Source organism: Centruroides vittatus, unplaced genomic scaffold (genome assembly GCF_030686945.1).
Source record: "Centruroides vittatus isolate TY-2023 unplaced genomic scaffold, ASM3068694v2 scaffold_3046, whole genome shotgun sequence".
Classification (NCBI taxonomy): domain Eukaryota; kingdom Metazoa; phylum Arthropoda; class Arachnida; order Scorpiones; family Buthidae; genus Centruroides; species Centruroides vittatus.
Window position 1 is genome coordinate 710,654 of NW_027122699.1, and position 261,655 is coordinate 972,308.

At 39.2% G+C, this 261,655-nt stretch overlaps 19 protein-coding genes and 1 long non-coding RNA gene across 20 annotated transcripts; 11 read left to right on the forward strand and 9 right to left on the reverse strand.

Moving 5' to 3' along the window:
• Positions 1-2,508: 2,508 nt before the first annotated feature.
• On the forward strand, positions 2,509-3,423 carry LOC136988082 (uncharacterized). Its single transcript, XM_067285884.1, has 3 exons — positions 2,509-2,562; positions 2,616-2,670; positions 2,726-3,423. Exons 1-3 carry the CDS (start codon positions 2,509-2,511, stop codon positions 3,421-3,423), a joined length of 807 nt encoding a protein of 268 aa, XP_067141985.1.
• Positions 3,424-10,240: 6,817 nt separating this feature from the next.
• On the forward strand, positions 10,241-12,044 carry LOC136988044 (putative serine protease K12H4.7). Its single transcript, XM_067285830.1, has one exon. It carries the CDS (start codon positions 10,259-10,261, stop codon positions 11,807-11,809), a length of 1,551 nt encoding a protein of 516 aa, XP_067141931.1. The 5' UTR covers positions 10,241-10,258; the 3' UTR covers positions 11,810-12,044.
• Positions 12,045-15,669: 3,625 nt separating this feature from the next.
• LOC136988045 (transcription factor IIIB 50 kDa subunit-like) lies at positions 15,670-28,827 on the reverse strand. Its single transcript, XM_067285832.1, has 2 exons — positions 28,759-28,827; positions 15,670-16,734 (listed from the first exon to the last, which is right to left on the reverse strand). The coding sequence occupies exons 1-2, from the start codon at positions 28,816-28,818 to the stop codon at positions 15,694-15,696; spliced, it is 1,101 nt and encodes a 366-aa protein (XP_067141933.1). The 5' UTR covers positions 28,819-28,827; the 3' UTR covers positions 15,670-15,693.
• Positions 28,828-32,642: 3,815 nt separating this feature from the next.
• On the forward strand, positions 32,643-47,150 carry LOC136988071 (U6 snRNA-associated Sm-like protein LSm6). The gene is made up of 4 exons (XM_067285874.1): positions 32,643-32,748; positions 38,301-38,405; positions 43,378-43,491; positions 47,043-47,150. The coding sequence occupies exons 2-4, from the start codon at positions 38,315-38,317 to the stop codon at positions 47,075-47,077; spliced, it is 240 nt and encodes a 79-aa protein (XP_067141975.1). The 5' UTR covers positions 32,643-32,748; positions 38,301-38,314; the 3' UTR covers positions 47,078-47,150.
• LOC136988068 (DNA-binding protein RFXANK-like) lies at positions 47,119-71,814 on the reverse strand. Its single transcript, XM_067285872.1, has 6 exons — positions 71,472-71,814; positions 69,286-69,352; positions 69,156-69,209; positions 64,071-64,303; positions 59,669-59,816; positions 47,119-47,226 (listed from the first exon to the last, which is right to left on the reverse strand). Exons 1-6 carry the CDS (start codon positions 71,640-71,642, stop codon positions 47,171-47,173), a joined length of 729 nt encoding a protein of 242 aa, XP_067141973.1. The 5' UTR covers positions 71,643-71,814; the 3' UTR covers positions 47,119-47,170.
• A 1,195-nt stretch (positions 71,815-73,009) lies between these two features.
• bwa (alkaline ceramidase) lies at positions 73,010-124,454 on the forward strand. Its single transcript, XM_067285870.1, has 5 exons — positions 73,010-73,315; positions 93,783-94,039; positions 104,349-104,486; positions 109,961-110,212; positions 123,525-124,454. The coding sequence occupies exons 1-5, from the start codon at positions 73,217-73,219 to the stop codon at positions 123,595-123,597; spliced, it is 819 nt and encodes a 272-aa protein (XP_067141971.1). The 5' UTR covers positions 73,010-73,216; the 3' UTR covers positions 123,598-124,454.
• A 2,668-nt stretch (positions 124,455-127,122) lies between these two features.
• Positions 127,123-127,692, reverse strand: LOC136988083 (zinc finger BED domain-containing protein 5-like). Its single transcript, XM_067285885.1, has one exon. The coding sequence runs from the start codon at positions 127,690-127,692 to the stop codon at positions 127,123-127,125; it is 570 nt and encodes a 189-aa protein (XP_067141986.1).
• A 396-nt stretch (positions 127,693-128,088) lies between these two features.
• LOC136988084 (zinc finger BED domain-containing protein 5-like) lies at positions 128,089-140,301 on the reverse strand. Its single transcript, XM_067285886.1, has 2 exons — positions 140,233-140,301; positions 128,089-128,979 (listed from the first exon to the last, which is right to left on the reverse strand). The coding sequence occupies exons 1-2, from the start codon at positions 140,299-140,301 to the stop codon at positions 128,089-128,091; spliced, it is 960 nt and encodes a 319-aa protein (XP_067141987.1).
• Positions 138,765-143,203, forward strand: LOC136988052 (transcription factor Adf-1-like). Its single transcript, XM_067285841.1, has 5 exons — positions 138,765-138,786; positions 141,480-141,844; positions 142,158-142,341; positions 142,486-142,596; positions 142,836-143,203. Exons 2-5 carry the CDS (start codon positions 141,682-141,684, stop codon positions 143,104-143,106), a joined length of 729 nt encoding a protein of 242 aa, XP_067141942.1. The 5' UTR covers positions 138,765-138,786; positions 141,480-141,681; the 3' UTR covers positions 143,107-143,203.
• Positions 143,204-143,239: 36 nt separating this feature from the next.
• LOC136988085 (uncharacterized) lies at positions 143,240-144,244 on the reverse strand. Its single transcript, XM_067285887.1, has one exon. It carries the CDS (start codon positions 144,242-144,244, stop codon positions 143,240-143,242), a length of 1,005 nt encoding a protein of 334 aa, XP_067141988.1.
• A 7,485-nt stretch (positions 144,245-151,729) lies between these two features.
• LOC136988133 (protein SpAN-like) lies at positions 151,730-152,599 on the forward strand. Its single transcript, XM_067285962.1, has 4 exons — positions 151,730-151,915; positions 151,988-152,095; positions 152,158-152,281; positions 152,352-152,599. Exons 1-4 carry the CDS (start codon positions 151,828-151,830, stop codon positions 152,533-152,535), a joined length of 504 nt encoding a protein of 167 aa, XP_067142063.1. The 5' UTR covers positions 151,730-151,827; the 3' UTR covers positions 152,536-152,599.
• Positions 152,563-154,794, forward strand: LOC136988132 (tolloid-like protein 1). Its single transcript, XM_067285961.1, has 8 exons — positions 152,563-152,818; positions 152,879-153,109; positions 153,383-153,499; positions 153,564-153,709; positions 153,796-153,991; positions 154,065-154,190; positions 154,261-154,436; positions 154,504-154,794. Exons 1-8 carry the CDS (start codon positions 152,674-152,676, stop codon positions 154,678-154,680), a joined length of 1,314 nt encoding a protein of 437 aa, XP_067142062.1. The 5' UTR covers positions 152,563-152,673; the 3' UTR covers positions 154,681-154,794.
• A 22,262-nt stretch (positions 154,795-177,056) lies between these two features.
• Positions 177,057-178,053, forward strand: LOC136988072 (uncharacterized). The gene is made up of 3 exons (XR_010882717.1): positions 177,057-177,192; positions 177,436-177,540; positions 177,673-178,053. It is a non-coding gene; the product is annotated as an uncharacterized lncRNA (long non-coding RNA).
• A 13,661-nt stretch (positions 178,054-191,714) lies between these two features.
• Positions 191,715-195,515, reverse strand: LOC136988086 (uncharacterized). Its single transcript, XM_067285889.1, has 6 exons — positions 195,438-195,515; positions 195,259-195,349; positions 193,502-193,596; positions 192,346-192,450; positions 192,232-192,279; positions 191,715-192,149 (listed from the first exon to the last, which is right to left on the reverse strand). The coding sequence occupies exons 1-6, from the start codon at positions 195,513-195,515 to the stop codon at positions 192,096-192,098; spliced, it is 471 nt and encodes a 156-aa protein (XP_067141990.1). The 3' UTR covers positions 191,715-192,095.
• An 11,522-nt stretch (positions 195,516-207,037) lies between these two features.
• Positions 207,038-210,460, forward strand: LOC136988087 (uncharacterized). The gene is made up of 6 exons (XM_067285890.1): positions 207,038-207,115; positions 207,529-207,619; positions 208,885-208,985; positions 209,053-209,157; positions 210,181-210,228; positions 210,307-210,460. Exons 1-6 carry the CDS (start codon positions 207,038-207,040, stop codon positions 210,385-210,387), a joined length of 504 nt encoding a protein of 167 aa, XP_067141991.1. The 3' UTR covers positions 210,388-210,460.
• A 3,924-nt stretch (positions 210,461-214,384) lies between these two features.
• On the reverse strand, positions 214,385-218,146 carry LOC136988134 (uncharacterized). Its single transcript, XM_067285963.1, has 6 exons — positions 217,947-218,146; positions 217,483-217,573; positions 215,975-216,075; positions 215,779-215,883; positions 214,621-214,668; positions 214,385-214,553 (listed from the first exon to the last, which is right to left on the reverse strand). The coding sequence occupies exons 1-6, from the start codon at positions 218,022-218,024 to the stop codon at positions 214,455-214,457; spliced, it is 522 nt and encodes a 173-aa protein (XP_067142064.1). The 5' UTR covers positions 218,025-218,146; the 3' UTR covers positions 214,385-214,454.
• An 8,939-nt stretch (positions 218,147-227,085) lies between these two features.
• On the forward strand, positions 227,086-234,822 carry LOC136988069 (uncharacterized). The gene is made up of 6 exons (XM_067285873.1): positions 227,086-227,258; positions 227,347-227,437; positions 232,746-232,843; positions 233,148-233,252; positions 233,903-233,950; positions 234,017-234,822. The coding sequence occupies exons 1-6, from the start codon at positions 227,181-227,183 to the stop codon at positions 234,119-234,121; spliced, it is 525 nt and encodes a 174-aa protein (XP_067141974.1). The 5' UTR covers positions 227,086-227,180; the 3' UTR covers positions 234,122-234,822.
• An 865-nt stretch (positions 234,823-235,687) lies between these two features.
• Positions 235,688-238,526, reverse strand: LOC136988088 (uncharacterized). The gene is made up of 6 exons (XM_067285891.1): positions 238,380-238,526; positions 236,764-236,848; positions 236,482-236,582; positions 235,983-236,072; positions 235,809-235,856; positions 235,688-235,747 (listed from the first exon to the last, which is right to left on the reverse strand). The coding sequence occupies exons 1-6, from the start codon at positions 238,452-238,454 to the stop codon at positions 235,688-235,690; spliced, it is 459 nt and encodes a 152-aa protein (XP_067141992.1). The 5' UTR covers positions 238,455-238,526.
• An 895-nt stretch (positions 238,527-239,421) lies between these two features.
• LOC136988074 (uncharacterized) lies at positions 239,422-243,499 on the forward strand. The gene is made up of 6 exons (XM_067285875.1): positions 239,422-239,501; positions 239,600-239,687; positions 241,899-241,999; positions 242,170-242,274; positions 243,045-243,092; positions 243,173-243,499. Exons 1-6 carry the CDS (start codon positions 239,427-239,429, stop codon positions 243,257-243,259), a joined length of 504 nt encoding a protein of 167 aa, XP_067141976.1. The 5' UTR covers positions 239,422-239,426; the 3' UTR covers positions 243,260-243,499.
• Positions 243,500-247,335: 3,836 nt separating this feature from the next.
• Positions 247,336-250,436, reverse strand: LOC136988119 (protein tolkin-like). The gene is made up of 12 exons (XM_067285939.1): positions 250,315-250,436; positions 250,162-250,250; positions 249,978-250,101; positions 249,727-249,902; positions 249,437-249,655; positions 249,130-249,345; positions 248,938-249,060; positions 248,501-248,646; positions 248,228-248,426; positions 248,037-248,162; positions 247,800-247,963; positions 247,336-247,728 (listed from the first exon to the last, which is right to left on the reverse strand). The coding sequence occupies exons 1-12, from the start codon at positions 250,416-250,418 to the stop codon at positions 247,558-247,560; spliced, it is 1,857 nt and encodes a 618-aa protein (XP_067142040.1). The 5' UTR covers positions 250,419-250,436; the 3' UTR covers positions 247,336-247,557.
• Between the last annotated feature and the right edge of the window lie 11,219 nt (positions 250,437-261,655).

The following is a 261,655-nucleotide window of genomic DNA, read 5'->3' on the forward strand; positions in this document are numbered from 1 at the left end:
CTGGAAACTTAGCCGGAGCCACGGGAGCGGAGCGAGAGGGATTCCTCCGTCTGTCCGCGTAAATCGGAAAAATACGAACGAGTTGCCCGGAGAGGCCAAAGACGTCTTTCTTTCGTTCGGTTCGAAACTCCTTCCGGAGTAAGCGAGAACTTAAAGGGTGGACGACTATCGTTTCCGGGTTAAAAGCGAATAAACGGTTAACGGCATCGGACGTTAAAATAGACGGCGCGTGTGTTTTAAGATCCAACGCCATTGGCGTGTATTCGTTACTTCGGTCTTCCGGCCGACAATCTCCGGAGCGCCCTTTAAATCCGAATCCACCGTCCGCTCTTTCGGACAAACGGCGGCGATTTGGCCGAGACGAAAATAAAATCGTTTTAACGTAGGCGTAAGAGGCCGATGTTTTTGTAAGGAGCCAAACGATTGCGCGATTTTCTGCTTCGGCCTATTACGGTGTTATTAAAGGCGAGACGGTGGCAGTAAAGAGGCAGGCCGCGGTAACGTGGGCCAGAAAGGTCCTTTGTATTACGTAACGGAGCGTTAAAAATAGTCGCGTCTCGGGCCGACGATTCTGTCGTAAGCGCCCCGACCGAATTCTTTTGCCCGCGCGACGCTTTCGGCACCGATTCGCCGTCGAGACGTAACGGGAATTACAAATCGGGTCGGGACCGATTTTCCGAGGGATTAGGCGCGTTTCAGATAAACATCGACAGAAATCGCTTTTCGTCATCGATCTCGATTTAAAGAGCTTATCTCTTTAAATTGAGATCGGGTGAAAACCCTCGGTCCACCACCGCGGGGATCGAGTCGTCCGCCCGCGATTTTCGGGCCCGTCTTCCGAAATCGCGCCGCCGACGTAATTATTCGAGTAAAGGCGGCGGAACCGAACGTTTACCCGATCGTTCGTTCCATTTTACCGACATTTACATAATTAGATTTAGAAAAGCCCCGTTAAACGGTCGAACGGTTTAACGAGAGAACCTTTCGAAATTCCGTCGGGTGGCGGAAATACGTCCCGTTCTCTGCGTCGGTGGGAAAGTAGTTCCGGCCGACGGAGGAAGAAGAAACGAAGGGTGGACCGAAAACCGGCGACGGCGCTTCCGAGCTTCTGTCCGAGAATTGACGTTTTCGTAAGAGAAAAGCCACGTTCTTCCCGGTCACCGTCGGGGAAGATGCGAGGAGGGATGGCGCAAATAAGTTAAAAACTTAATTTAATTAAGGCCGAACTTTTAGAATTTTCGTCGGCAACGTTTCCGCCCCAGATGCCGTCCGGATCGCCTTCCGCCGCCCAGCCAAACAAAAAGCCTTTCTATACGAACCGTCTCGTTCCGCGTCCGCGTAACCCATCGCGCGATCGTCTCCCTGGCAATTATTAAATAGTTTTTCCGTCCTCCCCGGGGGAATGCGCCACCGTCTCGATACGTAACGGGTGACGTTTAATAAACCCGGAGGAAAGAATCGATCGTCCGTCTACCGAATTTAAAGTACCCGATTTTTATTTCCGAAAGATCTTTCCCCTCCTTGTTTCTAGTTCTACTTTTCTCCGTTCCGGTAAAGGCGAAACGAAGAACTGCGGGAAGTATTGGAGTAAAATAAAAGAAAAACGAGAAATTCCCAACTTTTCCCGGTGGGAAGAGGGACGTTCTTTTAAATGCTAATTTATAATTTAAATCGATAATAAAATAATTTCTACCTACCGCGGATTACCGGAGTTTTTATCGGATTTCGGAAAGGGAAATTGGAAAATGTCGGAAATGCCCGAGACCGCCTTTTGTAACCGTACTCGGTAAACGGCCGTCTTCGCCCCTCTCCCGCCGGTGGCTGTCCCCACTCCCTCCCGATACGACATATACGTTCCGACGTCGGACTAAATAACGTACGTACCGGAGAAAGACGGAAAAGGTAAAAGAGGGTGGGTGGCCGATAAAGTGTCCTTAAGTTATAGCCAACTCTTCGGTCGGAAAGTCGAAAAACCGCCGGATATCGGAAGGAGCCGAAACTCGAGTCGTCTTTCCACCCTGCCTTCTCGCGACGAAACAAATTAAACCGCCACTAACTACACTTTCTTCGTCCCGCTTCTTAACCACGGTGTCCTTCGCCTTTGTTCCCCTCCCCTTCGGCCGAGAAAAAATAAATCGAATATTAAAGGAGTTTACTCGGCCGTCGTTCGATTAGCGCGAGTTCGAATAATTAAATCCTGGGTTTTCCTTCGGACGGAGACGATCGGAGCCGTCGGTTAGAATGTGGCGGAATCCGACGACTGGAATAATCCTCTGGAAGGTACGAGGATAAAGGAAAGAAATTGCACGAATGGCCGTCGATAAGCATCGGAACGGATTCGGATAGAAAGTGTCTGTCACGGTTCCCAACCGCGGATGATTTCACCCGATAGGGTGGTTTCGGTTCCTGGTTCGACCTATCCCCGCGCGCCTCACCCACTTCCACGTTGCCCCGGGACTATATAAAGCGGGCGCGATCGAGACAAATCGTGACAAACCGTCGGGGAAAATGGTAAGTGCGGACGAGAAGCGCATTTCGTCGCTCCGCGCCGCCATTAAAACGGTAGAAGACTCCGGAGAAATGGAAATGACTTTTGTTTTTTACATTTATTTCAGAAAACGTTTTTGTTGTTTGCGGTTGCGCTGTGCCTGGCGGCGGCCAAAGAAGAAAGTAAGCCGGCCGAGAAGAAGGACCTGAAGGGAGAAGAGAGTTATCACTACGGCAGTTACGGAGGAGGTGGCAAGGGCGGTTACGGAAAAGCGACCGGCGGAGGCTATTCTAAGGGGAGTAGCTACAGCCAAAGCTACCACAAAGGGGGAAGCGGAGGATACGGCGGACACGGTGGTTACGGCGGAGGTCACGGAGGAGGCTACGGAGGGCACGGTGGTTACGGAGGAGGTCACGGAGGCTTCGGAGGACACGGTGGTTACGGAGGCCACGGAGGATACGGCGGCCACGGCAAAGGCGGTTTCTGGAGGAGGACACGGTGGTTACGGAGGTCACGGAGGAGGACACGGTGGTTACGGAGGAGGTCACGGTAAAGGTGGTTACGGAGGAGGTCACGGAGGCTACGGAGGACACGGTGGTTACGGAGGTCACGGAGGTCACGGAGGATACGGCGGCCACGGCAAAGGCGGTTTCGGAGGAGGACACGGTGGTTACGGAGGCCACGGAGGATACGGCGGCCACGGCAAAGGCGGTTTCGGAGGAGGACACGGTGGTTACGGAGGCCACGAGGATACGGAGGCCACGGAGGATACGGCAGCCACGGCAAAGGCGGTTTCGGAGGAGGACACGGTGGTTACGGAGGTCACGGAGGAGGACACGGTGGTTACGGAGGAGGTCATTTCGGAGGTATCGGTCACGGAATTCACGGAGGTTTCGGAGGACATCACTGGTAAAAGGAACCGGAAGATCAAATAGTATCGAGAGCCGAAACGTTTTTACCATTCGATCGGCCTGGCGAGAATCGGAGTATAAAAATCGGGACTGGTGAAATAAAATACTGTATTATTTCTCGTTACGTTTTGCTTCCTGCTCCAGTCACAAAAAACGCGCTGGGATTATCTTATTTCTGCAAGAAACGAATAAAAATTCGACACACGTCACCCTAGTTCTTTTGTACTTTCCTTCACGCCACTACTAAGAGGACTTTGTTCGGGCCCATCTTTATCTTTATTAATCGAAGAAAAACTTAATATTATTAGGTTATATAAGGTTATGTAAGAACGGGAGCATAGCGGCGGGCGGTAAAACATGAAGTGGAGCTGGGTTAACTCGAATCTGTCTACGGGTTGCGAACACGGTATATAGGGTCAGCACCGGATCCAATAGTTGCAAGGCCCGATTGAATTCTTTTTTGCGGGGCCCCTCAAACTTTAAATAACAAAATTAATTAACAGTTAATTTACATATTGAAATATTTTGTTTTATTTTTCATAACAATATACCTAGATATTTATTTTTGTAACATGTACTATTTTTAAATATATATAAATTTTGATGTGATGCGGGGCCCCTTCGGCACCAATCGCTCCAATCGCCTAAAATCCGGCTCTGTGTAGGGTTTTTCGCGTAATACGATCTTGTCAAATCGAAATTGTCGGTAGTCCTACTTTCGACTCCAACTGATTTTCCCGCCACAATCCACTTTGACTAGTCCGTCATCTTTATTTTCGGTAATATTCCGCGCGAATACAGACGATTAAGAGAAACAAAGTTCTGCTCCGAGCCCAACAGCCAAAGCTACCACAAAAAGGAAAGCGGAGAATACGGAAGAGGTTACGCAGGCTACGAAGTTTGACATCCGGGCCCAACGCCACCACCTTTTTTTTAAACTCTTTCCTCCCTATGAGCCCTAAGAGGGTCTCTTTTAGCCAGCCCATTACCGGTTCGACCTGGTCCACGAAGAGGCGGCCGGATGGCCAGGGACGGGGCCCGACGTATCCGAACAGACCGGCCCCGAAAAATTCCTGGAGATTTTTCTACCCGTCGGGATTGGATCCCGGGTTCCCGAAAACGGAAGGCTGCCACCTCGACCACTCAGTCATCATCTTTTACCAGCTACGATACGTTACCGGTATTTCGATTGGAACACGAGGGGGCGCCTTGACGACGCACTGGAAAGCGCCTTAAACTGTACACCAGTTTGTATCATTGTGTGATGTTGAGAAACGCTCGACCCCGAGTCTCTCAGAACGCAGCCTAACGTTCTCAGGGACTCGGGGTCCAATCCCGACGGGTCGAAAAATCCCCAGGAATTTTTCGGGGGTGGTCTGTCCGGATACGTCGGGCCCCGTCCATCGCCACCCGACCGCGCCATTGTGGGCCTGGCCATTTTATTTCACCGAGTAAGTTATTATTATTTTATTTATAATTTTAGCCCTTATACCGTGGCTAGCAATTTGGAATGTAATTGCCATATTAAAAATACATTAAGAGAAGTCTACGGTTTTTACTGGCTTATCGAACAAACAATACGAATGGAACCAAGATCATCACTGACGCGCAATAAACTGATTGCCCCCTGGAAGTCGGGCTTCTCTCAGAAACACAGCTTCCCTATCATCAAATGTCTTGGCACGCCACTGCTGTAGTGGTAGTTGTTGTATGTGTGCTATTATCAATGCTTGTTGCTGGATTATCCTGACAGGTTACGAGATCTTCATTAATGTTAGATGTTTCTGTCTGTTGATGTATTTGATCAGCAACCTGTTGTTTGAAAAGTTCAAGTGTTGTTTGTGGGATAAGGTTGTTGTGTATAATTGTTCTGTTTTGATCAACAACCCTTTGTTCGGTGACAGTGAGATGAGGATACTGTTGTGTGAATCTATGGTGTAGTTGTTGTCTGTATGCTGTCCTGTTTGTTTCGAGTTTTGTGATGGTGTAGTAAGTACGGATGATAAACTCGTTCATTTCTACTGTCCATTTCATCCGTTGGCGTGGTTTTCCAGCCTTTGTGGTCTGTGGATGCATTGCCACAGAAACACAAAGGCTGGGTTGATTCCTCACATCAGTTGAGGGCATTGCAGTACCCATGCTTGGGCCGGTGCTGCTTTCGCCACCGGTAACCAAGAGAGACTGTGGCCTATTTTCCGAACGTGAGCCTCTGCCTAACCCACGAACGCGGACCTGGTTAACCCGGGCGACGTCCGAGCCGGTATCACACTTTGATCTAGTTATTACCATAATAAATATCACCACAGAATGTGGGTGTGGTCACTCTTAGCTTCATTTCTCCCCATAGACCTTACTGGCATGGGTGTCCCTACCAGGAGCTTATGCTCCAGCCTGCATTGCCCTATGAATCAGTAAAATTACTGGGCTCTCCCACCACGACCAGGTGGTGACCACGGGAGAGTTATTATTATTATTGTGTTGGGTTAAGTGAGATATACTCGGTTAACACCGGTGGCTGTGTACTATGCCGGACCAAAGTCAGGCATAGTAACCAAAACAGAAATTAAAGAAGTGTATCAGTGTGTGTGTCTGTATTCAGGAATTTTCTCACAATATGACATGTATTCAATATAGTGGCCTTCTGTAGTGTGATGTATGTGTTTCTATTCAATTGTAATGTGCCCAGGCTTTTGTGTAGTGTGTGTGGTATGACACCTGTAGAGGAGAGAACAACAGGTACAATAAGCACCCTATCCATCCTCCACAGATGCCTTATTTCCTGGGCAAGTTCTGTGTACTTGCTAATTTTTTCAGTGCATGCGTTTTGTATATTGTGAGTGTTTGGAATGGATATGTCTATAATGTATGTGATTTTATTGTGTTTGTCAATGAGTGTGATGTCTGGTCTGTTGTGGTAAATTGTTTTATCTGTGATTATGGCTCTGTCGTAGTACATTTTGTGCGTGTTGTTTTCCAATACTGTCTGTGGAATGTATTTGTAGTATGGTTCGTGGATGTCTACTAATTTGTGTTTCTTTGCAAGCTCTTGCTGTATTATATTTGCTACTTGATTATGTCTGTGTAAATAATCTGTCTGTGCCAAGAGCTTGCAACCAGAGGTGATGTGTTGTATAGTTTCTGGCATGATGTGACATTTTCTGCATGTGTCATTTGTGAGTGTTGCATCTTTGAGTATGTGTTTTCTGTAGTTTTTAGTATTTATGACCTGATCCTGTATGGCGATCATGAATCCTTCCGTCTCCCCAAAGAGGCATCCCCGAGCTAACCAGCTGTTTGATGCAGTTTTGTCAACAAAATTCTGGGCCAGATCATAAGGATGCTTGCCATGGAGTGCCTTTCGAGCCCATTCTTGCTTAATGGTGTCTATGCTTTTTATATGTTGTGTTGTGTCCATATGATGTGAGTGTAAGTTTAATGGTGTGTTATTTGAGTCTGCTAGAGTTACTGCTTTATGTAATTGTGATGTTTCTTGTTTTTTGTAGAAAAACTCTCACAGTGACTGTATTTGTTTGTAGTGAAGGTTAACTATGTCAATCAGGCCACGTCCGCCATCTTTACGTGGAAGGGTTAATCTTTCTGTGGCGGATTTAGGATGATGTTGTTTATGCTTAGTAAGTGTTGTTCTTGTTTTCCTTTGGAGTTGCTCGAGATCTGTGTGAGTCCAATGTATAACTCCAAAAGAATATGTAAGTACTGGAATGACATATGTGTTTATTGCTTTAATTGTATGTTTTGCATTTAACTCAGTTCTGAGAATAGCATTTAACCTACTTTGGTATTCTTTAATTAATCTTTGCTTTATTTGTGTATGTTCTGTTAGTTTGGCCTGTTGGAATCCTAAATACTTGTAGAACTCGCCCTCTTCCATGGATCAATATCGTCTCCATTTCCAAGTGCAAAATCTTCGTTTTTCAGGATTCCTTTTTCTATGTGTAGTGTTTTGCATTTATCTAGGCCAAATTCCATTTGTATGTCCTTGGTGTATGAATGTGTGATTTGTAGGAGTTGATGAAGTTGCTTTTGTGTGGATGCATAAAGTTTTATGTCATCCATGTACATGAGATGTGACAGTGTAAACTGTGTTGTTTTTTCGTGTCTGATATTGTAACCATATTGCGTGTTGTTTGACATGTTGGATAATGGGTTCAGGGCTAAGCAGAACCAAAGAGGACTCAAGGAATCTCCTTGAAAAATTCCTCGCCTAATAAAAATTTGGTTTGTTTGTATGGAAGTGTTACTAACCCTGAGATGTAGTGTTGTTCTCCAGTGCTGCATAGTGTTTTGAAAGAATGCAATGAGTGATGGATGTATTTTGTACATGTGTAGAATATGTAGCAGCCAACTGTGTGGAACACTGTCGAATGCTTTTCTGTAGTCTATATATGCCACGTGTACGTTTCTGTGTTGTTTGTGTGCTTGCCGTAGAATCATTGAATCTATGAGTAACTGTTCTTTGCATCCCCCGTGATTTCTGCGGCAACCTTTTTGTTGTTCCGTTAGAATGTCGTGTTCTTCAACATGTTTGTATATTTTGCTTGCGATACAGGATGTCAATAATTTGTAAAGTGTTGGAAGACATGTAATTGGTCTGTATTGTGTGGGGTCTGTGGTATTGTTGTTTTTAGGTTTCATGTAGGTGATGCCCTGAGTAAAAAAATTTGGCATGTCTTGTGGATTGATGATAATGTGTGTTAGGTGTTTAGCTAGTTCCTGGTGCAGTGATGTAAACGTTTTGTACCAGAAATTGTGAATGCTGTCTACACCTGGTGTCTTCCAGTTGTGTGTTCTGTTAACAGTGTATTGGAAATCATGTATGTTTATTTCAGCACAGGGCATAGTTGGTATGTTGTGCAAGTTTCTGTTCTCCTCCTCGATCCAGCCTGCATCAGCATTGTGCGTGACAGCACTGGACCAAAGAGAAGACCAATATGTTGTGAGTTCTTCTTCTGTTGGTGTGCCACTGTGCTGTGTATCAGTGTTTGCTTTGTTATTAATTTGTCTGTAAAAGAGTTTTTCATTGTTTATAAATAATTTATTTTGTTGTTTTCGTAGTGTACATGTTTTGTAACGTTTGAGTGCTTTGGCAGCAAGTTTTTGTTTTAGTGTATCAATGTATTCTGTAATGTGTGTGTTGTGATGTTCATGTTTTGTATGTGTTTTTATTTTCTTGAAAATGTTTTTGAGCTGTTTCCTTAATTTGGGTGTTATGTTGCTTTTAGTGTATTGTGTCAGCCTGCCTAATTGCTGTCTAATGTCATTTATTTGTTTTTCTATTCTTCTCTGCCAGGTAGGCTTGTGATAGTATTGTGTTTTCTGTGTATTTGTCTGTGACTGTACTTTCAGTCCATGGTGTGTCACTACTGTGACTGCCTCAGCATAAACTAATGTATGAATGTCTGCGAGTGTAGAAATTGAATGAATGTAGTGTGGTAGTAAGTGAGTGTTTACACAATTTAGTGTTTTTCCTACTTCCTTTGACGTGTTGATTTTTGGTATTCGTGGTCGTTGTGTGGGATCTGTGCCTGTATGTTTAGTGAGTGTTTCCTGAAATGTAAGTGAGAGCGTATTAACTAAATCCATGTCTATATTATCAGTGATGGATGAGCTAGTGTCTGTAGTATTATTAGTGGTAATTGTTGATTGTGTGTTATTATCAATGCTTGTTGCTGGACTATCCTGACAGGTTACATGATCTTCATTAATGTTAGATGTTTCTGTCTGTTGATGTATTTGATCAGCAACTTGTTGTTTGATAAGTTCAAGTGGGATAAGGTTGTTGTGTATAATTGTTCTTTTTTGATCAACAACCCTTTGTTCGGTGACAGTGAGGTGAGGATACTGTTGTGTGAATCTATGGTGTAGTTGTTGTCTGTATGCTGTCATGTTTGTTTCGAGTTTTGTGATGGTGTAATAAGTACGGATGATAAACTCGTTCATTTCTACTGTCCATTTCATCCGTTGGCGTGGTTTTCCAGCCTTTGTGGTCTGTGGATGCATTGCCACAGAAACACCAAGGCTGGGTTGGTTCCTCACATCTGTTGAGGGCATTGCAGTAGCCATGCTTGGGCCGGTGCTGCTTTCGCCACCGGTAACCAGGGGAGACTGTGGCCTATTTTTCGAACGTGAGCCTCTGCCTAACCCACGAACGCGGACCTGGTTAACCCGGGCGACGTCCGAGCCGGTATCACACTTTGATCTAGTTATCACCATAATAAATATCACCACAGAATGTGGGTGTGGTCACTCTTAGCTTCATTTCTCCCCATAGACCTTACTGGCATGTGTGTCCTGCATTGCCCTATGGATCAGTAAAATTACTGGGCTCTCCCACCACGACCAGGTGGTGACCACGGGAGAGTTATTATTATTATTATTATTATATCATAAAACAGATAAAATCGATTTCATTTTACAAATTAGTAAAACGCATTTTAATTTCAATTTTACACGTAGAAATTACGAATATTTGCTCGATATTCCACATTTTTCTTATTTATAATCCATTTTTATTTATATTTAATTAATTATAAATAGTAATTAATAAAATATTAGCGTGTAATTAAAGCTATGAGCCTGTGATCGGCAATGTTTTTACCATAAGGACGTAGTAAGATGTTTCCTTTTCGAATACGAGTGACGTCAAATAAGCAACCAATGAGAAGCGTTTCTTCTCCATGAACCAACCTTATACTAGGAAGTTGAGTTGAAATGGCCAGAGTGATAACGAAAGTGATATTGTTTATGTAACTGTCAACATTTAACTGATATCGTACTTCGCGCATGTACAAACATCGTATATCTATATTCTAAAGGTCACCGTAGTCACGAGTTTTATCGAATGATTCACTTGTCAAATTATAAAAGCAAGATGGCGAGAGTGAACTGGGTAGGAATTGTGTGCTTATGTTCTACCATTATAACAGAGGTACTGGGTGGAGGGCCTTTATTCTTCAGAGGAAGACCGAGAGGGAAATTTGGAATGTTGGGGTCTCCCGCCAGAAACGAGAGAGAGTCGGTGCCCGAAGATCGATGGTTCCTACAGAAGCTAGATCACTTCAATCCCACGAATACTAGGGTTTGGAAGCAACGTTATTTCGTCAACGCCAGTTTTTACAAACCCGGAGGACCAGTGTTTTTACAGATAGGAGGAGAGGGAGAAGCCAACCCCGTTTGGATGATCAAAGGTCAACCTATGAACTACGCCAAGACTTACAACGCTTTCGCGGTCATGTTAGAACACAGATACTACGGAAAGAGCCATCCGACCGAAGACACGTCTGTCAAAAACCTCCGGTATCTTACTAGCGAACAGGCTTTGGCAGATTTGGCTAATTTTCAGCATTACGTAACTCGGAAGTATAACTTGAAGGGAAGCAAATGGATCGCTTTCGGGGGTTCGTATCCCGGTTCTCTGGCCGCTTGGTATCGCTTGAAATATCCTCATTTGGTGCACGGATCCGTGGCGTCGAGCGCGCCGGTTTTCGCTCTAGTCGATTTTAAAGAATATTTGGGGGTGGTCACCGATTCCCTGGCCACCGCCGGCGAAAAGTGCAACGATGTCATTCGACTAGCCGTGCAACAACTGTCTCAATTGTTAAATCACAAAGACGATTGGCCAGTGGTGAAGAAAATGTTTCGTCTGTGCGACGATTTGGACGCCACCGATAAAAACGACGTGGCCAATTTACTCAGTAGTTTGGCCGGAAATTTCGAAGGAGTCGTTCAATATAACAAAGATAACAGAGCGTTCGAAGGCGCTAAAGACGCCAGCATCACAATCGATACCATTTGCAGAGTAATGGAAAACGATTCGGTCGGATCGCCCCTGGAACGGTACGCCGAAATAAACAGCCTCCTTTTAGACGTCAATTCGGAAAAATGTCTGGACTTCAAGTACGACGACTTCATCAGGGACATGTCTTCTACTTCGTGGAACGATAGCGCGGCCGAAGGAGGAAGACAATGGACTTACCAAACGTGCGTGGAGTTCGGATTTTTCCAGTCTTCGGATCTTTCCACGCAACCGTTCGGTAACGGATTCCCCGTCGACTTCTTCGTTCGACAATGTTCCGACATTTTTGGACCCGCGTTTACGTTACGACTCCTGCGGAGAGGAATCGATCGCACCAATCTCAATTACGGGGGCTTCGGTCTACGGGTGACGAACGTGGTGTTTCCGAACGGGTCCATCGACCCTTGGCACGCGCTGGGCATAACTCGTGATATATCTCCCGAGGCAATAATACATAGTTGCGTAGCACTACCCATCTACATTAACGGAACCGCTCACTGCGCCAATATGTATCCCGATTCTCCCGACGACTCACCGCAACTGCGAGCTGCCAGACGGGAAATTAAAGAACGAATTGGATTGTGGCTGCAACAATAAGCCACATAACTTCTCGACATTAATTCGAAGCGATGTTTTCGAATTAATATCAAAGGTTTGATTCGTTAACGATGATTGATTAATGCAACGTTGTTTAAATAATTCGTAAATTCGTCACGGCGACGTCATTGTTCTTATTATGTGCAAACGAACGAAATATTGCGATCGTAAATTTCGAAATTACATAAAAACCGATTAAAATCTAGTAACTAATATTGAAATAAACATTACTTTTTTACGACATTAATTTGAGCTTTAGTTAATTATGTAAACAATTACAGTGTAAAGTACGAATGCCGACGATAGAATATTTTAATTATTCAATGCACGAAATAATATTTATAGTGGGTTTCGATACGCGCTTCATTTGCCGTGGGACATATATCGAAACCCACTATCAAGTAAGAAAACTTCCTAATGTTTTAAGACTTAAATCATTCGATACGTTTACTACTATTCGAGCAATAAAGTTATTAAAATCGGATTTTTTCGACCACCCCGCATTCCATCCTGGCTATCAAGTAAAAGAGGGAAAGCAATGATACATCAATTACTGACTCTATGGTTTTTTACATTTCTCGACGTTTTCAGGATCCATTCCAAAAATATCAAAAAAAAAAAACCTACGAAATTCTATATGCATGCGTATTGATCCGTACTTTGCTTTGAGAATGGGTAGTCCATAAACCAAAATTTTTTGTAACTTAGCAGGATTGCTTTTATACCTGGGCGTTGTGTTGTTACATATCAGAGATTTTCAGTCTAGAAAAAATAAAGGGGATAAGGACATATGGTTCGAACTTAATGAAAATTTTACGTTATTGGCATTTAAAACTAAAACAACTCGCCTCTATCATAGGAATAAGGCTTTTGCCTTTAATTTGTTTACGGTAATACGACACGGGCGATCTGCCTAGGGGAACGTCTCCCGAAAATCTTTTATAGGAGACTGGCCCCTATTTAGGTGTTAATAAAGCATTATAGAAAATAATAATTTTAAAATAAAAAATCGTAATAGGTGGCGCCACACATAACGTTAACTTTTGGCCAATCTTATGGAGGGTTTACTCGTACAGGAATTTGCCAGCTCTAGCGACTTTTGACCTGCCAATAAGAACATTACGTGAAAACACCTACTGGTGCACTACTGGAATTGCGTGCAAAGATAAAAAAATTGGAAACTTTTTTTGACGCGCCAGCGACGAATTACACCGATGCCAGTAAACGTTACAGGTGCGAACACGAACTGTCACGCCAATTCATTTATTAATGAAATTTTGCTGTTGGAAATTGTCATCGGTATTTACGATCCACGTACGTATTCTTATTGCGACTGATAATTAATCAAATACAAATTCTTCCCGAGTTCGGGAAAGTTCACCAAATTTTCAGAAGCACGAAAGAAATCCATGTATACAGACTGTTAGGTCTAATGTTAAAATTATAAAGGAGGGAAATTCACGAGGACACATTTGTGAAAATATAAAAATTATGAAGGCAAGATTTTGGCGAAGCTGCGAACTGAGAATTTGGATCGGAGCGGAGATCAGAGCCGAGTTGCGCTCCAACAAAATCCATTTGTGAAATTAAATAGCATCTATAACAGTAATAGATAGGGAATAGTACGAAAACACATACTATTAAAATGAGAGCGTACCAATTAAAACTACTTTAACATTAAACAATGTAATTATAAACAATGTTTAGATTGTTAGTAATAAAAGCCGATATTTTAAAATGATACAAACAACGAAAATAGTTTGTAATAAAACACGTATAGTGTAGTCCCGGTAAATTGAAGTAAACGGGATCGAAATGACTTCGAATTAGAAAATCTGGAAATGCGGATGGGAGCCGAGCCAAACAATTTTTCTCTAGATGTCGCAAAAATTCAAGACGCACTAGATCGTGTTCACAAAGCATTTTGTAATTACACCAAATACTCGAAAAACGACAAAGAAATTTAATGACTGCTTAAACAGTAACTAGCGGGAAAATTTTACTGGCGAAAGAACTCGAATCGGCCAATCCGGCATTGCAATTCCCCTATAATAATCCATTTCTAAACTTAAATACTTTTTCTCAAAAAAGAAATTTATCAAAATTCTGCAACATCAGTGATTTTAATCTTTATTTAAAATTTTATCGTAGTATAACGGAAATTTATCGGAGTTTCTTCCCTGTTCGAATGCCCGAAGTTATTATATAATCAATTCTCTTCGAGCTTTTCCACTCGTAAATAAATAAACTACGCGCACTCAACATAAATACTTAGTCATAATCACATTTGTATTTGTCCGAATCCAATGCCCGGAATCACACGAGAGTTGTATTTGGACTTACGACGAATGTTCGTAGTAAGTTGCGATACGACAAAATTTGGTATTCACAAAACTGGTCGTAACCGAAAATGTCGTAAATAGGCATCGATATATACGACATAAGGTGGGTCGTCGTAAGTGGAGACAATTCTAGATGGGCGACGAATATTTAGCTTTCTCGGTGGACGAATTAAAGTTTATCGAAAATTTATCGTTTACTGCGTCTGTCGATGGAAGACATTTTGTTAACGAAATTAATCCGGTAGTATCCAACGTCGAGGGAAACGATTTTTAGTTTGAGGATCAGAATCGTTTGGAAAGGCGTACACGTTACGAATAGCACACTATTCTCGTAAATCGCGTTACAATTATCAATAGCCCTATTATAATCAATTACTGTACAAAGAAATTTCACTAGCCGGATTTTCTTTAAAACGCTTTCTCTCCATTTACGTCGAATTTCGTCTACGCTTCTAAGTACAACACTATTCGCTTTTACGCAATCTCTAACAATTATCTTTACCGCGATAAGTAATAACTGGAACTATCCCCCCTTTCATTATTTCTTTTTTCGATTATCAACGCCCGTAATTCAAAAGTAAAATTACCTCGTCTTTTTCTCTCTATCACCGAAACTCACGTTGGAGACAACTGGCGTCATTTGAAAGTTCTCGGGACAATATTCCCATCGGACAAACCGGTATACCCTGGAAATCGAATCGATATTTTGTGCTAACTTGGATTACGAGCTTCGGGAATTACAAACACCATTTTTAAATTTGTCGTATTTGACACTTTCGCGAATGCCGCCCCAACTTTTAAGCTGCTAAAATAATTTTCATTTTCCGCTGTTTTTAGTAATCCCGGTAAGTTTCGGGTATTTGCCACCAGAGGAAACTCCGCGTTATTACTATTTCAAAAATCGTTTCCAAAGATTAGCGACAACTTATTTAAAAAATCTTTTATTTTCATAACGAATAAGCGTTTTCTATCGTCCATTTGATTATTATTCCGATACACGTTCTTGTCCGAATGCGTTAGAAATACTTTTCGTACGTTAATGGTTCGAAGACAAGCAATAAGTTATCTTTTTAACAATATATACAGTAAAATTAGTATTTATACAAACCAAAAAACATTACTAAAGCAAGGGCCGAAGACAATAAGAAATTTTTTTAATCGAAACGTGACAAGGACAATAACCGTTTATCTATAAATGACGGCTAAGATAATATAAGGTAGAAAAATGATATGTTATCATAATTACCGTTTAAAGGCATATAGCAACAATTATTACTCTTCTCTCGTTTCAAAGATACTAATTATTTAATATAAATTAACTTGTTTTCTCGTCGAAATCCCTTACATTGGCAATTTATCTTAATCTGGACTCCGTTATTCAACCAGTTCCGTTACCCGGTGGAAACAAAAATCGTTTAAATGTTTATTCGCATTTGTCACAACAAATGCGAATAAACTGTATGATTATAATTACAAATTGATGATATCGCGCGTAGATAATAAAACATAAAACAAAGGTAGTTGTTATTTTTTTTTATTTTACTAGGAATTACTCTTGAGTTTCTTTTCCAAGTTTTTCACTATGGCCACTTCTTCTTCGGTTCTGATGTAACTGTCGATCTCGCTGTCCTCGAAATTCTCCGAAAACGTCTGTCCTTCGTTCTCTTCCTCTCTCTCCGCCCTCCTCTTCGACGCCTTTCGAAACTCTTCGAATTGCGTTTCCGAGGAAGAAAATTTGCGGGCCACGTCGTCCAGCAGATACGGAACGTGTTTGACGCGCAACTCGTTCTTTTCTACCCACGGTAATTTCTCCGCCAGTTTCAAGAGGGCGTCGTTCAGTTCGTTGAGCCTCTTGCGTGAAGTGACGAAATACTCTTTCACCTTCTTCTCGTCGCAGAACTTCTTGAAACTGCAGTTCAGACGTTTCTGGGACAGAGACTTCCAGGCCACGAAGGCGGCCGCCACTATGCAGGGTTGCGGAATCCTCCCGGCCGTCAGCCAGCATCGGGAGGCCAGTCGGAGAAGGGAGGTCACTTTTCCGTAGATCCGCTCCCTCTCCTCTCCCAGATCCACGTTCTTCAATACCACGGGAATCAGTTCTTCCGTACGGGGAGTGGTCACCCCCACGCCCGTCAACTCCCGCATCGTGGTGAAAGCTCGGTTGAATTCGGAGGCCGTGCACTGCAACAGGTTGCAGACGGAGGAGACCAGAACGGGCCATCCGCGCCGACGCAATACGACGTAGGCGCAACATCCGGACAGAGCTATTTTGTTGCGCAGACTGCAACGGGCGAAGTTCTCGTTTCGGAACATTTTCAGGTACAGTTCGTTTATTTCGTCGGCCGTGTCCTGGCCGAAATTCAAGACAGATTTCAGGTACTTGATCCTCTCCAGACCCGCGTGTTTCCCTTCGCAAATCTTCTCGTATCCGCCGACGTTAATGGATTTCGGTAGTTTGTCTACGTTGAATCTCACCGACTGTCTGGAACCCGACGAGACCAACGTCGTTCCTTCTAAGTTCGTTTCGGACTGCAAGTTCTCCTCGCTCACTACGTAGCCGCATGACGTACAGACCAACTGTTCCTGCAAAACAAACAAACACATTTTCACTTTTTCCGGACGTTGCATATAACAGAGGGAAAGCGTATCCATCGGTCAACAAACGACCCCCAGATTTTTACATTTTTGAAATCAGAAAATTCGTCTTTAAACGTCGAGAAATGCAAAAAATTCGGGTGTAATTTCTGCATGGATGATAGTGTGCGCGCGCACGTGGGGACACGATTTTGTTCATTCTATTTGAAGCTTAATAACTCTTGCGCTATTTGTCGAAAATTTCTGAAATTTTGCAGACTGGTTTGTTTATTACGGGAAATTTTGGTGGTTAAAGGTCGACGGGTTGGAGAGAGAAAGGGGAGTCCTGTGTATCTCCAGTAGTCTTGGACTCAGTGACCATTTTACTGGATATTAGCATTTACAATTTTTTACAAAACCCATTCCGGCCCTCAAAATTAAGCTTTTGCAATTTCATAATAATTAAAAATATAAAGTTTTTAATAAAAATATTGTAACAGATGGCGCCACACACGCAGTTTTAAATGTTGCCGAAAAGTTAAGCGACTCGTCGCTGGATTTTTATTTGAAAAAATCGTTATCGGGTCTCGCGTATTCGTTAACGGCGCGTGAAATTGCTAAATATTTAACCTGAAAATGGTCTATTTAATACAACGTTTGAAAACGTTTGCCAAAAATTAAACGAATCTCAACAGCCAAAAAGATGTTTAGTGATATATTTTTAATTGTTCTGCAGAGTGTGATTTATATTATTGATTAAATATTTAATACCACACTCATAACACCTTATAAATTAGCAGCCGTGTTTATTCGGTACAAACGAACGTTTTCGGTCGTATTTAACGACCTTCTTCAGGAAATATCCAATAAAATCGAACACAACGAAAATCTACAGTAACGAATAATCGTTTGGAACGTTTTTTAAAAATATTCTAAAGAGAATTGCATGCGCCATCTCTACATTGATGCGTATTAAATAACACAATACATGAGAATAAAATAAAAATAAATAAATAACAGACAACGAAAAATAGTATGCTCCTTGCAGACATTAAAAATAAAATATAAACGTAAAATACGGTGCAAGCCGAACGGCGCAGAGAATATAGGGAAGGAGAGGAGCTGTGCAGAGACAATAACTACGGGTTCTGTCCTTGAGTAAGCTTCCGCTTATCCGCTTTTCTAACGTTTACATATAGCCTGAGCGCCAGGCTGCAGATACTTTACTAGCCTCTCTGAAGTTGATAGATTGTCCTCTCTGGCTTGCTTTGCAGATATGCCAAGCTTCTGTATAACGGAGGTGCTTTATGTTGCGAACTGTTTGTATTAATCTTGCTTGGGCCCATTCAGCTTGGACTTCTTGGGGATCTGCCAGGACGTAAGTCGCCAACGCTGTGCAAGGTTGTTCGCTTCTTATATTTCTCTGATGTTCCGCCAGCCTTTCCTTGAGTGATCTGATAATAAGATAAAGCATTAAGGCCGGTGGTAGATAAAGGATGCGCACCCACAATCTTACTGGAAAGGTTGGTTAACGGCTTCGTTAATAAATATTTACCCCAGAGTCCTTACAGCATAAAACAACCCCTAGACCTTCTACAGAAAATGGCTAACATGAACCCGCAAGAAGTTAAATATATGACCGTATTAGACTTCAAGACTCTGTATCCCTCTATCAAGCTGGAACCATGCTTCTGTCATCTAAGGGACTTCCTGCTAACCGTGATCAAGTCCCCCGAAAAGAAGAGAAAACAAATACTAGAGATGGCGCACCTAACCACTTTTTCATCCATCTTTAGCTTTAATGGCATCACTTACATGCAACAGAAAGGTGTAGCCATGGGTAGCCCCCTGGCAGGTACTTTATGCGAGATGGTCCTACGAATGCTGGAGAATACACTCCTGCCAAAATATGCAACGCAAATCCTAACTTATGCAAGGTACGTTGATGATGTGATTGTTTTCTGGAATGTCAAACCCAACTTACACCAATTCATAACGGACATCAACGATAACAAATTCGGCCTCAAGATTGAACTCGAGCAAGAAAATGATAAGCTTATACATTTTTTAGATTTATCTATACAGCTCGACAGCCAAGGAGCTTTCCGTACTAAGGTATACAGAAAGCCTACTTACAACCCGATCTTTATCCCATGGAACTCGCACGACCCGCCGGCGTACAAGCTCGCAGCATTCAGAGCGTCATTGCACGAGCGCACACACACTGCAGTAGTACCCAAGACAAAAACGAAGAGATGAACTACATCATTAAGCTAGCTAAGATGAACGGGATCAGTCCTAAAGCTTTCAAGAGCAAGATTACGACATGCAATAAGGGGCGAAACCTCCGAAATACAGAGGAGTTTACTTTGATGGACTACAGGGCGGAACTGGGCAGCATCTATGGACGTATAGGAACCGCCACAAACAAAAGAATAATATATAAACGGAATCCCACTATATACCAGCTGTTAAGAGCGGATAAAGACGCCATGGACGCTAACTCCCTTCCGGGGGTTTACAGAATCCCTATTACGGACACACGGAGGCAGAATAAACTGTTTTACATCGGAGCCACCAGAAGATCACTCAAGGAAAGGCTGGCGGAACATCAGAGAAATATAAGAAGCGAACAACCTTGCACAGCGTTGGCGACTTACGTCCTGGCAGATCCCCAAGAAGTCCAAGCTGAATGGGCCCAAGCAAGATTAATACAAACAGTTCGCAACATAAGGCACCTCTGTTATACAGAAGCTTGGCATATCTGCAAAGCAAGCCAGAGAGGACAATCTATCAACTTCAGAGAGGCTAGTAAAGTATCTGCAGCCTGGCGCTCAGGCTATATGTAAACGTTAGAAAAGCGGATAAGCGGAAGCTTACTCAAGGACAGAACCCGTAGTTATTGTCTCTGCACAGCTCCTCTCCTTCCCTATATTCTCTGCGCCGTTCGGCTTGCACCGTATTTTACGTTTATATTTTATTTTTAATGTCTGCAAGGAGCATACTATTTTTCGTTGTCTGTTATTTATTTATTTTTATTTTATTCTCATGTATTGTGTTATTTAATACGCATCAATGTAGAGATGGCGCATGCAATTCTCTTTAGAATATTTTTAAAAAACGTTCCAAACGATTATTCGTTACTGCAGATTTTCGTTGTGTTCGATTTTGTTGGATATTTCCTGAAGCAGGTCGTTAAATACGACCGAAAACATTCGTTTGTACCGAATAAACACAGCTGCTAATTTATAAGGTGTTATGAGTGTGGTGTTGTAATAACGTATGCAGTCTACGATGAGTTAAATATTTAATGTTTATAAAATCGATTTCGTAGTCGTCGATCGTCAGACGAAATTAAAAAAAAAAAAAAAAAAAAAAGCGAGCTTTTGGTATAAGCTAGACGTGTGGAAACGTAAAGAGGGTAAGAAAACACGTTGCGAAAAATTCTGCCAAATGCATGAAAGTAACGTAATCGTTTCCCAATGAAATATTTGAGTACCTATTTCACCATTCTTGTACTTTACTTTTTGCCATTTTTAATTAACAAATTTTAGTGACATTAAAATGCGATCTCGAACTATTATTCTTTAACGCACGTGTAGATATTCGAATTCGTGCTCCTTTTCACTACCCTGTTCTTAATTATATTGCAGTATTAAAATAAAAGAATGGCACGCGTTTAACTGGAGGTTAGTAGTTTGGTTAGTAAACTTCTGAATATGTCATCGATGAAAAAAAGATATTAGAAGTTTACTGTATATTTAAATTTGGAAAATAAAGAACCCTAAAAGTACAGAAAACTTAAAGTATCTTTTGAAATAAACTTACGGATTGGTCTGAATTTTTAAGTCCAATATATGTACCGGTAAATATATTCGATTTAAGAATTCAGATCAATTTTGTCCTTTCTGCCGTGGACACTACGAGGGTCTTTTTTTCCGTATCAATCGTCGGTTTGGCCGAGTAGCATGGGAAGATTCAGCTATCCTATCTACGATATAAAGCTGAAAAACTGGGATCTGTCACAGTATGCCAAAACAGCCACTAGGGGCGTCTCTAGCTCTTATTTAAATTAACAACAGATTCGGTATATTATTAAATGATGCGTTTTTTTTCCGTTTTTGGCTGCGTTTTCGTAGGGTATGGCACGAGAAATTCATTACTGTACATTATTATTTTTATTTGTAGTAGGAATTTATTATTTATACCACGGAATGACACCACTGCTGTTAGAACGCCCACTAGGGGCGTCCCGGGCTACTAGAAGGATTAGAAGTGCGAAATAATCTAATAACTTAATCTTTGTTGTTTTTTGCCCAGGCAACGCCAGGCTCATCTGTTGGTTTATAAATACGATAGATAGACTAGCTGAACTCTTCAAGCATAGAAAAAAACTTTTGCAGAGCTAGCCATTACTAAGAAGGAAGGGTAATGTAATATGCAAAAACGAACAGAAAACGTAAGTTTGGTAAATGCAGTGGTCAGCTTACGTCACACTCATTTAACACCAAGGATGGAAGGTCACAAAAAGACATGGAAAAATTCATTGTCAATTGCTGTCAGCAATCCCAAAGCATGACCCACCACTGCCAATCTTCCCAGGGAACAAAGCCCCGAATGGGGTACATAGCCACCATTGAACTATGGCACCAAGGAAGGCACCAGGTGTGACACTGCCAGTAAAGACCAAATAATGCACCAAATGGAAAAAAGAACTCCAAAGGCCTGGTGACAATGTCCAGAAAAATCCAGCTAATCCAGATATGATAGTGAAAAGGATAGTAGATAAGAGAGAAAACATCTAACAATATAAAAATATAGCAAGTAGGAGTAAGAGCCTGCACACATTACAGACTTTTTGATTGGTCCTTAACTTAAATTACATGAAAACATGCTATGCGAGGGTGCACGCTCAAAGAATTTGAAATCGGCTTATAATAAAGTTTAATGGGCAGTACGATTTCCTTCAAACTCGACAGTTTGCAAATGGAATATAGCTAACAGTCATAACAGTGTGCGGGGAAGCACTCCAATTTGACTAAACTATCGTACGATAGTTTAATCTGTAATGTGCGCGGCTCTAAGGTAGGCTAGGGGCCATATTCTGGTCGCCGTCTCTCACCTCTGAGCGACAGTGTCTACGTCACAAGCCGGTCGCCGATTAGCTAATAATTTGTCGACGTCTTGAGAGATCATCTCGTATCTCCAAATGTGATTCTGGACAACTTTTTCTCTCGTCTCTCAGAGACCGGCAGATAGTTGTCTTTCGTCTTTTGCCTCGATTTCATTATATCCGATATGGATGACTGGATGCGACTTGCGCTGTACAATTCTATTAGAGAATGTTTTCTCTCGAGAAAGAGTATTTCGAGATAAGAGATAATGCTTTTGATTTAGACGATGAAGAATTTCGCTCAAGGTTTCGGTTTATTTCTAGCCATCCGTCTTGCAAAGTATTTTTTGAAATATTTCCGTCCAATTTTCCATTAACTAAATATGGACGCTTTTCAAGTTCAATTGCCAAAACTTCCATTTGTTCCGAAGATAACATTACTCGAGACATTTTGGTTACCTCCTGCCGTGCCACGTGCTCTGTGATTTTTTATTCTGCACTTTCAAAAATTTTACAATTTCATTGGTTAAAATTCTGTGATATGTTGCGCGCACAGATAACCCGAACATGTATACTCAACCTAGTAGAATCATGATGTCATCAACAAAGATGAGATCGTTAAAAGTGACCAGAATTGCTGTTGTATCTGAGAGACGAATTTCGTCTCTGAAAGAAGAGATGTGAGATAAGTGACCAGAATATGGCCCCAGGAGTTGGCAACAAGCGCCTGTAACGCATTTCAGATGCACCCTCTAGAACCACATGTCACACAAGCACAAATATATATTCTTATAATTTTACTTTATTTGATTTTGTGTTACTTTATGTATGTACATTTTTCATGTTTTAGTTATTACATGCATGTATATTTATTTCGTATAAATATGCGTATTTCAATAAATAAACAAAATAAACAGTTATTTTTATTTATTACATAGTTTACTTTTTGAAAAAAATTGCAATGTGCCCTCAATGATTTTTAAAATTTTTATTGCACCCTCAGTAACAAAAAGGTTGCCAAACCCTAGGTAGACTGAAGTATAAAAATCAATTCAAATGAACAGGAAGTTAATAAAATATTAAAATACTGTAAGACAGCATCAAAAAGGAGGGAAAAGGAAGTGAAAAGAGCTAGCCACCAAGTGACACTGGTCCTGAGGCTCAAACAAGAAGTGCCTAGAGTGGATGAGAGAAACAAAACAGAAAAATAATCGGGGAAGCAAGAATAGTGATGCAAATCACCAGTTGAAAGTGGCTGTGGAAGTACCAATCACTCCAATATAAGAGGAACAACACTATATCCTGCATAGGGAGAGTGGTAGTGACCTGTTCGATAAATACTAGTTACCAAAGTGGTGGCTTTTCCCAACAATAGCAGCTGAAAAAACCTCCTCATACAGGGAGAAAAACAGTATAGAAAACAACAGTAAAGGATAGAAAAGTACAATAAAGATAGCCTGAAAATAAGAAAATAATGTCCAAAATTGACACAATTACAATTTGCAGGAGTTGCCAAGCACAATTCTAAGCCCAAAATGAAAACAATGCATGCTTATTTAATGGTATCAATGGATTATAGCAATAGTGTGTTGTCCATGAAAGCTGTGGAAGTGTCGTTTCCCTTGTATTTTCTAAACTATAAATACATATTGTGTGATTATTTTCATATTTTAATGTACTTTGAATTACTTAAAATTATGATTTTATTATAACCGCATTACGTATTTTATTACAAATTTCTATACATGTGAAAAAGCAGTAAGATTGCTATTGCATATTCCCAACGGAAACGCTGTATTGTCAAATACAGGACAGCTTTCACAGCAAAAATATCTGAACCATGTAAAGCAGCCAGATTATATGCATTTGCGCATGCACTTTACAGAGCACCAACCTCACGCAGTTTAGCTAGTGGATGCTACACACCAAAATATTGTGTAACGCTTCCAATGATTCTATCCAGGGCTGGCACAGCTTTCCTATCATCAAATGTCACCACATACCACTGGATTATAAGTAATTGTAATGTGTATCAAAAACAGATGTTATTTAGTAAATTAAGTAGTGTGACATGGCCCCAGCATTGGAAAACCTTCAAATGTACAGTACTGTACATGAACATTGTGTAACAGCAATAACAGCCAAAAAATTAGAATTAAGAATTCTAAACTGCCTTACCAATTTGAAAAAACATCCTAAATTGTGTATTTCACTAGCAACTTAAAGGAATAATGACAATAATTGTTATAACCTATTGGACTTAGGGCTAGACCCCCAAGATTATAAGGCATGATGTATATTCATAAAGGCATTTTTGAATGACAGTTAAAGCAAAGTGAGATTGCCAAAAAGAAAAGAAAACAAATAGGGTAGATGTACCAGTTTTGGCCAGTGTACCAGTTCTGGTCAGAAAACAAATTTAACTTAAAAATATAATCACCACATATTCAAATCTGTCCAATGAAACAAACTTTTATTGTTAACTGTTCACACAGTTAACAATAAAAGTTTCTTTCATTTGTGATTATATTTTTAAGTTAAATTTGTTTTCTGGCCAGAACTGGTACTACACTGGCCAAAACTGGTACATCTACCCTAATTGATGTAAGGCAAAAGAAGAGGCAGCCACTACAACTCATAGGTTTTCGGCTAACCTAAGAGTGTATTGTGAGCGTTTGATTTGTGTTTAGGGAAAGATTCTTGAAAGCAAGCTTTACATAATTGAAACTTTCTGAAAAATCACAGAAAAAATAAATAAAACATGATTAATTAAATCATGTACAATAAAAGAAATAGGCAGCCACTACAACCCACAGGGTAGGTGACTAGACCTCTCCAGAAAGTGTATATGTTATGGACAAAGTAATTAATTGGGCATTATGAATAATGACCAAAAAGGGCGCGCAGTGTGATAAATATTGATTCATTTATCAAATTGACCGGTCATTACAAATATTGCTACCACCTAGTCGGGCAAAGTGATGATAATACGTCGAAGAGTGATCATCCGACATACGCTAGCCAATCGGCACTCTGTCACGTGTGTGTATCGTGTTTAGTACCAAATTTTAAATCTGCTTAAAAAAAACTCCACTTATTTCATTTAGAAATATTTATTTTTTGTGAATTATTTCAAAGTACTGTTAACTGATATTCTTCTAGTAAGTTAGAAGTAACTTCTATTTTTGACTCTCACTTTTTCTATCATTAACAAATACGCTGATTTTGTAAAATTTAATTGTTTTCACCTTTTACTGCTATTAACTAGTTTTGTTTGTGTCACTTAATTATTCCTCCATGATCATTACTTTTGTCGAAGAAGAAAGATTAACTACTGGTCACATAAATTTAAAATTCGGTACTAAATGCAATACGCATGTGCAACTAAGATGTAAGTTCTAATTGGTTAGCATATGTCGGATGATCACTCCTCAATGTATTATCATCACTTTGCCCGACTAGGTGCTAGCAGTATTCATAATGACCGGTCAATTTGATAAATTTTTGAAATTTATTACAATGCCCGATTTTGTTGGTCATTATTCATAATGTCTGTATTAATCACTTTGTCCATAACATATATATATTGTGTTTAATCCACAAAAATCTTATATATTGTAGTGTTAAGTGAACTGAAAATAGCCCAAAAACTTCTAAATAATATAATGCTATTAATTGATGAAAATAGAAATAGCTACTAAAAACAACAGGGTTTTGGACACTATCCAATGAGTGATAATGTGTAAGTATAAAAATTGTTAAATAATTTAATACTGTGATAATAGTATCAAATGTAAATGAGAGTAGCCTTAACAACCCACAAGGTTTTGGACTAGACCAATTCAAGGAATGTTAGTACAATGGACCTTCGTCATAGCACTGCTCACTATACTGCAAACTCAGTTATAGCACGGGCGATGTTCGCAACGCGATAAGCTCAAACACGTTTATACAGGTCCGTGTGGCATTAGTGAGTAGCGCATTTTATTGTTACTGCGTATTGAATAATTGTGTTTGTATTGAGTTCCTGCATGTACTTTGAATAGTGTTTAATTATTGTATGCATGATGAGTAAAAGAAAAGCTTGACTTTATTGCTAAAGTAAAGAGGTGAACCGCATTACACTACGCCACTCGATATAACGTGGTTCACCTTATAATGCGGGTGTTGTTTCCCGCCCGACACGCGTGTTATATCGGGGGGTCCACTGTATGTGTACTGCATATATTTAATAAAAATGTATTACTGAGATTTAATATATATATAATGTCCACCAATCTGTTAAATAATCCAAAATCTAATAATGGGTGTAAAATAATAATAAAGGAAGCCACTACCAAAGGGTTTTAGACTACCTGTGATGACAACAGTGAGTAAAATTAGAAACTTGTTTAAAATATTATTTCTTAATCTTTGCTAATAAAGAATTTGGTTATGCTAAATTTTATAAAAACCCTTGTAACATTAGTGTGTATTTGTAAAACCATAGGGGGTTCTACAATCAAGAGGGTTCTGGGCTACTTGAGATTAAGCAATGCCAGGTTATGAAAAATTTTGTAATTTGTTAGGAATAAACCATTACAAGAGTTCAAAAATACAACAGTTAGTACTCTTAAAAAAAGAATATTGATTACTGTGAGCAGGAGCATAGAAGTGCTCCAAAGCAGAGGATTTTGGGCTGGCAGCAACTCCTACCAGAAGGCAGATTATATATAAACTTGCATGTATAATTTGTATTTAGGCTTCAAATGCTTGAGAAAGCAGAGAAATATTAGTTTTGCACAAAAAACAGCCATAGTATGTTGGCTGTAATGTATGTAGCATGTTCTAAAAGGCAGATGTTTTTGGCTAGACCCCCAGAATCTTCCACCCCATAGAGGGATGAGAGAAATCCAGACAGTCTGCCAGGAAAGAGGGTAAATGCTAGTGAATTATTGCCTGAAGATGGAGGTGCTTTAATTAGTTGTAATATTTGTGCCATCTGAAAACTCCCCCAAAATTGAAATTACTTATGTTTTAAAACCCTTATTTTTCTCTATTTCCTAGTTACCAACTTTTCCCATTAATGGATGGTGCTCTCATCACTAACCTTTGATTTAAATAAAAACTTATTTTAAAGAATCTCACAAGCAACCCCCACCTTGCTTCCATTAATAACTTTTTATTAATTTAATCATTGCTTGTCAATGTTCTAAGTATTGTAAAAACACATTCTTCAAATCAGTTTTTTCATTTTTGACCATGTTTTTGTCTTAAAATTAGCATCTGAAGATTTTTCAGGTAATAAAGTAACTGTTTCTTTCATATTTCCTATTTGATGTTATCATAAAACACAATAGTGGTAGCTATAGTTGAATGATTATTTATTCAAAACTTCATAATATAAAGGGGGCATATGTAATATTGTCCTGTACCCATATTTTTCTTCTTCTCTCCGTTAAGAAATTACATACAAATTTTTAAAAATATAACATGTTCTGTTTTACAGTCGCACTTGACAGTTAAAACAGAAGTGTCTTTTTAAAGTGGTAAATATGAGGAAAAATCAATTTGAATCTTGTAATAATTTATACGATAATTTAATTTAATCTATACAAATATAAATGTAAATGTTCATTTGTTCAAAATCTTAAATCTCTGAAATTTCTTCACCGATTGCTTTGAAATTTCGACACAACGTTGCATTTGAATACGTGCACGTTTTTATATTGTATAGACGTCAAAATTCTCCCCACAGAGGAGAGGGACAAAATTAAGGCTTACTACGAAAAACTGGTCTTCTATTATTCTATTTTAGATACGTTTTTTTTGCGTTTTAATAGGGTTCATCAAGAGAACGTATACTAAAAAGGGATTTTTTGAAATTCCCCCCCCACAGGAAAGAGGGACAGAATTAAGACCGACCACGAAGGACTCGGCTTCTAGTATACTATTCTAGATGCGGTTTTTTGCGTTTTTACAGGCGGGGAGTGTTATACATTTACAATAGATACATTTTGAGCCACAGCAACGCGTGGCCGGATCTGCCAGTTCGAAATAAAAAGTTATTTTTAATGCTGTAAGACGGCACGTTACGTCATAATTATTTCGACACAAAGTATAGTCAATTTTGTTAAGGTTTTGGTGTTCTCCCAAAAAGAGAAAGAAAATTTCTTGCAATACGAAACCCATTAAATTTCACCCCCGGAATTACAAAGAATTTCCCCGGTTACGTCGGCTCCCACCGAAAGAAACAAATTTTCAGAATGCACGTTCGGACGATCTTCGGGTCGTTTGTTTACATTTCGAAATCCAGTTAAACGTTACCTACGGTAGCGAACACGGCAGCTCGTCTCCGAAACAGTGGGGACGCACGTTCTAACCTAACCTAACCTATTCTAATAAATTACCATAATTATTGCCAACCAAATTATTAGAATAAGTTAGGTTAGGTTAGAACAAGCGTCCCACTGTTTCCTTGCTGGAATTAGAGACGAGTCGCCATCTTGGCTACCTAAGGTAACATTAACCGGTAACGTTAACCGGAAATTCAAACGCGCCGAAAAAATGTTCTTCGACGCATTATATCGGATTGGAAGTAAAATAAAATTTCGTATCGGCTTCGGAAAGATTATATAGAGTGCGATTTATGGTATTATTATCCGGTTAACAGAATCTGTCAGGTGGGAGTCAAAGATTTCTCCAACTCTCACTCGCACCAGGCCGTCTCCCGTAACATAAAGCCCCAATCGGTAGGTAATTTTCTAAATTGCACATTGTAAAAAGAATTTTAATTGTATCGGTCACGATGCTAAAAGACACGACTGCGCTGCAACCCTTTTGGTATTTTATTCGTAATGCCACTATAAATGCACGAATCGAGTCGAGAGGTCTTATCTTTAAACAAAAGAAACGAAAATTAAAAAGTGCAAATACATTACCTGAGCAAAATGAAAATCTTTCTCCACCGAGCACTCGTTACACTCCGGACATTTCTCCATCTTCTTTTCACGGAAACTAGGGTTGCCAGATGTTTCAGACCATTGTGCCAAAAATTCTCAAAAAAAAAAAAAAAAAATATTAGACGTTAATGGTGCGGTTTTTTGTATATATTGCTTAAGTATCAATTTCCCTTGAAAATTTTCTTTTTTTCAATAGATTAATTGATTTAACTTCACAGTTAGTTTAACCGTAGTTATTTCGTCTGTACCGCATTTCATCAGAGACAAAGACTATTGGGGATGAAATGCGGTACAGACGAAATAACTACGGTTAAACTAACTGTGAAGTTAAATCAATTAATCTATTGAAAAAAGAAAATTTTCAAGGGAAATTGATACTTAAGCAATATATAAAAAAAAAAATAGCCAACTGCAACAGTCGACATTTATAGGGCACACTTCATACTCTAACCCAGGTGTGGCGACGGCCGGATGGCCGAGCGGTAAAGGTGGCAGCCTGCCGCTCTGGGGGACCCGGGATCGAATCCGAACGGGTCGAATAATCCCCAGGAATTTTTCGGGGGTGGTCCGTTCGGATATGTCGGGCCCCGTCCCTCACCACCCGGTCGCCCCATTGTGGGCCTGGCCGAACCCATAATGGGCCTACTAAAAGAGGCCCTCTTAGTGCCCACAGGGCGGAAAGAGTTGAAAAAAAAAAAAAACCAGGTGTGGCCAAACTTTTATCCCTTAGGGGCTACTTTTTCGGTAAAATATAGTCTGCGGGCGACTATGAATATGGGCAAACAATTTTAGGATTTTTCAAATTTTTCATAGATATTTTAATAAATAATTAACAAGAATTTCAATTAAAAAATATTATGGCAAATAAAGAAAACAAATAATTATATATTTTTTATTTTATGAAGCACAATAATACAGTATTTATTAAATTAAAAAAATTACAATGTAAAGAAATAAATACACACAAAAAAATTTAGCAAATAAAGAAAAAAATGTTAATTATAATTTTTTTTATTTTTTGAGATGAAATACTTATTAACTTAAAAAATACACTGTGAATAAGCAAATGAATAAAAACGTTTAATTGAACGAAATCTGACATTGCATAGGTGCAGCAAGTTTTTCAAAATTTGGCGATTGCCATTTATATGCGCATACGTTGCGACTACAATTAATTTAAAAGTTAACATTCATATGCATTGTTCATCGGGATAAATACAAACATTATGGATACGTTGCACAGACAATTCGAACATTTATTGTTCCAAAATAGACTAAGATTTTTAAACATTAATTTAAGTGAAAGAAAATTGTTCAACTTTAGCTTCGCGGGCTACTTACAAAACCTTTGAGGTCGACCGGTCGACCGCGGTCTACGTGTTGGACACCCCTGCTCTAACCTGCAACTAGTATAATGGTAATTTTGAATTGTGCAGTAATTAATTTCCAATTCCGGGTTTTATCGGTGCGTCTTTCTTCCGGTACGTTAAAAGTTAAAATATTTATCTAAATTACACAGTGTATGCAGTGGTGATGTTCGAAATAGTTAACAAAGGGTTCGCTAGCAGAAAAGTTTTCCCTGACAATCACCGACAAACGAATTGGAAGTTTTGGCTAGAAATAAATACAATACCCTTTCTTGCGATATATCTAATAATCAGTGGCGTATTTGGAACGTAAGGGGTCCTGGGCGAAGACCAGGTAACAATGGTATGTTAGTGCTGTCGACCTTTTTTTTTTTCTTTTTCTTAGGCAGAGAAATTTTTCACCCCGAATAGCACTGCTGACACAGATGAGGACACAGATGTCATCATCTCTCGAAAAACAATAGCCTTTTTATTTCGCTGTCAGCCCGACACGTGTTCCACAGCCATCTTGTATTATCTCGCGCGCGTGAGATTGTGTGATCTCTCTTATGACTGGATCTAGTTTCGAGAACTCTCTCGAATCGATCGCGATTAAATCTCGTTTCGGTCGAGATTAAAACGGTCGAGAGAGATCGCGCCAAGACATAGTCTCCGACCTCGCTCAAAATCTAGATTGAAATGCTCGGTGCGAACGGGGTATAAGGCTCTAGTTTAGTAGTATTACAGAGTATAATACGTATATTTTAATATATATATATATTTTTTAAACAAAACCACTGAGAAATGTTAGGTGTGTTTAACAAGGTTCGGAAAACTGAAAATTTTAACAACGGGTTCGGCCGAACCTGTGCGAATCCACTGAATATCACCACTGAGTGTATGGTAAAACCGGTCCAAAACGGAACCTAAATACGGTAATACCCCAGTTACGTAACACGCCACTTACGTAAATTCGCAGTTACGTAAAATGTAAACCTCAAAACTTGAAAAAAAATCTGAGTAGAGTAACATGTAATTTTACAAAGAATTTGAGTGCGCGAACGCCTACGGACGCCAATAGAGGGTCTCGCGTAGTAGTGACCGAAGAAATCGCACTTTTTTCTCTGGTGACTCACGAGGGCGGACGTATACCGATCGAGATCCAACCGCTTCGACCAGACAAAGACTATAGTGCCCGACGACCATAGCCTACAAATTATTCTATTTCAAACATTCATGACGTGAAGGAGTGGTGTGGAGAGAATGTACAGGAATTGAGAACATCGGTAATGGATAAAGAGAAATGGAAGAAATTAGTGGAAAAGGCATCGGACACCAACGGGCAATGAGCCCAGGGTTGATGATGATGATGAAACATCATTCTCTCTCTCTCTCTCTCTCTCTTTCTTTCTTTCGCACTGTACCGATTAATTACTTTATTGCTCTACTAATCTTTTACTTTTCTGTCTAATCGTGAGCACGTACGGTACGCTAGCGTACCGGGCACTCTTTCTCGTAAATAATTTTTTTTATACAAAACAAAAATAATATATGTACGGTACACATATAATAATAAATACAGTATTGAGTTATTAATTACATAGTTACACTTAAGCAATTTACAAATTCCACTTACGTTAAGGTATACGATCCGCATTACTTACGTTACTCGGGATATTACTGAAAAAATTCTTTGGAACATAGTGATTATCTATGTTAAAAAACAACCCGTTTGAAACGGAAGCCTGTCAAACCGGAAAAATACTCGGTCCGTGTCATTCCGGTTTACGCAGATTTTGCTGTATATTCTATCCGGCCCACGAAAGAAGAGTTACGGAAGGAATGTTGGGGGGGGATTCATTATTTGTGCGGAATATATACAATAGATATTTTTTTATAAAGCCGCAACGTCGATATCATCGTTTAAACTACAGTTCACTACCACAGCGCACTTACTGAATAGTAAATTATTAATTATTCACGCTCGAGAACTAATGGTGTAAATGCAGCAAATTTTAGCAGTCATCAATACAATTTTCTATTGTTCTAAAACTTACATCACTTCATATACAAACTTATAATGTATATTTTCCATATACATATATATATACACACACAGACACGGAGCCACTGAACGCTTTCCTACACCTCCGGCGCCAAGTGGACTCACCAAAGTGTCCAAACTGTGACAAAGAAGAAACATCATAGCACTTCTGGCTTGACTGCCCCCACTACGACGGACCCCGTCGGACTCTCGGTAGGGTGCTGTCCCTGAATATCAATCTGATTCGCTTCTTAACTCCGATTTACTGGCCATCATCAATAAATTAAATTCGTCAGCGTATAGGAGCGCTGGAACAACACATCCGGCACACGAGTCGCTTAAAACTAACCACCAGACGGCGGCCATTCGGAGAACATAGCGAAAGAGGCTGAAATCTCCATATCACCCATCAGACAAGACAAAAAAAAAAAAAAAAAAAATAGAATTTGGACCAGCGAGATTCGGGACACAAAGCAGACGATATTCCTAGCCTGGCAACGCTAGAGTTTGGCGCCTCCCGACGACGGATTTTAGCAACAAAGTTTGATGGTTTGGATCGGTGGGTCATTTTCGAGTGGAGTGAGTCTTATTTTCTTAATTCTTACTTTCGTTACTTTCGTGCTTTAACCGGTCAAATCGTTGTAAACGTTTCAAATTGGGATTAAAAAGAAATGTGAATAAATTTGAACTGAATTTTACCTTCATGAATTGAGGAATTTTCGGTTTGGTAAAGTAGCTGCGTGGTTTATTCGACAAAAAATGTCTTGTCCAATTAAAGTACTCGACGTTACCGGCGAACCCCGACGACAATAATTCCGGCAAACGTCTTTAGTAACTAAATAATTCCCAGGCAAAGTTTCAGTTTAGCCCCGGACTGTGTGCGTTGCGAGTTACGACATTACCGTACACGTGCATCCACAAAACCTCAGTGTAAATTGTTTATTATATGGAACGTAACGTATTTTGAACAACAATAATAACATCCACTTGTAGGACCATTTTCAGGTCTTCGTCACTCGGAAACGTGTGATTACACTTTGATGTGGTCCTCGTTTTGGTTACGTTTGCCGTCACTAGATCGCTACCGTCAACTAACCTCACTAATTGCTAGTTAAATTTTCTAGGATGGATACGAGTTCGTTATCCGAAAGGCCGCGAAACAATTAAAAATGGGCGTTAAAAGAAGCAAAAGTTTTTGGCGGGCGGTAAAATGCGAGTGGGGTTCTGGAGCCCTCTCTTTCGTTCGTTCGTTTCTTTATTGCCTTCCACGAGGTACGGGCACCGGTACCGCAGTTAGCACAACCGGTTAATAACAAGGTATAACAATATAGAATTACAGGAACTTGGTACGAGATACAGATAAAATACAAATACAATTAAAGTAAAAAGATTAAGTAAATAAGTATACACGTAATGGTATATAGCACAAAAGGAAATATGTTACACTAAAGCAAGTGCATTTACAATAGAATAAAATACAATACAAAGATTACAAATAGCTTACCGTACAGTCAGGATATTACAAGATATTAGCTGATGTGAAGTGATACGCTTTACAAAGTATACGATGCAAAGGTTACAAAGTGGCTATCAAACAATTGGGGTATTACAATATAATAGCAAGTATGTTATGAAACAAGTGGATACGAAACAGTACAGTGAACAAAGTGGTTACGGCAGTAACAGAGTCACAGCCAGAGCTGTACAGAAGACAGTAATGGCAGGATGATGACGCAAACTTGTCGACGAGCACGGCAGAAAATAGATGTTAGGGAGTATAGTCTATCCGCTCGATGGCTTGAGCCTTTACCCGTAGGTAGACCTGGCAACATTTATCCATTGTGTTGTGGTTTTTATAGTTTTCTCTGATACAATTGGTGTATTTTGGTGTCTGCTCTTTGTTGCAACAGTTCTTGAATAGGTGGTTTCCTTCACAGTGGCTACACACTGTTGTTTCCAAGGCACAGTCCCGGGCGTGATGACCAAATCTGAGGCACTTGAGACATTGGTTCGTGGGTACGAAGTCGTACATAGGGCATCTGATCCACTCTAAACAAATCTTCCCTTCTTTGAGCATGATGTCACATAATTTGGGAGAAACCTCTAAGACCCATGTCACATAATTTGGATTCTTCTCTTTGATAGAGTACCTTATCCAGACATTGTTGTCAATGTTCCCATCTTTAAATGAGCAGTTAATTTCCATGTTTTGCTCAGAAATGTATTTTGTGAGAGAGTCTGTTTCTATAGAAACAGGTACGGAGACAATCTTGACAAGGGGATGATGCTTCTTTGCAGGTTTAGCACACAGCCTGGAATCTTGTTCACACTCTCTTGGAGTTCCTCCAAGAGAGCGTGAACAAGATTGTGAAATCAAGATTCTGTGGTCATTGAAATCAACTAAATCCACAGCTACTCCGCCATTGTTGATTTTCCTGAGTCTCTTGACCCATAGTCCCATCTCTGTGGACTTAATGTTATTGATAAGCAGTGCACGTGTTTTCTCTGAGATATTATCCTTGTTTTCACTATAAATGAGGACAGTATGTATTGGCTTCTGGGGTTCCTTAGTGAGTTCTGGTGGCTGTATATCCTGTTTTAAAATTTCATTATAGCTAGTGATTGGAGCTCTCTCCTTATCGGGGGAAAAGGATGTTCTAGCTTTGCTTATCTTGTTAACATTGGCTTTCAATGTAGAGATAGCTGCCAGAGACTTCTCCTGTTGTGTTACCACTGGAGACCTCCCGGTGGAAATTACCGTCCTCGGACGGCGGATGTCTGCCTGGGTCAACTGCTCGCCTGTTGCCGAATTTATGGGGTGCCGCAGATGCACCGCTGCCGGAGTCGCACCCATGCCAAACAAGTCCGGCATTTGCTCGGCAGCCTGATTCCACTCGTGCCATTTGGGATTGAATGGATGCCGACGCACGGACCACGGCGGGGAGAGACTTCTCGATCTTTGCCAGGCGGATACGACATGTGACAAATAGTTGGAGCCGCGATTTTATCCACATGGAGATCCCTCCTTCACTCAGAACTGCCGGCCGGTAGGCGTGTTCGATCCTTTGAGTTTGAGTATTTGGAGACATTGACATTGTTCCTGACTCAACACTTGCCTGCGGACACGTGGCACGGCAGACAGGAATCCGGGGACTCTGCACTTTCAGCGTTGGCCGACCATTGCCTTTGGTCGGTACATCTGTGATGGACGTTTGTCTGAAATCTAGAAGACGGATAATTCTCAAGTGATAATTTGTGCTGCTGCTTTTGTGGTTACGGGTGATTTGTATTTTTTAGTGTTGTTTGAGTTTTTTTTTTTTTTTTTTTGCTTTTTATTTCTTCAATTAGTGACAGAGTATTTTCTGGTCGAGTTTGGTTCTGGTTGTTTTCGGAATAGAATAATCTATTCCAGTTTGAAAATAATAACAAAAAAATGAGAAAATACACAAACGTATGCATGGATGGCAAAAACAGGCGAAAATAAATATTTGTTGTCTTCGTTTGGCACAATTTGCTGGCGGGAAGTCAGAAATGGAAAATACCAAATATTTTTTGAGGGAAGTCCCGGGCAAATCGTCTGCGCCTCTTGATGTCGGTCTGATGCGGGAAGTCCTCGTTAATTCAAACTTGGTCAGTTCGAAATCCCGTCTGTTCGTAACTGTGCCGTTTGTCCCGGCTGTGGATATTCGTATTTACACATTAAGGAATTCAGTTGACTATATGGCTATCCAAATAGCCATATTTCTACTAATACTAATATAGTACCTTCTGTATTGACGATTGCAGGATATAATAATAATTCGTAACATATCAGTTATATCTCAAAAATGGAAACATGAAAAGTTGTATGTTTATTGAAGCAAGCAAAAGATGGTTTGAAAAATATTTTGCAGAGAATAGAAGAAATATTACAAAAGACTTAATGGATACTATGATATGCTTTTTGTCTAGTCTTCTTAATAGCTTGTGAGCACTAAGATTGTTTTTACTTAATGGAGAGAGACTTAATTAAGACTTAATGGAGATGGTGCTAGCAGAGAAAGCCTGGGAATGTACCAGTAATTGAACTCTGGGAAGATGCTAGATCGGACTGAGAAATAACGTGAGACCATAGAAATGTTTATGACGTGCAGAGGTTCTGGCGTACGTCTGTCGGTAAAGAGGATCGCTACTTTTTCTCAATTTCCTCGGGGCGGCATGCTAAAATTTTCTTTCAAATTATTATATTATGATGGACTCTTGGCTTATGGTGATTTCGTACGTAACACTTTAATAGAGTTGCCTGGGATGACTGTAAATTTTTCTCCCCTATCCTTGTACAGTACAATTTGAAAATCCAGTGCAGACTCTTTAAAAGCACAGTGATGCTTTATTTATGAAGATCTTCATTAAGATCTTTAGTCATTTTTTCTATATCAGGATTAGCTGGTGTCATCTACAAATGTAAGTGCTGCCTTCATTAGTGAGATTTTGTGCCATATTTTTGCGCTAATCAGTAAAAGAATACACCAGTGTTCCGCAACCTTTTTCTACTTGCGGCACACCCATAACCCAACACGGCACCCCAAAATGTTATTCCCCTCAAAAATGTATGATTTGATACTGTTAATAGAATTACGTAATGCCACTAACTTATTATTATTATTATTATTAAACAGACATCAACACCTGTGAGCAAATTTATTTTACATATAATTTCTTAGAATACATAAAAATGCGTGGGTTGTAATAAACATCATCTTATTTCATCAGTGCTGCGGCAGAGAATGAAATACAAGCATAAGAAACACAACTGTGATAAAAATATATAAATAAAACTTAAAATTAACAGAATATTGTAAAAGTTCACGTCACACCTTTCACCGCGTGATGGAACACCAGTGTGCCGTGGCCCACCGGTTGCGAAACACTGGATTACACTATGGTAGGGTTTGTTCCAGGCTGGGAATACAACTGACCTTTCCATTGGCTTTCCTTGCCAGAATAGAAATAGATGTGTTGGTCGTGGAAGATCTTTGGAGCAACGACAGATTTTCACCTCGGCGGAACGGCGAACACCGTTGCGTGTGGGTAAAGCAAACTGTGCTTTCCGGTCTGCAATTTCCTAAAGTTATGGTCTGGACCTCGTTGCAAAAACTGTTGCAGTTGTTGCTAGTTTTGTAAGTTACAAATTAGTTTTAAGAAAAATATGTTGAATAAAATGTTTTGTAAAAAGTGAATGTAACAAGTTGTTTTCTAGCATAAGCAATTTTGATTGCATAAAGTTACTGATAAGCTTTTAACTTGTAATTTTTATACAACAGTGTCCTAGTGTAGATTCACAATAACATTTACTCTTGGACCATTCCTCTTTAAACAAGCTAGTTCCAATAGGCCTGTGACATGCTCTATGGTCCAGAGATAGAGATTTTTAACGCTGCCATATCTCGACTGCAACGGTGACAATGCCTCGATCCAACCACTTCTGTACAAGACCGAGCGTCTTCGTGTTTGATGCTACATATGGCAGTTTGTGAGACATTTCACCGAACAGAGTGATTAGTTGCATGTTTCCTTCTGCCTGGCCACCTTTTCTCTCTGGATCTTAATCTTTGTTGTTTTTGGTTCTGGAATTGTTTAAAAATTGTGATTTATTGATGAAATGTAAATTTGTCTACCTTGGAAGACAGATATTACACATTATATAAGAAGTATCATAGAGTATCACTATATATTCTGCTGTTCATTGCATTCAGCTTTTGTACCTTCAAAATAAGGACCACATTGAGGCCTTTGTATAGTAAGTGGGTCTTTAAAAATAAAGTGTTTGTTGTTTGTAGTATGAAAAGTGCCATAATCGTGCTTTTTGGTACTAATTTTTTTATGGAATTGTTTCCTGAAATGTCACCAGCTGATGCATTTGGGCTGCTAAATTTCTCTAACTGTATTGAATATAGGATACATTTCAAATTTAATTGCAATTACTATGTATTTGCATTTTTCTTTTAATTTTTTTCTAACTAATTTATTCTCATTTAATAAATGAAACCTTGTTAAGAAATTCCTGTTCTAGTAATATCTGTCCTATAATAGTACAGTTTTTAACTTTCTGAATTTTTATTTGAGTTTTTATTGCAATTTTTGTTTTTCAGAAAAATAATTTGACATGAGTAGAAGACAGACACCTAGTGAATTTCTCAAACAGATAATAGGAAGACCTGTTGTTGTAAAACTGAATTCTGGAGTAGATTATAGAGGTACTATTATAATAGAAATGTTTAAGACATTTATATTAAAATATTCTCAGGTTCATCATACAATTGCAATTTATTTAATATTTTTTATTAAAAGACAATAATTAATTTTTTTCTCTGGGTAGCTAAATAAATAATTTAATTGTAATGTTACCAATAGGTATTTGCTAGGGTTCCTCTTTCCAAAGCTACTTTCTAATAAGTCCAGTTGTGGCTCTAGTGACAAAGTAAGAATTACAATCTACTGTTTCGCCAATACATTTATTTATTAATCTATTTATTGTTACAAAATGCATTCTGGCTCTAAATGGCCACCTTCGGTCGTAACAAATAAAACACGACTTACGTAAAGCTTTCGTAAAAAAATATTTCGATAATTTTTGTAGCATTATAATTTTGATCTTGTAGCATTTTCTCTTCGTTACACCGAGTTTAGCTGCCAACAAATAACACTATCCATTAGCAATCAGTTCATGCATTTATATTTACAAAACTATCCCAGCATTCCACTAGCTGCATACCTGTACTAATAAACTCCTAGGTTTGTGTTGAAGATTTGCATACCTGTATTTAAATTATTATTATTTACATGTTTTATAATTGTATAATGTTCTTTAATTCTTTTCACAATACTTTTTTTTTCTTTACAACTTATTGAAATGTCATTTCTATTAATTATACAACTATTTCTTTGACAGTATTCATACCAAAGAGAATGGCTGCTTTGTATTTTTTAACTGTTTTTATTAACATTCTTTTTGTTTCTCCAATATAACATTTTTTTTTATCTTTAAAGGTACAATGTATTGTATAAATGACGCCTCACATATTTAATATATTTTCTTTATTACTATTAAGCATATCAGTTATATTTTGTAATTTATTTTTGTAGCTAGGTACTAAATTTATACCAATATTTTTAAATTTTAATTTTTCATAATAATGTTTTATATAAGGAAAGGGAAAAATGTTTTTCTTGGTATTATTACTATTTACTTCAAATCTATTGTTAATATGTAATACCATTCATCAAGTAATTTTTTGGGGTAACCATTTAGCATAAATTTCTTAAATATGTTGTTTTCTTCTTTATGTATGATAGATAAAGAAGAAAATTCTTTACAAGACTTTTTTCCATTATGAATACATTTTTCTTTATATACAATGGACATAAATATTTAAAGGAGAATCAGTCAATTAAAAACAGATGAAAAATGTGTAAATGTAGAGACATTACTTTGTTTTTCATCTTTTAATCTAATTATTAACTGATTATCTTCTCTCAAATTGATATATCTAGATAATTGAGATTCTTATTAATTCCATTTTCTGCTTCATATTTAATATAATTATTTAATGCATTAACTAATTCTAATATTTTTTTACTTATTTGTTATTTTATTAACAAACATCACTAATAAATCATCTACGTAACGTGTTAAGAAAACTATTCCTTGCATATTTGATATTTGCCGATCTATTTCTTTCGTACCAATCTCTGCAAATTTCGTGCTTACGATAAAATCCATGGGCATACAATTTTTTTTTTTTTTTGATAAATTTTATTATATACTTTAAAATAATTATTTTTAAAGATTAGTTTTATTAATTCTATAAATTCTTGATTTATGTTACATTTAATTAAATTTTCTTTAACTAATTTCACTTTATTGGCAGATACATTGACAATGTATTGAGGCTTAACATTGTATATGTTAACTTAATTTTAAGTCCCATTAGTTATAAGAACATCTGTATTCTTTAGACTGTATCTAGAATTAGATATACAGTTAAGCTTTTTCTTAAGAAATTTTTATAATTTATTCAAATACAGCCGAAATGCATTTTGTAACAACAAACAGAATAACAACTATACTGTATGTATTGGTGAAATAGTTTATTGTGATTTCGGCAACAAATTAAGACTTATTAGAAAATGGCTTTGGAAAGGGCTTTAGCTTTGGTAATATTATGATTAAAATAATAATTATTAATTATAATAATATATAAACACTTGTAGACATAAGTTAACATTCTAGGAATGAAGTTAGCAATTGCATATTAACGCCATGATATCTGTAATTGATGCCTAATATCCGTCATGGTCGTATTTACAGAAGTTTCATAACCATGAAACTTCTGTAAAAGGAGTTGTAGTGGACACTGAGGTCAGTTTGTATGGAACAAATTGCCATAATATTATAGAAATGACATTCAAAAGAAAGCAGAAGAAAGATTGAAAGCTAAATTTTTCAAATTGTGGACCCTATAGCAAGATTCATATTGACAATTTGCATAGAAAATTTAGAGATGCTTAGAAAATTAAAATTTTCAAGGAAAATCTTAAAACTTAGGAAATTGTGAATTTTTTTTATACCAAAATCAAAAATATCTGATATATTTCCTACTGAAATTTTGTTTTTAAATCATTTTGAGTATAATATAGTCTATTTAATTAATATATTGCCCAAATAATATTATGATTAAATTTACTTTTTACAAGATTTTTTTAATCATTACTATATTATTAGGTTGGCCAAAAAGTTCATTTGGTTTCTTCCATAAGATGGCTCTAATAGCACTTAGTTGTCTTTAACCAGAATTGAGAGATATATTGGTCTCTCGGCTATGTTCTAGAGTTAATCTGTCGGGTTGCCGATAGCTGGCACTCGAGTCACTTTGTGGCAAGAAGTTGTTTTATGTATTTGGTTAGTGGGTGGTTTTGATGTTTTCGAATATTTTTGTAATTTTTTTTCTACAAGAGAAAGAAACAACAGCACGTCGAATAAGTGTTTTGTGACTAGGCGTAAGTCTGGCTACTGCAAATCTGTTGAGAAATGCCATTTTTTTACACCGCTTCCAAATCAATTAGATAAATGGAAATGTATAATTTTTTGAAAAGAATTACAACTTGGAAGAAAATTGTGAATATGTGACTTGCATTTTGATGAAAGATTTCTGATTAAGAATTATGTGCATATAATTGAGGGTAAAAGAGCTGAGGTTCCCTGTGGAAAATGGCAACTAGTATAGGATGCTTATTCTTTGAATTTTTTCTATTACCCATTATATTTATTAGTTAAAGTTCTATAAAATTTAACTTGTTTGCAGTATACTAGTGTATCAACTATTATTATTGACCACTTTACACATTGGATAAATTAAATTTAAAATAAAAGTTTTTAATATAATATCTCAATAATTTTTGATATTTTTAAAACTTATATTGCTATGTATTGTGTGTGCAATTTTTGTATACGGTACAGTAAGACCCCGCTTAACGTGGGGGATGTGTTTCTAGACGACAAAGTGCTAAGTGGAACAACGTTAAACGAGACCATTTTAACATAGAGTAAATAGGGATAGGGGAACCCGACCAAAAAATAAGCAATTTTACTATAATTTTAAGTTACTTTTATATAAATTTTTGCATAATAATATATGTTAAATAACACACAAACGTATGCACATAGAAATGTAAAGTTAATTTTTTATGACGAAGGTCTTGGTTCTTCTGAAATTCTTGTTTTTTGCGATGAAGTCGTGTAGTTTCATTGGTCACTTTCTTTTTCTTTCCTTAAGCAGGGATGCACAACCTTTTCTGAAGAAGGGCCAGGTTAGGATTAAGTTTACCGACCAGGGGGTCGGACCATTTTAAAGTAATTAGACTCTTTGTCGACTCAAGGAGTCTAATTACTTTAGCCGCGGGCAGTGTTGATAATCACGGGAAGTTTATGACTTGACGGAGTTTGAAATAATTATTAAATCCAGAACTTTTTAGTGCAATCGGCTTCCTTTTAGTCGTATGATTCTATTCCAGCTATTAATTTTCTAGTCCGACATAATAATTAAACATTTTTTCTATTGTTAGTCTATGGAGGGACTTTGTTGTAAATAATTGGTTGTTACAGCTTTTGTACATTCCTTTTTGAACTCTGATTGGTATTTTCTAGTTTGAATGACACTAGGTTGACGAATAAGCATTTTTTCAGAAAAGATTGATTCAAATTCTACTATACCAATCAGAATCTAGAATGTAAACAAATGCTAAAAAGTCGTTATTTTTGTGGTTTTTCAGTGCTATTTTCACTTATTTTTATGTTTTTTGGCGCTATTTAGACAAATAAGCAAGTTTTCTGAAGCATAAAATTGAAAATTTCCCACCAAAATAGAAACTTCCCGATAACATCGGAAATGACATTCTGACATCATTTTATTCTATTTGATTCTTCTAAAATTGTTATAGTACTGTGTATTAGACGTAAAATATTTGATATCTAAATCAGAAAGTGTGTTAGCTAGAAATAGAAGAACTTCAACCTCCCATTTCTCACCTCAGGGAAAGTCATAAAACAGTTGGGTGCTAATGACTTTGTGAAAGGGAAAAAGTTCTATACTTAGAAACTTCGTAAGAAGGGAATTGGCCTGTACCGTCCGCGGGCCGCATAAACATTGAAAGGGGGCCGTACGTGGCCCCCGGGCCGCAGGTTGCGCATCCCTGCCTTAAGCAAATGTCAGTAGCAGAAGATCGCATCCAAAATGCCTTGTTTTGCTTTGAGAATGTTAGAATGAGAGTTCCGGCTCTGTTCATCCAGTTTAAGTCTATCTACAGGCAGTGTTTGAATTGCAACCAGAAAACATTGTGTAAAGCCTGACAAAAACCACGGGCAACCCTTTTGCAATTTGACAAATGCTGGCAGTTTTGTTAGTTGTACAAATAGTTTCGTTTGCAAAAATGAATCGACTAGTGGCTAGTGGGAATCCCGTTTCTGCAGCACAAGTTTGTCATTTCTATACTTAGTTTGATGTCTTTGACATACCAAGCATAAGCAGAATTGAAAATTTAAATGCCGTGTAATATAATAACTATATATGAAACTGACATAGTATATGGTGTTTTGAGTCTGAATATTAAATCAAAAAATGAAAGACGATAAATTCTAAAAGTTTTTTTTTTTTTCATATTTACGTTTAGGAGTACTTGCCTGTCTGGACGGCTACATGAACATCGCCCTGGAACAGACGGAAGAATACATGAACGGCCAGTTAAAAAACAAGTACGGCGATGCATTTATCCGAGGAAACAACGGTACGTGCCGACGTTCGATAGATTTATTAAATACCGTAAGTCCGTCTAATGCCGATAACGACCAAACAATAAGTCGAGCGGGGTGTCGAGTAAATAAGACTACAATTAGTAGAAATTCTGATATTATAAAATGTCTGTCTGTCCATTTAATTAATAATTTATCTCTGTGATGTTTGCCTTCTATCACCTTTAACAAGAGTTGGCTTATTTTATTTGTATAACACTTGTAACTGAAATATTTAACCAATGCTTTGTGTGAAAAGATCTCATTAATTTCAAAAATAAAAATACAGTATATATACTTTATGAAAAATACAGGCATCCCCGTATTAGCACGATCAATTAATCCCTCGATCCTACCACACATATCAAAATCACATTAATCAAAATACGGTATCTACGTTAAGTAAAGACTACCGGTAAAGCTGCATATATAAAGAGATTGCCACAATTAATTTTGCATGTTAATCAAGGAATACCTGTAATTTTATACAAAATAAACAATACTGTCTTTTGATGTTAAAATTCTTTAATGATATTAAAAATAGTACTTTGACAATAATGGAATTAACACTTTAGCAATAACAAAAAATTTGCAAGTCCTTTCAAAGTTGCATTTATGTCTTCTTCGGGCAATATAGACTAATTTATAAAAATACCATTAGAATACTTTTTTGACCTTTAAATATTTAAATTTGTGTGTGTTCCATGTTTAAATTTAAATGTGTGTTCTCTTTTTGGTCAAATGAGTATTCTAATGGTATTTTTTAAGAATATTCTGTTGGCCAAAGACTATATCAAAATGACACAGAAAGTACTTGAAAATATTTTCATTTCTAAAGTGCTACTTTTAATATTGTTTAAGAATTTTAATGCAGAAAAACTAGACATTAATGACATCCGAAAGAAATAATACAATCGTGTTGTTATTGACTTAAGAATTTTTCATTTACTCATAAGAATTTGTTAAAATATCTTAAGGCCTACTAATTCTGATGATATTTGAAATTACAATAAGCAGATTCTATTGTACAATTTATTAAATGTGTTCAAAATTTTGAAAATTTTTTAGATATCAGATCATTTATCATCAAATTGTAGTTTAGTCATGATATCCTATTACAAAATTATTTAAATCTAGTTTGAAATGGAGGGATAACAAAAATCTCTTAAGTTATTGGCAATTTTACTATGAGTACTATTGAAGCTAAATATTAGAATTCAAGAATTAAAAAGTAATGAACCAGTCTAGACCAGAAGTTTGTATATACTTAATTGGGGTCTCCGGCCCTAAGTTTTTCACATCTGGTCTGCATTTTAGTGACGTTTTTGCCCACGTGCATCGTACTCCTCCCTGGCGATGTCCCAATACCACAAAAGTATCAATACCGGCATCGCGAATAGTTTTAAAGCATCGAAATCAAAAATCTTGCCGGCTGTTGCCGTTCGGTCCGTCGCGTCGCCTTCCGGTCGTTTTTACTGCCCGAAAAGGTGCCGTAGTCGTCACGACAAAGGCTGCTTGGGCCCCGGAGCAGAATTAATATTTTGTCGGTTACTCTGGGAATCGAATCCTGACTATTCGGTCAGTACTTTGGTTTACACTCGTACGATGTCTCTTACGCATAAATGAAGCCCTAGACGTAGTCCTGCTAATGCTCTCTATGGGTACTACTATACGTGGGATAGGGATGGATAAGAAATTGCCGACGACGAGGTAAAATAGTGTAAAATGCTTTTACGTTGGAAAATGTGTTCAAATTTTAGAAATGTCAGTGCAAACAATTATATACCAACTAGCAGATGAGCCTGGCATTGCTTGGGCAAAAAGTAACGATAGCAAAAATTAAGATTATTAGATTATAGCCGATCTTACCCGTTTTCACCGGGTGCAAGAATTAGGTTCACCCTCTTCAGAGACTAATTAGAGAATTTTTACGAGTCTAAAAATATGTTTGATTTCCCACAAAAAACTGCACTTAAAATAGTGCAGTAAAATCCAAGTCGAGGGTAATCCTTAATCCTCTCTCTCCCCCCTGCGAGGGGATTTTGGAAAATCTCTTCTTAGTGTACATTCTAATGATGTATTCTGTGTACCAAATTTCAACTTTCCTTTCCTAACAGTTTGGGCTCTGCGCTTAATAATAAGATTGGGATACCAGACTTGATACTCAAAGCAAAAAAAAGTAGCGATGCCAAAAAATCGGTACAGGACCAAAAGCATCGAGTAGAAAACATACTCGATATCGGCAATATCGGGACGTCGTACTTCTCCCAATAAAAACGAAACCGTGCCGGTCGTCTATGCGACTCCATCGTAGAGAAAATTTTGAATTTAAGTGACGTAACTTCCGGTCTACGTGATTTCGATTCAAAAGCCAAAAATCTCGATCTAGACCAGAAATTCTGTTGTTAATTGGGCCTCGAGCCCATATCCGATCTTTGATCTATCTAATTCCATTCTGGCGATTAACGAAGGACAGGCTGTGGGGATATATAGGTCTGAAATTGAAAATTGTAGCCCAAAAAATTATAATGCATTGTTGTAAGATCATTATAAAAATTACACACGGTGGCAGATAAAAATATCGACACGAGTCAACTTTTGCTTACGACTTCTTTTGCTATAAGTAAATTTTAAAAAATATTAAATTCCTATGTAACCGATTTTACTAAATTCTTACTGTTTATGACAACAGTAAGTTTCATTATTTGTAAATAGCATATTATTACAGCAAAGTCCTTTTTTTGCCATTGCTATTTTTTATTTTCTAAAACTGCCTCGAGACCACACGACGACGTCGAGGTTGGCAATTTCGAGCCATTCTGCTCTGCAAGAGTAATTTTGCTTACTCGTGTAACGGTGGCTAAGGATATTAATTAACGAACGGCTCAAAGACAAAAACGTTTAAGTATGCCACGGGTCGTGCCTCGAGAATATTTTATTAAGCATAGGAAGCATCGGCTTAAGACCGGTTATTCCGGCAAGATAACTAACTAAAGCAATCCGTTTTTCCTTTATCCGGACGGACGGACCTATGCTATGCGTAGATAAGCCGGACGTATTTTCCGCCGTCGCTTCCGGAAATGCAGAATCTGCTCCCGTCGACCTCTCGAATACTTTTACTAGACGGAAAAGTCCGGACAAACTACCGCCGTCTTTTTCGTTCTGTTACGAACGGACGGACGAAGTCCGACCGTATGGAAACTTATTTTGTCATTCGTTTTACGTGTTAGATTTACCTGCACCGTCACAGATTTATAAACGACAATTGGCAGACCAAAGAAAACCGTGGGTGTCGATCAAATTAAGAGCTCGGAACAGACCGACGTTTTGTCGAACGTGCGGCCTTCTCTTAAAGAACGAAAAACCCGGCATCTCCGGACCCTTTCCGCACAAAGTAATTTTGCATAAAGTCGTAGTTTATTACACCCGTCGATACTAGAATTGGGAAAAAATAAGCAAAAGTTAACTCGACTCGATAATTTTCTCTCGTCGAGTATTACGTGTATTGCAAGAATCTAACAGATTGTTTGTTTTTTGTTTCTTTCAGTACTTTATATCAGTACTCAGAAGAGAAGAATATGATTTGTGCAGGAAATCACAACTTCATTGAAAAATTCTCATCATTTTTGTAATAAAATAGTCATTTATTAATTAATTATGTACATTCTTTTTTCTTTACGGTTGAGCTTTCAGAAGTAGATTAAGCATATACTTTTCCATTACTGCTTGCACTGTAAAAAAACAAAAGAATATTAATTTCACGACTATCCATATTTCTCGATGGTACACCATTAGTAAAGAAAACCCTTTATGTTATAAATAATAGTAAACCACTAAAAGTTGTTTCAAATTGAGTGATACCTTACCAAAAAATTATAATGGAGCAGGAAACAGTCCAAGTGCTTTTGAGTATTAAAGAACAGTGGAATAGGCAGTTCTTGTAAAAGTATTAAGTACCCAAAACCACAATTGCCTTTGTATTTTTCCTAGTAAAGCACGTTTAATAGATTGCCTTTATTCTCAAATGTTGATGTTAGGAATGGCATATTTAATGTGCTTTTGATGCGAAGGAAGAAATTTAGCAACTACGATAATTTTAAATGATAATCCAATGTTTGAAAAGAAAAATAAGATATATTGATCTGTAGGTCTGTCGTCGTCGTAAGAAGAAAGGCCCAAAAATTTCTTACCCGACCGAGCTAATAGTTACGCGACGAGGAGTCGATGCCACGAGTGCCATCTATCGATAGATTTTGTAACCCGAGTGTACGATTTTAGAGCCGGCTCCCCGAGCATTTTGCAAGTTACCACAGATTTCCCCACAAGCCGCCAGATACGTGCTTTGCAAATAGCTAATAACTCTAGTTTGGCAGTCCGAGTTCACGACGCGACGAACGTAATTAAAGTTATCCCGTTTGGAGGGCGCCATAGTTCCGACAGACGCCAAAATTTGTGTTGGCGTTTTACAAAGGATGTGGAAAAATATTTTGCAAAGAAAAACTTAAGTTGAGAAATTGTCTGCTATGGGATAAATGGTGCCACGTGCCTTGTATCGCAACTCTAAGTATTTGACCCTGTTCTGCCAAATGGCACTACAGAGTACAAAGAGACTGTATATTAATTGTAGGCAGTAGGGTACCCAGTAATTACTGAGGTGTCTGAACATACAAAGTCAGACAGAGTTATATGCTCGGGCTTTGGCAGTACAATCCAATGGGGACTAGCCTTCCTTGCCCTCGAGTCCAACCCACAAACATTTACATGCAGTTTTGTGTGCAGCCTGTTTGGCACTTACAAGGGTCTTTTAATAAATATTAATAGAATTTAGTTAATTATTATGTTAAAAGTATACTAACTCTTTTAGTGAATATTACAAATTTAATAGAGTTAATCGGGGTTAATGGCAATCAAACGTACTATTTTATATTAATTTAACACAAATATGGAAATTTTTAGTAGTGAAAGGGTCACGGAGGAAGACGACGACGACGATATTACATTTACAGAGTAGAATAAGGAATAAACTCAAATGTTACGCGAAAGATTACATTGCGTCGGTTTCGACACGGCGTTTGACCACCGCCCCCAACTTACGTGCCGTCGGACCGCGGCTAACGACTTTTTGGGTCGACTATGCGATTCCGTCCGGTTGCTCGCCTCGTCGTACGCTCCGACCACCGTAATTGTAACTCTTGTATATAGTTCTGTAAAATAAATTCGTGAAAACAACCACGGACTCTGTCGTCTGTCCCGGAATCATTCGTTCGACGCGACGACGACACTATTCGTAGACGTAATCGGATCGATCGACGTAACCGATTTCCTTCTAGAGAGGTACGCCTTAGCATAGACTAATTACCTAGCAAAGCCGGGAAGACCGGCAAGCTAACCGAACGGAAAGGTCGACCGAATTGACTACCACCCCGAACGCGGCGTCTTAGAAGTACGATAACGGTTCGTAAGCAAAACAATGCCGGATTTATTCATATTGTATTTTTCTTAAATACTATGAAGTTTTAGCAAAAACGTAAGAATATGCCCGAGATTTCGACAATGGAACGGTGCAGTCCCGTGCCCATAACGAGTAAAATTATGCTCGTTAAGCAAGGTTCCACCGTAATTACTAGACTTTGAGATGTTTATATATTAAAGCCAAATGATTACCAGATTAAATCTGGCCACGTCGGGTGATAAAAGTTACTTATTAATAAAAATTCTAAAAAGTAAGCCCAAACTTACTTTATGCCAAAGTCATTTAAAAAGTATAAATAATACAGTCTGTGGCCAAGGTTGATTTCCGTATCGGAAAAGCTCCAGAAACATAAAACAGAAAAGTGATATTACTTCCTCTTCTTAAGTTTGTTCACCAAAATCGAGATGGAAACCCACGGAAGAATAGAAAATACTTTAAATTTTCTGTTAACATCTTCATTTGTATTTTGGCCAATTAAAAAGCATAGTAACATTTTATGTTGATATTTTTAGAAAAGGTTAGGAAGTATTCCTTCCTCTATACCAGGAAGTTTGTCTATATCATGGGTGGGCTCCTTTTTAAATTACTGGCCAAATATAATGTAAAGGTTTGTGTTTGTGTACAATTTATAGATGACCTGTTCAAACAAGTGGATCATAAAAGAAATAAAAAAGAAGGGTATATGCAAAAAATAAATAGGCTAACACAAAGAATTGGTGTATAATAAAAAAAGTTCTAATATACAATAAACCTAATTATACCATTATTTTGAGGGTCGTTTATATATTTTGAAGATAGCCACAGTTTGGATTACGAACGTTTGGGACCGGAATTTGCCCTTGGACCGTAGGTTACCCGATTCCAGTCTATATTATTGTAAAGACGGTGGTGTAGTCGGCTATTGGACGCTATATGTTATGGTTGATTCAATTCTGGTATTGTGGAGATAGAATTAAAACAGAAAATGAAGAAATGGAATCTACTAATTTTTTCATTTCTGTTTTCTGGTAAGGTGGACATTGGTCTTTGAGGTGCTTCCACTACTGTCGTCTGACAGGTTGACACTGGCATAAAATAGTAGCACCACATTTTATCGTCGATCGACAAATCTCGAGAATTCCCCTCTGTCCTTGTACTTATCGAGGTTCTGTAGCGATACTGCCGTTTGACTTCGAAAAAAGCATTTGAGCATCAGTATAGCACAAATTATTTCCCTGTAATGTTTAACGATCTTGTCATTTCTCAAATTCTGATCCTTTGGTTTCCTCAAATTTCGGTACCGACGGTGGCAATGGTATCGTCTCTAACTACTCTTGCTGCTCGTCTGGGTCAGAAAGGTCCCTTACGACGACCACACTGCTGGTAGTTTGGTTGCATTTTAAGAGGTGGGGCGGGGGATTCTTGAAAAGGGCGTGCGTCCGGTGCTGCATCTTCCATTAATTTTATGAATCCCAATCTTTATGAATTTTCCTCTTTGTCCATGCTGGGGATAATGCCTTAATAATTAGTGATGTGCGGGATGTTTCTGACCTGTTGGGTGTGGCCTTCTCCGTGGTGTCTGGCAGTATAGTGTATCCCATTGGTTTTAAACTTTGTGGGGTCTGTATGGGGAAACAAAGCTTTAACTTTTGGTTCTTTATCCAATGAGGGATGCAGTGTGCCATTCACTGGGTTGGTTGCAGCTCTGTTGCTTGGAGTGCTACTTTGGGCCTGGATGGGGTGCACTTCAACATGATTGAGGGCCTGTCAAGCAATTCCCTTTCTGGCCTTTTGATTCTGCTTACAACGTTCAATAGAAAAGAAAGAACTAAAATACGGGGTGTTCGGAAATTCCCGTTACAAACTTCTAGGACTTTTAGAGGGGAGTGAGTACATAATATTTTGATTAGAAACCCATGTCCGGAAACGTACATTTCTGTTCTACGACGGTTTCAATTCAGATGTTTAACTCTTCCATTTCTGCTCGAAAAATTTGAATTAGCCGTGATGCAGTGCAATTATCAAGTAACTATTTGAAAAAAAACATAACAAAACATTCATTTATCACTTAAACACATTTGTTTTTATTAACACACAAACTTTGTGTGTTTACATTATTCCAAACAAAAAGAACCCAGCATACTGTACATACAGAACAGTACTGATGCATTAGAACAGCGGCTCTATGTGACATATCTTACGTTCCACCAACGTTCTTAGAGACATTGTACCTACGAAGCACGTTCTGGTACACTCTGAGACTTTTCTCTTTCCCTCAGCAGAAGTGGAAGAGTTAAACATCTGAATTGAAACTGTCATAGAACAGAAATGTACCGTTTCTGTTCTAACAACATAAAAACTGTTCCTAATGGTACATTTCCATTCTACGATGGAAACGTACCATTAGGAACAGTTTTTACAGTTCCTAATCAAAATATTACGTACTCACTCCCCTCTACAAATCCTAGAAGTTTGTAAAGAGAATTTCCGAACACCCTGTATTCAAATCAAACTCACTCATTTTCCTAGACACTTCCTTAGTTATGTTTGATCCTCTGCGGCAGCGTTTCTCAACCTGGGGGTTGCGATGATATTAAAGGGGGGTCGCAAAACAATAACGAAATCATTTATTATAAACTGAGATAAATATGAGAAAAAAATCATTTATTATAAACATTTTACTTACAATAAGTAAAATTTCTTTTCTGTACACATTGTACAGAAAAGAAATTAATGTGATGATTGCATTTGTTTTTCATTTAAAATTTTCTCCATACGTGGATCTATGTTAGAAACACACAAAAGCAAATTGTTTTCAAATGATAAAAGACAATTCCTGTATTTAGTTTTTAGCACTGTACAGTCAAACCTGTTTTTATGCAGGGGATAGGGACCGCATTAAAAAAAAAAAATCACACGAAACTTCACGAATGGCTGTAAATAATAGTTTTCGCAACACACATTAAAAAATATTTTTTTTTATGCGGTCAACAGGGACCGCATAAAACAAGTCTCACATAGAAAATAACTCAAAACCGTACGAAATAGAATTTATTGACAACAGATGTCAGCACTCGACTGCATCGTCTGGTCTGTCGTCTGTTTTACATATTTTTGTCCAGGTGGTGTTTTGTTGACTTAAAAAGTAAATTATTTCATTTTTCGCATATTCATGCAATAATATTACTATAATAAGTGCATTTATGCTATAATAAGTTTATTTAGCTATAATAAGTCAACGTGAGACATGACGAATCGCACGAAACTAGTCGCCAACTATACCGCACAAAAAAACCGCAAAAATTAAAAATTTGCATTAAAAAAATTGCACAAATAAAAATCACACATAAAAAGAGCGCATAAAAACAGGTTTGACTGTATTTAAAAAAATTTACATTTATAATTACAGTGAAAATTCAATTAGTAATTATAGGCTTACTGTTATTATTCCTTGGGGGGGGGGGGGGTCGCGAAATATTAATTTTATTTATATTTACTATTTGAGGGGTCGTGGAGCTAAGAAGGTTGAGAATCGCTGCTCTATAGCTTTCTTATCCGTAAAAAAGTAGCAGTTTGAAGCAAGGCATTATTTTCTAAATCAAAAGTAAAATTTTCCCACCAATTGTTAAACAATCAGCTCTAAGATAAGCCACTTTATACTGCTGTTATGCTTCTTTATAGTAGTGGATAAGCTTTTTCCTTCACATTCTAGACCACCATGTCACCTAAAATATTTATTTTAGATTTCTCATTTGAACAAATTCTTCTCGAATTCTTAAAGATTAAACTCTTGTTGGTTTCGGTCTCTAGTTCTGCAATGACTAGATTATTTTTGGGGTATTTTATAACAGTTTTTAGGGGAGATTAAAAAAAAATCTTCATTTGGTCTCTTAACCAATCCCAGCAATTCAAAATGTCAGGTTCGTTATACCGAAAGCCAGCAAGTGTCAAAAAGAAAAATAATAGTTCTATTACTGGAAGTGTTCAAAAAATACAAAAGAAGAGAAAACTGGCTCAAAGAAGTTGATGTAAGTTTGGATAATTCTTCCAGTTTCTTTTTGGTAGTAGTTAAACGTTCCTCGTTCCTTATGCAAATTAACCAACCAATCAAATTTTGTCGATAATTTATCTAATTTCGATAAGATAATAACAAAATGCTCCTCGAGAAATGTAGCAAATTTTTGAGGAATTGACGAGGCCGATTTGGTCAAAGGAGAAAAAAAGAATCCACGCATTGAGTTTTTAACACCGATTCGCTAGGATACCGACGACGGACACGAGAGACTTTGGGAGAGGGGAGGAAGTGGAGTTTGAGACATTGGGTTCAATACTTCCAATTAGCAGTAAAACACAAAGTAATAAATGTAAAATAATATAATTAGGTTTGAATGTTTGGCTTTTGAACAGACTTTTCAAATTATCAAAGGTACGTGGATGGAATACAGAATAAACTGAAATATTTTCAAAAATTATAGAAATGCACTTCAAATGATGTAATGTCCCTAAAAATATTTAAAAAACAATTAAGTGAGCTATATTTGGTTGTGGTACAAATGAGAATGTAAAATCGTAATTTAAATTGTTTGAATAATGTTATCCATGGTTGCGGGATTTCTAAGGTCGGTGTATTGCACGGTGTTACGGCAGATATATAGAGGTTCTCCCGTATAAATAACTCTCTTTGAACATTGCACTGCTTAAGTAATTTGGTGTGTCCAAAGCGGTAGATATCTAGACTTACCGGGTGTCCCGGTTTGACGACGTGGTCCCTGCGTCCCAGCCAGTTTTTCATTTTGTCCCGGTTATTTGGTAAAATTTTGAAAGCACCGAATATCTAATAAATTAAAATAGTGCAGCCTCCGGCACAATGGCGATTTGGCAACTAAAATGTCTCCTCTGTCACAAAATATTTAGATTGGCAACAGTGAGTGTATCTAGATCTAAGTACTGTACTTTTAATGTTGTCTAGATGCTTCCCCCAAAATCTATAGCATATAACTTAATGAATTTAGATGTTTTATTTTTTCATCTAGATATTTTTTTACAGAATTTATAATAGCATGTAGCCTGAGATCCAGATGTTTATATTTCATTTTTTAGATATTTTGCTTCAATTAGAGTTGGAAACACTCAAACTTACACTGGCACGTCGTTGCTCCGCACGTTCTATCTTAGTCGAGTTCGAGTCGCTAGTTGGCATTTGCGATTATTTTGTACCGTGCATTAAATTAATTTAATCTCCAAAATGCCAAAAAGAAACCGTGTGTTTACCGATGGATTAAAAAAGGATTATCCGTTTTTGAAAAAGTTTATGATTGTATTGACAAAGTGAAAGGCGAAGTGTGCTTTTCAGAATTTTCAATAATTTGTGGTGGGCATTCGGACGTTAAAATCACTTAAAACGTGTGAAACATACATAAGGCAAGCCTAGTAGCAGTGGAAGGAACTTCCTCAAATATATTGTCATATTTTGAAGGTACTGATTTATTAAAAATTGTTTTTAACTTGTTTTTTTATTAACAACTTTATTTAGCCTTTTCAATTGTAGGTACTTATTTTCTGTTGACAGTATTTTCTCATAATTGTCCTGGTTTGAGAAAAAAATATTATGGTAAGCCTATAGATATCCCTGGTCTAGTATCTTTTTAGATAACTCTGTTGCCGGTGTATTGTTTTTAATATCCTCTTGATCGGGTACGTCAAAGATATGGCCCGCGACACGAATTCAATAATGAAACAAATAATACTTAATAAACTAATAATTATTGAATTTAACAATATTTTGTTGTTTTTATGGTGTACAGAAAATAGCAGTTCGGATCTTTTTAGATCTGGATATGTATAGGAGATTCTGGTATTTTTTTGTTCTTCCACTGTAAAGTTGATGGATGGATATATAGAAGCTAACATATGAATAAAGTTGTCTAATTCATCTGCAGAGCCATCCCATGCAAGCAATACGTCATCTACATATCTAAATACGTGATTGGATAGTGGACAGTCAAAGGGGCATTGAAAATACAATACTCTATATTCCTCATGATGAGCTGTACTAAAATGAGTGAGAGGGGGGAACCCATTGGCACTCCCTGGGTCTGTATATTTTGCCATTAACTTTTCAACAGTGGGATAGTCAGGTATGGTGCTATCACAAAGTAGTGGAGAATAAATGTGGGAAATTTTAAAGTATTTTTTCACATGTTTTTTCTCATTACCATTTCAGAAAAAGATTTTGTAAACAGTTATGTCTAGTAAAGAAAAGTCTTTTTTTGTTGTTACATAATTCATTTTTTATGCGAATTTCTTTTTTGCGGTAGTTTTTGGCGATACTCCCAAAAGAATTTAACGGATATATCCGTCCCTCGCCACTGCCACGCGATCTGCGACTCGACGGATATATCCGTCGGTCACTGCAGAGTAGTTAAATTGAAAATTAATTGTTTTCTGCGACGAGAAAGAAAGCCTCTCGCAAATATAACGCGTGATACTGGGTATCCGGAGCTAAATAGCAGCGCATTTACGAGAACGGCAGCTTCAAAATGTGGCACCGACGGATATAAGGAAATTACATCAATTTTATACGAGCAGTACGAGCAATACGCCGACCTTAGAAATCCCACAACTATGGATAACATTATTCAAATAATTTTTAAATGAAGGTTTTACATTTTCATTTGTACCACAACCAAATACAACTCAGTTAATTGCTTTTTTAAGTATTTTTTGAAATATTACAACATTTGCAGTGCATTTCTATGATTTTTGAAAATAGTTTTAATTTTAGTTTAGTCTGTATTCCATCCACGTGCCTTTGATACTTTGAAAAGTATTCAAAAGCCGAACGTTCGAAAATTAATTGTATTCAATTTTTTGCCCGAGGACGGTAGCCATAAGCTATCAAAAGTGATAGCGAGTACGTCTAAAATCTAAAAAGTCACAATTTGTAATGCCGCAACACCGAAGTGTATTTTACGAATATAATTAGGGCAGTTGATAACAATGACCTGATATATAATACATTTTACAGTTTTGAGATTTTAACTGTTTATTACATATCTCTTTATGGGTGTACTGGTGATTTTTTGTAATCAGAAAAATATTTAAAATAAAGTAATTTTGTGAGAACACTTTATTTGGGTAAAGAATTTTCTAGTTTCATATTCAGTAATGCAAATGTAAGCATTTATTGATTAATCCAAAGAGTTAAAACGAAAATAGATTCAATCCAAAAAATTAATCTTGCACAACTTGGCACAAATTACAGACATTGGATGCAAGTGCTACATTAATTTACTTTAGAAAGATGCAAATGATACGGATTAGAGCAATCCAAGTAATGGAGTTCCTGGAATTTTGTCAAAAGCTTGGCAATTTCTATCCAAGGATTAACCTTCCACTTGCATTATTTCTGATCTGTTTTCTCCTTACTTTTTAATTTTGCTTTTGATAAAGTTTTAACAGAAAGAACATTAAATTTATAACAAAATTCCTTTATGCAATAGTTATATTCTGGGTACAATAAATAATGGGTAAGACTGACTATAGCATTTGTTAATGTTCTATGAAGATTTATTACCTATCTTGTAATATATAACTAAGGAGGGGACAGCATTACACTGGTTACCAATTTTGATCAAACTTAGTGAGGTTACAGTCAGTGGCGTAGCGTAGTGGGGGTGGCAGGGGCAGCCCGCCCCGGGAGGCACTTTAAGGAAGCGGCAAAATTTAACAATAAATAATAATACCTAAATAAGAGGGCGGCAAAATTTTCCTCTGCCCCGGGCGGCTGACACCCACGCTACGCCACTGGTTACGGTGCATACCCAATAACTGATGTAATGTGCTATAATTTCCACTTTAAAAATACAAGAATAAAGTTGTTATATTTATATAAAAATTATTTTTGAATATTCGTGGACATATGAGATTCATACATAATATTTATTTACAATTTATTTGGGCAGATGATAAGGATTTAAATAAAAATAATTTTGTTTGTAAGACATTTTTATCAACATTATTCAATCTGTTTTTTCCTAATGCCTTTGCAACCTCCAAATTGATGAAGAACCCTTGACTGCAATTAATCTATTAATCTTTCGCAATACATAAAAGCATCCTTTAAACATAAAGATAAAAAGAATTGCAAAATTATGTCCTTATTGTTTTACATTTCTGTGTATCAATGGCGTGCCGTCATTGGAAGCGGTGGAAGCACCGCTTCCCTTGTATTTTCTAAAAACTAAATACATATTGTGCGATTATTTTCATATAATTAAAATTAATATTTTATTATAACCGCATTATGTATCTTATTACAAATTTCTATACTACGTGTGAAAAAAATGATAAGATTGCTATTGTATATTCGAATATTAGTGGCAGAATGGAAGCGCTGTATTGTCAGCTTCCCAACAGCCAGATTATACTCATTCGCACATGCGCTTTACAGAGCACCGACCTCACCCGGTTTAGCTGGTGAAAGCTACACACGTATAACGCTTCCAATTCTATCCAGGACCGGTCCTAGGCTATTAGCCACCTGCCTGTTAGATATTTGGCCACCCTCCCCGATTATGTGAATCATGAGTAGATTTATAACTTAACCCAACCGATAAGAATTTACTGGTATGATGTTTTCGTGATAGTTCTGTATAGTTGACAGGAGTTTTAAAAAATCCATTAAAATATTTGATATTTTTATTCCGCTCTCCCATCTTATATTACTTACGGATTTCAATGTTAAACCAGTGATATTACGATTTCGTACGTCCCATTTATAAGGAAATGTAGAGAATAACATTGTACAAGATTTTTACATGTTTAAAAATTAACTATTACTTTGGCAGCATCATTTACAACTAAATTTAATGAAAGATGCATAAGGTACATGGAAGCTCTAGAATTTATTCCTTAAATTTATGATTTATGTATCCATTGTCATAAAAATTTGTCCTTCCACTTTTTCCCAAGACTACAAATATTCAAGTACAAAGTAACCGGTTCCAACTTATTTCTACTTAAGTAGTAGTCAAATAATTAAGAGATTAGGGAATTGGGGACATAAATAAAACCTTGCTGAAAGAGCCGGAATTTTACTTAAACAAAAGCTCAACCGAACCAATCTCTAGCCGAGTACAGTGTGGACTGATTTCTTCGTAATATTAGATGTAATAAAGACAGAAATTTTTCCAGTTCAATGAGAGTGACCGAAAAGTGACCGTTTTAAGACCCTGGTCCTAAAACGAATTAGTTAGAAAACAAATGACGGACAATCTATTAAGTTTAACATATTTAGATTTTTATAGCTATGGCGAGAAACGTTTAAAATGTATAACCTTGTCGCGTCCTTTGAGGTATACGAGTGAGCGACAAAAGAGGCATTTGACATCGACCGGTATCGGCCCCCTCGGGATTTGGCAGCCCACGTGCATGCACCTACCGGGACAGTCTCCGATTCCATCCATTAGTCACTCGTACGGAGCTATTTGACTAAGTGGATTGTTTTAAGATTTAAAAAGTAAAGAGGATTTTATGTTATTTTTATGTACATTTCTTTACAAAGCTATATTTAATTATAATTTTTTTTAAAAGTATATTCGTACAATTGAAGAATATTTTGTACCAGGTATGAGTATGTACAGTACTGTACAGTACATCCACCACATATTTTATTTCACCAAGTAAGTTTTTATTATTTTATTTATAATTTTAACCCTTATATCGTGGCTAGCGATTCAGAATGTAATTGTGATATTAAAAATACATTTAGAGAAGTCTATGGTTTTTACTGGCTTATCGAACAAACAATACGAATGGAACTAAGTCAGTTAATCGCGCGTCAGTTATCATCACCGACGCGCAATTAACTGATTGCCCCTAGAAGTCGGCTTCTCACAGAAACACAGCTTCCCTACCATCAAATGTCACGGCAGGCCACTGCTGTGTATATTAATAAATAAGGTCCAAGTAGACAGTATATACACAGAAATGCAAAATAATTTTGCAATATTGCAGGCAGTGATTCTTCTGCAAAATAAATTTCCATATTATCCATGCTATCAATGTTAGCACAAGATTATGAAGTCATCTTTTTGTTCTTTTTCAAACAAACACACAATTATTCACACAGTTAGGTTAAAGAATGATTTTCTTGCCAGAGTAAATAGATATTGTACCTAAATATACAGAAAATGTTTTGTTTTTAATTATTGTTAGGTAGCATTTCTTAATTGCTTTTGATGTGGAAACGATACTGAAATAGGTAGTTTTTTAATGTTTTACTACCCTGTTTATTGTACATTTGTAGTTTTCCTCTCTGACAATATAATTTTCACTTTACTAAATACAAAATACCATTGAGATTCAAAACACCAACCTAATGATAATGAAACTCACACTGACATTTCATCAGCCACTCTCTGAATGGCAGACATTCTAAAGGTTTTAAGTGATTATGCAATTTTCAACTTTGAGTAGTGTGCCTTACTGCTTGGCACATATCAGATATTGAGGATGCACTATATCCTCACCACATTTGAATAAAATTGGTGACCCAACATCATTCTGTTCCCTTGTAAGTCACCTAACTATTTAATTAATAATAATACATGCACTATTATTATTAAATAGTTAAAATATCAATTGTAAATAATAAACTTTCAAAATAATTCTCTGTAATTTAGATGTATATTTATTTTTAAAAAATATATAGTGCTTACCCTGTTTACTGCCTCTTCTTATGGCAATGTTAAATGCAGTGTCTTTGTTGTTATTTTCTTTCGTGATGTCGGCTCCGGCAGTCAGTAATTCGTGTACACACAAAGCATGATTACAAAATGCTGCATACATTAATGATGTATTTCCATCCTGTAAATAAAAATGTGCTGGATTTTTATATACTAAACAGCTAAAAAAGTTAAACAATTCAGATTGTAAGATTTTATTTAAGAAAAATTAATTTGAAAGTTAATATTTTTAAATATAATAAATGAAATTGTGTGGGGGCACCATCTGTTCTGAGATTTTGTTATAAAAACCTTTTGTATTATTAATTATCATAAAATGGCAAAAAGCCTAATTTTGAAGATAGAGATGAGTTTCATAAGTTTTAAATGCTAATAAGTAGCATCCTCATTAAGTCCAACTCCTTTCCAGATATGACAGATGATCCCTCCTGCTCTCTCCACCCAACAATCTTTAGCCACCAAATTTAATACCATTGAGCATTTACACAAAAGCTACCTTGCCAAATTTCATTTCTTCAACCTGAGATATTAAATGAAATAGATGCTAACACACAAACATCTTTTTTCCTGTTTTTTGATTTTTTGGGTTCGGGGTGTCTGAAAATGTAGAGATTTGTAAAACATTTGGAGGGTCAAATTTGACACAATTCCAATAATTTCCCTTGTTATGTATATATAATAGCTGGAAAAGTGAAACTCCTCCAAATTATTCTAGCCTTCTTCACCTTTGCCAATTTTATACCGTTGGATTAAAAGAGTATAAAAATTAGAAAACTTTTACTTGGAAAAACAACAGATTATTTGCTTTCTGCAACAGACACAATCAAATGCTGGCTTACATTGGCCAAATAATAGCCCACAAATGTTTCTTTGCTGGGGACTTAGTGGAAGTATATAAAGAAGAGGTCTTAGCCAAAATTAACCATAAGTAATTAACCTACCATGCAGTTTTACAATACAGTATGGCAGGGGTTCCCAAAGTGTGTGCCGTGGCATCCTAAGGCACTGCAGCTTCCTCACAGGGGCATCACAAAATGTTATAAAATTTTGTGTATTTGTTAGAATTTGTATAATGTACTTGTTAGAATTTGATATACGGTGCCTTAGGAAAATCTGCATTTAGCAAGGTAGAATCAAAAAAGTTTGGGAACCACTGCAGTATATAATTTGTGAGAAAATAAAAGGCAAGTTTCTTTCGGTCGAGTAAAAATATCATTGACATCTTCCACTTTGATACTGACACAATTTTGCAGTGATTTAATTGCTTTTGTCATTGCTCATGCACAGTAAAATTGCCTTCAAATACTTTGGCAACAGAGTATATTTTTGCATGGCGATTCTGTTGCAGCCAATCACCACGAAGCGGCCATAATTCCAAGTATACGCGACATCATACTGTGTATAGTGCTAAGGACGACGGGTAAAAGCGTATTGTGGAAATTTTGAAAAGATGCAAAATAATACCAAATATTGGATAAAAAAGTTAAATACAAAATTAAATTGAAAAATACAAATATAAACATCCGTGTTAATGGATGTTTATATTTGTAGTTTCAAATCACTGAAAAATTGTAAAATAAATAAGACCAACCCATCCAAAACCATGACATCTATGCATCAGGTTACACACAAATAGCCCTTTAAAAAATTATGAAGTGGCTTACCAACATTTTGTTCCACCATTTTATAACGTCAGATAAAAAATACAAATTTGACTGGTTCATCAGTTCCTAGCCAGCGAGAAGAGCAATGCTTTTTGTAACAGCTTAGGTCTACACAAATCTTGTGTAAACCTACTTAAAATAGTTTCTTTGAAATGGACTTTTATGTTGGTTTAGCTGAGCCTGTGTAACTTGAACTTTACAAAATTTAAGAAAATTCTTAAAGTGAATACAAAAAAGTCTCTCTTCTCACTTGTCTTTTCACATGCACGAGGAAAATAACAGTTCTTCGGCCGAGTCGACGTTTCGTTTGAGGTTACTCGTCCACCTCAATACGTAAAAACATTAAGACATCCTTCTGGCAACAGCACAATATCAAACAAAAAAAAAAAATACATTTGATAAAAATTGGCAGGACAGAAAATTTTTTAAATTTAAAAAAATTGTGAAAGGACAAGTGAGAAGACACATTTTTGTATTGTCTTTAAAAAATTTTCATAAATTTTGTAAATTTTAAAATTTTTCTGTCCTGTCAATTTTTATCAGTGTAACTTAAGATTATAGTTCTGAAACTCTGAACCAAGAATGAGGTTTAAACCTTATTTTAGAAATCTACCCTGGTGGTTTTTCTATAAAAAACAAAAACATTACAATTACACAAAGCTGTAACTCTTAAAACATTAGACAAAGAAACAAAGGACTCTTAGACAAAAAAAACATACACCAATAAACCTATACAACACTGATCTGGACCTAATATAGTACACAAAATGCAGTAAAATTTTAGAAGAGCAACATTCTACAAAAGTTATAAACCATAAACACACATTCCAACAGAACATGTTTGAATCATGTTTAATTCATCTTTGTCAGACTATTTTATTGATTAGTATCATCATTTTTGAAGAATTCTTTTCACTGACTTTTAAATCACAAAATAACTGGTCATTGTCAGCAGACTACAACAATTGGTGAACGTCATTCTAAGGAAGCTTTCTATTAAGCTTTGGCTTTTGCCATATAACCTGTACTAACAATAACAAGAATTGGAAAAGCAACAACTCTAACTTTTCAGAAAGCCACAAAAGCCAGTATAGAAAGAAAAGCTACGTATGAATTATGAATACTAATACTGATTGGAAGACAGAATATCATCAGTAAAGTCTAAAATTATTATGAACTGATAAGCTTGACTAAAAAGTATGTTAATGGTTTTTACCATTAACAGTGAACTTAAGATATATGAAAGCAATATATTTATTTAATCATGTAAAAATGAGGAAATATTGTCGTTTGAAGAAACGCAAGAATACCGTATTTACTCGCATATAGGACGAGGTGTGACTTTAAAGATCAAAATAAAGAAAATTAGATTTATTAATACAATTCTAATTTTATTTTGTTTAATCACAAATAAAATATCAAATGCCTGTAAATGTACACATTGTCCTGCAAAAATTACTGGCATTTTAAACTTTAAAGAAAAATCTTGTAAAATCGACAACATAATTTGTTCACGTAAAGCCGGACAATCGGGAACCTTTTTTGCCAGTTCTTAACGGTCGAATCCACTCTCCGTCGATTACACTTACGAGTTTCTCCAAATTCTGATTTCTGAATAATCGTGTTTTCACGTGGAAATGGATTAAAACTTATGTCGTGCTCCCGTGTGATTTTGGAATTGAATTCAAAAACTTTGCTTTTCCTATGGCTATTCATCTTTACTCCTGACAATACATAAAAACGATTCAAATGATACAGATAAAATACTTTTGTTTTTAAACACTAGAGTGTGAGCATCTGGTTTAAAGTGCAAATACATAGTTCACAAAAATTTTTGCAAAGACGCAAAGAATCTTTCGTTCGCACGTATAGAATGACCTAGGTTTCCGAAGCAGTAAAATATGAATAAAAACCTCGTCTTATATGCGAGAAATTACAGTATATAAAAGATGAAATTAAAAATGGCTCTAAAAAGGCAGGATAGCATAAGCATTTGTTGATTATTTATTACATATGGAATATTAACATAAATTTTGAATGCAAATCATATTTTGAAAACTGAATTATTAAAACTTAATTATTTGTTCAATTTAAGAATATGAAAAATTTAAACATTGAACTGTAAATTGTATTAAAAAGTTTAAATTTGTTTAATTTGTGAAGTTATTTTACTAGAATAGAATTTTTCTGGAATTTCTCAAAGTTTGTGGTTTTCATTATGGTATATTTTAATACAGAATATGTCTGTGAAAAAATGGTTTTTGTCTGTATATTCGGGTATATTCAATGGTCAAATGAAAAACTCAAAATTTTCAAATGTAATAAAACCACCAACTCTTCAGTCATAATCAGTAATTAATAAACCAACAAATATGGAATTATTACATTTAGTAGTAATTGTTTCAAGAAGGAAATAACATTTTTCTGATGTTTAAGTCATTTGGTTTTAGATATACAAGCTTCTATAATAGCATTGCACTCTTGTTTCTCCCCTTTGTAAACAACTAAAATACATTCACTGTCAAAAATAATTTTGATCTTAAATTTCAGTATGTGACTTTTGTAAGAATCAAAACTTTACGGAATTGACTTTCAAGAATTCCTTCGTTTGCATTAGTCATTTTTGATTATAGCGACTCAAAAGATTATGGTTACGCCAAAATATAGTTGTTAGTAATATAATTGCTTGATAAGATTATAAACGACAGTACCTGATCGGTTTCGTTCACATCTGCTTTGTGCTGAAGTAATTTTCGAACAATGTGCGCATGCCCGTTGGCACTCGCAAACAGCAACGCAGTTTCTCCTCTCTTTCCGCCAATATTTACATTTGCATTTTTTTCTAGTAATAATCGAACGGTCGCCAGCTGACCGCAGGCACTAGCCCATAATAACGGTGTAAATCCATTACTATCTTGCACATTCAATAAACTGTTATCTTCATCTAAATGAAACAAAAGAAAGCTTTTAAAATTTAAGTTTAACTCAAAGTTTATTTATACATTCAAACACTTGAAATAAAAAAAAACTGTTACAACTAAAATATTTTCATAATGATTTGCTTACAGATTAGTTGATTAATAAAATAAAATAAAATATACCCAAAGTGTATTGAATGTATACTGCTGATGTTATCTGAATTATAAGCTATAACTGTTGACAGATATTTTATAATCAAATGAAATTTCAAATATTGGATTTCAAATGTTGTGAATGCAACTTTTCAGCATGATACTGCAAAAGTTACATTATTTTCCAATATTCAATAAAATTGTAAATTACTTTTGTTATGCCATAACTATTTTCTTGGAAAAATAAAACAGTACAATGTTGAACTCTTGTACAGACTCTTGTAGATGGGGCAAAAATGGCACTATATTCTGCAAAACATCTAAAAAACTTACTAATTTAAAAAAGTTTTATAGTTTGGAAGCATTTTTATTTTTAACAATAGTTACTATAGAAATGCCACTGAATAGTTACTGCATCCTTTATATTTAATTTACATTGACATATCAGTGCAGTTCTCTTATAAGCCAAAACGAGCAGGCACACGCACGAGAATGCTTTTGAGAGATATGCTCTTATAAGCAAAGCAGGCCATGTGTTTAAAAATTCAAAAACAAGTACTTTTCACATACAAGAGTATGCTCTTATTTGTAAAGAAATATGCTATGAAAAGGTAATAATCAGACGACAGTGTATTTTGTAGATCTTCAAATATAAAATGTGTAGTAGCGTGTTTAATTTAGGATACAAAATGAATTTAATGTAGTATAAGTGAATGTTTTTGAATCGAAAAACATTTGTCCCTGGCAGATTTTTGCAGTAACAGCCAGATGGCCAATCAATTAAGGTTTGGGTGACTCAAATCTCTGAATTCAATTGGGTCGAGACATCGCAAAAATTTTTTGAGTATGTCCATCCTGGATATCTTCGACCTTCATTCCTTGCTGTCTGTCTGTGTCATTGTAGATGCTTGGCAAAACCCAAGATGGGCCTGATTAAAAGATTTTCTTAGTACCCAAAGGGCAGAGAGAGTTAGCACTTTCATCAGGTTGGACCTTTTAGGTGTCATGATTCTGTGGACTGACTTTTGTTAACCTTTTTTAGAATCTTGCATGTTTGAAAACAAATAACTTTATGGTTTTATGAGAGACTGGACTTGACAAAATAGTTTTGGATGAAAAAAGAGAATTTTTTTCAAAATTAAATCTGTTAAAATTCTTCCCAGCAAAAACTTTATTGTTGGAGGATGTGATTATATCTTTTCCCACAGACTTGCTTCCTTGTCCAGAGGTGACACATACAGATAATGTGTCACCTCTGAACAAGATTGTCAGATATGGGTGTAGTGCATGATTTCAGCAGGTCCCAGAGTGAAAGTTTAGGTGTGTTTTTGGTGTGCTATGTCTTGCCCATATGACTTTCTTCAGATGACTGAAGCTAGCAGGGTATTGTGCAAGGAAATCCACTTCTTTCTTGACCACCTCTTTAAGGAATGCTGCGACAGTACAATACCTAAGTACAGTGAAAACTGCTTAGGCAACCACCTGTCAAAATGGGCAAAAATTTCTGGCATGAAATAGTTTATACATATCGAGTCTTTGTATAAGTTAGCCGTATTAAACGACCACCTGTGTAACGTGACCGTGGGCATCAATTTTTGGTCCAAAAATCAAACAACAACTGTAATAAGTGACCAATTCTGTGAATATATCTTGTCTAAACTATTGTTGAACCATCTGAATGTTCCCCCTCCTAATATAATGAATTAGTCTAAACTCTTGTTCGAACCCACCTCGAAGACTTCTCCCACCCTTGAAATTAGGTGCAGGTGTTAATGAATTAGTCTAGCAACAAAGGAAATTCATTTCAGTTTGTTTGAAATTGTCCTAAAAATGAAAGAAATGGGAAGTGCTGTCCTTAGAAGATTGTGTTAAAGTTATCAGAGAAAGTGAAAATGGTTTATCACAACGGCAATTAGCAGCAAAGTTTAACTGTCAGGCAACCTTCCTTTTTTGATAAAATACGTAATTAAACCATATTACGAGAAAAAATAATAAAATCATTTTATTATTAATAAATAATTTTTCTTATTGTACTTAAGAAAATATTAAGTATTAAAAAAACACAGTATTTTTAAAGTTAAAATAAGATTAAACTAACGAAAACCAAAACCAAAGTGATGGGAGAGATACGACACGCTTGTATATCAATAACATAATACATGTAACCGAGGAGTGAACGAAAAGAACTAAGTTGAATTAATTAAGTCGGAAAAAAGAAAGTGGCATTATAATCGAGAAAATGCGAGTATTGTATTAATCTTTATAATATTGGTATTAACCCGGGAGGGGTCGCATGACCCATTCTGACCCGCACCCCCTATTTCATGATCGACTGAATCGTTAATAATTAAGTTTTACCGATGTGACTCACAGTAGCTTCCTAAATTTATTGTTATTATCGGAACATATCGCCGTTACTCAGTTTTTCAGAACGCTTTAAGAGATAATTGCTCTTTGGGGTCATAGTGACCCGCAGCGACCCTTGACGTCTGCGTAAATTTGTATTATTAATGTAATGTAAATAAAATAAATATAATTTTTTAAAATCATAAAGTGGCATACCTTTTCTATAATTAAAATAACTTCTATCATCACTAATTATTTCATGTTTTTTTAAATAGTTAAAATTTTTCAGATACTTATAAAAATTTTCCCCAAAATTTAATATGTAAATTCGAATGTTAATAAATAATTAACTAAGGCTTACAAAGTAAACATATATATTTATTAAATTACTAAACAGAATGAAAAATAATATTTAAAAGAAAAAAGTGAAAAAAGTTGAACTGTTAAGAAAAAAATTAATATCTAAAATGCGGGTCGAGGTGACCCGCAGCGACCTCTATCAGTTGTTGACCTTTGCGACCTCACCCGGGTTAAATCTGTCTTATAAAATTACAACAACTCTTGTAAATCAAGTTGTCCAATAAAAATACAATAAATCCATCGTTGAAAAAATTCACTTATTTTTGTTCACCTCAAGGTTTGCTTAGTAGAAATAGCTAAAAAGTGCACACAAAATGCGTACAGAAATACGGTATTACGGCACCACCTGTATTGGACAACCACCCGTCTAAAAGACCACTTTTTGAAGGAACCGTGGGTGATTGCCATAGACAGGTTTTACTGTATTCCCAATTTAGTTTATCTGCAAATTCAAAAATGAAGTTTTTCACTTAAATCCTATAATACGAAACATATCCTCAGTGTTCTACAGAACTCTACTGTATTAGCATCTGCTGGTGAAAAGGAAAAATTTTTTTAAAATCGACAGGCATATGTTTATTAACTGTTTTTAATTCTTTAAAGAAAAAATTATGAATATACAAAAATTATTTTAAATTATTTTATTTTTTTGCAATGAATATACATAAAATTGTACAGAGTTACCAAATATTTTTAGTTACAATGAATATTAATTAAATATGTAATTATATATAAAATAAGAGGTTACAATATTGATTAATAATAATAAAACTTGAGTTACACATAATTTATTTGTTAATAACTTATATATACATTAATTATTTTATTAATTATTTAATTATTAATTAATAATACATCATTTTTTATTTTCTAATGTTTTAGTACAGTACATTAACTACACCCTTTATCATTTCATTTGGACACATTTAGAAAAGGTTTTTCTATGAAAGTTGGATGTAAGATTTTTTCAATTATAATTGGTACAATTTCACTTTCAGCTTTTATATCATCATTACCAAAATTATATATTAAATCAATATTTCCTCTGTAATCACTGTCAATTAATAACTTAATAAATGCTAGAGTATTTTTAAAAAGATAAGGAAGCTTCTGAAGCTATTCTACCAATGCAATTACATGGCATTTTATTTGACAAATTTAAATATTAATTTTTGTTCATTTGATTTAACCACACAGTGATTGTTACTAAAAAATATCAAATATAAACATCAAATAACACAATTCTCGATTAATACCAAACAGGTGTAACTGGCAATGTGTCTGCAGGGTATGTGAAAATTACCGGGTTCCAGTCCCACTCCAGGCAGATTCATTTCTTTCAGAACTTTCTAAATTAATTATTAAATTATTTATAATTATTAAATTTATTATGAAATGGTGACTTAATTGCCTACCTCGAGATAAAACTACTCTATGTTCTAATTAGTAAACATAGCTGTAATATAGCCCAATATGATCCGGAAGATTGTATGTTATTATTGGATATAATTAAAAAAATTTTTGCAATTAACTTTTTCCAAATGGGTGTGAAAGCAACAAAGTGTAAAGAAAGGTTGTAGTATCAACAATAAAAATTTAAAAAAAACCTATTGCAAAACACGAAAGCAGTACGCACGTGGCAGATTTGGTGACCACGTTTAAGATGCCAAAGTCAATGGTGCATGACCAGTTATTTTATATATAATTTATTATTATTTTCTTCAGATAATCAAAATCACGGGGCGAACTATGTTGACATTTTGTTTTATTTATTATTTATGGTCGCTCTTGTAAAATTTGTATTATTTATGTATATACAGATATATATATTCTGTAATAATTCATTAATTATAGTATTACTGTGATTTTCTTTTTACTGTTGTGTATTGATTTTTGTAATTTGTATAAGTTTGTATTCCCTGCATCATGGGTGAAACCAATATGCATAAATAAATAAATAAATAAAATAAAAAGTAAAACATCACGTACTATTGATTTCAAAAACAAAGATATACGAACCAAAGTGCTGACTGAACAATTCACCTTGAGCAGCTAACTGATGAACACTTCTTTCTGGAATGTATCATCATTATTGAAAAATATTTTAAATAAAAAATATTAAAGTATAAAAATTTGAGTCCCTCCTTACCTGGAAGTTGGCAGGCAGTCTGTGTCTGGACATTCCCTCTTTGCAAATTGGTCAGAACAGTGGATGGCTGTAATTGAAAATAATTCATTTAAAAAAATATCACACATTAAAATTAATACGAAATATAGAAGTATACCAATTTCACATTAATTTCACACATTAACATTAAAAACAAATAATAGTATAGAGCGGAATCAATAATATCTCGAGTCGTAACAATATTTCATAAAATTACCGAGCAAATACATCGTAGTATCTACAAACTACAAACGTCAAGCAGTCCGGTTGGACGACGACTCTCGCTCGTCGCCGCAACGTAACAATCTCCTCGCTTTTATAATTGGGAAGACGATCACAAAGCCCAAATATGTTATCGAGATAATGGAAAGAAATAAAAGAGTCGAAGGCAAAGTACAGAGACGTCCCATTCTTTTCTATGCTCGACCGTCACGGTACATCTCGGACATCCTAGTTCCTCTCGGTTTTAAAGTCAAAGAACGCCAGACGTTTGGCACCACCCCGACACCGGCGAGGATCAAAGAACAAGCGAAGCACACAAACTGCAGATAGTTTTGGAATAAATATCTTCCCATTGGAGACATTTCTACACTATCACAATAACATCCTAGAACAGTTTATACACTAACGAGCATTCAATTACACACGAAACAGTCTCAAACCACGCAGCCCAATATTTGCAAACTTTGATCCTATCCTTTCCGACGACAAGTATATAGACAAGTAATCTCCATTTCCAAAATCACAAAGTCTAAATAAGCCACATCCCGAAACACTTTTTAAAGACACATCATAGATCGGTTACAAATAACAATCGAGGAACGAGGCAAAATATTACAATGCATTCGATTAAAAGTTTTCGCAGCAAATTAACGACGGCACACGAGCACACGTGCAGTCACGTAGACTCGCGCGTCGACGTCGCGTCGTCACTTCTCGATCGACACTGCAGATTTATCGTCCCTTCTGCCGGCGGTTTTCCCAACGCGACAATCTTCCACGTGCACAATATCTCTCCCATAACAATAATAATAATATAATATATTAAGGAGAAGACCAGGTGCCACTCAGAGGTATAACCTGGCATAGAAGGGAGAGAGAAGAAGGAAGAAAGGATGGGAAAATTAAGTAAAGTGGGAAAAGTAGGATGGGGATAAGCAGGGATGGTAGAGGAAAGGGGGAAGTGGAGAGAGAGAGTAATTGTGCCCCACAACACAATAGTTTAGCAGAAACAATTGCAATTACAGCAGACATATACATATTACAGTAGTCATTCAATAATGCACTTTCGACAAATACGGAGCTATACCGCAGTTCCGATACAATTTTTTAAGCAGCTAAGGCATACGACCGGTCCAAGACTCGCCATCCTTCTTTAACCGAGCCAGTGGGTTTGCAGACATTTCCACATCCAGAAACATTTTGCACGGTCCTAGTCATAAAAATAAGTATACACCCCCTCGTAATACGTTACCGACACGAAAAAAAACAAGAAAAATTAATGCCGGGAAAAAGTAAATTCATTTATTTTATAAGAAACAAAGTAAATATAAGTTATAGTTAAATAAATTTAAATATACATAAGAAAAACACTTTTTGCATAACATAAATATATCTCCCCATTCGTCGCCGCGAACGGTCCCTTACCGTCGAGGTAACATTTTCGATCGACGAACACGGTAACACGACCGTTCCTCGACGATTACAGAAGTCGGAAAAGTAAAACAAAGCCCAAAAACTCATACAAAATACCGGTAAAACGCAATCCTCGGACCGCCGGTCGCGTATTACCCGGTGCAGATCATCGCGACCAAATACAAAAAGGAAACAGTTATTTACAAAGTTAACGGTCAAAAGCCAACTCTCTTTGGAAAAGACCACGTAAAATACGGTGGCGATATTTTCCGACAAAAGTAAATTTAACGTCGACGACTCGGACAGACAAGAAAAAGCACGGCGTAAATCAAATAAAGAACTCGGCCGAATCTGCGACGGCATCCGGAAAGGAAATAATTAAACGGTAACGTCGGAATCTCGGACTGCCGAACGGAGTCAAATCGGAGGTGGGAGAAGTAAACGACGCGGCACGCAAGTTTAAATGTTTTCACTCGATCGGAAGGTTTGATAAAGTGGAAAGAGGAGGTTTGGCCACGAGCCTCGATACTCACTTTGTAGGGAGAGAAAGCGCTTCTTCCGTCCCGATTCAGGCCGGACAACCCGATGCGGGCGCTGCGACTTCTCTCGCTCTTGCCCGAATTCTCTTCGTCTTCGCCCTCCGCCCGTCGCCGACAGTCCTGAGAAGCGGCGCTGTCTTCGCTGGTGTCCGCACTCTCCGACATTCTTCCGTTCCTTAAATACGACGACGGTCGGAGACACTCCGGAGATTACCTCTCGGGCGTCGATCCCGCCCGCAAACGCTTTCCTTTTATTCTTACTCGATAATAGTGACGATAACTTCGACATCTACGCCGACGGCATCCCTCCGACCCCTGGCTACCGGTCGCCCTCTGGCGACGATTACTTCGTTAATCTATTATCGACGAAAATAACCACGGCGATTTTCCGAAATAGGCCAAAAGAGTAAAAGAAAAAAAGAAGAAATATTAAGTCTATCGTTAAAAGATTAACTTTTACGTTTGCGCCCTTCTGGCCCGTTCGGCTTGCGGGCCGAGTTTCGCCTAACGACGTTTAGGCCAGGCTTCGTAAATTATTCCGAAAAAATTTCTTTCCGATTTATGTTTGTGACGCAAGACGCCGAAAGAAAAATTTGGTTTAATTGCTTAAACTTTAAACCAAAACCTTCGTCAAAAATATTTAACCCATAGACGGCCGGATGGCTGAGCTGTCGAGGTGACAGCTTACCGCTCTGGTGGACCGGGGATCCAATCCCAGGGAAGTTATCGGAGATGGCCTGTTCGGATACGTCGGCCCCGTCCTACGCCACCCGGCCGCCCCATCGTGGGTCTGGCCGAACTCGTAATGGGCAAACAAAATGAGGCCTTCTTGGTGCCAACAGGGCGGAAAGAGTTTAAAGAAAAATACCTATGGCCAGAACAATAGCATCGCCTCAATGTATGCATTTCATTGTACTCCTCTTACTGTGTACTAAATTTCAACTTTCAACTCCTAACCTCTGCGCTTATTATAACCCTTCTTAGAGCGCATTCTCATTGCGCATCCTAACTGTGTACCAAATTTCGTCTCTTTAGGTTCGGCGATTTGCTCTGGGCGATGATGAATCAATCAGTCAGTCAGTCAGTCTGGACATGTAATAATATATAAATTATCATTATCAACCCATCTCGATTATAAGAATGCTATACTAAAATAATTTAGTGCAGTGGCGCCTGGTACTACAATTCCAAGCGGGTGGGGTGAGAGGAGTAGGACGGTTCCCGCGATTTCTCGAGCTCCCGGATTCCATGCCCAATCCCATACAGTGGACCACGAAGTGGAGAAAAGTTGGAAAATCGCCGCGGCGCCCGCCAGTCGACTTAAGAGCCGTTAAAATGAAAAATCTGCCAATTTTACCAGAAGGAATAATAACAAACTTCAGATACATTTAGAAAATGAGAAAAAATAAAATCAAACTGGGGAGAAAAATAGGGGAATAAAGAACTTTAGCAAGAAAATTAGTTAGGTTTTCCGGTGAAATAATTTGGGCGGGAGTATTTTTAGAGTTTAATTAACGGCATTAACGCCAAATATTGGGAAAGAAGGAGATTTGCGAGATGTCCGGTCGCCAGGGTGAGCCCGATAATCAATCAGCTGATTTGGAAATGACGCAACTAGTTATTTACTGGTAGGCAAAAACTACGTCGTTTGACATCGGAAACGAGTTTCGCTGTCGACCTTCGTCGGATTCTTTTCTGTGACCGACGTCGTCTTCTAATCTCGGCTAAACAATAAAATCATGGCGGCCAGTTGGGCTCTGAGGAGAGGAACTTCCGCCGTCGATTGGTGCGAAGGTAATTACCTCATATCGCCCATTATTGCGGAGTTCGTCAATACGGTAAGTCCCTCCGTTTGATTCTCTCTCTTCCTCCTCCTCCTCCGTCGCTTAATCACTGCCTAAACCACCGCTTTGTTTTTTGCTATTCCCTTCCGGACCGTTTTGTCTTTTAAATGGCGATCTGTCAAAATCGGTCTTGGTCTAAAGCGCGACCGCGACGTTTGACCTTCCCGTCTAGATTTCGCGATAATGACCTTTCCCAGAATTTTCGCGGTTTGGGTAAATTTAGTCGATTTCGTAGAACCCATCGTTAAAAAATGCTTTATTCTGAGTCGCACTAATTAGCTTTTAATAGGCGATAACCGAGGTCCGTTTGTGTTCGTGTCGATATTCAGCTTAACTAATACGGAGTCGATAGTTTATCGTTGAATGTCGGTTTCGCCTCCGTAAATAAATCCATCAATGTTTGTTTACCCGATAAAATTCTGTGGCGATGATAAAGTGACTTGTGACGTAATATCGGAAATATTCGGTAAAGTTAAAAACGGTCCCGTTTTGGAATCAAAACCCGTCCGTGATTTTTATTAATCGGTGGTAACCTTGTGCCCGTTCGATCAAAAAAACGTGGCGTTAATAAGACGTCGATGGGATTTTTCTTCGGTTCTTTTAATCGTGTGGCACCTCTTCCTCCGATCTAAATTTGCCGTCTCTTCGGACGGGACGTCTTTCGGAGGTGGCGGATTCGAAGCGGGGCACCTTCGTTTATTTCGGGTGGACTCGGACCGTCCTGCGGCGGGTGCCGACGTCCCGCTCGACGCTCTGTCTCGGACGTCCGACCGGCGTCGGATCTTGCCCGCGATTTTGGATCGCGCCGTCGTCCGGGGAGACGGCGCGGTCGAAAACTACGGGTCGTTTGTGCCCGCAGAGTCCGAGGGACGGTTTGGGTGCGAATTTCGCTCGGTTTCGGATGCGGCGTCTTAGACGAAAAGTTTTCCGTTCCGTCGTCGACGTTTACCTGGTGTCGAAAAAGTGGGAAGGACTGTGACGTTACGCGCGCGCGCGCGTGTGTGTGTTTGTGGCTTAATACATTTTTAGCTACATATTCGATTAAAACACAGAACCTGGTTTTTGTACTCGAGCGTAACGTTTGTTAAAGTAAATTATCCGTTCTTATTTGGCGAGTCGAGACGTCTCTACTTTTTGCCGTCGTAGAATTCTGATCTATTCTGATGGCATTGTATATAACTGATGGTCAAATTTTAAAATACCCATATACTTTTATATATATATATTTTTTAAACAAATGATTCTAAATGCTAATTAATATGCTTTGTTAAATTATGTACAATAAAGTTCGTAGATGGTTATGCAAAACTATCCGGAGTAATAAACTAAAAAGAACAAAACTGTTAAAAATATGATACAATCAGAATTTTCCATTGTTGTATAGAAAGAGATTAAAAGAGTGTAGTGGTGTGGCTATGAAATGGGAAAGGAGAGAATACCAGAAAATTGTAAAACAATTGCTACGGAAGTTACGGAAAATGGAAGACTCGGATACGAGCGAACGGACGGAACAAAAGAAAGAAATTTGGCAGGAGAGGATCGGAGAAATCGAAATAACCGGAGACGAAAGTCTAAAATACCCGACCCCCTCTCGATTCGGGCGGACGACCGCGTCGGCACAAAAAAAATCCTAAAAATACGACACGTTTTCTCGTATAGATTCTTTTAACGTCGTTTGGTCGTACGGTGATTTTTGGTCCGACGTCAATTTCAAAGTACAAATTTTAAAGTTATTAAATGAAATTGGGTTTATAATTGGTCGAATCGATAAATATTTTTGAGATTAGTAATAATTAAAAATTTTTCGTAAATTGTTTTTCTCTTTTTGTTTTACTCCAATACATTTTTTGTATGTAAAACCCATCAAATCTCTGCAGAAAGTTATCACAAAATTCAAGATAGTTACTTCAATCTTTCAAATGGTAATTTAGATGATCTTTGTGGCAACTAAAATGGCTAACTTACTATGTAAGACTCTTATAAATTGTTAGCAAAACTATTCATAGAAAATAATACAAACCATTAAATACTTTTAATTTTAGTAATTAAACTTTCATTAAGATCTTACTGGATAGAGATTTACATATTCTTATTTTGTGAAAACATTAGTTTATTTGTAATTTTGTGTGTCAATTTTATAAAACTATTTGGAATTTTTTTAATGCTTATAAATGTGAAAAAATTTTTAATTATTAAAATTGAAATGTTCTTAATAAACTGATATTTTGATTATAGATGGAATTCAAATATATTAGGCTCGTTATCACGGGACATACTTTTTTCTTTTAGTCGACCCAAAGAAGAGCAACGTGCTCGTTCGAAAACGTTTGTCACTCGCAATATACAATATATATGTGTTACGTGCAGTTACGGGTATATTCCTCTTATCACGTCGAAGCCGGTTCTAATACCGTTTGCTGTTACGGTTACGGAATTTAATTAATCGTCGTCCTATTTTAGAAGTTCAAAATTAATAAAAATTTCCGAAATTTGAATTATTATTTAATGATTAAGATACTTAGAAACTTAACAAAATTCTCACAAACCACAAAATTTATTCAAGTATAGAGGTACTATATATTCAGAAGTTTAATTTTAATTTAATGATTAGATAAAATTATTAATTCAGAACTATCTCCGCCTTCTTTGGCAGTTTACTCACAAATATAATTAACCACCAATGACGACGGCCTATAAAAAATAGGCCGAAAATGTTTGAATATTAAATTACGGTAGGCTCGGCAAGTGTTCCGGTGTTTAATTATATTTATTAATTCAGAATTGATTGAAAAATGAACATTACAGAATAAGCTAATAAAATTATTTAAATTAATTAATAAATATCAAATCTACAAGTAAATATATATGCTTTGCTTATACTTTGGTATATTGTCTTTCTGCAATCTGAAAAAGTGATATAAACTGGGATATTTGCATTTGAATTTTCCAACAAATATAGTTTCAAATTTAGCTTCACTGCAGCTGGTTTCTGAAATGAAAATAAAAGAAAAAAGGATAACATCTGGAATGAAAATTATTTTAAAATGTATCTGTTTAATAATTGCAAATTTTTATAAATACATTTTTAGTATTTCTAGATTCAGAACAAGTTTTGCTTAGAATCTTATTTTACATCACTTATATGATAAATAAAATAAGTAAAACTGTAATTATTATAAATCTAGATTTTATGTAAAAGCTTTTTGAATTATCTGGAAAGAAGGTAGTTTGAGAAAATATATGTTAATAAAATAGAATTTTAAACAATTAAAATACATCTATAAACGTCTCAAAGCCCAATGCTTTCGATAATAAGCCAAATCGGGCTATTTATCGCTGCCGTTAATAAAGTAGTAGTAAAGTAGCTCGATTCGATACTGCAACCGTTCGGCTTACAATTAAAATACACGTGTTTTTGTTGTCTCGGGAATTAGTTTTAGTAAAGCTAGACATGATATAGATATTCTTATTTAACGTTTTTGATATTCTTTAGCAGTATTTTTGTTTTTATTTTGCAACTGTTTGTTACAAATATATGAATTGCACAATGTACATTAATACAACTCTTGCATAAGCATTTTTTTGTTGTTTGAAAAAATATTACTGAATTATTAAAAAGTGTTACTGTTGTAAGTTTATATATATAATGTACTAGCATGTGCCAGTTTGTTAAGTTAACATGTTTTGATATTTTTTCGTGCTTCTTCTATCTTAAGATATAATAAAATAACAAAAAAAATATATATATTGTTTCATGATAATCAAATCAAATCTTTATATTAGTGACAGTCGAATTGCATTATATATATAATATATATAAAATTCTATATATGCATTTTGGGCCTTATTTAATCCCACTTTAAAAGTTGACTTACATTTAAGCAAATTATTCTTTATGAAAAATTATTTGACCAACCACTCAACAATAATAAACTTATCTACCAGTCAAACAAATGTCGGACTAAATTGGGCTATATTTCTGCTTCTATTAATAATTAAATAATTTAATCCGTCATATATTTAGCTTTAATATAACTATTGAGCTTAGAAATGTTTATATATTTAACAGTGTTTGGCTTATTGAAATAATTTATTAAAATCTTATTGAATGATAAAAAAGGATAAAATTTTTTTCAAGATGCAGGTATACCTCACGTTACGTCTGTAATTGGTTCCGGGAGAGGCAACTTAAGTCGAATTTACTTGTCACTAGGCTAAACCACAAATAACCATTCCCAGTTCTGTATTTTATTTATTAATGCATTTTTAATAATATATGGTTAATAAGAATCTATTTTAAGCTTACAAACAAATTACTTTTTTTCTGTGCTATATTAAAAACTAAAATTTATCTAAATTTACGAATACGTGTACAGTACGTACATACTTGTAAATGTACGTGTTTACAATTTGGCGATGTTTACGGTACGTGGCAGACTCTTTATTTGTTAATATGGTTTGCTCTAAGACAGTATAAAATAAAATGATTTTGTAAGTTAAATAACAAATACAGTTATTAAAATTATTTTGCGATAGTAGAAAATAAACTAATTTATGTTAAATTTACCAATAAAGACTGCTAAATAAGGCAAAAACACAGAGTCACAGATGTTTTCATATTTCATTCTCTAGGAATTATGATGTACTGCAGTGGTCCCCAACCCTATGCCCGCGGGCACCATGGCGCCCGCCAATCGTTTTACGTGTGCCCGCCATTGTGCGACCACGGTAAAAATAAAAATATTTCGGTTTTCGATAAAATGCTATGTAAAAGTTTTTTCACTTTGAATGATTAACCATTCAAAAGTAGAAATGGCGTCCAACACAGATGAAAGCACAAAGCGAAATGCGACCGATCTCTTTTTCCCCTCCGCCAAATCTGCACTAATTCAATTTCCCATACCTGAAATGAAGTAAATCGGTCCATTCTGAATACCATAAAATCAAAGTAGGGAAACGTGTAGGGCCCGTAACTTGGAGTGACCTAGAAATTTCAGCAGTCGTTAACTAAAAAAAAAAAAAAAAAAGGTCAACAGCCATCCGTGTGTGAGAAGTAATCTCCGCCACGATATCTCTCGCACCATCTAGAAATATTCCTGGGTGACACCACGATATCCGCACCGGGTGTCACCCATGCTAATGTCACATTATATAAGATTTGTTTAGAAGCAACTTATTTAAATGGGGCCCCAATTTAAATTTTGTCTAGGGCCCGCTAGAGGCTTAATCCGGCGCTGTTAACTATGTCCAAATATAAATTCACCTTGAAAAAATAAATGGTGCCCGTCGTCCAGCCGGTATTCTAGAATGTGCTCTTAGGTACAAAAAGGTTGGGGACCCCTGATGTACTGTGTAGTATTAACATTTACTGTAAATGTGCATATTTTAATATGATTTTATATACTTTTATTCTTATTTATTGTATAGTAACATGATTTTATGTGCTTCTAATGCTTTTCTAGTGATATTACGACTTTAATATTTGTGGCGGAAAGACTTAAAGTCGAATAAAGTGATTTAAATTTGATTTTTATTTTTTCATATATATATATATATATATTTTTTGACAAACGACATACAATTGAGAACGACTTAACTCGAAACAACGTAACCCGGGGTATACTTGCATTGATATTGCCATAAATCTTGAAATTAATATGTCTAAAACCAAATCTGCAATTGGTATCAGATAAGATAATTTCTATGATAACTTAATTTTAGAGGAAAAATTCTTTTCTTGATATTTTAGCTATATTAATAATAGTTGGGAAATTTAGATTGGTCCATGAAAGCTGTGGAAGCACCACTTCCCTTGTATTTTCTAAAATATAAATACATGTTGTGCAATTATTTTCATATTTTAATACACTTTGAATTAATTAAAATTAATATTTTATTATAACCGCATTATGTATCTTATTACAAATTTCTATACTACATGTGAAAAAATAATAAGATTGCTATTGTATATTCAAATATAAATTCATATATGCATATTACCAATGGAATTACGGTATTGTCAAATACGGGACGGCTTCCATAGCAAAAATATTTGAATCGCGTAAAGCAGCCAGATTACAAGCATTTGTGCATGCACTTTACAGACCACCAACCTCTCATGGTTTAGCTAGTGGATGCTACAGTCCAAAACATCATACAACACTTCCAATGATTCTATCCATTAGTCACTAGTAGTGAGCCATTTGACTAAGTGGATTGTTTTAAGATTTAAAAAGTAAAGGATATTCAATGTTATTTTTATGTATGTTTCTTTACAAAGCTATATTTAATTATAATTATATTGTGAGTATTTACATAATTTAGTGTTTTTCCTACTACCTTTGACATGTTGATTTTTAGTATTCGTGGTCTTTGTGTGGGATCTGTACCTGTGTATTTAGTGAGTATTTCATGAAATATAAGTGAAAGCATATTAACTAAACCTATGGCTATGTTATCAGTGATGGATGAGGAAGTAGCTGTAGTATCATTAGTGGTAGTTGTTGTATGTGTGTTGTTATCAATGCTTGTTGCTGGATTATCCTGACAGGTTACGTTATCTTCGTTAATGTTAAATGTTTCTGTCTATTGATATATTTGATCAGCAACCTGTTGTTTGATAAGTTCAAGTGTTGTTTGTGGATAAGGTTGTTGTGTATAATTATTCTTTTTTGATCAACAACCCTTTGTTCGGTCACAGTGAGGTGAGGATATTGTTGTGTGAATCTATGGTATAGTTGTTGTCTGTATGCTGTCGTGTTTGTTTCGAGTTTTGTGATGGTGTAGTAAGTACGGATGATAAACTTGTTCATTTCTATTGTCCATTTCATCCGTTGGTGTGGTTTTCCAGCCTTTGTGGTCTGTGGATGCATTGCCACAGAAACACCAAGGCTATGTTGGTTCCTCACATCTGTTGAGGGTATTGCAGTAGCCATGCTTGGAGCTGCCGCAAACTACAGGAAGTGAGAGCTAGCGTACTCTCGGTTGCCCTCCTAAGCCCCGCCTTTTTTCCCATGATGCTATGGGCCATTTTTGCTAGGTAAGCTACTCGAGCACGAAGCAGCCGCAAACTACACAACATTTGCTCGCGTAACTAGTCCACATGACGTGGAATCCAGATGTGGATTGGCTATAGAACAAAGATTTTATTGTAACCTATACTTGTCAGTTTTCGTTCCGTCAGTTATTATAACTGACGGAACCTATCTGTCAGTTTTCGTTCCGAACTTTGAAACAGCATGGGAAAAATATGCCTATTAGTTAAGCCTAACTAGGCTTAAGCCTATTTATAAATAACTATTTTAATATACAACGTTTATACCATTTTCTTTTCAATACTGAATGTATTAATCATGTAATTTACGTACATCGATAAAATTCTATTATTTCTTTTTCGACTTGTGGCATGTTTATGTAGTCATCCATTTTCCACTGCTCTCTCTTGCTAGCGTAATGCTCTCGTTGTTGAATTCTGTGAACAGCAAGAGTACTCTCGTATCGCTGCTCTAGCAAAGGAAAAACCACGTGAGCAAGAAGAGAGGGGCGGAGCCTTTGACGTCATCGGTTGTGCTAGGGCACGTTTGCTAGCATTTTGCTCTCGCAAAGTGCTAGTTTGTGGTGGCTCTTGGGCTGGTGCTGCTTTTGCTACCAGTAACCAAGGGAGACTGCGGCCTATTTCTCGAATGTGAGCCTCTGCCTAACCCACGAATGCGGATCTTGTTGACCCGGGCAACGTACGAGCCGGTATTATACTTAGATCTGGTTACTACCATGATAAATATCTCCACAGAATGTGGGTGTGGTCACTCTTAGCTTCATTTTACCCCATAGACCCTACTGATATGGGTGGCCTTTCCAGGAGCTTGTGCTCCAGCCTGCATTGCTCTAAGGATTAGTAAAATTACTGGGCTCTCCCACCACGATCAGGTGGTGACCACAGGAGAGTTGTTATTATTAACTCTCTCGCCTGTCACCACCTTGCTGTGGTCAGAGAGCTCAGTATTCTGATGAACTACAGAGCTATGCCAACTGGAGCATCTGCTCCTGTAGAGTCACCCATGCCAGTGAGGACTGTGGGGAGGAATGAAGCCAAGAGTGACTGAACCCACATCTGTGGAGTTGGATCATTAGTACACTTGGATCATGTACACTTGGATTAGTACACTTGGATCATGTTTTCACCATGGTTAGAACCATGGTGAAAACATGATCCAAGTGTAATACCAGCTCAGATATCACTCAGGTTAACTATGTCTGCATTTGTGAGTTGGGCAGAGGCTAATGTTCGAAAAATGTGCTAGTCTCCCTTGGCCAACAGTGGTGAAAGCAGCACTGGTCTGAGTATGGCTATTGCAATGGACACACCAGTTTTGGGAAATCAGTGTAATTTTGATAATACTGAGGAAATCCAGCCTCTAAGACAGGTAAACCACGCCTTACAGTACAGTTACCCCATTTGTTTTCACAACATTATCCTCATCTCAGTCATTGTACAAAGGGATGTTTATAGAAAAGAATAATTATGCATGACAACCTTATACTACAAACAACAGTAGAACATATCAAACAACAAATTGCAGAACAATTACACAACCAACAAATACTCCCAACATCAACAACAATCATATTATCCATCAGGATCATCAATACACAATGCATTGACAATACTGTTCCTACCACCACTATTTATTTTCACTGATGCTGACAATATCAATACTTCTTCACTGCCTGAAATAGATTCAGGTTTAATCCATACTCCTTCTCTTGTTTTTTTTTAAAGAAACACTCACTAAATTTAAAGGTACTGATCCAGCACAACAGCCACACATTCCCAGAATCAACACTTCTACATTAGTAGGGAAAACACTACATTATCAGTTTTAGAAGGTATTTAAGTGCCTGATAACCAGCGTGAAATATTTTCCAAAATGGCGAACGTTTTCGCTGCCCCTCCTGGGCTCTTCTTCAGGCCAATTCTTTTTGCTGGAACTGGATTCGATAATCGAACAGCATAAATAAATGGAACTTGTTCCGTTTTTTTAAAATTTCGAGAACGTGCGGCAACCGCGTGCCGTTCTAAACATTTAAATTTCTTTTATTCCGTTGGGAAAACGATGTGCGCATCATATGATAATTAGGTGTGACGTTTACCGATTTACGACCTTTCTTCCAATAAAAATTGCCAAGCAGTGGATAGATTCATTTCTTCTTTGAAACTGATGCATGTTGTTGTGCGATCGGCCTTGTAAATTTCTCTCTCTTCCAAAGTTCTCAGATGTTCTTGATGTTGGGTGGTGCGGATCACTTTTGCCTCATTAAAGATCGGTGTTATATCCGGGTTTGCTGCATACGTGGACAATGCCGTTGTGTATTTATGGCGGGTAATGTCGGATTTATGCTCCTTTATTCTAGTGCATAGTGGGCGTTTAGTGGACCCTATGTACAGTAATTGTTTCTGTCATCCTGTAAAGGGATACTATATACTCCGGGAAGTCTATACGGGTTATGTGCGTCTTTTCCGTTTTTCAATAGGCTGTATATGGAAGGGTTTCTCCGATAAGCAATTTTAATTCCCTTTTTCTTCGCAATTGCGTTGTATATTGTTTTAAGGTGTGGGTTGTATGTCACCGGGATCTTTTCTGTGTTTTCTTCTCTGGCATCTTATAGTTCAGTATTTCAATTCAAAGGAAAAGCTTATGCACAAGAGAGGGGCGTACTCATGGGAAGTCTGCTATCCGGGGACCTATGTGAAATGGTAATTAGAGCATTGGAAGCCAAAACATTGTTACCGTTTCTCTCAAACATAATTTTATATGGAAGGTACATAGATGACATCATTATCCTCTGGAAATCAATGCTGGACCTAAAGCAGTTTGAAACGGCCATGAACGACAACCCCTATGGCCTACAACTGGAAATGGAGCAGCACAGTCCTGAAATAATCCACTTCTTGGATATCGAAATAAGGATTGAAAAAAGGATAGTACAAACTGGAGTCTATAGAAAACCCACGACTATACCATCGTACATTCCCTTCAACTCCTGTGACCCCTACTCCTATAAAATAGCTGCATTTAGGGCTTTAGTAGAAAGAGCCTACACACACTCTTCCACAAACAAGGCTCTACAACAGAAATTAGTGTTTATCAATAAAATAGCAAGAGAACACAGTTACAGTAACATCGTAAAAAAGTTATATAACCGGCACCTCCATATGAGCAGTATAACGAATCAAGAAAGCGTAGTGAAAAATGATGCCAGAGAAGAAAACACAGAAAGGATCCCGGTGACATACAACCCACACCTTAAAACAATATACAATGCAATTGCGAAGAAAAAGGGAATTAAAATTGCTTATCGGAGAAACCCTTCCATATACAGCCTATTGAGAAACGGAAAAGACGCACATAACTCGTATAGACTTCCCGGAGTATATAGTATCCCTTTACAGGATGACAGATGGCAGAAACAATTACTGTACATAGGGTCCACTAAACGCCCACTATGCACTAGAATAAAGGAGCATAAATCCGACATTACCCGCCATAAATACACAACGGCATTGTCCACGTATGCAGCAAACCCGGATATAACACCGATCTTTAATGAGGCAAAAGTGATTCGCACCACCTAACATCAAGAACATCTGAGAACTTTGGAAGAGAGAGAAATTTACAAGGCTGATCGCACAACAACATGCATCAATTTCAAAGAAGAAATGAATCTATCCACTGCTTGGCAATTTTTATTGGAAGAAAGGTCGTAAATCGGTAAACGTCACACCTAATTATCATATGATGCGCGCATCGTTTTCCCAACGGAATAAAAGAAATTTAAATGTTTAGAACGGCACGCGGTTGCCGCACGTTCTCGAAATTTTAAAAAAACGGAACAAGTTCCATTTATTTACGCTGTTCGATTATCGAATCCAGTTCCAGCAAAAAGAATTGGCCTGAAGAAGAGCCAGGAGGGGCAGCGAAAACGTTCGCCATTTTGGAAAATATTTCACGCTGGTTATTGGTTTTAGAAGGTATTTAAGTTTATACAACCTGGTGTGGGAGAAGCGTTAGATTATCAGGCACACTTATTACCATTATCATCATTATTGTATTTCTACACTCTCAGCAATCCACACATTAGTCTATGCTGGTACAATCACAACAGTGACCTACCATGTACTAAAACTGCATCCACAGACAGAAGCACAAATCAAAAACCCTTCAGAAGCCTGCATGGCAAAGAAGAATAGAAACACAAATGAGCAATATTAGACAGCAGCTGGGAGACTGACATAATATGCCAATAACAAAACAACACTTAAATTAATGAAACAATTAAAAAAAATTTCAAGAAAATGAAAACACACACCAAGCACAAACAACACAATGTCTACATTGCAGAATACATTGATACACTGAAAGAAAAATTTGCAGCCAAAGCATGGTGACTCAAACAATACAGAATTTGTTCTGTATGAAAACTACAAAATAAAGTATCTATAAACAATGAAAAACTCTTCTACAAGCAAATTAATACTGAATCCACTGATTCCCATCATAATGGCATGCCAACTGAAGACAACTCACAAATTATTGGTCTATTGCTGTCGTGCACATTGCTGAAGCAGACTGGATCAGAGGAGAGCAAAGACATGCAGGACACACCTAGTATGCATTGTGTTGAAATACATACACAATGCAGAAAGCACACAACTGGATAACACCTGGGGTAGACAACACTCACAATTTCTGGTAAAAAAAATTCACATTCCTGCATTTGGAACTAGATAAACATTTAAGTCATATCATCATCAATCAACAATCCAATGTCAGTTTTTCTCACGCAAGACATTACATGAAGCCAAAAAAACACCACCACTAAAGACCTTGCACAGTACAGATCAATTACATGTCTTAAACTTCACAAGATTCTTACCTCTTGTACTGCAAACAAAATATACAATCTGTGTTGTTCTTGTATATTGTCGGGTTACCTTATTTTATTTTTTATTTTCTCATCTATGTTCTGATTGTTCTGATTGTCTTCAATATCAATATTGTAAGTTGGACTATGAACCCAAAGTTGAGTTTTAAAATAAACACTTGGCTTTATTTCCATCTTTATTTAGTTGATACGTGCCATTTGCACATTTCGGGCATAGAGCCCCTCATCAGTCAACTAAACAATACAATAATTAAAATATTACATTGAGTATTTGACAAACTGAATTAAAACAAGGTATAGTTCTTACCATTATCATATTCAATCTGCTATGCGTACAAGGTTTAAATTCAATCGACACATGCATCCTACTTTTACAATAAGCGGAGTAATTTTACACTAGTAGGAGTAATACTCCGTACTAGTACGGAGTAATACCCTTTTACACTAGTATTTATATCTGGTATAAAAACAATGTATAAGAATAAAAGCTGTACACAATAAAAATTTTTTAAAATTGTTTAAAAATTTTTAGAAAAAAATCTCAAAAAACATTAACAGGAAGTAGATTACCTGTTGTACATAATCTTTTGCCTATTCCACGATATCCAATTATCACAATATCTAGAAGATGTAGACCATGGTTGTGTTTATATTTCGGAAAATCATAAGTGATTTTTCACAAGCACATAAAAATTTCTTTTCATTAACGTCTTATGGCTGTTTCCGTCTCACTTACTGCACTGTAGCTTAGTACTAATTTGCATATTTACAGAGGTATTATAGATGGTAACAACAATGTAATTTCTTACAACAATTACAATCGATATTAATATATACTGTGTGTTTTATAATATTTTCAGCCAGTTTTCATTTATTTTTACACTTAGATTTTTATTGATGCAATTTTTAGCTGTTAGGATTGAAACACTTTCTTTGAATTTTCATGTTTTTTTTCTTTGTATAGGATTTGAACATTATTTTTGTCTATGTTGCAGCCATTAAATAAACAGTGATCGTGAAAAACAGAGTTCAGTCTATTGTATTTGAGGTCTGCAATGTGTTCTTTTAATTTTATGCCTAGTTTGCGTTTGGTCTCTCCTATATAGAAATTAGCTGTATTACAGGTGCACGGTATCCTATATACTACATTCCTTGTTTCTTCTTTTTTCTCTGCTTCTCTGTTGGATTTCATGGGTCTTAATCTATGTTTTAGTTTTTCATATTTCGGAACCAGCTTTGTTTATTTTTTGTAGATCTTTGTTGATGTCTTCATATAATCCTTTTATATATGGAAAGCTGATATATTTTATATCTATATTTAAGTTCTTTGGTTTTTTACTATTCATATTACTGTTTATCTTACTGTTTAGCCAAGTGTTTATTTTAAAACTCAACTTTGGGTTCATAGTCCAACAAATTCATCAAACACGGTTTCAAAGAGAAGATAGAATATTGTAAGTTGTCATTTTTTTATTCCTGTGTGCACGACGTATTTAAAATTGTAAAATATTTTATATATATATATATATTTGCTACTTTTTGGGCATTATTTGTATGGCAGCACTGTGTTGGCAGTGGGGGCTATATAGGGTGTGAGGGACCAGCAACGGGAGATTCTGGTTCCTGGTGTTCGAGGGAAAAAGGTGTCTTTCACGAGTACTGTATGCATAGGGGTAAACCGGCTTCCTTCCCTTTGTGTGTGTGAGGAAATTCCTGGTTTTGGTAATCTGTTCCCATCTGAGGGAGGAATTTTGAAGTACGATATAATATTCAGATAAGTGAATCGGTTGCTGGTTTATAATCTCACGGAGCAAATAATTTTTTTGGGGGCCGATTGGATTTGTTCAACTCTTTGTCTTCTTGCCAAAGGGCTTTTTGTGTGAACCGCCACGTGCTACGTATGTGCCAACTTCATGGAGACATTGACATTGTATATAATTTTTGTACATAAAGTTAGTTTTAAGTGTATTTCTTGCTCGCCTCCTCCTTTTGTGGTAATCAAACTCACCTACATTTGCGAATTTTAACACCACGGATCTTCGCAATCCCACAAATCATATTGATGAACACAATATTCTTACAGAACAACATAAAGGCTGCCACAGAAATTACAAAGGTTGCAAAGACAACTACTTGTTGATTTTGTTATCTTACTGCAAGTTCATAAGCAACACAAACATACATACTCATGGCATATATTGATTACAGGAAATCATTTGATAGTATCTCATGCAATTGGCTGCTGCACACACTTTGCATCTAAAAATTCATCTCCACTCATTAGTTTTCTTGGTTCATTAGTTTTCATGCTTTACTGGCAAACATTACAAATTAATCTCCATAACACTCACATAAAAAACAAATCAAATATACATAAAGCAAGGAATTTTTCAAGAAGATTCCTTGAGTCCTCTTTTGTTCTGCCTTGCACTTAACCCTTTATCTAACACAAGGGTGGGCAACCCTTTTCTATGTAAGGGCCATATTTCAAAACTTTTGAACTGACATGGGTTGCATACAAGAGAAAAGAGGAAAAAAATGCTGGTAAATCACAATTATTTATTCATATATAATTATAAATTAGCATAGGTATACTTAATTTAGCTTCTGGAACTGATATAAATGTAATACATCAGAAATATTTGGTTAAATATTAGTCACAGCTAGTTATAAATTAGTTTCGATGTGTCTGTTAGCCAGTTTCTTGTTTTAATTTTTACTAAATTCATTTTAGAAAAACTATTCACTTACAAAGATGTAGAAAATAACATTTGAACTTTTGCTGCATACTTCCTTAACCTAGGAAATTGATATATTTATTCATATTTTATACCACGTGGGCTGCAACAAATATTAATGTGGGCCACGGGTTGCCCATCCCTGATCTAACACATTTGTAGTGCTTCGCGACTATATTCTTTTTCGTTTCGGTTTTTCCCTTTACCCCTTCGTTTTTGTTCGTGGTGTCATTTTCCCTAACTCACCTCATGTTGGCAGCGTGATTGGCCAGTAGAGGTCACGTGAGGAGGTTATCCGGCTGGTACTGTATAAAAGGTCAGGACCCACGTGTAAGGGACCTTTTTTTGGCTTTTGGTTGCGGTGTGCAGGCCACGTGTAGACACGAGATCGAGGCGCCGAGTACGAGAGGTCCGAGAACGGAAAGAAGACGAGATCGGAAAATCTGTTTGCACTCAATCGAGGACAACGTAACAGTGGAATACAACTTAGTCAAGAGATAAACGACTGGTGGAGGACTTGTCCAAACAGATTAGTTTTTTTTCAATTATCTGTACGCGGTGTAAAATTGTCGTGAGTAATTTTAGTTTTTAAGTTTTCTTTTTCTCTTTGTTATGCGCTATTTGTTGCCCCATTTTAACACTTGTCGTGAACCTTCCTGAAATCCGAGGAAGGAAAGAGAGGAAGCGTGTAAACGTGTGTGGCATTTGATTATATACTTGTATATCACGAGCCCCCTTGTCAATTTTGTGATAGTCTGCATTGTATGTAATTATTGCTATTGTATTAAAAACTGAACTTAATTAAATGCCAAATACTTGTTAAGCCGACTTGTTTGTCATTTTTTTCTTTGTCTAGCCCTGCAGACCTCGCTCTACAGGGGCATTCTACACATTGAACAAAACACAATATGGTTACAATATCAGATACAACAAAATAACACTGTTCACATTATAACACCTCATGCACACAAATGGTATCAAGCTTTATGCATTCACACAGAATCAGCTTCATCGCCTCCTAGAAACTATATACACATACACCAAGGACATACAAATGGAATTTGGTCTAGACAAATGCAAAACACTCCATATTGAAAAAGGAGTTCTGAAGAATGGAGACTTTGTACTCAGAAGTGGAGATACAGTACAGAGTCGAAAATCGGAATCAATTGGGGATGGGTTGTTCCGATTAGTCATTTGTTCTGATTACCCATTATGTACGAAAAAATACATTAACCTGTCCGATGTTCAAATTTTTCTCCATTGCGTGTCACTTCGTGTTGAATTTTCGTCGATTTTAAGCCTAACGAAAATTTTTATAATAATAATCGAGGCTATCGTATCGTTAAAAATTATTTCTGCATTTTGTACAAACAAAATAAATATATTAAAAAATATAAAAACAAAAAAAATTATACTTTAGAAGTAAATTTAGTATCAAAAATGTTCGATTCAGCACGACACAGTCCGACTGAAAATTGTTCCGATTACTGGCGATTCCGATTACCGGCGTTCCAATTAACGACTCTCTACTGTATTATCAAATCCATGGAAGAGTGTATGTTTTAGAAATATTTAGGATTCCAACAAGCCAAACATACAAAACCTGCACATATAAAACAAAAGTTAACACTCAAATAGCAGAACAGATTACATGCAGTACTAAGAACACACCTAAACGCAAAACACACTATTAAAGCTATTAATACATATGTCGTTCCTGTACTTACTTGGTCTTTTGGTGTTATACATTGAACATGTACAGATCTGGAGTAATTCCAAAGGAAAACAAGAACAACACTTACTAAGCATTAACAATATCATTTGTAGAAAAACTAAGTCTTCCACTTAAAGGTGGCTGTGAACTGACTAATATAGTTAACCTGCACTACAAACAAATTCTGACACTGTGGGAGTTTTTCCACAAAAAACAAGAAATATCAAGATTACATAAACCTGTAATGTTTTTCTGGCAGACAGTAACCACACACTTTTAAATTTACACTCTGAGAACCTGGACATAGCTCAACAAATAGACACCACTAAGCACATGAGTCCAAAAAGCACTTCATGGCAGACATGCCTATGACTTAGCTCAAGACTATGTTGACAACTGCTGGCTGACTAGGGGCTGTTTGGAGAGACTGAGGAGTTTGATTGCCATTCAAGATCAGGTCATACTGAAGGATACATCATTAACAAATGACTCTTGAAAAAAATGCCACATTTTGCTAAAAACAATACAGCATATAACTTCTGATTGCAAGCTCTTAGCACAGACTATTTACAGAGGCATAATCAAGTAGCAAATATAATACACCAAGAGCTTTCACACAGGCATATTATTAAACACCCAGGTACCATACCATAAATATACTCCACAGGCAGTATTAGAAAACGACACACAAAATATACTACAACAGAGCCATAATCACAGATAAAACAATTCATCACAATAGACCTGACATCACCCTTGTCAACAAAATGCAGTAAGATCACTTATATAATAGACATCTGTTTCAAACAATCATAATGTAAAAATTGCTCACACTGAAAAAATCAACAAGTACAGTCCAACTCACTCAAGAAACAAGACAGATGTGGAGAATGGATAAGGTATTTATTGTACAGTACCTCTTGTCCTCTCTTCTACTGGTGTGAAACCACAAGTCTAGAAACATTAAACTTTAATAAAAACATATACATGGGACGACAGAAAGCTGCAATATTGAACGCATGTCACATTGTCAGGAAGTTTCTAGATGCTGACACAAATACCAATAACACAGCTTAATGTTACACTTGTTTGGGTAGCTATGCTTTGATTTTAGTCTGGCATAGCACTTGGCACCAATATCAGCCGAGCACGACATTTGCAACATAATAATAATAATTTTATATAACAAACATTATTCTTGAAGTTAGATTCAGTACTAAGGAATGTTTGATTTTATTCTTATTTTCCATTCTTGAGTTACTGCATATTTTTTATATTGATTTGAATAACATGTATGAATATCTTTAAAATTAAAGTATAAAATTTTAGTATTAATAAATGACTAAGCAGCAGTTTAATGTTTAAAAACAAATTAATATATATATAAAGACAATTCCTTTCTCAATGGCATGTAAGAATAACAGGTTGCCTCACTTACGGTGTTGAAAAAAATGATTGCGTGACACCCCTTCTGGTAGTTGGTGAGGCATTATCAGGTCTGTAGGAGATAACAAGGGATCTGAGTTTCAGAGGTGTATTTTATATAAAATGCCCATTATTGAGCTCACTTATCCTTTCACAGTTGTTGCATTTGTAAGTTTCTGAATGAAGGAAAACCCAGTTATCAACCACCATTAACAATCATGTGATCAGCCAGTCGAATACTCGGCGAACAGCCTCCGTGATTAATTTTTTCTTCATAATATAAATAAAGGTCTAATACAAATGTTTTTCTCCCTTCACGAAAAGAACTTTTAACATTTTACACATCATAATAAAAAATATCAAAGTTCAAAACATCTTTAAATGATGGTGCTGTGCCATTATTCCTATAAATAATTTTTTAAATGCAGCTGGTTTCTTGAATAACAGCTGTTTATACAAATGGAATATATACTTTTTTTCAAATGAAGTTAATATACCAGTTTTATTTGAATAATAATTGTCCTCAAATAATAACTGCAAAGAAAATATAGTGTAAAATAGTAGCTGCAGCTGTTATTCAAATAAAACCAAAAGATTAGTTTTTATTCTTTAAATTTTCTACCAGTATATTTATTTAGACCTTGAAAATTTATTTTAAGAAATCTGTTACATCCAAAACATTACACGAGAGTATATTGAGTTTTCCTCCCTCTTCCTTCGTACGCCAACAGTTAACATTTATATAAATAAATCTAAAACGTTCAATTTACAAATAATTCTAACATATGAAGAATTCCTACAAATGTTTTCCTCCATTTAAAAACAGACATCATCAGGTAAACTACATCAAATGCAGAATAGAATTCAATTTAAAAACTTTCCACTAGCAGAAGCTCTATAAATGCACTGTAAAACAATTTCATATTTTTCACTGGGATATGAAAAATTATACAATAATTTAATGAGTTTTCTTTGGTTCTACATTAAATGTAGTGTACATGTTTTTAAATAGATGAAAATGTTTGTATGAATAAAGTCTGTTGGGATTTTAACTGGTCTTTGTGTTTGTGTCTTTATTACTGTAAAAAATCAATCTATTAAAAGGTAATGGGCATTTATGTGATAAGTTTGTTTTCTCTGTCTAATTTTTTTCTAATGTAGTGAAAATTTAAATAACTAAGAATTTACGTTTTTAAATAAAATATATATATCATTTGTTTTTCAAATTTTATATTTATAGCTTGAAGCTATAAATATAAAAATTCAAAAACTATAGAAAACTGCATTTTAGTTTTTTAGAGTTATATTCTTTTATTCTTCATCAGGTCAAGTTTTAAATATATATATAAAAAGGTAACTAGAAAAACAACTACTACAATTCTCAAAAAATACTGTGAAAACCAATTATTACAGTAATTTATTCCTATTTTGATTTTTAAGAAGCAGAAATTTAAACAGAATTTAGGATATTTTAACATTTCAAAACACACAGACTAATCATCTTATGTTAAATGAATGTATTTTTAGATTGTATATCAAAAAAATTTAATAAGTATAATTTGTCATAAATATTAACTTTTTTAGGTCGTCATTGGCTAAATGTTATAATTAAAACTTTATAATAATAAAATGTTACTTTACAAATGCACCTCGTATTTTAAGTTGTCAGTCAGTCAAAGTAAACAAAATTCCAAGATTTTATTTTCCAGAATTGAACTGTCTACATCAGCATCTCATCTTTCCGTTCTGTTGCTTATGGCATTTTCACTGTGCATATCATAAATTTGATGATGAATTTTAAACAACAAACATCATGAGCATTTAGAAACTTGATTGAAGACCTTATCTCACAGCTGACAAATTTTCAGTTTTTTTGCTCGTTTTCAGATAAAATTACGAATGACCGAAATACGCTAGACAAAATTAAATGCAGCATTCAAATTCTTCCAATGGTCAGAGACAGGAATTTACTGATAAGCTAATATGCATCCATAGTATGTGATATTGGAACATTCTTTACAAACACACTTAGTTTAATTTATAAATATTTTATCTTGTTATAAGTAAGCATTAAATTTCTTGAGAGAATGAATCATACAAGAATACAATTAAGATGGATGCATTCTGAGGATATGCATTTTGGACATGTCCCGACGAGGGACATGTCTGAAATGCATACAGTTACACTCTTCTCTAACTGACATACAAACAACCAAATCTCAAAAACCTTTTAAATTAATATGCAGTCTTTTTATTAAACCATCTAATGCTTTCGGTCAGTTGATTGACTTGTTAGGGAAAGAATTGAAAGATTCCGATTTTTACTGAATGAAACCTATTTTGGAATATTTTTATACTTTCTTAATGTCTAGTGTGCAAGTCCATTATCAATATGTGAATAGATAATTGATAGAATATATAGTTATCATGATAGGTTATTTTTAAATATAGTTTTTATATAAAATTTTCAAAATCTTAAACCTTAGGTATGGTTACTTGATTCTCTGAACAGTTCTCAAAACTTAACGTTGTAAATATAAAATGATTTGAAATTTTATGCCTAAGTTTGCAAAATTGGTTGAATAATTTACAAGAAACATTTTTATGAATTAATTTTTATAAATTATTATTATTTCAGATTAGTAATGTGCTGTTCTTACTATTTCCACCTCTTTTGACTCGACTATTTCATCAATATGCCAAAGTGGTCACTCCCGGAATATATCTTGTCTGGGCCCTGCTATTGATTGTCGGCCTGTCGTCCATTTATTTCCATGCGACACTCAGCCTTGTCGGGCAGTTACTGGACGAAGTTGCCATTCTCTGGTTAATGATGGCAGCTTTTGCTTTATGGTTTCCTCGGAGATATCTTCCAACATGCATGAGTGGAAATAGGTATTGTATTAAGTTTAATTTTTGATAATTTATTCCCTAATGTCTCTTAATTTTGTTTACAGAATATATAAAAATTCATTGAGGGAGATAAATCATCAGTCAGTCATCATTTTGCAATAAAGAAATCAATTAAAAATATTTGAAATGATGTGACAATTTTTTGAGATACTTATTTTCAGCCTGGTTATAGCTTAAAGTTTATTTTATATATACAGTCGAGTCCGCATAAGTCGACATCCCGAGGGGAAGTGAAAATATGTCGAGTTATCCGATGTGACGACTAAAGTGAAGTTGATAAAAACCGCAATACTACAATTAGGAAAATACAGTAGTGCAATGTGCCTTTCTGACCAGCCATCACTGGCACTAAAGTTGGTTTCTATTCCAAGAACCCCAGCAATTTTGTTTCGGTATCAGTCCTGAAACAGGAAGATTCGATGAACGAATTTGCTTTAGCCAATGTACCAGAGCATCTTCGACATCTTTGTATGTTGACTTTCTCTGGCGTTTTTGAGACAGCCACAACAAAAACCCAAGAAAAAGCTTCTTAATTTCCTCTTTCTTCTCCGGGATTCCCACCAATGTTCTTTTTAAAGATTTTTTTTGTTTTGCAAATTTGGCTTGAGAAGTGTTCTTACATTTAAATTCAGACACAAGTTCGTGTTTTTCTTTCAGTGTAAGCGGTGTTAGCTTTCAGACACACATTTCTAACAGAAATGTGGAACGGGTGCTACAAATAACACACGATGTGAGAAAATGCAAAATCGAATTTTGCTGTGATGCAGATATAGATTGTATAGTTTTCTTTATCTCTTATTATTTTATATATAAAAATACACAAAATATTAAGGCATTTTTATTATGTATATATTAATAAATAAGTCAACTCTCCTCCTGAAAAAAATGAGTTCACATTGCACTGTGCGGTGTGAACTCATTTTTTTCAGAAGGGGAAGTCGACTTATCGGACATCTAAACGAGTGTGGGACAGAAAAAGTATGTTAGTTTAACCAGTGGTGTCGAGTAAACCAGAGTTTAACATTAATGTCTATGTAAGTTGGCCGGGACCACAGTAAACTGACTACTTAACTGATGGTGTCGAGTTATACCTATGATGACTTATGCAGACTCGACTGTGTGTGTGTAAGAGCAGTCAAATGAAAACGAGACAGACTATATAATGAGCATGGTGCAGAAGTTGGTAATGCAAGTAGGTATGTGTATAGAAGTGCCCTCTATTGGGAATCAGGAAGGAACAGTGCAAACGTTCACCTCTGTGCCATTTGTCTGTTAGACATGCTCAAAGTGAGGTCAGCGAGTCGTGTGTGCATCTGACATCACTATGGAGGCCAGGAAAGACAAACAGCGAGGTGTAGTGCATTTTTGACTGCGAAAGGAGTGTCAGGAAGTGAAATTCATGCCCAAATATCTGCTGTGTATGGCAAACACAGTATGTCACATGCATGTGTGTTTGAGTGGAATAAACGATTTCAAGAAGGTCGGGTGTCATTGAAAGACAGCAGTCGACCAGGACACGCTTATCATGTCATTACCTCTTCTGTCATTGCTGCCGGGATGCTGCCATCAGAACTGACCGACAGCAGTTGGTGGAAGACATTTGGCTCATGTTGGGCATTAGTCATGGTACCACTCATGCTACCTTGACAGAGCATCTGAAGTTCCGGAAAATCTGTGCGCAGTGAGTTCTCTATAATCTGACGGAGGAGCAAAAGTTAAACAGAATGTCAACATCACTGCAGCACCTGGAACACACCTGGTATCACTATGAAGAATATTATTTTCTGTCCCGTATTGTCGCAGGAGATGAAACATGGTGACATCATTTTGAGCCACAGAGCAAGTGTCAGAGCAAACAATGGAAGCAGATTGTAGATCTGTGAATTACCGAAGTATGCAGGGTTGGTGAGAGGTAAGAGAAAATAAAGGCCAACAAAAATAAGAGGAGAACCACACAATTCCTTGTTGTACAATAGTAATATATTCCTTTAGAAAAAAGCATGAAACATACCCACCTGAATGGGCTACAATAAGGTTACAAGAATAACGGTAAGAAAGAGATTCTACAGTTCTATAACTAAAACACACTAATTACTTATACAGGGTGGGCCAGTGAAAACGAAACGGCAGAGTGTTCGTGTTCGTCCAAGCAAAGCGCTCGGACAGGTCGATTTTACTCTCGAGGGGACATCTTTTGCAATAAAGTTTTTGCGATTCTGAATATTAACTAAACAAACATTTTTTTCGAAATAAATGCTTGTTTAGTTAATACAAAATAAATGAGTTTTTAAAATTTTTTGTTGTCTGTTGTATTCAGAATCGCAAAAACTTTATTGCAAAAGATGTCCCCTCGAGAGTAAAATCGACCTATCCGAGCGCTTTGCTTGGACGAACACGAACACTCTGCCGTTTCGTTTTCGCTGGCCCACCCTGTATATTAGTCATTTACACAGGAGATCGTATTCAGTTGAGGGCTATTTTCCCTTTTTCCTTTTTTTTTTCACTCCAATCCATTAGCCTATATCTTTCACTACATATTAATTGATCTGCACGTGGGTTGATCGTTGAGTGCCAGTTTGTTGAAAATAAGTCTCTCTTCACACACACTTTGTAGTCTATATTACAATTCAACACAACAGTTTTCCCCCTTAGTCTCTGTGATGTAGATGGAAATGGATTTCTCTCTCTTCGTGCTCAAAAACCATCACCCTTCTCAAAAGAAGACGGTAGCTCTTACCTTTAATTTCTTCCCCAAAACTCCATTCTTCCTGGCCTATAGAACGTCTCGTCGTCCGAAGAAACCCAAAAAAAAGGTCCTCTCCCATGTAGAAACCCAAAAAAAAGGCCCTCTCCCATGTAGAAACCAAAAAAAAAGGCCCTCTCCCTTTTATACCCCTTTCTACCCAAGATCACATGATCCACAACGTAACCAGCTACGAGCCAATCACGACACGTCGGTGCAACATCCAAAATGCAATTCACGACAAAAGTCGTATAAAACAAAAAAAAAACAAAACCTGATACATGATAATAATAATACAAAAGAGTAACTAATAAAATACAAATAGTGTCGGAGCACTACAAAATAGATTCACCCCACCAAAAAAATCCAAAGCCATGCATGCAAGCTCCAGGAAAGTCATAATGACCTTTTTCTTTGACTGCAAGGACCCACTACTCATTGACTTTCTGGAACATGGCGCCACAATTAATGCACAGCGGTACGTGGAAACTTTGCAAAAATTGAAGCATTCCATCAAGTCCAAACGCCCAGGAATGATGACAGACAGCATCATTCTGTTGCCAAGGTTGTTTCAACTACATGCTGCAGAAGTTTTGCTGGGAAGCCCTTACACATCCTCCATCAGTCCTGATCTCTCCCCATGCAATTTCCATATTTTTGGAACCCTGAAGAAAAAGACATTTGTGGCTGTCAATTTGCTTTGGATGAAGAGGTGCATGCCTGGGTACAATCATGGTTTCGTAGGCAACTGCAAACATTTTTCCATGATTTGAAAAAATGTTTGCAGTTGCCTACGAAACTGAAGGCATTGACTGTCTTGTCTCACACAGTGGGATAAATGTATTAAGTTATGGTGATTACATTTGAAATAATAAACAGTTTACTTACTTTTTTCCCATCTGTCTCATTTTCATTTGACTGCCCCTATATATATATATATGCTTGTTACACCTGGCATTTCCTGGGTTTATAAGACAGGAATTTAAAATATATAACATTAATAATTTTACAAAAATATTTGCATTCTTAGATGTAACAACTTGACTTTAATAGTGAAGAAAACAGTTTGTTTTCACAGTATATCTTGGAAACGTCAAGATGTTTTTTTGACATCACAAATTATATTGTTGGCATTAATTACCCTTTGTTTATGTACAGTACTTTGAATGGTAAGAACATGGTTGCTTCTAAGATGGTTCTTCATGATTAAATGTGAAGTGTGATATTTTTCATTGTGTTGCATTTTTTTACAGCACAATTCATATTCCTCTCTATTATTTTTTGGTACTGTACACCAGTGGTTTTCTATCCGTGGTATGCAGAACACGGGTGCTCCGTGAAGCCACTTTAAAGTGTTCCGTGAAAAAACAAATAGACAATTAAAAATTGTTGCAAAAGAATCAATACAATGTAAAATAATTTTTGTATGGGGAATGTAATTAGCAAATGCCAATGTCGTCATCTATTAGACTGAGTGCACTTGATTTCAAAAAGGTTTGCCACCCCTTCCTTTAAAGGTGATGTATTGTAAGTGTTCCATGGAAAACAATGTGAAAGTTTAGTGTTCCCTGACTTCAAAAGGACTGAGAACCACTGCTGTACACACTTGAAACTTACAATGCAAGTCAATAGTTAAAAGCCACTAAATATTGAATGGAATTTTTTAATGAAGAAACAAGTCATTTTGTTTGATTATCATAGTTCCTACACTGATGTAGGCAGAAAATTAATTGAGTTGTTAGATGTGGAAAACCAAATACTTGTATAGTTTGTCATAGTGTAACACTTTTGTGTATGTGCTTCGTCGTTGTGCATATGGCCCTATTCAAGCACATACTTGTGGTTCGTTACACCAATATCACAGAACTAGTCAGGATTGAGAATGCACTTTTTGATAAGAACTCCTACACCTTAACCCAAGAGAACACTCAGCTTGTAGCCATACAGGAAAGACTAACGAACACCTTAAGGAACACGCTGCCAACAGAAACTCCGATGGATCACAAGGATGCAGACACCCCGGAATCTGCAACAACTCTCATTTTCATACCTCGTTTGGGACGACTTAAAGTTACTGACTTATGCAGTCAAAGTCTTGAGTTTAGAACCTAAGTTTGCACCCCCTCCGACCATGGAGACTTAAACCCTATCCTTGAATTGGAATCTCTACCGGTAGGATTACTTGATATTGATATATATTGACACACTTAAAAAATCCACCCAACTTCAAGATATGAAACACTTGAGATCTAATTTGGATAATCTAATTTGGAGTCACAAGAAGATGGATGCACCACAACAAAGTCACATTGGTCAGAGCTGACAAGACCAAATCCATCGTCCTCATGAAACGTGATACATACAATCGACAATTAAAAGAGCATATAAACCGCACCCAATGTACCATCGTAAGCAACAATGCTATTGACAGATTACAGGCAAGAGTTAAACGTTTGCTAGTACAAAGCTTACCAAATGCCTTGAGTTAAAGAATATCATGATCGAATCTCCAGATACTCCTAGGATGTTCATCTTTGTGAAAATCCATGAATCTGGACAATAGCTACGACCAGTTATAGATAAAGCCAGGGCACCAACCATTAAACTGGAGAAGCTCACACACAGACTACTTTTGCCCCACTTGGAAGGATACCCATATGCTCTGACCAACCCAGTTGACATAGTATCATTCTCCAAGGAAATATCAGCACCTCCTGCCTTCATAACAGTTTTAGACTTTAAGTCACTGTACCCGTCTATTAGACTCCCACCAGCAATTTGTGCCATCAGAGATGTACTTTTCAACGTTGTTAACAATAGCACTATGCACCAACAGATACTAGAATTGGCACATCTACTATGTTATAATTTCTTGTTCCAATTCGATGACATTACATACGCCCAAGGGAGAGGAGTCCCAATGGACAGTCCTACCGCAGCAGACCTGTGAGAGATTGCGGTCAGGCAGTTAGAATCTAGGATCATCCCTCAGCGTTTACCCAACAACTTACTATATAAAAGGTACATCGACAATATTCTCATCCTATGGAGGGTAAAGCCAAACATATCAGCGTTTGTCGATTCATTCAACAATAACCCTTATGGCTTGACCCTAGAGATAGACTAGGCTCATGCTTCCATGGCCCATTTCCAGGACATTAACATCAAGTTCGAACAAACATCAATCCACACAGAAGTATACCATAAATCGGGGTCAAAACATCTATATATACTGGCAGGGTCGTGTGACCCTCCCCATTATAAAATGGCAGCCTTTAACGCCTTAATTAACAGGCCTAACACACTTGTCTTCTCAGCTAGCTCTCAGAGATGAGCTGAGGCATATTGAACATATAGCCAAAGAACATGATCATCCTGCCATCACACGTAAATTGATCTGCAGATGGCACCATTGCCAAGAACTAGACCCAACCCAGGCACCCAACGAAGTTCCACCCAGTATCATCCCAGTTACATACAATTTGTACCTTAAATTGCTATACTCTGCAATAGCTAAGAAAAAGAATATTTGCATCGCTTATATAAGATGTACTACAATATTTGACATTTTATGGAATGGAAAAGACACCCTCAACAAAGAACAACTCCCGGGTGTGTACACCATCTCACTCATGGACTATAGATGGGACAGAAGCCTAGTTTATGTAGGATCCACCAAATGCTCCCTAGAAGTGAGAATGAAAGAGCACACAGTGAATATTCTACATGTGAGGACCACTTCTGCTCTACCCATCTATGCCTCAGACCTGGGCATAGAACCAATGTTCAATCAAGCAAAGATGATCCACACTACGCAACACGTACACCATCTTAGATTGCTAGAGGCTATTTACATCTTCATGGTTACACTCAAAGATGGTAATTGTATTAACCATAAGGATGAAATCACTCTGTCAACAGCCTGGCAGGCACTCGTAGACAAGAACTTACAATAATCTACAGCGGTTAAAGGGGCGCATGCCCAAATGACATTATCGATATTCACACGATAGAGTTCTGACTGGTGTTCCAATTGAATTTAATTTGAATTACATTCGTTCAGGAGTTATTAGTTACCCGAAGAAGAACCCGAGAGTTCGAAAATGTTCGTAACGGTCTGTTTATTAGAAGACGCACACCGGTAACAGGCTCAGTAGTATGTTTGATTAGTTGTATTGCTTACAGCATGCACAAGCACTGTAGGAGGAACTTTTTCAGGTAATGTTGAACAATTGTTTGATTGACTTTATTATGAATATTGGGCTTTGAGATGTTTGTATATGTATGTTTGTGTATATGTACACACACATATAAACTTATACATATAAACATATCAAAGCCCAATATTCATAACATATATATAGACATATACACCATGCTGGATGCCAGGGTAATGCGATAGCCGGCCAAGTGTCATAGCAGGTGATTACATGCCACAGACAGAGTCATCTCCTGTTGGCACCATAAGTAACCGAGAATGGTTATAGCTTAATTAAATATGTCTGGAAGCAAGGAATCGGACGGGGGTCCAGGTAGTAACGGGCAATACATCCGCACAGTAAGTGGGAGTTGTGGGTTAGTCCTGCTCTGGGTCAATTCTTTTTCTTCCAGAATTTTCTAAATCAATATTAAACAATTTAATTATTAAATTTAATAAGAGATGGTGCATAATTCTTACTTCTAGTGCCAAATTATGTAATAATTAATAGTAGCAGTAAAGTAGCTTTATTTAATGCAGCAATTGTTTGGCTTTATTTTCAGTATTGTCAGGTGATGAAACTATCCACTGAAACTCCCATCTTCTCTCACTAGTGTGGTCAACTTTGAACTTTTTACAACAAATGTGTTTTTTTATGATACAGCTTTCAAATGATACTCACCCAAACAGATCACTGTATTTTAGTGTTTTAATGTTATAATTTTTTTTCTTTTTCTTATTCGTACTATATATGTTAGTACACGGAAAATTAATCTCCACTCTTTTCTGACGTACGGAGGCTAGAAATTTCACAGTACTCTAATCTGTTTACTTAAAAACAAACCCGAATAAAATTAAAAATTGTAAGGCAAACAGGTAAATCTCGAGAAAGAAAAAAAGGAGGCCGTTTATGGCGAAATGCATTTGGGGTAATATAATATGAATAATAAAAAAATTTTTTCTCTCTCAAGATTTACCTGTTTGCCTTACAATTTTTAATTTTATTCGGGTTTATTTTTAAGTAAACAGATTAGAGTACCGTGAAATTTCTAGTCTCCGTACGTCAGAAAAGAGTGGAGATTAATTTTCCGTGTACTAACATATATAGTACAAATAAGAAAAAGAATGATTTTATCCGACTCCATCGGTTTTAAGATAAGAGTTTTTTCGAAGTAGTTTTTATCTTTTACATTATTTTATTAAAATAATATTATTTTTAGATTTTGATATATTTTTATGCTGTTTTACAATAAGTTTTACTGAATATGGAAAACTTTTAATACACTGTCAGAGCTACAGTATATCTTGATTAAGCAATCCATTACAATAAATCATAAATGAACAAAATTTAAATTAAATAAATTCTTCTAACCTTTTAACCGGTGTTGATCTATTTTTAGAATTGCAAACGTTTTCACAGCCCCTCCTGGGCTCTTCAGGCTTCGTCGAGCCTGAAGAAGAGCCCGGGAGGGGCTGCGAACACGTTTGCAATTCTAAAAATGGATTGACACCGGTTAAAAGGTTAGAAGAATTTATTTAATTATTTCAAATTTCGGTGTGTAGAGAGATTATATTATAAAATTTAAATTGCAAATCTATCCCAAACATCTGTAATATGCTTATTTTTCTCAATGTAATTAATTTTTTAAATATGATACATAGAACTTATCCAAAGAGTGAAGTACGTTTTTAGAAAAACAATATTGTATTATTCCTGTTAGTCAGTACCTGACTTGTGACTGCTTTGGACTGACAGCCTAAAAATATTTAGTTGTGGAACAGTTGCTTATCTTTTCTTTGAAAATCAGAAAGATTTTATAATTCTTGATTTGCTTTGTGTGATTAATGTTGTCAAAAAGATAAGTAAAATAAGAATCTTAAATAATTTTTGAGCTTATTTGCAGTTTTAGATTTGTTCAGTATTCAAAGTGAATTATTTCTTATTCCTGAATAAATATATTTTTCATAAAATTTGAGGAGAATGTGTGGTGAATTTGCTTATTAAACTTGAAAATGTTGAAATTCAAGTACAGATTGTTTCATATATCTTGGCTAGGCAATGTGCAGTACTTAGTTGGGACTCTGGAATTTTTTTACAGTTTAAGCTTCTTTTTTTTAACTTGGTATAATCATTTTTTTTTTCTTAAAATAATGAACTGACACAAAAACTAGTGCCATTGCGTGTCAAAGCAATCAAGCATGTGATAAAGACCAGTTGATCTTGCTCTTATCAAATAATAATATTTTTCAATGATTTTTAGCATTTTTCTTTCATTTTCAATGAACTTCATGTCTACTGATTCTTGTGCATGCACCATGTGACATCTACTTAAAACTTCAAACACTCATAACGTCAAATTATTATTTCAGTAACCCAATAGTGCTGTTTTTTCCCAAACTTATCATAATCACTACTGTATATTATCTCTCTCTCTTTTTTATTTTTAAGTACCTTTAACAAGATGCATTTTGGACTCATATTATCCCTCTTCAGTTGTTATACAGTTGTTACATATTATAATTTGGTGTACAAACCAAATTATTAAATACACGTTTGGCTTTCAAATCTTCAAACATTATTAAAATGAACAAGACATATACCATAAGACAAACACACATTTAAAGTATAAATAAAACACAAAATGAAGACTCATAACTTCTTATGGAAAACTCATAACTTCTTATGCACTTTTGAAAAAAATGTTTTACATAACTTTATTTTTGATACAGAATCAAATTATGCAGAAAAAAAAGGGTTCTTATTTAAGAAAATGAAGTTTACCTATTTTCACCAATTCATTTACAAGATAGCTTCATCTTGTGTCTTAGAGATATTTGGAGTGACTAATTAAAATGGGACACTCGCCTTGTATAAAAAACCATTTCAAGTGGCTAAACCACTGAACGCTGGTGGTTGGTCGTGGGTTCACGCCCGATCGACGGGCTGGCCACGTGGATTTTTCTGGGTTTTCTTCGTATTAGTAACGCCTCCCCCCTGGGGCCAGTTTTCCGTAAGACCTCCCGAGAGGCATTTCTCTTCGGCAGATTGCTTGTGTGTCGTGTTGCTGTACTCGAATAAACCAAACCTCCCCCGTATAATGTATAAAAAGGGTGTGTGTCCCATTTTAAAAAAAATATATACATGTAATTTTTTTTATTTACTATTTGTCTTTACTTCAACATTTATTGAAAAATGCTAAAACATGTTATGAGATTAATGATTATAATGTTGAGTCTTTTGGCATTGTTGATTTATAGGAAACCAGTAGTCCAGATATTTTTTCCAATAATTAATAAAAAATTCATCAACCATTTAGAAGAGTGTTTTATTCTGTTTTTGTTTTTTCCAGAAAACTTTTTCAGCAGATAATATTAGTAGCTTCTGTTGCTGGTTCAATTCTTGCTTGTATACATCCTGCAACCAATGCCTTTTTTTTAATGTTTGTTGGTCTTCCGTCGACTATACTTATGGGCGTAGAGCTTCGAAGGTAAGATATAAAATGTGCTTTTCCTATCAAAGTAATTAAGTTATATTAATTATAGTATGCAATTTGATATAGTTTTATTAACTTTTATAACCACTTAAAAGAGGATTTTTTTGGACAAATAAACTGAAATGTTATGTTCTTCGAATCTGATGTTCACCCGAGTTTAAGAACTACTCGGAAGACAATATTTTTCCCAGATATTTTATTTAAATGCATTTCAGATCCGAATTCTTGCCAATCCCTCTTCGGTAAAGGGGACTCTCCGATTCGTGTCGGAGAGTCCCAAGTATTGGTGTGTACTCGGTTGCAGATTGTACCTTTTGCCGAAGAGGGATCGGCAAGAACTCCTATCTGAAATGCATTTAAATAAAATATCTGGGAAGAAAATTGTTATCAGAGTAATTCTTGAACTTGAATAAATGTTGGATTTGAAAGACATAACATTTTGGTTTTTCTTCCAAAAAATCCTCTTTCAAGTGGTTATAAACATAAATGATTATTAATTATATCAACACACTTGAATTTTTTGCCGATCATAGATTATTTTATTTCTCAAATGTTTTCAACCTGCTTATTATAGGCCATCTTCAGGCTTACGATTACCATTCCAAAATTGAATGCAACGTTTTTCGAATACATTTCATTTTAAATTTAAAAGATTTACAATAACTGTGTAATTAAATAAATGAAAAATAAATAAATACAATAAACAAATAACAGTAAAAATACACAATTATTGTAAATCTTTTAAATTTAAAATGAAATGTATTCGAAAAATGTTGCATTCAATTTTGGAACAGTAATCGTAAGCCTGAAGATGGCCTATAATAAGTAGGTTGAAAATGTTTAAGAAATAAAATAATTTATGCTCGGCAAAAAATCCAGGTATGTTGATATAATTAGTTGCAGTTGCTGAGAAAAAGGTGGATAAATGATTACATTTGACAAATATTGCTAGTTTTAGCTTTGTACCATAGTTTTATTAATTGAGAAATACAGCATGATTCTAAACTGTGCGGACGAACTTTAGGAATGGATTCTTAGCAGGACAAAGAACTAGATGGTTATATTAACATATGTCTGGAAATGCATTGGTGCTGAAAGAGATGATACCATTAGTATTATGAACTGCATACACAGAATATAATGTTCCACAAAGGTATGGTACACATGCCTCAGGCAGAATCACAATAGATGCTCAAAATATCCTCCATGGGTCGCAATGCAAGTGATTGCACATCACTTCACAGTATAACCATGATATAACTGTGCTGTCTTCCAACTATTCCCATTTGTTTTTCTGTATGTGAATGTTACATCCTCTTGTTTGTGATAATGGAGTATTCTCATAGCACTACACCACATACTTGACCATGGACCTGTTTAGCAGACAGACAACATGCTACATTTCTGAATATATCTTTTTAAAACCTTTCTATTTCCAGTAAAACATAAAAATATTAGCTTGTTCAAACAAACGTTTTCGTATCTCTATCGAGAACTGCTTCGGGTTCATTAATGTTCTAAAATTGGAATGTACAGAGTTTAAAAATTAACTGCCAATCAATACAGGCATTCGAATTATTTGATGTAAATTAATTTGGCTATTTATGCTCCTCCACATTATAGGCTTTCACCGATTGCATATTAATACTCTAGCCCATAATTTCATGAGTAAGATGTCACATCTGTTGTTGTTCTCCCTGGCATGCATATTGCCATGCATACGATATGGCATTGCTGTCTTTATAATTTATGCAGTTTCCTGCTTTGCTGGCCTTGTATATTTCCAATTTTTCCAATTCCATTATATGGTCGGTTTGGAATGATTTTTTTATAAGGGTAGCGTCTGTTAGGTTAGCATGTATATCTGGGTCTGACTGGGTATATCTTGATGTAAATAGGACCATTTTTATTATTTGTTCTTCCAGAAATCCACTACTGAAGTTTGTTTCCATAGTTTGGAACCACTCAGTATATTATTAACAACTTTAATACATAAACTATCTCTCTAACAAAAGCAATTATTTTACAAAGTTTTTTAGTGAAAAGGAATGCCAATTGAGAAACTGGTGTGGCAGTATGCCATATTTTATGTATAGATTTAATTTTATATTTTATTTTGTTAATTATTTCTTTCTATCCCTTTACTCTTGTGTTTTTTTTTGTTTTCCATATTCTGAGAATTTTCAAACCCAACCCTTCTCTACCAGGGTGTGGGGGTGACAAACAATAGAATGCAGGAAACCCTGAGAGTAAAACTCACTTGGGTGAGACACTTTTTGGTTAGACACCGAGGAAGCAGGAAGTGTACAAAGAAGGCTCTGGGTCATTTCGGAATTGACAAGAGCTGGAGTGTATGATATCAGAGTAAGAGATTATAAGAAGATCATAAGCAAGATTTTAAAGTGGAAGACTCCTCTGAGAAATTCCTATATTTTGAGAAGAATAAAACGTTCAGAGCAGCACATCTGTAAGGACGTTAATATCGGAACCGAGCCAGCATACCGAAAGATTCTTCTAGATTTTGGGTACCTCTTTTCTATGAATCCTTCCTTTTCTTCATTTTCAATCTATACGCCTATTTTTTTTATTTAGTTTTAAGTAGGTTAACTTATTAAGTTAAAAATTTGATCTGTGATTGTAAAATCCGCACCACTGTATATTAGTTTCATCAAAATTGTTAATTGTAACGTACTTCTCTGCTCCTTACCGACACCAGGTATTATAACTATAACTTCAAAAAACGAACCTGTTACCGGTGTAAATCTTCTTAAGAGCGTCTGGCTAACGTTTTCTAACCTAAAACAGTTCTTCTTCAGGTGAAGATGGAATAATTTAAAAGATAGAATAGAACGTTTCAAATTGAACCGCTTCGTCCAATTCCGTCATGGCTGACATGCGCTGTAGTGTCCGGGTGTTGGTTATCGTTTATGCGTGTCTAAAAGGATTTGCCAGGCCGATGAAATGTCAATCTCTTCTTTTTGGTTGATGCAGATATTATTACAGCTCGTTTTATATATAGCGACCGCTTCTAACCATTTTATATGTTCTGGGTGGGGCGTCGTTATGCCCTACAACACTGACCTACAACACCGGAAACTCAACACGGCGCTAAGTAGATACGCGTCTGATCAAGATATCAACGCGGAACTGGATAAGGCTAAAATCATCGTAACGACGCCCCACCCAGAACATATAAAAATGGTTAGAAGCGGTCGCTATATATAAAACGAGCTGTAATAATATCTGCATCAACCAAAAAGAAGAGATCGACATTTCATCGGCCTGGCAAATCCTTTTAGACACGCATAAACGATAACCAACACCCGGACACTACAGCGCATGTCAGCCATGACGGAATTGGACGAAGCGGTTCAATTTGAAACGTTCTATTCTATCTTTTAAATTATTCCATCTTCACCTGAAGAACTGTTTTAGGTTTGAAAACGTTAGCCAGACGCTCTTAAGAAGATTTACACCGGTAACAGGTTCGTTTTTTGAAGTTATAGTTAATTGTAACAACATCCCACACGTGAAGAATTCATTGTATATACAAGGTGTGTTCCATAAGTAATGTGACCAAATTTATAAAAAATCATTTATTGAACATATTCTTACAATTAGTCAAAAATCTTTCAAATAGCCCCCTCCTGCGTCGATACACTTGTGAAGGCAATCTTTCTAGGCCTGGAAGGCATTCTGGAAGGCCTTCTCCGGAATATCCTTCAGAGCCGATGTAACGTAAGCCTTGATGTTTACAATCATGTCTGAATGTTTCCCTTTCATGGCCCCTTTCAAACGAGGAAATAATTTTAAAAAAAGTTGGCGAGAGCAAGGTCAGGACTGTAGGGAGGCTGGGGAACCAATGGGGTGTGGGTCCTGGCCAGGAAATCGTTGACAACGAAGGTACTGTGGCTTGACGCGTTGTCGGGATGAGGTTTCCACACGTCCTTGATGTTGCTTCGGCAGCGCATGACCCTCCTTTTCATTCTTTTGAGCCCTTCCAAGTAGAAAGCTGCATTCACAGTGGTCCCAGCAGGTACAAATTTGTGGTGGATAATGCCTTTGACGTCAAAGAAGACAATGAGCATGGTTTTGATCTAGACTTGCTCGTGCGTGCCTTCTTGGGGCAGAGCGACACTGGGGTGTGCTACTCCAAACTCTGCCTTTTTGTCTCAGAGTCATACTCAAAGATCCAAGACTCATCACCGGTAATAACTGAGTTTAAAAAATTTGAATCATTTTCACACATTTCCAAGAGCTCTTGGCACTGGAGCACTTGCATGTCCTTTTGTTTGTCGGTCAACACTTTTGGGACCAGTTTGGCACACACCTTTTTCATGTTTAAATCTTCAGTCACAATGCGATAAACGGTTGTTTTCATCATGTTTAGAGTGTCTGCTATCATTTGAAGGCTCAACAGTCGGTCAGAGTTTAACAATCACGCACACGTGTCACATTTTTGTCGATTCCGGAAGTAGATGGATGTCCACTGTGGGGTTCGTCGGTGACCTCCTCTCGTCCATCCCTGAATGACTTGTGCCATCAGAAAACTTGTGATTTGGACAAGCAATTACTCCCAAAGGCCTGCTGAATTAATGTAAAGGTTTCGGTGACGTACTTTCCAAGTTTAATGCAAAATTTGATAGCATAACGTTGCTCCACAAAATGATCCATCGCGTCCTGTTACATTAATTCAAAACGGGGTTCACAGGAACGAATGTCCTCACCCGCCGGCAGCTTGGAGGCAAACGAGACCGGGTAAGTTTCGAAGCTAACACCCCCCGCCACCTAGCACAGCAGGTTAGAACAAGTTACGGCGTATCGTCGCATCATGAAAAATTGGTCGCATTACTTATGGAACACACCTTGTATTATTATCACAAAGGAAAATCAGGGAGTTGTATCAGAGTTGGGACCTGAAATTTCATTGTTTGAATACAAAAATAAAGTCTGTTCCTTGTGTATCATACTTTGTTATTCTCTTTTGCGTAGAACATCACACTGGTGACATTCCCTGATAATTTGTAGGAAAACAGAAAACGTCAAACTACTGTTTTTACAAAATACATACATACAAAAAGTAATCACAATTTCTAACTAAACGGAAGTTTCTTTAGCTTTGTTTATTCTACACCAATATTGAGATTAAGTTCAGATTTTTTTTAATACATGTTTGTTAGTAACTCTGTTCAGGTGCACCTTATCTAAATAATTTTTACTGATGACAACTAAAAGATTTCCAAAATTTGAATAGTGTGCGCTTTAAATTTGATGTCTAACAGAAATTTTATTGCTGCTGTTTTCTTTAAAAAATTGTATGGCATTGCTTAATGAATTTTATTACTTTTGTTGAATAGTTTTATCATCTATTTAAAAATATATAAATTTTTATAAATTTTTTTTCATAATAATAAATTTGATAGTTTGCATACATATATGGATTTTTGATTTTCTCCAATTCTTTTTAGGTGTCGGAATGCACGAGTGGTCCGTCTGGGACTGAGATGCACCATTATATGGTTAGTTGCCCTTGCATGCTGGATCAATGATCGTCTGTTTTGTGATATGTGGTCTGCTGTCAATTTTCCCTATTTGCATGGAGCTTGGCATTTGCTGATAGCTATTGTTGCCTATACTGCTTGTGTGCTATTTGCCTATTTTGATGCCTGGAACGAAGTTCCCGAAAAGGTTCCAGTTCTCATGTACTGGCCGACCGATAAGTAAGTCAGACAAAACTCAATGCAAGTAGCCATTTAGAACTTCAAATATTTAATATAATTGATTTTAATGAATCCTGATTTGTGATTTAGTATTAATATATTTATAATGATGTCTTCAAAAATGTGATTCTAAAAAATCTTTAATTTGTTTAGGTTTTGTGTAGTTTATATAAGTTGTTATAATTTCAACATCGTAATGAAAAGATCTGATATTTTTTTCATAACAATGTTGAAATTATAATAAAACTTGTATTATATAAATGTTACATTTTAATAATTATTATTGTATAACAAATGTGATTTGCTAAAGTTTTAATTTTTATGAGTCAGTCATTTGGTTATGTTATAATGAAAATGTTTTATATATATAGTAGATTCTTCTTATTGTAATTGAAGATGTTATCAGTTATTTTAATGCTGTCAGAAATAGCAAGTCCTAAAACACAATCATTAGATATTCTATAACAATAATCAAATTTTGATTAGTGTGATCGTCACACTAGCTTAATCTGGCAGTGCAGAGCCTGTAGCAAATGCTATAAAGGGGTTTTAAATTTAAGAAATACACAAATATTTACCATATCCTTGCTACTCTCTCACATCAGATATCTTTCTAGATAATGTTGCATTTTAGTAATGAACAGACTGTAATTTCCTGTACATTATCTGCAGAAAGTTGCTAAAATAAAAATATAATCATTGTATAACCAGCACTGCAGTGTGTATACTTTGCACCTTTGTATTACTGTGTAAAACACACCACTAAATCCATTTGAAATTCAGAAGGCACTGTCTCAGACATCCCATTTTTCCACATTTCTTCATTTCATATCTGTTAGCATCTGTCAGTAATTCTTTGTGGATGCAGTTATTTTATAATAAGTGAAATGGAAAAAAAAATATTTTAGATGAAACAACAAGAAAATTTACCATTTTGCTTTATTGCTTCCTTTTTTAATGACACCATTTTTAAGTTTAATCTTCTTCAGTATAATGGCTGAGAAGTTATGCTATTTTCTGTAAACAATATAAAACATTGCACAGTTAAGCTAGACCTATTGCTTTAAATTTATGTAATTATTTTAGTTGTTAAAATTTACTTCATAGCAATGAAAGAAACAAAAGTATAGCCTCCTAGCATTATAATAATTAAATTACCTGTTTTAATCATTAAGGACATTAACTGCTCATTAGAAGTGATCTTAAAAAATTCATCTTTTATTGAATAGACTATTAATATATAACTCTCTTGACAGCCACCATCTAATCAATAATAGAGCCTAGTAGCCCTAATGAACCATAGGGTAATGTTGGCTGAAGTATAGTAGTACAGTCAAGTACAGTCTAATGGGAAATGGAAGTAAAGAAATGGGAATAAATTGAGCAAAGAATGGCTATAAGCAGCATTCATTCTCCATGTTAGAGGTGGTTGAGTTAAAAAAAAAAAAAAATGTAACATACAAGCACATCCATTTCTGTTGAGAAAAAGAAAATTGCTGACATACTCTCTGCAGAATGCTGGCTTAGACATGATCCAGGTTAACAAATCTGCATTTAGAGGTTAGAGGCTCTAGTTTGAAAACTCTACTGTAGTTTTCTTTGCAGCATTGGTACACATATGGCTACTGCATTACAAAAACAAATGCCACCTCACTCTCACATAATAATCAATAACAACCCAGCCAAAGTGCTTCAATGGCAATCCACTCATTGACCACCAAGGCCAGAAAATGCTACCAACAGATGAAGTAGACGCAAGACATGACTGCCTACAGACTACATGAAACATCATAAAAATAACTTTCTCTCACTATTACAGAATAAAGAGTTGCTGATCAGAAAAGAATAATTGTACACAAAAACAATTATTCCACAAACATTTGAACGTATCAAACAAGGAGTTGCGGAACAGATACATCAACAAACAACGATCACATTGAAGATGAAACACTCATTGACAACACCTAATAACAATAGGTAATGAAAGCATACATAAAATAGAAATCATAACAATTAAAATGGAAGATCTTAGACACAGAATTAATTAGTGCATTCACATTTATTTCAAAATATCCTCATTAAATATGTAGGGTTAGATCCCACTCAGAAACTACAAATAATCAAAATAAACACATCAAAATAATTAGGGGAAACACTATGCTATCAAAATATAACCAAAAAAACCTACAGTTTGTTGCAGTACAGTCACTGTAATAACATACCACTATTTTAAAATACCATCACAGACAAATCAAACTGCACACAAATCACAACATTGCCTGGAATAGAATAATAGAAACATGAAAATAAATGATATTTGACAACAATTATGCAAGTTGACACTAAAAACATTACCATCTCTTTCCATAATTTGGATGTTAAGAATGCAAATTTGGTCAAGAAAATTAAAACACACACGAAACATGAACAACACAATACATACAGAAATACATTTACTCTTTAAAACTTGCAGTCAAGTCACAAAGACTGAAACAATGCAAAGTCTGTAATCTATTAAAACAACAAATTTAATTATTTGCAAACAATGATGTTTTTTACATACATATAACTAGCACATATCAAATTTGCAGCAAATTGCGTATCAATAAGAAAAGAACAGACTATTGGTCTGTTCTTGGATCCGATCTAGTCACATCCAACGATGAAGTAAGTTACATTGAGGAGAAAGAACAGAACATGCAAAATATACCAATCATGCCTTCTGTTGTATATGCATATTACATACACGATATCCAAAATGCAATACAAAGAATACAGTTGTCAGATGCCTGGTGTACATATCTACAATTTCAAATTTATATCTCTGCATTTATAGCCAGCCAAACATTTTACACACAAAATCAACAATTGCAATTCATCAAAATTTCATACACAGCAAATTGCATACATGACACCTAAAAATGACAATACTAAAGACTACACAGACAAATTGTATACCTTCCAGCACTAGAACATCACATCTTGCATCATAAAATAGGCACGTAAACTGACACGGCATCCTCATAAAACACAGAAAAACTCGTTCACATCAATGTAATTTGGCGAACTGACTTTGAGACTTAGCTGGTTTTTCAAGATTCCTAGGTACAGTACATAGTTCCAAAATCAGTTTACTAAATTACATTGACCCAAACAATTAAATAATACCAATAATGCCAAAAAACAAACAACAAAAAGCTGTCATAGAAACAAGGGATACAAAGAAAATTACACATAGGTTGTTTTTTTTATGACAAATACACAAACAACACAAACCTGCATAGCATACATAGACAGGGCAGGGCCGTGCCATAGATTTTCTCGTAGATTTTCTAGTGTGATGCAAGTCTTCAAAATGCCGCCCCTTAAATATTTTTCTTTAAAATAACCTTCAATTGTGATTTTAAAAAAAACTGCACAAATTGTACAAATACTATTTTTATTTTGAAAATATAAACTACTTTAAAATAATGATATCAAGTAGCAACCAACTACAACAATCTACTACAGTTTTACCCTTCTGACTTTAACTTTACACGTCCCTAATTAACGAATTTGCTAATCTAGAGTGGCAGCCAATGTAGATTTAATAAAAATTAATGATGGATTTTTAAGTTTTGTTTGGCTTATTGAACTTCTTAAGTAGTGTTTTATTAATCTTAATTTGGAAAAACTTCTTTCCCCACTAGCTACAGAGACAGGGAGTGTTAATAAAATTCTCAGAGCTACAACAGTATTCAGATACAAAGTAATTAAGTTATTCTGGCATAAATTATTTAAAACATCCAAAGGTTTCATAGAACAGTGTTCTGAAACTGGTGTGCCGTCACAAGGTGACAGGTGTGACGTGAACTTTTACATATTTTATTAATTTCAAGTTTTATTTATATATTTTTTATCACAGTTGCTGTGTTTCTTATGCTTGCATTTCATTCTCTGCCGCAGCACTGACGAAATAAGACGACGTTAATACAATAAACACACATGTCGTCCCGTACTCACTTATTCTTTTGGAGTTATACATTGGACTTGCACAGATCTTGGGCCAACACCAAATAGAAACAAGAGTAACAGTTACTAGGCATAAACAACATCATCCCAAATCCACGATAGAAAGATTAACCCTTCCACGTAAAGATGGCGGTCGTGGCCCGATCGACATAGTTAACCTCCACTACAAACAAATAGAGACACTGCGAGAGTTTTTATACAAGAAACGTCACAGTTACATAAAGCAGTAACTCTAGCAGACTCAAATAATACACCATTAAACACACACAACATATAAATAGCATAGACACCATTAAAGCAATCGTGGGTGCGAAAGGCACCCCACGGCAGAAATCCCTACGACCCGGCCCAGGATTCTGTCGACAAAACTGCGTCAAACAGCCGGTTGCTTCTTTGGGGAGACAGAAGGATTCAAGACTGCCATACAGGATCGGGTCATAAATACTAAAACTACAGAAAACACATACTCAAAGATACAACACTCGCAAATGACACATGCAGAAAATGTCACATCATGCCAGAAACCATACAACACATCACTTCCGGCTGCAAGCTCTTGGCAAAGACAAATAATTTACATAGACATAAGCAAATACATCAAGAGCTTGCAAAGAAACACAAATTATACATATTACAAATAGGCCTACATTCAACAGACAGTATTGGAAAACAACACGCACAAAATGTACGACAGAGCCATAATCACAAAACAATTTACCACAACAGACCAGACATCACACGCATTGACAAACACAATAAAATCACATACATTATAGACACTCCATTCCAAACACTCACAATGTACAAATCACACGCACTGAAAAAAATCAGCAAGTACACAGAACTCTCCCAGGAAATAAGGCATCTATGGAGGATGAATAGGGTGCTTGTTGTACCTGTCGTTCTCTCCTATACAGGTGTCATACCACACACGCTACACAAAAGTCTGGGAACATTAAAATTGAATAGAAACGTATACATCACACTGCAGAAGGACACTATATTGAATACACACCATATTATTAGGAAATTCCTAAATACAGACATACACCGACACACTTATTTAATTTTTGTCTTGTTTTGAAATTACTATACCTCGACTCCGGTCTGGCATACTACATAGCCATCGGTGTCAACCGAGTATAACTCACAAAACCCAACATAATAATAATAATAGGTTTATGGCATTACGAAATTCTGTTAATAGTATCGTATCATATATACGTTTTTGCGGGGAATAACATTTTGGTGTGCCGCGTGGAGTCGTGTCGAGTCGTAGGTGTGCCACGAGTAGAGAAAGGTTGCGGAACACCGTCATAGAATATAGTAGCATTTGGGGTATATCACGTAATTCTTCTCGAAGTCATTTGCATTTATATCTGATTCATTTTCGACCGAAAGTATTGACTGGAGACTAGTACAATAATTTTCTAGCATTTTCTCATCTAAATCCTTGAGTTTTAAAATGTCATATAAAAACTGAAAATTTTTGCTATGGGTTTCCAGAATCGTGAATCGTTTATTCAGAGAATTAAGAGTAGTGTCCAGAATATAATTGAAAATTTTATTTTAAATTTACTCTCTTCTGTTAAGGGTTAATCGACAGCTTCTTCATAGTCAAATTGATGCTTTTTTCCTTCTAGCTCTAACTTCAGTTTCGCCAGGAAATTCTCTACTGCATTTGAGATTCTCTGCAATCTCATTAGCAGCAATTTTCATCCGATGGTATCCAGATTGTCTATAACTTTTCACTTTTTATATGATTTCTGATAACATCCTTGCACAATCTCACAAATTTATAGTTAGAATGCGATAGCTTCGAGACTGAATTTATTTCAAATAAAATATCGTGCCATAGAATTACACCTCATATTTTTAATATTTTTTGCTAACTTCCTTGCTTTAACTTTAGTTTCTGTTGACGTCTTCTATTATTTGGAATAATGCATCATATATTTCACAAAGTTAAAATTGTAAAGGTTTTAACGCATCTAAGGTGCGTTTCAAATTTATACGGACACGAAAAAATTAAAGTGAAACCCAAATTTGCTGCATTAAGTGACAAATGTTTTATTAAAAATAACATGGATTTACATGTTTCCACACTGCAAAATAAGAATTTTAATCAAACATTAACACTTTGTCACTGAAAATTATTTTTTTGAAAATTTTGTACAAAAAAACTGTTATATATTTATCTGGACAGGTTTCAAATTGCAAAGTTTTCTTACAATTTAATGGCCTGTGAAGTGTGAAGCGCGATAGGAATACACAGACACGTGAATTCAAACAAATTTAATTTCGCGATAAACAAATCTATACAGATGAGTTCTTTTAGATTCCCTCGGTCCAGCTTCTCTTACCGTCCGATGGTAACAATAACCCAAGTAGCTTACCTTCTTGGCAACTACTTGCCCGGCAATACTAATCAAACCTGTGCGATTCTTAACTAAATTAAACCTAAAGATAGAAAAGTATAGACATAGGGAAATGAGAAGAATTGATAGGATAATGGGGTACCCTTGTTCTCGCTGAACTCCGATGCCGGCTGGTGCTTTGTTCTGCGTGTCTCTGGGTTCGTCAATGTTTTAAATATCTTCTACTATAATTTTTTTTCGGTGTGTCTGATTTTACATTCCGGATCCTCACCTCACGGCTCTCTATTCGACCCTCGTTGAATTCCGTCTCACGAGCTCGCCGTTTTCGTCCGTGCTTCTTCGCGTCCGGCCAGAGAAAAAGTGACCCTTCGTGACCCAGATTTAACTCGTCCTCGACTCGAAGTCTTTGTCCCACACGGCCCCTGGTTGGTGGGGAGTGGAAAGCCCCTGTTCCCAGAAGCCAGTACAATGAACAAAGGAAATTAGAAAGAAGGATTAAGAAAGAGAGAAAATTATTAAAACTAATTAAATCTATAATACATATGTACAAAAATATATGGCGTACAGCCACAGGTCAATGTAACCACCATTTAACTTAATTACATTAAATACTCTATTAGGCATTGTTTCAATTAAATTCTGAAGTTCATCTTATGTTTATCCCAAGCATCTGAAATTGCTGCCTTCAAATCACGAATTGTGGAAAACTGCTTTTCATGGGCCTAAACTGTACAAACCATCATCCCCAAAGATTTTCCATTGGATTCGGGTCAGGGCTTCTAGCAGGTCGTGTCATCGGATTAACATTTTTACGTTTAAACCACATTTTTTGTTGATTTAGAGGCATGCACGGGGGCATTGTCTTGTTGAAAGATTCAATTTGGTCCAGCTTCCAATAAATGATCTTCAAGCATGCCTCGATACTTCTCTGAATTCATTCTTTGAGTTATAAATTCTAAATCTGTGGTTCCATTGAATCAAAACGCACCCCACGCCATTATTGATCCCCCACGCATTTGGCGTTTTGAAAATATTTGTTTTTTGGTTCTTAAATCTTGCCAATAATACTTCCAACCGTCTGGACTATCTAAGTCGAATTTTTTTACATCACCGAACAAAACTTCAATCCATTCTTTGGACCTTGTCACGTGTTTTTGCGCTCAATCACGTCTGTCGCTTTTGTGCTTTAATGAAAGTGGTGGCATTACAGCTTTTTTTCTGAATTTTAACATTGGAGATTTATTTAAAACTCTCCACACTGTTGTGCCGCTACAAGGCAAGTCTAATTCTTGTTTTATTTTTCTTACCGATGTTTGTTTTGTGGAGCAAACCTCGATGATTTGTCTAGAATCTCGAGGTGTAAGCTTGGGTTTTGGACCCGTCTCGAATTTTGGTACATCCTTGCCACGTCTTTTTGATAAATAATCACCAACAGTTGATTTTGGACGATTTATATATGCCGCAATTTTTCTTATTGACTTGCCTCGTGATTTATAGACATCGGTCTGCCCTTTTTCATAATCAGATAAATTCTTTGTTCTACCCATTTTAGAACTTTGAACAACATAAAGAATTTGTATTACAATTAGATATGTAAGCTAATTTGCATATTTCAATGCTCGAAACTAAACAATATTCTATTTAAGTCACGAAATGAGTGCCTGTCCAGATAAATATGTAACAGTTTTTTTGTACAAAATTTTCAAAAATATTATTTTCAGTGACAAAATGTTGATGTTTGATTAAAATTCTTATTTTGCAGTGTGGAAACATGCAAATCCATGTTATTTTTAATAAGACATTTGTCACTTAATGCAGCAAATTTGGGTTTCACTTTAATTTTTTCGTGTCCGTATAAATTTGAAACGCACCTTATACTGCTTGATCGTGTAGTGGCATTCGATGGTTTTAGAGTTAATCGTGAAACATATTTTTTAGCACTTCGCAACGCTTTGTAGAACCAGAAAAAAAAGTGTAAAGTACTTGTACAATAGAGAGTTGTTGTTTCTGTAGAAGACCCTGCATCATTTATAGCTAGGTTTAAAGAATGACACGCGCAGGGCACATAAAACGCCCTTGGATATTTTTTAAGTATTCTATTTTGTAACCCTTTCTTACTCTTTTCGTATTAGCTCCGTTGTCGTAGCCTCGTCCTCTAAGCCACTTTAACTCAAAACCTAACTTTTCCAAATGTGTCGGAATGAGTTCCGTCAAACCCTGTCCAGTTGAATCAGGAGCTTCAAACAACCAATAAAAAAATTATTCGATTTCGTATTTATTTTGAATGGAGTTAAAGGCGACAACTCTTATCGTTAATGAGAGCTGTTCAATGTGACTTACGTCTGGGTTACGTCGGCGATTATCGAAAAATATTTAGCGATTTTTGTTATTTCGACAATTTTGCTTAAAATTACATTTCCCATCAAATTTATCAATTCGTCTTGTATATTATTGCTTAGATAAGTCACAGACCATTTATCAGACTCTCCCGATATGTTCTTCCATAACTGGATCAAACTCGGAAAGCAATTCTATCAACTTTAGGAAGTTTCCGTTATTAAGCCGAAACAAATGTTCGGTTGTTCCACGAAAAGCTAAGCATTGCGAGGCCAATAGTCTAATTATTGACATAAATCTTTTTAGAACTCCTTTCGATGCCGAATTTCTATATCCATAATTCGTCGATATTCGGCGTCAATAGTTTATCTGTTTCGATCGAATGTCCAATTTTTTCCACGCTCTAAAAGCATTTCTGTGATTTACAGACTTTTCGTGCATTGGAAGATTTCCCCGGTCAGAATAGCCTTTTTTGGGCCAGTCACTAATAGCGAACGAATTATCAAATAAAATACAACAATAGCAAAAACAGCATCGTTTATAACAGAATAAATCAACCAACTTCTCTCGACGACTTCGTCATTGTTCAACACTTGCAAATAATGCGAGGGCGAAAAATATTAAATAAAAATTCAGTCCTTCGCAAAGCCCGGAGGGGGTCATTGAAAAGGATTAAATATGATGATGCTTATCGTGCTATTCAAATAGGGTAGATAAAATAACGATAGAAATGAGTTGCAAAACTAGTAAGATTTGTAGGTAACAGAACGTAACCTTATAATATAATCGAGATGGGTCGATGATGATGATAAGAGCAGATCCCAAACGGTTAGAAGTTGAAAGTTGAAATGTGATACACAGTTAGGGTACGTCACGAGAACCTACACTAAGAAGGGCTTTTTTGAAATTCCCCCGCGGGGGGAGGGAGAGGGTTAATGATTATCTTAAAGAACTGGGCTTTACTGTACTATTTTAGATGCGGTTATTTTTGCGTCTTTGCAAAAACTCGAACATATTTTTAGACCATGTAAAAATTCTCTAATTAATCTCGGAAGAGCGAGACCTAATTCTTGTACCCGGTGTAAACGGGTAAGATCGGCTATAATCTAAAAATCTTAATCTTCGCTATCGTTACTTTTTGCACTAGCAACGCCAGGCTCGTCTGCTAGTAAATAGATAACGAATATCTGTCAAATTGACTGCTAGCAGCCGTTTTGATATATGCCTTTCCTTAACTTGTCAATGTATTGTCTCCACTTCAACGTATACGTATTTAGTAAAAAATAACGAACGCAAAAGTGGGCAAATGCAAATATTATAAAGCAACTCTATCACACACAGAATGTAAAAGTAGTCCAATATTACTTAAATAACTTTATCTATCACACACAGGCACACGTTCCGCACCTGATATATACCCAGTCTATGCAAATGCTACTTTTTAATTCCAGTCCCTATTCAATTGTCACTGTCACAACATAATCCTTTTCGATGATAATAAGTAACTACAATTGCTGTAAAAAACAATAATTCTCTTACTTGATCTATTTTTTAAACACAAAAAAACTCAACTAGTATAAACGCAAAAATATTATACTGATACAGATGTATGTCTAATTTACTGATTTAAACACAGCACAGCCACTTGCCACTTCTCGAGACAAACTAACGTTAAAATCAAATATTGTCAATAATTTAAGCTCAAAGCAGAACATCAACACGTTACGTGCGTAATTGTCTTTTATGATAATTGCCGCCTCGGCTTTTAGGAGCGGTCGCCCGGTATATTACAAACAAAAACAGTAGCTTTGCGCTGTCGCGTCAAAAGCCTTTTGGCCAGCGCTCGCCAACAATGCATCTGCACCATAAACCGAAATCAAAGGGTACCGAAAGCACTTAGGCAGAGGCGTGCGATAAATCATAAATCGTATACATCAATATCGGAATAACATAGATCAATATAGAAAAGCGTTGCGTAAAAATTTTAGTTATTGAAGGCTTCAAATAATTTGATTTCGCTGTTTATGCCGCCTGATGCGGCGCCGCTCTGCCTCGTAGCACGGCACGGCCCTGTACATAGATTATAGGAATGCATTTGAAGACATCCCGTGTTCGCTGTTAATACACATTACACGTGTGCAAAATACATCCAACATTTATTACATTTTTAGAAAACACAATGCACCACCGGAGAACAACACTGCACCTCCGACTTCACGGCACACAACCATATTATAACAAACTAAATACACATAAGGATTAGAAAATCCCCCATCTCCAGCATTTGTGGTTCTCTCCGACTTTTAAACCCACCGTCCAATAAGTTAAACCACATAAAACAAGATAAAACACGAAACACGATTGCATCCGCCATTAAAAATTATATACCTATATCACCGACATACAAATGGAGTTCGGCCCAAACGAATACAAAATACGCGAACCCGGATTCCAAAGGCCCGTTTCGCGTCATCCGCGGATTAGACCGTCTCCAAGTTTAGAAATATTTAAGATTCCGGCCGGCCAAGCCAAGAGAACCACATACGAATAAGGCAGACACAAACAAAGAAATACAACAACGGATTAAATGCAATACTAATAACGTAGTCGAATGCAAAACACCTCTAAGCAGTCAACATACATTATCCCACTATTCACATATTTGTTTGGAGTTTTACACCGGCAGACACTGCGCGCACACTTTCACACTCACAGCTGGAATAGTTCCGAAGGAAAATGAAACACTAACAAAATATAACACTCTTCTTCTGCAGAATAGCTGACTCTCACGAAGCCAGAAGACACGATATAGTAAATCTTTATAAACAAGTACAAATACCGAGTTTTTCGTTATAAGACATGACAATTACACAAAGCAGTAACTATTGCAGACAAAACTAATACACAAATCTGCACGACGCCGATCCGGATTCAACATAAGATAGTACTGTACAGTACATAAGACAGACACTGGGAAGCAGGGAGGAGCTTCACCGTAGGTACAGTACGCTAATCTCGGCCAGGATGGCATCGACAGAACTACATCAAATTACGGACGTCTCTTCGAACGGGGTTTACGTAAACACGAAAAAAGTAAAAAATCAAATTTGAAGAGGGTCAACTTACCCGACGCCGGTAGGAAATGCCGCACCGTGCACAAAGTACGCAACACACGGCGTCGAATTGAAAACCATTAGCACAGATCGAGCTAACCCACGTGGTCACATCAAAATGTATTGTTTTCTATTTATTACGTTTGCTATTTGCTTGCGCGCAAAGTGCTATACGTCCGGGAACCGTACTGCAAACGTACGAGGGTGGTATAAAACAACGCGCACAAATTATCCCTTATACAATAGTATATTGGGACACGACCTACTTGGACAAAAAAATGGCATGGCGTAGACGTATGGAACACCCGGAAAATACAAAATACGTACACCCGAAAAAAGGATTAAATACTCCGAACTCGCCCACCAAGTGAAGCGTGGGTGGAGAACGATATAGTTACGGCGCCCGTAGTCTTCTGGCACGAGCTAGGCAAAGTCCAGCTACATTAAAGCTTGGCAACGGTACCGAATGCGGCTTAGGTCCTAACTATAAATAATTAAGGCGTCAAAATCGACAACGGGCGAAATAGCGTCGAGAATCGCCAGAGAGAGAAATAATTATAAACCAAGACTAGGTAAATAACGCCTCCGAGGAAGACTTTGGGTAAAATGGTCGTTTATTTAAATAGGAAACCGGCGAACATTACGGGAGGGTGACCGAAAATTTTGCAATAGGAGAAACCGTCCACGACGAATTAGCGTTTATTGTTTTAATAATAAACCTCGTACCTCGCATTACGCTAAACAAATTTCCTCCGTGGCTATTAGTGTGGTGATTTTTTATAAAACTTTTTGCCGTTATAATAATAATAGTTTGTTGAACTTTTTACGTAATTGAAGCGTGCGATGCAGTAACGCGGTAAAAGCCATTTTTCTCTAAATACGTTTTATTAAAGAATAGAAAGAATCGACGTTTTGTGTTGCAAAAGAAAAAAAAAGCAGATATCCGAGTCGAATTTGAGAAAGCGCCAAAGTGCCCGTCGCGTGACTTTTGGCAGTCGAAACGTTGCGGCTTATTTTGATATTCCGGAGAATTTGTAACCCGGTGAGTTTTTTACCATTTTATTGCAGGCGTAGAATCGAAACGAATTCGCCGACTAGACCCGTCCCGATTGGCATTTACAACATTACGGCATTGCACGCTTCGATTAACGGCAACGGCCGGTTTTGGAGTTTTAGTTGGGGGAATATTAGCGAGGTTGAGGCCGACGTTTTACACGCGAAAACGTGTACGTCGGACGTTTAGCGCCGCGTTCCCGTAAACCTAGAAGTTTGACAATGGCGTTTGGAAAGTCAGAGGAATCGTGCTCGGCATTCCAAACGCCATTGTCAAACTTCTAGGCTTACGGGAAAGGGGCGCCGAACGTCCGACGTACACGTTTTCGCGTGTAAAACGTCGGCCTCAACCTGGCTATTTTCATTATTACCAACGGAAGATCTTACGGTAGAAGTAAAAGGGCAATTTTTGTTTTTCAGGTTCGAACTGGGAGTTCCGTACGTGGTTCTTCAGAACTGTCACCGTCTTCCCCCGGACCACCTCAAGATATAAAAGGTGCAGCGTCTTCCTCCCGGGCCACCGGCAAAATCCGGGGCGGGAAGAAGGAAAGAACGGAAGCGCTTAGAATTTTATTTATAAATGCGGGGCGCGGGCGGTTCCGGGCCGGTTCTCTGACTAATTTGAACGTCTAGCGCGGGCCGGGGAGTGGCCTATCCGCCACCCGCCGCCTAATTTTTTCACGGATTTTTACCGGCGCCGGGCTTTTATATTTGGACGGGAAGGGGTGGCGGGCCTTAATTAATTACCTACTTTTAAATTCGAGTATTCGCCATTACGGTGTCGGCCCGGGCCCTTTTAAGTCGGTAAATTTGTAACGCGGGAGAAGAACCGGGCGGCGGCGGGGATTCCGTCGTTTACGTTAATCCGGTAAATCATTACCGCTTTGTAAGGTTTTTTTATAAAGAACGATTTCCCGAAAGGGGAAGATCGGGTGCTTTAAATTAAGCGAAAAAAGAATGGGTGACGCGCCTACCCACGCGCGTGCGCCCGGGGCGGCGCCCCTTCTACGTTTTATAATTGGGAACTCATAATCCGTTATTTATCGGTTCCCGTATTTCCGCCGGACGGGACGGGCCCCGCCCCTTTTCCAGGGGACGGTAAATAAATAAAATGCCGGGTCTACGGTTCCGGTCGTCGTTACGCGCGAAATAACGTTATCGGAGCGGCAAAGAACGTCCGAGGTGGAGGGTTATTACAGGGTTTATAATTAATAACTTTATCGGGAATTGGTTTTTCTCTCCGATTCCGAAGTCGACCGGATCTCCGATACTTAGCGGACCCAATTACTTTGTATAACTTATTGTTTAACCCGTTTTATTTACGTATATTAATAAACTGAAAGAAAACCCGTTTCGTCTTTTATCTCTCGGTATTTCGAAGCCTCGGCCCGATGGCCAAACGAAGAAATCCAAAGAACTTCCCCTCGGAGGATGGGAAAGCCGAGTGGCCTGGAACCGAAATGGCAAAATTTCCGCCGGAGAAATGCCCCGTTTTAAATACGTTTTCCATTTCTTTTTTCGTAAATCGCGAGCAAAAATCTCCGGATAACGGGCGAGCGGCCGAATTTTCGGCGCGGCACTTGCCGGCCAACGAAACTTCCCTATTAGCGAATATTTCGTTCCACCGGCGCCCTAAGTCAAAATCGGACTTAAAATTAGTCTCGCATTCGGCGTCCATCGTCCTCCAAACGTTACTTTTTATGCGTTTTAATATAAATTTTTCGAGGAAGGTCCCTCCCCACGATGTGCCAATCCGGCATAGGGGTGGAAAGAATTCGTTTCTTCGACTTAATTCAGTGTCGTTTTTATATTTCGATAGTTGAATCCGGGAACGGAGCTAAGTTTCCCGGAAATGTCGAGGGGTGGCGTAGGTAGGCGTCTAAATTTGACCCGACTAGTCGGAAGAAGAGAAGCCCGAGAGCCGCGAAAGAAACGTAATAAACAGCGGAGGAAACTATTTGCCGGGAAAAGGAGGAGAAGAGATACAGATCCGGGCTCGTCGTCACCTCGGATTCATTTATGGCCAGTTTGCCGGCGTCTGGAATAAACAAACAAACGTTAAATTTATTAGAGAACGAGAAAGAATTCCGTCGACTCCTTACACCGGTGTCGTTCCGATTAAGCGCCTACTAATGTTTTCTCTTTTCGTATTATTTTTTTTCGGGATCGACATTTTGTTAGGATTAAACCAGTGATTCTCAAAGTGGGGGTCGCTGAAAAATTGATGCCAGATCAATTTTTTCAAATATTTTATAAATTTACTACGGATTCGTGTTTAGAAATAATAGAAATAAAAAATATATAAAATAATTTTTACTTAAATAAGTTGCACGTATAAATAATAAAAATAATATAAATATTTAAATACGAGCCTAACCCCTCCCTCCGGGATGTTTTTTGACACACATTCTTCGGGGGTCCTTCGAAATTTTTTAGTGCATAAGGGGGGTCGCGGTCCAAAAAGTTTGAGAAACACTGGATTAAACAATACTAAATATAAATATCCGTTACTTATTTTTACTCGTATAAATATTGCGAGTTCCGCAGATTCGTATTTCCGTATCGTAAATAAATTTAATTTCGTTTAAATATGTTACGGATAAAAGTAATTGTGTTATTTATTTTACTAGCAAAGACGATATTAAAACGATAAAGTGGAATGTAAAAAATTCGGCAATATTAAAATTGCGTGTTACGACCATTTATCTTAAGAACTATATTCTTCGTTATTATAAAATGCAAAACGCTTAATTTTGGAGTTAGGCACGAGTTTTAACGTTTACTTTAAAAAAAAAAAAAAAAGGTAAAATGTCTGCCGAGATACGACCGGACTTAAAACGTCAAAATCGAATAGCATCGATTCCCCGTATATAAGCCACCTCGCCGAATTTCGTCGCTTCGTTACCCGTGCCGACGTATTAAATGAAATACGCGCCGACGAGCGCACGTCCGCGGAATCTCAAAATGGGAAGACGCGCAAAAATCTGCAATCGAATTTAACGCCATCCCGATACCTTCCATTTTTATGTATAAGTAACGCCGGGACGATAAAAACGAAACCTTTTAATCGAGGCGGAGCGTTAGCCGGGCCTCTTCTACCTGCCTTACGGAATTGTGTTCGTTCTCAAAATTTAATGGGCCGATTTTGAGGAAAAAATTGTCGTTTCTCGTTAATTGGAACGAAGACTCCGAAGACGTCCCTTGTTTCGAATGGCCGTCTCCGCGGCGGCAAGAATGAGGTAGTGTAGTGACGGGCACAATCGATTTTTATTCGATTAGAGCGAGAACAATCGACCGAATTATTAAGAATATGCAATGTTTGCGTAGTTTTTAATTACGCGAGAGTAAATATAACATTAAATACGTAACATTAATTCTCTCTTCGGCTCCTATTATATTAAAAGTTCGGTGAAACTAGAACGAAAAGCCTTAAAGCGCCGTCTACTTTAATTTTAAGTAATTTCCAATTTCTGGATTCGTTGAACTAATTAAAATAAGGAAAATCGTAAGTAATTTTCTAATTTAATAAAAATTTATAAATTTGAAGCTTTTTGAAAATGCACCATTTTTTATATATATTACATCGAAACATTTGTGTAGAAGTATGCCAGAACCCACCGAATCGGTCGATCCTAAGAAAAACGACGGAATAACGGTTTTTGCAGCCGATCGAGCCGAGCCGGCCAACGATCGCCTCCTCCTTTCCCGCTCCGTCTCAATTCTGTCGCGATACGACAAACTCGTGCCGTCCTCTAGTACAGTGTTTCCCAGCCTTTTTTTCCTCGCGAACCAAAAGAAAGGTCCGAAAAAATTTGACGAACCCCCTATGTAGTCGTTAATGACAGGTAGAAAAAAGCAATAAAATTTGATAGAATATATATTTTACGTATTGCGGAATAATTGATTATATTAATCGCGAAACATTTAAACATTAATAAGACTAAAATGATGGCTATAAAAGTTGAAAACGAGATAAATTTAACAAACCGGTTCTTACGCTTTACATTTGGAAAAACTCTTAATGGGATATTTGTAGCCGTTTGATAGAACAAAGCGATTCGAAGTTAGGCTCGATATCTGGCAATTTCGGTCTTAGATCGGGTTCTGCATTTAACCCGTTTCTGTATTTATCTTTCAGATAAGTATATGTTGAAAATCCTTTCTCGCATAGATATGTTATGCAAAATGGTAATAGAACTTCGATGGCTTTTTTTGACAGAACGGGATATTCATTTTGTATACCGAGCCAGAAGTCAATTAAAGATCGATCTTTAAAAATTGCTTCTAGAGAACTGTCACGAGATAACCCTATGAGTTTTTCCAGTATATTTAGAGAGGTTTCCGAACATACATTTCCTTGAAATGGATTACGTATCCAGTTGTTTGAGACGGATATATTGCATCTGTTGGGAAAATAGTCGTCGAAAGTTAATCGAAGATAGTTCGGATGTTCGCGTATACTCCTTTTAATGTTTTCGTCGAGTTTAATTGAATTTTCTGATAAAAAAAAAAAAGTGCTGACAGAATCGAAACGTCCGTACTCATTCGTCTGCGGGCATCGAATCCAAAAATTGATCTTTTTCGACATAGCCTCAATTCTATCGCGTACACTGAAAATGGTGACACCCTCGCCTTGTAAAGACATATTTAATTCATTCGGTTTACAAAAAATGTCGGCTAAATAAGCAAGCTTTTACAGCCAAGGAACATCGGATATACGAGAAGACAAATGAAACGATAATCGATGAAAAATGCTCGAACTTCAGACTTCGATTCAAACAAACGCGTCAAAACTTTACCGCGGGAAAGCCATCTAACTTCTGTGTGAAGTAGTAAAGAAACGTGGAAACTTCCAAAATCCTCACAAAGCGTACGGAATAGACGGCAGTTTGTAGCACGCGATTTTATAAAGTTCACAATTTTCACACTATCACTTAAAGTAGTAGATAACTCTGCGGGAATACGCTTACATAGTAAAGCTTGTCTACGAATACAACAACGAGTCCGTTGAATTTTCTCGATGATCTGTACACACACCCACGCAATAAGACCAGCTTATTCCATTCTTTTCAAAATACCCGTCGATCGTATCGAAAATCGCTTCTCCAGTCGTGTAGGTTTTCAAAGGTTTTGCAAATAGTACATCTTCTCGAACAATATTCGTAAAAAGATATCTAACGTAGACGAGCGAGACTGCGACATTTGTTACGTCCGTCGATTCGTCGAGTCGAATTGCAAAATAATTCAATTTTATTCTTTTTACAAGTTCGTTCTCCACATAATTAGCCGAGTCATTAATTCTACGCCACACCGTGTTGTTTGATAAGGGAACTAGCTCGATTTTCTTCGCTGCCCGTTCCCCGAGCATACATTTGGCGATATCTTTCGCGCGTGGTCCAATTAAATTTTCTGCTATTGTATGCGCTTGTCCAGATCTTGCAATTCTATAACTTACTCGAAATGATGCTTCGAGGGCCATTTTACTATCTTCGTTCGACGTCGAGAAAGAAGAAAGGCTACACTTTTTGATATCTGCTAATTTTCTTTTGAAATATTCGAGAGGTTTATCTTTGTGTGTCGGAGGTTTTGTTTCGATACGTCTACGAAAAAGCGATGGTTTTAAACCGCTGTTGGCAAGAACTTCGTTACATATAACACAAAGCGGTTTAGGTTCCGACTCGTCCCCAGTGAAATGAAAACCCAATTGTAGATAGACGCTGTCATATTTTCGCTTTTTCCCTTTTCTATCATCATTTCCTTTGTTTTTCGTCTGGTGAAACGGTACCTCGCTACGGCTTTCGGTACTATCGTCTCGATTATCGTGTCTCGTTTCTAAACGACCCGTTTTTAACCATCGATCCGTAATAAAAATAAGCTATAATAATAATTAAATTAATAATTATTAAATCATTTACACGAGAACTCGACGGTCGCAGTATCACTATCACTCGAGCTTTACAAGTGCTAAGCCTATGTATGAACTTCGGTTAATACAACACTACTCTCCCAGTTTCCGGTTGTGAACAAGTATCTAATTCTAAAATCTGTAGTAAACTGCCTTAATTTGATATTTATTTCCAATTGTATTGTAAAAAAAATATTACATAGAAGGGAAAACTGCTGCAATGATTTTAAATATAAAGCGGAACACGATACTAATCACATTGACAAAATGTTTTAAATATAAATAAATGTTTGTAATAAAAAGAGAATAGTATTTGATTACTCGAATAAGAGGAATAAATTATAATGTATAAAATTGTTGATATAATTTGATATTGATGAAGTAATTTTGAAAAACAAATAAGGAAAAAAGAAATGAAAATATTGAAATTTATTATAGATTTCTTAACAAACAGGCAGCGAACAATCTGTTTTACAGTGGGTGTGTTCTTTAATTTTTGTGTTTTTGTTTGTTTTTTTTTTTTTTGCTTTTGATTTTAATGGCGTTTTAAAAAATCCGCCATTACAGTATTATTTTCGCGAACCCCCTCTGCAAACACTGCGAACCCCAGGGGTTCGCGAACCACCGGTTGGGAATCACTGCTCTCTGTAAAATAATAATACAAATTTCTTTTCGAGTCGGTAACCAAAAATTTTATCGCCGGGGAACGGAGAGTCGGAGGCGAGGAATTGGAGAACTCGTCCACTCCAGACTCCTTAAAAGACTTTTAAAAGTCGTTAATGGCGTTATTTTCGACGTTTTTAATAATACGACGCGCCTCCTACCCGATTATTTTCGGTCCCGCGTTTAAATTCACTCCGCGCCGACTCGAAAGGGGGCGTAATGGAGTTAACCAGCCACGTTCGCGTAACGAGTGACCGGGAGAGGTGAATTCCGGATTTTGCGCATGCTCCATCAGTGTGTTTTAGCACTCGTTCCGCTAGCATCTTAATTTGCACATTTTATATTCCAATGGACTCAAATATAACAGAATACCCAGAAAAACTAGACAGGCTCTGCGATAAATACCAACAAAGTCACGCAATGATCCTCGGAGGGGATAGTAACGCCCACTCGTACGTTTGGTTCGATGATAATTCTGATATTAGAGGTGAAGAGGTAGAGGAATTTGTCAATAGACGAAACCTATTTATATCGAATGAACCAGGTATGGTTAGTACATTTGAAAGTACAAACGGCACATCAAACGTAGATCTTTCCATAGTAAACAGCCTAGCCCTAAATGAAATCAGTAACTGGATAGTAAATGACGAAATAAGCTTATCTGAACATCGATATATAGAATATGACATCACCCACGACCTAAGCACAGTAACGACTAAGAAATATAATCTACGAAAAGCACAATGGGAAAATATTATACGGGATATAAAACCAACACTAACACATCTGGGAACGGCAACAAACAAAGTTACAGCCGAGCGCGATATAAAGAAACTTATAGATAACCTAAATAAAGCACTACGTGCGCATATCCCGATATGCAACGAAATGAAAAATAACACCGCAAAATGGCGGACATCCGACCCGACAATTCTTAAAAGTAAAGTACGGGCTAAACGAATACAACAAATGTAGAGACCCACTTCGAAGGACATACCTTAAGGAAAACTTTTTAGTAGAACAACGGAACTACAAACAACAAATAAGAGTCTAAACGGAGGAGTTGGGATAAATTGTGTCAAAAAAGTGAAAGTGATCCATGGGGGGTCATATATAAAATCGCTGCGGGGAAATTAAGACAACATTTTCAATTAACAGAAATGAAGAGCAAAAATGGTGATCTGATAAGTGATCGGGACGAATGTATAAAATTACTAATCAACGAATTTGTCAAAGAAGACAATCCCGTATTGGACACCATAGAACAAAAGAGAATAAGAGAACAACTTAACTATAAAACAAATGGACCAGACATACCAGAATTTACAAAAGAAGAAATCTCACGAACCATGTCCAATTTTAAGAAAGGAAAGGCTCCCGGTCACGATTTAATAACAATAGAAATGGTGAATATCATAAATAAAAAGATTCCATCGCTATTACGCACTCTATATAATAAATGCCTACAATACGCAATATTTCCATCAGAATGGAAACGAGCAAAAATCATACCAATATATAAACAGAAAAACAAAGACAAACGGGATCCGAGAAGTTATCGACCAATTTCCCTTCTACCGGTAATGGGGAAAATTCTAGACAAAACGATAGTCTATCGTCTTACAGCGTGGCAAGGTTCAACGAACTGGATAAATAAAAATCAATACGGGTTTCGATAAGGCTGTTCGGCCGAAGACGCCATATCAAAAGTTATAGACGAAATTGAAACAGACGGACAAAAATACAAATGGGTCATAGCTTTAAACTTAGATATAGAGGGCGCATTTGATAATGCGTGGTGGCCTCTCCTCCGTACAAAGCTAGAAGAACTAAATTGCCCACGTAATCTCTACGCACTCGCATGTGACTACTTAACAAACAGGAAGACATTCATAGAATACTCAAATATTATAATAGAAAAAGACACGACTATGGGATGCCCGCAGGGTTCGTGTTCGGGCCCGCTATTCTGGTCTATAATATTAAACGATCTCTTAAATGATAATTCTCTAAAAGATAACAAAATTACAGCCTTCGCAGACGATATAATGGTAGTTTGTTCGGCAGGTAGCGGATTAAGAGTAGAGGAGGAATGCAATAGGACCTTAGAAAAAATAGTTAATTGGGGGGAAAGGAACAAATTAAAATTCAACCCGGACAAAACAAACGCCATTGCCTTTACAAAATGTCAAATTGAACGTAAACAACCAACCATAAAAATGAACGGAAAGGTAATCGGATGCACAACTCAAATAAAATATCTTGGAATAACAATAGATAATAAACTCCTCTGGACACCGCAGATAGAACAAATAAAGAATAAAGTAGGTAACTTATTCCAAGAGATTGCCGAGGTAGCGAAAAGAGAATGGGGCAGGAGTGGGAAAGAATTAATACAAATTTATAAAGGTGTCATCGTACCAATTGTCACGTATGGTGCGCAAGTACGGGGGAAAAGAGTAAATCTAATACACACAAAAAGAAAAATAATTAGTCTCCAAAGAAAAATTTTACTAAGAATTACGGGTGCATATAGCGCTACATCTAACGACGCTTTATGTGTAATGGCCGGACTGCTACCGTTGGATCTGGAAGTGAATAAAAGAAGACACCAGAAATATAATTAAACAGAATATAAATTCCCACGATATACTCAGAAACGGAGACATAATAGAACAGAAACTAAAAGTGCATCAACATCTGAATAGATTCGAATGGAAACATGTCAAAATCACCAGTGGCGTGCCGTCATCGGAAGCGATAGAAGCGCCGCTTCCACCTTCCAGTGGCTTTCCCTCGTATTTTATAAAATATAAATTTTCATATTTTAACGTACTTCGAATTAATTAAAATTAATATTTTATTATAACTGCATTATGTATCTTTTACAAATTTCTATACTACATGTGAAAAAAAAACGATAAGATCGCTATTGTATATTCGAATAATTCGGTGGCAGAAAGAGTGTCGAAACCGGGTCAGTTTCCAATCAGCCAGATTATATAGGCATTGTCACACGCGGTTTACAGAGAACCAACCTCACCCGGTTTAGCCGGTAGAAGCGACACACGCGTAAAGAGTACGCGACTTTATATCCCGGAGCGGTTGTGGGCCGTTAGCCGCCCGCTAGATATTCGGCCACCCTCGCCCGATTACGCGAATCACGAGCAGACTAGATCGACGGCGGACAACCCCCGGCCCGCGGGCCGGCTACGGCTGGCGAAAAGTCTCTATCCGGCCCGCGAGATCTTTAATAGATTATTAAATTGGAAAAATAACTAATTAATAGTTATTTTTCCAATTCTTTGAAATTTTCGAAAACGATAAGAGAAATAAACGTAGTAATTATCTTTTTATTTATTTATTTCATATTTGCGGACTAAAAATATTACGAGTCGCAAGAAGGCGTCGATTGACTACTACGGCCCGCGGAAATAACGTAAAATTTATTCTGGCCCGCGTTATAAAAAAGGTCGCCCACCCTAGACTAGATTTATAACTTAAATCAACCGATAGGAGTTTACTGGCACGTTTTTATGATAGTTCCGTATAGTTGACGGGAGTTTAAAAAAAATCCATTAAAACATTTGATATATTTATTCCGCGTTTATTCCGCTCTCCCGTCTTATATTACTTACGGATTTCGATGTTAAACCGCTGATATTACGATTTAGTACGTCCCATCTGTAAGGGGATAGAGAAAAAACGTGTACAATTCTTGTATAATGTTAAAAAATTAACTGTTACTTTGGCAGCATCATTTACGACCAAATTTAATGAATGAGACGTACAAGGTACAAAAAAAGCTCTAGAATTTATTAAATTTACGATTTATATATCCGTTGTCATAAAAATTTGTCTTTCCACTTATTTCCCGAGACTACAGATATTCGAGTACAAAGTAACTGGTTTCGACTTATTTCTACTAAGAAGTAGTTAAATAATTAAGAGATTAGGGAATGGGGACATAAATAAAACCCCGCCGAAAGAGCCAGAATTTTACTTAAACAAAAGCTCAACCGAACCAACCACTAGCTCGGTACAGTGGGGAACTGATTTCCGTGTACACCCGGTATTAAAACGAATTAGTTAGAAAACGAATGACTATTAACTTTAACGTATTTAGATTTTTACAGCTACGGTGAGAAACGTTTAAAATTTACAACAGCCCCGTGGCGTCCTTTGAGATATACTAATGACGCGACAAAAGAGGCATTTGACATTGATCGGTATCGGTCGGCACCCTCGGGATTTGGCAACCTGGTGCATGCACGCGCCGCACACCTACCAGGACCGGTAGCGTAGCGAGGGGGGTGCAAGGGGGGTGTATCGTGCTCCGGGCGCCACTCGCAGAGGGGTGCCCAAACGGTCTCCGAGACAAACTATATGTTTCTGGAAGGGGGAGGGGGCGCCAATAAAGTGTCGTGCCTCGGGCGCCAGTTATGTTCGCTACGCCACTGACCAGGACGTCTCCGATTCCATTCATTAGCCACTCGTAGGGAGCTATTTCGCTAAGTGGACTGTTTTAAGATTTAAAAAGTAAAGAATATTTTGTTATTTTTATGTACGTTTCTTCACAAAGTTATATTTAATTATAAGTTTCTCTAAAAGTTTATTCATACAATTGAAGAATTTTTTGTATTAGGTATGTATATTCGTCACATATTTTGTTTTACCGAGTAAGTTTTTTTTTATAATTTTAATTTTAGCCCTTATATCGTGGCTAGCGATTCAAAAATTTATTTTAAAAAAGTTTTGGCTCGAGACCGTATAACGAAAAAGAAAACGTTATTAAAAGAGAAAGACCGATGCCTAAATTAAATATAAATAGATCAACAAAAAAATTCCGACATTTTGACGATAAAATTTATGCCGAATGACGATTCTTTCGTAAAATTGAAGCAATTTGGAAATCGAAGCGGAATAGAATTTAACATTGATAGACAATATAAAATAAATATTGAAAATTATAACGAGATAATTACGATTAATAAATGTTATATGTTTTTTCTCAAAGCGAGAATTGGCATTTAGAGGGCGTAGAGAATTTATTAAATCTAATAAGAAAGTTCGATATAATTACCTCTGTTATTTATTAAGTACGTCGGATAATCTATTAAAAATACATTTAAAGAAGTATACGGTTTTTACTGGCTTATCGAACGAACGAATACGAACGGGCCCCGACGCGCAATTAATCGATTGCCCCTGTAAGTCGGCTTCTTACACAAACACGGCTTCCCTATCATCGAATGTCACGGCACGCCACTGAAAATCACACAATACAATGAATCACACCCTCGCAGAGTATATACGGACGGTTCGAGAAGTTCGACGGGAGTGGGTGCCGCCTTCGTCTATTTTACATAAACACGTGAGCGATATCACAAAAAATTGAAACTAGATAACAGCTGTAATAATTACCAAGCAGAGTCAATTGCAATCCACCAGGCAATAAAGTGGATCGATACAAACAAGAAGAATCTACAAATACTAGTATGCACGGATAGCGAATCGATACTAAAGGCACTTAATGACCCAAACAATACGCACGAACTTATAAACAGTATTAGACAAAACATAATAATTGGAATAAATAAGATACAACTTAGTTGGGTTAAAGCCCATATGGGAAACATTGGCAACGAGAAGGCGGATAACTTGGCAAAGGAGGCCAGTGAGTTAACACTAAAGGAAATATACAGTAAGCTGTCAGAGCAATATATAAAAAGAAAAATAAAAAATAAATATTTAATCATTTGGCAAAGAAGATGGGAAGAGTCGAGAACGGGCAGAGAACTATTTGAATGTCTACCGGATATAAACCAAAGAGTTACGAATAGTTACTTGATTATACACCATAAAAATACAAGATTTCTGGCAGGACACGGAGATTTTGCAGACTACCGCAGAAGATTTAATCGTGGGAGTGACGGTCTGTGCGAAAACTGCGGAACCGAGGAAACCCCGACACACATACTAATGGACTGTATCAGATACGAATTACCAAGACATAATCTAATGCAGATATGCAATAAAGAAGGATATCGATGGCCAGTACGAAAACGAATCTTGATCGATAATGAGCGTATCTACCATCATTTTAATGAATTTATTAAAATAAGCTATTAAAATAGAATATAGAAAAGAATATAGAAAAAAATATATATATATTCACATAAGTAAATAACAGTTAGCTAATTTATGCTGGGAAACCTCTATAATCAAAATTATCTCGATAAAAACTAGCTCTTCCTAAGGGATGAATACGGACGGCCGGATGGCCGAGCGGTAAGGGTGGCAGCCTATCGCTCTGGGGGACCCGGGATCGAATCCGAACGGGTCGAATAATCCCCAGGAATTTTTCGGGGGGTGGTCCGTTCGGATATGTCGGGCCCCGTCTCTCACCACCCGGTCGCCCCATTGTGGGCCTGGCCGAACCAATAATGGGCCTACTAAAAGAGGCCCTCTTAGTGCCCACAGGGCGGAAAGAGTTAAAAAAAAAGGGGATGAATACAGCCTGTGAATGTTTCCGTTGTAGCAGTTTTTTTTTTAACTCTTTCCGCCCTGTGGGCACTAAGAGGGCCTCTTTTAGTAGGCCCATTATTGGTTCGGCCAGGCCCACAATGGGGCGACCGGGTGGTGAGAGACGGGGCCCGACATATCCGAACGGACCACCCCCCGAAAAATTCCTGGGGATTATTCGACCCGTTCGGATTCGATCCCGGGTCCCCCAGAGCGATAGGCTGCCACCCTTACCGCTCGGCCATCCGGCCGTCCCCGTTGTAGCAGTTAGGGTAGTACAAATTGGTAACGGGTCTTTAGTGTTCGCATTCGATGCCGAGTTTAGGACATTCCATTTCACTTCCATCCTGTTTATAAGTTAATTCTCGGTGCTTTCCTCGGGATTGCCGAACTCTATATATAAAATAGGTCCAAAAGTTCGGTGAAATACATAATATCTGCAACGGGACTTTCGCCTCTCTATTGTAACACGTAGGTGATTTCTACACTAATTCAAATTGCCTAGGATACTTTCCTCAAATGTACATAACTTAATCATTTGAACGACATAAATGCCAAATTGTTCACCTCTTCGACATCAATAGTACGAGACGGTGCTAATATATTTCGTAGCAGACTTTAGACTATAGTGATGTACACTGCTCACTTAAGTAAATTAAATCGTCAAAACCACCCGCACCACATAGGTGCCTTATCTAACATATTCCTATCAACTATTGGAAAAGTTTGTGAAATAAACTTTCGTAGCCGACCATAGATTATAGCGATACACCCTCCACTGTATTATAAAGCAATTAATATTATTATTGTTTCTATAACCATAATAACCGATAACTAATATATAATGGAATACATGTAAGAACTCAACCAGCGCGTTCTAAGAAAATGCGCCGAAACAAGAAATGGTTTCGTACGAAACACTAACTGCAAACACATTTACAAGATTAACAACGAAGGGAAAATACCAATAAAACTCCACGATAGAATACAACGTCAGAAGAAAGATGTAACGCAACAACTAGGAGGAATAATCACAGAATACTACGATAGCGCACAACGATAAAGACGGGAAACCCCTATCCTCGCCAAAGTAAGTATCGGGAACACGCGACAGAATTTTCAAGGGGAACGACAGAATAGTACGACGAGAAAGGATAGAATACAACGAAACGGAGGACAGAAAAACAGCGATAAAACACAACGGGGAGGAAGAAGAAATACACACTAATACCATAGAACAACACAATAAGACATAAGAATCCTCTTAATACCGAAGTGAGTATTGTGCACAAAGTGTTAGGGGAGTTCGTAGGAGCTTAGACAAGAAAAAGACAAACTGTCACTACTCAAAAAAACCTAACGAACATTCTAACACGAGTGAACTTTCGAACTCATCAACATTATCCGAATACAAATAAATTATAAATTAGATAGCAATGTCGGAATAATAATATAGCGGCTACGTCCGCACGTATGTATTTAAACCAGTGCTGTCCAACCCACGGCCCGCGGGCCACAATCCGGCCCGATGCGACTTCCCGTGCGGCCCGTCAACTTTGGTTGAATATTCAAAACTTTCGTTAAGTAAAATTTCCAGCAGTAAAAATTCTAAAAAAATCCACATAAATACTGCAAGTTTCTGGTAGACAAACATAATTTGTGTTCACATTCAAAATACAGTAGAGACTCGTAAATCGGCACCCCGGTAATTCGGCACGATTTTCAGTCGGACTGTGTCGTGCCGAATCGAACGTTTTTTGATACTAAATTTACCTCTAAAGTATAATTTTCATGTTTTTATATTCTTCGATATATTTATTTTGTTTGTACAAAATGCAGAAATAATTTTTAACGATACGATAGCCTCGATGATTATTATAAAAATTTTCGTTAGGCTTAAAATCGACGAAAATTCGACACGAAGCGACACGCGACGGAGAAAAATTTTAACATCGGACAGGTTAATATATATATATATATATATGAGTAAATATATATATTTTATTAATTTGAAAATATTTTTTTGTCTTGGCCCGCGAACTAAAATAAATTTACAAAACGGCCCAATCTTGATTTTGGTTGGACACCCCTGGGTTAAACCCTTGCAAAGCGAGATGCGAAGCAAGGTCATTGAATAAAGTTGGAGTACCTATCTCCCGACGAACTGTTAGGAAGGATGGACCGCTCCATTTAAGAAGAAGCATCTTAGTGTCGCTGGTCGTCACACATTTTTTCAAACTATTGTTCACATATTACGTGTGAGATCCCACATATTACCCACATACGTATAAACGTCGACAACCATAGCCCGTTATATAATAAACGCGCCCAACGATACGCCAAATTCTCGGGCTAGGTAAAGGCTATAATTAAATATTAGAAATTAATTAATTTGACTAGAGATAGGCAGTTACGCTGCCATCTCGTATTAAATTTAACGACCGATTCCAAATTAAATTTTACAAATGTATTAAAGACGAATCTATATATATAATCGAGACGAGTTGGTAATAATAATAATAATAATAATAATCAGCGCAGAGCCCAAACGGTTAGGAGTCGAAAGTTGAAATTTGGTACACAGTTAGGGTACGTCACGAGAACGCACACTAAGAAGGGATTTTTCGAAATACCTCCCCACGGGGAGAGGGACGGGATTAAGTCTTAACACTTCCATCAACAATGGAAGTGTCAAGTAACAATGGAAATGTCAACAATGGAAGTGTCACATAACAATGGAATTGTTAAGAGAAAACGACGCGCAAGACGCGGATGCAGTTTTTTCGTTTTTGCGGGAAATCGAACATATTTTTAGACCCATGTAAAAATTCTCTAATTAGTCTGGAAACAGAGAGGACCCAATTCTCGCATTCTGCGAAAACGGGTAAGGTTGACTATAACGTAATAATCTCAATCTTCGCTATCGTTACTTTTGCCAGAGCAACGCCGGGCCTATCCGCTAGTCATTTATAATTATTACATTAAATACGAGACGGACGCTTAACTGCCTACTCGTAGTTAAATTATTTAATTTCTAATATTTAATTATAGTCTTTACCTAGCCCGAGAGTTCGGCGTATCGATCGGCGCGTTTATACGACGTCCTAGAATATTCGCGTTTTTCACGAACTATAGAGGGCGCTGCATTTTTTACAAAATGGCTACTTCATCCGGGTCGCTCGTAACTAGTATTGTAAAATTAATCATATATTATCGTCCGATATAATGATATATGCCGCTCGTAGCTGTTTATCGAGAAATTTTATAGTAGAACAATTATTGCTAGCGGGACACGTCTTTATGTCGGTATCAAGAGAGAGATCGTTCTATACATATTTGTGCCCTTTGTATTAAGAGCATCGGCTTCGACATTGTCCTATCAGGACTGGATTTACAAGTAAAAAGCTATTTAAATCGTCGCTTAGGGCTTCGACTTTCGAGAAGCTTCAAATATTTGTAAAAAAAAAATTAAAATCGAATTTTGTAATAAACATTTTTTACGAAGCAAAATATATGCTTTACTTTTTATTTCGTGTAGTATTTTATTAATTTTTTTTCTAAGAATTAACGTAAGGTCTTTTTTTAAAAAAAAATTGATAAAACGAATTTTAAAAAAGATTTTTAATGGAACGAGTATAAAAATTTAATTAAATTCAGATATAAAACAAGACTAGCGAAACCTCATCTTTTTCTTCCAATATCAGTATAAATCGGAGACATAATCTGATTTAATTCTTTTCTTTTTACGATCGACTTTATAAAATTGCGAAGGGTTAGTAAGGGGACTTAGAGTTCGGCTTAGGGCTTCGAAATGCTTAAATCCGATCCTTCGTCCCACACAAAATTACCGGCATTTTAACTTTAAGAAAATATCTTTTAAAATTGACGGCATAACTCGTTCGCGTAAAGACGGACGATCGGGAAACCGCCAATTATTAACAGTAATCCACTCTCGGAATTCGGAGAAGCTCAAATATAACCGACCGATTTCCGAATAATCATCCGTTTTTCGTACGAGAATAGACGAAAACTTACATTAGGCTCCGGCAAGTCTTTGAAATTGTAATTTGGAACGCGACAGAAAGCTTGGCTTTTTCTATTCATTTTTACCGCCGATAATACGCGAGAGTTAAGCCAACGACCCAGATAGAATAGTTTTGTTTTTAAACACCAGAGGGCGAGCATCCGGCGAAAAATGCGAATAAGGTTACCTGGTACGGCCGGTTTAGCCACTTCCCGCCAGATTCCGGATATACGTCGTCGGCGGTCGAGCGACAGTTAGCGAAATTCCAAAATTTTCTTCCCCGGCTATTTTTATTACTCGGTCGAGAGTTTTTAGACTCTCGATCTTCCGAGGTAAATATATCTACGGTGGTTACTATTAATAAACGTAACGGCGATAATTATATCGATAAAACTCGTACGGAAGTAACAAAAGCGTTCCTAGAGCCGCTGGATATTCCGCCGTAGACTTTACCCCGGGTTTCGTAGAAATTACGGAATACGATTACGGACAAAATATATTTATCACTAAAATACCTTAAAATACTAAGAATACTTTTCCGCGCGCTACAAATAACCAGCCGGCCGATAACGCTTTCGAAATAACCGCGGACGTAAACGGAAAGAAATATCGCTTATTATTAATTAACGCAACTTTTCAAAACGCGCACATTTACGCAAAATGCATAGAAACGCGAGACGTTTTATACATTTGGTATAAATTCATCGTATAATAATTTTTACGTAAGAAACGTTAATACTACTTTTTAGCAGTCGAGAATATTATATCTCGATTAGACTGGTTTGGGAAAATTTAAAAAAATAGCTATTATTATTATCGGATGCCGGGAGCGCGGCGATAACGGCTACGGCAAAACAAAGTCATTAAAGGGGAAAGTCGGTTATTTTACATTTCCTAAAGACGCGGTAATAAGAAGAAAACGGATGGGCAATGGTAAAAGAAAAGACGAGTTCGATCCCGATTCCGGTCTGGTTTGGCAGAAAACGATTTCCAGCGAAATGTTCGTCGGCAAAACCTAAACTAAAGAAAACTTCGCTACCGACGGCGAATTTAGGAATCGAAGAAAGAAGTAGAAAAACTTTTACGCGTAAATAAACGGGATAAACCGGAAGAATGGCTTAAAGGTAACGACGGGAAAACTTTAGAATATCTTCATTTCAAATTAGAGTACGAGAATTCTATTTCGAAAACTGTAACGACGATAGAAAATTTTAAAAAGTTTGCGCCCGATTTTCTAAAATTCCGTTTCCGCGTAAAGCTTAGTTCACACTGAGCGCGATTCGCTGGCGAAAGCGAAAAACAGAGCGAATAATACGTCAGACATGACGTCGTTTCCGGCGAATTTTACCATTTCGCGAATCGCTTCGAAGTTCGGAACTGTCGAGCTTTTTCGCTAGCGAAAAAATTTCGCCACCAATCAGATTCCTTCTAGTTGTCACGTGGTTCTTGTTGTTTACAAGATGGCGACACAAACTTCTTCTCGGAGTAGAGTAGATGTCGAAAAATTATTAGAAGAAATGGAAGCTGCTCCATTTTTGTATATAAAAATGGATCGAAGGTACAAAGATATTCAACTGAAGGAAAATAGATGGAAGTTGATTGCGGAGAATCTTAATTTGACAGGTGAGTGAAGTTTGCATATAGTTCCCCAAGAATACACTTATAAAAACCTTTTAAGTAGAATTTAAGACAAATTTAACAATAAGTTTACAAACCTAGCATACATAAATCATTAAAAACAAAAAAATACCCATACAAAGAACAGAATGGCAAAATACCACTGTATATTGAATGATTGTCTTTTAAAAGTTTAATTTAATTTTAATAAGTATTTATAAAATAATATAAGGAAGAACAATGCTGTTAATTTTCATTGATTATTATTTATAAATATTTTAACATGGAATTTTATTTTTCTGTTGTTATTATTTTGAAGTTGAAGAAGTAAAGAAAAAATGGAAAAATCTTGTGGATACCTACAGAAAAGAAAAAAAAATTATAGATGAAAAAACTAGAAGTGGTGCAGGTGTGGACGACCTCCACAATTGCAATTGGAAATGGTTTTCTCAAATGCACCTATTAATGAATATATTCGATGGACAGGATGTACAATTTTCACAGTATGTAACAGAAGTATATTATTAAATATTATAATGAATAATGATATAAGACAATAAAAAGTCATAGTTAAAAACAAATTTTTTTAAAGTTGAAAAATAATTTAGATAAAACTTCACTTATACATTTTTTCTTTATTTTATTAGAACTAGTAGCAATCTTTTATTAAATGATGGCATACAAAGTGAAGATGTGGAAGAGATGTGTCCTGTTCAGATGTCTTATCCAGGAAGTCCAAATTTTCAAAGTCTTTCAATGTAATATAAACTATATATTAACTTTTGGATAGAACACAAGAATATATGTTGTTAGTAAATTAATCATTCCTTATCTCAAGTTATTTAATAATAATGTTAAATGCTCTTACATACATCAAATATTTTTTTTTAGTTTATACCTGTATTCTTAAGTCTACATTCATGTTTTAATTTTATTACTTGTTGTTTAATTTTTTTTTATCTGCTATGTATAGCCCATATATATTTATTGTTTTTAGGGATATTTCAAAAGATGTACCTTGCACGTCATCGTCATCTACAGAACAATCTTTGCCACCAAAGCGTCGAAAAAAAAATAAGGAAGATGATGTGCACACTTTAATTCAGTTAACAGAGGCAATGGTGAACAAACAGCAAAAAGAAGACGAGCTGTATCATTATAGTGTCAGTTTAGCTGACAGGTTAAGAAACCTTTCTCCACAAAAGCGAGCAGAGGCTCGTTTTAAGATAGAGGAAGTTATGTATAACATTACAAAAGAACATTCATAAATGTTCTTTTGTAATGTTATACATAATTTGTTATATAAATAATCATGTTGTACATAATAAAATTTTGTAAATAAAACATTCTAGTATTTAAAAATTATTTTATTTCTGATTTTTACATTTTATTATATATTTGTTATTCGATACGATTTACATAATTTAATTGCCATGGTAAAATATTATTTTCTTGAAAATAAGTGGCAAATTGTTCTCTAATGTCTCTTGCACATAGTGAATAATTATGCTGTTGACATGGTCTTTGAGGAAGAGATGGTCCACTTCCTATCTCCTTTCTCCACTGTCCTTCTATAATAGTTCCATCAGCAGCCTCTTTATCAATAAAATGGAGGGGACAATAATATTTCATGTCTGAATTTACTTTGCTTTCTTTCGTCATCACAAAATTATGCAGACACACACATGCTTTTATAATACTATCTACAGTTTCTGGAGAGGCTTGAATGCATCTGCATAAAATCCTCCAACGTGCAGAAAGAATACCAAATGTACTTTCTATAACACGTCTAGCTCGGCTGAGTCTATAGTTAAATATTCTTCTTTTTGTTGTTAATTGTCTACTAGGGTATGGTCTTAGTAAAGAAGTTTTTAATGGAAATGCCTCGTCACCTACCATAAAATATGGTAGGTTACTAGGCATTCCACTTATTGGTGATGATTGTGGCCAATCCAATTTTCCAGTTTCCAGCGATCTGCCGAGACTCGAATGGGAAAATATTCCTCCATCACTTCTTCCACCAAATCCTCCTATATCAACATATATAAATCTATACTTGGCATCGCTTACAGCTAGGAGAACTTTACTAAAGTTGCCTTTATAATTATAATATAAAGAGCCTGTATTTGGAGGGCAAACCATTTGTATATGTTTCCCATCTATAGAACCAACACAATGAGGAAAATTCCATCTTTCTTCAAATTCCATAGCAAGATTGACAAATTCCTCTCTGCTTGGAAACTTCAGATATTCTTTTGCCAACACATTCCAAATAGCTTCGCAAGTTTCTTTAATTATGGTACAAACGGTCGATCGACCCATTCGAAATGCAAATGCTTGGGAAATTCGATAATCTCCACTAGCTAAATACCTAAAATTATCAGACAAATCATTTATCACTTGCATTTATAATCTATTATTATATTTCCTTATTAAAATAAATAAATACATTTTCAATATAGATATAAAACGAGATCTCAAAAGTCTTATTTAATTTAAAATATAATTATAAACATACAAGTTTTAAATATCAATTTTTTTAATTTAAACCCACCATTGAACGATTTTTTATGAATTATGAAACAAAATAAGAAATCATATATCTTATATCTAATCGTAAAAATTATTCTGTGAATCAATGGATAAAGTTATTTTAAACTTACATTGGTGGCAACAAATAAAATTTAAACAAACTAGAACTATATCAATGGCAAGTATGCTTGCTTGCTTATCGATATAAAATCACAAATTCTGTTTTATTTCAATCGGTAAATAGTAAAGATCGCGTAATAAACTCAAAACTCTACCTTAATGTGACTTCTAAACGTTCTCTCGGAGATATGGCTTTACGAAAATTCGTATCCTTTCTGCGTATTAATGGCCCTACTCTACAGAGCAATTCATCGAATAATTCATTCGTCATTCTAAAAAACCTAAAAAGTGTTATAATAAATTTTTTGTTATTCATATATTTTCTTACTAAAGAGAATAAAAATTAGTATAAACAGTCCTACCTAAAAAAACTCTCTTTGTCATTCAGTCTCATTTCTCGCACCAAATTAGCATGGTAACCATGTAATTCTCGGTTTTTTAAAATATCTCTCACCCAACATGGCTTTCTTTTTTTAGTAAGTAAACAAACGTGGTTAACAACAGAATATCGGAAGCAGCCATTTTTGTTTTTTGAGATGACGTTTTCTCTCGCTTGCAAATGATTGGCTCCTTAAAATTCGCAATCCGCTTTTCGCTTTTGGTCGTAGAGTCAATTTCGCTAAGTGAATAAAAATCGCTTTTCGCCCATTCGCTTTCGCTATTCGCTCAGTGTGAACTAAGCTTAACGCTTAATTTCTATACGTCGATATCAAAAATACGTTGACGACGTAGAAGATTGTTCTTTCGACCGAGTTACTTCTGTACATTTACCGGTAGGCGAATATTAAAAATTAAAAATAGACCGATATAATTCTCGGTTTCGAAAAAGAAGTCGTTCGACGATAGAAATTAAATTAATTCGTTTATATATAAATCGCCTACGTAGGATTTACCAAAATGAATCGTCGTCGTAACGTCGTAAAATAGATAAAATGCATTTGGTTCGCCGAGCGGAAAAGCGCGTCTTAATTTCGACTTTACGCCTAGAAATTGCCGAGATTCGCTGGATATTCCGGATTTTTCTTACTTATAGTCTATTTTTTTATAATTAATTATAAATCGTAATAAAATATTAGCGCGCAATTAAAGCTACCGGCCCGTCGTCGGTAACGTCTTTTCGCCGGAAGGACGTAGTAAGACGTTTCGTTTTCGACTACCGGCGACGAGAAACGTTCCTTCTCTACCGGCCGACCCTACGACCCGGGACCTCGGAATCCGGCCGGTCGGTACTTCGGGCGGTAAAACCGGGAAAGGCCGGCGTCCGACCGCCCCCGCCGACGACGAAGTTTATTCGAAATGTATTTCGTTTCCGCTCCGCGCAAGACGGATCTCTCCCGTCGAAAGGTCGGGATCCCGCTCGGACGTTCCGGCGCGGTATAAGCCGCCGGTAGCGTCGCTTCCGGGCCGGTCCCTTCGATGGCCCGCCACTCGGAAACTCGGTCCCGTAGCCGGCCGGCGGCGACGGGGGAGACCGGGGCTAGTCGTCGCCGGGGGCGTGTCGTCGCGCGCGAACGTCGCCTATATAATCAAAACCCAACGGTCGCGTCGTCTAGGAGTAGATTCGTTTATGTTGGACTAATGCAAATGATTCGGTCAAATCAGAGTTAACATTTAACAAAGAAAGTTTATTTCTACGTCTAATCCATTCGAAAACAGGAAAGAAAGTGCCCGGGAAAGTGGACAAGTGTTTACATAAAGGTCATAAGTTATGTCACCCGCCTGACACCTGATCGAGGTTCACATACTTAGAGAAAGGGAGTGCAGGGTGACAACAAATTCCACGAAACTTGCTACAAACAATTGCTACAAATCCCCCCTTTTTGGGGAAGTTTCGTGCTTACATTTATTCTCACTTAATACAATGTTTATTTCACATTGATTCTGTCTAAACAGATTTTCAATTTAAACGCGTTTAATGGTTTTGTCAAAAAATCTGCCGCCATTTCTTCCGTTGGGATGTATTTAATAACAACATTACCTGATCTAACGTTTTCGTGTACATAGGCTATTTTTCTTACTACATGTTTCGTCTTGTAGTTAGGACTTCCGTTGTTGATCAGACTAATCGCAGCCTGGTTATCGCTATAAATCGTGGTTGTTTGGTTAGAACCTTTCTCTTCTAATTCATTTAGGATCATTTGTAGCCATGATGATTCTCTCGTAGCCTCGGTTAATGCCGTCAATTCACTTTCGCATGTTGATAACGCCGTTTGATTTTGCTTCTTGCATTTCCATGATAAGAGGTTCTGTCCTAGTAGAAAAAGGTATCCGCTATTCGAACGTTGACCTGCATTTCCGTCTTTCCAATTAGCATCTGCGTATCCGATTAAGTTGGTGTTTTGGTCACGTTTGTATACGATTCCCTTAGTTTGGGTTCCTTTTAAATATCGTATCAGTCGTTTCGCTGCTTGGACATGTATTTCCTTCGGATTTTGTGCGTATTGTGACAGTTCGCTGATCGGCTGGCACAAATCGGGTCTCGTTGTTAAACTGACATACATCACGCTTCCCAAAATTTCTTGGAAATGTTTCTTATTTCCACACGGTGATCCTTCACTGTCGTCTAATCGTTGGTTGGGATCCATGGGTGTGTTTACTGGCTTACAATCCTCCATTTTGAATTTTCTAAGTATCTCTTTTATTTGTCTCTGTTGCGTCAGTTTTATTCCATCTTCGGATTTCGTTATTTCTATTCCTAAAACGCATTTAGGGTTCCCTAGGTTAACTAAGTCGAAATATTTCGCAATTTTTCCCATGGCTTCGTGTTCGATTCGCTTATTCGAGGATATTGTTACCATGTCATCAACATGTAATCCTAAGTATAGGGTGTTTCCATCTGCTTGGTATTTAAACGCGCAGGGGTCTGCTTTTAATTGTTCGAACCCGTTTTGGCACAGGTGTTCAGTAATCGTCCTGAACCAGGCTCTTCCAGCCTGTTTTAAGCCATAGATGGAGCGATTTAATTTGCATATTTTTGATTCTTTTCCTTCTCTAACGAATCCCATCGGTTGTTCCATATATATGCATTCGTCTAAATTGCTATGCAAGTAGGCTGTTTTAACATCATATTGACTTATCTTCCAATTCTTTTGTATTGCCGTCACTAACAGGATTCTTAGCGTTTCTAATTTCATTACAGGTGAAAATGTTTCTTTGTAATTTATTCCATACTTTTGAGAACATCCCAGGGCTACTAGTCGGGCCTTTTTCGTATTTATAGATCCATCCGGGTTCATTTTGTTTTTGTATACCCATTTTGATTTTATGACATTAGTGTTCGGTTCTCTATCTACTAGGTCCCATACTCTGTGTCTTATTAGTGATTGATATTCATCTTTCATGGCTTTCCACCATGATTTTTGTTCTCGGCAAGTAGTTGCTTCTTCGAAGGTATTTGGTGTGAAATCTTGCGTCATATTTACCACATCCGTATCACTCCATTCGTCTGTATCTGAGAAATTTTCGTCGTAGTTTGGTCTGATTCCTCGTTGGATTTGTTCTCTGATTCTATCTGATCTTCTAGGCATTTGAATATTGGTGTCTTCACTTTGGTTAAGGTTGGGTTCTTCATTTGTGTCGGTTTCCTCATTGAGTATATCGTCGTCCCTTATCCTTTCTGTACTGATGGGTGTGAGGCCGTTGTTTTCGTTCATATCGCCTAGATCTATCTCTATCCATTGATATGTTTGTTTTTCTTTACTAGTTTCCCCGTCTGAGCTGTTTAACAATTTGCTTCCCAATCGATGTTCAATGAATTTAATGTCCCTGGTTTCCTCCACCTTATTCGTTTTTGGGTCGTATACCCTGTATGCTCGTCTGATTCTGGAGTATCCTACAAATATGACTGGTCTCGATTTCGGCTCTAGCTTGTCTCGTTTTACCTTTGGGGTCCATGCGTATGCTAGACATCCGAATACTCGTAAATGTGATGCTGAGGGTTTATTTCCAGAGAATAGTTCCTCGGGGGATGCACCCTTTTCTAGTTTGGTGGGTGTGCAGTTCTTTAGGTACGTCGCCGTTCGTGCGGCTTCGGCCCAAAAGATTTTCGGTAATTGACTTTCTACTAGTAAAGCCCTTGTCCCTTCGAGAATTGTTCTATTTGCCCTTTCGGCGATTCCGTTGCTTTGCGGTGAATATGTTGTTGTTAACTGATGTTGTATTCCATGTTCGTTGCATATACGAATGAATTCTCGGCTTACGAATTCCGTGCCGTTGTCCGTTCTGATGCTTTTTATTTTGTTGTTTGTTTTGTTTTGCATCGTTTTTATAAAGAGTTCTAGCATATCGGCTGTCTCATCCTTTGATGTTAGGAAATTTGTGAATATTTTTCGGCTATAGTCGTCTACTATCGTCATCATGTATCTATCGCCGGTGAGCGATTCGACAGGCATCGGCCCTACTAGATCTATGTGGATCAGTTCTAGGGGGTGTTTCGTCTTATTTCCCTTAGTTTCTTTGAACGGTTTTCTAGAGTGTTTGGCCTGTATGCATATTTGGCATTGGACCATTTTTGTCTCCTTGTAGTCGAGTCCTCTAAGCAAGTTTTGTCTTTTCATTATGTCGAGGTATGTTTCATTTACGTGTCCTAGTCTCCTATGCCATAGAAATTTTTCATTCCTCTCTAGCTCATTAGTGATGGCTTGTTTAGCGGAATTTCTTTCATCAGCCTCTAGAATAAAAAAGCCATTTTTTCGGATCGCTTTCGCTATCTGTTCGTTGTTTTTGGAAATGATTTTTCCTCCTGTTTTATCAAGAATGATTGTGTAGTCATCTTCAACCAATTTGTTTACAGAGAGGAGGTGTCCATCTAGCTTTGGAACATATAGGACGTCTTTTAATACTATGGGCATATTGTCTTCCATCACCGTTCCCTTTCCGTTGGCATATATGTGGTCTTTACTGGCTACTCGAATACTTCGTGTGTCCGGATTTATGTCTTTGATCCAGTTTTTATTTGATGTCATGTGTGATGTAGCAGCGGAGTCGATTACCCATTCTTCTTCTTTGTCTTTGTTGGCTCTTTCGTCTCGCGTGAACCAAGCTCTTTCCCGAGTAGGCTTAGCATCGACGTATCTGACTTTGGTTTCCGATTTCTCTCTTCTCGCTTTTGTTCCGACGTCACGCGTGCAATTTCGATATCGGTCGGTTTTCTGTTCGTGTTTCTGTGAGTTTTCTGGGTTATACCAGCATGCTGAAGATTTGTGTCCGAATTTTCCACAAGTAAAACATCCTTTCTCTTTTACGTATTTGCCCTTTTGGGATCTTGAACGAAAAGCTGATTCGCGTTCGTTGGATCGAGAAATGCTTGCTCTGTCTTCTTCCTTTTGGAAGGCGTATTCTAGGTCGTTCATCGTCGCGTCCTTTATGCTTTCGAGTTTTCGGGCAATATCATGAAATTTAGGGGGCAGTCCGTCGGTTATTAAAGTTATCAATTCCGTTTCTTCCATTCCTAAATTTACCATTTTGGCTTCTTCATTTAGTTCGCGAGCCCTTCTAATATATTCCTTCCAGTTTTCGTCCCTCTCCATTTTTAATTTCGAGAGCTTTGATCGACACATTTTTCGTTTAGTGTCTAATCGACCTTCGTATCTTCGTTCTAGGTCTTCCCAAACATCGCGTGCAACGCTTAGATTCAAAATTAGACTAACCTCGTGTTCTTCCATTGTGCATGTGATGATTCTAAGAGCTTCGCTGTTCTTCTTCCGCCATGTATCGTAGGCTGCTTTGTCTTCGGGAGTGGCTGTTTCTCCAGGAATTTCTGGTTTGGGTCTTTCGAGTACGTGCATCAGATCTTGACCTTCTAATAGATTCTTTATTATATATTTCCATATTAGGTAGTTCGATCCATTTAACTTGGGTATTGAACTCAATCCTTTAGCTTTCTCGGCCATCTTTCTTTGTTCTCTCAGTATTTTTCTTCGGAAGCCTTACTCGGAAACAAGATATCACTTGGGTGACTTGTTCTTTAAACGTTTCCTGCGTTTTCTGCGTTCTCTGGGCCCATAACCGATTGTTGGACTAATGCAAATGATTCAGTCAAATCAGAGTTAACATTTAACAAAGAAAGTTTATTTCTACGTCTAATCCATTCGAAAACAGGAAAGAAAGTGCGCGGGAAAGTGGACAAGTGTTTACATAAAGGTCATAAGTTATGTCACCCGCCTGACACCTGATCGAGGTTCACATACTTAGAGAAAGGGAGTGCAGGGTGACAACAAATTCCACGAAACTTGCTACAAACAATTGCTACAGTTTACCGCTCGCCTACGTCGTCACGAAATTCGAATAATATCCGTCGCGTCGTTTTTCGTTAATTAGCGGTTAAAAGATTTACGGCCGGTCGCCCGAATTTCGATGCGTCGTGTCTCGCGCCGTTTGAAAACTCGCGATTAGAAAAAGACGAGCGATCGAATCTTGTATTTTGAAATTAGAAATTGCCAATCGATTTGTTAAGGAAGTTCGTTCGGAGCAAATTGTCACTAAGGCCGACTCGTCGGAAGAGAAAGAAAAGACTTTCCGTTCGGTCCGTGGCGAAAATTTGGTCTCGCCGGCCACGTACGGATGTAAATCCGTACGTTTGTCGCGACCGTGACTCCCGAGACAATACGTAAAGATTCGAGTTACTTGTCTTTCGTAGAATAAATAATAGTAAATTAATAATCTATTTTCTTTATAGAATTGGCACGATTAAATGTCGTATTACGCATAATTTAACGTAAGCAAAATAAACTGGTGAAACGCGAGAACTTACGCTACGTATATCCCGTGACGACGTACTGTACCTCGACTAGGAGTATGTCGTCGCACTGTATTGTACGTTTTTAATTACAACGACTACGTTCCCTTTCGCTTTAATTAAAACCCGCAAACCGTCGAGGCTACGACTCGGAACGCCGATGTCGACAACCGCGTATAGAAAGAACGAATGCGAATAATCGGACGAGGTGGGCGAATGTAGGAGCGAACGCCTTCCGACGTCGTTAGTCGCGACGAGTTTTGCCCAATAATTTACTTCGTACGCGGTTAACGCTTCTAAAGCTTCTACCGACTCTAGCGTCTGCCATACGGTCGCCGGCGCGCCGATTAACTCGGGGGACGGACGGTTCCCTCCTGCCCGGTAAACGCGATTACCAGACGGGAGGGAACCCGTACTCCGCCGAAACTTCCCCCGCGGGCGGCCAGAACCCGGCCGGGGGAGGCGGTTTCCCGCCGCCAGAAACGGGTCAAGGCGCGGCCCCGTCCCCACGGGAAACGCCGACGGCCACTCCGCCCGCCGCTTCCTTTTTAATGGCGCGGCGGACCGAAAACAAACAAACGCTGCCCGCATTCGCCCCGTCATGTCTCCGCCGATCCGCCTCCGCGCCTTGGGTCTTCTGGTCGTCGCTCTCCTCCTCCTCGACTCCGCCTCGCCCCGACGGGAAAGACGTAAGTACGCGGCGCCGCTTCCCTCCCCGCCGGGGGAAGAGCGGCCCCGCGGTAATCCGAGTAAATCGGCAGGAGGACGCCGGGGATCTTCCGGGACGCGCAAGAGAGCCGCCACGGAGAACGCGCGGCGGATATGGCCCCAAGGAGTGATTCCCTACGAGATGGACCCGGGATTGAGTCGTAAGTCTCTTCCCTCTCCTCTCCGCCGCCTTCCGCCCGGTCTAACCGCTCTTTATCTGCAGACCGAATGCAGACCCTGATCCGAACGGCCGCCGACCGGTGGGAGTCGCGCACCTGCCTCAGATTCGTCCCCGTGGCTCCCTGGCACGGATACCGAGTCGTCTTTAAACCCGGAAGCGGATGTCGGTGAGTAGCGCCGTTACGCCGGCCGGGCCGGAAGCGACGAGAGGCGTTAAAGAGGGGGCCGTCTTTTCAGCGGGGACTCGGCGGTGGGCAAGAACTCGGACAGACAGGAGGTGGCGCTGGACGAAGAGTGCGGCGACCCGTCCCTGCTGCTGCACGAGCTGGGACACGTGGTGGGATTCTACGACGAGCAGAACCGACCCGACCGCGATCGACACGTCCGAGTGCTGTTCGAGAACGTCCGAGACGGCAAGTAGCTTTTTTACTCTTACCGGCGGGGGGAAAGTAGGGGTCTGACCCGAGTCCTTCTTTTCGCAGAGTACCAGGCCGCTTACAAGAAGCGCTTCGCTTTTCTGGTGGATTCCCTGGGCTTTCCTTACGACTTCGACAGCGTCATGCACCTCAGACCCTCGGACCACGTGACGGCCCCGGGGAAGAAGAGCATGACGCCGGTGGATCCGTCGGTCTCGCTGGAGAACGGCAGGAAGAGGTTGAGCGCGGTGGACGTGGCCCAGACCAACGAGCTGTACGGGTGTCCGAGTGAGTAGCCTCCCTCCCCCCAGGTAAGCGGTAAACGGCTCTGACCCGCCCTTCGTTTAGAGTGTCTGACCAACCGGTACGAGGTGACGGGCACCGTGTCCGGCCGACCGGATCTTTGGCCCCCGCCGGAAGGAGAGGAGGAAGACGAGTACTGTCGGTGGTACGTCAGGAGGAAGCAGGGAGAGTTCGTCGAACTGGTCGTCGACTCGGTGGACATTCCGGGCAGCGAGGATTGTTCCGACGGCTTCTTGGAAATTCGAGACGGATATTGGGATCGATCTCCGATTTTGGGTGAGGCTCTTTCTCGCTTTTAGGTCCGTCCCGGTTAATTATATTTCCGCCTCGCGCCCGATTTTCCTATTTTCCGGGTGCGCCACTATCCGGCCGGCCCCCGTAAAGCGCGTTTTCCGCCCGAGCCGCGGCCCGGGCGGAAAAGCCCTCCGGGAAACTTTATACGATTTTAGACGGAAGAAGAATCGGTAATTTAGAAAGGCCGTCGCCTTCCGTCCGAGGCGTCGAGGTCGTTTCGCCCTTTTAAAAAGTGCCGGTTTCTTCCGCTTTCAGGTCGTTTCTGCGGGAACGCCGCCAACGGCGACGTTTTCAGAAGCAGCGCCAACTCCCTGTTGATCGAGCAGAAGAAGAAGCGCAATGCTACCGGATCGTTCGACGTCACCTACAGAAGTGAGTGGACGGTTGGCTGGGGGAGGGTCGGCGAACGTTGCCGGATAACGATCTCTGTCCGCAGCTACCTGTTCCGGAAAGGTGGAGGCCGACGTGGGCGTGCTGGAGAGTCCGGAATTTCCCCGCAGTTACCCCCTTCATCCCGAGTGCGTGTGGATCGTCACCGTCTCCCCCGGATTCAGAGTATTCTTCCGCTTCCACTTCTTCCAGGTGAGTGGCGCCGCCGTTTTCCGGTCCGCGCGGAGGCCTTCGGGCCGGGGGCGGAGTGACCCGGCGGGTGGCCTTTGTATTTGCAGATGGAAGAGGGAGGAGACTGCCGGACGGAGTACGTGGAGATTCGAGACGGCGCCGACTACGAGAACCGGTTGCTGGGAAAATTCTGCGGATCCCAGCTTCCCCCCGAAACGGTCTCGTCCGACAACGTGGCCCTGGTCCGATACGTCACCGACGGGTGGAAGGAGAAGACGAGATTTTCCCTTTCCTTCGTTAAAGGTCGGATCTTTTTCTCTTCGCAATTTTTAATCTTAACCGGGCGAGTAAACGGAGCGGGAGGTGGCTTTTCCAGAAACCAACGAGTGCGAGTCGCCCGACAGAGGAGGATGCAGCGACCTGTGCGTCAACACCGTGGGAAGTTATCGTTGCGAGTGCCTGACCGGGAGGCGCTTCCTCCCGGATCACAGACGTTGCGAAGGTGAGAAGTCCTTTCCTCGGTAATTCCTACATCCGGCGGAACGTAACACGTAATCCGAAAACGTTGGCAGCCTATTCGGCCACCTGCGGCGGATACCTGAACTTGGAGGAGAGCGCGGTGATAGCCAGTCCCCTGTTCCCCGACAACTACCCCAAGAACAGCGACTGCGTCTGGAAGATCGCCAACAGAAACGTCCTCCTCACCTTCCTCTACTTCGAGGTGGAGGCGTCGGCCGCCGGCAAAGGGGTAAGTCGCCCTCCGCCGTCTCTCTTCGTTTCCCGGTAAACGTCCCCCGACTTGTTTTCTTTTTCAGTCTTGCTACGACAAAGTGTCCGTCGGCGGGTCCAATTTCCCGGAAGAAGAATTTTGCGGTTTTCGCCTCCCTCCGCCTCTGAATCTGACGGAAACGGAAGATCTGCGCATCCGGTTGACCTCGGACGATTCCATCGAAACTCGCGGATTCGCCATTCGCCTGGATCCCGCGTTTTAGAACTCGTAGAGGGCCGACGTATCGGTCGGTCACCGATAAAGTTCTCACGGTTCGAAAGCGGGTCGCTCGACGGCCTTCCAACGCGGAATAAAGTGGTTAAAGAGTAAAAATAAACGAGACCTAATTATTGCATCCCTTTTCCGTTAACGCCCGCGTTAAAAATTACCCGAGGGGAGGAGAAGTTCGGGGCCCCCTCCCCGGAGAGTGGTCGAGGTCCGAAGCCGATGGTTAAATTCCTTAAGACTTATTCAAATTAACGGAGGCGATAAGAATCGCGGCCGACGGAAAACCGCGGCGAAAATTCTCTTTCGCCGCGGCGGTAAATAGTATTAACGCGGAGGGCTAGTAAACGAATAGGATTAAGGGTAAGGTCCGGTTCGAGGCGGATAAAAGTAATATTCGTTTCTAGAAGTTACCCGGAAAACAAGTACGGTCGAACGTACCGCGCAGTCTACGGCGGGGATTCCGCTCCGCCGCCATATAATTACCGTATTTATCTTTCAAAGTTTTAACTCGGAAATAACGACATCTATAGAAACGCAAACGGGCCGATGCAAAAAAGGAGACGGGAGAATAACCCCGAAAGATAATCGAAAGACGCCGTAGATCGGCCCCCGGCGGAAGGCGGGCAGCGCCGTTAACACCCCGTTTTCGGGTGAGAATTTCCGGCGGAGGGAGAGTCGGAAATTGGATTTTTCCGAGCCGGCGAAGACTTTTACCGCCGTCTTTTTCTAGGCGGAATTTTTATCGGTATTTAATTCCCTACCCCGGTTCGAAACGTTTAAAATGCATTTCACTTTCCCGGCTCCGCCTTATACAACGGGATAATTCCCGGTTCGGTCTAGTCCCGGGCCCAGAGAATAGGATTTTGCACGTATTTCGGTTGGGATAATTGGAAATACTCGTACCGCGAAATTCCAACGTCGTAAGACGATTCTAGCGGGACTTAAGTACTGTACGTAGGCTACCGAAATTCATTTTTAAAATAAAAAGTTTCCGGTTATTCTTCCCAAGCTCTTCGTATCGGCCGCGTTCCGCGCTGCCGTCCAACTCCACCGGTAAACGTCGGTAATATTGTTCGAACGGCATTTATCTTACGTAAAAGCTCTCTAATACGTCTGTTAGGGCGACGAAAAGACGTTCCGTCGTTAGGTCCGCCGAAGCTCCGAGTTCGGTATAAGTGTTATTACGGCCGGCTCGGCTTTCTCCACGCCGGGGTAGGACGGATAAGTATTACCACCTTCTTCTATAGCGTTACGCGTCGCCATTCGGTTAACTCGGGAGAGGTAATTAAAGCCGGAGTTTCTTCGGGAGAATACGTACGGCGTCGTAGCCACGGTCGACTATAGGTCGACCGTGGCTACGACGCCGTACGTATTCTCCCGACTATAGGTCGACTATAGTCGATCGGCCACGCGGCGTGGCCGCGTGGCCGATCGACGTTTTCGATTAATTATCCCGTCCTCCGGCCGTAAACGACTTTTCGTCGGAAGACGTTCGACGTTTCGATTACGCCCGTTCCCTCCGACTTAAACCGACGGAAAGAAAAGAAACGATCGGACGTAACTCTTTTTCCGTCACTCGATCGCATTTGTCAAATTAAACGTTTCTTTAACGTTTCGTAATTCGCCCCGGTCGTTTTATCTTTCTCTCTCGGTTTTTCGAAAAGTTCCCTCCCTCCGACTGCCCGTCCACGCCCCGCCAGACACAAAGCGGTTATACGTCGAAATCGCGCGTTTCCGCGGACAAATATCCGTTAGACGAAACGAAATTAAAACGTAGAAAGACGTAGAAAAAACGTGCGAAAGTTTTAAAGTTCTACTTATTTAAAGCCATTATTTTTTATAAAGTTTCGCCCTCGATTATTACGAAGAAAGCGTACGTATTCAAATACGTACCTCGGCCGTTACCATTCGTTTTAATACTCGATAAAAACACTCGGAACGTGGAGCGAAACGACTGTCGGAAACCGCGCCGAGGTTACGCTCTCCGCCGGATATAAAACCCGCGCTTTTCTCGGGTGGGTTAACGAAGCCGCGGCGCGTATTTTAAAAATTATCCGCGGCAATCGACGCGCGATGTTACGCGTTTCGACTTTTGTCCTCCTACTTCTTTACTTCGCCCGCCGCGCGCCCTCTCGTCCGGTCGGCCGCAAAAATATCGTTTAATCGGAAATCGGCCGCGGTACGGCGCGTTTATAAGAAACGGTACGGGCTCGGGTGGCGGTTTCGGTCCGACCGATTATCCGTCGTCGCCTGGTCGACCAGACCGAGAATTTTTTTATCTTTTATTTACGGAAGGGTCTAATAATAATTAGATTTGTTCGGGACGTAATCGTTTTCGACTTCTTTTTAGCAAAAATCTACGGCCGTAAGTCCGCTACGTACACCGGCCGAATCGCCGCGCCATGCCCGCTTCCGGCTTTAGCCGTTGGCGCGGCTCGTTTCCGCGGTATGCGAATTCTTCGTAGAACCGGCCGTCGGTCCTCTAGACGAAATTGGCCGATAATTCTTATCGAAGCGCGTAAGCTTCCTTCGTACGTTATTTTCGGGTCTGGCTTTCCACGTAATTCCTCTTAAGTACGCGCCGAAATAGCTTAAATTAATCCGGTAATATTAAAGCGTTCGTAAACGAACGGGCGAAATTATACCGGACGATGTCGCCACGTCGTTCGACGGTTACGAAAAACTCGGGATAAGTCGAAGGCGAATAATCGAAAGTCGAGTATTTCGGTCCTCGAGTTCCGAAATAACCGGGTTTCGCTACCGCCACCCCCGACGTTCTTACCTTCTCGGTCCCGGGAACCCGGAAACGTCCAGAAATGGAAATTCGGGGGATTCTGTACGTACGCGCGTTAGCGCGCGTGGGAGGGGGAAGATTTCGTTCGCTCCGGTCCGGCCGAACAATTTCCGCGCTTTTTGTCGAAATTTCCGAAATTTTGCCGGGAGGTTCGGGAATTAGGGGGCGAAGCGATTAAATTTTGGCGGCGAAAGACGGAGAGGACGAAGAGATAAATACCGGGGGATGGTGCGTCGCATCCGGATCGGGGTCGGACTTAACAGAGATTTTACGATTTTCGTAAGGCTCGTTCTTACCCGGGAAATTAAACTCGTTACCGTTTTATAATAATCAACTATTTCGAAAGTTTTTTAAAACTAAAATACGGAACGACGCCACCGCGGATTTACGTCTTTTAGCCGGAAAAATTTGGCAACCGGCCGCCGGGTTTTTAGTACGGTTTCGGGCCGGCATCTCCGAAACGATACGACGGGTTCCCTAGAGCCGAGGACCGGGCTTCTCCGGCCGCGACGTTCGGAGGGAAAAGGATTAAATATAAATGTCCTCCGTTTTCTAAATCCCGGTCCGGTGGAAAGCCGCGACGTCTGCGGGGTTTCGGTTTATCGGGAATACGATTAAAGTATCGGAATGGGAAGAACGGGTGTCGTACGTGAGAGGAATACCGCAATAACGGCAATGCCTATATAAGTAGAAAAAAATCGGTTTATTAAGATACGTACCGTATCTTAATAAACCGATTTTTTTCTACTTATATAACGTAACTTTCGTAACGTAACTACTTATAAAACGTAAACGTTCGAGAATAAAAATAGACAATTATCGTCGGACGATAATCGTCCCGGTCGTATAGGAAAAGTCTTTTATAATAGATTGTGGAAGTACGTAAATAAAGTAAACGTTATTCGTCGACGTCGAAACGCTTATAAAGGACACTTTTCTACGGAAGACCCCGGTTACGCGACAAACGGACGGTCGTCGCGAAACTAGATAGGTGGCGAGTGGCGACCGCGGTATCGGCAGACTCGTCCGAAGCGTTCGATAGCGTGGATCCGCAAATTGTCGAATGGAAATTAGGCAATATCGGACGGAGAGGCCTTCCTTTACCGCGGCTAATCGCGCACCTATCGAACGGAAACGTAAATAATTGGATTCGAAAATCTTTTACACCAAATAAACGAATTCCTCCGGGCCGGACATTAAAACCTCTTCTCTTCGGCACGTATCGATATAGGCTACACGAGCGACTTCTTTCGAACCACGCCGGAAGACAATATAATTACGTATGCCGGCCGACCACGCGGTAATAACGTATTCGGAGCTTTCGGGCCGTCCGACGCCAATTAAATAATACGTCGGCGGAGTTAATAAATTACGCGCGATCGAACGAGACGAGAATAAATACCAATAAAACAAAATACCTCCGTTTTGTAAATAGAAGCGGAAAAGTTGGTCCGGAGCAGACGCGCAATAAAAAACGGAAACGAAAAGACCAGGTACTTTATAAAGCACCTAGGAATTGTAATAGACGATAAATTAGGACGAGATTTGCCAACGAACCGACCGGCATCGCCTTTGCGAGATTTACGGGAATAACGGAGAAAATACAAGGTTATTCGAATACGGCTCCGATAAAACGTTTACGCGAAACTGGCGCGGAAACCGAGATAAAATACGCCACGGCGACACTCGAATAGCGCTTAAATAGACTTCCGATCCGACAACGCGATATCGTCGAAACAGTACGCGATACAGATTTCTACAGCGTGCTATTATCGAGATAAAATAGAAACGTTGTGAAATAGTTTTAAATTAATCGATCTCCAAAAAAGAACCGTTTCCTCGGCCGTACGATAATAAAGCGCCGAAGACCAGACAGTTACGACGGCAGAAGACATCCTAACGGCTCCGATATAATAAAACTGCGATTCGTCCGAAAAGGAACTTGAAGAAAAGTGTATTAAAAACGACTCGGTCGGCAACGTATTCTCGAAAGATCAAACGATTACCTAGTCGGTAAGTTCTATTTAAAAACGGGGGAAATCTGTCCACCCGTCGATGTAGGCCTACGCCGCAATCGTTTTAACGACGTCGCTCTTCTCGCGTTTACTTCTTTTCGTTTTCCACCGAAACGTGTCGAACTATCGTCGTTCTTAGTAGCTGTTCTTTCAGGTACTTTTGGAAAACGCCCGCCGGCCGTGAGTGTATTCGTAAATAACTAAATAAAATACGGTCTTTGGTCAATTCCACCGCCGTTAGAAATCGGGAGAAAAAACTCGGACGGGCATTCGACCGATAAATTGCGCTCCCGCGGGTAGGAGATTTTTCTGTCGGGATTAAGAAAATCCGGTAAAAATGTGGAAAGACGAATTTTCCCCTCCCCTAATTAAATGCCGGCCTCCGAAGACGTGGATTTTTTCGCTTTACTTTACGTCGTCCTCGGTCGACCCGGGTGGGGTGGCCGTCTCTCGACCCCGTACCGCCACGCGCCTTCGGTAGCCCGTCCCGGTTCCGGAGGAGGAACCTCCCCGAAAATTAGGAATAACTTCCGGAAACACCGCCGAAATTTTGCCGTTTATCGACGGCCGGTTCCCGGGAGCGGTAGAAGGCCTTAGAAAAGTCTCCGGCCCTACGATTTAGCGGGATTTTTCCGTCGTCTCCCGAAACAAATATTTTCGTCGGCACCGGCGAAAATCACGCCACCGAATTTAGAAACGGCGCGTTATTACGTCACCGTTTGCACCCGACGAGTACTTCCTTATCGGGAGATATCGACTAGAACTTTGTAGCCGCCGATAATTTTCGTTCTATTCGAAGAAATTACGCGCTACGCTGCGCCTAAAAACGACGGTACTAATTAGGGATAGAAAGAAAGAAAATTGCCGGGTAAATTTTCCGGCCCGGGTAAAATAGTGGCCACTTATTTCTTCGAGAAACGGTGGGCGGGATGGGCCTTACCCGCGAATATTTTCTCCCGGGCTTCTACGGCGATTACGTTATAAAGTTTTTATATAAACGCGACGAACAATTCCGGAACTCTTATTTAATAAGGGGTTGTTTCTTAATAAACGCCGGCGCCGAAGGATTTCCGACCACCTCTCCGACTTCGACCTACCGAACGGGACGTCGGCTGCGATTACGGTTTACGTAACGCTTAGTCTCGAAGCTAGAGTGACGAAAGCGTACAATATCGACGTCCGTACAAGAAAATTTGAGATGGCCGCCAGAGGAGACGGCATTTTAATTCGTCTTTCGTCCGAGTTCATTTGGGCCGCGATTCGAACAAAATTGTACACTTATAAATTGCCGCTACCGTCCGGCCGTCGCCTTTTCCTAATCTCGAGATGCGGAGTCGGATAGACAAAATACGAGAATAGATGCGGAAACCCCCTCTTAACTACGTACGAACTTCCGACGCAAACCGGAAGTCGCGTTATCTCGATTCGAAAATTTTCCCCCCGACGATGTTAGATAGACGACCGGCACGACCCTATTGCCAAAGGAAGAGTGTGACGTGCGGAGACGAGGCACTACTAATTTGAGGTGGAGAATATTTATTTTAAACGAAATAAATTAAAAATATGATTATTTGTTGTAAATGTTCTTCCGTTTCGTTTCGAAACTATTTCGAAACGTTTCGAAATGGAGAAGCCGTCGGACGAGGAACCGATTACGAAAAGGGTTATTTCGTAATCGCGTTCCCTCGTCCGACGGCTTCTCCATTTTTGGAATAAATGTTGGCGATTTAAGAAAGTCGGAATGTTGGAAAACGTCGTAATCGAGTCGGACGGAAGAAAGTCGGAAGGGCCCCACCGGTGGGCGAGTGGTCTCCGTTTCCGCTCGTAGCGGCGGTGACCGGACCCTAAACACTGCGAAAGTTCGGTCGTGGGTTCGGCGCCGCGACTCGGACAGGCTGGCTGCTAGGAGTTTTCCGGTGTTTTCTCCTAGTCCAATAACGATCCGAATAGGAGGCCGGTTCCCCATAAAAGTCCTCGCCGGAAGGCACGGTTTCCGCGCGTACGTTTAGGCCGCGAGATAAACGGCTGGCTCTTCGTCGCCTAGCGATCGTCAACACCACTCTCTTCGGAGGAAAGGCGAATATAAGGCTATAACCTCCGTACGAACCAGAGAGGAAGTCGGAAAGAGGACGGAAGAGACCGAACGGTTCGCTATTACATTCGAAATCGGAGGAAATTCCCAACCGGTTCATCGGTTATTAGTTCCCGAGTATCTTACAATACAATCGAGATGGGTCGATAATGATCGATAACGATAATAATAAGCGCGGAGTCCGAACGGTTAGGAGTTGAAATTTGCTACGCAGTCGGGTACGTCGCGAGAACGTAAACTAAGAAGGGATTTTTCGAAATTCCTACCGCGGGGAAGAGAGACGGGGTTAAGTATTACCCCGAAGAACTCGGCTTCTACTGTACTATTTTAGATGTCTTTCGCAATTATGCGGGAAATCGAACATATTTTTAGGCCCTTCCAAAATTCTCCACGATATTTAGTGTTTCGTCGCATATAAAGTCGACACGGGCTGCGCGTAAGTTCGCTTTATTAGAGCTCTTCGTCTTAATGTTCGAATTTATTTTTACGAATGATTCTGGAACATCCGGCTTATTTTTCGAATTTATTAAACCCGAAGAAAAAGCCAGAAAAAGTTACGAAAACGTTTATTATTCGTCACTTAGTGGTACAGTACTACGCACCGGTTAGTGGTCGCGGCGAGTCTTACTTATTGTTATCCCGGTGTGGTAAGCGGATATCTAAAAATTTTCCAATTTGTCTCGGATGAGGGGGACCTTAATTCTCGCAGTCGCGAAACGGCTAGAATCGCTATAATCTAATAATCTTAATAGCCGGGTTGAGGCCGAAGTTTTCGACGCGAAAACGTGTGGTACGTCGGACGGTTCGGCGCCGCTTTCCTATAAACGTAGAAGTTTGAAAATGGCGTTTAGAATGTCGAGCGTGATTCCACCGACTTTCCAAACGCCATTGTCAAATTTCCAGGCTTATAGGAAAGCGGCGCTCGACGTCGACGTTGACGTTTTGCGTCGAAAACTTCGGCCTCGACCTCTCTATTACTTTTTGTTCGAGCAACGCCGGGCTCATCGGCTAGATTTTGTATAATTTGTTCGGAACGGAACAATCCTAATCGGACCGAGCCTTAAAATACAATAGAAGGGTGTACTTCCGACGTAAAAGGCCCGTAAGAAAGATTGGAAACCAACGAATTTAATATAAGTTTGGTCGGCGGGCCAAAAGGCTTAAAAGGGAACGAAGACCAAACGGAACAATTCCCAAATAGAAACACGTAATAGGAAATTTGCCAAAATGGAAATTCCCAAAGCGTCGCGTTAATTAAAACCGGACGAGTCCGCCATCGTTCGACTCCCTCTTCCTCGTTCTTTCCCACAGGCGTAAGCTTTTTACGTTTATAAACGGAATGTTTTAGTCGTACCGGGAGGACGACGTCGGTTTCCGACAACTCGTCCTCTTAAAGCATTATGGGCGCAGGAATTGGCCAGTCGTTACGGAAAACAAAGCACTCGACTCCCGCGTTAACAACGCCAAGAAATTAATCGCCCTACTCGGTATCGGTTCGAAACCGTCATTCGTCACCGATTACCAATCGACGTTTTATTTGTTGTCTAGTTTACGACGTCACCGTCGCTCACGCCGGGATATAAATTGGAAAAAGTGTTCCGCCAGGGCGCAAATCTCGGAAAATGTGTTTCCGAATCACCCGCTGTTGTTGCTTTCCCAACACCAAAGACGGATCTTTCGCCGTTGGAATTTACACCCTGGTGAGTCCGGGTCCTTTCTTTTCGTCACCCTTTTACTCGCCGGTCGATATTTTAGGTTTTCGTCCGATTGGGTCGACTTTGCACACTCCGTTACCGTTCCTTCCTTCCTCGGCAATTCCTACATTTTTATTCGTCGTCCATTTATTCTTTCGTAAACATTTCTAATCGACAAATACCTATTTGTATATAATCGGATTATATTGCTCCTAACACTAACATTTAAAAATGAAATTTAACTTATTTAAAATATTTATTAAATAGTTTCATTTAAACGAAAATCCCAATTATTAACTGTTGGCGAGAATGGAATTTCGCAATTTAATTATTAGAAAATCACTTTTTGGATTTCATACAACCCGTTATAGATTAGATACAAGCCATTATATCGATAACGTATCGCACCTACCTCGGTATCTGGGTTAAACGGCGCATCCTTTTCCCATTTTCCACGCAATACGCGTATTTCGCCATAAATTGGGTGAAGGGGCGGTAAAATAATACGAATCGAGAAGTATCCGTACAATCGACTGCGTTTCAATATAACCGATAAATAATACTCGGAAATTTCGAAAACCGAACTTTTGCCCGCGTCCTTTCTAACGGCACCGGCCAGTTTTGGCCCGTGACCGAACTGCCCCCCGGCCCGTCCTCCCCCGTACGGACTAACAATTCGGAACGGAGAACTGGCACACACCCGACTTTTAATTTCGTCGTTAGGCTGGTTACGAAAGAATAAGAGGAAAGAACGAGAGCGCAGTTCGATTTCCGTCCTTCCTACTTTGTACTACGGTAAAACTTGTTTATGTCGGAACAACTTCGGTCGCCAAGAATGCGTCCGAGATACGCGGCGAGTAGCTTTTGTCCCGAAAGGGTGGAAATTAATGTAGATTTGCCCGTTCTACGACGTGTTCGTGTCCGGTGAATTAAATTTACGTTATCGACCCGTCGATTTTTCTCGGGATACTGCGCCGCGTTAACGTTGTAAACGCCGTGGCTGTCGCAATCGCTTAATCTCGCTTCGGCATTAGCTTTACTCTGTATCTATAGCGGGGGTGGGCGAGCGAGAGTTCGGTGGAAGCCGAAATGTAGGTTTTGCGAAATGCGTGGGAGCCGCCGTTCTGTACTATCGTGGCGGATAGTATGGTAAGGCGCGCGATTTTAGTATATAATATAAATATAATATAAAACAAATATTGAGTTTTTTTAATAAACATATTTTTACGAAATTATAAAAATAAAATTGTAAAAATAATAATAAAAATCAGAAATTAACACTTTCGGCAAGAACCGCGTGTAACTCGAGAAGAGCCGCATTTGCCCGTGTCTGATCTATACTAATATATTGCCTAAAGCCAGAACGTTTGTTCGTTCGCCAGAGGTAATCTCGGAATCTACCCAATCGATTTTTAAAATTCTTTCTCCGTTGGAAAGGTTATTCCTTCCGGACCCACACGGGCTATTCACTATTTTCATATTGGAAAAGAAAAATGCACCGGAACGATATTCTTACCGCGGCATTTGCCCGGTATCGTCGTTTGTCGGCTCGTTCCGGGTCCGTCTCCTCGGCACCGGTGGGCTTTATTAAACTTATCTATATACATAATCGAGATGGGTCGATAATGATCGATAATGATAATAATAAGCGCGGAGTCCGAACGGTTAGGAGTCGAAAGTTGAAATTTGGTACACAGTTAGGGTACGTCGCGAGAACGTACGCTAAAAAGGGATTTTTGGAAATTTCCCCCTGCGGGTGAGAGGGAGAGGATTAAGGCTTATCCCGAAGAACTGGTTCTACCATTGGCGTGCCGTCGTTGGAAGCGGTGGAAGCGCCGTTTCCCTCGTATTTTCTAAAATATAAATTTTCACATTTTAACGTAGTTTGAATTAATTAAAATTAATATTTTATTATAATTGCATTATGTATCTTATTACAAATTTCTATGCTACGTGCGAAATAAACGATAAGATCGCTATTGTATATTCGAATATTAGTGGCGGAATGGAAGCGCTGTATCGTCGGCTTCCCAACAGCCAGATTATACTCGTTCGCGCATGCGCTTTACAGAGCACCGACCTCACACGGTTTAGCCGGTGGAGGCTACACACGTGTAACGCTTCCGACGATTCTATCCCGGACCGGTTCTGGGCTGTTAGCCGCCCTCGCCCGATTATGCGAATCGTAAGTACATTTATAACTTACTAGTAAATTCCTATCGGTTGGGTTATGTTTTAATGATAGTTCTGTATAGTTGACAAAAGTTAAAAACAAATCCATAAAAATATTTGATATTTTTATTCCGCTCTCCCGTCTTATATTACTTACGGATTTCGATGTTAAACCGGCGATATTACGATTTCGTACGTCCCATCTATAAGGGTATGTAGAATAAACGTGTACAATTCTTGCATAATGTTAAAAAATTAACCGTTACTTTGGCGGCATCACTTACAACTAAATTTAATGATAGATGCACGAGGTACAAAAAAGCTCTAGAATTTATTTTCCTTAAATTTACGATTTATATATTCGTTGTCATAAAAATTTGTCTTTCCACTTTTTTCCCAAGACTACAGATATTCGGGTACAAAGTAACCGGTTTCGATTTATTTCTACTTAAGAAGTAATTAAATAATTAAGAGATTAGAGAATTGGGGACACGAATAAAACCCTGTCGAAAGAGCCGGAATTTTACTTAAACATAAGCTTAGTCGAGTACTGCGGGGGCTGATTTATTCGTAATATTAGATAATAAAGATAGAAATTTTCCCAGTTCGACGAGAGTGACTAAAAAGTTGTAAATTTTGGAAATTTTGGTGGACACCGGTCCTAAAACGAATTAGTTAGAAAACAAATGACGGACAATCTATTAAGTTTAACGTATTTAGATTTTTGCGGCTACGGTGAGAAACGTTTAAAATTTACAACAACCCTGTCTCGTCCTTTGAGATATACTAGTGATGCGACGAGAGGCATTTTACATCGACCGGTATCGGCACCCTCGGGATTTGGCACGCACACACTCACTACACACCTACCTAGACCGTCTCCGATTCCATTCATGAGCCACTCGTATCCAGCTATTTGACTAAGTGTATTCTTTTAAAATTTAAGAAGTAAAGAATATTTTACGTTATTTTTGTGTACGTTTCTTTACAAAGCTACATTTAATTATAATTTTCTTTAAAAGTATATTAATACAATCGAACAATATATTGTACCGGGTATGTATATCCACCACACATTCCATTTCACCGAGTAAGTTTTTATTATTTTATTTATAATTTTGGCCCTTATATCGTGGCTAGCGGTTCGGAATGTAACTGTGATATTAAGAATACGTTTAGAGAAGTCTACAGTTTTTACTGGCTTATCGAACAAATGAATACGAATGGACCCTAGACCGGGGACGGGCAACCTTTTTCTACGTAAGGGCCGTATTTTAAGACTTTTGAACCGATGCGAGCCGCATACGAGAGAAAGAGAAAAAAAAAATGTTGGTATTCATATATAATTATAAATTAGTTTCCACGTATCTGTTAGTCGGTTTCTCGTTTTAATTTTTACTAAATTCGTTGCGGGAAAAACTATTCGCATACGTAAGTTGTAAAAATAACGTTTGAATTTTTGCCGCATACTTCCTTAAACTGGATTATTGATATATTTATTCACATTTTATGCATCGCGGGCCGCGGGTTGCCCATCCCCCGCCCTCCACCATCACTGACGCGCAATTAACCGATTGCCCCCGGAAGTCGGCTTCTTACAGAAACACGGCTTCCCCGTCATCAAATGTCACGGCACGCCACTGGGTTCTACCGTACTATTTTAGATGCGGATTTTTGCGTTTTTGCGGGAAATGGAACACATTTTTAAACCCATCTAAAAATTGGTTATTAGTCGCGAATGAGAGGTCCTAATTCTTGCACTCGACGAAAGCGGGTAAGATCGGCTATATAACTATAAAGCTTATTTTACGCGAGAGTTTATCACACGGCACGATCGATCTAACACGTTTTAAAAAGTCTTTATTCTTCTACCAAACGCCATCTAAAAATTTTTTTAAATGCATTTTAAAACGTGATCGGGCACTCGGTGCGATAAACTCTTACTAAGATAACCTTTGTAAATCAAATACTACGATATAATATTGTGGAATAATCTGATAGATAAAATAAGTACAGAATAATCTGGCAATCTTAATCTTTGCAGTCGTTACTTTCTGGCCGAGCAACGCCGGGCTCGTCTGCCGGTTATCTTATATTTTCTGTTTCCGTTTTACTCGTGCAGTTCGGGTGCAAAGAGTAAATAAATGCATAAAATTCTATAAACGAAGAAAATAAATTCTAAAACGTCGTAATGTACGCAATAAATGAAACGCGGAGTCCATTTTCGTCGTGGCCGGGCTTTAGCTAGTATATTAATAGATCGGATTTAAGAGTATACAGTGGGTGGCCAAATTATTATACTCAAAACTATTTTTTTGTATTTTGTCGGTTTAAGTTATGAAATTCAATAGTTCTATGGTTTTTAAAGTTATTATATATCGTTTTAATACTAGTAAGTGTATTTAGGAATAAAAATTAAACATGTGTAGATAGGTTGAATAGTGTATTAAAAGAGAAATACATATTATTCAGTATTTGGTTACTCTGCCCTTAGCTTCTATGATGGCTTGAATGGGGTGTGGTATGCTTTCAATGCATGATATGGCTACTTCTTGGAGTTTTGGAGTGTTGTGCCATACTCTAATGATATTCTCAATCAGTTCTCTTTTGTTTGTTATAATTTTATCCCTTGAAATTTCAGTTTTCAGGACTGCCCACACATTTTCTAAAGGATTCAAACCAAACGAGTTTCCTGGCCAGTCCAGGGTGTTAATCTAATTGTTTTTAGGTATTCTGTGATAGATTTGGCTTGATGACAGGGTGCAGAGTCATGCATGAATATAAAATTCCTATTAGGGAACGATTCTGCTGTCTGTGGGATCAGTTTTTCCTCCAGAACTTTCTTATACTGATCCTGACACAGTTCCTTAGACAATATACAGCCTTCCAGTCCCTTTGCTGCTGATGACAGACCATATCATTACTGAAGCAGAATGCTTTACTAGTTCCACAATGCAGTCTTCATTGAATTTTTCATGCAGAACAAACTCGGTTTTGTCTTGAAGAATCTGTATTGACGACTCGTCCGAGAAACAAACTTGCAAGAAATTGTTTTTGTATAAATTTATAAAGAAAAATACTCTAAACATGTGTATTCTTGTATTAGGGTTATGAAAACCTTGCTCCAGTCTTCCTGTGTCCAGTGTCGATGCTCCTTGGCCCAGGCCAGACGTTTGGCCTTCATGGCAGGAGTGAGTTTTGGATTTTTAGTGGTCAACAACATTTCAGTCCCATCTCTACAAATCTTCGCCTGAGAGTCCGCTTCGATATTTGTACTCTGTTTTAAATTAAGAATTTTTTTATAATGAGCCGAGGCTTTCGGCAGTTTTCAAGTGTAATGCGACGTATTTTTCGCTCAGTTCGAGGTGTTGTAATGCGTTTTCGACTGCATTTACTGACTCGATCCGCCTTGATCGGTATTTCGGCGTCCAGTTTTTGCTTGATATTACACACACTGGACTGTGATACATCACACAAATCAGCAATTTGACATTGGTTATATTGACAACGCCATAACATTGTTGAAATCCGTGCTTTTCTCCTTGGTGAGAGGCCAGCACACTTCCCCATATCTGTTAATAAACATTTTTAGGTTAGGTCAGTCGACAACCCCCCAAAAAATAAATAAACTAACTAAAACATGACCACAATGTATTGATCAAGTATTAGAATAATCTTAAATGTAAAAAATCCAATACTTACTGAATAATAAGTCGATAACACTGAAGCCAAGATTTTTTTCGAAGACTTCTCACAAGCCAGCACAGTAAAATTTTTGACATGCACTGACACTAGTGGCCGCCATTTTGAAAAAAAAAACAGTTGTGTGTTACCACACTAATGAATAGGTTGCCAGATATAGTGGCTAATCAGTAAATTAAAAAACAATAACATTCTTCCAATAATAAATTAATTACAGCCACCACTTTCACAGATAGTGACGAATTTTTGTTTGAGTATAATAATTTGGCCACCCACTGTATATTTTACTTTCTCGTAGTGTTTTAATTTGGTCATCCCAAAACCTTTCGGTTACCAAAATAACTGATTGAAATTTTTTCCATTAAAATATATTATTAAATTTTTTTACTCTTAATAAATTACATAACTTAGGACTTGGGTGATTAGTAATATAGTAAAATAAATAAACAACAACTAACCCGTTATACACGAAGACCAACCACTGCCGAATTATCGGGCTAGCAAATGGCTATAGCAATATTAACAATTTAAGATAATTTGGTACTAGAGTTAGGCATTAGGCGCCATCTCTTGCTAAATTTAATAATTAGAGTTTTAATTAAATAATTTAAATAAAATTAGGCCTAACTGGAAGAAAAGAATCGGCCCGAAGCGGGACTCGAACCCGCAACTTCTGCTATCCGTGCAGACACGTTACCAGTTAATATTAACTATAGCCATTTGCTAGCCCGATAATTCGGCAGTGGTTGGTCTTTATAGTAAAGTAATTTATTTTATTAATTTGCTGCTATATCGAAGGATTTATCAAACTACAATTATTAAATACGAAAGTTGACTAATCATTTTTTTTATTAAATCAGTACGTGAAGAAAAAAGAGAGAACGATAATTGTTAAATCCCGCAGTAGAGAAAGTAGACCGGGTAGTAGAGGATTTAAAATATTAAAAACACGTGTATTGTATTTTCCACGATAAATTTAAAATGGAAAAGTTAAATCACTTTTCCTCCTCTGTTAAAACAAAACTGACGAACGCATTGGTTTAATAAAGAAACCTCTTCTCACTCGTCAGTCAACCTGTAAATTAAGTAACCGTGGTTTGACAGGTCCTTCGAAATAGTAACAAAAATTACATTAATATTCCTATTATTATTTAAGGATGAACGTGTTCGATTATAATAATAAGTATAAAATGTTTTTCGAAAAATGGATATTTTTAAAAATTACATTCAATTTTTACTTAGAGGTTGGTAAATTTTTGTCTGTCTTCTTTATAATGAATGAATCTATTTAAACAAACAAATGTTTGTCTTATTTGGGTCTATACTTAATTCTAAAAAAAGGATGAAACACCATTCTAGAATGCATTTTTATTCAAATAATATATTTATAAATAAACGCGTAGCCCAAAAAGTAGCTGATGGGCCAAATGATATTTTTTACACCAAATCTGGCGCGTACGGAGACGGGTGGCCGCGGTCGGCCCGGCTCCCACCGTCGTTACTTGTATTTTACGTACAGTACTTATCTATACTTAGGCCTATATTTTTCTCGGGACATTAAAACGACTGTCAATTTATTTATTACTATTTATTTTTAACTTTTCGTGATGAAAATGTGTCGCAACCGTTTACTTTTTATTAAACCTTTCGCGGACCCCTGACGTTGTCCACGCATTTCCGAATTAATTTTAATTTGCCATGGACCCCGTTTTTTTTTTTTTTTTTTTTTTAACTCTTTCCGCCCTGTGGGCACTAAGAGGGCCTCTTTTAGTAGGCCCATTATGGGTTCGGCCAGGCCCACAATGGGGCGACCGGGTGGTGAGGGACGGGGCCCGACATATCCGAACGGACCACCCCCCGAAAAATTCCTGGGGATTATTCGACCCGTTCGGATTCGATCCCGGGTCCCCCAGAGCGGCAGGCTGCCACCTTTACCGCTCGGCCATCCGGCCGTCGCCATGGACCCCGTTAGCCGACTAAACTTTTCTAAGTCGACCTGTAGTATTTTTATCTGTACATTGTTTTAGTGTTAATCCTACCGTACCATTACTTAAATTTAAGAATTAGTTTTATGTGATGATATATCTACCTACGTAAATTGAGTTCTTTCGGCTAGTTTTCGGGTGGTACGCGTGTGCGAGTGAGCCTTATTGGCGATAAAATGCAAAACAGAAAGTCACAATTGTCACGAAATACATCCGTTCTAAATCTAGACGTAAATGTCTCTCTGGTACCCTACGGAAAACGTGGTCTACCATAAAACTCTCCTCTCCGATTTCATCCCCAAACTCTCAATGTTTTGGGCGGTCTGGACAAAATTTTGAACGGTTACTGTCTGCAATTCCGAAACTTATACGCTACTTAAAACTCGGACCCTCACTTCTTTCTCAATTTCATTCCCCACAAATTACCAAACCCTTCGACCGATTTGCACCAAATTTGGCATAGTAACTCTCCGCTAATCTGCGGGAAAAATACGTTACTTTATAACCAGGACGACTCGACCCTCTCCTCCAGTTCCCGGGCAACACTGGACGTTCTTTGCTACTATTTATATATAGTCTATATATATATATCATTGTATTGTACTGTACTTTAAGAAGGACTACTCGTACTATTGATTTAATGGGACGTGGCAATGCAACATATGCGCAATCTGCCGTGTCCCATTAAATCAATAGTACGAATAGTCCTTTTTAAAGTACAATGCAATGATTACATACATACATACATACAAGAAAGACATCGGCCCTACACGAGGTGTTTGGCCGGCGGAAAAGAGGGTAAGATAAAGGGGAGAGGAAGGAGGAGGGAGAAGAGATAGTAGAGAAAGGTAGGATCCCTCTGAACATCGTACGTATGGTACTGTACCCTTTACGTTTGATGTTGGCGTGCAGTTTTTAGGCTGCGAGGCCGTAGTCCCCGAAGGGTCTAAAAGAAAACCCGAGTGTAGCGAACACCAATAATTGAGTGCCGCCACGAATAGCTAAGTGTAGAAGTTGATGCCGAGTGGCTGTTAGTAGGAAGACTTATATCTACTTAATACTAATAAAACTGAACCGATCGCGAAAAGCAAACGAACACAATGACAGACTACACGAGACGAACGGACCGACAGAGACAAACGAACAAGACCCCATTTTTTATTTTATTTTATTTATTTTCTTTTTATTATTATTATTTTAAAGGTTAACTTACTCACTAACTAAACTAAACTACCATAACCTAGGGCGAACCTAACCAGACGACTAAAGCTAACAAACCTTAATTTAACCAAACTTATTATAACCTAACCGGAAACCAAGCTAAGATTCCCAATCTAACTCACAACTAGAACTAACCGAATTTAGACTGAAAAAGAAGATGAAAAATAAGAATTAAAATACAGCTATATACCGACAGTTGAAACAAAGCAAGGGAAAGCTAATTGCTATTCGTGCCCCCGGAGTGAGTGCTCTCAAGAGCCCCACTAAGGGATATGAATGTGAGTAGATGATGGAACACTGCACGTGTGTGAATGAGTTGGTGCGGGTTGCAAGGCCAGTTGTACCCTTCAAGAATAGCAGCTCTCGTTAAACTATCCCTGATTGTACCTATTGCAGCGTAAAACTAAGCGAAGCGGTGTTTGGTCCTCCCAAATACCACAATCGCATTGTGGATTATTCCCAAGGTTAAATCTATGCAAGTATTGCTTAAAGTTGCCGTGCTCTGTAAGTAGCCGAGTCAGGGTGTACAGTAACTAAGGTAAAAGTGGCAAAGAATCGCAGTAGTGTCGACCTTGGGAATGAAAGTGTAGGTGAGCCTACCAGTGATGTCACGGTCCCAGCTGTCTTGCCAGAAAATGAAGATTTGATTCTCGATGTGATTGTTGGTGTACGAGGTAGGAATGTAATTGAAAGTACTAGTGACTGCAGACTTTGCAGCTTGTTTGGCAAGACGTCAGCGATCTCGTTGCCGAGAACCCCCCATGATCCGGGACCCATTGGAAATCTATTCTAATGTTGTTGTCTAAGTGTCTGAGAATGTGGTGTGTGAGATGGACGAGTTTTAAGCGGCTATCAGACTTCGCGATCCCGTGTAAAGCTACCCTACGGGAATAAATGCGATAGTGTAAGTAGTGTCTTTTGTCCTTCCTACACCTAATGTGAATTAAGCTCATATAAATAGCTGAGGTTTCCGCCAGTGCTATTGAGCAGTGTGTACCTAGACGGAAGCAAGCGCTGTGAAACTCGCGGCCTAAGTCGGAATAAACTACGAAAGCGGCACCCACATCGTCACCCATCTTGGAACCGTCAATGTAAATCCTAAACATGGGATGATCATCTGGATCTTCGAAGTAAACGTCAGGGGCAAGCCGATGGGAGGGGTGGTAATCGTAAGTCGGGAGGGTATTTTTGTCCATGCTGAATTTTTTCATGTCATCGATCGAGGTCAAAGTGGGGGGAATCTTACCTAATCTAATCATTTTGTCGACATCCGAGTCGCTATAATCTCGCCAGAGTAAGGTGACGACATTTTTCTGCCAAATAATCCGTTTAATTTCTAAGTCGATAGGGGTCAATCCTGACATTACCAAAAGGGCACTTTTTTAAACTCTTTCCGCCCTGTGGGCACTAAGAGGGCCTCTTTTTTAGAAGGTTCATTGTGGACCTGGCCAGGCCCACAATGGGGCGACCGGGTGGTGAGGGACGGGGCCCGACATATCCGAACGGACCACCCCCGAAAAATTCCTGGGGATTATTCGACCCGTTCGGATTCGATTCCGGGTCCCCCAGAGCGGTAGGCTGCCGCCTTGACCGCTCGGCGATCCGGCCGTCACCAAAAGGGCACTAGTGAGTGCGGTCCTATAAGCCTTAGAAATGCGGAGAGCTGCAATCCCGCGAGACGCGAGATTATCGGAGGAGATTAAATCTCCTCCGATAATCTTGTGTCTCCGTTTCGAGGTTACAGGAAACGCGGCCACGTCCGAGGTAGGGTAGAAATAATTTCCCCGTCGCCGTCTTCGCTACCGTAGGTAACATTAACCTACTTTTGTAATCTTTATAATTATATTTCTTTCTATAAATAAACATACTTTAAATTGGACCAGGCCTGATGTATTAAAGTTTGGAGATTCGCGGCGTGAGGGATCCAGTGTTCGGCGATGGCGGGTTTGACACTCTACGACCAGGGACCGACATCGGCAAACGATCAGCAAACGAACCCCCAGCACTAGATGCCGCGGTGACAGTGGGCATAGCCCAAAAATGGCCATAACAGACCAAAGACCAAGCTAAACAGAAGCCTACCACCCCCTGGCGTTGATCAAAGGCGGATCGCCTTTGATCTTAGCCAAAAGGCCTTTTGGCTAAGATCAAAGGCAATCGGACGGTAATGGCTCCTACAACTTTCGAGTTATTCACGAAACGTTGGGTGTTCTTTTCTTTAGGCCGAGACTCCAGTAGCGTAAAAACGGACGTAAAAACCCTGATCGTAAAAGCCTTCAATCACGTGACCGTGATATTTTAAGCCCGAGCAGGTGGTTTAACCAGCGTAAAAGCCAGTCGAGCAGCGTTCGACTTTCCACGCGAATACGGCCGTAAAACGGTACCATCTACCAATCAGAAATCAGCGAAATCTAGGTCATCGTGACACGGTGCGAAAATGGCGGAAAACGAGCTTTTGCGAATGTTCTCCGGTGGCTACTCTAGAATAGATCTAGAAAGATTTATCGAAAACATCCGAAAATATTCGCGTATCTCGACGAGAGGTATCCCGATTATAATAATGGATGCCTAAAACACGCGATATGGACGGCCAAAGGAAAATCCTTCATTTAGAGGAGTAGGCCTATAGGGGAAGGTCGTCTAGTACCGGACAAGCGTTGTTTCTAATATTTGCTACGAGTGACAGAACCCGCGAAGATACCAGCATGTCGGGTGAATAAAGAAAGTTCAGATTTCCGCCATATTTAGTCAATCGGTTGCGTCGTCGACACGTGGCAGAAAATTTGGTAGTTTTAATAGTGTTTCGAGTGAACGAAGACGACTTCCGGTCGTCGTAGCTCGCTCGAAAATGAGAATAAGTTGTTTTTACGTTTATTATAGAAAACAACCTTTATTGTTCTTTAACTCGTAGGCCGGAAATCTCCTTAAGCTTACTAATACGTATGCGGTAACCTATGTTTCGTTTTACGACGTTTCGGGTCGTATCGGACAAGATACGTCGAGGTTCGTACGAGACAGAGGTGTTACGAGTTGTATCGGAAACGGTTTAAAATCGATAAGAATAAACACAAAATACACTTGTCGTTAAAACGAATCGTTAAATTTTCAGACTGATGATTTTTTAATTTTTCTTATTTATACCACTTTCTTCTCATGTATTAACTTAGTTTTACAATCCGTAATTTGTACTTTTATAAATTTCTCGATAATAACCCTGCCTAATAATAAAAAGTCGTTTGAAAAACCAAAAGTAATTTTCTTCTGGCAGATTTTTGTCACGTCCGATACAACCCTCCGCATTTGACTGTAAAAAGTGTAAAAAAATGATTAATATTTTTATCTTAGAAAAATGAGTTTTAACAAGCGTTTTTATAAGACGACGAAGTTTTGTACGGAATGTAATCTGGACCAATCGAGCCGTCAAATTTTTCTATAATATAGGAAAAGCTTAGGTGTCCGGTACTGAACGATCTTCCCCTATAATAAAAAAGCTAAGCTTATAAGTGCTGTATACTATCTTAATAATACGATAATGAATATATGAAAGTAAAGATATTATTTTGAGACGATTAAAGATTTGTAATTATGGTACAGAAAAAACTGGTAGAACGTAATCGTCGTCTTTATATCGATGTGTCACGAATACAACCGTGCGGGCGTAACTTGGACGGCACCGTGGCCGTAAAAAGTTCGCTAGCCGGACCTCCGCCGCAATCCCGGCGCAAACGCAAATAGGTCACGCGACATTTTTACCACGAAAATGTTTAAAATGGAAAAACTTGCCAGGCTCGTCTGGCATTCGTTATTTTCAATTTTATCCGTTCTTATCGAAAAGTACACGGAGAACTAATATTTATTTATTTGCCGTCCTCTTACGGCCGCGATCTTTGCCGACGAGACGGCCTACAAATTATTAATTAAATGGATGCCGCCGTCCCTCCGGCGCCAAAATTAATAATTTTTAAAATACAATTTCGTAATTAAGAAACGATCCGGAGCGGAATTTACTAAATCGCCCGGAGTCCAACCGCGGTTTTGGATAAGATTTCGCGAGGGAAGGAGCGAGTTCGCGGCGAGGAAAATGTAATTTAACGACTTTAAATCCCATTCTCGCGTCGGTAAACTCGTTCCTCCGTCCATTCGATAACGAACGCTTCTTGTATTTTGGATTTCTGACAATTAGTGACGTCGGACTAAACGACACCGCGGCGATTTAGATTCGGTATCCGTGGCACAATACTCCACACGTAATCGATTTCTTTTTTTCTTTTCTTTTAGATTATGTCCGTCTTATCGGCAGTTGTTTACGGCGTATTTTACGGATACGTTCGAGATGCGGTTAGGAGTAATTCCTTAAACATCAATGGTAAATACACGTAACTTTGGTCAAATTTATACGAATAGTATTTAAGACGCTACTGGAAATATCGGCGTTTTCGACCCGAAATTATATTTTAAACTTACTAAAACGATTCTAATTAATTAAAAATAATCTGCCCCCACCGGTTATCCGGGGGAGATTTTTTTAACGATTTTTACCGATTTAGGGTTTTAATCGTAAGTAACCGAACTAATATCGGAGTAAAACCGTTTAATTAATAAACGATAAGAAATGTTATTAGTCGGTTATTTATACAATATTGGCGTTTTTACTTTAATTAAGGTGAGTAACTCGTTTAATTCGATTACGGTAGTATTGCGGTGCCACCGATAAAAATGTATTTTTCCTAGAATCCCTGTTGGCCTACGTAAAAATATACATGATCCTGTGCATCGTCTTCTCGTGTATCTGGTTCCTGGTAGGTTTCTGCTTGGTGTACGGAGCTAAAACGGTAAGTGACTTTTTCCTTCGTTCAAATTTTTACGGCTATTAAATCGAAGAATTCCGGAAACGACATTCTTGCGCCAATAAAATTCTTTAATCCTATTGGAAATTTACTTATTTAGACGTTATCTAGTGTTTTAACACTACGTGTTTTTATATAACGTTAGTTCATTCGAACGCGAAGCCATTTTGTAATTAGGCTAGGTATCGGGAAATATCGTCCGAGGTTTATTTTTGTTTTAATTAACAGGACCAACGACTTTTTTTCATACCGTGGTTGGTATGGATGGTAATCGTAATCGCCGGACAACTGGTTACGTTTATCGGCTGCTTCGTCTCCGTAATTTACGCTTTCGTAAGTTCTGTTTATTTTCTCTCGCCTTTAATTATTATCGAAGTACGTGGCCCCTACGGGTGTGACGTACGACGTGGAAATTTTGTATAGTTTTAAACGGGAAGCCATTTAATGTTTTACGTTTTAAAACAGGTGTCGACGAACGTCGGCGCAATGATAATATCGGGTACCTTCATCACTTTTCACGTGAGTATATCTATTTGTCGACGATTTACTCGGACGAAGGGAAGTTGACCCGACGATTTTCTTTCCAGATTTACTGTTACAGTTGCGTCTATTCTCAGTACAAGTTGTTGACCGAATCGGACCCTTCGCAGACGGCCATGAGAAAGTTCTAACCTTTTGACAAAGTATAAAATTCCCACAAAAAGAATTCGTTATTTAAAGAAAAAAGCATTTCCCGGCGGAAAGTAATTAAATATACTCGTTAATTTCCGGGTCACGCTTTAATTGTACGGAGTCACACCTTTTGTACTGTACGTTTTCTAAATAAATATTTTTAATAAATCGAAATTGTAAAATATATTATTTTGCCGGCTATTTCCGGTAAAGATTTTCCAAAAATTATATCCAAACGGAAGGATATTAGAACGTAGGTCGCTTACCCGCAGGTAAAAATTCCCGTCTGTATTAGACGGGGTGTACTAAAATAATTAAAGGTATTCTACCGATTCGTCGATATATTTATTAATAAATTTCTTTTATTATAAACGTGTAATAAGTTAAATATAAGTCAAAATATCGAGAATATTTCCGGTAATAGTACACAAATATTCCGAAGTTAAACACGTAATAATAATTCTTCGTTTATGAATGTACCGAGAAGCGTGTTACGGCCGAGAGAAAATTTAGTGAAACCTATCGGAAACGAAACCCGAAACCCGCCTAGACGGAAAAAATTCTCGACTTTCTAGGTGAAAAGGAACCCGCCGAAGAGCGGAAATCTTCTTTATTAACATCGATATTCTTCGATGCTTACGTTAATAAAAGTCGCGGTGAGGTTTTAACGCCACCGGCGATATAAAATGAAAGATAGAGACTATATATAAGCGATATACCCAATATCGGTCGGAAAACAAGAATAAGACAACAAAAACCAAAAAGCTCTCGACCGAAGGCCCGCGGGTCAATTATACGAATCCGCAGTAGATTCGTATAGGCAATTCTTCGGTCGACCTACCGATGCGGCAAAAATTGCTTTAAAAATCGTACCGGAAAAGCGCACTTCCGGTGCAGCCTCCGGACGCCGCCTTTCGTCGGTAGTTAAAACACCCGGCCAGAGAAATTCTTACCGAAATAAAGGTATTCGCGGCGCCGGAGGGGTAGACGAAGACCACGGGCAAAAGTGTTTTCGACTCGCAATCTCCGTCGCCCTTTCGCTTACTTTCCGACATTTTCGTATCCGCCATCGGTTACTCCCGGCCTACTTCCGGACTTCCCACCGATAAAGAAAAATTCCTCGGCCCGCGGGAAGGGCGCTCGGCCTTTACGGAGAAAGACAGTCTGGTCGGCCCTGCCGTAGATCGCCATCAAAATAGATTTATAAGATGTGCCCACGTGACATCTGCTCGCGCGTGCACAGTTTACCGATCGAAAGCCACCGTTCTTTCTGCGCGCTTTTTCCCGTATCACTTAATAATGAAAAAGCCAACAAAGTTAAACCTCCCAGACACGATAAGGGCGGGGGAAGATCGAGACGGAACCAACACGTACGACGTAAAGAAAAATATTGAGAATATCATAAATTTTCATTTCCCACGGGATGACCGCGAGACGGATGGAGAGGAACACGGACGAGTGAGACGGAGGAGTCACCACGAACGGAACCAGCCGGACGACGTACAGTACTCTTCTCTTTCTTCGAAACGAGTAAGGGAATTAACTCCGTGTCAAACGAAAAATCTCCGGGATTGGACGGTGTAACGAGATGATTAGGGATTGCAATTGCTGGATCCCTCATCCAGCAATCCAGCTGGATCCAGCGCATTCTTCGGCCTGCTGGATCCGCAAATACTCAATTAACTTGTTAAATAATTGCGAAAAGTCTACGTCGTCGCGTTGCCGCTTTGCTAACTACTAGACTGCTACTAATTACTTACTCACTACTTTACTAACACTAATAATTAAATTACTCATAAATAAACTATACCTTAATCAATCCAGCAAAATTTAATAAAATAATAACGTATTCAATCGCTTTTAACGATCTTCCTCCGTTACAAAAAAATAAAAAAATAAAAAAAATACATTAACTATAGAACATAAAATGTGTTTGGAATAAATATAAAAAGAATAGTGCTTAATTACATCCCATTTTTTTTAAACAAGATACATAGATGTACTGCCAGGTCTGATAATTTTTCGTATTGTATACCGACGTAATCCCACTGTTTTCAAACTTTTAAGAAACGATAAAAAGAAAGAGGATCGGAATTCGACAACGGGTATATATTCGGTGCCTTTACACGACCAACGTTTCAATTCCAAGCTTGTTTATGTGGGTGCAACGATGCGCAGTTTAAAACAAAGGCTCAAGAGCACAAATATACAATCAGTAAGAACCTTGACAACATTGCGCTGGCATCATACGCAAGACAGAAGGATGTTAACGTCCAATGGGATCGAGCGGCAATTATAAAATCGACGACGAATAGGCAAACGGTCAAACATCTTGAGAGATTGGAAATCCGCAAGGCGCACGTGACAACTGGTTGTATAAACCATAGAGATGCGGACTCGTTGTCTACCGTGTGGAGATCCTTTTACATTAATTAATGTTATTAACGGACAATGCTGCTTTCATTGGATCTTATATAGGCTACAGAGTGTTTTTAAACTGACGGTACTCAGAGACATCTGTAGAGCAATCTAACAGCCGAACTGTCGCCAAATTTGGGAGAGTGACTAAGGACGACATGGGAAAGAGATTCCGCCAAGAAAAAAGTAGTACCCAAATTTTTGGGTAGGGGTGGATTTGGCGCTGTTGTAGAAAAACAGCTAAGAATCTGCATAAAATCCAGCTGCAATTAACAAACACACGAATGAATAATCAGACAGAGGTTTCAGTGTAATAACGAAAGTTTAATCAGCAAGCAGTTTGATATTTTCGGAGAAAACAGACTCTATTAAGCTACCCGTCTACAGAGAGTCTGTTTTCTCCGAAAATATTTCCTCGTCCTTGTGTAAATGCTTAACACCGGTATAATTGTCCCGTTAACGATTAATGTCCACGGTGACAAATCTATATATATAATCGAGACGAGTTGATGATGATGATGATAATAATAATAATAATAATAATAATAATAATAATAACTCTCCCAGGGTCACCACCTGGTCGTGGTGGGAGAGCCCAGTAATTTTACTGATCCATAGGGCAATGCAGGCTGGAGCATAAGCTCCTGGTAGGGACACCCATGCCAGTAAGGTCTATGGGGAGAAATGAAGCTAAGAGTGACCACGCCCACATTCTGTGGAGATATTCATCATGGTAATAACTAGATCAAAGTGTGATACCGGCTCGGACGTCGCCCGGGTTAACAAGGTCCGCGTTCGTGGGTTAGGCAGAGGCTCACGTTCGAAAAATAGGTCACAGTCTCCCTTGGTTACCGGTGGCGAAAGCAGCACCGGCCCAAGCATGGCTACTGCAATGCCCTCAACAGATGTGAGGAACCAACCCAGCCTTGGTGTTTCTGTGGCAATGCATCCACAGACCACAAAGGCCGGAAAACCACGCCAACGGATGAAATGGACAGTAGAAATGAACGAGTTTATCATCCGTAATTATTACACCATCACAAAACTCGAAACAAACATGACAGCACACAGACAACAACTACACCATAGATTCACGCAACAGTATCCTCATCTCACTGTCACCGAACAAAGGGTTGTTGATCAAAAAAGAACAATTATACACAACAACCTTATTCCACAAACAACACTTGAACTTATCAAACAACAGGTTGCTGATCAAATACATCAACAGACAGAAACATCTAACATTAATGAAGATCATGTAACCTGTCAGGATAATCCAGCAACAAGCATTGATAATAACACACATACAACAATTACCACTAATGATACTACAGACACTTCCTCATCCATCACTGATAACATAGACTTGGATTTAGTTAATACGCTCTCACTTATATTTCAGGAAACACTCACTAAATATACAGGTACAGATCCCACACAACGACCACGAATACCAAAAATCAACACGTCAAAGAAAGTAGGAAAAACACTAAATTATGTAAACACTCACTTACTACCACACTACATTCATTCAATTTCTACACTCGCAGACATTCATACATTAGTTTATGCTGGGGCAGTCACAGTAGTGACACACCATGGACTGAAAGTACAATCACAGACAAATACACAGAAAACACAATTCTATCACAAGCCTGCCTGGCAGAGAAGAATAGAAACACAAATAAATGACATTAGACAGCAATTAGGCAGGCTAACACAATACACTAAAAACAACATAACACCCAAATTAAGGAAACAGCTCAAAAACATTTTCAAGAAAATAAAAACACACACAAAACATGAACATCACAACACACGCATTACAGAATACATTGATACACTAAAACAAAAACTTGCTGCCAAAGCACGTAGACTCAAACGATACAAAACATGTACACTACGAAAACAACAAAATAAATTATTTACAAACAATGAAAAACTCTTTTACAGACAAATTAATAACAAAGCAAACACTGATACACAGCACAGTGGCACACCAACAGAAGAAGAACTCACAACATATTGGTCTTCTCTTTGGTCCAGTGCTGTCACGCACAATGCTGAAGCAGGATGGATCGAGGAGGAGAACAAAAACTTACACAACATACCAACTATGCCCTGTGTTGAAATAAACATACATGATTTCCAATACACTGTTAACAGAACACACAACTGGAAGACACCTGGTGTAGACAACATTCACAATTTCTGGTACAAAAAGTTCACATCACTGCACCAGGAACTAGCTAAACATCTAACACACATCATCATCAATCCACAAGACATGCCAAATTTTCTTACTCAGGGCATCACCTACATGAAACCTAAAAACAACAATACCACAGACCCCACACAATACAGACCAATTACATGTCTTCCAACACTCTACAAATTATTGACATCCTGTATTGCAAACAAAATATACAAACATGTTGAAGAACACGACATTCTAACAGAACAACAAAAAGGTTGTCGTAGAAACCACAGGGGATGCAAAGAACAGTTACTCATAGATTCAGTCATTCTACGGCAAGCACACAGACAACACAGAAACATACACATGGCATATATAGACTACAGAAAAGCATTCGACAGTGTTCCACACAGTTGGCTGCTACATATCCTACACATGTACAAAATACATCCATCACTCATTGCATTCTTTCAAAACACTATGCAGCACTGGAGAACAACACTACATCTCAGGGTTAGTAACACTTCCATACAAACAAACCAAATTTTTATTAGGCGAGGAATTTTTCAAGGAGATTCCTTGAGTCCTCTCTGGTTCTGCTTAGCCCTGAACCCATTATCCAACATGTTAAACAACACGCAATATGGTTACAATATTAGACACAAAAAAACAACACAGTTTACACTGTCACATCTCATGTACATGGATGACATAAAACTTTATGCATCCACACAAAAACAACTTCATCAACTCCTACAAATCACACATTCATACACCAAGGACATACAAATGGAATTTGGCCTAGATAAATGCAAAACAGTTCACATAGAAAAAGGAATCCTGAAGAAAGAAGATTTTGCACTTGGAAATGGAGACATTATTGAATCCATGGAAGAGGGCGAGTTCTACAAGTATTTAGGATTCCAACAGGCCAAACTAACAGAACATACACAAATAAAGCAAAGATTAATTACAGAATACCAAAGTAGGTTAAATGCTATTCTCAGAACACAATTAAATGCAAAACACACAGTTAAAGCAATAAACACATATGTCATCCCAGTACTCACATATTCTTTTGGAGTTATACATTGGACTCACACAGATCTTGAGCAACTCCAAAGGAAAACAAGGACAACACTTACTAAGCATAAACAACATCATCCTAAATCCGCCACAGAAAGATTAACCCTTCCACGTAAAGATGGCGGACGTGGCCTGATTGACATAGTTAACCTTCACTACAAACAAATACAGTCACTGCGAGAGTTTTTCTACAAAAAACAAGAAACATCACAATTACATAAAGCAGTAACTCTAGCAGACTCGAATAACACACCATTAAACTTACACTCACATCATATGGACACAACACAACATATAAAAAGCATAGACACCATTAAGCAATCGTGGGCTCGAAAGGCACTCCATGGCAGGCATCCTTACGATCTGGCCCAGGATTTTGTTGACAAAACTGCGTCAAACAGCTGGTTAGCTCGGGGATGCCTCTTTGGGGAGACGGAAGGATTCATGATTGCCATACAGGATCAGGTCATAAATACTAAAAACTACAGAAAACACATACTCAAAGATGCAACACTTACAAATGACACATGCAGAAAATGTCACATCATGCCAGAAACTATACAACACATCACCTCTGGTTGCAAGCTCTTGGCACAGACAGATTATCTACACAGACATAATCAAGTAGCAAATATAATACACCAAGAGCTTGCAAGGAAACACAAATTAGTAGACATCCACGAACCATATTACAAATACATTCCACAGACAGTATTGGAAAACAACACGCACAAAATGTACTACGACAGAGCCATAATCACAGATAAAACAATTTACCACAACAGACCAGACATCACACTCATTGACAAACACAATAAAATCACATACATTATAGACATATCCATTCCAAACACTCACAATATACAAAACGCATGCACTGAAAAAATTAGCAAGTACACAGAACTCGCCCAGGAAATAAGGCATCTGTGGAGGATGGATAGGGTGCTTATTGTACCTGTTGTTCTCTCCTCTACAGGTGTCATACCACACACACTACACAAAAGCCTGGGCACATTAGAATTGAATAGAAACACATATATCACTCTACAGAAGGCCACTATATTGAATACATGTCATATTGTGAGAAAATTCCTGAATACAGACACACACACTGATACACTTCTTTAATTTCTGTTTTGGTTACTATGCCTTGACTTTGGTCCGGCATAGTACTTAGCCACCGGTGTTAACCGAGTATATCTAGCTTAACCCAACATAATAATAATAACTCTCCCGTGGTCACCACCTGGTCGTGGTGGGAGAGCCCAGTAATTTTACTGATCCATAGGGCAATGCAGGCTGGAGCATAAGCTCCTGGTAGGGACACCCATGCCAGTAAAGTCTGTGGGGAGAAATGAAGCTAAGAGTGACCATACCTACATTCTGTGGAGATATTTATTATGGTAATAACCAGATCAAACTGTGATACCGGCTCGGACGTCGCCCGGGTTAACAAGGTCCGCGTTCGTGGGTTAGGCAGAGGCTCACGTTCGAAAAATAGGCCACAGTCTCCCTTGGTTACCGGTGACGGAAGCAGCACCGGCCCAAGCATGGCTACTGCAATGCCCTCAACAGATGTGAGGAACCAACCCAGCTTTGGTGTTTCTGTGGCAATGCATCCGCAGACCACAAAGGCTGAAAACCACGCCAACGGATGAAATGGACAGTAGAAATGAACGAGTTTATCATCCGTACTTATTACACCATCACAAAACTCGAAACAAACATGACAGCATACAGACAACAACTACACCATAGATTCACACAACAGTATCCTCATCTCACTGTCACTGAACAAAGAATTGTTGCTCAAAAAAAGAACAATTATACACAACAACCTTATTCCACAAACAACACTTGAACTTATCAAACAACAGGCTGCTGATCAAATACATCAACAGACAGAAACATTTAACATTAATGAAGATCACGTAACCTGTCAGGATAATCCAGCAGCAAGCATTGATAACAACACACATACAACAATTACCACTAATGATACTACAGACACTTCCTTATCTATCACTGATAGCATAGACATAGATTTAGTTAATACGCTCTCACTTATATTTTAGGAAACACTCACTAAATATACAGGCACAGATCCCACACAAAGACCACGAATACCAAAAATCAACACGTCAAAGGAAATAGGAAAAACACTAAATTATGTGAACACTCACTTACTACCACACTACATTCATTCAATTTCTACACTCGCAGACACTCATACATTAGTTTATGCTGGGGCAGTCACAGTAGTGACACACCATGGACTGAAAGTACAATCACAGACAAATACACAGAAAACACAATTCTATCACAAGCCTGCCTGGCAGAGAAGATTAGAAACACAAATAAATGACATTAGACAGCAATTAGGCAGGCTGACATAATACACTAAAAACAACATAACACCCAAATTAAGGAAACAGCTCAAAAACATTTTCAAGAAAATAAAAACACACACAAAACATGAACGTCACAACACACACATTACAGAATACATTGATACACTAAAACAAAAACTTGCTGCCAAAGCACGTAGACTCAAACGATACAAATCATGTACTGTACACTACGAAAACAACAAATTAAATTATTTACAAACAATAAAAAAGTCTTTTACAGACAAATTAATAACAAAGCAAACACTGATACACAGCACAGTGGCACACCAACAGAAGAAGAACTCACAACATATTGGTCTTCTCTTTTGTCCAGTGCTGTCACGCACAATGCTGAAGCAGGCTGGATCGAGGAGGAGAACAGAAACTTGCACAACATACCAACTATGCCCTGTGTTGAAATAAACATACATGATTTCCAATACACTGTTAACAGAACACACAACTGGAAGACACCTGGTGTAGACAACATTCACAATTTCTGGTACAAAAAGTTTACATCACTGCACCAGGAACACACATCATCAATCCCCAAGACATGCCAAATTTTCTTACTCAGGGCATCACCTACATGAAACCTAAAAACAACAATACCACAGACCCACACAATACAGACCAATTACACGTCTCCCAACACTCTACAAATTATTGGCATCTTGTATTGCAAACAAAATATACAAACATGTTGAAGAACACGACATTCTAACGGAACAACAAAAAGGTTGCCGTAGAAATCACAGAGGATGCAAATTCACATAGATGACTCTTGCACAAAGATATTACCATATTTGTTAATTTCAATTAATATTTTATTTCTTTATGTTATAATGTTCGATGTTATGATTGTGCTGTTGCTCTCTACGTCTATATGGTGCCGAATTGTTAATTTTAAATTAAATAATAAGACATGTGCCGACGATATGCTCCGATACACTGGCGCTGATTGGTATTTTATATTGGCTCATAAGATGTAAATCAATTGCTATATGTGTAATAACTCAAATGTGCACTACGTGTGATTATGTTGTATACGCGCGTATTAATGACATCTATGTACGACATTCTACAAGGTATTAATCCTTTGTTACCATCTTCTGCAATGCATTATCGGAATATATTAATCGCGAGCCTTTATTGTCTCGTCCTCAATCTGTGCACCATGTCTTGTGATACTGCTTCATCTTCTTGATGAAGCGTTTTACAATTGTCTTTATTCTTGATGTATTTTATGTATTTTATAATATTTAAACCTATTAATACCACTATAGATAATTCTTGTTCTTCAGAAAACGGTTTAATGTATCTCATGTTCTCACCCGGTTTTGTACTTAATGGACCGGGCATGTACCTTATGTATATTCATTAATAAATAATCTGTTAATCTGTTAGAGGATGCAAAGAACAGTTACTCATAGATTCAGTCATTCTACAGCAAGCACACAAATGACACAGAAACATACACATGGCATATATAGACTACAGAAAAGCATTCGACAGTGTTCCACACAGTTGGCTGCTACATATTCTACACATGTACAAAATACATCCATCACTCATTACATTCTTCCAAAACACTATGCAGCACTGGAGAACAACACTACATCTCAGGGTTAGTAATACTTCCATACAAACAAACCAAATCTTTATTAGGCGAGGAATTTTTCAAGGAGATTCCTTGAGTCCTCTCTGGTTCTGCTTAGCCTTGAACCCATTATCCAACATGTTAAACAACACACAATATGGCTACAATATCAGGCATGAAAAAACAACACAGTATACACTGTCACATCTCATGTACATGGATGACATAAAACTTTATGCATCCACACAAAAACAACTTCATCAACTCCTACAAATCACACATTCATACACCAAGGACATACAAATGGAATTTGGCCTAGATAAATGCAAAACACTTCACATAGAAAACGGAAACCTGAAGAAAGAAGATTTTGCACTTGGAAATGGAGACGTTATAGAATCCATGGAAGAGGGCGAGTTCTACAAGTATTTAGGATTCCAACAGGCCAAACTAACAGAGCATACACAAATAAAGCAAAGATTAATTAAAGAATACCAAAGTAGGTTAAATGCTATTCTCAGAACTGAGTTAAATGCAAAACATACAATTAAACAATAAACACATATGTCATCCCAGTACTCACATATTCTTTTGGAGTTATACATTGGACTCACACAGATCTCGAGCAACTCCAAAGGAAAACAAGAACAACACTTACTAAGCATAAACAACATCATCCTAAATCCGCCACAAAAAGATTAACCCTTCCACGTAAAGATGGCGGACGTGGCCTGATTGACATAGTTAACCTTCACTACAAACAAATACAGTCACTGCGAGAGTTTTTCTAGAAAAAACAAGAAACATCACAATTACATAAAGCAGTAACTCTAGCAGACTCAAATAACACACCATTAAACTTACACTCACATCATATGGACACAACACAACATATAAAAAGCATAGACACCATTAAGCAATCGTGGGCTCGAAAGGCACTCCATAGCAGGCATCCTTACGATCTGGCCAGGATTTTGTTGACAAAACTGCGTCAAACAGCTGGTTAGCTCGAGGATGCCTCTTTGGGGAGACGGAAGGATTCATGATTGCCATACAGGATCAGGTCATAAATACTAAAAACTACAGAAAACACATACTCAAAGATGCAACACTCACAAATGACACATGCAGAAAATGTCACATCATGCCAGAAACTATACAACACATCACCTCTGGTTGCAAGCTCTTGGCACAGACAGATTATCTACACAGACATAATCAAGTAGCAAATATAATACACCAAGAGCTTGCAAAGAAACACAAATTATTAGACATCCACGAACCATACTACAAATACATTCCACAGACAGTATTGGAAAACAACACGCACAAAATTGTACTACGACAGAGCCATAATCACAGATAAAACAATTTACCACAACAGACCAGACATCACACTCATTGACAAACACAATAAAATCACATACAGTCATACATTATAGACATATCCATTCCAAACACTCACAATGTACAAAACGCTTGCACTGAAAAAATTAGTAAGTACACAGAACTTGCCCAGGAAATAAGGCATCTGTGGAGGATGGATAGGGTGCTTATTGTACCTGTTGTTCTCTCCTCTACAGGTGTCATACCACACACACTGCACAAAAGCCTGGGCACGTTACAATTGAATAGAAACACATACATCACACTACAGAAGGCCACTATATTGAATACATGTCATATTGTGAGAAAATTCCTGAATACAGACACACACACTGATATACTTCTTTAATTTCTGTTTTGGTTACTATGCCTTGACTTTGGTTTGGCATAGTACACAGCCGCCGGTGTTAATCGAGTATATCTCACTTAACCCAACATAATAATAATAATCAGCGCAGAGCCCAAACGGTAAGGGGTTGAAAGTTGAAATTTGGTACACAGTTAGGGTACGTCACGAGAACGCACACTAAGAAGGGATTTTTCGAAATTCTCCCCACGGGGGAGAGGGACAGGATTAAGTCTTAACACTTTCAACGATGGAAGTGTTAAGACTTAATCCTGTCCCTCTTAATCCTCCAAGGGGAGGGGGAGGGGGAGGGGGAGGGGAGGGGAGGGGCGCCAATAAAGTGCCAAGCCCGGCGCCAGTTACGTTCACTACGCCACCGTGCCTGACGAGGGGTGTCAACCGGCCGCCAAAATTCACGGAAAACGCGGAAAGCTAAACGAGATGGACGGTAATAAAAACTTTAATAAAACAAAACTTTTACAGATAGGCAACCCAACTAACAACAATGAAGGTACAGAGCTGCGAGAAGGTAAATCTCCAAAAGATTGTAAACTCAGAAAATGACCGACAAGAAACAGTACAGCGTATAACAGTAATGTCAAAGAATGTAATACACCCGGAATCAAATCTGGCCGAGCCGGCCGCGACCCGTAAATCGCGTTCGAGTCAGCGTTACGGTTAATTACAGCTACCCAACGTAGGGTAGGTTACTGGGATAAAATTGTTACGCGCGGCATTGTAAAAAATTGTAAATAGCGCGTAACAAAGTATGTTCGCTAATTGCTCTAGGATCTCACGCTTCTTTCCCACTTTTCTATCTTACTTTACTTCTTCTTCCCTCTACCCTCTTTTTAAAACCCTTCTTTCCAACTTGCTAGGGCAGACGTCTGCGTAAACACAGTCGGCCCCTCAATCTTTAAATAAATAAATACGGATTCGTATACGCGTCGTGTCTGCCCCGCGAATCGATGGCAGGAAGGAACTTTTGTTTACGTTTTGGACCGTTTGTCTTTCCAAACAGAATTCGTTTTGCCCGATATGTTGCACGTGACGTTAGAAACTGCGAAGCTATCGAACTCCTTTCGCACTTTTGACCCGCAGCTTCCTCCGCGTTTGCGAGTGAACCACTCGACGGTGATCGAAAACGGAACGCTAATAAAACCTTTCGCAGACGATAGTCGAATTTCTCTTTCTCCGCGCTTAATCCTCCAACGAAGCGGAAACGAAGCGATTTCCACGCTGGTAAATTGCCAATTCTTAAGTCTTTGGACGAAATCGTCTCCGCGATTATAAACGCCAGATGTTAATACCGTTACCTATTCCCGCATTCGAATACTTTTTAATTTTTTTCAAAACACTGTAATTTACTCACTTTCGACCGACTGTCGACAATTTACTAAACAGAAAGTTGTATTAACGAAAATACTGATATTTTGCAACGAACGGGGTCTTCCAAAAAGAAAGGCTACTATTTTAACTTGCCGTAACGGTCCGAATTTCGTCTACCGTCTGCATTCGACCGTTCTTTAGTCCACCGCTCGTAGGAAGCGCCGTAAACTAAAATGGCGACACGACAACGCGGAAGGCGATTCGTGTTCCGTAGTTCGCAAAGTCGGAATTAGTTTTTTTTTTAAACTGTTTCCGCCCCGCGAACACTAAGAAAGCCTCTTTTAACCAGTCCGTTATAGGTTGGGTCGGGCCCCACGACGGTGGTAAGGAACGGGAGCCGACGTATCCGGTCGGACCACCCCTGGAAAAATTCCCCGGGGATTTCTGACCCGTCCGGATTCGATCCCGGGTCCACCCAAAACGGTAGACTGCCAACGCGACCGCTCGGCCATCCGGTCGTTGTTATACACTAAGAAAGTTGTCTTAGGTGGCGGATGGCATCGAAACCGTCTGCAAATCGCGAAAATTCGCGGAAAATCGTACGGTTCGACTCCGCAAACTGCGAATCACAAAACGTTCTCCGTAGCGAGTGGCCACTTTTGTTCGCCGCACTTTCTACGGACGGCAGAGACGACATTTGTAGGTTTGTATGCAGATAGTAGATGAAACTCGAACGGTTACTTTATATCGGCGAATAACGAATATTTCTTATATTAATTTAAAATGGCGAGATTCTTTTTGGAAATCCCCGTAATTCAGAGCGATCTAACCAATGGTTTTTTTTTTTTTTTTTAAGAAAGCGACGGAATTTACGCATTTATCCTCTTACGTTCTATTCTACGGCACAAACAATTTCTTGACCACGTCTCGTGGCACTAAAATGTTTCTTTACGTTACTTTTCGCTTAATTCTTAATTTTGATACTACTTAAGACACGAGGCGTAATGGCGTTAATGATATACAGTAATTACCTTTTCTGTCGCGAATAACGTAGAAACTACAAAGCGTACAAACAAAAGCTCTAAATAAATATTTTATTGCATTAAAACATAATTTGGCCAGTTGAAAATTTCATTGTAAGACTTAGATAATAATTGGCCATTTCGTTAATTTAAAAAAAAAAAATGTGTAAAAGTTTTCCGTCACGCAACGGACGAAACGAAAAAACACGTCGGATGGTCACGGAGCTTCCGTATCGGCTTCTTTTCCCGGGACTTGTCACACCTTTCGGAGAATGTTTTCATTCGTACGCTAAAAGGTCCCTCGGTGCCCGAGTGACGATAAGCGCGGATAAATAAATAAACCGTGACGATCTTAAGGAGCATTATTTCTCCTATCCGAAGGAGAAATAATGCTCCCGACTTAGAGATTCCGGCCAACGTACGGTACCTTCCATTTTAACTAATTGCCAGTCAAGATCCTGTATTGAGAATACACGCAACTGTAACAATACACCTACGAGTAGAAAGAAAAAACGAGTTTTAACATTCGTTCGGAAAATCTAAAAACTTAGTTGGAACATTCGCCGGGTACTCACTTCGAACGAGGCGACGAAACCCACCGCGGCGGCACTAACCGCGGCCATCTGCGGAAAGAAACTCGAATCAGTTAAATTATTACCACCGGTTTAATCTTCGTGCCGTTAACTTACCGGATTAGCGAATACGACCAACGAGCAGAGGGCCAACGATATTATTAATCCCGCCACCACCGCCGCCTTCCAAATCATCCAGGGAAGGAACAAAATACGCTTGTCCTGCGGACCAAACTTAATTACTCGATTGTAGGCGACAAAACATTTTTAAAATAGATAAATTTCGGCGCGTCGATTTATAAATTGCCCGCCAACGATTAATTACGATTGGAGGAAAAGCTTTAAAAAGTACCTTCCGTTTGGCCGGATGGTCGAGCGGTCGAGACCCGTTTTGGGGACCCGGGTTCGTTTCCGAACGAGTGGAAAAATCCCCGGGAATTTTTCGGAAATAGTCCGTCCGGATATGTCGGGTCCCGTCCCTCACCACCCGGCCGCCTCATTGCGGGCCTGGTCCAACCCATAATGGGCTTGCCGAAAAAGCCCTCTCAGTCCCCACGGGACAAAAAGAGTTTAAAAAATTACCTTTTGTTCAGATTTCTAAGGTCCTAATATATAATTCATTTATATCAAAATACGGCGTGTCTACGACCGTACAAAAAGAACTTTCGGAAAGACGTTTCGTCAACGTAAATGGTTATTTCAAAAATGCCCAATTACTGTTTACTAATACGATTTTCCGGTTGTAACATTAGCGAGATCGAGGCCGAAGTTTCAAACGCGAAAACGTGTACGTCGAACGTTGGGCGCCGCTTTCCCGTAAGCCTAGAAGTTTGACAATGGCGTTTGGAATGTCGAGCACGATTCCACCGATTTTCCGAACACCATTGTCAATCTTCTAGGCTTACGGGAAAGCGGCGCCCAACGTCCGACGTACACGTTTTCGCGTTTGAAACTTCGGCTTCGACCTCGCTAATAGAAAAGTTTGGATACTTCTTGATAATTTGTGAAAAATTTACAAATCGTTTCCGAAAAAATCAAAAATGCCAAACGTTTCATCGAAAATCGTCGGCTTTAACCGAAATATTCTTGGTAAAAGTTGCCCGGTCTAACTCCCGGCCGGTTACTTCTTAAATTTACCGGTCGTTTCTCGCCGTCCGAACGCAAAATTCGCGATCCGAACCGTCCGTTTTGTACGAAACAATCGAATTATCGAATCGACCTCCATTAATTTATAGATGCGGGTTTTAATAGAAAATATCAAAGGTTTACTTACGTTCTTGACGCCGTACAAAAGAACCAGAGTGACCACAGACCACAGGGAAACGGCTATCGTGACGACGCCGGTCGTCGTTTCGTTCGAGTATTTTTCTGCCAAAAGAACCTTCTTAACGCAGTTTTATTATCAAAATATAATTAACAGATTTCGCCATCGTTATTTGCGCATTTCTCGTTATAAAAGGGTTTAAAAAGTACCTAGGTACGTTTGTATTCGTCGGTAGAAAAAACTCGATCCGTCGACCGTAATTTATTACGTAAATGTCGGCTTTGGATTTTCAATTTTAAAAGGAAACATCCAAATTACGTTCGGGTAACTTCGTTGGTGGCGCGCGCCATCTCCACCAGACGGCGTAAAAACTTTAATGCTTTTTCTATCGGCTTCGGAGTTCGAACGGTTCGGCGGAATGGAGTATGCGCCGGAAGCGTAAAAGAAGCTTCCGAACAAGAAATATAATTTCGAATTTGTAACGACGTGTTAAAATTCGCAACCGTTACAATTCAATCGCGCATCTATATTAAGTAACCACAACTTTCCGTTCCGTCCGGTATAAACGTTACTTATTAATCGTGGCGTGGAAAAAGAGTGCGGAAGAGAAGCGACCGAGTCGAATTAGTAACGGGAAGACAGGAAAAAAGCTAAGACGAAAAAGGAAGTTATGGCGGGCGCGGCCAGTAAATGCAATTTTCATTTATTATTACGTATTTTGTTTGTCGTTTTGGCGCGTTAAATTGTTATTAGGACATTTAATCGTCTTCTTTCTGTCTTAAGTTACGCCTATTTGCCGTTCTAACTGTATCGAAACGAGTATCGTTCGGGGTTCTGGGAACGGATTAATCGGCTTCCGTTATTTCTAACGGTAAGAATTGCTCGGGAGATCGAACGACCTCCCGGAACGAATTAAATTGCGAGTACGAGGCGCTGCTGTATTTATTTTTATAAGTTTTACTCATTTCTCGGCTAAACCCAAACGAAATTTTCTAAACAATTTATTATCCTTAGAAGAAGAAAAATTTCTTTCAAAGTATAATTTATTTAAAAAAGAACGTTTAAGATTTTGTTGGCACGGACGAAAAAGTCGAGTCGGAGCCCGTCCGAGGAAAGAGGATCTCGCGAATCGAAGTTTACTTTTTCAAATTTCAAATTTCGGGCGAACGGAAATAAAGTTAAAGCGACTTTGTAGGTTTTTAATCGAGACGACGTCCAGTTCGTCTTACCAGTTTTAAAAGTAGACCCCCAGCGGCGCATCCCGGCTTTTGCCGGGTTATAATTAGAATCCGGCCCGCCCGTCGAAATAATTCTTTACGGCCCAATTGTCTTATTACGCATTCCATTCTTACGGTATTTTTAATGTATTTAGAATATTAATCTATCTTTAATTTACTTTGTTTGGCTTTTGAGAATTTATTATACCGAAAAAGACACCGGAAAGACGGGAGTCACTAGTAACTCCCGTCGAGAAGGACCCGTGAATAAAAGTAAAGGGGGTAATATAAACTCATTTTTACTCATTTTATTTGGTTCCGGGCTTTTTCCCCGCGTACGGAGACGATAACGATACGAATACACTAAATATACAATGGCGAAAACAATTACAAAATCATTACGTAGTAAAAAGGCAACCGGAGTATTTTCTAAAAACTTGTATATTTAATATACTCTATCAAAAGAATAAATAATAACTTTACGTATTATAACTTACTCTATTAAAACATTTAAGGCAATAAAATATTTCTATACTTTAAAATTGTTACCTAAGTAAACGTCGCTTGGCCCAGTCGTAACGCCGTTATACCGTCGGGTGTATACCGTACAACTTATAACCAGAGTTATTAACGAAACGATCTATAAAGCACCGACGGAAAACGCCTTAATATTAATAAACGTATTCGTCGGCTTAATATAGGTATTGTAGGAATGCGTCGTCACTCACCAAGTTGTAAATACCCACGGCCAAAGATCCGTCTTTGGTGTTCTTAAAGCATAAAAACCCGGTAACGCGAAAACACATTTTAGCGGATCCTCCGCTTGTAAGAAACTTATAAAGTCGTCTCTCGCCCGACCGAACCGGGCGAAAAAAGGCAGCAAACCCCCCGCCGCGTCTCGGAAAGTTTCGAAATACGACCGGGAAAATTGTAAGTCGACTCGTCTATTTTTCGGAGGCGTCGAATGCCCAAAATGTCCGATGGCGGAAGCGCGAATCGCGATTGTTTTTTCGGTCAAGTCGTCTAAGAGCGGAAACCGACGGCAGATGTCGGTAATTATAAAACGATTTCGAATAATAGGATAATATCTAATAAGTAATTCTTCTCCTATTAAAAATTTAATCGACTCGGACCCGGTGGCCGCTCCACTTGTCTTCCACCGTAAAATTTCTCCTCTAAACGGTTTATTAATGCTTAATTTCATTTTTACACGTTACGGTTTTTCATTCGACGACGTTATTAAACGTCGACGGTACGATATAAACGAATTGGTACGGATACCGTAATTGAGCGAATTAGATAAGGTTTAAATAAAGAATCTGTTCGGACGGCGAGTCGAATTTGCCTGCGAAGATGAAGTACTCCGTACCGATCGCCATCCTCTGTCTGTCGGCTTTGGGTAAAACGTTACGCATTTCTAATTCTCTACTTTCCGCTAATTCTTCTCTTCTCCGACGGTTAAAGCCTTACCTTTTTGCCCCGTCCCCGTTTGTCGGCACAATTTTCTCGTCGAATTTCGTACGTGACGCGCTCTCGTTATTCGCTCACCGCCTCTCCCTTCTCGTTCTTCGCGACATCGTATCTCGTCGTCTATAGTTTAAGTTGTATTATTTTTTTAAACCTTTTTCGTACCTGTCGTAATTAATTAATACTTAATTCTACCGTTAATTCTCGTGTTATTTGCTTTTTATATCCGTCCGTTCGCGCCGTTTTCGCTAAAGTTGTCGTATTTCTTATTATCGTCTCGCCGTAATTATTTACGTACGCGTAACACTGTTCTTAACCCGATTACGCTCCGGCGGTACGGGGAGATAAATAAAGAATTGAATAGCCTAACATTTTCGAACGAGAAGGGTACGGCGACGCCGAGATTGCGTATTTTTCGGTTTTTCGTTACGGAACGCGACGGTATTTATTATAGAACCCGAGATGACGAAATATTTAAGTAATTTTGGAAGCCGTAGCGCCGTTCCAACTAGAACCGAACGACGCATCTATGCGGACGCGCCGTCGTTTAAGTCCACCGTTTAGTCCGCGTTTACTGTACAAAATCGTTTACGAGGCGCTTCGAAATCGATTACTTTTACTTTCAAATTTTAAACGTTGTTCGTTTAGCGGCCGAGAGCCGAAAGGACGGATATCCGGTGGATTCGGGGAATTGCAAGTACGAATGCTGGAATGACGATAAGTGCGCCGTTCTTTGCAAGAAGAGGGGAGCGACGACCGGATATTGTTACAGACTGAACGTCTCCTGTTACTGCCGAGGTCTTCCCGATAAAGAACCGATCAAGAAGTCCGGAAGATGCAAACCGGGCGGGGGTCGAAGGAAGTAAACCACTCGACGGTGATCGAAAACGGAACGCTAATAAAACCTTTTGCAGACGATAGTCGAATTTCTTTCTTTCTTTCTTTACGGTTAATCCTCCGACGACGCGGAAACGAAGCGATTTCCACGCCGGTAAATTGCCAATTCTTAACTCTTTGGACGATATCGTCTCCGGGATTATAAACGCCAGATATTAATACCGTTACCTATTCCCGCATTCGAATACTTATTTTTTTCTTATCAAAACATTGTAATTTACTCACTTTCGACCGACGATCGACAATTTATTGAACGGAAAGTCGTATTAACGAAAATACCGATATTTCGCAATTAACGGGATCTTCCGAAAAGAATGCCACCATTTTAACTTGCCGTAATTACGTTAATTATTATCCGAGAAGTACGCGCCGTACACCAGTCGATAGACTAGCCGTCCGCATTCGAACGTCTTTTCGTGGAAAGCGCCTTAAACAAAAATGGCGACGCCGCAATGCGGAAGGCGTTTCGTGTCGCGTAGTTGGCAAATTCGGAATCGGTCGTCGTTGCGCGAGAAGAGTATTCGCTTCGCCGTTGAAATTATCTACGAAACTCAAAAATTCGTGTAAAATCGAGTTGCGCGCGATGACCGATTGCGACTTTCTCGAGTGTCCGTATCGCGCTTCCCGCAGGCAGCGGAGAAAACCGCGTTTGTATGGAAATGGCGGAAGAAACTCCGATAAGGCGGCAACGCGGTATTTAAGTGTGATCTAATACGGGGGTGCGCGTGACGTCACACGACTCCGCTCGCATATACAGAGACTGCGCATAGAAGCGCCCGCCATATTGGTTGCCGATTTCGCGTTACCTGGCTCGATCACTATTTCGTCAACGCGAAAGAAAGGAATTTTACCAGGCTTTGCGGCCGATCTGAAAGGTAACGAACGATTTGACGAAATGTAAAAAGAAAACTTATTTTATTGGATGGGATCCGTACGAAACGAAACGAACGAATTTTTCGTCCGACGATTTAACCACGTGGCCAACTACAGAACACGGAGAGACGGTAAATTATTTGGTTTTAACAACTAACGCTGTCACACCGGATCGGCCAAAGGCATACGAATCACTCGACGCTCGTAATTATTTGACGAGCGGATTTATTCATCGCGATATTTTATCAAAAGCCGTTCGTAACGATTTCATTTTGCTCGCGGGAAAGGCACAGTACGTATGTTCACGCGAGACTTTCCATTACTCGTAACTTAACCGCGTTAATATAAAGATGAATGTAATTTTAATTTAGTCACATTTTAAGTTAAGTTGTATTTATGATTACCATTAAACTTTTTTCTTTTGTCACTACGGTTTTGTGTCGCGCGAGTCTCTAACAACCTATTATTACTTTTAAATTAATTATACAGTAGAGAGTCGTTAATCGGAATCAATTGGGGACTGGGGTTGTTCGGATTAGTAATTTGTTCCGATTACCGATTATGTACGAAAAAATATATTAACCCGTCCGATGTTCAAATTTTTCTCCGTCGCGTGTGGCTTCGTGTCGAATTTTCGTCGATTTTAAGCCTAACGAAAATTTTTATAATAATAATCGAGGCTATCGTATCGTTAAAAGTTATTTCTGCATTTTGTACAAACAAAATAAATACATCGAAGAATATAAAAACACGAAAATTATACTTTAGAAGTAAATCTACTATCAAAAACGTCCGATTCGGCACGACACAGTCCGACCGAAAATCGTGCCGATTACCGGCGATTCCGATTACTAGTGTTCCGATTAACGACTCTCTACTGTACTAATAAATACGGCTATAATAAATTGGAGGGTTTATCACATCGGGGACCGACCGGAGCAAACTAGACTAAATTTTTACAAAAATTAGCCTTTAATTAACCGCAATCAAATTTTTAGTAAAATGCATTTCGGGCACAAAAACTCCTCGTCGGCCTACATACACCCGAAGAGTATAAACACAAATATCTATCGAGACCATCTTAACATAAATAGCAATTTCACACTAATACATTCTGGAATTACGTCCGTCTTTATATTAACGCGGTTATGTTACGAGTAATGGAAAGTCTCGCGTGAACATACGTACTGTACCTTTCCTGCCAGCAAAATGAAATCGTTACGAACGGCTTTTGATAAAATATCGCGACGAATAAATCCGCTCGTCAAATAATTATGAGCGTCGAGTGATTCGTACGCCTTCGTCCAGGGCCGGATTAACCCACTTCGGGGCTCCCGGACATTTTCTTTTTACCGGGCCCCCTTCTTCTCCCGCAAGAAGTAGAGCGTGCAGAAAATATAAGACAATAAATAAAACAAAACTAAATAATGTGAAAAAGTAAAACAAATCTTAAATTTTTATTAATAAAAAATATTTAATATACAACAATAAATTTTAGTTTTTCTAGAAAAGTTCGGACAGTTTGTTTATAAATTTTTTTAAAAAAAATTGACATTTATTTTATTAAATATCTAACAAAAGTCGTTATACGATAACGATATTACCTTAAAATATTAATTGTTTAATTTAACCTTTTTGGTTAATATTTAAATAATACGTGTATAATATTTTACCCACGAGAGGTAAATTGAATAACGAAAAAGATAATTTAAATAAAAGCCAAGATAGTTTTAAAAAAGTAAGTATATAAATACGAATAAACTTTATTTAAGAATTCAGAAAAGTAAACTATCTTATTTACGTATCTTTTCAAAATAGATAGTTTGACCGGGCCCTCGAAAACACCGGGCCCTAGACATTTGTCTCGTTTGTCTACGCGATGATCCGGCCGTACGTTCGTCCGATCCAGTGTGAAGCGTTAGCCCGATGACGACGTACGTCCCGAGTACGTTCCTGTAGTTTTTTACTACATTCGTTGGGTTTTGTGCAAAAAGAGCGTCGTTACCTATCTCGTCCGAAATGAATCTATGTAAACGTTTTTCGAGAATGTACGTGGGTCCTCCGCGTTTCTCAACCGCGGATCTAACTTCTTTATGTATTTTTGCCAACGTAAATAATCTTGGCATCCCGGTTTCGGGTTACGCCATCCTTTAACCCTTCTGGTACGCTCGTAACAATTTTTTCGTCGACCCGCTCACATTCCGTTCTTTTAATGTATTCTTCTAACAATTTGTCGTAGTTTTGTCTTTTCGCGATGACTGGGCGCTTACTTTCGTCAGCTCGTGTTAGGGCCAAATCATTGTCATTCGACGATAAGCGATCGTTTGCAAAAATTGTTAGCCCGCGCCTGCCCTTATAAGTAGAGGCATTTTTTGTGTATTTTATTTCATTTTTATTTTATTTTATCTATGTTATTTTTATTAGACGAAGGTAATCCCAAAAGTAAGGTCTCCTATTTTTTTAAATACAGAGAAACGTCTATTTTCAATAATGTTCGTATCATTTTAAAGCTCGGACATTTATCTGTTTTTCTACGAAATCCCATTTCGGTCGATGCAATTTTGTAGGCGCCGTGACAGTTTTTGTATGCCCGCGTCGTACTAGTTCGCCGCCGTGTCGTCTTAAGCCGATTGAAATTCGTCGCCAATTGACGGAAGTGTACGGCGAGTCGTGCGTAGGTGTTAAAAACGTCCTCGAGTGGCGTAGGGAGTTTGCGGCCGATCGTACCGAAATTCCCGACGAAGAAAGAAGCGGGAGACCGTAAATTTTTCACGAAACAGTCGCCAAGGTTGAGCCAACCGTTCTCGAAGATCGGCGAATCGGTCGTCATTTTGGTTCTTGGTGTTTCCTCGTACGATTTTAACGGAAAAGTTGCAATATCGGAAAGTGTGCGCCAGATGGGACCCGCGACCTGGCGGCGAGCGGGTACGAAATGGGCGTACAAAAACTGCCACGGCGTCTACAAAAATGCGTCGACCGAAATGGCGATTACGTAGAAAAATAAATAAATGTTCGAGCTTTAAAATGATGCGAACGTTATTGAAAATAAACGTTTCTTTGTATTTTTTTTTTTATTTAAAAACCCTTACTTTTGGGATTACTCTCGTATTATTTACATCGTTATCATCTTAGATCATTTAGTATAATTTGTTTTATTTTATTATTTATTTGTTAATTTATCTAATATTTTTATTTTAAATTTAAATGCGAACATTTTCGGACGCTCTGTCGTTTAAATGTTAAATTGAAATACGTTCGAATTTCGGTCACACCCGAAAATGGCCTATCTTATTCGGTCGAAGACGTTAGTGTTTTGAATGAAAATATCTCTGCAAGAAAGGTGTATTGACGGTTTATTAAATTAATAATAGCGCGACGATAGAGAAATAAATTATACGCGTTACGAACTGGCGCCATCTGTCGAGAAAGAAAGACGACAAACGAAGTCACAAACAGACTCGTTATTATATTAATACAGGTACTCCTCGCTTTACGACCTATCCGCTTAACGACCACTCGCACTTACGACCGATCGAGTTTCGACCCGCCATTCGGGGAATCCCCTTTCTCGGCTCGAGTGTCGGTCGGTGGCGAATGGTGACACGCGCGCTAAGCGTATTATAATTGTCTTATAGTACTATAATAGGCTAATAGCGTACTATAATAGTCTTTTTACGAATAAATGTGAAGCTTGTTGCATAATTTGTATAATTTTACGACGAACCTATATTCCCGGCGCAAGCTCCTCGCTTATCGACCGATTCGCTTAACGACGTAGTCGTCGGAAGGAACTCGGTCGTAAAGCGAGGAGCGGCGGCGGCCTTAACGATTGCGAGGCCCCGGGCGGCAGATCTCTGCCGGGCCCTTGTCCTTTGCGCAAAGTATGCGAATTGACAATAGATATTTCTGATGATCGACGAGAAATGCGAAAGTTATAAATAAATAAATTTAGAGTGTTAAAATATTATATTAGAAGATTTATAAAAGTTAACAGTCGTAAAGACGACAAATTAGTAACGACGATAAACTAAGGTACAAAAATGCCTTAAAAGATATACGCGGGGATTTTAAAACGATGTTTGCGGCTTATAACTAATAGCTAAAAATAAAATAAAAAGTTTTAAATATCGACTTTTTTCTCCTCGAGTTGTTGCGCGAGGCCCCCGCAAGAGCGAGGCCCCGGGCGATTGCCCCGCTCGCCACCTCCTAAGGCCGCCACCGGCGAGGAGTACCCGTAATTAGTAGCAACAATAAATGTTTTCGTATCTCTGAATACGTTTACATCGTTCCTCGGTTCTACCACTTTCCCGGTTGTTACGTTTATCAGAGGGAGAGTACGGCGATTAATCGAAAAATGACTCCCCTCCGCAGATTTTTACGTTTTTGAACGCGGAATTTCGAAACACGGAGAATATGCTTTCCGTGTTTCGTGCGGGAGGGGACACGATTTTGTTCGTCTTATTTCAAACTCGATAACTCTCGCGCTTTTCGTCGAAAATTTTTGAAATTTTGCAGGGATGTTTGTGTATTAGGGAGATCGATGCTAGTAAATTTTGGTGGTTAAAGGTCGAGGGGGTGAGAATATAAAGGGGTGGCATCGTAGCTCCAGTTGGGTCGGACTTAACGACCATTTTAACCTACTAGTTATTAGCATTTACAATTTTTAATCTACCCGTCCTTCCTCGAAAATTAAGCTTTTTGCCATTTTATAATGGTTAAAAATATAAAAAGTATTTTAAATAAAATATCGTAACAGATGGCGCCATCTAAGTTGCCGGGAAAGTTAGGCAACTGGCTGCTGGAACTTTTCAATTAGAGATATAATAATAGAATAGACGATTCCGAGGATATCGAGATAATGTTGTGCGGCCGACGGCGCAGATCCTAATTTTGAATTAAGAAAAGAGAAATCTCTCGTCGCGTCTCCGGAATGGCTTCTTTTGTCAAAAAAACTGGCGTTAGGTATATTTGTAGCTCGAATTTTCGCGCAGATATTTAACGAAAAAACCCGAGGACCGTCGATTAATTAATAACTCGACGTTTTCGGTCGGTTCGTAAACGCTAATCTCGTCAATCTTCGGAACTCGGAAATTAACTTCCGATGCCCAATTCCTCGGAATCGGGAACGGCCGCTTCTTTCGATACGAAGGAGTGACCGGATTCGGCCTAATCCCGGCTTAGGGTAGAGCGGGGCTTCTTAAACTATGGGTCGCGACCCCATTCGGGGTCGCTTAGCGAAATCTCGGGGTCGCGAGATTTTAATGCAAAATATCGAAAATAATTTGTGAGAGTTTGAAAATGTTCTTCCGCCATTCGACGCCACATATTTATGCGAAATTACTTTTCCGGCTTTAACACGTATCAAATCCCAATATCGTTCGTCACTAAAAAATGTCGAAGAGATTTTACGTCCAACGGTGTCAAACATTGCGCCGAGATTTAGTTTGTTACGCAGTAAAAAGCAAATTCTCGTTAAAAAGCAATTTTCCTTTAATTTTTGTGTAGTTAAAGTCGAGGGGATGGGCGGATAAAGGAGGTGGTGTTTACGGTCGAATAAAGTCGGACTCGATTTTACTCGTTATTAACATTTACAATTTTTTATAAAACCCATCTCTACCCTGGAAATTAAGCTTTTCGACAATTTATAATAACTAAAAATACGAAAAGTTCTTAATAATAAAATATCGTAACGGACGGTGCGGGAAAGTTTAAGCGACTCGTCGCCGGACATTTCGCTTTCGATTTAGCGCTCGATTCTTTCTACCGAATCGTTTCTATCGCCTCTGGCGCCACTTACACCGTATATAGATATTACACGAACGTCGACGTTCGTTAATCCGGCACCTCGGGGCGGAGCCGTCCGCGGCCGACACGGAACCCGGGTAGAGCGATCCTCTTCGTTAATAAAAAGCGATTTTAAACGTTTTATTTTTTGTCGGCAAATTTATATTCTTTTAGGAAACGCTTCGCGCGTAAATTGCCAATTATCTATTAATTAATCGAACCGCGGACTGGCGCCGTCCGCGGTGGATTTATAATTAAACGTTGGCTAATTACGGAATGCGGAAAAAAGCGTAAGAAAGTATTTTTAAATAAGCGTTGACGAAAGAAAGGGACCTGCCCGTAGGGAATCTAATTTCGATAATACCGCGGAATCTGGTAATTATACTCGCCGATAACGTCGTCCGTCGCCTATTATTATCTTAATCGGTCGGTCTCGAAACACTACATAAAATTAGTTTAAAGCGATTGGCCTATTATAATCGAACTCGGGTTATTATTATCGATGGCGATAATTACGCTCCGAGACAAACGATACGAATTCTGAGAAAATTCGTTCCCGACGGACCCGAAACTTACTTTTAACCCGAGCCCACCCTTTATCTTTTGCCAACCGACCGGATTTCCCTTTAATTAATTTCGTTTCGACGTCGGTCGACTAAAAGACTGTTATTTGTAAGAACGTAGCGTATATAAATGCGTAATGTCGTATTAAATGTACGGTCTGTGGTAAATGTAAATCGCGCGCATTCGTACGATAATCGTCGGAAATAAATCGAGTCGGATAACGGAAACTCCGTTTAACGTTATCGACCGGTCGTAGACATCGAAAATCCCGAGTGACGGTAACGAGCGAATTTCGCTTTACGCGACGGGAGGAGGTAGCGAGATTTGACGATAGAAGCTTAAATTATATAAGTCGGTACAAAGTTATAAAATGTATTCGGATACGAAACGCGCGGATTAAATATTTTTCCTCCGGCGATAAAGGTCGCGCCGTAGCAGCCGAGGACAAACGTCTAATTAAAATTCTTTGTTTTCTTCCGGCCGGCGTAACTTTTTCAAATAATCGAGCTCGGAATAGATAAGTATCTCGGTCCTTTCCACGGTCGCTAGCAATTAAATGCCTGCCGATTATTTTAAATTTTAAGTGTAGAGAAAATGGCGTGGAAACGAATTTCCGAGGACGAAGTTTTCGCTTTACGTCTCCGATCCGGAATTATTTAACCGGCAACGACATTACCCGGAGAGAATTAAAGAACTGTTTTATTATCCAGTTAAACCGGAAACTCGAAAGTTTCGCCCGTTCTGCGCTTCCCGAGCCCGTTATTAACCCTTTCGAGAGAAAATTAATTTTATTAATTTCGTGCTAGTCGACGTTCGAAAATACGAAGCGTGATCGTACCGCGGTTTATAAATCCGAAAATTACCGGGCGAAAACCCGTCTTCCGGTAAAATATCATTTGTTAAAGGAAAAAACGAATCGGTTCCTTCGCACGAATATTTTCTACGTTAGGTCGTAACTCGGGTCTCGGCCCCGAGTTACGCCGCTCGGCATTCGAGGTTAAACTCGAACGCCGAGTGCGGAAATCGATTCGGACGAAAGAGGCCGAGCTGCCGGGGAGCGCCTTTGCGGATTCGACGAAAGAAGAAAATCGGTCGAAGCGATCGAATTTCTCCTCGTTAATCTCGTCTTCGTCGAACCCTCGCATTTCGCCAAAAATACTTCGGCCTTCGGTTCGGTGTCGCCTCGGCCCGCGATAAAACGGCAACGCGTTAACGACTTTCGGAGCTGGTTTTTTGTCTGGTGGTCGGGTTTATTAGCCGGAGACTTTAATAATATTAATTGTTAAGAAACTCGGCGGAAAAGTTCTAAACGCTACGTTGCGGGTAATATTAAATATCGAAGCGAACTCACTCGGCAATATGTAAATCGGAAAAAACCAAACACCTTAAGTTGCCGAGAAAAAATTTAATAAACAACGTAGCAAACGTTTTCGGCCGAACCGAGAAGCTATCGTGAAGGAAATCTCGACCCGCAAAAATTCCAAATTAATTTTCGAGAGAGCTCCCGACCCGTACGAGTTATTAAGAAACGACAAAGACAACGTCGATAAAGAAAGAATGGCCGGAGTGTACAAAATTCCTTATGAAAACCAAGAACTAGGCATTTATAAAAACTACATCGGGGTCACTAATAGAAACCTAGGGATTAGATTAAGGGAACACAGGTACGACGTCGGCGAAAGATCTAACGCCGCAGTTCTATCTCGGATGGCGCGGGTCGAAGGCTCGATAATCGAATGGGGCGAAGCGGGCATTATTAAACCCGTACATTCGCCGACTTTAGCGTTTAGCGCCGAGAAAATTGAAATATTTAAGAGCGGATTGCGTACTACCTGCATTAATGCCAGGGATGCCGAAGGGTTGCCCTCGGCCCGGAAGTATTTAATTAAAAGATTCGAGAGCTCTTAATTTAATGCCTCGATTTTGTTATCGTTGCGTATCTCGCATTTATTAGAATTTCGTGTAATTTATTATGTAATGGCTTAATATTTATTTATTTAACCTATACGTATTTTTTATATTTCTTTGTTATTTATTATTATTATTATTTTACGTTATTATATGTATATTTCGTCCGTTATTTTATTTGCATTTAAATTTTTGTTCCGTTTTGTTTGCATTCGAATATGCTCGGCCCGATGATGGCCGACGGGTTTGGCCGAAAACGTTTGCTACGTTGTTTATTAAATTTTTTCTCGGCGACTTAAGACGTTTGGTTTTTTCTAATATTAAATAACCGTTCAAATTATTACGAAAGGAGACGGGGTCGACGACGGTCTACGGTCGAATTCGACCCGGTAAATCGCGACTCTTCTTTGTCCGGATCGGAGAACCCATTACCGAACGTACGATTTTGCGCGGCGGAGGACGTTTTCTTCGCCCTATCCGAATCGCGCCGCTTTCCACTTCGGACCGGATCTCGTTAACGCGCACGTAATTGTTATCGTTCGAGTAATTTATTTATTCGGACCGAAGCCGTAATTTGGAAATTATAAAGAAATTTCGATTGGCTCCTAGATAAACCCGTTTTAAGCGTAATTTGTGAATTTCCATCGCATTCGGAGAGGCGATTTTCGTTTTCGTCGGCGTCGAACCGCTGGCGTCGAAGGAGAAAATAAAGTCCCGAGTCAACGACACGGTCGTTGGTTTCCAGTTCGCTCGACTTTGCACGTGACCGACGTTTCCAGTCGATTTAGAGGTTACGACTCGGGTTTCTACCGGATGAGACGCACAAACAAAGATCATGTGTCTGAGGATAAACCGCTTCTGTTGCTTCGACGACACCAGAAAAGGATCGACGGCCTGCGCCTTCTACACGGGTGTAAGTCGCCTATTTACGCAAATCTATAATTGGATAATAACGTAGATTATTAATAACCGGGATCGATAAAACTGCGGGTGTCGGACCGATACCCCGGTCCCGACGATAAGTTCGACTCCGACGTATCTTTTTCTTTCTTTCTTTTTTGTAACTCTTTCCGCCCAGTGGGCACTAAGAGGGCAAACTCCGACGTATCCGTGTCGGATTAGTGGAGATAGGTCTAAATATTTAGGCCGCGGCACGATTATTATACTTATTTTGTGGTAGTTCTATTATCCGGACGACGAAAATCTTCCTCTCTGGCTTACTAATATATCGTCGATATTTTGTCTATACCGAGTTTGTTAGTTAGGATGTTAATTACAATTAATTTCCTTTATAATTAGATACGTAATTAATGTTAATAATTGCAGGTATTATCCGTCGGAGGGATCGTGGGAAATTCCGTAATTCTCGGTTTATTCGATAAATACAAACAAAAGATATACGATTTTAATAAAGGAAGTAAGTAAATTCGTTTGTAGTTAAGTTTAATCTTCAAAAAAATAGAATATTGGTAATTAAATAACGACGTATTTTCGTAAATTCTTACGAAGCGATTAAAAACTAAATATTCCAAAGAATCGTTCGGGCAAACGAGTTTGTTACGCGTACACCGGGAAGTCTTTTATGTCGAGAGATTATACGATTCTGTCGCTCGTTAATATTCGGGCTGACGAAGATTCGAATTTAGAAATATTTTCACCGAACGAAACGAATTTTCCACCTCGCTTCTAACCAATTCTTATAATAACCAATAAGTAACGATTTGTCTCTTTGTGTCGATTCCTTCGTCCCTTAATCTGGAAGAACGAAGACGAAAGTGGACGAATCGGCTCTCGGAATCTATCGAGCGGAAATGTCGTCATCGGTATTTTAATTTAACATCTCTAAATTTACCCCGCAAATCTACGTTAGAACGGGGCTTTTTCGTATTTTTCTACACAATGCGTGCCAAATTTAACGATAAGTATCGCGAATGGCCTTTGTCCGCTTCGTGATATCTTTCCGATTTCCGACGATGGTATATTCCCTTTGTCGAGGAAATTAGAAACACGTACAGTACAGTACGATACAATAAAATACATCTAATTTACACACTTTTACGCAATATTTTTATATAAAAAATAAATTAATCGTATCGCCGGTTTTTAGATTCGATCGTCGATAATTTTATCGCCGCGCCGAGTAACAAAATCATCGACGGTTAAATCTAAAATGTCGGTTTTCTAACTCGCGTAGCCTAAACATCGTCTAGCGTCTGCCGATGTTTACGTTGGATGACGTCATTCGGATGTTTCCTCCTTAACGTAACGTAAAGATAACACGATTACACGAATTTCCCGTCTTTCGTCGGAGAAAGTTATAATTATAATATTCGATATAACGTATAAGGCGGCGATAAATTAAGAGACGGCGGTAGGAAAGAATAATACGATTATTTTGAACTAGCAAATGATGGGTGGGCGCGGCCACCCACCGGTTCGACTCGGTTTACATTCAAAACTACGAACAAAAGTTTATAGATTTCTATTTACGGAACGTAAATAGAAATCGTAAACTTTTGCTCGTATTATACGAATTGCCGTTTTTCTCCTCCTAACGAACGAAAATTTCGTTTTTAATTTGTCTATCTGAATTTTGAGGGGGTGTACGGACGGCGGCGATAGAGATTCTTTAATTAGCGTCGCCCGGTATACGGTACGCCGCATACTTTGTTTTTATTGCAGAAGTAGATTACGAGGGAATAAAGCTGTACGTTCTGATAACTTTATTGTCGTCGGTGATGTTTCTGGCTGCCAGCGCATTCCTGTTAATCGCCGTTAAAAAGGTATTTAAGCTTTTATTTCCGTCCTTTAAATGTACAAAAGACCGGACAATCGTTTTCGCCATTCCAGGAGAAACGCCTGTTGATGATTCCGTGGATGATTTGGATGGTCGTTCTGATAAGCGCCCAACTATGCACCGTCGTCTTTCTATTATTTATAATCACGGCCAGTCCGGTAAATACTTTAACGTATTTTTAACTCTTAGCGTATAAACCGATTCTTTGTTACGTAATTTCGTCGCCGATAAAATTGCGTGTTTTTGCCGAAACGCCGACGCCGACGAATTATTATACTATTTTGTCCGTTTTTATATTAATGGAAAATCGCGGCACCCGACGAACGACTCCGGCCGGGGGTCTCGAGAATTGTTTTCGGTGTCCGATCCATTCGGAAGGTCGGACCGTTTAGTGCTCAAACGTCCGTCGATTTTTTAATCGACGGTGCGTACGCGATATCGTAGCGTATTAGCTACGTTGTCGGGCGTCGTTTACACTCGTTTCTTAGCGCCTACGACCTTTTATTTCGGGGGTTGTAAACACCGAGTCGGCTTATTTAGCCGAAATTGCGATATCTCGAGATTATATTTTGCATCGACTGGGAATTGAAATCCTACGATGGCCCCGACTTACCGCGTCTACCTACGCAATCCGCAATTCGCTCCCGGTCGCGCCCGAACTGGCCGGAGGTTTCGCCGCTAATTTAAAGTTTTCGACGACATTTGTTTTCGCTTTGATCGTTTTTATGCGATGTTTCTTTTATTCCCGGCGGACGTGTAAATGTAACCTCGGGTCGTATCGCGTACGATCTTCGAGATACGGTTTTTCGTGCTAAAAAACGTTTCGTTATCCGCCGATCCACCCGTAATTTTCGCGGCGTGGTGGGTGGCGGGAAACCCGTTTGCAGCGTTTTAAAGGCAAATAAGAAAAAACCGAGTTTTGGAAAATATTCGATCGACCTTGGAGTTTGACGTTTGCGTTCGATTTTCCAGATATTATCCGCCGCTACGGTAAGATGGTCGAATAAATTCCGGAATGATTAAAATTTAGGTCAAGGCGCGCGTAACTCCGCATTTATCTCGCGTAACGGTTAAATTTACCACGGTTATTCTCTCGGCAATTTATGGTAAATTTACGTTAGAATACGTTAAATACGATTTAGCATTTTTATACGTAATTATTCTTTATTGCGTATTTTCAGAAGATTCTTCTTCAATGCCTCGTCATCGTCGTCTTCTGTCTGGTAAACGTGAGTAGAGACGAATCTGCCTATCTCGTAATTTACACTTTTGACCACGTTCCGTAATTCTTTTGTCTTTCTTTACAGTCCTATTGTTTCTCTTGCGTCTATTCGCAATACGGGACTCTACGACGAGCTCGATGTTCCACGCCGACGGATAAACTTTAGTTCTTCGTTTTGGTCCGGGCTAACGAAAACGTCCAGTAATTTATCTATTAAAATGTCTTTCGTTTTAAATTAATCGTGTTCTCCGCATTCCTTTCCTAATTAATCCTAACTCGGAAACCCATCGGCATCGTCCTCCCCACGTTGGAGTTTTATCGAAACTTCTTACGAATTAACGAGTTTTCTACGAGATCGAGTCTCGAAGTATTTTATCGCCGATCTTCCGGAAGATCGATCCGGTTGAAGAAGAAATTATAATAGTAAAATGAAAATGCGAGCCGTAAACGACTAAGACCCTTTGCTACCGATTGTATCGCCGTAACCGACCGTTAAGAATCGGCAATTATGTATTGTGTCGCGGTCGGCGTGCCGGGCTGCAACTTTTAATCGTATTTTTAATTTATTTCGTTTAAAATATATGCCGGCCACTTCAAATTAGTAGCGGCTCGCCCCCGTACGTCGTATTTTTCCTTTAACAATAGTCGTGCCGGTCGTCTATTAACTATTTTCGGTGGAATTTCTCGATGTCCGTATATAGTTAGTCGGGGCCTCCCGCCCCTAAAGTTTCCATATACGGTATCTTATTTCGCGTATCTAACTCCGTTCTGGAGATTAAGGAAAGACGTACGGACGGACGACGGTGGGAATTTATAGGTCTACGACGTTTTCAAATTTCAGCCGGACAAAATGGGAAGTAGAGATAAAAACTGGAAAGAAAAGCAGTCGATACGCTCCTGTCTGCAGCGGGCGTTTCGACAAAAATGATTACTTACGGGTAAGTTAGGGTAAACTTTTTACTTTTTACTACGCAGTTAGGCTACGTATTTCTTATTTACAAAGTCAAATTTAGGTCTAAGAGGGCGGAAGTTCTTGTCAAAATCCTAGTCGAACATACCGATTACCCACGGTGTTGTTTTTTTATTAATCGTTAACTAGTCTCTGTAGCCTAATAATTTCTCCCTCTTAATTTCTCCTCCTGTATCTTATTTTTAAATACATTTCTTTTTATATGTTACTAGCTGACCCGGCCACGCGTTGTTGTGGCTCAAAATGTATCTATTATAAATGTATAACACTTCCCCGTGGGGGGAATTTCAAAAAATCCCTTCTTAGTGTACATTCTCTTGACGTACCCTATTAAAACGCAATCAAAAACGCATCTAAAATAGTATAATAAAAGCCGAGTTCTTCACGGTAAGCCTTAATCCCGTCCATCTCCCCCCACTGGGGGGGATTTCGACATGTATATTATATAAAAACACGTGCGTATTCGAATGCAACGTTGTGTCAAAATTTCAAAGGAATCGGTGGGAACAAACGAACGTTACATTTTATTTATATAGATAGATAGAAAATGATCCGCTTCAGTCCATTCTCACAGAAAAGCAAACTTAGGTCGTCGGAAGTTAGCGCCATCTGTTGGACATAAAAGCCTTAATCCATATATAAATATATTTTTGAAAGGGGGAAATGGTGTAGGGGTATGAAAAATAGATAGTAGCCGATTCTCAGACCTACTGAGTATGCATATAAAATTTGGTAAAAATCGGTAAAGCCGTTTCGGAGGAGTACGGTAACAAAAATTGTGACACGAGAATTTTATATATAAGATTTATTAGTAATGTTACGCCTAGCCTGCATTCGGGTGTAAGATGCGTCGGTTTTATAGACCTACTTATTATTTTAAGCTGGTGTTTTTCTGAAAGTTTTACCTTTGTTCCCGTTGTCTGGCTTTCTTTCCGAATAATGCAATCGTTGCATTATTTAAATGCAGGTTTCTACAAGCGGATTAAAACTTCCGGCTGGGTTTTCGCCATTCTACCGCCGACCGACGACGCCATTTAAAACGTTCGCTTCCCATTAAGTATTAAGCGTGGTTTTAAATTTTTTGCGCAGAAAATGGCTAATTCGGTGCGTAATTAATTCCCCACCCTCACGCGCCGCGCGGCCGCGGCCGGTGCCGACTACGACGTTGTCGCCCGTGTGGAGAGTAAAGTTCGTTCTCAAACAGAAGCGTCTTTAATACTTTTTCGACCGACAGATAGCGGGCCCGTGAACTCTCGGACGGCCTGGAGTCTCGCCTGCAGTTTTCACCCGCCAGATCAACGAAAGTTCTGTACGTCCGTGTATTTAAGGTACTGTACGTAGTACAGTACAATGTTCGAAGCACCGTAACGTTCCCAACAAAGCGAAAGACGTTTGTGTGGTTAATTATAGCGTTGTTTTATTTATTATTTTTCAGTTTTGGACACGGATATTTCAGTTATTATTCGATAATAATTTTGGCTCGACTGCGGTTAAAATTAAAATGTAGTCCGGGTTCCCGGTTATTTTGTGGTTCGCTCCTCGTCCAACTAAAATAATTGTAATTTATTTATTGCATAAAAACACGATCTGATAAACCAGCTTTGTACAGTAGATCCCCCTATAACACGGTAGATACGTTCCGCGTTATATGAATCCGTGTTGTACGAGTCACTTAAATACACGAGCCAATCGCGGCCCGGCACTCGTGCAGTTTAGGGGCTACGGCTGTTCGAAAGGTTTTCTTCCATAAAATTAATCGATTCTAGACTAATTTGACTCGACATTTCCAAATCACTTATAACTTTTTGGGAATAATCCATATAAACTATGCTATAGACAAAAAGTTGTAGGATTGCTTACCGAGTGCGCACCGTTCGACGACGCCATTGCTTAAGCTTGTTTTCGTCGCGGAGCGGCTCGTCGAACGGCGGGTGCGTGTTTCCCGATCGGCGAATTTAACTTAACTTCGGAGACATCATTAATAATAATATAATTTTTATGCCCGTTGGATAACAAATGTTTTTTTAGTAGGTCCGGTGCTCGTTTAAAGTCGACGGTTTGTACGATATCCGCTATTGGTCCAGATTCGACCGATCCTGTCGCGACACGTGTCGGCGATGACGTTTTACCGCGTTATACGAGTCTCTTTTAGCGCGTTATACGAATACGATCGCAATTTTTTGCCGTTATTTATACGAATCCGTGTTATACGAACCCGTGTTATTGGGGGTCTACTGTATTATGGCCAGCGTGAGCCGTAATAAGAATTCTTCGAACGCGGTTAAAAGTTTCACAATAATAAAATTCGAATTAGAAAAAACAAGTGGAATAAATTACGAACCGTATTCGCCGGAGACAAGATCGAACCGTTAACGGACGATTTAGGCTACTTTTAGTCTGTCCGTTTCGTTACAATTGGCTCGGTCACACCCCGTAAGTAGGGTAATGCCACAAGGTCACGCGCAGCACTTATTTGTGTGTGTATAACGTGCGATTTATTTTCCAACGTCCCATTCTAGTTAACGTTTAAGTTTCTTCCGTTTTTACCGTTTCCTTTACGTTTTGAGCAATTTTCTCGGAATGTCCATTTAATTTCGTCGGTTTTTGGAAGCCGTGGGTTGGAAAACCGGTTACCTATAATGCACCCGTGTCGATAGTCGAGTGGGTTTTTTTTATAGTATTAATTTTCAATAAATGATTTTTGGTCGCGATAAACACGCGATTAGAAAGTACCCGTACCGTACAGTCAGTACTGCGTGAGGTCGTTCTTATTCCCGCGTTTCTTTACTTTCTACCACGTTTTACTTTTGTGCGCGAAAGAAGTATCGAAAACGCGGGTCAAAATTAGGTAATTCCTCGCAAGTAGTCCGAACCTTTACAGTCGTGTTTCTAATTAACTTACCTCTCCTTTATTCTATTGTTTTTTCCGACGTCGACACCTCTAGAAACCCATCGTTTTTCCGACGATAAAGTTTGTAACAATTTCCGAAAGTTGGTAGCTTAGTATTACGGCTTAACTTTGCATTCTTTACCGTAATCGAAATGCAAATCTCTACAATTTACACGGCTATTAAAGCTCGGGACGAGTCGGGGTTTAACCGAAAGCCCACCCGTCGATTATCCGGTAGGGATTATACAAATTCGGTAGCTTTTAACTCCGAATTTGTGCCGGTGCCGAATTAAGCGAAAAGAGAAAAATAACTTTGGCTTTTAATAAATAAATTACATAAAACAAAAAACCGATTTAGAAGGTAACGAGAAGACTAGACGGCGCGGGGACTGGCGAGTGTTCGCCCTTCCTCAGAACACCGAATTTCTTGTAAGGTCTTGAATTGAGAATACACGCAGGCGAAACAATAAATCTGTAAATATAGGCAATTCGTTTTACGAGAAAGCCGTTTTCTTCATTAAGTTTTCCCTTTTACTTACATTTACTGCCGAGAATAAAACAATAACGAAGCACTGGAGAAGAAGTATCTAAAAATAAAACATAATACTTTAGAACGTACTCGGCACTCTTTATATAAATTCTTTTAACAATAACAATATCGATTAATATTGGGCGGTAGGCAAATTCCCCCGATAAAGTCCGAACGAGAAATAGGCCTACGAATACCGTAGCTTAGTGTTCGAGAACGAAAGAGCCATCGGCTATCGAGCCGTTAAGCTAGGGCGGAACCGGCCGACAACGGCTTAGGAGAGATTTTCGGATAATTAAAATAGGAGACGACTGGGTTAAAAGCTGCGAAAGGAACTAACGGTATCTTAGAAATAAACAGTCTTCGAACTCGTCGGGCGACGGGCGATAATTTCTTCGACCGATCGCGTAATTACGTTACGCCAACGTCTACCGCCGGACCGAAATTAACCGTCGAAAGAACATTAAAATTCGCAAACGTTAAATTACGGAAGGTCATAAAATCCCAGGGAAGATTTACTTATTAATAATTATAAACTTAACCGCAAAACCGGCCATTCGAGTGGTGAGTAGTCGTTTAGCCACGTCGGCTTCTTACGACGCCCGTACCCAATCGAGCGTTTATATAAATAAATAGTGTCGAAACGTGTTTAAATATTTACAAAAGTCTTCGACACTAATCTCGTTCGGGCGGACATTCTTCCGAAACGAAACCTTTTTGACAGAATAAAAACTGCGGCCGCTAGTCGACCCGACGACCTCGTCGTCGAAAACGAAACGGTAGAAACGGGTAAAGGCGGCCGTAGTTTACCGAATCGGACGACGATGGGGGAAATAAACCGAAAGTAATAACGTATTTCTATATCTTTTTAAAGAAAGGATCCCGTCGTCGCGGTTTATCGTTAATAAAATCCCGCATTATTCGAAATAGGAGGGCGTCGTTGCGAGTCGCCCCGGTGTTTGTCTTCTTTCTTTCTTCCGCTAGTTACGGGCTAATTACTATCCCAACGGACGTTTATCGGCTTTTTCTCTTTTAAACGTTCTAAAAATACTCGAGCCGGCGCGTGGTCGAAATTCTCTTATTCGCCGGGAGACGCCTCCTTTAGAGGGCTTTCTTTTCGCATTTTTTACGGCCCTCTATTATTTAAAAATAAGCCCGGAAAACTTACGGGATTAGCTTTAATGATGAGGAATAAGAAGAAAACCGAGCAGAGTTGAACGGCGATTAACGTTGCCATCCACACCATCCACGGGACGGTCAGCCAGCGCCTCTCCTGAAAGTGGTCGTTTTAATTAGTAACTGTTGGCCGGTAATCGTCCGCGGTCAAATCGGCTACGGGAACGGAGAACGTTCCCGCTCTCTACCTTTTTAACGCCCACATATAAAAGTGCGCTGACCAGAAGCAAGACGACGGCCGACGACAAAGATAACCGAAAATACAATTGGATCGAAGCGTGATCTATTTCTGAAATACACGCGAAAGGTTTTTACATTACGCAAATATTTAATTTTATTTCTAATAATTTCGATACTACGCGAGTAAGTTAATCCGGCACCGCGCTCTCCCCCGGGGGCCGGATTAACGCGCTTAGAGTTTGCTTTTTATCACGTTTAAAGAAGGAGAAAAGTAAAAGAAACATCCGGAAACTTTACGGAAAGAAAAGTTACAAACTACTTAAAGTAATTACTTTGTTCGACAGACCGTAATCGGGAGGAAAGTTTGGAAAAACAAAGGAAAAAGTACAGTACTTAATAAACGCGGAGAGAACGCTAAATCGTCGTCGCCGTAGCGACGACTCGGTTTTTAAATAAGTTTTTCGAATTTAAATACGTTATCGCGCTTTAGTTTAATATTCGAACGGGCGAACGATGGGAGAAAAGACGTTACCGCTTACTTTCCGGCGGGCGTAAAAGAAAAGAGACGAACTTCTCGTAACGTAGCGGGGATAATTTCGAGTTTTCGTTAACGGAACGGCGACGATTCGAAAGTAATTTAGCAGATTTAGGGACCGTCACCCGTCGGGCGTAATAAAGTATACGGCGAGGGGGTGCCGGCGGTGTTACGTGGCTTTCCGCATTTTAATTAAATGTATCCTTCGAATATTTTGCTACCGATTTTTTCTTCGGCCGTTCCTTTTCTTTCCGGATCCCACCGAACGAGTAAACGACGTACGATACGGTATACGAACCGTCTCCCGAAATCCTAGATGCGGTCCGGGGAACGGAGCTATTAAACACTAATTTAACTCTCCTTAATTAACTAATATCCTCATAAAATATTTATAGTAATTTTTTTCTTTCGTTCGACGGGCGAAATGTCCCCTCTTTCTTTAATCGAGAAAAGACGAAGTAATCGACGGAAAGGGGGAGTTTCTTATATATTAAACGAATATAATCCGCGGTAACCGTCCTCGGTCTACGCAATTTCCGGATATTTTACGGCCGCGGACGAATCGACAAAACGAATAAATGCGTGGCTAAAAATAATTTACGCCTAATTAGCGTATTAAGCGTATAATTTTTCGGGATTACGCGTCGACCCGTAAGCCACACGCGCCATATTTAACGTTTACCCTACTTATTAAAATAAAGTAAGGATTATAAAAAGTAAGCGGGATAGTTCTAGCGTTTGGCCGGGAGAAAAAAGTCGGCAACTTCGTATAAGTACTGTACGCGGGAGTTCGACACGCGACTCCTTTCGACTTTTCGTCGGTGCGTGGCCGTTCGCGATAACGCCAAAGCGATAAAAGAAAAAACGCCTGCCCGTTTCTGCCGAGAATCTATTTTTGTACGTGGAAATAAATATTATAATCGATAGCCAATTAAATATTCGATTGCTCGTAAGAATAAAATCGACGATATTTGTACTTACTGCCTTTGTTGAAGTCGTAGAGCTTCTGTCTGTATTTGTCGAATAAGGCCAGGACGACGGAGTTGGTGATTACCCCTCCTAAAGATACGACCTACGACAGAACGGAATACACGTCACTCCCGCACCCGCGCTATCCGTTTTAAATAGGTAAAATTCGAAACTTTACCGAGTTAGAAAATACGTTTAATTTAAAATACCGGTTATATTAGTAACCTACTTTAATTAACCTTCTCCGCCTCTTTCCGACGGCGTCGAAACTAAAGCCGGGCGCCGCTCGGATTTAACGATCCGAGCGGCGCCCGGCTTTAGTTTTAAAGTCGAGTAGCTATTCGAACGGACGAATAACAAATCCGGACAATTTGCGCCTACGGTTTAAGTAGGTTGGCAATTACGTCGGTCCGTATCTCTACGCCGCCACCGTCTATAACACCGTATAAGATAAATATATATATAAACCATACTACCCCGGTGTAGAATGCGCAGGCCAGCGATCCGTTTTTAGTGTTCTTGTAGCAACAGAAGCGATTAATCCTGAAACACATAACTGCGGACGTGTTACCGGCGGGAAGAAAACGAGATCTCTACCGCCTCTGCCCGTTTCGCCCGTGTAACTCGTGACGGAGTCACCTGACGTGTTACGCGGACTCGAAACACCTCGCCGGTATCTCGACCGACAACCTTTACCGGATCGTTACGTCTACCGGGAAAGCCGAGTTACGCGCTCCGGGATCTTCCCGACCGGGGATCGCGCGTTTGTCCTTCGGCGCGTAACTTTACCTTATAAGGATCTATCCGGGGGACTGCGGCAATTTCCGCCCGATCGTAATTTAGTTAACGTTCTCGTCCGATACGGGATCTAGAACGATATTCGCTGCCCGTTCCCCATTCGCGCGTTATTTACATACGTAGGTCGCGTAACCGACGACCGACTTCGGCGTTTTTCGCGTCGGAGACGAGTGTCGAATTAATTTCCGTACTCGATTTAAATATCGGCCGAAGGACGGAATTACCCGCCGGCCGGTCGTCGCTCGTCCGGTCGGGCTACGGACGGAGGTTGCGGCGGCGTTTATTTATTCGTTCGGCTTTATCGTGGCTTTTATTTGGCCCGATGACTATTTTTCACGAAATTCCAGTCGGCTTCCACCGTTTGTCGTAGCGATATAATAGAAGCGATTTAATAATATTATTATTGCCACGAAAATTCCTAAATTATACGGTAGAAAAACCAGTTTTTGCACGAATGGCGAAATTACGCAAGCGCATTTGACCGGCTCTTAATATTTTCCATTAGAAAAACATTAATATTAATCGAGCTAGATTTTAAGTTCCTCGGAATTTCTCTCGTTTCTACGATTACGTATTTAAATGAAACGAAAAAGTCGTATAATTCGTTTATCGTTCCTGATTGGCCCGTCACTCCCGCGTCTGTTTATAACGCTAAGAAATGCCGTCTCCGATAAATAAAGAGTACGGGAGACGGCGCTAAATCCGAGTTCGACCGCGCCTCGCGGCAATAATTCCGACGGCGATAAATAGAAATGATTTTTAGATAAGCCCTTGCCAAAAACAAACGGAAAGGAGCCAATCGCGTGACGATAATAGTAATTAAATAAAGAGAAATTTCGGGAATCGATAAATCGAAATTGCAATTAATCGCCGCGCCGGTGGTTTGTAGCGTTTACCGGTGGAATTTTATTACTAAAAATAAAAATAAATTTACTGTATAAAATTGCGCAAAAGCGTCGGCAACCGAGCGAGACCGAAGCTGGTCGAAACTACATTTTAAATAATTATTCGTACGTAAGCGAACGAAAGAGATTTTTCGTTTTAAAATATATTTAAATTTTTAGTAATAATCGACAAACATGTACAAAATGGCTGCATTTACGATTACGATTAAATAATACGAAAGCCGTACGTCGGAAGAGTTTTCGCCTATTTCCCAGTATTTAAACCGGCGAAGACCGGCGCGACCCGACACCGCGCGCGCGCGGAATTCCTTTATTAACGAAATTAAGTTACGACTTTTGACCCAGTCGCGCGAAAAAGCGCGTACTTTTATCCGGTTTCTCCCGTTCCGGCGGAGGAAAAACGACGAAAATCATTATCGACCGGCGGTAGCGACTTAATAATTGCGTAACCTATTACGGCGGGAGGAATTTTTCCGGTAACGTCGAAGAAAAATATTCCGTACCAGCCATTATAATCGTATTTCGTAAAGTTCGGGAACCGAGTCGAATTCGAACGTCCGTAGCCGTTTTCGCGACTCTCCTCTCTATTTCCTTTCGTATAAATTTATAGACAATTTTATGCCATTAAGCGCGCCAACGCGTACATTTCCCGGTGAAATTCGCGAAAATGACGGAGGATCGCGATTCGTTCCGTCACGCCAATCTGGAAAAAAATTCTATCTATCGGCCTATCCCTACTCGACGCCGACTACGCGCGTATTTAGCCATCGATCGGTCCTTTTATTCCGTAGGTACCGTACGGTACACGAATAACAATGTACGGTACGGTACGGTACGTACCAGTACCGCGTAGCGTAACTGGCTTAAGATATATGTTACGCTACGATATAAAGGATTACTACGCGTACGCTAGCGGCGAGTAATTTACAAATAATATGTCGGCATAATACGGAAGAAATTCGGGCGGACCTACGCCACCGGCCGAATGAGGATAAACGATAGTTACGGAATTACCACGGTGGCTACGACGAACATTAATTAGTAAGACGTACCGTGTAATAGAGCGTGATTAAAAATACAGTATATATACAGATAAGAACGCCGTATGTACAGTACCGTACTGTACAACGTAAAGAATATAAGAGAACACGAGTGACGATAGGGCATACCCGTATCGTCGCTAAGGAATATTCCGCGTCTTATTGGGGAGTGACCGGGGTGTCTCGTATTAAACGAGGGCGGGAACGGACGCTAGACGATAGTCGCGGGTCGTTGCGACGAAAATCTGGAAGAGTTCTTTATTCCTTAAGAAATCTCTGTTACGGCGAGCCGGGTCCCTCTATTGTCGGAAAAAAGAACCCGGTACGATCCCTCTCGGTGCTTTCGGACCATTTGTCTCGGAGCGGGTAACCCGAGTTTGGTAGCCGGGCGAAAGAGAACGAGGTCGACGCGCGACGTCCGACCCGATGGCGACGCCATCGCGCAGGCAATCACCGGATCCGGAAATTCGGCATTCCCGTCACCGGAACGCTTTCCGACGGCGGCGGGGTTTTCTCGGCCTTTCTAACATTTAAATGGGGGGACGTTGCCGTATTCCCCGAAACCCAGCCTTTAGAACGGTGGCCCGCGCTTGCCTACGAGTCGGAACGGTAAACGACGGCGACGCAGTTTATATTATAATCAATTAATTTCGCATATCTAGTGTATTTTTTAAATTCCAGTCGAAAACGACTTTGATCTTTGTCCTCGAAGGCGTAAGTTTGTTTTATAAATATCTCGAAGCGAGGATACATTTTTTCTAATGTCCGGAACCCGGACGCAAATCGCAAAACGCCTTTATCTCCTTGATAAAATTATAATTTAGTTTATATTCTCGTCCGGATACGGTAACCGGAACGATACGCCGCGTAATTCTTCCCCCATTCCCGATTGCGCATCCACGTGTTCGACACTAAATTTCCAAATTTGGGTCGGCCAACTGGGGAAAGTCTCCTTCCTCTCGTATATTAATCGAATATACTCGAAACGACTAACCGAGTTGTTAAATCGTTGACATTTTATTAATATAAACATTTTCGTTTGGCCACGGAAGCCCAAATTTACCCCCACAAACGCGATCGACACTACTGGTCGGTGTTTACCCGGGTTGACCTTCCGTACAATCGGTCGTTCCCACCTAAAATATTTCTTCTGGCCGGTATTTTAGTGTTTCAAATTTCGCTAGGCGGTCCGAGTGGGTAAATATATCGAGTTCCTTCCGAATTTCGTCGGAACGGTCGATGCCGGGAGTACCGACGGGGGCGCTCCCTCCCAATTGTTCTTTCGAAAGGTAAAAGATAAGGCCGGTCGGCAAATTTGGGTTTGTAGGAATAAACCGTCCGCGTGATTAGACGACGACGGCCCAGTTAAACCGGCACGAGATAGTTGGAAACTTTTCGGGACGGTGGGCAAAATTAAACTCCGACGCCTCCCGACTGTAAGATCGTTCGTATATGTTTGTTTATTAATTCGCTGTACTTTAGACCCGGGCCGAGGTCGAACGTCCGACGGGATCGTTCTAATGCCTGGCACTTTTTACCGGCCGAAATCCCGCTGGCATCTCTCTACGGGAACTCGGTCCCGGACCGACGTTCTTTGTAATTTTTCCCGCCACTTTCGCCGACCGAACCCCGGTTTCGTACGTTTTAATACTTTGTGTAATTACTATTTTTTCTATTAATGCCACGATTAGCCCGCGGGGTTTTTCCTCTTTCGCATTTCGTTAGAAGCCATCTTTGCGGCGCGCCGTCGTCTAGCCATCTCCGTGCGTCGTTCGAATAAGTTTTCGTAACGCGACGATTAGCCAGTCCCGTATATAAAATGACCGCATTTACAGAAAAATCGAAGTCGTATAATAAACTATAGTATCTTCGTTTCTATCCTAACCCGGATCTATACAGACCTTGAGCCTAACTTACGTATCGTGGCACCATCTGTCGGAGGTAAAACTAACTTTTCTTAAGCCAGATTCGGCCCACCTTAAAAAATGGCCGGCCGCCATCTTGGCAAAAACGGTTAAATTTCCAGCCTGAGGGTCGAGCATCTTCGGTGCGTTTACCTCGGACGGACGATAGGCCTTGGTCTATGCCTAATCTTACGTACACTCGTCCACGTCTTCTTCGTACGCCCCACGCTTAAAGTATTGGAATGGTGTGGAATTTGACCCTCCCAGTCCTTCGCCAGTCTCCGCGTTTCGAGACCTCTCGAATCCAAAAAAGTCATAAAAACGACAAAAAATTCCTATCCACGGAATACAACACGCGCACGCATATATTACGCGTGTGCGCCTGTTGGCGTTTAAGTTGTTTTATATCTCGGGATGGAGTAAAGATTAAGAAACGACAGCTGGCGAGGTAGCTTGTATTTGAACGGCATCCGAGCTGTTAAATTTTGGTGGCAAAGGTCGAGGGGACGGACGGACGGAGCGTGATGGAAGACGCGTCGTATCTCGTGTGGAGTCGGACTTAATAAAGATATTTTAATAGTTGCTACTATTTACGGTTTCTATAAAATTCGTCTCGACCACCCTCGAAATTAAACCCTTGGCTAAATAATAATAATAATAATAATGATATAAAAGTTTTTATAACAAAATCTCGTAACAGATGGTGCCACATATCTTTTTATTTATTTATTTATGATTATTAATTATTGAAAATAATTATAAAACCCCAGCAACCAGAGGTGCGTAACTTTTCCGGTGTTTTGAGTTTTTATTTTAAAAATATAACTTTTAAGGTAAAATAAATAAAATCGTGCGTGACGCCATCTGTTACTAAATTTTGGTTGAAAAAATTTCTTATTATTTTAATTATTATAAAATAGCAAAAAGCTTAATTTTGAGGATAGGGTGAGTTTTTCAATAATAAATAAATTAAACCTAAAATTGAATTAAAACTAAAAATAAAATCAAAATTAATTAATTGAAATTATATTCAAATCAATTGAAAATTAAAATAATTTTTTTCAAATTGTAAATTAAAATTACTTTTTAAATTTACGTTATTTGTCTGCGGCAATGACGGAACATTTTGCTTTTAATATGTATACAGATAAGGTAAAAGTTCCACCCCCTCGTAGCCCAAAATTGACTAATTGCGCAGACTTATCTAACCTGGTAGGCCGTGTGACGTAACGGAGTCGGAGTTACAGTTGAAAAGTATACAATGTGCGAAAAGTCTGCGCAATTAGCCAACTTTGAGCTACACGGGGAATAAGGCAGAATATTTACAGGAATATAATGGTTATCACCCCTACCGTCCTCCCGGAAACCCACCCCACCGAATGTAGAATTTCGCAGCCACGTAAACGCATCCGACAAGAGGTGTTTTTTTAAAGTTATATTAAAATTAATAAAATCAAAGTCAAGGTCTGCCCAAAAGGGACCACCATTTATTTCTTGTGTTCCAGACTATACACATTCGTGGCGACAGACCTTTCTTTTTAGGCTACACGCCGCCAGAAGTAAATCCGGGTGTACTATAGATTACCCCCTATGGAATTTCAGTACTTTGATTATATATTGGAACTCGGGGGACCGAGACGAGTTCAACGGTACCCTATTTTTGGACCGGAAACGAAAAATAAAAAAGTTATCATACTTTTTCACTTACCATACTTTTTTAATGCTCTCACGAAGACGGCACCATAGTTGCTAGTACTGCTATCTCGCGGTAAAGTCTGCAAACCACGACGTCGGACTACGGTCGTCTCCAGTAGGGTTAAACACGCTATACGAGAGCGGAGAGAGCGACGCGACTTCCGATCGTCGCGCGATCGCCATTTCGGTTAATGTTACTTATGGCAGCGAACGTGGCGGCCGTTTCGACTGTTCGCGCTCTCGACTGATCTCCCGGAGGAGAGCCGCCGGCAGGCCGCCACGTGCTAAACGTCACTAGTTATCGATTCACGGTAGTTATTGAACAAAGTGAAAAAAAGGGGGAAAACGTCTACTAAAAGCAATTTTAACGGCAAGCGACGCGACTCTCGATCGCGATAGCGAGGCCGACTTAGCGGAGAGAGCGACGCGACTCCCTATCATCGCGCGATCGCCGAAAGAAAGTATGATAACTTTTTTATTTTTCGTCTCCGGTCCAAAAATAGGGTATTGTTGAACTCGTCTCGGTCCCCTCAGTTCAGATGTATACTCAAAGTCCCGAAATTCCATAGGTGGTAATCTACAGTATCCCCAAAAATCCTTTAGAAACACAAATATATCCAATTAAAATTATGAAATTTCTAAAAAAGGAACTGGTGACATACAGACGTTTTGCTTTTTCATTCATCCATCCTACGGGGGTTTCCGCTTTTATCCACCGAAACAAGCGCTGCAAATTCCAATGTAGATTTGGAAGCTGCCCCCTGGTGACGATACATTTAAATTTTTCTTTGTAAATTTCTTCGTCCGATGGAGATTATTATTAATAAAATCGAAGACGAAGTCTGCCCAAAAGGGACCACCATTTATTATATTAAAATTATTTTCCACTGTTTTTCCTAAAAAATAAAATACGAAAATTTCGGTCGGGCTGGGTAAATTATTTAAAAGCGTAACAACCGACGGAACCGAGTTTTAATTATAACATTTTATACGGGAACGGCCCGGTCTACGCCGACGTCATTGACTACCAAACGGCAATTGGTATAATTAGTAACATAGGTGAAAACGTATTAGTTACTAATTTCTGCTCCTCTTTATTTATAGAGCGGCAAAGGAGAGACAACGGCATATGGCGCCCCTCTCCGGTTTAATTAAATTGGCAGTACTTTCGCCTTCCGGTAAATTTCCCTTTATTCTCGTTCCGCGGTTACGCCACGTACGGGCCAACCGAATGGACGTTTTGGAAGAGGTCCAAAATACCGTTTCTCGTATTTAATAAAAGTCGACGGTATGGGTGTAGAGACCTTCCGAACATTAAAACTGCGGAAAAAAGTCCCGGTCGATGGCGGGTAGTTATAACATTAATTCGATTATTATAATTATTAATTTAGATAAGAGATGGCGCCTAACGTCTACCTCTACTACCAGATTACTTAATATCTAATTATTAATAATAGCAAAATAATAGCCAGATTAATTACGGCCGCGGTTCGGTTTAGTATGGATGCATCGGGGTTCGGGACGTTCATTACTAATTCTACTATTAAAAAGTTGTATATGCTACCGGCCGTGCCCGTCAAACTACGTAACTTAGGAGTTTTATTTCGCACTCACGTAAATATTCTTCGGGACGGGTTTACGCCCGCCTGTAGGGAAATTGATACGCAATTCGTATTAACGTTAGCGTAACGGGAAGATTGTAATATACGAGTACGAATCCCGCAGTTTAGTTACGTTACCCGTCCGTAAGTATGAAGTAATGGTCGGAGACGTTAGACCACGTGACGACGGTGACGCGGCGGTCGGACGAGTAATGGAACGGAGAAAAAGTACTCGTCCTCGACCCAGATTATTTCGTCGTAACGCGACTGGTAAGTCTCCCACCCCCGAATTAAAAATTACGTCAACTCTAGACAAAAAAGACAAATTAGAATCCTCCTTGGCAAAATTCGACATTTGTTTCGTGGCGTAAGAAAATAAAATCACCGAATTTTTGCTTCGTAAACGAGTAAACGGGTGTAAATTTAGGTTGCAAAATGGTAAAAAAGGTTTATATTTTTGAATTTTCGCCTCTTTTTCTATATAACCGCTTAAGTTAATGGCAGGAATGTCGGAGTGGAGGGACTGTCTGCGGTAGAGTTCCGGTTAAGACGTCGGGTCATCTATTAGTGCGCGAGTAAAGTACCCTTTGGAGAGAATCCAGATGGTGCCTCCTCCCCAAACCGCGGCGATTGAATTTCGCCATATTTGTTTTAACACAAAATAAACTCGTCCTTTGTTCTCCACGTGATCGGAATACGAAACTCGCCGCTTTCGTTGAACCCACGAAATTAATGCGTCTACGTTTAGTACCCTTTTTATAGAGTTTTCCCCGTCCTTCTACGGAAAATTATAGGGGGTGGGAGGGAGGATGTTACTCTTAACCGATTAATCTTTACTTTTGTTTTTTAACTCCGAGAAACGCCATACTCGAAGGGTCTAAATACGTTAAAAAATACTTTTACCGATTAAATATTTTATTTGTTATAATTACCAAAAACTTAGTATAAATGGCCCGCCAGAGGGTTGATTTTTCTTTAAATTTCTCCAAGTTTAGAGCTTCTAACGCGCCGATTCCGGTGCCCTTATAACACTTATAGAGTATTAAGCGCGCTTCTTATTAATATCTCCTTTGAAGGAAGACGTTTTCGGTTTAAAACTGAAATTTTGACAATAATATTTTCCAGTTCCTTCGCAGTCTGGCGCAGATCTACGCACGAACCGGCCGGAACATAAATTACGCATCTCCATTCACTTCCATTGTTACTCCGCCTATCGAGTTACGAAGATATCGTCTTACGCCCCCGCAATAAATCAATGGCATTTCCGAGTTACTCACGTAACTTCTGGAAAGGTTTCGAATTAGCTTTTAAACAGATTACAGAAAGGCGGTTTCTGCCTTCGTTTACGGTTAATCTATTGGGTTTTTTTAACGGTTTATAATTGCTCCGAAACTTCACAAATTAATTAAAACGTGGTAATATAACAAATATATAAGGCGATCGATTTATTCGACGGTTAACGACGTTTCGGAGCCGTAATAATTGTATAATTTAGGCCTACAGTTTAACCATATTTAAAAGTGCACAAAATATTCGCGATATTCCGGAATGCGAGCGAAAAATTCTGCCGGAGTCGTCGCGGACAGAACTGGGAATTACGTAAAACGAAAGAAGCGCACCGTAACTTTCCACCAATGGCGCCACGCTCACGTGACGTATGACGCCGACGTAGCACGTGGGTCGGGCTATTTCAGAAAGACGGTCGACTCGGCCACGAGAATCTCGCCGCTTCTCCTTTCCTCGAGACCGATCGAACGATAATTCAAAATGCCGTTTCGCACGGAAACGTGTTGCTGCTTCAAGGATACCAAAAGGGGGTCCTACTGCTGCGGAATTTATACGTTGGTAAGTCACCGTAATGGAATATACCTTCCGCTTACCGTATTTTTATTCCGCTAAAGACGTATTTTTAGTTTATTTGTGTAATTTCTAGACGGCTTCGGCGATAATAATCGTAGGATCGGCAGTTTACTTGGCCATGGAACCCTTCAAGAGGCACGAATATTATCTGCTCGAAGGGGAAGGTGAGGCGGATTTTACTTATTTAAAACTCTTCCTGTTTACCGATTATATAACACTCCTTACGTAAACCGCGTAATGTATGCGAAATACCTACCGCCGTCGACGTCATTCCCAGAACGCGTTTATTAATATTCATAAAAGGGGTGGCCGGCGCTTTCGTCTTCTTAAAATAATCTTATTTCTAAGTGGAGCTTTCTAAAAAGAGAAGACTGGCGACGGCTTATTTTTTCGTTTACCGTCGTAACTACTTGTTTTCGTGACTGGCATCTCCGCTAAAAAATATCCGTGTAAAAGTGTAATTATAGCATCTTCCTAACACGGAAATTACGTAACTTCCGAGTGTTTTTTGGAGGTCGGCAAACGTTCCAAAAGTCTTTTTCATTGACTCGTACCAGTCCTAACCTAATTTTGAATGCGTTAAGCTTGGAGAATTTATAATTAATGGAGCCTAATTTGTAGAAGAATAAAAGATACTTTGGGTATTCGGAAATGCGTAGCCCAGTATTTGTAAGTGGGGCAAACATTACGGGGGTTGGTTATCCGACAATTATTCGCTCTCCAAACCCACCGAGCTACTCCACTTTTCTCGTATTTACGACTTTTGAAGGTACCAAACTCGAAAATCCGCCGGTTTCCACGTTTATTATCCCGGTTATTTAAAGTACGGGGGTGTATTCTACCGCGTTTATTTACACTTTATACATTTTTAAAGGCGTAGCGGCAATTTTTGGATACGTTCTAAAAATATATAAACTCATTTTTGTATATTTACAACGTTTTTGAGCGATTGGGGAACGTTCGGTGCACAAACTAAACAAATACATAGAAGAAATGGGCCAACCTTTATTTAGTTAGGTTGTGAAAAGTTCGGCGAAGAATTCGTATTTTGTAACTGTCGCAGATCGATATTATGATAAATTAGATACAGTTTTAATATAAAATAACATTTAACCGTCCTACGCGCGGTAATTCTACTTTATTTAAATTAACCCATTCGATACCACCGCATTTCTGGTTACTCGTTCGAATGCGGAGGGTACAAAGAAGGTATTTACGCTCCTTCCGGGAATCTCCACCAGAAATCCGCTACGAGAATTAATCGAGAAACAAATTCCGACGTAATTACTGGATAAATATTTATATATTCTAATAAGTGATTGTTTATATAGTAATAATTACGTAACATTTACGCCTTACGGATATTTAGGATAAGACCGAGAACCTTACGGAAAATATAATTTATATCCCGTGTTACGTTGGAACGAATATAAGGTTGCAAACAAACGAGTTACGTACGAAAATAATAATAATTGTAAGGCGTCCAAAACTGTGGTACCGCCGTTGGCATTTGTTTTGTAACGTAACCGCGTACAGACCTTGATCCCTCTTCACTTATTAACCTCTATTGTAAGTGTCGAGTTTTACAATCTTTTCCGATATTCTTCTACCTCTACCTTCTATTTAACTCGATACGCTCTCGTCTCGACCTCGATCCCGGTTGTCCCTGGCCAAACACTACCGCGTGTTTAATACCGTACTTCATTCACCGGCCCGTTCTCGAAACACTACACCCTTCCGTAACTCTTCTTTCGTCGTCGGCTGCCGGAGAAGGCCGGGAATTTTTCTAACCTCCGTTATTACATTCGATACGTGTACTTCTCGCACTTAGAAAATGCAAAAAAATCAAAGGAACCGCCACCAGATCGTAATTAATCGATGACGGAGATCCTTCGGTTGTTCTTGGATCCACTCCAACAAGTTATAAATAAATTATTCACCGACGTAAACGAATCGACTAGAACCTCGCGTATTGCGCGTTTAGCGACTTTTAGGGCGACATTTTTAATATTTGCCCGTTTAAAATTCAAATATTTTAAAACAATACGCTTAATAAGAGAAGTGTCGTCTCGTCCCGGAATATCCCCGACCTTCTTTCTATCCGGTGTAATTTTAGCCGTTTCGTCACTAACTCGACGGAGATTATAAGTTTAAAAGGGTTTTAATTACCGATTTATAAAGTAAAGAAGGGCTTTACACCTAGTCTCTTACACTAGAATAACCTGTTTTTAACAGTACTAAACGGAAGTCGTTGCGTAAGCGACGACGACGACGACGACGACTCCTTTCATTAAAAGGAAGAGACGTAGAGAGCTTAACTAGGTATAAAATCCGACCGGAAAAATTTCATAATTACGCAGAATTCATTTCTCTATAACTGAACTAGTTAATTGCATTTTATTCTCTAGATAATTGTCATTTCGATATAAATAGGTCCGGTGACGGGTGGCATTCGTTACCCGTAGTCGTAAGACCGCTCGGACCCCGTTCCGCATTCTCTCGACGTACGGACGAAGGAAGAATTACTAAGAACCTACCGAACGAATAACGAAAACAAGGCCGGTTTCTCCGTAAATTATCCGGGAGGTGGGCGACATCGGTTTGTTTGCGCGCGCGTGTGGGTCCGATACGTCTTATCGATACCCAGTCCCACGCGCGTGATGTCACCGACATTTAGGCGCGTAACCTTTATACTTCTACCCGTCGAATCTGTTTATTATTAAACCGGTAAAGCTAAATTAGAGCAGTTCCCGAACGACGTAATTGCATTCTCTTAGTCATTACGGGGACAAAGATAAGAATAGCAAAACTCCGCGCGACGATTCTTTAAATAACCTTTCCTCTCGAGAAACGACAAGATATAAACACCGAATCGATCGATTTTCTGGGTTTTTCTGCTTATAAAGAGAGAATTCGACGGGCGCTCGACCGAATCGGAAACGTACAAACGGCAAAAGTAAACCGAGTTCCGAAGAAAGAGTCAAATCGAATTCCGTAAAATATAAGCCAAATTAAATAGTCGCGCGGTTACTTACGTTAATAGACGTAATCCGAGTAATTAACTAGCGAAGAAAATCGTCTAATTAATTAATTAACACTTTGAGTTTAGAATTGTTAAAAACGAATAACGTTAATTCGGAGTAATAAATTTCGGTAAAAAGTAATCGACGGAGGGAAGGAAATAATTATTTCTCGGAAATCTACGGCAAAATTCATTTTAAATATTTAAAAACGTATCTTTAAATTAATGTTTGTTAATTATATTTAATTCTTAAACGCCGGCCCATTCGGAAATCTTCGCCCCTCCGAACGGATACGCCGGCGGGACGTAACACCCGACGCGTTAATACGTATTTACCCGAGCCATTCCGTTGGTACAATTATAAGCGACTTTATAACGACGAGAATTCTTCGCTTCCGCACGGCCCGGCCTATTTATATTCTTAAAAATACGATGCAAAGTCGGGTGTTTTAGACAAAGGATCGCCGGTAACGGAGAAAACGGTTCCACGTAATACCACCAATTTCGACTGTACGCGCGAGAAGGCCTACGCGACGTCTTACTTCCTAATTAGAAAGTAAAGAAATATAAACGCGCGAATTGGTAAAAAGCGAAACGTCGCCGGGCCCCGGACCGAAGCCGTCTCTCGATCGCCGCTTCAAGGTTAATTACCGTCGCCTCCCACCGTCTCCGGCCGTTCGAGTATTTAATCCGAGCCAGAACAAAGAGAAAATTATAGTCGACGAGGCAATCGCGTTACGTAAAACCATTTAAACTGTTATTCGAGACGCGGTAATCGATCCGTTTACTTTTATGGAACGCTACTTCCTCCTTCGCCCGTTTGCAAATTCCGTCCACACGCGGGTAAATGGAAATTCGCGCTTCCTCCTACGTTTAAAAAATGCGGGACCGGCCACGACCACCGTCTGGCGGGGGGAAGAAGGGCGACGTCGTGCCCCGAAACAACGTCGAAACTTTATTAGTTCTTTACAATTTGGTTTTACGTCTCTGTCGATTTTTTCCGGGTCTTCTTAGATTTTTCTTTTCTAACGCCTCTAGTTCGTGATTTTCCGGCGTAGCCGTTACAATTCGTCGACGTTTTATCGTCTACTCAATTTTCCCAGTTTACCAGGTAGTATTGTTGGAAATATAAGGGACGAAATATCGCCCGCGGCCTCGAGACACCGGCGGTGGAACTTCGCTTACCCCGGCGTCGTTACCCTCGGTCGCCACATCGGATTCCCCCGCTTTTTCGTCGGCCTAATAGCGTATCGCAAATTAAACGAAAAGCGGGAATGGGAAATTAAATACGCGTACTTTATACACTTAGCGATTAAATCCGACGTTTCAAAATAAAGACGTACTCGTTCCCGGTCGAAATCCGAGAAATTTTTCGAGCCGCGGCCTCGAAAGGAAGAGAACGGAAGAAACTCGGCTTCCCCCGGCCGCCACCCCGCGACTATACACTTACGACGCTATTTGCTACCCGACTACGACCATCGCGCGTTTACAATTCCGTTCGGTTTCGAGACACCTAAGCCGGAGCCGCGACCCAACCTTTCCCAACGACTGTCCGGTTGTCGGGAATCTTTGGCTTTCCCGTCTTCTAGTCCCTTTTTCTTCCGTCTTCCGTTCCGCGGATTAAAAGACCCGGGAACTACGAACCCCTCGACCCGTTTTCTATCGTCACAACGTTCGTGACACGTTGCGACGGTAGAAACTAACTTTACGAGGCGTCGACACCTAAAATACACTTATACGTCACGCGTAAAATATATTATATAACTGGCGTAAGTCGTTACTCTTCGGTAAATATCGACGAAATCTTTATAAATTTTGTTTAAAAAGCAAAATAATTTTCGCTTCTCGTCCGCAACAAATTTCCGACGATTTATCCGAGTCGAATACGGTTAAATAAATGACATTTGTTAATTTTTTTTATTTAAAAAAACATGTTTTTATAGTTTTATTCGCTTCGTCACCTCGGGTTTAAGTCTAGTCACGAGGTGTTTGCGTAATGCGAGTGAAGTTACCAAAATTTTACCCGGTAAAAGAATAGAAAATAGGAAATGGTCGAATTTGCTTATTGCGTCGCCGTGCCGGCTGCAATTTTTAATCGTGTTTTAATTTAAATTATCGCCGGGGTCGATTCCGTATCGTCTCGACGGTCGTACGTAGTAGGGAATTCGAGTGGGCCACTTCCGGTACGCGGTTACCGTATCCGGTCTCTCCCCGGCTCCGTACCCCGGAAGGACGTGGACCGGAGTTTAAAGGTCTGCGATTTGAAAATTGCGGCCCAATTACGAAATTTTGTTTCCGAAAATACGCGTTAACGTAATTAACTGCTACAAAACCGCTCTTGCCCGGGAATCAAATGCTAATAAAAGTAATAAATAAATCTGGCATTATTCGCTTCTCCGTAATTTAACTTTTATTTTAATCGAACTAAGAGACGTATTTACTCGTTTCAGCCGTATACGATGTGATGAGGATTTCCTGTATCATTCACCTGTCCATGGCAATATTGTTGTTCTTGATCAGTTTATTGTTACTGGTCGGAGTCAAGAAAGTAAGTAATCCCCGGTCGTTTCTTCTCGCGCCCGTCCGAATATTCCCAATTTCCCATTGTTATTAAGTTTATCCGTCCGAAGAGGCTGTTGCCGGGAAGACACCCGCGCGCTATTTCGTAAGTCGGTTAATCCGGCAGGCCGTGGGGATCGGTTTGTCCCCTGCCGCGTGTTTTTACTACTCGAATTACAATTCGGTACGAAAGGTTAAAGTAAAGCTATCTTTCTTCTTTAATCGTTACGGATTAGCCTCCGCCTCCGCGTAAAAAATGTTATTTCTAATTAAATGCATTTATCCGATTTTAGGATAATCGCTTCCTGTTGATACCTTGGATGGTCTGGATCATTTTCGTACTGGTCATGCACGTCATTTACATAATTTTTGCCATCATAGCGGCCATCAGAAATCCGGTAAGTCCGTAAATGCCTATCCGACGTTTAACGTAACGATTCCTATATTAGCCGGGTCGAGGCCGAAGTTTTCGACGCGAACACGCGTACGTCGGACGTCGGGCGCCGCTTTCCCGTAAACCTAAAAGTTTGACAATGGCCTTTGGAATGTCGAGCGCGATTCCACCGACTTTCCAAACGCCATTGTCGAACTTCTAGGATTACGAGAAAGCGGCGCCCGACGTCCGACGTACGCGTGTTCGCGTCGAAAACTTCGGCCTCGACCCGGCTAATCTCTCAAAGAGCATTTAATTATACGCAACGCATTTAGTTTTGTAAGTCGTGGGATAAAATATACGGATGTTTTGCGACCTTCCGATCCGCGGAATGGACAAAAATTCGGAAAGACGTAGGTCAAAGACGAAGGTAATTCCGGTTACAATTTCCTAAAATATGCAGAATTTCGTGTCGACGTACGGACAAAGAAGCCGGTTTGACGAAAATGGCCGAAATTCTTAATTTTTCGTGCCCGTCTAAATGCGACCAGGATAAAGGAAAACGTGGCAAATGGGAAAGCGATTAAGGGGTTTATCCTAAGAATTTTCAAAGACCTAACGAGTTTTAAGCCGAACGTTTACCTAAATTCCGAAACCTTCCGCGTGTATTTGCAGATGCAGCTGATACAGGCTTTCTTCTTTTTGTTGTCCTGCTGTTTGAACGTAAGTAACTCGAATTCATTTACCCGCGATTATTTTAACTGTAAAAATACGCTTTTCTATTTTTAGCTCTATTGTTTCCGATGCGTCTATTCCCAATATAAATTCTTGCAAGAAGAAGAGGAGTCCAGAGCGAGATTTCATAAAATTAAAAACATCAGCGGCCCTTTGTAATTCTTCCCAACACTCGCAGATTCGTTAGGAAACGTCCATTACTCGAAAAAGTACATTAAACGTCGGCCATTTAAATCTTTCTTCTATAACGATGGAAATTTTTAGAGAAATTTAACAAAAAATTGACTATTGTTACAAATTTTCTTGTAAATAATCGTAGAATATTCGTTAAAAGTCGATAATTTCGCCGTTTATTCGGCATAAAACTAACGTTTAGGCGAAAGACGGTGAAAATGTAGAAATCTTAACGATTTTAAGAGCCGTCGTCGTATATTTTTATAAAATTACGAGAAACAAACGAATTTTTATTTTTGTAAAGGGTTTTAAATTTAAAAGGAATTTTTTAAAACTAAATAAATAACAATATTTTACTTTTTAAAAATTCTTTTTCCGGTTGTTAAACCGTGGTTTTAATATACAATTGTAGAGGGGGAAGGAAGGAATTACGAAACTCGGTTATTGCGGACCTTCTACTTTTGTCGAATTTCGTCTTCCTAATAATAATTAAAGTTGTATCGTATAATTACCGGTATTGTCTTTTACCTGTTAGACGTATCCATCGTACGTAGGTCTGTGCCTAATTGCCTAATTATGTATAGAAATTAGACTTTTATCTACATGATTTGTATTTATATATTTATGACCTTTATTTTGGAAAAATTCTATGTAATTACGGAATAAAACGAGTAATTGTGTTTTAAGTCTATCCGTTCTTAAATACCCTGTACTAATCCTTTGTCTTTTATATTCTTTATTCCGAGAAAGTGCTTAATAAATCGGCTGCAGTTTATTATTTATAACTGTTCTTTATTCGCCTTCCACATCCTCCAACGTCCGGTCGGGTGCGTAGACTTTACCGCCACCGCTTCCGGCGACTCCGACTTACCACTTCCCGGGGTCGCGGGGATGACGCGGAAGGTTTTACAAACTCGGCGCTCCGAATTTAAAATAAAGCCGACATTTATATTAAGTCGTAAACTCCGCCGGATCCACCGTTTCGGCGCCGCGTTTACTTTCGTTCCGCTCCACCGACCGAATCTTATCTTCGATAACGCCATCTGGTGTAGAACTTTTGAATTTTTAAGTCCGAGAACGATTTCCTTATTCGTCACTCTTATATACACAATCCGGGAGCGTTTTTGTAAACGCTCCACCCCTTTGTAACGCATCGTAACCGTATAGACGGAGGCAGGCGGGCGCGATTTACGTCTGGGTGAGACAAAGAATAATTTATTTAACAAACCCGATTATCCGTCTCGGACGCGATTCGTTTCAGAATTGCGTCCGAGACGGATAATCGGGTACAAAATTAAAGAACTTCGAATTAAAAAAGGGATTCGGAGAAAGTAAATATTAAAAGGCGAAATAGAAGGGCGCCGTAACGGAACCGGATAAGCCACGTTTCTTTATTAATCTAATTAAATATATATCCGAAATATCTTTACAAATTAATTTTATAAAACGACAAATTTATTACGCCGAGGTTTCTGCCGATTCGTGCAAACTACCGGGTCGAGAAGATTTCCGGAGACACCGGAAGACCCGAAGCAAGAAATGCGCCGTGTCTCAATAACTGTATTCTTCGATATCTTTGTAAACGGAATAGACGCAAACGAAGGAAAGAGCCTGCAAATTGCCTAAAGGTTAGCGCCGTAATTTCGCCCGGTTCGACAGAAACGATACCAACCGCTAATAACGGGTCCATCCAGTTTACCGCCGCCAGAGTCGCGCGACCCTAGAAAAACCGTGGTGACCGGTATTAGAGAAGATTATACGGATTCGTTCTATTAAAGCACGCGAGTTTTGTCTTCTATATCAGTGAAAAGTACGAATTTGAGGCATAATTTAAAGTTTAGCTCACTCGATAAAGGCTGTAAACGGCCGGGACGACTTGTACCGTCAGGTAGAGAAATGCCATTATTAACCAGGGACGGATTAATTCGTGGTCTTCCTGAAAGTAAAATTGAAAGCGAGAATCGTTTCCGCCAAGTAAATTTCTATTTATAACTTTAAGTCTAACTTTGTACGCTGCGTAGTAAAGTACGCGTAATGCGCACACTTTTTATAGCGTGTCGACTGGAAATCGAAGGTACCGGCACCCAGCGTCGTAACTAGTCTTTTACGCGCCCGGTGCGAACTTCCGTAACTACGCCCCAAAACTACGATATAAAACTTGGTCCGGGTCATTTCTACGCCCCCGGGGGTCTGCGCCCCGTGCCAGGGCACCGCCGGCACCGCCCTAGTTACGGCACTGCCGGCACCCTCCGTTTAGTACCACCGTCGGATAGTGCCGACCGAAATGATACGAATTTATTATTTACAAAACATATTGGTAATTTTGAAGCACGAAAACATCTTACCAGTTTCACTCCTAATACCATCAGCACGCTGAACAAAAACGAAAATACGTAAACCATCAACTGTGCGGCTACGACGGCTTTAATCCCTTTCAGGTCGTAAGCTGAAAATAAATATTAATTAAATTTTCAAGGCGATTCCTTTCGCGTCTGGAGTAATTGCCCTACTTCCTCCTAAAAGAAGGTGCGCGGCTTAATCTCCGGACCGAAGATACATTTAATTAAATGTATAAAGACGATAAAACTTCCATTTATTTTAAATTATCGTAAGTACGAATCACTCACCACTTTTGTCTTTTAGAAATTCCTCGTCGTCTTGGTAGGTGGCGATGATGTAACAGTACAAGAGTATCTTGGCCGCGAAATATACCTCGAAATACAGAAATAGCTACAATAATCGTCTTTTCTTAAGATTTATACCGAACGAACGGCTATTTAAATATTTATTTACTTATTCAAAGTGTCCTTATATGAAATTTTAATGGCTACGTCGATATAAACGCGAGCCGGGCGTTAAAAATTCTTAAAATAAACATTTAATGTAGGCTTTTCTAGTATTACGTCGGAAAAAAATTACCCGAATACTCGAACGGTGCCGTATTTTTAGAAATTATTTACTAAAATTTCGGTACGGGTTCTCCTCGCTTTACGACCTATCCGCTTAACGACCACTAGCACTTACGACCGATCGAGTTTCGACCCGCAATTCGGGGAATCCCCTTTCTCGGCTTTAGTGTCGGTCGGTGGCGAATGGTGACACGCGCACTAAGCGTACTATAATAGTCTTTTTACGAATAAATTTGGGAATACTATAGATTACCACCTATGAAATTTCGAGTCTTTGGGTATATATCTGAACTCGGGAGACCGAGACGAGTTCAACGATACCCTACTTTTTGACCGGACACGGAAAATAATACAGTTATCATACTTAGTTATCATCGCGCGATCGCGTCGCTCTCTCCGCTAAGTCGGCCTCGCTATCGCGATCGGGAGTCGCGTCGCTTGCCGTTAAAATTGCCTTTAGTAGACGCAGTGGCGTAGCGTAGTGGGGGCGGCAGGGGCGGCCTTTTAGGGGGGCAAAATTTCACAACAAATAATAATAATATCTTGTAAAAATTTGCACCTGTACAATACACAATAATGATGATTGTTCTTGCTGAAAAGTTCTTTAGAATTACTGTATATTTTAGTCTTTTGAATTGAAATACTTAAATAAGGGGGCGGCGAAATTTTCTTTCTCCCCGGGCGGCTGACGCCCAGACTACGCCACTGAGTAGACATTTCCCCCCCTTTTTTACTTTGTTCAAGAACTACCGTAAATCAATAACTAGTGACGTTTAGCACGTGGCGGCCTGCCGGCGGCTCCCCTCCGGGAGGTCGGTCGGGAGCACAAACAGTGGGAACGCCCGCCATGTTCGCTGCCAAAAGATTATCAAGAGTCGCGTCGCTCTCTCCGCTCTGGTATCGCGTGTTTAACCCTATTGGAGATGACCGTAGTCCGACGTCACGGTTTGCAGACTTTACCGCAAGATGGCAGTACTAGCAACTACGGTGCCTTCTTCGTGAGAGCATTAAAAAAGTATGGTAACTTAAAAAGTAAAATAACTTTTTTAATTTTCGTCTCCGGTCCAAATGTAGGGTACCGTTGAATTCGTCTCGGTCCCCCGAGTTCAAATATATAATCAAAGTCCCGAAATTCCATAGGTGGTAATCTATAGTACACCCTAAATTTGAAGTCTGTCACATAATTTGGATAATTTTACGACGATCCTATATTCCCGGCGCAAGCTTCTCGCTTATCGACCAATTCTCTTAACGACGCAGTCGTCGGAACGGAACTCGGTCGTAAAGCGAGGAGTACCTGTATTTTCGCAGTCTAGCGATACGGTATCACTTACGACGGATACAATTCCAATAATATACGAGGCGAACGTAATGTCGCAGCAGCAGTATCTTTGAAGGCGAATGCACATCCTTTTCCCGTTCCCGCGGATTTTTACAATCGTTAGCCACGGAATTCCTCCGAAGAAACGAAATGTCTCTCCTCTTCCACGGAATTTACGCCCAACAAAATTCCGATGACGATTGTGACGACGAATCCTATTTGTTAGAAAACAATAAAAACGAAACGCGCTCGTTACGCATCCGCCTTCTACCGAAAGTAATTCTTTGCCGGCAATTTTTCAGTATTTGAATTTATTTCGAACGAATTTTTGACAAATTTTACAATTATAAAATACTGCGCTCGAACACACTGGATATTATACCGTTCCTTCAGCTTTTGTGACGGTTATTATCGTTTTCTTTCGCTTTCTTCCCAAAAGTCGACATCCGTTCGCGCGGCGCTTTCGATTATCTCGGTGTATATTCGATCCCGGACGTCCATTTTATAACTTCGGTGACTAAAATTTTAAACTTTTGCGTAATACGTCTTTGAATATTCGGTGTCGGAATAGTCTATATAAAAATATTCTTCTTAAACCAAAGTGGCGACGAATTGGCAAAAATTCGCATTCGGATCGTCGTCTTCCCTCATTGTTAATTTACAAATTAAGAGCCACAAAGAGACTTTACCCGGGAATAAAAAACAAATTATCTTAAGAAACAAAACAAACGTTTTTAATGTAATTTTTTCCCGGTCGAATTTCGTCCGATGGTAAACGTTACCGACGCACCGGCGAGCCAAAGGATAATAAGTAAAATAAATAAATTAATAAAAATAATAATTAGCGGGTAATTAATAAATAAATTAACCGCAAAAAAGATACAATGTATTTTACACCGGTATCGAACAATCGAGAAATCGTTTCCCGTTAGAGACGTCAGAGGGGACTTTCCTCGACCGGTTCCTTTTTTCCCCGTCACGTTACCGTATAAACACAATAGGTTTTCGTCGTCGGAGGCAATAATTTACCGTCGACGGTGGCGCGTGGAGTGGAGAAAACATGTGCGTTCGAATAGTTTCTTGCTGCCGTTTTAACGTTAAAGACGGGACGTTGGCCACGGGAGTGTACGCGTCGGTGAGTTATGCAAATGGCGACTCTTTACGGTAACTCCGGGCGTACAAAATTATCGATATTTGTAAATTACGAAACGTAATGGTTACGATAATTTCTAGATTACGTCTTTGCTGTCGTCGGTCACCTGCGCGGTTATACTGGGATATTCCGACGTGGAAAGTTACCTGCATCGTCCCTTTTTAACAGGTGATTTTAGTTAAAATTAAGTAGAAATAACTAAGATTTAAGCCATTTCCCATTTACGGACCCCGAGAATTACTTACGACGATATTAAAGACGTTTAGCAGAAACGTATTGCCTAAGTCGGTGGTAATAAGCGAAAACGAAAGCTTTTGTGTCGAGTGGCGACGAATCCCATTCCCCGCGCTTTACCCACCCGAAGAATCGTCCGCAAAGCCCACGTTCCGGGAAAACGTTCGAATGTCTCCTCCCTTCTTAAACGTCGTTTTACGTAAATATTAGAATGGTTTTTACCGGCTCGATCGCCGGTAGGAAACAACGTTATAAAATTAGTAAATCCGAGATTTAACGCGATTCGATCGTAGTTTAAACGGGGAAACCCGTCTTTTCTTCGTAGTTTTCGTCTCCGAGTCACCGGGGGAATTCGAGTCGACGTTCGGCTCCTTTTGGCCGAAATAGTTTCCGACTTACGCCGAGTTATTCGTAATCGCCTACGCGGAGCGAAAGTACGGAGTATTTAGCGTACTAGCCGGGACGCGTGCTGGGGGCGAAAGGACTAGTTTCTCCCCACCCGATGGGATCTTTCGACCCCGGGCCCGCCGGGCTAATTTCTTCCGCGGAAATATATTCCGCAGATATTTTAATTTGATCATTATTTACGGTAACGGTCTAAAAATAAAGTAAGACGGATACTACGAAGCACTTTGGGTGTCGAGTCATCGATTGTGCGGACTCGGCAAATTGTCGAGCGACGATTATTCGCCGGCGATTTTGCGCGAGAATGTTTTCGCCGAGTCAACGCCGGAAATATTTAATCGGCCGATCTCTTCCGTCGGACTTTTAAGCCGTTTAGTCGACTCCGACTAATTACGTTTTGCGGGGATTAAACGCGTTTATCCCTCGAGACCGGATTTGGGCTAAGCGGCGCGGCGCTAACGGAATACGAACGGAGGAAATGCGCCATTTTTACGACGTCGGTCTACCCGGCGGAGTCTTCCTTCCGACTAATCGATTATTTGAAGGAATACTTCGTTGCAGTAATTTTCTATTGGGTCTAGGGGTAAGAAAGGACGGCCGGTCCTCCCGACTATTTAATAACCAATTTAAGTGGAAGTAACATTTTTCTCGGTAAATGGTTCTTACGGATTAGTCCGGGCAATTCCGATTTTTAACGCGGGCGCTTTCCGGGTTTCCGTCCATCCGCCGGGCTTTACCGCGCTCTTTCGACCCGTCGTCGTCCTTGGCGTAAATTTCCTCTCTTCTTGCGTAAGTTTTTAAACAAATTATACGTTATTTCCCGCCTTCTTTTACGTACGGATCTTTAGTTTTTACATTTTGCGATACGTAAACCACGGGTTGGAAAAACGCCTTTATTTTTACTTTCCCGGCCGTCGCGCGTAACGGAGGAAAAGTATGGCGGTGGATTAAAAATTAACCCCCCCCCCGAGATATTTACACTTTTGGACTTAAAATGTCGAAATGCAAAAAAGAAAAGAAAAAAATCGAGGATAATTTCTGTGTAAGGATGTCGGCGTGCGCGCACGAATTTGTTCGCCCCGTTCGAAGCTTATTAACTCCCGCTATTAATGGGGCGCTAGGTCGGACTCGATGACGATTTTGCCGGTTATTAGAATTTACAATTTTTTCGTAAAACTCGTCCCTACCCGCGAATTAAGCCGAGTATATAAATTTTTACGTAAAATACGACGACGGATGGCGCCACCAGAATTTTACTTTTCCGGGTAAGTCGCGCGACCGGTTGTGGGTTAAGTTAGATTTCGGAGCGTTCTGGCATTCCGCCTCCGCGTTCGTAGCTTTTTTATTGGCAGCGGAGTGGGTGGCTCGGCTCGGCCGGAGGGTTTAGCCCTTATAGTCGACCGATTCGTTAACGAGTAAAATGGCGTAAACGTTCCACTTAGAAACGATGTAGGCCGTCGTTACTTTTTGCCTACGCGGCTTAAAAGAGACGTTAAATTACTACGCGTCGAAGTTACAGAGTCGTGCCCGGGTAATTACGGACCGGACGGGTATCGGGTTTTGAGGATTTTTCATCGCGCGTACGGGACGGAAAATCCTCAAAACCCGGAGGAAGAAAACCCGTTTTGCCCGTACTTTCGCGGCCACCCGTTACGCTTATTGCGCGAAAAGGTTTTAATATTCTGCCCTTAATTGTCGATAAAGCGGAAATTAATCGACTGGCTACTTTTACCGTTGCAGGAATCGATCCTCATTCCGCTCGAGTAGGGCTGGTGACGCTTCTGGTGTGGAGCGCGGTGTGTTTTTTAACGAGTCTCATTTTAATCTACGGAGTTAAAAGGGTGAGTACGGAATGTAAATCTCTTTTCGGATTTCCTCCGCTCTTCGACCGGGGGAAAATATAATTCGGCCGGTTTAATTTTTAAAATACTCGGGTGGAATTTATTAATTGTCCGGGGAGTAGAAATTATTTAGAAGTTAGCCCGTGGTAAATGTTAAATTTCGCCTTCAGGACGATCGTTATTGTCTGATACCGTGGATGATTTGGAACGCCGTAGCCATCGTCGGACAAATGATTTTATTCGTTTTCAGCATCGCCGTGGTAAAAGCCGACGTCGTAAGTAGATTTATTAATGATAATTGAAATCGTTCGAAATAAACCGGGGGGGAAGCCGTTTGTTAAGACCCGTGCCGAAGAAGCCGTTATTCCCCACCGGACTTCTCTTCCTCCCCGATTCAAATATTTCTGTCGGGTGATACGAAGCCGTTCCGCTAATCCGAAATGCCCGTTAGTAAAACGCGTCGGAAAGTACGAAGAGCCGTAATTACAATAACGGCTTCTTCCCGTTAATTACGCGTAATTAAACATTACCGGATAAAGTAACGGTAACTTTTTATAAGGAAAACTCCGATCTTATCGATTATAACGTAGGTACGGTAGAGAGTCGTAAATCCGAATCGATTGGGGACTGGGGTTGTTCCGATTACCCATTATGTACGAAAAAATACATTAACCCGTCCGACGTTCAAATTTTTCTCCGTCGCGTGTCGCTTCTTGTCGAATTTTCGTCGATTTTAAGCCTAACGAAAATTTTTATAATAATAATCGAGGCTATCGTATCGTTAAAAATTATTTCTGCATTTTGTACAAACAAAAGAAATATATTGTAAAATATAAAAACACGAAAATTATACTTTAGAGGTAAATCTAGTATCAAAAAAGTTCGATTCGGCACGACACAGTCCGACTGAAAATCGTTCGGATAACCGGTGATTCGGATTACCGGAGTTCGGATTACGACTCTCTACTGTATTTTGATTTTTTTCATCTCCAAATAATTCCTTATATAAACGAAATTGCAATTATTAATGTTTATTATCGAATAGGTGTACGTGGCTAGAATGGCGATTGCCGGATTTTCTGTGGTTTTTCACGTAAGTTTTTAAAGGAAAAACGTAAATATCGCTCGAGCATCGCGGGTGGAGTGTTTAATTGACTTTTATTATTATTACAGTTTTATTGTTACAGTTGCGTTTATTCTCATTACGCGATTCTGGCCGAAAGCGACGGAGGAACCACCTATTATATGGCAAAGTTGTAAATTTCTCGGCGTTACGTTCCGAGAAGTCCTTCCCTCCCCGTCCGACGACGTCCTTATCGAGATATCTTCCGGACACTAGCCGTACGGAAATTGCCACGAAGAGTTCCGTTCGGCCCGGGGCATTCGAGTCTTCTCCTTCGTTACGACGGTTTTTTATTCGAACAACGCGATAAAGCGTTTTAATTTAGAGAATTGCGAAATTATCTTCCGCGCGCGTTTTATCTATTTTAATAAAAATAGTTTCACAATAAACAGAGTAGGAGACGATTTCTTTAGAAAACCGTCCGAAGATTAAATAATCGCTAAATTTAAGAAAATGTTCCTTCGACAAAGCCGTTTGAGAGAAATTTCTTAGAACGAAAAACGGGTATAAGTAATTTACGCGGAGAATTACTAACATCGAATGCGCGTACGTCGTTAAATATCTATTCCCGTCGCCATTAAAGTTACGGCATAAAAATCTTCCGTCGGGTGTAATTCGAGTCCTTCCCACGAAAGGAAATTTCGAACGCGCGCTCGTACCGGAATACTTCCTCGGAGAAGGCCGGTTTTTCTATTTGGCGGAAATCGGAACTCCGCAGATACACTTTGGCGGGCGAGAAACGGCGACGACGGAATTACGGAAGATGCGGACCGGAACAAATCCGCGAGTAATTACTGTCGAGTTGCATTTTTACTTTCGTACGTTCGAGTCTATAGCATTTTACCGCGATATTAAGTAATAGCCGCGCCCGTCCGACAGACAGACAGTTTAATATTAACGCGGTAATAAACGAACTTTTGTTTTACCTAAAAAAATCATAAAAATCGATACCGAAGCCTCTTCTACGGTATTTTCTTCCGGTAGAGTAACCGGCGATACGTATTTAAGATACTTCGTAGATCGAGCCGTTAGAAGAGCGACTTATTTACCGTTAACGACGCGGCTAATAATAATTGTCTGGAAAATCGATTAAATTTAACGGCGCAAATACCGGAATAAAATTTCGTTTACGCGCCCGAAAGAATCGCGCCGAAAAATGTCTTCCTTCGGAACTTTCTTCCGAGACGGTTTTTAATAATTATCGTCGCTTCTATCGTTTGGTCGAAGGTTTCGACGCAAACTTCCGACGTTCGTTTCCGGCTCGTTAGCGACGTTTCGAACAGTCCGACGGTCGCCGCGTAAACGACGCGGCTCTGTTAAAATTCGAGTAGTTATTTGTCCGACGGATAAATTAAACGTAGTAAAAAAGAAAACGATCGACTTACGGAATTACTCGACGAGACGACGATGCGCAAAACGTCCGACCAAAACAATCGCGGTAGAGATCGGCCGGGGCGTGGAGAAAAAACGACGCTGCGGCTATTCCGGGGCTATTTTCTTCCCGTTTAGTTCGGCGGACGCGGAAAAGCCGACGTTAAGCGTTAGCGAGACCCGTCGGTCGTAATTCGAATAATCCCTTTTAGTGGAGTGTCCGTATTCGATTATCTACGACGCGGACGTTGTGATTTACGCTTCCGTAACATTTATATTCCGCCAAGCGATTTTGCCGATAGAGGTCGGTCCTTATTATTAGTTATATTATCGCTTTCGAACACATTTTGCTTAAATAAAACCGCTTTAAAATTTTATTGCCGAGTGTCTGAGACGGCCTACGCGGCGCGGGGCGTAACGATCGGAGTCGAGGATCGTAACCCGGTAAAGTCGCGGCGACGGGTAGCCGTTACGTAGCCCGTCCGCGTTAGCGAAGCGTAGTTTTGTAACCTCCGTTCTTTTTTCGTCGTCGCGTCTAAAACGACGGCGGAATCCTTCGAGAAAGCCGTATAATAATCCGGAAGGAAAACGCACCTTCGAATTTCACCGAATAATTCGCTATAGTAAAAAATATTCGTTAAATTTTATTAACGGTCGCGCCGGAAAGGTTTCCGCTTACCTTTACGGCGCCGTAAATTAAAAGGAAACCGCTCAAAAACCAAACAATATCGAAAACCAGAATCGCTATTAAAAAGACTCTCTGCCACTTTCCGTACTCTGCGTCTGAAAAAATGAAACGGCGACGTAAAATACGGAGAAACGGCTTCCGCCTTAGACGGGTTTTTACCGCGCAAAAATAGTCGGAGATTTCGCCTAGGACCGTATAAAGTGGGATTTTTCTTTTCGACGCGCTCTCCTCCATTTTTCCCCACCCGTCTTTCCGCGCCGACGGGCGGGGAAAAATTTGACCGGCTCGAGGTGGGATTTCTTCCGCCGGAATGGCGGATAACTTCCGATCTTCTATTTTAATTCGGGTAACGCGTTTATTTTATTCGTATCCTAAACGACGACGACTCGACGTCGTCGGAGAGAAACGCCGATTAATTTCCCGTCGTCGACGGTCGAGAATATCGTTGTCCTCGGTCGGAAAGTGGCCTTTACGTCGCGTCCGGAAGATAGACGCCGGGCGGCAAATACCTTTTCCGACGTATAAAAACGGATCGTTTTCGAAATTACCGCTTCTTCCGCCCGATTCTCGCATTCGGGTACCCGCCGGGCCGGGAACTTCCCGGGTTTACCGGCCGCCGCCGTTAAAAGGCGCCGAAGGTTTTATTACCGAAACGTTTCGAAGTTTCGAAATTAAGCGCGGTAATTTAAGGATGCGATTCGCGTAAGTTTCACTACCGACCCGTCGATCGGTAGTCCGACGGGAGCGGGTAACTTTTAAACACCCGGCCGGACCGACAAAACGCGCGGGAAACGTTACCGAGGCCGTGGCCGATATCACCCGTAATGGTTTTCGCTATACTTAAGCCCGGGTAGATATCGTGTGGGCTAGGTAATGCTTTATAAACGAGTTTAAGGACGTAAAACGCTCGCCGCGGCGTAAATACCGACGGCTACCGAACCGTTCTCGGTATTAAAACGGCAACGACGGGCCGTCGGACCGCGCGCGGTTACGTCGCGGTTACGTCCCGGACTTTAGATTAAGGCGGAAACCCGCGATAACGATTAACGTCGACGCCCGGCGGACGATTTACGGAATCGTATTTGATTAGTCGACGCGTTTACCCGTAGAAACCACTTAAACGAGACGCGAATAGGTCACTTCGGTAAACGGTACGGACGGTGGGGCGATATAAATATAATTTTACCGTCCGTTTCGGGTCTTGCCCGCGCCCTTCGGTTAGGGTCCGTCGAGGCCCGGTCGAGGTGCCGGAACCGGTTTAAACCGGAAAATAGAACGGCGATAAAAAGCGACGCCGGGCGGAGGGCCGGCTAATCGTCGCCGCCGTCGTCCGCCAAACGACAATTTTCTATACATTCGTCGTCGTCGGCGAAATTATAAAATTACTTACTTAACGGGGCTGTTTCGGTAGGTAAAATCGGCACCGATAGAAGCCCGATAATTGCGTATTAATCGTATACCGGTACATTATTTAATTACGGTATTAGAAAGTTAATTAATTACGAAGAATGTCGACCGCATTTCGGCAAGCACCCGAGACGACGATGGGAACGACACAAATCGTAAATTCTATACGGGTGTCGTAAATTAAGTAAATACCGCGCCGAAGTGGGAATAAACCTACACGAATTTAAACAGAATACTCGAGACGATTAACGAAGAGGAGAAAAATACTTTTAAAAGCGCGATAGGGCCTATAAACAATGCCGCGCGTTCTATATAGCCCATATATAAGTGATATTTAAGCGTTTCGGATAATCGAGTTTCGATCGTATATCCTTTCTCTCGAGGACTCGTTAACCGCCCCGAGATATTTATTTCCGTCGGGAGCCGAGCGGTTAGAAACAAATCGTATTTACGGCCGGCCGCGCTCGATTTTTCGAAGATTCCGGCCGACGTCGGGAACTTAACCGTCGGTTAAGAAAGAGCGGCCGCGACGTATTAACGCGGCCGACGAGGTAGAAAACGGAGAAAATTGACGAACGACGTCGACGAACGTTTTGCCGGGCGATTTCCGTATCGAGTTTTATAACCGGACGCAAAAAATAAAGTCGCGGGAAACTTTCGTTTTTAAATATAAAAATAAAATTAGCCCGGAAAATCTGTTTTTAAATACTTAATTCCGACGCGGCAACGATTTAAAGGACCGAGAACTTTCGAGAATTATTTTATTAATTGGACAAGGAAATGATACTAGAAGTCGGCTCGGCGTACGACAAATTCCCGCACCGGGCGTACGACGAGGGTTTCTCCGGAAATACGCCGATCGTCGAATCCTCGCCACTCGAAAAACGCGCGACAAATATAAAACCGCGGACGGTTTAACGTCCGGGTGGCGGGGTTCGGGACCGCTTCTTACCGGAATGCCCCGGCCCGCTACAGAGGTCGCAGGAGTAAGGCGAATCCGCTTCTTTCCGTCTTTTTATTAGAAACGAACCGAATCCGCAGTCCGGGTTCTCGGATCTCCAGAGGCGGGGGAAGGTCGAAGCCGCAATACACCTTCTTTTTCTTTCCTCTCGACAAGATCAATTTATCGAAGCAATAATTCTGTCGACGAAACCAAAGGAAATTTACCACCGGTTCCGTTAGGTTAAAACCGGGAATGTCTCGGTAATTACTTTAGACTTATCCACGTCCATGTGCAGGAAGGTTACGCCGACGTTCCGGTTAAGAACCGTCCAGGTGCAATCGGCGTTACTGGGGTAGAGCCGGGGATACGAGGGACTGGTCACCGCGATTCTCTCTTTTACTTCTAATTCTCCGCCACACGCATCGACGAATTCTGCGGAATACGATCGGGGTAATTACCTATTCGAATCTAATTATTGAATATTTTACCTGGGAACGTGGCTTACTTTCGCAGCTTCTAGATCGGTTAAACCAGAGTTTGCCCTCTCGGCATTGGCAGTAATAACTTCCTACGGTGTTGACGCAGACGCCGGTACAACCTCCTTTATCCGGCAGCTGGCACTCGTCGATTTCTATCGAATTTACGTAATTTTTAAGAAGCCGAAGCCGGAAACCGTCGGATTAAAGGTCGCCTCACCTTTGACGAACGTGGCGGAAAATCCGCTTCCGACGTTTCTTTCTTCGGAGGAAAAGGTGACGGTTAAAGTTTCGTTACTGGACAGCGTGTCTGCCGGCGCTTTGTTCCCGCAGAATCTACTTACTAATTTGCCACCGGAATCGGATCGTCCGTCGGTGACTTTCACGTAATCGGAAAGACAATTCTCGTCGCCTTCGACCTAACAAAATATCCGCGAAATTCTGGCAAATCTCGGCCGAATAAGAGAAATTTACCGATTATATTGCGGCTTACGTGGAAGGTTTCGAAGTGCAGAGCCACTCTGTAGCCGTCGGGAACGGCCAGGACCCATCGGCACACGGAGTCGTAGGGATACGGTTGGTCGAACTGCGGACTTTGTATCCTTCCGTGATCCGCTTCGATCGTTCCGCTGCATATAACTATAAAAAATTCCGTAATAATACTTTATTACGTTTCGTTTATAACAAATTATTTAAGCTAAATCTACGGCTCGGTCCTCGGAGTCTAAACTTTTAAATTTAATATTATTTGGAAACGGGAAGGTCTTCTCCGGCGGTTTAAGACCGAAACGACGTAAATCTAGCCGTAATTTTAATATCGCCGACTCCGGATCCGGTAAAGTAATTGTAAATACGAATTTCAAAAGTTATACCGGGCGATCGTTACCGGTAAAAGGCTTAACGTAACTTAAAAATTATTTATATTTATACCTCTATACTTTACGGAAAATCGGTCGGCGGCCGAATCGGCGGAAGACCTTTTGTACGTGATCAACAGGTTGTTGGTCTCGGTGGTATACAATCGCTTCTCTTCTCTTTTCCCGCACACTCGATCTAAATTAAGTTAATCGTGAGAATAATTTTAAAAGATCGTTTCGACTCTTAAACGAATTAAACGAAAACCTATGATGGGCGATTTGGACCAGTAGCCGTCTTGGAATTGTAAATAACCGGAAGAACAGTTTTCGCTTTCCGAAATGGCCACGTTTTCCACGTAAAATTCTATAAATTCGCCGGGATTTCTCTCGACGAACCATTGGCAGTAACCTTCTTTAGAAGCCAAACTATAATTAGAAAGGGCGATTTCGTCCATCTTCTTAAACAGTTTGACGTAACATTCTGTCCGCGTACGTAAACGAGAAACGGTTACGTTATTCTCCGTTAAATTTCGTTAATCGTAAGCCTAGAAACGAGCGAAAACCCTTCTTACTCGGACACTTGTACAGTTTGTTGGCGGCGGCGACGTCCGTCCGGCTGAGTTTAACTCTCTTTTCTCTCGAAGACACGCCGGGGTTTAAAGCTCGGAAGGTTTCTTTCCCTTTCAGCGAAAAAGCCTCGGAAGAATAATGCATTATGCTGTCGAAGTCGTAAGCCAAGCCCAAAGTGTCGACCTCGCTTTTGGCCAATTTGCGGAAGTTGCTCCGGTGTCCTGACGGCGCCGAATTAACAAATACGTATCGTAATTTTAGGCACGAAACGCTAACCGAAAAAGAGATTTACCTTTCTTTACGTTCTCGAACATCACTTTAACGTAATTGTCGCGATCCGGGCGATTCTGTTCGTGGTGAAACCCGATGGCGTGTCCCAATTCGTGCATCACGGTGGACACCGAATTGCACGTTTCGTGAAAGACGGTTATCTGCCTTTCCGATATTCTTCCCACGTAAGAGCAGCAGCTGAAAATACACGTCGATACCAATAATTACCGGTTAATATCCGGGCTTTTCCGCCCGCGCTCGGCGTCCTCTCACCCGCAGTGTCCTCGGTTATCGATCGTCAATCGATATTTGTGGCGCGGTTCCGCCGGTACGAATTTTATGCAGGTTTCGGACTCCCATTCCAGCATGGCTCGACGTATCGTTTCTCGCAAACTCTCTGCAAATTAGCCATTTTACCGGCAATTCCTATTTTATAACGTTAATTAACGGAACTTACGGCTGCAGTTTTCGCCGATTTCGTAAGGCAGAACGCCCTCTTCCCACAGTTTCTCGGGATCGGCGGTGGCCACTCTTCTCCAGATTTCGCTAAAAATAAGACCGAATGAGTTTCCGTCGGTTTCTTACCGTCGAACGGCAACGAAAAAGTTACCTTTCTTCCGCCTCCGTTCCGCGCCGAGGAACTGGCAGAGCGTCTTCCGCAACAATGGACAAAAGTAGAATAGCGGCGAGCGCGCGGCGCCCGACGCACCCCATGGTTCCTAAAGTATAATAATATTTGCCATCCGACGGCGATAAAGGTATGGGAAGCGGGAAATTTTTCCGAAAACGTAATAGTTTTCTCGGAAATTTATTGTTTATGCAGATGCGATAAAGTTTAGAGAAAGGAAACAATTAGTAGTAATTGGGTTTTGTCGGTTACGATAAGATTACGAGCGGCGAGTTTTTATCGCCCGTCTTTCGCGTTGGCGACCGTTTAACGTCGCGTCCGCCTGGCGTTTTAAATTTTCCAACGCGGACGGCGACCGAGAAGACCGTTCGTTTAGCCTATGCCGATATTTGGCCGGATGTTCGTCTTCGTCGTCACACCGCGCGGAACGGCGAAAGAAACACGCTTTTATTGTTTCGTGCCGCCTCTCCCGTCCGGTGGTTCCGTTACTTTTCGACGATTCGAATTCCGAATCGAGCGAAGGACGTCGACCGAAGCCAATTTTTATCCGTATTAAAATACGATAATTTAGCTCGGCACTGGCGAAATTCGTCGCCTTCCGAGTCGACCGCGATAAAGTCGAAGTAGGAATTACGTTCGACTACGATTTCCGAGAATACATTTTGCATTCTAAACACGAAGATTAGGAAAATTTTATTTTACGGTTAAATTTGCCCGACGTCTCGGGGATGGACGAGGGCGGCAAACTCCCGTAAATCGTTTAGGACGGGTCGCCGAGAATCGTTTTTAAATTGCCACTTTCGGTCGTACAGTACGTTTTACTTTTTCACCAGTTATTCCGCGGGTTAATCTCGGTTCTTTTATTTCTCTAAAATACGTTGCTTCTACGTACGTATTACTTCGTCCGTTTCTTATTCCGATAAACCGTGGATAAACCGAATTTCGGCCGTGTTTCTCCTCTAATTTTTAGGCCGGTTTAAACGTAGAAATTGTATTTCCCAATTTTAAACGATAAATTTATAGCTTTAGTCAGATATTTAACGATTTTATAATACCGTTTCTTCTCGCGTACGCGGAGAACTAATTAGAACGCGGGTAACCGCGAGTTTTTGCCGCGTCGATAACTTTCTTCCGGAGTTTACCTCTTTCCGGAGGTCGACGACTAAATAAAAGTATACCCGGGCGACATTTTACCCCGGGGCTCCGGCGGTGCCGCCGAGTAATCCCCGTCTCGAACGGACTTTTCTGGCGAAATTTTCCAACGCTCGAACCGTCGCGCGCGCGTTTTCAATTTTTAACCAATTACGTAAGGTAAAAACTAGCGGGTTCCGACGCTTTCGAAACGTTAGACCCGGCCGAAAATGTTATCGATATCGAAATACGAGATGCCGCCGTACTCTCCGGGTGCTATAACGATTTGAAACGAGACTTTTTCTATAAACGTCGACTCGAAAACCAGATTTGTAGTTAAAAGCCCGACCGACTGCCGAATTATTGGGCTACGATGTGGCTACGTATTTAAATAAATACTAAACGATTTGTCTTAGAGATAGACGATTACGCCGCCGTCTCGTGCCGGATTAAATAATTATGATAAATTTAATTTAATTTAGAATTTTCCGGAAGAAAAGAATCGGTCGGGAGCGGAACCGGAACTCGAAACTCCCGTTCACCGCGGACGAGTTGCCGCTTACGTCTTTTCTTCCAGAAATTTTAAATAGGGGAAAAAAGTGATCACGTGACATAGGTGTCGCGCATATCGATACGGTTGTAAACAAGCTGTTCCGTTCGAAGGATAGCTTACTTTATAATAAAGGAAGAACGAAAATATTTTTTAGGAAGGTTAACAACGGTACAATTAAAGGAAGAATTAAAAAAGTACAATGCCGAGTTAGCTGGTAGAAAAGCCGATTTAATAGAAAGGTAAGTTAAAATAATCTACATCTATATTTTTATCGTTAATTATTACATTTATAATTTCAAGTCATTATAACTATTACATGATAAGGTAACTTACCAGTAGATGAAAGTTTTAAGAATAAGATTTCACAAAATGCACATTTTTCGTCGATAAAAACATTTAAAGATCAGTAAAGTTCTCATTGATTCCTTTCACATTTGTCTAACCAATACATAAGGTCAAAACTTTAATTAAAATAAATTTTTTTTCCTTTGGAATATGGTCATGTACCGAGCCTGATATATTATAACCAATTTATATCGGTATCTGAAATGTTAACTGTACCAATAGGTTATCACTGTAATTTAGAACAACAATCAATACAAACAAAACTACTTTCTATGAAGTTCTAAGACAATATAAGAGATATATATCTTAATCTTTTACCAAGAGAAAACAATATTCGGAGTATTTAAAAATAAATATAATCAAAATGTCTTTTTTATTGGTCACAAGTCGTCTTGTTTCAATAATTTAATGCAATAAGACTAATTTCTTCACCAATAAACTTTTTGTACAAGTGAATTTTTGCCCATTTTCTTTTACTAAATCTGGCATACACTATATATATGCCATATTTAGGTGCTTGTCGATACTGTTCAGTTACCTTATACTGTTTATTTTTATATTATATGTAATATATTAAGGTAAGAATATAATATATAATAATAATTTTTGCCTTTCCTGTCAATGAGACAGAAAAAACTAAATAGAATATTGGTGATCATATCTTAACTAGTTATTAAACTTGTTTACAATAATTTTCGGGTTACTGGCATATGAGAGGAATCGGGAAACTCATAATTTTTCTATATCCTGTGATAGCTCTCCTGAACTCAAACTTCCTGATTCATCTGAATATAAGGATCTCTCTCCAAGTTTACAAATACCAGTTTTGATTATAGAGACAATTGATGCCTACATGGAGATGTCAGATCAAAGAATGCCACTGTCTGCTGTGCAGATGTATTTTAATGAATTCTTATTAATAATAAGAGGAACAAAAGAGAAACATTTTTTTATATTTTAAAGGTAATGTAAAATCTGAATTAATCAAGGGGAACAGATTTACACAGATTTAGTAATTACAGATGATGGGGTTATAGAAAATGTAATATGTGAATGTACAGCAGGTAAAGGGCCTAAAGCGTATTGCAAACATGTATGTGTAACACTATTGGCAATAGAAGAATATGGAAGAACAGGCACATATAAGTGTCACAAAACATGCACACGGGTTCTGCAAACATTCCGTCAGCCTACCCGCCAACATAAAGGTTCCCCAGTTAAGGCTAGTGAGCTTCCATTTTATTTATTTAAGAAGAGAGGAATGAAAAGAAAATTATTGGAAGACATAAAATTTGACCCCAGACCATCTGGCAGTACAATCCCTGATTATACAAACTTTGTTATTAATTTGGCAATGAACATGCAAAGTGGTTGCGCAATACCGATATTGCAATTAAGGCAACCAGCAAACACGAGGGCTTTAGAATCAGATCATGATTATTGCAAAAGCACAATGTCCGAAATGTTTTTTAAGTGCTTTACATGTAACTGAAGCAAGTAGGGAGTACATAAAACATTTGGAAAAAGAGACCAGATTACAATGAAAAAGTGCAGTTTGGAAGAAGGAACATTTGTTGCATTTGACATCTTCAAACTTTGGAAAGGTTTGTAAATTAAAATCAACAGACAGAGTAAAATTGTGTGGCTCGTTACTGTCAAGTAGGCCAATAAAAAGTAAGGCAATTTCTCACGGCTTAAGGTATGAAAAAGAAGCAATTGAAACATATTCTTTTGTAAATACTCCTGTGAAAGAATGTGGCATGTTTCTTCATTCAAAATACCCATTCTTAGCTGCAAGTCCAGATGGGCTAGTGGATGATGATAAAATATTAGAAGTTAAATGTCCTTACTCCAGTTTTAAACTTCCTGTGAATGTGCTAAAGATACCATATTTGGAATGTACTGATGACAAAATTACTTTAAAACGGAATCATGATTATTTTCATCAAATCCAAGGACAATTAGCAGTGACAAATAGACAAGTTGCTCATCTGTTTATTTACACAAAAAGTGACTTCAAAGTTTGTATCATTCCAAGAGATAATAAATTCATTGCAGACATGATTGAAACACTAATTATGTTTTTCCATGAGCATATTAAGCCAGTTCTTTTTTTAAAAAAAATGTTTTATAAACATTAAGTTTATAAAATAATTGAGCTAATTGTTATTTTACAATTTGAGTTTATGTAAAATTTTTCTAGATGGTGTATAGTGTGAATTTTTTTAAATAATAAAAAGAGATTTTGTTTTAAAGATTAAAATTCTTTTATTAGCTTACAAGTATTTATTCAACTATAGTACAAATTTTAAAACCACTATATTACTTTGAATTGAAGTTCCACAATGAAGACCTTACTGTGTATGATAGTATACATTCTTAATCTTAGAATTTATAAACAGACAAAAATTTAAAAATACTATAGATGGAAAACTTAAATTAGGCTAGGGTCTAGAATGGAAAAAAAAATTATATACGGTATTAATAGAGAGCTAGACTAACAGTGAAACAAATTAAGAATCTCTGCCAACAATGCATGGTCTAAAATTGCATAACATAAAACATATAAATATAATTTCACTGCCAAGTTTCGTTACTGCCGGATGCATGTGTTGCCTCAAAATTTTATATGTACAGTACGTGAGTACGAGCCATTCCTATAATACGTTCAATATGTATTCTTTTACTAGATGTTTTTCTGTCTCGAGATGACAAACTGCTGCTCAGCTGTGCTTTTCCTCTCATAAAAGTGGGTATATTTACCACAACTTCTTTAGTAATTAGTTATTCCTGAATGTTAAAACCTCTATCAGCCATTACCCAGTCTTAAAATAATTATTGGATTTTCGTTTAAAGAATTAACAAATCGTACTTTAGAACCGACAACGTATCGCTTAGTCTGTTTACAACCTCGTCGATACTAGCGCCGCGTACGGAGTAGATTTCACTTTTTTCCCCTATTAAATTAACTTATCGTAATTATTTAATCCGGCACGAGATGGCGGCGTAACCGTCTACCTCTAAGACAAATTGTTTAGTATTTAATTATTTACGTAGCCGCAATATAGCCCGATAATTCGGCTTTTTCCGTAATTCCAACGGTGTAGATAGCCAAATTTTCTACAAAATCTCCGATTTTATTTCTATGATATCTACCGGCTAGAACGCGATATTAGACCGAATGTTTCCTTCGTTACCGTAATTTACTTCTTCGCCGCGTCGGTATATTTAGGATCCCGGAATCGATCCGGACGCGTTCTACTCCGGTTTAAACCAGTCTCCTTAAATTTTATTTGCCCGTCCGAATCCAATTAATGTTTCGGAGATAATAAAGTAAAATTAAATTCGGAAGGACGTCGTCGATAAAAGGACAATGCCGCTCTTTTCGACCCGTGGGCACCGACGCGGCCTTTTACGGCTAGCCCGTCGCCATTGGGCCGGCCCGAGACGGGGCTACGAGCGTAACTTTTTTAAAAAGTTTCGTTTTTAGAAGGAAGCGCTCCGTAGGTCGGTTGTTCCTCTCGAGGGCGGCGAAGGAGTTTACCGCTTTCCGACCTTCAAATAAAGTAAACGGTTTAATTCCCGAAATCGGAAACAGGATTTGGAAACGTTTTTGCGGTAAAAAAATAGCTAGGCGAACTGCGGTAACGGTAAGGCCTGGCCGCGCTATTTTCGCGTTCTATTTTATAATTTCTCGACAGATACGAAAGAGTCGAGAACTTCCGTCGGGTGGTCTTATCTACAGAGAGGTTTCCGGTCCGCATCACCGGTGACGTCACGAGCATGCGCGATTGTCCGGCGCCATCTTTCTGGTTCGTTTACGTTTTATTTGCGTTTACGCGCGCTTTAACCGGAGTTTTCGCGTCGTTTATTCGTGGCGTGAGGAGGCGCGGCTACCGCGGAGCGGTTGGGACAAACCGCTCCGGGCGCTCGAATCACCGGGACGCCGAGTTAGAAAGGGCGAAATAAACACCGGTAAAAACATTTGTAAAAATATTTTTGGGTTTAATAATTAGTCAATTAACTATTAGATTCGAATCCGTTGGAAAATTACGTACACTTTTTAAGCGCTTATCACCCGAATATCTGGTCGCGTCGTCCGGTAAAAATATTCCGGAAGGATCGGTATTGTCGTAATCGGCGTATTCCTCCGACATTTCGCCTAGTTTCGGACACGGACCGCTTCGATTTAAAATGTGTTTTTATACTCGGTTAAAAGAAATTACTTCCGTACGCCGAGTTGCCGAACTATTTTTAATTCGCACCGCAGCCTCGAGCAGCTTCTCCGATATTATTGCAGCGTGCCTGGTTTTTTTAACTTCGCCGGTGACGACGGCGTTAAGAAGCGGCACGTCGCGACACCGTATTAGTTCTTTGGCTACTGTATCGGTTGAAAAACTATAGCTGGTCGACGCGATCCGAAGAGAGCGATCGACCGCTTTGCAAACGAAATAGCCAGAAAACAACGATTTTGAAGCTTTTTTAAAGTACTATTATGTATTTGTTACGAAACTTTTGGTCAATACACTTACATAAAATGTAGCAAATATTATTAGGTACTCCGTACTCGAAGAATTGTATTTTGTTTTACTATTATATCTGTATTTATTAAATTGAATATCTTATCGTCGAAATGCCTCGAATCTCGAATAAATCGTTATTAAGTAAGGTTTTCGATCGAAATACGGTAATTAGATATGTTTTTAAATCGAATGTTGGAAACAAGTTTCGCCATCTCTTTCGAGGAACGAGGGGGCGCGCCGATTCTCTTTATTCCGGGGCGCCGAATACGTAGTTAGGCCTCTGTCACTACGGTGAATCGTTCGGTAATTGGGCGTAACGCTAGTTCACCGGAGAACGAAGGACGGACGTCGTTTTAAAAATTCCCGGCATTATTTGTCATCCGGGAGCTTTCGCCGGGAAGGTAATTTGCGCGGCTCCGAAGAATTAACCGGAAAATTTCAATACGGACAAAGCGAATATGCGTACAAGAGTTTGTCGGAAACGTTTCGTTTCGGGTAAGCCGTGACATTCGATTAGTAGTTATCGATAAACGATTAGATAAACTTCTGCACGAGCGTCGTAAGATGTGTACCGGTCGGTTGCGTAAATACCTTTGTTAATACCGACAAAATAAAGTTAAATAATTTTAACAGCCGCAAATTTTAGTTCGAATAGACGACGATTGCGTTCGACCTTTATTTTTCACCTTTCGGTTTATTTTCTTAGTCTTTGCTGGTAATAAAAATACCGTAGAGTTAATATTAAAGCTTAGCGGTCGAAGAATTAGAACTGAATTTTGAACCGATTGTCCTTCCGCTCTAATTTACATAAATAAAAGCGCGTGTGTTTTTTACGATATAAACCGATAATTTCCGATCGGAAATAAGCGCTGCCAATCGGTGGAAGAAAAAACCACGTGAAGCTAAGCGAGCCGAAACTAAACCGCAAACGTGGTTTAGTTCAACGAAAGCGACTTCGAAACCTCTATATTCTATTTGTCGTCGTGTCTTTCCTCCCGTAATTCCGGTCCGACGGTTTATTCGACGTCGTCGTCCGTCTCGTAGCCGCCAGCCTTTTCTGTCACTCCACGTCCGTCTGTTGTCCGGAAATCTCGTATATGATATCGACTAATTTGGTTCGACAATCCGTCCTATTCCTTTTACTTTTCTGGCCGTTACCGTATACGTAACAACGGAAAGTATTAGAGTCGTGTCAAATTTGACCCGACCGTTTTGCAAATGTCCGCGTTTTGACATCCCCGAACCCGAAAATAACACGGCCAAAAATCTAGCCTCGACCTTCAAAATTAAACCCTCGTGTCATTTTATAATAATTTAAAATTTATTTAGTTTTTATAACAAAATTTCGTAACAAATGGCGCCGCGCAGAATTTTATTTAAATACGATTAATAGTATAAAAGTTACTTTTTAAATAAAATCTCGTAACGGCCGGGGTAGACTCGCCGGGCGAATCTAGAAGGTTACGAAGAGGCGCTCTCGCCGCCCGAACGGCCGAGTAAAGTGTCTCGGAAAGACCGCGTAGGAGCTTTTGGGAAGAGCTGGCAGTAGCGTATTTTGTAGTGGGCGAGATGCCCGGTGATTCCATTTTCGTTAGGAAAACCAGTTCCGAAACAATTACGAGAAGGCGACTCGGGCCTTCGCGACAAAGGCAATCGCGAGAAAATACCTCCGGCGACCGGGTTCCGATCGAGAACTGGAAAACTGGTAGTAATCTCTGTTCGGCATGCCAATCCCACCGGGAAAACGGGGCAAGAGTACCTCCGTACTGGTGGAACGGGCAGATAGATCACCCGGATTTTGAGAGATACTTCTAGGGAAAAAATTTGCTAAGTCAAAGGGACCGGAAGTAGCGAGCACGAAGTCTACATCCATAGTAGAAAGCCAGAAATGAGGTACCCGGTTGGTGTCGGACGTAGGCCTCGATTTATAACCGTAGAGTTTAAAGCCTTCCGCGAGTACTGTCGCGTCGTGCGTATCGGGGCGACGCCTTACCTACCGTCCAAACGGTCTAACGGAGTGGTTCGCGCATACATCGAAGGACCACCTCCGGCCGTCGTAGCGGATCACCCAACGGAGTACCGAAGCACGAAAAAGAAGGAACCGGCAGCTATCGTGTCGACGGACGTAGTAACAGCCCGAAAACCAGTAATAAATATTATTATTCTACCTCCGATGTGTCGTTTGTTACGCTAACAAAAGAAATTTTTAATACACCTATTAATACGTACTGTACAGTAATACCGCGAACTTACGCGATAGGTGGGGCCGAGCGATAACCGCGGAAGTCGGGGTATAATTTCGCATATAAATACATACAAATTATTTTTAATTGGAGCCGGAGACTAAAGAAAACAAATAATTTAGGAAAAAAATGTTTAATAAAATCTTAGATAATACATACGTATAACAAATTATATTATTAAAATCGTGCTTCGATGTAGAAGGCTTCCTAAAATCAAACAAATTCGTCCGACGGCTCGAAGATTTTTTCTCCCGCAAAATTTCCCCGTAGCGTGCTAATAATTTTTATTATTTCTCGTTTTGTAGAAGAAACGCGCTCTTCGTCGGAGTCTATTTTCTAAAATTCGTAACCCCTTTTCATTTTTGTATCGAAGTCTTTAATAATGTTAACTTTGCATTCCAACGAGAGTTATTCTGTTCTTGTTTGATGCGGAAGAATCGGTTCTACTTGGTTTGGATGACTTAGTAGAGTCTCTCGAGTCTCCGTACATACAGCAAACAGAAATTAATTGTAGCTACGCGTCGATTCCGCGCGACACGTCCGAACACGTAAGCCGAACAACGGTGGGGGAGTGAGTAATCGAGTTGCGTGGCGCTCGAACAAAAGACGAATCGACGAGACTCGAAAATCGCCTAATTCCGGGTCGGCCTAAGTCGAGGTATTACCGTATAATAATTTCTACAATTTAAATTGGTAATTAAAAAGAAAATAAAACGAATAGCGCTAGCGCAGCGTTATCCAATGCGAGAGTAAGAACTGCTAGAAGGCGTGGTGCCTACGGGCTTTCCGGCCAACTTTAAAACCGGGTTTATCTGTGGGAATGCGAGCTAATTTTACTTCGACTATATAAATTAAGATTTTAGCTAGCGGATATCTTCCGTCGACCGGAATTACACCGTACCGTGGCACTCGTCGTCGCGGTCCGTTACGAGGTCTGTATGAGGTCGGGACACGCGTGACCTACTTTTTGAGCCGCCATTTTGGGGTATTTTGAGTCGCACGTTTTAAGCAAACTTGTACGAGCAGTCAAGTTTTATACGACATTAATTAAAGTCAAATTGCATAAATCCATTGATTTTCGGTCGAAAATATAATAATAATTTCGGACGATTACGCAACCCCAATTTTTTGTAACTTTTCGATCAAATAGTTTAAAAGAAACAATCATTCATATCATTTTCTGTTGTGATTGAAACTAATTATATAGGTGCTAAAACTGATGCAATTACGTGTATAGGCACTTCGTAAAATAATGCAATAACATCAGAGAAAATTTAAAGTATAATAAACAATATACAATGAAGTTATCCAAAATTTTATTTTAAAGCATTTACCAATACAATATTAATGCATTTAAAAAATAAATACTGGACTAACGTTTAATTAATGAACATTTTTGGCTTTACAGAGGCTTATACGTCATATTTTCCTAATTATATGAAATTTAATCAAAAAGGATAATATTAAACACAATTTAATGATATTTTTAACAGAGCTTATCTGAGACATAACTTCTTTCTCTGTAAGCACACAAGATAAAAATAGGATAAAAATATAATAAAACTATTTCTGGAGGTCAGCAGAAGTACGCATAAATGAACTTTTGCTTCCATACAGTTTTTTTACACTTAAAGTACTGTTCATATCTCTGGCAAAAATATGCAGTCTCACTGAAAGAAAAGTTGAGATTAACAAATCCTTGATACTGTGGTGACAAGAATTTTGTATGACATGAGTTACCAACCCTGAAGTGAGTTGTAACAGATTTTCCTTTAAATTGTCTTTGTTTAGGAATGAATTAATATGCTTCCTAAATGTTTTTTCACTTTCCCAAACAATGTTGAATGCAATCTCTGTTGGATGAACCAAATTACCTTTACTTAGAGTAGTGGTCCATTCATGAGGTAATGTTATAGAAGGCTCTACAGTACAAATAGATTGTATGCAATTATTACAACTAATTATTTTTGACTCTCTTACAAGCTTATGAATTACCCATCCTGCTAAATAATAAAGTCCTGCCATCTGCAATTCATTTAAAGACACATTACTAGGACAACAATTAGATTCTAATTCTGAATGTTCCTGTAATGGTTTTGTGTTAGAGAAGAATTCTAAATAGTATTCATCATCATCAACATCGTAAGATGATGAATTAGGCATATGAGTATATTGTGCAATACTGATCATTCTAATAACGTGTCTAAATTTTACAGGTGTAGGATGGCTATCACCCGTTTCACGAATTTGTGAAAATAAATTCTCAACACAATCTGTTGATAATCTGCTTGTAAGCAGATAATCAATTAACTGTCTGGAATGAAGTTCCTCAAAGAGTTCCAGAGCACTTCTAGTTGATAACTGTAAACCAGTCTGGATTGGTTTCCAATGCTTTTTCCCTCTGAAACTTAAGGTTGGGAACCACTTTAAAACTTCCTTCAGATGGTTAATTTTGTCATTGTTTTTTCTACATAAGGAATCATTTTTATTTCTACTTGTCATAACTTCAAACCAATTGTATATCTGAT

What these genes read in the sequence shown, in the direction of transcription:
- LOC136988088 (XM_067285891.1), bottom strand. Translation starts at nt 238,454, where the DNA reads ATGTGCATTCGCCTTCAAAGATACTGCTGCTGCGACATTACGTTCGCC. An exon ending in TTATTGGAATTGTATCCGTC is followed by an intron (nt 236,849 to 238,379) that starts GTAAGTGATACC and finishes CTGTATTTCGAG; the next exon opens with GTATATTTCGCGGCCAAGAT. An exon ending in TGGTATTAGGAGTGAAACTG is followed by an intron (nt 236,073 to 236,481) that starts GTAAGATGTTTT and finishes TTTTACTTTCAG; the next exon opens with GAAGACCACGAATTAATCCG.
- LOC136988083 (XM_067285885.1), bottom strand. Translation starts at nt 127,692, where the DNA reads ATGTCGAAAAAGATCAATTTTTGGATTCGATGCCCGCAGACGAATGAG.
- LOC136988074 (XM_067285875.1), top strand. Translation starts at nt 239,427, where the DNA reads ATGTGCGTTCGAATAGTTTCTTGCTGCCGTTTTAACGTTAAAGACGGG. An exon ending in CCACGGGAGTGTACGCGTCG is followed by an intron (nt 239,502 to 239,599) that starts GTGAGTTATGCA and finishes GATAATTTCTAG; the next exon opens with ATTACGTCTTTGCTGTCGTC. An exon ending in TAATCTACGGAGTTAAAAGG is followed by an intron (nt 242,000 to 242,169) that starts GTGAGTACGGAA and finishes TTTCGCCTTCAG; the next exon opens with GACGATCGTTATTGTCTGAT.
- LOC136988085 (XM_067285887.1), bottom strand. Translation starts at nt 144,244, where the DNA reads ATGCAAGTGATAAATGATTTGTCTGATAATTTTAGGTATTTAGCTAGT.
- LOC136988132 (XM_067285961.1), top strand. Translation starts at nt 152,674, where the DNA reads ATGCACCTCAGACCCTCGGACCACGTGACGGCCCCGGGGAAGAAGAGC. An exon ending in CGAGCTGTACGGGTGTCCGA is followed by an intron (nt 152,819 to 152,878) that starts GTGAGTAGCCTC and finishes CCCTTCGTTTAG; the next exon opens with AGTGTCTGACCAACCGGTAC. An exon ending in TTCCCTTTCCTTCGTTAAAG is followed by an intron (nt 153,992 to 154,064) that starts GTCGGATCTTTT and finishes TGGCTTTTCCAG; the next exon opens with AAACCAACGAGTGCGAGTCG.
- LOC136988069 (XM_067285873.1), top strand. Translation starts at nt 227,181, where the DNA reads ATGCCGTTTCGCACGGAAACGTGTTGCTGCTTCAAGGATACCAAAAGG. An exon ending in TTATCTGCTCGAAGGGGAAG is followed by an intron (nt 227,438 to 232,745) that starts GTGAGGCGGATT and finishes TACTCGTTTCAG; the next exon opens with CCGTATACGATGTGATGAGG. An exon ending in TACTGGTCGGAGTCAAGAAA is followed by an intron (nt 232,844 to 233,147) that starts GTAAGTAATCCC and finishes ATCCGATTTTAG; the next exon opens with GATAATCGCTTCCTGTTGAT.
- LOC136988071 (XM_067285874.1), top strand. Translation starts at nt 38,315, where the DNA reads ATGAGTAGAAGACAGACACCTAGTGAATTTCTCAAACAGATAATAGGA. An exon ending in TTCTGGAGTAGATTATAGAG is followed by an intron (nt 38,406 to 43,377) that starts GTACTATTATAA and finishes ATTTACGTTTAG; the next exon opens with GAGTACTTGCCTGTCTGGAC. An exon ending in ATTTATCCGAGGAAACAACG is followed by an intron (nt 43,492 to 47,042) that starts GTACGTGCCGAC and finishes TGTTTCTTTCAG; the next exon opens with TACTTTATATCAGTACTCAG.
- bwa (XM_067285870.1), top strand. Translation starts at nt 73,217, where the DNA reads ATGGCGGCCAGTTGGGCTCTGAGGAGAGGAACTTCCGCCGTCGATTGG. An exon ending in TTGCGGAGTTCGTCAATACG is followed by an intron (nt 73,316 to 93,782) that starts GTAAGTCCCTCC and finishes TTATTATTTCAG; the next exon opens with ATTAGTAATGTGCTGTTCTT. An exon ending in ATGTACTGGCCGACCGATAA is followed by an intron (nt 110,213 to 123,524) that starts GTAAGTCAGACA and finishes TTTGTTTTTCAG; the next exon opens with GTTCGAACTGGGAGTTCCGT.
- LOC136988134 (XM_067285963.1), bottom strand. Translation starts at nt 218,024, where the DNA reads ATGTGTTTCAGGATTAATCGCTTCTGTTGCTACAAGAACACTAAAAAC. An exon ending in CTACGACTTCAACAAAGGCA is followed by an intron (nt 216,076 to 217,482) that starts GTAAGTACAAAT and finishes CGTGTATTTCAG; the next exon opens with AAATAGATCACGCTTCGATC. An exon ending in TCATCATTAAAGCTAATCCC is followed by an intron (nt 214,669 to 215,778) that starts GTAAGTTTTCCG and finishes TTTTATTTTTAG; the next exon opens with ATACTTCTTCTCCAGTGCTT.
- LOC136988044 (XM_067285830.1), top strand. Translation starts at nt 10,259, where the DNA reads ATGATTCACTTGTCAAATTATAAAAGCAAGATGGCGAGAGTGAACTGG.
- LOC136988068 (XM_067285872.1), bottom strand. Translation starts at nt 71,642, where the DNA reads ATGTCGGAGAGTGCGGACACCAGCGAAGACAGCGCCGCTTCTCAGGAC. An exon ending in GCGCTTTCTCTCCCTACAAA is followed by an intron (nt 69,353 to 71,471) that starts GTGAGTATCGAG and finishes TTTCAATTACAG; the next exon opens with CCATCCACTGTTCTGACCAA. An exon ending in AAGAAGAGGCAGTAAACAGG is followed by an intron (nt 47,227 to 59,668) that starts GTAAGCACTATA and finishes GTTTTTTTACAG; the next exon opens with TGCAAGCAGTAATGGAAAAG.
- LOC136988052 (XM_067285841.1), top strand. Translation starts at nt 141,682, where the DNA reads ATGGCGACACAAACTTCTTCTCGGAGTAGAGTAGATGTCGAAAAATTA. An exon ending in GGAGAATCTTAATTTGACAG is followed by an intron (nt 141,845 to 142,157) that starts GTGAGTGAAGTT and finishes ATTATTTTGAAG; the next exon opens with TTGAAGAAGTAAAGAAAAAA. An exon ending in AATTTTCAAAGTCTTTCAAT is followed by an intron (nt 142,597 to 142,835) that starts GTAATATAAACT and finishes TATTGTTTTTAG; the next exon opens with GGATATTTCAAAAGATGTAC.
- LOC136988086 (XM_067285889.1), bottom strand. Translation starts at nt 195,515, where the DNA reads ATGTGTTTTCGCGTTACCGGGTTTTTATGCTTTAAGAACACCAAAGAC. An exon ending in CCGTGGGTATTTACAACTTG is followed by an intron (nt 195,350 to 195,437) that starts GTGAGTGACGAC and finishes GGTGCTTTATAG; the next exon opens with ATCGTTTCGTTAATAACTCT. An exon ending in TGGTCGTATTCGCTAATCCG is followed by an intron (nt 192,280 to 192,345) that starts GTAAGTTAACGG and finishes TTCTTTCCGCAG; the next exon opens with ATGGCCGCGGTTAGTGCCGC.
- LOC136988084 (XM_067285886.1), bottom strand. Translation starts at nt 140,301, where the DNA reads ATGAATAGAAAAAGCCAAGCTTTCTGTCGCGTTCCAAATTACAATTTC. An exon ending in AAGACTTGCCGGAGCCTAAT is followed by an intron (nt 128,980 to 140,232) that starts GTAAGTTTTCGT and finishes TTATTATTATAG; the next exon opens with CTTATTTTTATTACGGATCG.
- LOC136988087 (XM_067285890.1), top strand. Translation starts at nt 207,038, where the DNA reads ATGTGTCTGAGGATAAACCGCTTCTGTTGCTTCGACGACACCAGAAAA. An exon ending in TGTTAATCGCCGTTAAAAAG is followed by an intron (nt 208,986 to 209,052) that starts GTATTTAAGCTT and finishes TCGCCATTCCAG; the next exon opens with GAGAAACGCCTGTTGATGAT. An exon ending in TCGTCTTCTGTCTGGTAAAC is followed by an intron (nt 210,229 to 210,306) that starts GTGAGTAGAGAC and finishes CTTTCTTTACAG; the next exon opens with TCCTATTGTTTCTCTTGCGT.
- LOC136988082 (XM_067285884.1), top strand. Translation starts at nt 2,509, where the DNA reads ATGGTAAGTGCGGACGAGAAGCGCATTTCGTCGCTCCGCGCCGCCATT. An exon ending in TCCGCGCCGCCATTAAAACG is followed by an intron (nt 2,563 to 2,615) that starts GTAGAAGACTCC and finishes CATTTATTTCAG; the next exon opens with AAAACGTTTTTGTTGTTTGC. An exon ending in GGCGGCGGCCAAAGAAGAAA is followed by an intron (nt 2,671 to 2,725) that starts GTAAGCCGGCCG and finishes TCACTACGGCAG; the next exon opens with TTACGGAGGAGGTGGCAAGG.
- LOC136988119 (XM_067285939.1), bottom strand. Translation starts at nt 250,418, where the DNA reads ATGGGGTGCGTCGGGCGCCGCGCGCTCGCCGCTATTCTACTTTTGTCC. An exon ending in CAAACTGTACAAGTGTCCGA is followed by an intron (nt 249,346 to 249,436) that starts GTAAGAAGGGTT and finishes GTACGCGGACAG; the next exon opens with AATGTTACGTCAAACTGTTT. An exon ending in CCGATCTAGAAGCTGCGAAA is followed by an intron (nt 247,964 to 248,036) that starts GTAAGCCACGTT and finishes CGTATTCCGCAG; the next exon opens with AATTCGTCGATGCGTGTGGC.
- LOC136988133 (XM_067285962.1), top strand. Translation starts at nt 151,828, where the DNA reads ATGTCTCCGCCGATCCGCCTCCGCGCCTTGGGTCTTCTGGTCGTCGCT. An exon ending in CTCGCCCCGACGGGAAAGAC is followed by an intron (nt 151,916 to 151,987) that starts GTAAGTACGCGG and finishes GTAAATCGGCAG; the next exon opens with GAGGACGCCGGGGATCTTCC. An exon ending in GATGGACCCGGGATTGAGTC is followed by an intron (nt 152,096 to 152,157) that starts GTAAGTCTCTTC and finishes CTTTATCTGCAG; the next exon opens with ACCGAATGCAGACCCTGATC.
- LOC136988045 (XM_067285832.1), bottom strand. Translation starts at nt 28,818, where the DNA reads ATGGAGAAATGTCCGGAGTGTAACGAGTGCTCGGTGGAGAAAGATTTT. An exon ending in AAGATTTTCATTTTGCTCAG is followed by an intron (nt 16,735 to 28,758) that starts GTAATGTATTTG and finishes TTTGTTTTGCAG; the next exon opens with GAACAGTTGGTCTGTACGTC.